Genomic DNA, 288,358 nt, shown 5'->3' on the forward strand with positions numbered 1-288,358 from the left:
CCTCTTTAAAAGTCTTTTAACGATGTGACATTAGCGCCTTATCAAACCCTTTGTATTTCATAACCACTGATAGTATACAACACCTCGAAGACGAGACTCCTCTTTGAATGTTTTTTTACGATGTGACATTAGCGCCTTATCATACCCTTTGTATTCCATAACCACTCATAGTATACAACACCTCGAAGACGAGACTCCTCTTTAAATGTTTTTAAACGATGTGACATTAGCGCCTTATCAAACCCTTTGTATTTCATAACCACTCATAGTATACAACACCTCGAAGACGAGACTCCTCTTTAAAAGTCTTTTAACGATGTGACATTAGCGCCTTATCAAACCCTTTGTATTTCATAACCACTCATAGTATACAACACCTCGAAGACGAGACTCCTCTTTATATGTTTTTAAACGATGTGACATTAGCGCCTTATCAAACCCTTTGTATTTCATAACCACTCATAGTATACAACACCTCGAAGACGAGACTCCTCTTTAAAAGTCTTTTAACGATGTGACATTAGCGCCTTATCATACCCTTTGTATTCCATAACCACTGATAGTATATAACATCTCGAAGACGAGACTCCTCTTTGAATGTTTTTTTACGAAGTGACATTAGCGCCTTATCATACCCTTTGTATTCCATAACCGCTGATAGTGTTCAACACCTCGAAGTAGAGTCTCTTATTGTCAAGAGTTGCATTTAAAGTGATGGTTGCCATTTAAGACGACAGGGGTTACAAATATATATAGTCAATGTCTTACGCTGTAATCAACCTTTTAAGCAGGAAAGATCACTGCACAGGAGAATGAAGTAACCGCCACTTGGAGTTTGATATATTGTATGATGGCGCATCGTCGACAAGCACGGTACTTTTTTCCGTTACACTTCATACATACCTTGGACAATTGACTGACAAAATCTCGTTTTAATTAACACGCATGAGGTAGGAGAGACAACTCTTTTGCCAATGAGTTCCCATGTTACATACAAATATTGTTCGATATTTTCAAAGTGCGGGTAGCCTCCGTGGCCGTGTGGTCTTGACTACTGCCAACTATTATTGCACTATGAAAGCGGACTCGGTTTAACTCCAGCAATCGCCAGAATATATTTCAACCGTAAAGCATCTGGTACTTTGCGGAAACAATGAAACTGCCTCATTCATGACTAAGAGATTTTCCTAGCCAAATTGCCCACGGTACAAACGAAGCATAGCGTGGAGTGTATCGGAGGTATCCGACGAGGATGATGGAGGTACTGTCCAGCGTACTTTACTGACCTAATTTTATAAACAAATGAAAAAGAATATGTATCTTAAAATATTTTTATTGCATAAAATTTCGTCTATAAATCCTTTTGAAAAATACGGAATCAACATAATTATTATAATTATTATTATTATTATTGTAGTGTTTTGTTTTAATTTTGGAGCAAAAGAGAGTAACCAGTTAACCAAGGCATACAAATGTAAGCCTTAAGAGAAGTTCTATTAAGATATCCGCGTTTTCTGTCTTATTGTTTTCCATTCCTATGAAAGTTATAACGAAAATATGGAGAGGTAATTATATTAATTTTTGGCTATCTCCTCAATCCTAAAATTTATATATCAACGACATATGTGTTGCTTAATGCATTTTCTTAAGAGTTATGCTATCAATAAAGTAATATTTAAGTAAATGTCCTGGTGACCAAGGATCAAACATTGACCCACTCCAATGACGTAGTATCTTTGAGGCATCTTTTTCACGGACACAACCCTACTTGCGGATGCTATTTTCAAAAGAAGCACACGGTCTGGAAGGATCCGTGGCGTCGACATACTCAAGGTCACATGAGCCTGGTCGCCTTACTGCCGTGCATCCTTCGATACCAACAGGGCCGCCATTCACACCGTACCTAGAAGGTTGAGTATATATTAAAAATAACACTTTTAAATTAGTAATGTTCAGTAATGTAACTAGTGGAGCTCATCCGCCCCCCCCCCCCCCCACCAAGCCTCTAAATTCGACCGAGTTAACATTTTATATAAATATGGCAGATAAAAGTAATAACATACGCCCGAAATGCGAAATTCCGGACTATGAAATGTACAAAATATATTCGGGGAGTACCCTCTCTGCCAACCCTTAACCCAAATAGAATTCAGTTCAGAGGCGCAAATAAAACGTTTACTCTCAAAGTTTTGTCCAATCAAACGTCAAAGCATTGTTCCGCCCCTAAATGTCTATAATAAGGAAAACAGTTTTTGTTTTTGTTTATAAAACGGTTATAAACATTAACATTAAGAAGGGAGTTTGTATTCTGCGTTACACAGTTTTGATTGAACAGATCCATACCCACAACAGTCGTAGAATCCATTAGAACAGCTGCACAACATACAAGCTGGAGCAGGGAGCCGAAACGTAGTGCCGGACCCAAACACATGACCATATAGGGAGCATGCGCGTGGACCTAGAAGATAATAATTCCGATGCAGAAAGAAACAGTGTGTGTATACCACGTGATAAATAAAGTCATATATTCTACGTTGGAAGGCAATATTATGCTTAAAACAAAGATAACTTTTTCTTTAACTACGCCATTTTAAATCAAACAAAGAGCAGTCAATGCCGCTTTAAGAGCCCCGCCTTCATTTTATTACCGGAGTTTGATAATTTGATTAGTTTCATCAAACACTTCGACAAACATGTTTCATAAATAATGTTTCGACAGTGCTCCGTCAGACGGCCGTTTTGTGAAAAGGTTTGTCGAAGTGTTTTACGATACTAAACTCTCAATCAAACTCTGGTAAAAGGCCGAATGCGGGCTCCGTAAGCGGCGTAGACTGCGCTATGATGCATTTAAAACGGTGGAGAAATAGTGAAGTCATCTTTAAAAGTCTTCACTCGAAGCAAAATGTTGTCTTCCGACGTAGTATTTATGATGCAATTGATCATGTGGTATACACACACTGAGAAAATATTGGTTTTTACATTACCTTTTAAATAGAATATCTCTTTACTGCTGTAATAAAGCTGCACTCTCACAGATTGAACCTTTTGACATTTTTTTTTTTTAAATGTCTTATAACGAGCCAGTATTTGCGAAAATCTATGGCAGTCAGTTATACAAGACTTTTGACAAAATATTAGATGGCAGATTTTAAAATTTAAGTCCAAAACTTGATGTTTTATACTTTTTTCTTAAACGGTTTGTTTAAGCCATAAAACGTTACTTTTCGAACGGAAATAGGAAAATCTGCGATCTGACTTTTTGTCAGCAATCTTTTATCATTGGTTTGAAGATATTGACGCAAAAATTTGCCCTTTCCAAGAAAAAAATAAAAAAAGTTTGTCAACAAGTAACAAGGCACATGAATCATTATTTAAAGTGGGTGTATATGATAACAAGAAACATTAGCTCAATGAGCTATTTTATGAAATGAATAACAAACATAAATTACATAAAATAACAAAGCATAGCAATGAACTGGTGACCTGGAAATATGAGAATACAGTTTTATATCTCAATTCACGTGATACAGGTGTAACAGGTGAAAAAAAATTCTGACAGTTTTTATGGAATAATTGGATTTTAAATAGATTTGTGTTCAATTAAAATAGTGTAAATGGGTTATAAACTAATATTTAATCAATATGTGAGCTTTGATTTCGGTTTTGATGGATAAAAGAGAAGATAAAAGCCAAAAACGGAAAGCTACTGACAGTTCAAATACATCATGCACATCATGTATCGAGCAGGATTACAAAGCAGGGCGGTACACAAGTACTCCGGAGTTGATTAGTGTTAGCGATTTACTAAAGGAAGCAAACTCTGTTCTATTTGATGAAAAAGATACAGATGTGAACCTGGTCAATTTGTTTGATGAATGTAGTACCCCTGGGGTACAGGTTAATGGTGAATGTTCTAAACCGCGCGCCAGTCAATCAGTAAACATGGGGAAAAAGGTAAAGCAGGGGCAGGGGCATCGAATGCAAGTTCAATTTATATTGACCCTCAAGGCAATGAGTCAAGCTCTGAACCGACTATGACTGATATTATGTCATTTTTGAAAGAAATAAATGGTCGTGTTAAGGGGGTTGAAAAGCGACTGGATTCGCTTGATGTTTTCGAGAAGCGTGTAGGCAGTTTTGAGAAAGAGGTAACAAAAATATGGAATTTTGTGCAAGATCAAGCTAAGGGGGTCGGAGAGAGAGTGGTGCTGATTGAGGACAAAATGGAGAGTGTGGACTTAAACCTTGGAATTGCTGTGGAACGTATACAATCACTGGAGAAACAACAAATCGTTCTTAAAGATGAGTTGTGCTATATTCAGTCACAGTCAATGAGAAACAATCTTATTTTTGGAAACATTCCGGAGTCCCCGACCGGGGAAATACCAGAAAACTGTGAAGAGATTGTAAAGAACTTTATAAGGGAAAAGCTGAAGATAGCGAGTAATCTTGTGGAAAAGTTATCATTCGAGAGGGTTCACAGAATGGGTCAAAGGGAAGCTGGAAGAAACCAGAAAATAGTGGCAAAATTTTCGTTGTACAAGGAAAGGGAGCTAGTTAGAAGGGAGTGGAAGGTCTTAGATGGCACAGGATACTTTATTCATGAGCAGTTCCCAAAGGAAGTCATTGAGAAGAGGAAAATGCTAGTTCCAAAGTTAATAGAGGCCAAGAAAGAAGGGAAGCTAGCTTGGATTTCGTTTGACACTTTATATATTGATGGTAAGCCACAGCGGAAGACGAGGGGCGACCGGAAGTAGGAATGCGATGAGGGTGAACTGAAGGTGCTTTCGTGGAATGTGAATGGACTGACTGATGATAAAAAGGAAAACGATGACTTTGTACATATTGTTACTAGTGGGGATATTGTGTTTTTGTATGAAACCTGGACTAATAGGAATAGTAAAATTGACATTTCTGGGTATGTTGCACATAACTTTTTCCGAAATTTTCATCATCGTAAAGCTAAGCGTTGTTCTGGCGGAGTTGCTGTTTATTATAAAGACTCACTTAAGTCCGGCATTAATATTGTACGAAATCATAACGATAGTATTATATGGTTAAAACTAGACAAATATTTTTTCAACCTAGATACTGATGTTTATCTGTGTGCTGTCTATTTATGGTGTGAAGGATCACCGGCTTATGATGTAGTAAACATTGACTTTTTTGATGTGATACAAAATGACATATATGATTTTGACCGAATTGGAACTGTGTTTGGTCGGTGATTGGAATAGTCGTGTTGGAGTTAGAAATGATTTTATTGTGTATGATAGATTTACTAATGATATTAATAATGATGACTATATTGCAGACGTACCCCTTGTTCGGGCCTCTCTAGACAAACATTGTAACACATTTGGCTTACGGCTTCTTGATCTTTGTAAATCCACGGGATTTCGTATTTGTAACGGCCGAATTGGCAATGATAATAATTGTGGGTCATTTACCTTTGCATCGAGAAATGGGTCGTCTGTTATTGATTACCTGTTGTGTAAGCAATTCAATTTTGATGATATTATTGGATTTAGTATGTGTCCATTCAATGAATGGAGTGATCATTGTCCACTAACGTTTTCGATAAAAATTAATTATTCTTTCTGCAACAAAAGTAAAACGCAGTGCAATTTTGTTAAGCAGGTATGGTGTGATGAATTAAAAGATCAGTATAGAGCGGGGTTAATATCTAAATTACCTGTGTTTAACACATTAACGGAAAATGTAAATATACAAAATGGATTTGATATTGATAATATAATGCATAACTTTACACAGACCATTCACAGTATTGCTGATCCCTTGTTTAAACAGGATTATGTATTTAAAGAGAAAACTTGTTTTGTCGACAATTCACATTGTAATAGCAAACAATGGTTTGATGATGATTGTATAACGGCAAAACGTAATTACTCGGACGCTGCTAACATGTTTAACAATTGTAAAACGAACACATATAGAATACAAATGTGTACCTTGAAAAATGTTTATAAAAAGCTCGTTAAGCGTAAGCGAAAGTTGTTTAAAGTTGGAAATATTTTTTAAAAAGCTAAACAAAACAGCAGTGCTGATATTTCGTTGCAAGATTTTACCAAATATTTTTCAGAATTGAGTGATCATATATTACAAACTAAAAATGGTGAAGCCGAAGATTTTGTTAGAAATAATGATTTTACAAATACATGTGAGAGTTTCGAACCGTTATTAGACGGAGATATAACAGTTGCTGAAATAAATGCTGTTGTTAAAACATTAAAACGTAACAAGTCCTTTGCCTTGTTAAATGAATATTTCATAGAATCTATAGATATTTTGGGTTTACATTTGTGCGATGTGTTTAATGCTATTTTAAACAGTGGTTATTTCCCCGAAAGCTGGACTAAAGGAATCGTTATACCCTTACATAAAAAGGGAGCTAAAAACGATGTAAATAATTATAGAGGCATTACCCTAGTTAGTTGTATGTCAAAACTGTTTACGACGACACTAAACAAAAGAATAATATATTTCTGTGATGAAGCGAATGTTGTATCAGACGCACAATATGGTTTTAGAAAAGTTAGATCAACAGTTGATGCTCAGTTTGTTTTATTTAGTATTATACAAAAAAAAATTAACGAAAATAAACGTCTGTATTGTGTTTTTGTAGATTTTAAAAAGGCTTTTGATTGCATTTACAAAAATGCGTTATGGCTAAAATGCATAAAACCGGTATTGAAGGTAAAGTGTTACGAATTGTTAAAGATATATATGAAAAAGTAAAATCGGCTGTTAAGGTGTTAAATAACAATTCTGACTTTTTCGAATATGCCATAGGCTTGAGGCAGGGTGAAGTCATGTCTCCGGTTTTGATTTCCTTGTTTTTAGATGATTTAGAACTATTTTTACAAGCAGATATGAATTCAGGCCTCACTATTAATGACCTTATAGTTACACTACTATTGTTTGCGGACGATATTATGTTACCAAACAGGAGGCGTTTTTAGGAATTCTTGTTAAAGGAAAAAACACCCTTATTTGCAATTTCCTTATTCTGTTAATGAAATTTTTCATATTCTCAGTAAAATATAAAAAAAGCAGTACCAACATTTCAAGCGTATAAACAATACTTAATACTGAGAGAACAAATTGAATCGCAAATTGCACTATCAAACAACAAATATGAAACCCACATAAGGAAATGGCAGTGTTTAAAAATCAAATAATAAAATAAATATCACAGCAATAATAGCACAAACCGTAAGAAGCTGTTTTTTCTACTATTTATGATATAATAATACTCATACAATCCATAGGGGAGAGCAAGAATGTATGCGTGTGTGTGTGTGTGTGTGTGTGCGTGCGTGCGTGCGTGCGTGCGTGCGTGCGTGGGTGGGTGTGTTTGCACACACCGCCAACTGAGGACAATCCTTAGAAATAACAGCAACGATTGAGACCATTACCGCCAACTGAGGACGGTCTCATTTGGCATTTTTTTAAGGTAGTCTCAAAGTTCGTTTTATGACTTGAAACGAAAAATAATATCATAAAAATGGACTGTCCTCAGTTGGAGGTCAGAAGGGTCAAGTGTATGGGAAGTGCGTGACCGTCCTTAAATTTCCATTTTTTGCCTCTTTTTTGGTCACACTCCAGTGGTCTCGATTGGCGGTGTTACGCGCATCATCAAGTGAGTGAAGCATCTGTTTTCAATTGTTAATTTACTTTATAACAATATTTTATCGTAAAATATATGTTTAAAGGTGTTATCTTATCAGTATGATACGGTCATGACCATACGTTGTTTACTTCGATTGATTTTTGAGAATGTCATATGTTTTCGCGATGTCTGACCCGGAAACGGAAAATTTCATTAAAATGAAGATACAGTGATGGTTTCTACAATTATGATGTGCCCATTAGCTGTTTATATAAGAAACTATATACTTTTCTTTGAAATAGAAATGTATTACATTTTTTATGCTAATTTAAAGAATTATGTCAACACGACGAGTTTTCGGAGGCATTCAGTGTACAGTATTCTTGTAAAAATGAACAAAACAAGGTTTAAGTTGGTCAGCTGTTATGTTTAAACACCAGCTATTCGCCAGTAGTTATTTTTGAATGGTTTAATCTATTAAAGCTTATGTATCTACAAAAGCAGTGCATTAAAGCATTATGCTTAATAGCATACATCTTAGTCCAAATAATTGTACGTTGTCGTTGATGAATGATAGCTTCAGTCTTCAGAGACGGTTTTTATTTGGCGACTCTAAGCGTCCATGTCCCACCTGTTGTTTTCCTAGCCAAGAATGACAGAGCCCAGCGCTAAGTTTATTGAGCGGAAAGATAAAGGGCACCTGCTAGGTAGTTTAAATTGGTGATGCTTTGTTGACAGATCAATATGAATTAGCAACCCCTGCATTGGAAAAATGTCTTCCGGGCTTGTTAAAATTCTGAATTTTATATACAGGGCGCAGGGCTTGTTAAAAAAATTGATGCCAAGCAAAAGTTTAAGAATTCAGGCTTGTTCATCCAAAAGTCTAATATTGATGACTGGTTTCATGAAACACTTATGCACCAGCCAATTGTAACCACGGTCCCCCCCCCCCCCCCCAGGTCCAATGGAATAGCCGGGACTTTGACTTTCATTTCAGCAAACCCCGGGTAAAATCCCCGCCTTGCGGGGACGAACTGATTGTTAAACGCCGACCAAATGCCCCCGCACCCCAGAGACTCTATATAAGGCCCAATCTCCGCTAAATTTGCCGTTATGACTAAACCATCGCGATCACCCGGCCCTGCGGGGGCACCTGGAAAATAAAAACACAACCCTTTTCCCCGGCTATCCCCGGTATACCCCCGGACCTGGGGGGGGGGGGGGGCGAGGTTACAATTGACTGGTGCATTAAGTGTAATAAGAGAATGGTATTGTCTAAAAATAATTCAAGTGTAACCTTTGTGGTTTAATTTAACAACGCATTGTTGTTAAGCTTGGCATAATTGTAGTCTGTGTTAGTCAAGTTTCGTTTTATTGCAATTTAATGCTTTTTTGTGCAAAATATATTTGCACAAGTTACATGGTAAAATATGAATATAAACCTTTATTACCTATTTCAAACATAAAATTCTTCTCGAAATAAAATTTCAATATGTGTCAAAAACCCCCTGTTTTTGCACAAACCCGTTTAGACGTTAGGTATTGGAAGAATCCTGTATAACACGTCTATTTTTTTAGACTAGCATACAATCATGCTTGTAGCTAACAACCATGCATGAACTTCATCAAACACGTGATTACAAGAGCCGTCGTACCAACACAATCTAGTACTTCTATGAAGTCTCCCCATATATAGAGAGAAGTCGCCCCGCATATGGATTATATACGGTAGTACATATTATTTCTGTCAAATTTTACAATATTTATTGGATATCTTTTTTAAAGGTATTTTATTGATAATTGATGATGGTAAATTAATATAAAGTCTATATGACAAGCTACTTATATGAATCTACCCATACCGCCTATATAATACATATGTGGGGCGACCTGTCCGTATATTGCACGACTCGTATTGGTGCGAGTTTGTGTTGGTACGACTTCTGTTAGCAAACTTGTAGCCCTCTGAAAAATAAACTACAATATGATTTGAATAGGTTTTCAAGACAACCAAACCCTACCGACAAAGAATCATGACCCGATTATGTTTTTTTATGTTAAGGTGACTGTGAATGCAAAATTATTCTGTTTAGGGTACAGTGACTCATAAGGAATTAAAACAATCAAAATCAAAAATAATATAGATCTATATGTCCAAAATTTACTGTCGCTTATGCTCAGAAGTTGTATGTGAACTGATGTGATGTTAAACACTTATCTTTAAGATACATGGTTGTTTTGCAGTCAGATTTATTGTTAATGTAGCAGAAGTCCAAAACAATATCATATTTAACGGCGTACATTTTGTTTAATTTCATCTTTATAAAAAAACTCCAAATACGATTGAATGTTACCACTAGCCGGTTGAAAGCAAGATATGATATAATGTTTATTTTTTATTTCTTTTAAAAAACAATCTAAGAGTCTAAATCAGTCTTTACCATGTATATCCGATAAAATACATAAAATTCATCTTAAGAGTGACTTACTGTTATATATAACAGTTAAACAGTATATAAAGAGCAACAGCTTTCCAATTACAGCCAATATCTAATCAATTGATTGTAACCAATAATTGATTGTAAAATAGAATACTGTTTAAAACAAGGAAGCATAATTTAAAAAAAATGCAAAATATAATTATTATCAAAGTAGAAATGAATGTAAGTGATAATGTGCCATATAAACATTTGCATTCACATATTCTAGTGGAGGCATAATTAATTATTTTATTGCAGACAAAGTTTTTTTCTTGGCCAATTCTTACCTGATTTCTATCAAATGTTTTTTTCATAAATAGGACAATCTAAAGGAAAATATTGTCGCAGAATTGGGGAAAATACATACTCACCTATTTTACATGTATAACAGGACATAACTTTGTTGGCAGAAAGTTATAGTTCAGGCCCCAGCATAAGGTGTTAACCAATGATTTTTTAGCTGGACTATTCAAAGAATAAGGAGAGCTATCCTAGTCACCCGAGCGTCGGCAGCAGCGTCGGCGTGACCACTTATATTAAAGTTTGTGTACCACCTCAAATATTTTCAAAGTCCATTGACATATGGCTTCGAAACTTTGCACGCTTGTTCACCATCATTCCCCCAACCTGTACACAGGAAGAGGTAACTTGATCAAGCATTTTGAGAAAATTATGCCCCTTTTTCTTCTTAGAATTTACGTTAAAGTTTACGTACCACCTCAAATATTTTCAAAGTCCATTGACATCTGGCTTTGAAACTGTGCATGCTTGTTCACCATCATGCCCCGACCTTTATTTTAAATAAAGATTAATTCTTTGGTATAACGTACATGTTTTGTTTACAATTAAAATTACTAGAAAGTTTTTATTTGCCGTCAGTGCAATTGGTAAACTCCAAGGTTGCTCTGTTAAATTGTATTGAATTGTCCCCTGGTTTGAGAAAGCATAAGTGATTGAAGATTTTTGTTGTCTTTGATACGCTTGAAATATGGTGTGTTTTTCTTAACTAGGAGTTGCAAAGTGTTATAATATTGGTTGTCAGTGGGTGTGCTATAACGAACTTCCAGTAAACGTGCCTCAAGTTTTATGAGACAAACCTGGTTGAAGTGCTTAGCTTAAATGAAATTTTATACCAGAGATATTTAAGAAATAGTTTTGTATGTGTTGTTCAAGGGTAATAACTTGTCCTCAATTGGAGGTGTTTGTGCTTGAATTGTCCTCAGTTGGAGGTCATTCACACTGCACTGTATTCAGTAGTTTTTCTTCCATGTTAAATACCATAATGTATAGTCTTGTTCTGTTTTTGATGCTTATGTCACTTTTCAGTGATGTGATGTTTTTGTATTGCAGCTGAACATTGCCATGATGTGAATACTGTTGATACTGATGATGTGGATGCTGATGGTGTGGATGATGATAATGTTGATGCCTCCGGACTGAAATAGGTACTTTAATTTTTCTTATAATATAAGATGAATGGGTGCCTGTTATTGGAGTAAAATTGCAATTATTTTTTGTTCTAGTATAAGCCTAGAGGAATATAGTTTTTTTCTTAACTAGAAGTTGCAGTGTTTAAGTTGCAGTGTTTTGATATTGGTCTTCAGTGGGGTTTCTATCAAATACTTTCAGTAGAGGTCCCTCCTATCTTATGAGACAGATCTGTTTGAAGTGCCTAGAGTTAAAGGAATTAGATACTAGAGACTTATACGAAATAGTTCTATGTGTTGTCCAAAGGTATTAACTTGTCCTCAATTGGAGGTGTTTGTGCTAGAATTGTCCTCAGTTGGAGGTCATTCACACTGCACTGTATTCAGTAGTTTTTCTTCTATGGTAAATACCATAATGTATAATCTTGCTCTGTTTTTGATGCTTCTGTCGCTTTTCAGTGATGTGATTTTTTGTATTGCAGCTGGACAGTGCCATGATGTGGAAACTGTTCTTACTGATGATGTGGATACTGTTCATACTGATGATATAATGCTGATAATGTGGATATTGATGATGTAGATGCCCCGGATGATCAACCATGGACTAATAGAGGTACGCTTTTTCACTTACCTTTCTACTTATATGAGATGAATGGTTGCCTGATATTTAAGTAAAATTGCAATTTAATTTTGTTCCATTATAAGCCTTGAAATTTAGTTTTTTTCTTAAAGGTCTAACAGTTGCAAAGTGTTAAATATTGGTCGTCAGTGGGTTTGCTATAAAACACTTTAAGTAGAGGTGTCTCCAGTCTTATGAAATGGAACTGACTTTGAAGTTCCTAGCATAAAAGGAATTAATTGCTAGAGATATTTATGAAATAGTTCTACGTATTGTCCAAAGGTATTAACTTGTCCTCAATTGGAGGTGTTTGTGCTTGAATTGTCCTCAGTTGGAGGTCATTTACACTGCACTGTATTCAGTAGTTTTTCTTCTATGGTAAATACCATAATGTATAATCTTGTTCTGTTTTTGATGCTTCTGTCACTTTTCAGTGATGTGATGTAATAATGTATAATCTTGTTCTGTTTTTGATGCTTTTGTCACTTTTCAGTGATGTGATGTTTTTGTATTGCAGCTGGACAGTGCCATGATGTGAATACTGTTGATACTGATGATGGGGATGCTGATGATGTGGATGTTGATAATGTTGATGCCTCCGTTGATCAACCAGGGACTGAAATAGGTTCTTTAATCTTTCTTAAAATATAAGATGAATGGGTGCCTGTAATTAAAGTAATATTTCAATTATTTTTTGTTCTAGTATAAGCCTAGAGGAATATAGTTTTTTTCTTAACTAGAAGTTGCAGTGTTTTGATATTGGTCTTCAGTGGGGTTTCTATCAAATACTTTCAGTAGAGGTCCCTACTATCTTATGAGACAGAACTGTTTGAAGTGCCTAGAGTTAAAGGAATTAGATACTAGAGACTTATACGAAATAGTTCTATGTGTTGTCCAAAGGTATTAACTTGTCCTCAATTGGAGGTGTTTGTGCTAGAATTGTCCTCAGTTGGAGGTCATTCACACTGCACTGTATTCAGTAGTTTTTCTTCCATGGTTAATACCATAATGTATTGTCTTGTTTTGTTTTTGATGCTTCTGTCACTTTTCAGTGATGTGATGTTTTTGTATTGCAGCTGGACAGTGCCATGATGTGAATACTGATGATACTGATGATGTGGATGCTGATGATGTGGATGCTGATGATGTGGATGCCTCTGTTGATCAACCAGGAACTGAAATAGGTACACTTATCTTTCTTATAATATGAGATAAATTTGTGCCTGATATTTGAGCAAAATTGCAAAAAAAAATGTTTTATGATAAGCCTTGGAATATAGTTTTTAGCTCGATTATTCGAAGAATTAGGAGGGCTATACTACTCACCCCAGTGTCAGTGTCCGGTTAGAAATTGCAATTTAGGGCAAGTTGGGATTTTCACTTAGAGAAGTCCAATACATTCATTCAATTAACTTAATACTTAACATAGTTGTTCATGACCATCAAACAATGAGGTTAGATAACTCCATATTATCCTTTTTACAAATTATGACCCCTGATTGACTATTGAACTGCGGTTAAAGATTTAGGACAGGTTGGGATATTTATTAACAACTTCTATACCCTTTGTTCAATTGACTTAATACTTCACACAAATGTTCAGGACCATCACCCCTTTGAGGTTACATAACTCCATATTATCCTTAATACAAGTTATGGCCCCTGATTGACTTGGGTTAAACTTTTAGGGCAAGTTAAAGTTTTAGGGCAAGTTGGGATTTTCACTTATTAGTCCAATACCCTTCATTCAATTGACTTAATACTTCACACAATTGTTTAGGACTATCACACAATGAAGTTACATAACTCCATATTATCCTTAATACAAGTTATGGCCCCTGATTGACTTAGGTTAAAGTTTTAGGGCAGGTTAAAGTTAAAGGGCAGGTTAAAGTTGTAGGGCAAGTTGGGATTTTAATAAAAAAAACGTCTATACCCTTCATTCAATGCCCTTAATACTTTGCATAATTATTGACGACCATCTTAGAACAAGGAACATAACTCCATTTTAACCCTTAATACAAATTATGGGAATGATTTTTTTTTTCAATTTTTCTTTTTATATTTTTTGAAAGGCACATTTTTATATATATTCTTAACCACATTTTCATAAAGGGAAAACCAGTTATTTGAATGTCAACTTGCGTCATTGTTCGGGCGGCTGGTGGGAGGCAGCGTCAAAGTCACCTTATGAATGGAATAATTTTAGCTAGGTTTGAAATAAATAGACCAAACTTGGTATATAGGAAGAGTTTATAGAGACCTTTTCTGAGATGGTGTTTTGGGCCCCTAGAGTTATGGTCTAGGTCAATGTCACTGTTGCTAAAAATAGAAATATGCTTATACTAAATAACTCAAGTAAAGGTTGACATAGTGTGACCAAACTTGGTATATAGGACAAGTTTATGCAGAGCTTTCATGGATTGACTTCGCTCACCTAGGGTCAATGTCACTGTTACTAAAAATAGATTACTGTGTAACCGAACCTCAACAAGTGGTAGTAAGCCACACGGGCGGTTACAAGAACCCTCAGGTTCGACACAGGGCAAAGGCAGGGAGGTTGGGTGTGAAGAACAACTGAGATGTTTGCATTTTTTTAATCAATCTATTCAAGTTCATTAATTAAATTCAAATGGAAATAACACTGTAAAAACCAAACTAACTATGAAATTAATAAATGCCTTAGATATACCTAGGTGCTCAGGCAAGCCATAATGCAACTTTAGGCTGTAAGTTTGAAACAATTCTGTCGAGTGCCAAAAATTGACAAACACAGTATAAAAAAATAAACTCCAAGTAACTTATTTCTAACTATCAAAAATCAGAGAAATTTAACATCTCAGGTACAATAATCAAGTTTTTAAATTGGAAAACCTATATGAAAAAATGTGAGTGGCCCACAGGGAATCCACGCACTACCTTAACAGAGCCCAGGAAAGTAAAAATGGTGAAGGTACCTTCAGAGGACAGATAACTTACTGAAACTAATTCAGTCGGTCTTTAAGCAGTAAGAAAAACCAATCCAAATAAAAGTAATGAACTTCTGTAGAACAGGAAAATGTAGTAACAGTTATGGTTGACATACTTTGACCAAACTTAATATGTAGAAAGAGTTAATAGAGGACTTCCATTGGATTGTGTTTGGGGCCAATCGAATCAAGGTCACTGCTACTAAAAATAAAAATATGCTTAGTACTGAATATCTCAAGTAAGGGTTGACATAGTGTGACCAAACTTGGTATATAGGACAAGTTTATGCAGAGCTTTCATGGATTGCCTTTCGGCCCCCTTGGGTCAGAGTCACTGTTACTAAAATAGATTACTGTTTCAGTTATGGTTGACATACTTTGACCAAACTTAATATGTAGGGAGAGTTTATGGAGGACTTCCATTGGATTGTGTTTGGGGCCCATGGAATCAAGGTCACTGCTACTAAAAATAGAAATATGCTAAGTACCGGTACTGAATATCTCAAGTAAGGGTTGACATAGTGTGACCAAACTTGGAATATAGGACAATATGCAGAGCTTTGATGGATTGCCTTTCGGCCCTCTTGGGTCAAAGTCACTGTTACTAAAAATAGATTACTGTTTCAGTTATGTTTGACATACTGTGACCAAACTTAATATGTAGGAAGAGTTTATGGAGGATTTCCATGGGATTGTGTTTGGGGCCCATGTCATCAAGGTCACTGCTACTAAAGATAGAAGAAAGCAGTTGAAACTGAATCTCTTCTGCCAATCATTAAAAACCTGGTTTTGTCACATCCCGCTTCTTGTTCACTTTTTTAATTTGATTGTTTTATTGTGTTTGACAGGCACATATAACATTGTTATTGTTTTCACTTCTAAGTCAAAGCGGCGTAGTCAAGCGCGCTGTCTTATAACAGCTCTTGTTTCTTAACTAGAAGTTGCAGAAGTTTTTTTATATTGGTTGTCAGTGGGTTTTCTTTAAAATACTTTCTTTAAACGTGCCTCCTGTCTTAAAGACTAAATTGTTTGAAGTGCCTAGATTAGGATGATATTTGAAACAAGAGATATTTATGAAATAGTTTTATGTGTTGTCCAAAGGTATTAACTTGTCCTCAATTGGAGGTGTTTGTGCTAGAATTGTCCTCAGTTGGAGGTCATTTACACTGCACTGTATTCAGTAGTTTTTCTTCTATGGTAAATACCATAATGTATAATCTTGTTCTGTTTTTGATGCTTCTGTCACTTTTCAGTGATGTGATGTTTTTGTATTGCAGCTGGACAGTGCCATGATGTGAATACTGTTGATACTGATGATGTGGATGCTGATGATGTGGATGTTGATAATGTTGATGCCTCCGTTGATCAACCAGGGACTGAAATAGGTACACTTATCGTTTTTATAATATAAGATGAACGGGTGCCTGATATTTGATGTTTTCATGTATAGATTTGCCCTTGTTGTAAAAGAATTAGTCTTGGAATGTAGTTTTCATAATGGGTTAAAAGTGATTGGAATGAAGTGTCTTCATTTGGACATCAATGGGTGTTCGACCAAAATCATTGTCTTTTGAGGTGATGACTACATGTAGAAATTTGCTTAACAAATAAGAAATTCAAACCACCAGAGATATTAAAATCAGTTTGACATCATTCTAGTCGTAGGTTGAAGGTCATTTCACAATCTTGGTTGTACATCATTGTATGTAAATAACATTATCATTAACCGAAATGTTTAATATATGTACCTGTATGTGCTTACAATCAGTAAAGCTGAATACTTCTTTTCAGTATTATGCTTACCACAGAACAAAATCAAAATACCAGAGGTTCAAAAGACAAAATACTATGTCATTTTGTTGCAACATGTCTCTTTTAGCCTAGTTGTGTAGAGATAGTTGTGTGTGTGTGTTTGAGATAAATTATCTCCTGTATTAAAAACACTACACCTTCAATATTTCAGAACCAGTACTGCATTTTAAATAATAGGCATCAAGGAAATTTGAAATACCTGAGATCTCAATACAGGCATGGTGTCTAATAAAAGTAACTGGCCTCCATTGGAGGTGATATTTTTAGAAAAGTCCTCAGAAAGAGGTTTTGTTAATGTACATCAATTTCATTCAAATAATACTTGTCGAGAGACACCTGTTTCATTATTATAAATAGCATTAATTGTTAGCGTTAAGAAGCATAGCAGACCTATTTGCATATATAATATGTTTTTGTCTCCATAGGTCAACTCAAAGCAGTCGTAAATGCTGGAATTGGCACAAACCATGTAAGAATCATATTGAAATTTGTAACAATTAGAAATTTCTATTCTTAAAGCAAATTTGATTTAAAAAGTGTTGTTTCTGTAAAGGAGTAAGTGCACTTTTGTGATCAGGCTTTTCTGTTGTCTTCCTTAGTGTACAATTAATTTTGTGTAACAACCATACTTGTAATCTTAAAAAAACCTATTCAGTGTTTAAATTAGCCAGAATGTGTGTCATGTTACTGATCAGTGTAAAAAGTTACAGTGAAAATATCTAATTGTATTTAACAGAAAGGCCTTGAATTGAATTTCTACATATCAAATAAAATCCTGAAGTCAAACATGTTTAACATGGACAACAATGTATATTATATAGCACTGTTAGACATGTCGCTCAGGTCAGTGCTACAGAAAAATGAGTTTGCTTACCGTGCCCATTTTATTGTACAAATTAAGAAATCAAATAATATAAAGGTTATCAGTGAAAACACATCATCTTGAATACAGGTCATATTTATATATTGACTTGCAGAGGCACTGTTGCTAATTCCTAGACAACTTCAATTGATAAAACATGTTTTAATATAGGATTTTATGGTTATTTGTCCTAAAGAGGACTATCAAGAACACACTTTCATATTTTAGTGCTCAAAATAGATGAAAATATAGTGATTTTTTTTGTCTATAAAATAGCCTGTATTTCTGTGTTTTAGGAAAAACGAACAGCCACAGTCAGAACACCTTGGAGCTAGGCTGAAGAAGACGTGGTAGAAAATGGCCTTAAAAAGTGTTTTAAGCTTAATACTCCACCAAAAATAAGTTAGAATGTCTTGAACTTATAAAGAACTTATAAAGAAGTATCCAATTCTTGCCAGGCGATCAAGGACAATGGTGAAAGGGTACATTAGAACAAGGCAACTGGCCTTGCAATAGGCTCATCAAAAAGCAAACAATTAAACAAATAGATACTTTAAATTATAGAATAGACTAGATTGCATTTTGATTTAAGCTTTATATCTGAATACCATCAGTGATTGACATTTTCTTTGGATATTGTTCTATTTTTATTTATTTTTTAACAATTAAAAATTTGAAATTGAATATGGTAATAACTTGTCCTCAATTGGAGGTGATTTTGCTAGAATTGTCCATGATGTTTGTGGTCATTTACACTCCAGTGTAATCAATTGTTTTTTTTGTTCCATGGTAAATAATGGTGTGTGGTATTGCTTTGTATTGAATGCTTCTGTCACTTCTCAGTGATGTGATGTTTTTCGTGTTGTTGGATAAATTGATGAAATGCAAATGAAATATCATCATGTATGAACATGTCAAACAAAAATGTATTAACTTTCTTCTGTTTGCTATCAAAACGTTTAGTATTTGTTTGGTTGAATTGTATCTAGAGCCAATGAATGAAGATTTGTTTATTTCTGAAATTTGATATGCATTAATTTTTGTAAAAGAAAATTTTTCAGAAAAAAGTATCTTGGTATTGTGATATGCCTTGGCACCTGTCAGGGCTGTGGGCATCATGCAGTATTTTACCTAGGACAGTAACTAAATCACTTCATATTTAAATACAACTTGGTTAAGATGTTGCCAGGGACAATATGCATGTGTACATCAAGGGGCATAACTCTGGCTTTAGTTTGTATTGAGTTATGCCTCATTTTCGAAGGAGAAAAAAACAGACAAGCGCTGGTGTTCTCTTCATGGCGCTCTTGTTGACCTTGGCAAGATCAAGGTTCAATGTTGAAATAAGATATGCCTTGTAAGTTATTTTAACTAACAGGGGAAAGTCTGACAATCAAGTTTAGACTTTAATAGTGATTGTTGTGTAAAGTGGACTTTCAACATATTTTATCATATAAATAAAAGTATGAATTCTGCTCTTTGGAGATAAAAATCATCTACTTTCCGGCTATTGATAATTATGTACTTATTTCACATATCCGAGCATGTAATGTATCCGAGGTTCTTTTGACATGTATTTGTATCCATTTGTCTACATTATACTGATTACTTAGTATTGATATATTCGTATTTAATACCTGTCTTGTAATGATCAGCTATATAAATATATCCATCCATCTGAAGTTTCTGTTAATTGACACTTAACTATTACAGTATTACAATCAGACCAATAAAATACTTCTGAAAACTTTACTGACTTGCTGACATTATCCTTGATGTATATGCAAACAGATATCTGTGTCACATCCTTAAAGTGCAAAGGAGTCATTTTAGTTCCACAAGATGATGCGTTGTTCGCATTACATTACAGTATTAGTCCGATGTAACACACTGGGTGATTCAGTTGTTTCAACGCAGTCGTTATCACACGCTGAAATAGCCATTGAAATTAAGGGCAGTTAGTATGACTATCTGTTTTACTTCCATATAAGAGTTACAATATGCAGAGGTGTTACTTTTTTAGAAAGAAACAGTCAGAAAGATTTTACCAGCTTGACCTATAAACGCACCGACAACATTTCTGTTCTGTAGTACCGTACGAATTCGCTGGATTGATACCCGTCGGCGTCGCTAAATTAGGCATTTTTCATGCATCAAAAATGCAAAAAGTATGGTCTGATCATATATTCAATGAATAGCAACAACAACATAATAAAAGCATTTCACAAATACATTAAAACACCCTTTCCAAGTTCCATCCATTTGAAGGCAGCCAGATCCTACTCGCCGAAGACAAAAAATATTTCAAGTAGCAAAGAGCCTCAACATTACTTAACACTGGTGGATTGAATTTCGTTTATGGACCAGAACTAAGATACATGAATGGCTCTGACTAGTCCGGATGGAAGGGCGTGGTGGGGGGAGGGGGTGAGTAGGGGCCGAACAAATCAATCCATGTGTTCTTCTTACGATCATATCTAGGAACAAAAATAGAAATAAAGTTTACAGTTAGGAAAATACCAAGCGGTGTATCTTTCGAAACGAACACATCAGGCGCAAAGGACTCCAAATGACATTTGGTCCGCGGAAGGGGTGGGCTCGTGTCACGCCCGGGTGATTTTTTTCAATTGTAAGCATTGAAAGACTCGATTTCCAGTGAGTTCAGGTTTTGTTTTCATGTTTTTTTCTCTAAACCTTTTTACATTTCAAATAGGTGTTAGATCTAAAACTAATATCGTTTGGTAACATTTATTCACTGAGAAAGAAAATGCTAATATGATAAAACAGTAATACACATGTTATGGACACGTTTGTAAGCACACATTTAATACTAGTATTTTCTATTTCTGTACCAAATACAAACAGTCACAAATAGTCACAAATTAATAAATCACACACATTAAATTCATTTTAATCAATTAGAGTAATCATGCCATGGTGACCTGTATATTCAATATCGTGTCAGACATGTATTAATATATATGCGCGTAGCTTCATTTGAAATACAATTTAAAAAAAAATGGTATCAAATTTGGCGGCCCAATTGCCGTTACTAGCTAGAATATTGGGACCGCGGCCATTACCCATGTGGTACCAGCTCCTACGCGCCTGAACAAACTGAGAAAATCTCGAACAAACATTACATGATTTTTCGAATAAGTGTAGAGCACTCGAACAATGGATTTTTGAAAGTAAAAAATGGGTAATTTATCTGCCTATAGTCGAGGCTGATATTTCTTAGCATTAAAGGGTCTGCAACCCTGCTATTATAATGAAGAGAACTGGTTATTAATTTGCATTAATTTAATAATCATACATAATTATATGCATGAATTTACATTACATGCACCCTAACGATGATTTACCAAGATATCGCTCCATTAAATGAAGTAACCCTTTGCCATGACAATGATATACATTGGAGGATTGTACATAGTTTCATTATACATTTATGCTTGGGTTCACCATAAGTAGGACACTGAAGTATTTTAGGCTTAAGATAATGTCAAAGATTCTAATGCTGGAATTTCTGATGTTTTGAAGCACAGAATCTATGGTTTTGGGTCACAAAGGGTAAATTTTGGTAATAAAAATAATAACTTGAAAAAAGATTTGGCGTCAAACCTACCCTTTTTTAAAGATGCACTCTTATACCCATGTAAGATTTACCATAACTAATACGATTGTTTAAAAATACCAAAAAGGATGAATAAATGTCAAAACAATGGTTCTTATGAAGGATACCGAGTTATATTTGAAAGAAAGTTGCAGAAAACACGGTATTCCAACCTGATACGACTATTGTTAATCACAGTAAATCTTTTAGCATTCACCAATCATTTAATATTTTTGCGTTTTTAGCCATTAAATACACGATAACAATCGTGCTATCAGTAAGTTATACTTTCAATATATGTATTATTCAGTAAGTAGTTAAAGGTTTATCGCTTAAAATGTATGTTTCTTATACATGGGTATGAGTTGATTTTGAATAAGAGTGTCACTTTAAGGCAGGTGACCGGAGACAGAGCTTGTTTGCCTACCTAAAACTTATACCTTTTAAGTTATTATTATGGTGTAAATATTTGCAATAAATACACATGTATCGACTTCGTATATAAACACAAATCAATCGCGGTACTCGATAAATATGGTATAAGCCAACCATCACAAATTTAGTGCAACGCAGCCTTTTACAGTAATCAATCGGAACACCTCGGCCGTCGTTTTATGGCGGAGATGGTCAGGGTGTTCCGATTGTAAACTAGTGTAAAATGCGGCCCAAGTAAGGCCCTATGATATTTGTATACGGAAAACACGGCCCTTGCGGGGATCATGTAAAATGTTTATTATTTCTTAATTCATTGTTAAATTTCGTTCGAGCGTTCCGACCGTAAACTTATTTAGTAATAGTGTGAATAACTGTATAGGGTAAAACACCGCCCTATTGGGTGATATACGACTCTATAGATATATTGAAAAAAAATCTTTATTCATTGAAGTTCGGCTTATGAAAAAGAAAAAAAATGCATAAGAAATTCCCTACCAATACAGCTATCAAAGTACAGTATTAAAATGCTTTAAAATATGCAAATTTGAAAAATGACCGTAGATTTCACAGTGTTTGGCGACAAAGTTTTTCAAATGAATATCCCATGGTCCTATTTGTTTTATCTAAATTTATTTTCGAAATTAAGAAAAAAGTTAAGGAAATATATTATTCAAAATCGTAGAATGCTGGCGAAGTCAACCATATATAAGAATATTTATAAAGTTGTCATGGATCACGGCTATATTTATGCTAGCTATTCTTATGCCTTGGCCCAAAATGATAATTTTTCTATTTGTGTGAATCAATTAATTCCTAATCACCCACTATTTAGGAATCAATTTTATGATTGCCTTTGTGACATTCTATTTTCGGCATTAAATTTAATATCTTGTATTTCTTTCCCGCTGTGCACTTTTTTATGATGTTGCTTATTATGATGCTAAACGTGTCGGAAAATAGCTCATTTGTTAACACACGTGTATTACAAATAAACATTTCTTGCCTTGTTCTGGTGATACAAAGGAAAGTGCCGGTGCTTTAAAGAACCAAGCGGTTGCATGCTTCGCACACGGATCTCTTGTCACGGATCACTCTGTTTCTTCAAATGTTCATATAAATTGACTGAGAAGTGCAGTCACTGCTATCTCATCTTACTAAGTTCATTAACCACAACACATGTAGTGATAGCATCATGGCAGTTCAAAGTCATAATGCAGCTAATGATTACGGGCAGAACTTGATTAAATAAAATAAACATAAGCGAAATCTAGCGAAATTCCATTGAACTGTTTGATTTACATACGTACAACGCCTTATCTGGACAATTACCTAATTGATTTACTAAGAATAAGTGTCCGCCCAGTGTTATCTTGTATATTGACAGCATAGTCTGACCAAGCGCTTCAAAGACCACGACCCCAACCAGTGATACAGCTCTTCAACGACCAAGTCTGTCTTCACACGACCAGGCGCTGGAACGAACATGACTCAAACCCCACGAGCCTATGTTTCAACAATCATGACTCCAATCCCGCGACCTAGCGCTCCAACAACAACGTCACTCATCACACGACCAAACGTTTCCGCGACCATGACTACATTTCCGGATCCTAGCGCTCCAACGACCACGTCTCTCATCACACGACCCGGCGTTTCAACGACCATGACTCCAATCCCGCGATCTTATGCTTTAAAGACAATGTCTCTCTTCACACGACCCAGCATTTCAACGACCATGACTCAATTCCCACGTCCTAGCGCTCCAACGACCACGTCTCTCATTACACGATCCAGTGTTTCAACGACCATGACTCCAATTTCGCAACCTAGCGCTCTAACGACCACGTCTCCCATCACACGACCCAGCGTTTCAACAACCATGACTCCATTCCAGTGTCCTAGCGCTCTAACGACCACGTCTCTCAATGCACGACCCAGCATTTCAACGACCACGTCTCTCAATGCACGACCCAGCATTTCAACGACCATAACTCCATTCCAGTGTCCTAGCGCTCCAACGACCACGTCTCTAAATGCACGACCCAGCGTTTCAACGACCACGTCTCTAAATGCACGACCCAGCGTTTCAACGACCATGACTCCATTCCCGCGACCTAGCGCTCTAACGACCACGTCTCTCATCACACGACTCAGCGTTTCAACAACCATGACTCCATTCCCGCGACCTAGCGCTCTAACGACCACGTCTCTCAATGCACGACCAATCATTTCAACGACCATGACTCCTTTCCTTCGACCTAGCGCTCTAACGACCACGTCTATCATCACACGACTCAGCGTTTCAACAACCATGACTTCATTCCCGCGACCTAGCGCTCTAACGAAAACGTGTCTCATCACAAGCCGATGGTTTCAACGACATTGACTCCTATCCCGCGACCTAGCGCTCTAATGACCACGTCTCTCATCAAACAACCCAGCGCTGTAACTACTCTGACTCTAACCCCGCAACCTAGCGCTCAAACGACTACGTATCTCGTCACGCGACCCAGCGCCGGAACTACCATGACTCCAAGGCCGTGAGCCTGTGTTTCAACGTCCATGACACCAACTCTGCCATCTAGCGCTCCAACGGCCACGAAACGAGTCCCATGGACCAGTGAAAAAAACACAACGGAGAAACAATGTCGACTTTGACAGAATAATGAAATCGAAATCGAAGGTCCATCTAGAATGAACATACTTGATAATGTGCATCCTGGACAGATTCTGAGATTTAGAAGTTGTTATTTGTCGTAAACAAAGAATATCGAGGGATATATGTGGATCAAGGAAGCAAACATGTAAGAATGACAGACGGAATCTGTTAAAAAAACGCCATGCAGAATGTTAAACAAATACACCAATGAGGTCGGTGTGACCCCCGTTGGGTTCTTCGTTGTCCGAGTATATTTTTTTTCTTAAATGAGGGTTTACAGTCAAATCACACAACGAACAGGTTGACGTATAACGTTTCCCGAACAACCGCTTTGTTTTTTTCTTCAAATTTGCCTGGTAATAAATTGTCCTCATTTGGAGGTCGGAGGCAGAATGTCCTTGGTTGGAGGTGTTTCGTTTGCATTTTTTGGGTGTGTCAATGTCCCTGGTTGGCGGTGTTTTGTTAAAAAATGATTACGTATTTAAACCTCTACCCAGATAGCTTTAAGTCCGTTTAACACATTGACGTAATTATTTTTCGAAATGACACCCTGGAAAATGGTGTCCTCATTTGGATGTGAAATGTTGCGTGTCCTCAGTTGGCGGTGCTTGCAAGTATGCGTGGGTGTGTGTGTGTGCGCTTGTGTGCACGTGTGCGTATGCGCATATAGAAAATGCATAGAATTTTGTTTTTGTATGAATCTGTTCTTGATCTGTTTGTTAAAATGAATGCTATGCAAAAATAAATGAAAAAAAATGATTATGCTAGGCAACACACTTGAAGATATCAGGTCACTGTCATTATTAGAAGTGTACTGTAATAAATGGAGTCTAGAGGTTAATACAAGTAAAACAAAAGCCATGGTATTTCGTAAAAGAGGTGGTCTGTTCAGAAATGAAAAGTTTCTATATAAAAATAATTGAATTGAAGTTGTTAGCGACTTCAATTATTTGGGAACTGTTTTCAATTACACGGGCACATTTGCCAGGAATCATGAACACATAATTGGAAAGGCTCTTAAGGCACTAAATGTTTTATTGGCTAATTGCAATAAGTATAATATCAAGCCAAAAGTTAATTGTCAATTATTTGATGCCTTCGTTGGCTCAATACTAGGTTATGGGTCTGAGATTTGGGGATTTGGAAAATCAAAAGAAATCGAGCGCATTCATTTAAAGTTTTGTAAAAGAATCTTAAATGTACGCATCAATACTTCCAATTGTGCTATATACGGGGAACTAGGCCGTTATCCCCTGTATGTATTACGATATATTAGAATTTTAAAATATTGGTTCAAAGTTATTGAAACAGATAATATTATAATCAAGGAAATATATAAAATGTCTGTTAAAGACTGTCAAAATGGTAAACATAATTGGGTTACTGATGTTAAAGATATTCTAAGCAAACATGGCTTTGCATATGTGTTCGATAATCCACAGCTATATAATGTTAATACAATTGTCAGTCTATTCAGAGACACATTAATTGATACATTTAAGCAAACATGGGGTAATGACAAAGCTAGAAGTAGTGTTCTAAACCTGTATAATAATATTAAAAGTACATTAGACCTTGAACAATATTTGAACATTCTACCGCATGACTTACGATTTTATATTACTAGATTAAGAGTGTCTGCTCATTCATTAAGAATCCATACCGGTAGATATGCTAATAACAACATTCCTAGAAATGAACGTTATTGTACTTTTTGTAATTCAAATGATCTAGAAGATGAATTTCATTTCATATTAATATGTCCTTGTTATAATGACATCAGAAGGAAATACATTAAAAATATTTTTATATCAGACCAATCATGTACAAGTTTATAGAACTGCTTAAGTCAGACAACAAAAATAATGTATTTAAATTATCCAAATATATAAAAGAAGCTCTTAAACATAGAACTTCCATTACATATAGTGATAAGTTTATATCAGCTCATCCTCATGTTTTATCATTTGCATTTTTTTCATGTACGGACAATTATTCATATCTACGTATAGACATTGCCTGTATCGAATCTGTATTATGTGACATGTTGAATTCACGTTATATAAATGTATTTATATTGTATGACTATGTACCTTGTTGGTATACGTCGAATAAAATTATGTTCATGTTCATGTTCATGTTTAAAAAGGATACGCATTGAAAAATTATTTACAAAGCAATTGTTAAATATTTTAACAAACAAAATTATGCAAACAATTACAAAAAGTATTATTTTTTTTGGAGCCTTGTATAACATCAATTATTGTTTACGGCTGTACGGCAAAGTTACGGTAGTTGACATACCACTGTAAAATGGTTAGTTTTCTTCAAAAGTATAAATTAAGGATAATAATAGTATATTTTTTAAACAACAAACATTTTAAGTAGCAGTATGTACGTAGGAATAACAGCATGGTAAAGTAGGGTAATTGGTGAAACAAGATAGAATTGTGTGTGTGTTGTTTTTTTTACTTTAGATTGCTAGATAAAAAAATAAAAAGGATTATTTACACATTGAGCATTTACAAGAGGGTGCTGTCCAGGTGCGGGCCACCCTTCTAACTTTTAGGTATTTTTGAAAGGCTGACGACCTCGAAGCGGAAATTTAGAGTTCTTTCTGTAGCATGTTATTCTTACTGTTGTACACAGTCTTTAATATCTGAGAATAAAATTACATGTCTTAATCAGATTTTTAGGTAGTTTTGGAAATATGACGGCCTCAAAGCGGAAAGAGTTCTTCTTGTATTTTGTTAATTTTACTGTTTTAAACAGTTTTTTTATATCTGAGAATAAAATTACGTGTCTTAAATGCTTAAAAGGTGTTGAACATTTAACATTCGCTTTGCCTGATGACACATCTATATTAAATTTGTTTCTTAAAAGTTCATTTTAACATAAAATGATAACTAGTCCTCTATAAAATGCATATGTCTTATCTATTTTTATGACAAAACAACACTCACCTCGATCGCTGTCCCCCGGTTCCGGCGGGCTACCACCAATCATACAATATCCTTCCGCCAGCCCAAAAAGTAGCACAGTTGACAACAAAAAGGTCAACATTTCGCCGAGTACCAAAATGAAATGCGTTGTGTTCCCGACGATTGCTTAGAGACGTTTAATACAGTAGATGTGGTATGAAGTTTAAATTATATGGCTGCTGTTGTCATTTTACTCAAAGGGCAAACTCGTCATAACCCCGTTATCATTTTTTACGACAAGAAATGATTGTGAAATTGCTCAATTTGTACATGTGAACTTCACTATAATATTGAAATCATCTTTAAATTGGTAAATGATTATTCTCTAGTGAAATATATATAACAAGTGTAATATACTGGTCGATTGTGGTCAGTTTAAATGCATTGTTTATTTAGCAAAAACATACACAAGATATAACTTATACATATGGTAATTCCAGTTAAATTTGCGGTCAATTAAGTATCCTAATAAATGTATTATTAAATATAAATGATACATCTCTCAAGACCATTGTAATACATCGTTTAAACTTCTAATGGCATGGGCTTAGCTAGACCTCTATTTATATGGATTCGTAACCGTGCTAAAGAGGTCTGGGGGCATGAACCCCCGTTCCCGTATTTTTTTTAAAAACAAAGGTACAATCTAGTCAGAAACATGTGGATTAAGTCGTGTTCTCGTGTTTAGGCAGCTACGCCTCTGAATGGATTTAAGCTATCTAAGTATTTGATCAAAATTTGTCAACAATTAAAAGTGAAAATAAAAAATCTACAACGTGTGCGCGCGGATGCTTGGACGGAGTATGCTTGAGTTGATTTTTAAAGGGAATAGACACCAGACTGTTCCAAAATCGGCAAATACAGTATTTCCTCAAAACAAGCTTAGAACTGTCAATACGAGTTAGTTTGAGGCCGATGATTCATTAATTTACATGATTAAAACAATATTTTGTCGCTGTCTCAGCTGAGTTTACTCGTTTATAAATAGCGTATAATGGTTTCCCAATTCAAAGTGTGTATATTTAGCATGTGAAAGTCACGTGACTTGTACAGATACATATACCGACGCTATTTTTAAATAAACTGGTTAGACAAACCCAGTAAATTTCCGAATTGGAAACTTACGCAAACTTTCGAAAGATACATGTGTCGTAAGCGATGTGATACATCAGTAATTAAACTTCAATGCGTTGTACACAACAATATCAATTTTATTGTCGGTTTTGATCATTTAATTGCAGTTGTATCATCTGGTGGTTAGTCCCTTTAATATTGGGTTGTAGTTTATATTGTTCTATTAAGACTGTTACGATTTATAACAATAATAAACAAAGTCATTTATATCGTTTAATTTGCATTGAAAATATGTCAGTTTACATAAACAATTGTGTGAGCACAGTGGATCATATACTTGGAATACCAGTGTCTTACAAAGGCGGTATTAATTATTTGGTTAAAAAATATGTATTGATAAATAGATAAAATTTGAGTATCAGTGGTATGCCTCAAGAAGCCAGTTGGCTAATTCACATGATTATTACATATATGGCGAGTACAGTGTGCGTAGTCCTCCGTTAAAGCTGCACTCTCACAGATTGAACATTTTGACAACTTTTTATTTTTTTGCCATCGAACGAGCAATTTTTGCGAAAATCCATGGAAACCAGTTATCGCAGATTTTTATATCATAAGTTCAGAAATTGATGTTTTATGCATTTTTCTTAAACCGTTAGTTTAAGCCATGAAACATTGACTTTCTAACGGAAATATGAAAAACTACGATCTGATTTTTTGTCAGCAATCTTATATCATTGGTTTGCAGATATTTACGCAAAAATTTACTCTTTCCAAGACAAAAACTAAAACAGTTGTAAAATGATATATCTGTGAGCGTGCAGCTTTAACACCATAACAGCAATGTTCAATATCACTTACATTACAACAATTACAACAATATCCCTATTTAACAACATGCCATTAACATTCAGTGTTGATAAGATTACAACAAAGTTAATTTTAACAACATTACCATAGTGTTCTATGTTGACATCATTTTCAGTGTTGACAACATTACAACAATATCAATTGTTAACAATATTACAACACTGTTGTAAACGACACGACAGCAATGTTCGATGTTAACAACAATGTTAAAGTTAACAACATAAAAACAATGTTAAATATTTACAACAAAACTACAATCAATGTGAACAACATGACAGCAATGTTAAATGGTGATACCATGCCAGCAATATAAAGTTCCATTGAAAATAGACCATAATTTGGTCAGCAGCCATGTTTCAATTATGACCTGATTTTCTGAAACAACATTACTGTACTTGACTGTGGAAAAGTTAAGTACAATTTCATACAACAATTTCGTTAATCACACTAATTTCCATTGTCAAAAGCATGCATCTGCTGTGATTGGTTCATTATTGCAGAGTGAGCTGTTGACAATATTATTAAAACAAAAACCTAACTAGCGCTAAAGTAAAAACAAAAGCAAAATGGCAAGTCTGTGTTGTCAAAACAATTACATTAAGCAATCTTTAATTAGTTTAAATTGTACCACAAACTAAGGTAAAATATGGCAAGGACTTGTTTGACTTGCATCATTGTATTTACACATTTTCAAACATCTAACGTCTCTGTACAAGATAAACGTTATCTCCTAATAACCTCTTACTCTCCATTGTCAACGTCCGAAAAATCGCAAACATGACAATAAACCATCTGTTAAACAGAATTGGTACCCAAAGAGCGAACAACCAATGAACTTCAACAATAACGTCACGTGTTTTCGGGCAAAAGCGGCACTGAAGATGAATTTTGAGGATCGCTGTCTGTGTCTGGTTCCAACTCTGTGGTCGATTCTTCTATTGTTATGTCTTTAACTTCCACTGTGTTCTCACTTTGTACGCCATTCACATCTACATGGACCTCAACGCTTTTTGATTGGGCGTTGGAATTGACGTCACCGTTGTCCTCTGCATGCGTGCCGTTTACCTGCGCATGCGCGGTGTCAGAATGAGGCTGACCGTGACCTGTGACATTCTCATGTTCTGACTTAACTTGTTTAGCTTTCTTTTTAGGTGGATCGTTTTTCACCACGTAATAACGGAGGAATGTTTCTGCGGAACGTTTTCCTTGCTGGAAAAAAATAAACATAAACGTCGTGGTACATCTCAAGTGTAAAGGTTCTACGTTCTAGTGTGTTGCGGGGGCAATCCGTTATATTTTAGGATGCGCTTGCGCTTGAGATGCGTTTTCGGGTATATTTCGAACAAACAAAAAGCGTTTTTTAGAATGGTTTTTGCCTGAAATAGTGATATATTTATAAAAAAAAAATATATTGAGAATGTAAGCTACTTTTTATTTAAGCATTTACTGAAAAAACATGTTTAACAAGTATCAACAATAATTATAACAATAGCTGGATAAGTAATGATCGTAAATAAAGACCCATCACATAACGTTATATATTTGCAACAATGCATAAGATTATTAGTATCTTCCATGGCCGCTCTTTTAAGATAGGTTCATCCCAACCCAAGCGAAGAGTGCTTTGCGGAAACGAAGTTTACCGAGTTTCCGAAAAAAAAAACCTGCGCGAGGATCGGGATGTACCTATCTTACACTATGGTAGATGCTTTTTCTCCCACCTCAGTTAAACAAAATTAAGTAAAAAATGTTGTTGTTTCTTTCGCTGGAACTCTTTTGTGCTTAGTGAAAATAATTGCGTATGGATATTTATATACGTACAAAAATGGTTGAGAGCCTGCTACATTTACCAGGAACGTGACGAGTAAATGTAGTTTGGCTGTCTGTTTACATTTTGCATTTGCTGTCATCTATCACTGATTAAAAGTAAACAAACTCAAGACAAGAAATAGAAAAAAGGAAAGCACAGCATACCTCGATAACAAAGTCCCTGTCCGCCTGCTCCAGTGTAAAGTCAGAGGTACCCACGTGACCAGTGTTGATCCCGATAGTTCGCTCAATGTCGCGCTCCTGGGAAAGAAAGAAATTCGTATGAAGATCTTGCTCATGGAGAAACATAGTTCTAATATGTGCCATGTCATGTTTAATGTTAAAAACAAACACCTGATATTCAATATAAAGTACATCTTATTTACTATATATACACATTAATATGCAAAGCATGAATACGTCCTGTCAAAGGTTTAGCTTAAAGTCGAATTTAAATAATATCCAAGTTTAACGTCAACATATCATCTGATAACATGTGAATATTTCTTCTGGATAATACAAACCCGCATGTTCTGGATCATAGTCCATCATTAAAGTGTTTAAATTAAAAAGCCATGTCCCGATATGCGTATGATCTAGATACGAGAGCATGATCCAGATTTCAAAGGAAAGATCTAGGTACGAAAGGTATATGATTCAGATACGAAAGGTTTGATCCAGATACGAAATGTATATGATTCAGATACGAAAGGTAGGATTCAGATACGAAAGGTATATAATTCAGATACGAAAGGTAGGATCTATATTTGAAAGGTATATGATCCAGATACGAATTGTATATGATTCAGATACTAAAGGTTTGATTTAAATACGAAAGGTATATGATTCAGATACGAAAGGTATATGATTCAGATACGAAAGGTAGGATCTATATTTGAAAGGTATATGATTCAGATACGAAAGGTTTGATCCAGATACGAAAGGTATATGATTCAGATACGAAAGGTATATGATTCAGATACGAAAGGTATATGATTCAGATACGAAAGGTTTGATCCAGATATGAAAGGTATATGATTCAGATACGAAAGGTTTGATCCAGATACGAAAGGTATATGATTCAGATACGAAAGGTATATGATTCAGATACGAAAGGTATATGATTCAGATACGAAAGGTATAATGATTCAGATACGAAAGGTATATGATTCAGATACGAAAGGTATATGATTCAGATACGAAAGGTATATGGTTCAGATACGAAAGGTTTGATCCAGATACCAAAGGTATATGATTCAGATACGAAAGGTTTGATCCAGATACGAAAGGTATATGATTCAGATACGAAAGGTTGGATCCAGATACGAAAGGTTTGATCCAGATACGAAAGGTATATGATTCAGATACGAAAGGTTGGATCCAGATACGAAAGGTTTGATCCAGATACCAAAGGTATATGATTCAGATACGAAAGGTTTGATCCAGATACGAAAGGTATATGATTCAGATACGAAAGGTTTGATCCAGATACCAAAGGTATATGATTCAGATACGAAAGGTTTGATTCAGATACGGAAGGTATATGATTCAGATACGAAAGGTTTGATCCAGATATGAAAGTTATATGATTCAGATACGAAAGGTTTGATCCAGATACGAAAGGTATATGATTCAGATACGAAAGGTATATGATTCAGATACGAAAGGTATATGATTCAGATACGAAAGGTATAATGATTCAGATACGAAAGGTATATGATTCAGATACGAAAGAATATGATTCAGATACGAAAGGTATATGATTCAGATACGAAAGGTTTGATCCAGATACCAAAGGTATATGATTCAGATACGAAAGGTAGGATCTAAATTCGAAAGGTATATGATTCAGATACGAATTGTAAATGATTCAGATACGAAAGGTATATAATTCAGATACGAAAGGTAGGATCTATATTTGAAAGGTATATGATTCAGATACGAATTGTATATGATTCAGATACTAAAGGTTTGATTTAGATACGAAAGGTATATGATTCAGATACGAAAGGTATATGATTCAGATACGAAAGGTAGGATCTATATTTGAAAGGTATATGATTCAGATGCAAAAGGTATGATCCAGATACAAACGGTATATGATTCAGATACGAAAAGTATATAATTCAGATACGAAATGTATATAATTCAGATACGAAAGGTGGGATCTATATTTGAAAGGTATGATCAAGATACGAAAGGTATGAACAAGATGCATACTACATGATCCAGATTCTAAAGGTAGTACCAGATTCGAAAGACATATACCTCCTTAAACATACCTCGACCACAATTCTCTTCACGTTTGTAAGAAGTGCCGACTGAAGGGTGTCAAAGAAGGAGAACAACCCTTTAATCTCCTTTCGCTGGTAACCAAGGAATCGTGCCTGCAGGGACACGCCCGTCCGTTCTATGAAATGCACGATCTCGTGATAGTATACCTATAAATATAGTATACAACATTTATATATATATATATATATATACCATTTAAAATAATATTACAAATGCAAACACTTCTATATATTGCTCTATTTAGAAGCTACGAAGTCTGTGGATATTGTTTAGACTGTAGTCATAGGTTTTGACATTTTGTATAATGGTTTAGGTAATATATGTAATCCATGGTCGGCTTGTTTACAATTAAAAAAATGTTTCCATGAAAACACGTATGTTACTATGGTTATACTTAATACTAGGTTGTCCGGTTGTACTAGCGCAGTGGTTAGCGCACTCGTCTCTCACCTAGGCGGGTCGGGTTCGAGTCCCGGTCTTGGCACATGTGAGTTTGGTTAAGCGTTCACCAAGCCAGACAAGTGGTTTTCCTCCTTGTACTACTGTTTCCCCAACAACACAAGACCAAACTCTCGCGTAACATTGTGCCAATGAAAGTGATTGATATAATATTGTAAAACTTGCTTCTCAATCATTTTAACACAAATAAGTTTAAACTAATACTAAAACACACCTCTCCATTTCCATCCTCGTCCAACGCTGCCATTGCTTCGTCAACGGTAACATTCTTACCAAACAAACGTTCTACATAACGTGGAGGAAAGCCATCTTTCTGTAGAAGTAACACGAAACCACTAACAATTATTCTCATAAAAAATAAAATAAAATTCTTACATGTTGCCCTTAAATAATTGACAGAGTATAAACCTATCAATAGCAACTGTGTACTTTAAAGGAGTACAGTTTACTTCATAGTATATTAAATATTTTAAAACTAGTACACATTCAGCGATATAATTCATCAAATTCATAAAATAATTTGCGTCATATTAGTAGTATACAACCATATCTTGAGAATGTGGTACAAACATAATTCTTGTGGACCTTTACAACAGCTGTTGTTTGATCATCCCCCCATTTCTCCCATCCATATGTCATTTAGATACTTACATCATTGAGGGCGTTTTTCAGCTCAGTTTTGTTGATTTTGTCATCGTTGTCCTTATTATGCTTCTTCAAAACCTAAGAAGAAGATCGTTTAATGTATTAATTGTAAAACTTCAACAGCATATGTACACTTTCTCCTTTATACACACATACTGATTATCCTTAACCAGTACACCATTACATATGTAGCCATCGTTACTTTATTAACAATTGATATAATTTTTTATCAGAATTTTCGTACTTCAAAAGAATGAAAGTGACAAATATAGATATAATAACAAAATATTTTATTTTATTACTCATCCATGCTAAGAGAACTAAGGGGAAGGGAATGTCCGTAAAATAGCGTGCTTGATTATTACTTCCCTTTGACTATGAAATATGTGCATTATTGACACCGCACTGTCATAGTCATGATAAATAAGAAAATCACATAAATTGTGGCTTTATGAACGGTGGAGTAGGTTTACAGTGGCTGGATTTATTTTCCGAAAAGCATTTTTAATTCGATCAGAGGTCATAGCTAAAACATATTGAAGATCATATAAGGTTAAGTAACTCGAATGATTTATGGCATTTAAAACTGCGGTTAAAATGTGTCAATTTTATTAACGATCTTTGAGGTTTAACTAGGACCTTACTTGCTGAACAAAGGTCAATCAGGGGCAATAATTCGTATAGAGGATCATTAAGAATTGTGTTTTAAAATGACCCTTTTTATTTGTGTGAAGTATAAAATTGAAAGAGTGCTTATTTATATACGACTTAATATTCGAACTTCCCGAAAGAAAACCGGACGAAGACGCCGACGCGGACGCTGACGCCTGATTGTGAAAAATGGCACTCAGTCGAGCAAAAAATGAAAACAAAATATGGAGAAAAGACGAACCTTCAGGAAAGCAGAGACGGCGTGCAGGTTCCGAATGTGTTCAAGTTTCACTTGTTCCTGCTTTTTCTTCTTCTTAATTTTCTCCCTAAAATGTCATCATAAAAAATTATTACATTCAAGTTTTAAACTGTTTAAAATTATATTCAATTTTGCATATACATTTAGTATTATTCGTCATTAAGATCAACCATCAAAATAACAATTTTCTAGTATGTATTATTTCATATCTCTATCCCAGAAGAATCAGAAGAACACGAGACAGTTCTGCTTTACGTACATACTGTTATGCACCAGTCAATTGTACCCAGGGACCCCAGGTCCGGATGTATACCGGGGATAGCCGGGGAAATGGGCCGTGTTTTTACCTTTCAGGTGGCCTCGCAGTGCCGAGTGAATGCGGTGGTTTTGTCTTCGCGCCAAAAATAGCTGGTGATGGTCCTTACCTAGGGTCCTTGGTGTGCGGGGGCATTTTGAGGGGATTTTACCAGCAGTTCATTCCCACAGGGTGGGGATTTTACTCGAGTTTGGCTGGACCGAAAGTCAAAGTCCCCGCTATTCCCCGGAACTGGGGGCCGTGGTTACAATTGACTAGTGCATTAAGAAAAGACAAATGAAAAAACGATATGCGTTGTTTTAACAACTTGTATCACAAGGAACAGAATCATTCGAAACTACTCGGCTATTTTATCAAAAACAACCTCGGATGTATATGGACGGTTTACAATGCAGGAAATCGGTACACTTTAACTACGCTGCAAGTAGATCGCGTAGTAATTCCAATGTAGCAGTTAAACTTAATGACTTAACTCTTGGGTATCTTAATGATGTTTGCAATAAAACTCTTCACTGACAATCAATTTAAACTAATATCTAGTAATACAAGACAAACCACAATATTTAATTGATAATATTATTCAAAATTGTACGAGCTACTTCTACTCATGTACCGGCATACATCCAAGGTTGTTTTCGTAGAAAATGGCCGAGGAGTTCCGAATGGAAATCTTACTTGGCGAGTTTTGTTTTCGGAAACTCCGGTAACTCCGCCCCGACTCTCTGTTGAAGAATATCTCGTAATATGTCCCGCTCGTTATCCGCGTACTGAAATGGAAATGAATCATTGTATCAGCTCAATTTAACAAAATATAGATCCTGTTGGCTCGAACTCGCTTTGCTTAATATATATTTAAAGTTCTCCTTAGCTCTTTTTTGGTTTACTTTATGTTTATACCAAATTACGTCCGCGTGGCTCGATTTCGCTTTTGTAAGCTCGATGTGACTTAATTACAGTCATGGTCATACTAAAGCCAAAGTTAACAATCAGGGCCAAGTTTCATAAAAAAATGAAATCGTATATATAGTGACTGATCAATGATATTTTAGCTCTCTTACTGGATTGTTAGTATTCCTGTCTATTCATTATTATTCAACAGAGATTTGATAATTATAAATCTGGTGTTCGCAAAGCATCAAATCTCTGGTGTACGAGAATGTGTCAAATCGGATAATAGGATTTCAAGCGGGAAACTCGGTTTTTTAATACCCTTATGGGCACCGTTTCACAAAGAAACTTAAATCGTATAACTGACTAAGCAATCAGTTTTCAGCCATATTTAACTTAAACCGTATAACTGACTTAGCAGTCAGTTTTCAGCCATATATATATTTTCCAATCTAAATCTAATTAGAGTGTTAGTATTATTGCCTTCACGGGTTTATTTATTTATTATCATTATATAAGAACTAAAAATATATACTAAAATTACAGACAAGATGTAACCATGCAATAATATGAACAAAACAAAACATAAATTAATTCAGTTCAAACATTCAACATAAATACATACAATGAAATAGATCAAAATGATCCTTGATCATTGACAATAAATAATACATGTTAAAAAATGAATGGCGATCGGCGAGTCAGTACATGAAACGAAAGAAAGTTTAGTATTTAAGTTAAATAAAGAACACAATATGGTATATTGTAATGAATAATTATTAATTTGATTCTAAAAAAAATAAATGTAAATTAGACCTTGACATATCAATAGTTATTATGTATATGATATGTTGCCTTAATGTGAAAACTGTTGTATTGAAGATATTGTGTTATAAATTATCCTTGCATTATTAATAACAGTGAGGAATTGCTTTACTAAGTTCAAAACATTAAATTTACATATGTTTACCAGATCTTAAATGAATGCACAAAATAAACATTTTGTTTGCAAAAAAGACTAGAAATAGTATCCTTATGCGGTTAAATTTTACAATACCTTCAGTGTTAAACATTATCGTTTCATCTACAAATCATAATTAAAGGAGTTTATTATTCTAATTAGCATTTTTCATATAATACAGATACATAAATACCGTCTAGATACGAATTTCCATTGAATCAACGGTGAATCGTTTTATGTCACGATGAAATCGTAGTCTTCTGTCAGATTTGGGAACAAATTAATCTACGATAAAAATATGTTGATGCATTCTAATAATTCCCCAGGTGGTGAAGTCATCGTCATAAGTTAGGATTTATGTATTTCATAACATGACTAATAACCATCAAGGATATTTGTAAATGTTATGAAGTACATAAATCATAACTTCTTTTTATCTCGGAAAAAAGTATTTGCACTGCCACCTCATCCAACATAATCTCGAAGCTTGCCGGAGATTGCCGATATGTTACGATTGATGCACTGCCTGAATCATCGCTAAATGCATCAAGAAACTAGAGATTGCTTTTTCGAAAAAGCGCATGTCTCCCCCATTGTGTGGTCGTAGGTGAGAAATAATCAATGATGGATCCCAAAATCAATAGGGGCCATCAACTAGTCATGACTAACTGGCATACCAAGTATGAAGTTCCTGGGTGTAAACGTTCTTGAGTTATTGAGCAGAAACCGGTTCTTCACCTCAAGGTCAGTGACCTTGACCTTTGACCAACTGATTGCAAAATCAACTAGACATCATGACCAACCTCACTTCAAAGTTTGGTGAACCTAGATCAAAGCATTCTCCTGATATTGCACGGAAATATTTTTTTACATTAGAGGTCACAGCGACGTTGACCTTTGACCTTGTGACCCCCCAAAACATAGGAGTTTTCTAAACCTCATGATCAACCTCCCTACCAAGTTTGGTGAACCTAGGTCAAACCATTCTCAAGATATTGAGCGGAAATGTTTTTTACATTGGGGGTCGCCGCGACCTTGACCTTTGACCTAGTGACCCCAAAAACAATAGGGATCTTCTACACCTCATGACCAACCTCCCTACCAAGTTTGGTGAACCTAGGTCAAACCGTTCTCAAGATTTTGAGCAGAAATGTTTTTTATATTGGGGGTCGCCGCGACCTTGACCTTTGACCTAGTGACCCCAAAAACAATAGGGATCCTCTACACCTCACGACCAACCTCCCTACCAAGTTTGGTGAACCTAGGTCAAACCATTCTCAAGATATTGAGCGGAAATGTTTTTTACATTGGGGGTCGCCGCGACCTTGACCTTTGACCTAGTGACCCCAAAAACAATAGGGATCCTCTACACCTCACGACCAACCTCCCTACCAAGTTTGGTGAACCTAGGTCAAACCATTCTCAAGATATTGAGCGGAAATGTTTTTTACATTGGGGGTCGCCGCGACCTTGACCTTTGACCTAGTGACCCCAAAAACAATAGGGATCCTCTACACCTCACGACCAACCTCCCTACCAAGTTTGGTGAACCTAGGTCAAACCATTCTCAAGATATTGAGCGGAAATGTTTTTTACATTGGGGGTCGCCGCGACCTTGACCTTTGACCTAGTGACCCCAAAAACAATAGGAATCTTCTACACCTCATGACCAACCTCCCTACCAAGTTTGGTGAACCTAGGTCAAACCGTTCTCAAGATTTTGAGCAGAAATGTTTTTTATATTGGGGGTCGCCGCGACCTTGACCTTTGACCTAGTGACCCCAAAAACAATAGGGATCCTCTACACCTCACGACCAACCTCCCTACCAAGTTTGGTGAACCTAGGTCAAACCATTCTCAAGATATTGAGCGGAAATGTTTTTTACATTGGGGGTCGCCGCGACCTTGACCTTTGACCTAGTGACCCCAAAAACAATAGGGATCCTCTACACCTCACGACCAACCTCCCTACCAAGTTTGGTGAACCTAGGTCAAACCATTCTCAAGATATTGAGCGGAAATGTTTTTTACATTGGGGGTCGCCGCGACCTTGACCTTTGACCTAGTGACCCCAAAAACAATAGGGATCCTCTACACCTCACGACCAACCTCCCTACCAAGTTTGGTGAACCTAGGTCAAACCATTCTCAAGATATTGAGCGGAAATGTTTTTTACATTGGGGGTCGCCGCGACCTTGACCTTTGACCTAGTGACCCCAAAAACAATAGGGATCCTCTACACCTCACGACCAACCTCCCTACCAAGTTTGGTGAACCTAGGTCAAACCATTCTCAAGATATTGAGCGGAAATGTTTTTTACATTGGGGGTCGCCGCGACCTTGACCTTTGACCTAGTGACCCCAAAAACAATAGGGATCCTCTACACCTCACGACCAACCTCCCTACCAAGTTTGGTGAACCTAGGTCAAACCATTCTCAAGATATTGAGCGGAAATGTTTTTTACATTGGGGGTCGCCGCGACCTTGACCTTTGACCTAGTGACCCCAAAAACAATAGGGATCCTCTACACCTCACGACCAACCTCCCTACCAAGTTTGGTGAACCTAGGTCAAACCATTCTCAAGATATTGAGCGGAAATGTTTTTTACATTGGGGGTCGCCGCGACCTTGACCTTTGACCTAGTGACCCCAAAAACAATAGGGATCTTCTACACCTCATGACCAACCTCCCTACCAAGTTTGGTGAACCTAGGTCAAACCGTTCTCAAGATTTTGAGCAGAAATGTTTTTTATATTGGGGGTCGCCGCGACCTTGACCTTTGACCTAGTGACCCCAAAAACAATAGGGATCCTCTACACCTCACGACCAACCTCCCTACCAAGTTTGGTGAACCTAGGTCAAACCATTCTCAAGATATTGAGCGGAAATGTTTTTTACATTGGGGGTCGCCGCGACCTTGACCTTTGACCTAGTGACCCCAAAAACAATAGGGATCCTCTACACCTCACGACCAACCTCCCTACCAAGTTTGGTGAACCTAGGTCAAACCATTCTCAAGATATTGAGCGGAAATGTTTTTTACATTGGGGGTCGCCGCGACCTTGACCTTTGACCTAGTGACCCCAAAAACAATACGGATCCTCTACACCTCACGACCAACCTCCCTACCAAGTTTGGTGAACCTAGGTCAAACCATTCTCAAGATATTGAGCGGAAATGTTTTTTACATTGGGGGTCGCCGCGACTTTGACCTTTGACCTAGTGACCCCAAAAACAATAGGGATCTTCTACACCTCATGACCAACCTCCCTACCAAGTTTGGTGAACCTAGGTCAAACCATTGTCAAGATATTGAGCGGAAATGTTTTTTACATTGGGGGTCGCCGCGACCTTGACCTTTGACCTAGTGACCCCAAAAACAATAGGGATCTTCTACACCTCATGACCAACCTCCCTACCAAGTTTGGTGAACCTAGGTCAAACCATTGTCAAGATATTGAGCGGAAATGTTTTTTACATTGGGGGTCGCCGCGACCTTGACCTTTGACCTAGTGACCCCAAAAACAATAGGGATCTTCTACACCTCATGACCAACCTCCCTACCAAGTTTGGTGATCCTAGGTCATGCGGTTTTCCAGTTATCGATCGGAAACGAAGTGTGACGTACGGACGGACTGACGGACTGACGGACTACCGGACTACCGGACTACCGGACTATCGGACTACCGGACTACCGGACTGACGGACAGGGCAAAAACAATATGTCTCCCCCAGAGAGGGGGAGACATAATTAACTAGCGTTTGACTTTAACAGGGGTTTCCCTTCATCAAGACTTTGTATGTGTGTTTTAAGTGAATGCAACACCAACTACCGAATGCCTTAATGTTAAACGTATTTTTGGGCTTGATCTTGTATAATTAGCAGAGTTAATAACGCAATATTTATGAGAAAAATATAGATTGAAGGCGAAAATGTGTGAAATAAAATATATTACTAAAAATGAGCGTACGTTGCCTGTCCGTTGTCTTGTGATAATGATCGTATTCGTGACAAATTTCAATAATTATTTGAGTGCAGTTATGTTGGTGTCACACTTGAGACAAATGTGCAGCTCGAACACGGGGGCCTCTGGCTGACTAGGCGAGTGCTCTATCGCCTGAGATACAGGACCACTTGCACACATTCTCAAGACCTGCATAGGTAACTGTGCCGTAACATACTCCCCTGCCGAGTTTAAATTCGTCCCCGAATAATAAGGTGAACATAATCTCGACAAAACAAAGGGTAGGATAATGAGTACGTATACACTATACAGTCATGGTCCTATGGTGGGCGCCAATTGTCATAGTGTGTTTAAAACTTGTGCATTACGGACGGGGATTGGACCCGGGACCCCTTTCTTACAGGGCGAGTGGCGTACTGACTGAGCTACCGTACCGCTTACCCACGTCCTCAACACAGGTATATGTAACTGTGCCGTGATATCAGTAACGAAAGATGACGATATCTTTAATTATGCAACATTCAACACAAGTTTCATTGCCAGCATTATCATGCGTAATGTCAAATCTAGTTCCTATACCAAGTTTCATGATCAGCATTATCATGCGTATTGTCAATGCTAGCTCCTATACTAAGTTTCATGATCAGCATTATCATGCGTATTGTCAATGCTAGCTCCTATATCAAGTTTCATGATCAACAGTATATAATTCTTAATAAAGTTTTTTAAAATGTGTAATTTGGTGAAATAAATTGCAAGCAAAGTTGATATTGATATATAGACTTCACTCTTTATGCTATGAGATTAACACTTAAGTTATTTTTTCAATGCCTCCTAAGCGTAACTTTTTTTACAACGCTCAATTTATCATTGCATGTTGTAATGCACAGTGTGTTATGTATGTATGACACGCTCATTTGTCATATATGTATGACATGGGTTTAATTAAACCTGAAACTTGTTCCTTATTGGGTGTCACTTTGGCTTTCCAAACCAATATCACTGCAAATGTTTGGGTCAGCAATACGGGCCATGGAGGTGCAATAAATTCATCCAAATGGCGAGGTCAAACCTTCGTAAACTCTAAAATAACAGCATTAACAACAACAACAAAAGTGATTGTGGCGGCGGGTCGATAAAACATGAAAATGAGATGTTAAAATACAGCTGAATGGCGCGTAAAGATATTTATATACTCACATACAACCACCACCACCACCACCACCACCACAACAACAACAACAACAACAACAACAAAACAACCACAACAGTAACAACAACAGTAAATGGCTACCGGTCTTGACCCTGTAGTTTAAAACTCAATGAAATATACAGGAACACACCCAGTAGCCAAACAAACAGCGAAGCTTCTCTTAAGTGTGCTCCTACAGTCATGTTTCAGTCCAATTTAGAACTGCTCACTGCTATATGTAGTGTTATTTTATAATCTTACCAATAGGAAGCCCAGTGTATGCTCGTTATAGGTCCCAAATCTTTCTTTCTTCTCGAACAGTTTTGGGAAGTTTTCCAGGGGCTGCAGCCTGTTTAGGAAGCTGTCCTCCATCTTCATAGACAGCCACCAACCTGAAAAGATTATAAAATAATAAGATATAGATGACTTCTTTGAATTTAAGATATCTCTTTCTTCTCAAAACGTTATCCATAATTTGCAGACTGTTTGGGAAAGCTGTCCCCTATTTCTGTTGATAATCACCGACCCGAAAGGGTGAATATCATATGAAAAAACTTTAATGTTCTTGATTTAGATAGGTACGAAAGGTTTCGGTTTATTCTCACGAGACTGCTTCATGTATGCATATTGTAAATGCTAGCTCCTGTACCAAGTTTCATGTTTAAGGCCATCATGCGGATTATGAATGCTAGCATGTGTATAAAGTTTAATTTTTATTATCAGCATGCGTAAATAATCAAAGCGAGCTGCTATACCAAGTTTCATGTTCAGCGTTATCATGCGTATTGTCAATTCTAGTTCCTATACCAAGTTTCATGTTCAGCGTTATCATGCATATTGTCAATCCTAGCTCCTATAACAAGTTTCATTGCCAGCATTATCATGCGTATTGTCAATTCTAGTTCCTATACCAAGTTTCGTGTTCAGCATTATCATTCATATTGTCAATCCTAGCTCCTATACCAAGTTTCATGATCAGCATTATCATGCGTATTGTCAATGCTAGCTCCTATATCAAGTTTCAAGATCAGCATTATCATGCGTATTGTCAATGCTAGCTCCTATACCAAGTTTCATGATCAGCATTATCATGCGTATTGTCAATGCTAGCTCCTATACCAAGTTTCGTGTTCAGCATTATCATGCATATTGTCAATCCTAGCTCCTATACCAAGTTTCATGATCAGCATTATCATGCGTATTGTCAATGCTAGCTCCTATACCAAGTTTCATGATCAGCATTATCATGCGTATTGTCAATGCTAGCTCCTATACCAAGTTTCATGATCAGCATTATCATGCGTATTGTCAATGCTAGCTCCTATACCAAGTTTCGTGTTCAGCATTATCATGCGTATTGTCAATCCTAGTTCCTTTACCAAGTTTCATGATCTGCATTATCATGCATATTGTCAATGCTAGCTCCTATACCAAGTTTCGTGTTCAGCATTATCATGCATATTGTCAATGCTACCTCCTATACCAAGTTTCGTGTTCAGCATTATCATGCATATTGTCAATGCTAGCTCCTATACCAAGTTTCATGATCAGCATTATCATGCGTATTGTCAATGCTAGCTCCTATACCAAGTTTCATGATCAGCATTATCATGCGTATTGTCAATGCTAGCTCCAATTCCAAGTTTCGTGTTCAGAATTATCATGCATATTGTCAATGCTAAACTTGTGTACCAAGTTTCATGTTCAGCATAATCAGTTCCACAAGTACACATAATGTGACATCAATGACAATGTGAATGCCAGCTTACATACCGCATTTAGCTCTAGTTTTATCTGCACTTTCATTTATTTCAATAAACGTTTATTTACTTTTTGTTAACTTTAATAGGTGAACTATTTTGTAACACGCTTACTAAATTAGATAAATCACGTACGGACAAATCAGGCGCCTTGAAGGTTGCAAGAAATACTGCAGATCACAAATGCGTACATTTAAATTCAAAACCAGTAAAGAATTTAAAGTTAACAACGATGGTGTTAACGTGGTTGTTAACTGTAACAACGTTCTACACAACTGGGTCATTATTGGAACAATCTTATCCCCGAGTGTACGACAACATAATGTTAGATTGGGAATTTTAGTTTACATCGCTTTGAGGTCATACATAATAAACTGAAAAGTGTTACTTGTAAATTTAAACTACATGTTGATGTATCTTAGGTATCCATGCATAAAATTAGTTTCTAAATAAGATATTACTGCTTTGGGTTAACGATTCTGAAAAGTAATCGTTGGATTTGATAGTTGATTAGAGGGTCTTATTAAGTTTCGTTACATCGTAAGAAACCACAAGTGGATACACTGTATACTTGACACCCATCCATAGGACTTAATAAACGCAATAAATGTCATGGGCACATCGGATGACTTCACGAATGACGAAGTTGGCGTTCATAAAACAAGAACTAACTTAAAAATGATTCAGTGACTACACTTAATGGTTTTATAGGGATAACTATAAAACTCTTAAAACAATGAGTTTACATTTAGAACGGAACCTTCTGAATTCATTTGGATGCACTGACGATTTTAATGTCCGGAGTGGTTTGGTTTTAACGCCACATATGTCATAAAAAGTTAAATGTATTTATTATTATTGCGGTATAGGATTATTAAAGTACTATTAGGTATAGGTCTGGTTACTCGTGCGTAAATCAGGAGTTTTCCTCGTGCATTTACTGAACTGAATTGGTTATTCGACGCTCAGACGGGATAGAGAAAACATTGCAAAATTGTCAAATTTTCATTATCTATGAATGTATTCAGATACATATAATAATATATGTTAAACATTATTTTGAACCTTGTTTAAAATATATTTATATTTTCAGATTGGTATTTTTCTGTTACCATGGCAATGCGAGTATTGTTGAGTCTGAGAGTGGGTGCAGCAGTGGTTCCGGACACTTTACGACTGCTTTTAGCAGCGTGTTTTTCATTATGAAATATGTATAAGAACTGTGAAGCCAGTAGTAATAATTTACTGGAAGTTTTTTTGGGGGAACCATTTGCTTTGTATGTGAGTGTATCTTTGATTAAAGTATCCCGTCTGTAGCACACCTACACATGTGTTCATTTTATTTTATTATCCTTAAGGTAAATAATAAATTATTTATGTTTGGCATGGAATATGATGAAATAGAAAACATAAAAACACATATATAAAAACTGCTTTAGACATTTCAAGAGATATTGAGGGTATGACGGGCAAAAGCGAATACCCCAAAACGCATTGTCATTTAAAATATGGAATTAGACTTTCAGAGACTGCATCATTTGCCTGATCAGAATGTTCAATCGTTATAGCGTTAAAGCAGTACAAACCTCATGCCAATACGAATTTGTTATTCCCTATCGTAGTAGCATTTGACTGGTTAGTTACATAAACATACAAACCTCGTGCCAAGGCGAAATGTGTCATTCCCTAGCATAGTAGAATTTGATTGGTAAGTTTCATACCACGGAGCTGTTCATCTGGTAGATACTTAACGGTACAAATCTAATGTAAAGACGACAAGTGTTATCTCTTACCGTCGTAACAGTTGATCGGGTAGTTACACAGCAGTCCCCCGTCCACATACGTGTTATCCTCCCCGTGCATGCGGTACTCTGTTGCCTGGAACAACCCTGAAATGGAATTGTTCTTAACTTTCAAAAGCCATTCAGAGAGAGTCAAAGTCAGTAGCCGAATACGCACAAGGATTTTTTTTCAAAAAAATAGAAACTACACAGGCAAACCAGAAAACCAAAACTGCTCTTGAGTATGTGCTAGTTGCACAGAGGTTGCCAACAAGTAATGAACAAAACAACACACACAGATGACATGATATTAAGTAAAATATGGGGATACCTAGAAAAAGAATACATGAGTTCACAGTTGTAATTCTACTGCAAAAATTAATTTAAATATACAATGTTTTCCGCCATGTGACTAATTGCCGAAAATATGGGGAAAAAGTATTGATACAAAAATAATGGAAACTTTACCACGATTTTAATTCAATATCACGCCTCAAACATGAATTACGCAACACCATTGGTGCAGGACCGCATGGCTGATCATGACCCAAATTTGAGCTTAGTTAAGCTTAAACAATGGAGACTACACCACGCATACTTCTATATATTTATCTGGTATTGACATGGACATTCGGACAGCCATACTGACGAGCATGATTGGGTATGCTTTGGGGTGGAAATACTCGGCGCTAGTGTGAGTAGAATATTTCTCCTTATTCTTCAAATAGTTAAGCTTGAAAAATGGAGACTACACCACGCATACTTCTATATATTTACCTGGTATTGACATGGACATTCGGACAGCCATACTGACGAGCATGATTGGGTATGCTTTGGGGTGGAAATACTCGGCGCTAGTGTGAGTAGAATATTTCTCCTTATTCTTCAAATAGTTAAGCTTAAACAATGGAGACTACACCACGCATACTTCTATATATTTACCTGGTATTGACATGGACATTCGGACAGCCATGCGGACGGGCATGTCTGGGGATGTTTTGGGGTGGAAATACTCGGCGTTCATCATATTAAGGTTAGTGGCGACCACACATAACTCTTTACCAAACCGCTCAAGGATCTGAAATAAGATTGGTCGTAGATATAGGTTGAGATTTAGGATGATATAGGTCGTATATCTGAGACAACAGCGATACTGGAGAGGTAGTGGAACAGAACTAATATTGGTCGTAGATATAGAAATGATACAGATTGTATATCTGAGACACCAGCGATACTGGAGAGGTAGTGGAACTGAAATAATATTGGTCGTAGATATAGAAATGATACAGATTGTATATCTGAGACACCAGCGATACTGGAGAGGTAGTGGAACAGAACTAATATTGGTCGTAGATATGGAATGATACAGATTGTATATCTGAGACACCAGCGATACTGGAGAGGTAGTGGAACAGAACTAATATTGGTCGTAGATATGGAATGATACAGATTGTATATCTGAGACACCAGCGATACTGGAGAGGTAGTGGAACAGAACTAATATTGGTCGTAGATATGGAATGATACAGATTGTATATCTGAGACACCAGCGATACTGGAGAGGTAGTGGAACTGAAATAATATTGGTCGTAGATATAGAATGATACAGATTGTATATCTGAGACACCAGCGATACTGGAGAGGTAGTGGAACAGAACTAATATTGGTCGTAGATATAGAAATGATACAGATTGTATATCTGAGACACCAGCGATACTGGAGAGGTAGTGGAACAGAACTAATATTGGTCGTAGATATAGAAATGATACAGATTGTATTTCTGAGACAACAGCGATACTAGATAGGTAATGCAGGAAACCGAACCGCTCAAGGATCTGAAATTATTTTGGTCTTAGATTAAGGATTATTTGGATTGTATATCTGACAGAGGAAGTGGAAACCTGAAATAACATTGGTCGTAGATAAAGAATGGTATATATCGTATAACTAAAACACCATCGATACTGTGATTAATGTGAAAAAGGAAGCGGAATAATTCCGTAGTCACCATGTTAAGCACTTTATCTCCACGGTTTGCAATTATTACGGAAATTAGCGTCCTGATGATACACAGTGATCGAAATTGTAATTGCATTTGATCTGGGTATGAGAGCTTAACCGAAGCGCTTTAAATCTTACAATGAAATGTTTGGCCGATCCGGAAACATGACATCATGCAAAGACTTCTTAAAACGGACAGCCGTTTCTACCCAGTAAAAAGACTCCGAATGATATATATATATATAAGATAAGTAAATCCAAATATTTGGCCATGCTGGAAATCCTTTTTTTCGCCCAGAGGAAATAATACACTTTTACTGTAATTATTTTGTTTGACTGAGGTGGGAGAAAAATCGTCTACCATGGCCGTTCGTGTAAGGCTCATCCCAACCCTCGTGCAAGGTTAACCTCGTTTCCGCAAAAAAACATACATTCGAATCACAATTAAAGGAAAAATCTGTTGTGTTTGTGTACACTTCATGCAAGGCCTTGTTTAAGCCTTTCTATAAAGACCCCCCCCCCTTGACCCCGATTTTCTTTAATTATCCGGGGCTTTGCACTTGTTGTTTATCGGTCTCTGATGTAATCAAAACTTACACGGACAGTGGTTCTCTTTAACACAACCCTGATTGCCATTAGCAAATAAACAATACACCGGAAAGATGGCATTCATCTGTGACGTCATGGTTATAAACAAAGGATGTATAGCTGAAGATTAACTTGCCACGCATTCCCTCAAATAGGCTTTTAAGTATAAATTTAGTTGAAATATTAGTAGTCAGGTGTGGGTTCAGGATTCGACGATAGAGGGGGTGTAACTTAAGAGGCGTAGCTTTTTGGCTTGCGCTCCTTCCTCAGAACCGAAATTTATTTTTTTGAATCGATGGCAGGGTGGTTAGGGATTATTCAAGAAGAAATTAACAAATTTACCCCCGGACCCCCACCCCCACCCCCTTGATTCGCTAGTGGTAGTATTCATCCTGTCAACGGATTTCGGCTAGTTTGATACGCTAGAAAGAACACATAGGTCGTTGACTTCAAGGTTGGCTATTGTAATAAGACTCATCTTTTTTGAGATACGGGAGTGTTCAAGCTCGAAAAGTTAAATACCGGCACAGCAGGATACTGGTTTGAGCTTTTTAAACTACATTTTAGGCATGACATTACAATATTGACATAAATTATATTCATGAATAAAATAACGCCTTGATGCAGAATGAAGTTTACAAAGAAGTCAGGCGGGGACAGATTAACCCGACCGATGAACCATTAACAACTAATAGTCATATTTTACCTATCCTTACTCGGCTACATGCTTATTTTGTGAAATATTGGGGCATAATTATATAATTTCATTACAATTATTTATTTAGCTTCTCAATGAGGCTTTTTAAGTTTATTAAAACTAATTTTAAATATAATCTGCATGTAGTCAAAGGTTGGTTGATTGCTTGCCGTCCATCACCATTTGTAACTTTTTTTCATGTTGTTTTTTTAATCTGGAATGCCAACCCAGGGGTCACTGGTGCGCTACTCTCCACTAAATTTACAAATCCTCCTCCGTGAGGGACGCCAAACGGGTCCCGTGTTACTGTGCTAAACGCGGGCGCGCGATCAATAGCAAGGGTAGCTAAAACCTGGGTTACATTCTGTCAGTGCGCCATTCCCCACAACCATTCGGAACTCCTCGGCCATTTTTTCAAAAACAACTTCGGATGTATATGGACGGTTTACATACTTAAAAAGTGGTACGTTTAAGTCCGCTGCAAATAGATCGCGTAGTAATCTTATTTAGTAGTTAAAATTTATGACTTAACTCTTGGGAATCGTAATTATGTTTGCAATAATACACTTCACTGGCAATCAATTTAAACTGAGAGCAATGAATACAACTCTTAAACACTACATTTAATTAATGCTTTTATTCAAAAAATACGGACTACTTCAACAGATGTACCGGCATACATCCGAGGTTGTTTTTGAAAAAATGGCCGTGGAGTTCCGAATGTCCCCACAACCTTACAAGACTGGTACTCTCACAGGGAACGACGACTTTACTCGTAAAATATATTTATGCACAAGTCAATTGTTAACACGACCCCTCCAGGTCCGGAGAAGAGCGGGGACTTTGACTTTCGGCCCTGCCAATCCCAGGTAAAATTCCCGACCTGCGGGAACAAAATGCAGGTAAAATCCCCGCCAAATGCCCCCGCATCCCGGGGACATCCTAGGTAAGGCCCATTCCCCTCTATTTTCGGTCCGAAATAAAACCACTGCATTCACTCGTCTCTTCGTGTTTACACTTTTCTATCATGATGCTCCGGGAGGGGGAGTGGGGTTAAAATATACGACATTATTTTACATATTCATAAATTCACTCTATCCGGTATTCAAATCGTTTAAAATGTTAGACTTAACAACTGTTTGCCCCGAATATTAAATGAACGGATGATGCTCCGCAATGAAAAAAATAATTGAAAAAAACAGAGACATTGCAAAATAGCGCAGACATGCACTCAACAATTCAAAATCAAATTTGCACAATTAACAAAACTTAATATGAAGTGCGCCGTGTCACGGCAACCGATCCCAGGAGTGGCGTCATGGAGTACAATTTCAATGAGTTGAAGAGTGGGTGCATTTATTGTATTAAATTTCAGTTCATTATAGGCCTTTAGAGAATTTACCCTTGCATTTTTCCTAAATATTCTTAAATTCTTAAGTATCTTAATTTGCATTCAGATGAAACATAACACTTCTTCCAAATACCTCACATCGAGGTATAGTAGCTTTTCTCGCTCAAATATATCACTTCTCCGACAACGGCAAACAAACTGCCTTCTTTTCCGTGCGTTTGTCGAAAAAGTGTATAGACTATAGACCTATACAACCTTTATTCTTAAAGGTGCAAACCTACCCCCAAATAAGATGTACCACAAGTATTGCAATTGTTTTAATTTACTGAAAAGGATTAATTAATATCGAAAACAATGGTTCTTATGAAGAATGCAGTAGCTAATTTGAAGGAAAGGTGCAGAAAACACAGTAATTCTACCTTATGAGACGATAGGTCATTACTGTAAATCTTTTAGCAGTCACCAATCATTTAATAGTTGTGCGTTTCAGCTTTGAAATACACGGTTTCAATCGTGTTGTCAGTCAATATCATTTTTCACAAATGTATTATTTAGTAAGTAGTTAAGGGTATATCACTTAAAGGTGTGTTTGTTACACACGTGAATGTAATGGTTTTAAAAAGAAGTGCCATTTAACTTCATGTAGCATTATACAACTGAAGATTCACCAGTGCATAATTCCGATGCCTATCCAGCGATTAATGGTTCTAACCTATTGTCAGGAAATGCATTCTAAGGAGTTTCTGTACGTTGGCGGTTCAGGTGTTTGTAAAGTCAAAGTTAGTTTATTTCAAAAACAATACTGATAAAAAGAAGAAATCTTACTCTGTGTTGTATTGTAAATTATGTCATTAAAATATAAGGCAGTCGATTGGAGTATACAAAAAATAAAAGTCCATTTTTTGGTAAAATTTGTAAAAATTTGACGTCGCAAACTTAACCCCCTACTGTATGACATTTCACCTACAGTCCAGCTAATAAACGTTGACCTACCTCGGCGAATGTGACGTCGGCGTTTCCTGTTTTGGCCTCTAGTTGTTGTCCGAACCATTTGTATATCCGCTTGCCTGGATTCCAGCCGTAGCCGGTGAGTAGGTTTGGCAGCAGACTCATAAAACCACATGAGTGATCTGGAAAAAAGATGATAATTATGTGAACGAAATAAAGCACAGAACAGAACAGAACATAAAATGTGTCATAAGGGAGGCATACGGATATTATTGAATCGGAACACCTCGGACATTTCCGTTTTACGACGAGCTTTGGATGTATGCCGGTGCAAACGTAAAAGTAATTTTTTTTTAAATAATAATGATTATAACAATAACAACAACAACTACAACAACAACAACTACTCCTACTCCTACTTCTACTTCCACTCATGATAATGATAATACTAATACTAGAACTACTACTACTACTACTACTACTACTACTACTACTACTACTACTACTACTACTACTACTACTACTACTACTACTACTACTACTACTACTACTACCACTACCACTACCACCACAACCACCACCACCACCACCACCACCACCACCACCACAACTACCACTACCACTACTGACATTGTAAAACAGTCCATTTACATCCGATGTTGTTTCAAAGGAAAATGGCCGAGGTGTTCGATTGGTATCTTATAATGTACATGAACTAGATATAATTGTATTTAATAATTACACGTGGTAAGTTCACGTGAGGCATGTTCTTCTGAACACAGTAACGTGACATTGTCAACATACCAAGAAAGATTTTAGAGAGATCTTGGCTGAGGAATTCCTCAATCTCGTACGAGTTGTAGCCCACAGATAGCAACGCGGCCGTCATAGCTCCGGCGCTGGCCCCTGCGTACCTCTTCACCTGGCTGTAGACGCCCAGCTCCTCTAGAACCTACAGAAACAATGGGAATATGAGATATATTTAAAGTGACATTCTTATTAAAAATCAATACATACACATGTATAACAAACATAAATTTTGAGTGATAAACATTTAACTACTTACTAAGTAATGTATTCATTAAAAATATTTATTTTTTATTAAAAGAGTGTAACCGTGTATTCAATAGATACAAACGCAAAAATATTAAATGATTGGTGAGTGCTAAAAGATTAACTATTATCTACTATCGTCTCATAAGGTAGAACTTCCGTGTTTTCTGCACCTTTTTTCAAATTTAACTCGGTATCCTTCATTAGAACGATTGTTTTCGACATTAATTCATTCATTTTGGTATATTAAAACAATTGTCTTAATTGTGGAAAATCTTATGATGACAAAACTCGATTTTGTTATCATCCAGTTAGGCAACAACTTACCCTTACAGCCCCGCAGTAGGCCAGCCCCTTGTTTCCGCCTCCTTCAAACGCGAGGTTCTCGAAGGGGAAATCGTACTCCCGGATGTCCACGTCACGTGCTTTATGGTCAACCTGGAGAAAATAGAAACGGATGTTTCAAAACTTATCACATGTCATTGTAGGGTTAAACATGATAATCAATATTAAAATTTGAAACACCTTCAAGCGTCTGAAGATATCACAAAAAAATTCGTTGAGGATGATGCAGAAGGCAATTGCTGATAATGAGATTAGAAGAGGTTAAATAAATAACGATCTTTAGTTTAAACATGATTTATTTTACAACGTTTGTGAAGAAAGCTTTTAATACTAAGTCACTCTCGTTGGCACACAGGGGGCAGGGTACGTTGTTTTGACACACCCCTTTGACCACGCCCCTCCCCAACTCCGTATTTTTTAAAAATCCCGGGCTTACTAATAATGATGGGGGAACTGTTACTAGTGATAACTTACAACATGAGTTTATCTTCTAAAATCTTTGTAAAAGGTGACGACTTGCCCCCTGTATTTCCCAATTTTTGACGAGATGACCATTTCAAGAGGCCAAAACTTTGTCAAATCTCAACCAAACTCTACAATTTTGGGCTTTCGTTTTAAAGTTAAAACCAATCTTTAAGAAAAGGTAAACTTTTACCGATCACAAATGCACACAGAAAATGCAGAAAAAACACGCTATTCGAAGAACAAACTACCCGCTAATTTCAGTTGTACAGACTAAAGGCATTATCCCGCTATTGCATCATCAATTCAACACGTGTGCCTTACCAAACATCTATCACAGCCCTATACATGTAAAAAGAAAGTCAAATGTCGTCGTTGGTTGAAACAACGGTAAAGGTGCCCTCTTTGAAAACATTTTGTACGAGTTTTAAACCAACAAATGTTTTAGGTTGGAGAAGTAGTGATATAACAGGGGCGGCAAAGATTTTGACATTAGAGGGGGCGTAAGCGTTTTATTTGCGGCCCTCCCTCAGAATCGAATCGAAATTGATTTGGTTCCAAATTTTAGAAAGGGGGTTCCGGGTTTTTTTACAATTTCTTGTCCGAAATGGTGCGTTTTGAGCGTGTTTTGATAATTATTTTCTTCTTCCACTGCTGGTAGGAACTGCTGGTAAATATCCCCGAGCCCCCACCCCCCGCGTTACGAAATTCTATCCCGAAAACTGCCGGAGATGGCCGAGTCGTTACGATTTACATCGTTATAGTAATCGTCTGTGTTGGTTCGGTACGCCGTTGCTTCATGGTATGTTTATGTACAATACCATTCAAATGGTGGCCGATTGTTGCCTTTCGTATAAGCTCAAAAAAATAAGTAAAATGGCGGGGCTCAAATACGACAATACACCATTGATTTCGCCCAACCATTTCCAACTTGAACAATTATCTTAACAATCGGTCAATACGATAAAGTATATGCATAAAAAGAAAATCATAGATAATCATAGTAAAAGGGATTTAGTTAATTTATTTTTTAAATGAAATCATAGAGTATATTAATTGATTAATTGGAGTAGAATTTTTGTTGTTAGTTCTTTATCATAGAAAATCGAAATATCACAGGGCTGTTTTCGTTTCTCTTTAAAGAAAACAAAGACTAGAATGGCATGACTACTTAAGCGCAATTCAGCCTGAAATTAGCCTAACGTGTTAATCCTTGTCCGTAGACACGCATCAGTGATTCCTTTCAGTCCTTTGCCATTTTATGATTACAGAAATCAAAACACTTGGGTTCATATTGATAAAGCATCGTAAGTCATTTTCTAACTTAAGTCAATTTCTTAAAAAAAAATCAAATTAAAAGCAGTAGGTAAGTGTTTTTTAAGATAAAAGTATGTGTTGTTTTTATTCAATAAGGTCAATAAAGTAATGTATTTTTGGAAATTCTTTAGTTTTTAATTTGTATGACTAAAGAGATACTAAAATAAGGAATGTGACCTAAGTTAGGAAATGACTTAAGAATTTTTATAAATACCGTCCCTGGATTATGACCTGGAAATTAAGTGAAATCTAAGATGGTTTATATTAAACAGAGACTTAGGGCACAGAACACCCCTTTTGCCGAGACTGGTGAGGCCAAGCAAAATGTATACGGTGTTTACCTTACAATCTAATAGATCATCCTGCAAAACAAATGCAGATTAAGATTAACTTATTATAACACAAAACGCAAAAATAATAATAAAATAAAAAAAAAAATCATTATCGTAATACGCCAATAAGTGAAACAAATTGAAGTTACCCAGTCTGGTTAATTGTGTGGACTCATTAATAATGGGGAAGTATTTATAAAACATCATTAGTCATTTCTTAACATTATTAAATTTGAACGAATTTTTATTTTTTTTACTTGAAAGTATGTATTTTTATTCAAATCAATACAAATAACGTATTTAGAAATGATGAAGCGAGTATATCATATAATAACTGAAAAAATTATCCTAAGAAAATGACTTAAATGAGGAAATGACTTAAGATGTTTTATGAATACTGGCCCCGTTCATCACTACGCTTTAAAGCTTGATGTCTTGGCAACGGAGAAAGGTGAGAAAATGTTCAGAGAGACGGTAGGAGAAACTGTCTTGCTAAATCTCTTATACATAAATTGTGTGACGTTTAAAGCATATGCAATTAACAACACTATGGCTGTTTGTGGTTGCGAATTTGTATTAAATAAAAAATATTTCATGCTTTTCGATGAAATATGGAGTTTTATCAGTGAAATAATAACAGTGAAAATATCAATTGGATATTTTCACCGCAAAATAAGTAGTGAAAATATCAACTTTCAGAGTTACTTTAAAAATCCATTGTAGTAACTTCCCCTTGTTCAAAACAGAAATGTTATATTTCGCCACTCGTGAAAATAAGTTTTTCTATGGCACTCGTGAAATAAAATACGATATTACCCTGAAATAAACAAATATACTCTATTTATTCCATTAACTATCACCTACTTATGTTGACTTCACTCTAAGATCTTAGTAATGGATGCGATTCACAAGCTCCCATCTTCACACTTTTGTCTTAAGAAATAGCTAAAAGACATGAGTTAAAATCTTAATGATTAAGAATGGGCGGAGAGAGCGTTGCGAATACGTCAACCTCATTGACTGAAACATGTGTATCGGATGAGTGGTAGTGGGCGGACCTTTAAGCCTGGTACTTTGCATATCTGCAATTTCATTGAAATAAGGTATTGTTAATTAACAAACAACAACGCGACATCCGGAAAGGACGAAGTAACCTTAATTATAAGTCAGAAAAATACAGACCTCATCGTAGTTGTTGCTCACTAATGTGCGCATGTGCTTAAGTCTCTTCCGGCGGTCAGTTTCATCACCGGAAGCCGGCATTAGAGGAAAAATTGCGTCTGGATCCCAGTCTGAAAAACGGTACAGTGCAAGAAATTAAAGCTAAAAATGAACTAACTGTGACTTTAAAGTTATCTTTTTTTTCGTAATCATAACAGTTTGTTTTTTATTATTACCGTCAGTGTAATATTGTGGATTTTTTTCAATACCAGTGTGGTCACCACCACAAATAAGACTATGACCACCACCTAAAGTTATACCACTAACATTGAAATAACATGTATCACCATCAATTCTATATTCAATTATTATTATTATATAAAAAGTATTTTTCAAGAATTTATTTATGCTACAACGTTTTAAATATTCAACCTTTTAAAACAGACAACTCTTTATAATTGTATTCTACAGCAATCAAATGAATATGCCATTGATTGCAGTTACAGGGGCCGATTTCACGAAAAATATAAGACAAGAAAATAAGTTCCCGCCAAAAATCGTATTTTCGAGTAATAATAACAGTCCAATCATGAGGTAGCAAAAAGACCTTGCTTAGTTTATTATGCGATTTAAGTTTGTTTTTTCGTGAAACCAGGCCCAAGGAAACTAGGTTATAATAGTGATATAAAAACTAGTGTACATGAAATACATTTAATAAAATTGCGAGGTTATGTTTTCTAATGCATTATGTCAGTTACTAACCTAACAACTCCCTGGTACGTATTCAGAAATAACGATAAAATATATATTCACTATAGTTACGGTTTAAAGCTGCACTCTCACTGATATGCTGTTTTTACAACTTTTTTTTTATTTTTTGTCTTTGAAAGAGCAAATTTTTGCGTAAATATCTGCAAACCAACGATTAAAGATTGCTCACAAAAGATCAGATCGCAGATTTTCATATTTCCGATCAAAAATTCATTTTAATAACGGTTTAAGAAAAATGCACCAAACATATTTTTTGAACTTAAATGTAAAAATATGCGATCTAATTTTTTGTCAGCAGTCTTATATAACTGGTTTAATGCATTTTCGCAAAAAAAGGCTCGTTCCAAGACAAAATAAAAAAAGTTGTCAAAACGTTCAATCTGTGAGAGTGCAGCTTTATGTGCAAAGTAATAAAGCAGAAATATGCTCAAGTATCAACTGAACAGCCTGTACTTTAAAACTCATTATTTTAAGTTAATAATTTAATGAAACACACATAGCTGAAAATTGGATGTGTCAGTATGATAAATTGTGTATATTCTTTCAAGGCTAGGGCTGGTATTCAGTATTGTTGTTAATTTGTTCTAGGAAAGATGTAGCTAATCGGATTACTAGTTATTAATAACAGACCAATAGAGTGAATGAAGTCACTACTGTGTGACCATTAGATTGACTTTAGTTGAATATTGAATATCACCCGAGAGTCAGATGACAACTATTGACGTTCTATATTAATAAAGTGTTGGATTCATTATAAGTAGCAGTACAAAAGGAATAAGACTATGCCATTTTCTACTAGCTTCAATAAAAAAATCTAGTGTTAGATATACTTTCATTATCAAAACTTCGTTTATTGACTAATTTCCTAAACAAATTCTATATAAAGCGATTGCAAGATAAATGTGTTGATATGAAAAACAGAAAACGGCTGTGTAGACAATTTACATTGCCATATTTTTGTTCGATTTATCAAGGGAAGGGTAATAAAATCGGTCACATGATAGATCACGTGAGATCACATGACCGGAAGTTTATATACCACGTGGTGCTAAAAATACCTACCGAATTCTCCGTGGAACATTTCCTTATCCTTACTATTCCGCTTATCTAAATCAAGACAGACAAAGAAGTATGGTACGAAATAGATGGACTATAAATGAGCAATAAATATACATCTGCTTATGTGTTCTCAGTTCGAAAGGGCAGGTTAAAGCTTCAAGACCTTGTGGGACATCATATGTTTGCCTTATGCACCAGTAAATTGTATTCACGACCCCCCCCCCCCTCCCCCAGGTCCGGAGAATAGCAGGAACTTTGACTTTCGACCCAAACAATCCCCGGTAAAATCCCCGCTCTACAGGGGACAAACTGCTTGTAGAATCTCCGCCAAATGGCACCGCACCAATATATATCCTAGGTAAGGCCCATTCCCCGCTATTTTCGGCGCAAAAAATAAACCATCGCACTCACTCGGCACTGCGGTGCCACATGGAAGGTTAAAACACGGCCCATTTCCCCCGCCATTCCCGGTATACCCCACGACCTGGGGGGAGGGGCGTGGTTACAAATGACTGGTGCATTATAAGAACCCGAGCATGTGTGGCAACTATTGTACGTAGTTAAAAAGTAGTCCCATTCAAATGTCACCATAAAACAGTTTTCACGCACCTTTCAAGAAATAATGCTCCTTAGAACTATTTAAAGACCGATTTGACTATTAACATAATCAGAATCACTACGCGTTTCAGGTAAACACCCTACGCTCGGGTCGGGATGAACCTATCTTACACTCTTGGCTATGGAAGATACTTATACTCCCACCTCAGTTAAGCAAATATAGTAAAAATGTATTTTTGCGCTGGAACTCTTTTGTGCGTAGTGAAAAAGTAGTCCCATACATGTGCGTGTCTTTCATCTTTGCCCGTGGGCAAGATACGGATTTCCAGCATGGCCAAATATTGGATCTTCTTATCTGAGGTGGAAGAAATAACCTTCCAAATTATTAAGAATATCATATGGGAGATTTTTTCCGCTAATGCAATAAAATGATGGAAAAGTTTCCCCTTCTCTCAAAAACACCAAATAAACAAGCAATGTATGCCATATATATTTGTAATATTTGACATACTTTTTGCACATTCAATTTGCAAAAGAGTATTATTCAATAGCTTTTTATTTGTGTATGTTTCAAGAAGTTTCACGGTAAACTAAATCCATGCGGTTGTGATTTTCGAAACAACCAGGATACATTCGCATGCATTTCAATAATAAAATCAGATCTTCAGATAGCGGAAAACTTAGATGTGCAGATAGCTGGCTAAGGGAAAAGATTACCATGGTAACACGATATATGAGGAGTTTATTATTTAATTTATGACAATTTAGTCTGCAAATGTCACTTACGATAATTTGAACTGGTCTAAAGTTGCGTGTATAAGACAGTTTAGGGCTTTTGAAGTTTTAATAAAAAATGCGATGGTTTATCTGCAAATGCGTCAAATTGTTTTCAAAGCCTTTTTCTTTCTTTTGGTCTGTTTTCTAGACGGCACTTAAAGATGCACACTTACTCCCAAATAAGATTTACCACAATTAAGGCATTTATTTTAAAATACAAAATAGGATGAATAATGGTCGAAAACAATGGTTCTTATGAAGGATACCAAGTTTAATTTAAAAGCAAGGTGCAGAAAAATTATGAAATAATGGAATATCACAGTAAATCTTTTAGCATTCACCAATCATTTAATATTGGTGTTTTCAGCTATTAAATACATGGTTACACTCTTGTTATCAATAATTAATATTTTCCATAAATGCATTATTTAGCGAGTAAAGGTTTATCACTCAAAATGTCTGTTTGAAATATATGTTTATGTGTTATTTTAACTTTTTCTTTATGTATTATCTTTTTCAAATACAAGGTTATTACCATACGTGGTAGAATCGGTCAGGGATGGTTACAAAACGGATTTAGATATTTATTATATAAGTTTCCTGAAGTAAATTATCGTAAAATCTTTAAAGCTGCACTTTCACAGATTGACCATTTTGACAACTTTTTATTTTTTGTCTTCAAATGAGCCAACTTTGACGTTATTGTCTGAAACCAATAAAACAAGACTACCGAAAAAATATCAGATTGCAGTATTTCATATAATTTTACGTTCGAAAATTGATGTTTTATGACTAATAGCGTTATTAACGCTTTATGAAAAAAAAATGTTTGGCAGTATTCCAAAAACAATTGAGATATGTTCTGTTGTGAGTGATATTATATGACTGCATTGAAGAAAATGGTAACAAAAAAAGCTGATTTTGAGGGAGGGGGACTTAAAAAAGGTCAAAACTGCCAATATGTGGGAGTGCAGCTTTAAACTGTATTTTTGTATAACCGAAGGCGCAAGTATATTGTGAACTAGCTTTTTCAGGCTTATTTCGAATTGAAACTACTGACAAATAAAACAAATAAAAACAGATCGAAAATTAAAGGCCTAATTTGTTTCAAACGCGATATGCAACCTTGACAAGGTGTCCGGCTAGTTTGCACAATTAAATTATTTGAATGGTTGACAGTAATTATTTGATAGATATTGACCAATCAATATACATTTCTTCTTACTTTGACGAAACTTGGTGTGTAAGCTTATTTATACTCGCACTCTGGCCTGGCCCATTCGGTGAGTGCTCCGTTCAAATTGTTAGTCATAACCTTTCCGGATGTCCACTTTACAGTCACAAAAGACTTATGGTTTTTGGAGCTTAGTGCACATGCAGAATGTAAAACTGGCTAGAGCTACCCTGGTTCTTTAACGTGCACCAGTGTATAGCACTGTCACACGGGATCCCCATTTAACGTCCCTCCCGGAAGACAATTAGTATTTTTAATGGTGGATGGGGAATCGATCCTGCGACCCCTGGATTGATGGTAAAGTGTGTTACCACTAAACCACGGATTCAGCCACTATTTTGTTGACAAAACCAAAGAGTTATCCAGTTTTAAACTACTGGAAAGATTATTCGGAGCACCTCGGCCATTTTCCATCGAAAACAACCTCGGATGTGTGTCGGTACATCAGTAGAAGTAGTTCGTAAAAGAAATAAAAAATAGTATTACTTAATTGTAGTGTATTTTGTATTTTAAAGTTTAATTTGATTGCCAGTGAAGAGTTTAATTGCACAAAAAAAGAAACGCCGCAATGCGGCGAAACCATGTTTTCAATGATTGACAGAAGAACTTCAGTCTGTGTTGTGAGAATTATAATTAAGTTGATTTGATGTGTGTTGTGTGTATGTATAAGAACATGCCAAAGTTATTCAGTTTCCGTTTTTCTCTTTTTAGTAACAGTGACCTTGACCCTAGGGCCCTATTCACAATCCCATGAAAGGTCTCCATAAACTCTTCCTATGTACCAAGCTTGGTCAAGATATGTGAACCCTGACTAAAGTTATTCAGTTTCAACCATTCTTCTATTTTTAGTAACAGTGACCTTGATCCTAGGGACCCCGAACGCAATCCCATGATAGGTCTCCATAAACTCTTCCTTTATACCAAGTTTGGTTAAGATATGTGAACCCTGACTAAAGTTATTCAGTTTCAACTGTTTTTTTTCTGTTTTTAGTAACAGTGACCTTCCCTAGGGAGGTCAAATGCAATCCCATTTAAAGGTATCTATAAACACTTCCTTTACACCAAGTTGGGTCAAGATATGTCAACCCTAACTAAAGTTATTAAGTTTCAACCGTTTTTCTATTTTAAGTAAAGGTGACCTTGACATTGACCCTAGGGACCCTAAACGCAATCCCATGAAAGGTCTCCATAAACACATCCTTTATACAAAGTTTGGTCAAGATATGTGAACCCTGACTAAAGTTATTCAGTTTCAACCGTTTTCAATTTTTAGTAACAGTGACCTTGACCTTCACCCAAAGGACCCCAAGCGCAATCTCATGAAAGGTATACATAAACTCTTCCAATAGACCAAGTTTGGTCAAGATATGTCAACCCTTACTGAAATTATTCAGTTTTATAGGTGAGTTTGACGCCACCCGGCCGCCCGCCCGCCCGAACAACGTTCGTCAGTCTAATAACCAGGTTTCACTATGTGAAAACCTGGTTTATAACTAAGATTCCCAAGAGTCGTTACGTCATTAAGGTTAATTACTGCCAAATTGAAAATACTACGCGACCTACTTGCAGCGTAGTTAAATGTAAAGATCTCTGACAGCGTAAACCGACCATACACATCCAAGGCTGTTTTCGGTGTAAAACAGGCGAGGTGTTCCGAATGCTTGAAAGATTTGTTTATAAATCAGCACCCAATTGTATAAAACCGTTGAGTCGTTTTATTAAATGTTTATTTATTGATCAATATTTTTCCAATAATAACTTAAAATCAATCATATCGTTAAATTATTCAACCAGCCAAAAGATAATCTGTTGAAAACTTAAGCAAGGTTTTATACAACTGGATGCAGAAATACAATTTGTTAGATATAAATCTTATATATATTAGCAGATTTACAGTAAAGGTTTAAGCTGCACTCTCACAGATATACCATTTTTGCAACATTTTTATTTTTTGTTTTGGAAGAGCAAATTGTTGCTGAAATATCTGCAAACCAATGATAAAAGATTGCTGACAAAAGATCAGATCGCAGGTTTTCATATTTCCGTTCGACAATTAATGTTTTATGGCTTAAACCGTTACTAACGGTTTAAGAAAAATGCATAGAACATCAATTTTTGAACTTAAATATAAAATCTGCGATCAAACTTTGTCAGCAGTCTTATATAACTGGTTTCCATGGATTTTCGCAAAAATTGGCTAGTTCCAAGACAAAAAATAAAATAAAATGTCAAAACGTTCAATCTGTAAGAGTGCAGCTTTAATAAGATGCAAGTTTGTAGCGAAAAATATAAATCCGTTTATTTATTCAAGCACAAAATCAATTAATGTTTTTACCCGTATACGTAATTATAATATAATTCATAAATTGTTCAAGCGTTCCCACATAAAAAATACGCCGAACCGGGTAACATAAATATAGCATTGTGAAGCAACTTACCGTAATAAAAACCTACAAAGCGTTAATAATTCAGTAAAAACCACGCAACAAAAACAGAACATGCACAAGGATTTATGAAACAATTGCATCTGGATAAAAAGTAATATGCATTTTAAGATCTTTTTAGGTGCATTGAAAGCTTCTTTGTTACTTAAGTTGTCGGAAAGCGGGCTTAAGTATTGGTTATATGGCCCTGGTTATTTTAATGCATTGTACCCTTGAAATAAAAAATTGTTTACTCTTTATAACTGAAAAAATATGTCCACTAAACCGCAGAACCTGCTTTAAATATACGCCTAGCAATTCAGCTATTTGATACGTTGTTAAAATAACAAACTATTTCTAAATAATTGTAAATAACAAAACGTCATACATTCAAAATTATGAGAAAATTATAATGTCGAATGCATGATAACTCATATCAGTCCCATCATAAAGTTTTTTAAAGTATTAATTTGCAGAGGAGTAGTAGCATTTAAGCTGCACTCACACAGATATACCGTTTTAACAACTTTTTTTATAATTTTCTTTTGTCTTGGGACGAGCTTATTTCTGCAAAAATGCATGGGCACCAGTTAAATAAGACTGCTGAAAATATGGATCGCGGATTTTAATCTTTAAGTTCAAAAATTTATGTTTTATGCATTTTTTTTAAACCTTTAGTAACGGTTTAAGCCATAACACATTTTCGAACGGAAATATGAAAATCTGCGATCTGATCTTTTGTCAGCAATCTTTTATCTTGATTTGCAGATATTTACGCAAACATTGGCTCATTCCAAGATAAAAAATAAAAAGAAGTTGTCAAAACGGTAAATTTGTGAGAGTGCAGCTTTAAAATAACAAACTATTTCTAAATAATTGAAAAAAATAAAAAGTCATACAATAAAATTTAGATACAATTAAATTGTCGAATGTGTGATAACTCATATCTGTCAAGTCTTATATTTTTGTAAAGTATTATTTTTTAGGCCCCAATTTCTCGAAACTTCTTAAGATTCACAGGCTTAAGTTGCTTATTTCAATTAGACAAAATACATGCTGATAGTGATTTTTTTACATATGAAAAATTGTTTACATTCGGAACTCCTCGGCCATTTTTTTCAAAAACAACCTCGGATGTATTTGGACGGTTTACATACTCAAAAAGTGGTATGTTTAAGTCCGCTGCAAGTAGATCGCGTAGTAATTTTATTTAGCAGTTAAACTTTGTGACATTACTCTTGGGATTCTTAATTATGTTTGCAATTATACAATTTAATGGCAATCAAATTAAGTTTAGATCAATAAATACAACTCTAAAACACTACATTTAATTAATGATATAATTCAAAATTTTACGAACTACTTCAACTGATGTACCTGCATACATCCGAGGTTGTTTTCGATAAAATGGCCGAGGAGTTCCGAATGAATTGTTTAGTGTGATAATCGTAATGATAATTCTTATTTTGAGTATTAAAACAATTAAAAAAGTATATAAAACGCAAAATATTGAAAGACATAAATAGTGGCTTTAGCTTAATCCAGTTATAAGAGACTTAAGAAGTTTGGAGAAATTGGGGCCAGAGGAGTAGTAGCATTTAGGAAAGCTATAAAAAATAAGGTGTCATGCATCACAATTATGACATGAGTGACTCATTTTACAAACATTTAAAGCATTCCTTAGGTATCGATTAAACATGCATATTTCACATGACATAGGCACAGGCATCTGTATCATTGTTTGTCACTTAAATGTTGTTTAAAACCATTTTGGGTACAAACAATGAGATAAACAACACATCTGAAGATATTTAGTGTCTTTGATATACAAAAAAGAAACAAGGTATGTAACTCAAACTTACCCGATTTCACGGTAGAGTCCAGTTTTATGCAAATTTCTCAACCAACATATAAACAATCCATTTTTAAAGAAGTGACATGGAAAGAAGAGTCAATTACCTTTAAAATGGTGTGCGATATGTTGGTATATCTATAATGTCTTTAGACAAACAAGCATAATTCAATGTCCAATTCTCGTGTTTTCCTTTAGTCGGAAAGAGTACAGCAAATTCAAATCTTCAATTTTCCCCGTGTAAACAGTACTAATGACAGTCCTATTGAAGTTATTTTATGCTTCAGTGTACAGATAAATTAATTCCATTCCTTAATATCACCATAAGACTAACACCGCAGTTTTAGAAACAACCGTATCAGTCTTCAAATTAAATCCACTTTAAATTTCGTAGGCAGCCTGCCATTTTACCGACAAGCGCCCAGATGATGTCATTGACATGTACATTTAACATCTTTGTACCGGCTTGAATGTGAGCCACACAAGCTGGGATGGGTCAAATACTCCTCTTCTTTTGGAGGTTGATCAGAAACATCTGAGCGCTGTCAGGAAAATGTCCGCCTCAAACAAAATTTTAAAGTGGATTTAATTTGAAGACTGATACGGTTGTTTCTTAAACTGTGGTGTTTGTCTTATGGTGATATTAAGGAATGGAATTAATTTATCTGTACACTGAAGCATAAAATAACTTCAATAGGACTGTCATTAGTACTGTTTACACGGGGAAAATTGAAGATTTGAATTTGCTGTACTCTTTCCGACTAAAGGAAAACACGAGAATTGGACATTGAATTATGCTTGTTTGTCTAAAGACATTATAGATATACCAACATATCGCACACCATTTTAAAGGTAATTGACTCTTCTTTCCATGTCACTTCTTTAAAAATGGATTGTTTATATGTTGGTTGAGAAATTTGCATAAAACTGGACTCTACCGTGAAATCGGGTAAGTTTGAGTTACATACCTTGTTTCTTTTTTGTATATCAAAGACACTAAATATCTTCAGATGTGTTGTTTATCTCATTGTATGTACCAAAAATGGTTTTAAACAACATTTAAGTGACAAACAATGATCCAGATGCCTGTGGACATAGGCCGAAAAGTCGACGCTTAATAATGCACTAATATTCATTCAAACTGCACACAGCAAAATTGATGACGTAAAACTGCAATAATGATGACGTCATACACACCTGGTCCAACAGAATCCGTATCGTCATCCTTTCCGTCAGGTTCGTCGACAGCCCTGCGCACATAGGAATCTTGCGCATCGTGGACCCGCTTCCGGCCCAGCGCGTTGTGCGTGACAGGCGGCTCCTTCCGCTGTTTTCCGGCGCAGTTACCCATATCACTGCTTACAGGGACGCGCTATTGACTGTAGAATGAAAAATAATTGTTTATACGCATGATGCTAACTAGTTTTGTTCCGGTGATCGATTATCATCGAAAATTGATTTGTTGGCATGAAATCGCCGAGAATCGATTATATTTGGTCATAATCAATCATTGATTAAACCCGCGAGTTGTTATTTCTTTCCTCCCGTTATTTGCGTACGGTTATTTTTTTGCAAATGTTCTCCTTTGAGTTAATTTATACATTTGGAAGTGTTCATTTGTTATCGTCAACAATATGACCAAAAGCAACAACACACATATTGTTTTTAAAAAGCGCACACATAAGTATAGTTAAGGACTATAAGTTATGGCATAAGAATAAAACTACAATTAAGGTTATGTCAAATACATATATTGCTTTCGATAATCGGTTACCTGAGAGGAACCGATTACCGATAGTCAAATTGGAATCGATTCCCAAAGCTAGTGCTATTATTATAACCCAACCAAGATGTTATTCGTGAAGTTGGCAGTCTCAGTGTGTGTGTACCACGTGATAAATTGCGTTATAAATGCTACGTCGGAAGGCAATATTTTGCTTCGATTGAAGACTTAAAACAATGATACCTTTCATTTTCTTTACCATTTTAAATGAAACATAGCGCAGTCTATGCCGCTTACGGATGCACCGCCTTCAGTCTTTTACCAAATTTTGATTGAGAGTTTAGTTTCTTATAACACTTCGACAAACCTTTACACGATACGGCCGTCTGACGGAGCACTGTCAAAACATTGTTTTGGAAACAGGTTTGTCGAAGTGTTTGAAGAAACTAATCACCTTATCAAACTCCGGTTATACAACAAAAGTGGGGCTCTTTAAGCGGCATAGACTGGCCTTTGTTTCATTTAAGATGGTGTAGTGAGCGAAGTTATCTTTGATTTAACGCTTTATTTTAAGCAAAATGTTGCCTTCCGACGTAGCATATATGACGTAATTTATCACGTGATATACACACACTGAGTCTGGCAGCCTGGCAGCCGCTGTAACGCATCACGATATATATTGTAGGCGTATAGCGATTTACGAATTGTTTAATATAATTACTATAGTGAGGAAAATAGTAAATTCTTTCGTTGGAATTGAATGAAATAGAATTTTCTTTCGTCCAAAATATTTTTGTTATAATAGTGCTGTAGGTTTTAAATAATTGGCGTTTGAAGTTTAGTACTGAAACTTTTGTACTTGTACTGACCTTTTAATATTCAAGATAATTGAATGCGGAATGAATAATCCGGAATGGTGTTACGTTACATGTATATGAAAAGAATTTGATTTAAGTATTTTCACGAAATCATCGGTCAAATAACATCATAACATTAACTATATCCAAACAACCATTAATATCATCATAGGATAAGAGTCTGTAAAAAATCTGTTTAATGTTTAAGCAATTAATCGTTTAAAAATTACCTCACGGTGTTTATTTTGTAAGTATCCACATAAATGAAATATAATATTTGTTCGTCACCTGCCATTTCTTTAAATCGAAACAATTAAAGCTTTGTCGTTTATTCCAAATACGATCCGTCTTGGTTCTTATTTGATATTACAATGACTTCCCTCGCATTTATGTAACATTTATAAAACGAAATTCACATCTGTGAAAGATATTTTATCAGTTAATGACCGTTAACGATAAAAGAAGAAACAATTATTCTTGAAGTTCCTCAAGAGACTGATTTTGAAACAGTTCGGTACAGTAGCCCCATACAATATAATTTCAAGGTTGATGCACATGGAACAGAGACCATACACAAGTTTAAGGAGACCTTTGATGGTAAATTTATTTGTCATGAGATTTTATTTAGTGGGCGGATCCCCGTCGCCTCCTACACATATCACAACCAAATATCTAGGAGTGTCTGGAAGTCCATTAGCCAGTCCGCCAACGTTCGAATCACTGACCCGATGAAGAAAGTCAAAATGCCACAGCATCAAGCAGTCAAAAACGTTAATTGAAGCTTGTACCATAACCTATGCTTACTTTGTATGTACCTCGTGATTATGTGCATGTATCTCGTGGTGTAAGTATATTAAGCTCGTGGCCTATGTGTATGTGTCTCGTGGTATGTGTGTATGTATCTCGTGGTCTATGTGTATGTATCTCGTGGTCTATGTGTATGTATCTCGTGGTCTATGTGTATGTTTCTCGTGGCATATGTGTATGTATCTCGTGGTATATGTGCATGTATCTCGTGGCCTACGTGTATGTATCTCGTGGCCTATGTGTATGTATCTCGTGGTATATGTGTATGTATCTCGTGGTCTATGCGTATGTATCTCGTGGTATATGTGTATGTATCTCGTGGCCTATGTGTATGTATCTCGTGGCCTATGTGTATGTATCTCGTGGCCTATGTGTATGTATCTCGTGGTATATGTGTATGTATCTCGTGGTATATGTGTATGTATCTCGTGGTTTATGTGTATGTATCTCGTGGTCTACGTGTATGTATATCGTGGTCTATGTGTGGCCTATGTGTATATATCTCGTGACATATGTGTATATATCTCGTGGTCTATGCGTATCTATCTCGTGGTCTTTGTGTTTGTATCTCGTGGTATACGTGTATGTATCTCGTGGTCTATGTCTGGCCTATGTGTATATATCTCGTGACATATGTGTATGTATATCGTGGTCTATGTGTATGTATCTCGTGCTATGTGTATGTATCTCGTGGTCTATGTGTATGTATCTCGTGATCTATGTGTATGTATCTCGTGGTCTATGCGTGGCCTATGTGTATATATCTCGTGACATATGTGTATGTATCTCGTGATCTATGTGTATGTATCTCGTGGTCTATGTGTGGCATATGTGTATATATCTCGTGACATATGTGTATGTTTCTCGTGACATATGTGTATGTATCTGGTGGCATATGTGTATGTATCTTGTTACCTATATGTATAGATCTCATGGCCTATGTGTACGTATCTCGTGTCCAATGTGTATGTATATCGAACCCTATGTGTATGCATCTTGTGACTGGTCAAGAAGTACGAATTACACGGCCTATATGTATCTCGTGGTTTATTATATATGAACGAAATATATTATAACGACTTCAAAACGGTAGGGATGATATTTCAAACTACTCTTTGTAATGCATGCGCAAAGTTTGCATGTCAGTCTGTATTTAACGTGTTTTAAGGAGATTATTGAACCTCTTCATTTATTCGTAATTAGCGTTTTCAGTGTTGAGTCTGCGCATTTCGTCTGATTATGTTAGTATTGTATCAAGAACTGGCATAAAAGTTTCATTGTTCTTGTAGCTTAGTCTTTTACCTTTCCGGCAGTGTATAAATTATAGCATTTTGTCAATTATTTTAGGAAATATTTGACATTGTTTAGGGCAACTGAGGTGATGGGGATTTCTGGACACGGGAACCTTGTCTAATGTTTATATATATATATATATATATATATATATATATATATATATATATATATATATATATATATATAATGCTATTTTTTTCAAGTTATACTCTTAGACATTTATTGAAATGTCATTTTATCAATTTTAATTATTTTTAGTTATTTTTTAAACAATATCAAAGGACTGAAGGGCCATATTTTAGTGATCAAGCTATGTGACGGACACCTGTATGTAATAGACTCCGAATGCCAAAAGTTCAAAATTTGTATATAAACATTATAATCATATATGATAAGCATTACATGCTATGAAGGCAAAAGTGTGCCCATGCTGATTTTGTTGAGGGCTGAAGTGTGCTAACAAAAAGGATATGGTGCAGCACCCTTACATTTCTTTTAAGCTAAACCCCTAATACCTAGCGTTCATATGCGAAGCATCGTTGGCATACCTATGGTACAAATTCCATGAACACTACACGAACTGAAGTGCGTCGTCGATCTAGTGCCGGGGTATCAAAGAACTCATTTGGAACTCCTCGGCCATTTTTCATAGAAAACAACCTCGGATGTATACCTGGATCATTCGGAACTCCTCGGCCATTTTTTCATAGAAAACAACCTCGGATGTATACCGGTACATCAGTAGAAGTAGTTCGTAAATTTTTTTACATAATAGTATTAATTAAAAGTAGCGTTTGAATGTTTAATTTTGTATGACTTAGTATAAATTGATTGCCAGTGAGGTGTATAATTGCATAAATAATGAAGATTCGAGAGGTAAAATCATAAAGTTTAACTGCTTAATTGAAATTCCTACGCGATCTACTTGCAGCGTAGTTAAACTGTATATATTTCAGACATTGTACACCGTCCATATACATTCGAGGTTGCTGTCTATGAAAAATGGCCGAGGAGTTTCGAATGCGGATAACTTTTAAATAATAACGTAGCCATATGATCGTTCCCATGCCTATATATCTAATCATGTGGCCATAATTTAGAATGTATGTCCTACATTTGCGTAACTCTTTGTCACGCGCGAGTTCGTAGCGACAATATGTAAGGCATTTACGGAGTATAACACGATACAATTTAGAGTGTAGTCGAGTACCACGGGTATTTGACAAAGGTGATACTTTCTTTTCGTCTTTTCCTACACTCCAGATATGTAGATCCAAATTGTTTGGCCATGCTGAAATTCCTTATCTTGACCACGGGCAAAGATAAGAAAGTACCCGTATGTAAGTATTTAGATACTATAATAGACTTTATTTTGTTTAACTGAGGTGGGAGGAAAAACATCTACCATGGCCGCTCGAGTAACACCATATCATCCCAACCCTCACGCAGAGTGTTCTGCGGAAACTCAGTAATCCTCGTTTCCGCCAAAAAACCTACGATCTGGTTGGGAAGAACCTATCTTACACTCTCTGCCATGGAATATACTGACAATGTTTAAATTTGTATTCTTTGTCGTAGTTTGTATAGCATCTCTGTTTAGTTGTTTAGCTTTTAAACAATAATTGTATTAAATCTAAAATTGAATCACCCTCATGCTGCGGCATATTGTCAAGGATTTAGAAAACACATCTCAACATCAGATACGCTCAGTAGGTTGGCTTAAAGTTTCACAAAACGTTTGTTCATGCTTCATTTTCCTGATAAAAGTTTGAAAAGAAAATTACTTCAACTGAATTAAACATGCCCGACCGTTAAATGACTTTCAACATGATTGCTTTCAGTTAAAGCTTTACTATTATTTAAGTTGCACCCTTACTCCCAAATAAAATTTACCACAATTTATACAATTGTTTTAATATGTCAAAATGGGTGAATAAATATAAAAAAACAATGGTTCTTATGAAGGATACAGAGTTAAATTTGAAAGAAATGTGCAGAAAACACGGTGTTTCTACCATATGAGGCAATAGCTGATCACAGTAAATCTTTTAGCACTCACCAATCATTTAATATGTGTGCGTTTTCAGTTATTAAATACACGGTAACAATCTTGTTATGAGTAATTGATAGTTTCCATATATGCATTATTTATTGAATAGTTAAAGGTTTATCACTCAAAATTTATGTTTGTTATACATGTGAATGTATTGATTATGAATGAGAGTGTCACTTTAAAGCTGCACTCTCACAGATTTACCATTTTTACAACTTTTTTTTTGTGTCTTGAAAAGAGCAAATTTTTGCGTAAATAGCTGCAAAACAATTATATAGGATTGCTTAGAAAAATCAGATCGTAGATTTTCATATTTCCGTTCGAATATTAATGTTTTATGGCTCAAACCGTTACTTGCGGTTTAAGAAATATTTATAAAACATCATTTTTTTTAACTTAAATATATAAATATGCGATCTTATTTTTGTCAGCAGTCATTTATAACTGGTTTCCATGGATTTTCGCAAAAATTGGCTCGTTTCAAGACAAAAAAATTTTAAAGTTGTCAAAACGTTCAATCTGTGAGAGTGCAGTTTCAAAAAATATTGAAAGGGGCACAATATAAGTTGATGCAGAATATATCTTTATTTTATTTTAAAGTGATAACCCCCCACACACACACACACACACACACACACACACACACACACGCACACACCCACACACACACACACACACACACACACACATGCCAACACTTAAAAACAGAAAGAAAAAAATCAGTTCTGAGGGAGGGGCGCAAATCAAATGGATACGCCCCTTGATTATGCCCCCTCCTACGTCGAATCCATTAAACCGCCCCTGATTTCCCACGGTACTCAGTGAAGCAGAACATTGTAGTAATACCGAGGGTATCCGACAATGACCTTCACCATAAATGATACCTTTCGCATGTATTTTAGATATACGATGAATTTTGTGCGGTTATAAAAGATAAAAAGTGTTGATAACCAGATGTTACAAACTACAAAGTATAGATTCTCCGTGATGATATATACTGTATATGTAACATATTGATCATATAGGGTATCAAATATACTATATTAATAGAAAAAATATTTAAATACCCAAATGCTTTTGGTTTATAATCAATAGCCGCCATGTCACACGCTCCGAACGTTATTTTTGGAAACGGCCATATCAGAGTTGTGAAGATACCGAATGCTTTTACTAATACAAATGACCTAAATTTGGCCCTCAGTCCAGACAATGGAATTGAAAAGTACTCACTTAACTTTATCTCTACAAGGACATCTGTTGTTTTAATACAGCCAATGGCCATTTTGAATTTTATTCGCATATTCAGCAACATCGTAGAAGTAATAAAAGATATAATATTGTAATCAACAGCAGCATAAATATATCTCAATTGTCTGCTTATGAGACTCAATATTTTGCAAAAAATGCACATGGTGCAATAAACAATAGTCAGTGTGATATTACCTTTATAGTTTGCTATATGGAGAAATACAACCGCTAGAACACATTGACATTATGTAACCAAATAGTGTGCACTTGGTAAAGACCTAACCAAGGCCATTTATTGAAAACTATCAATGAAATGTCTCTTGAAACATTATAACGATATGGTAGCAATTAAGATCGCTCAAAAATACTTGTTTAAGAATAAATATACATGTTTTAAAAAACATTAATCCCTGTTGGTCAAAATTGATGTTAGGGAAATGTAAATAAAAAAGAATCGCATGAGTAATCAATATTTACATTGTACATTTTTCTTATTTATTTTTTTTTACTTTTAAACGCTTGAATTTTCATTTGGGTATTTTGTAGAACATTTAAGTAAAGTGCAAATATAGTGCAAGTTTCAACAGAATGCACATATATGACAATTTATTATTATAAATTTTCAACGTATTGAAATAAAAACTATAAAATGTGATATATTTACCTTGGTATCCAAAAGTTATCACTAAAATATCCTTTAAAACTATCTATAAGCACGTATGAATATTCCCTTATACGTATAAGCCTGAGAGTTTAACTATTGGTCCCTGGTATTGGAGTGTTTTAACCGTATATGTATATTATAGTAAGTCCTTTAAGGTAATTCTATATCGTATATGGTTGTATCCAAACTCACAGTCATATCATCAATGTTTAATTTTAAACGTATTCTAACCAAAACTAAAATATTTAAATAAATCCAGTATTTCAGGCGTAATGTATTCCCTATCAAAGATCTTTAACTACACGAATAATAAGCGAAATGTACAATATCGCCTCGTAGTATATCGACTGTCGTTTAACTAATCCACTCCTTTTTTGACATCGGTCTCAGGTAAACTGATGTAGACAATGTAAATGGTGGGAGAAGATTGAAGTATATAAAACATATCGATGGCGACGGTAAAATCTCGCACGTTCGTTTCCAAACTTCAAATGAACCGCAAGATGTTGACGCAAGTGTTCAACTAATGACAATAGCCAATTACAAGAAAGATTGTTTCAAATGTTGCACTAAAGTCATTTCGCCTTTAGGCCATACTAAATCGTATCTATGTATAGCGTCCGCGGACGGATAGGTTTTGGGCTGCCCGAACGAAAAACAACAACCCTCTTATATGATCAAAAATCTTGCCGAATATGTTTGATTTCCTTAAACTATTAACGACTACGGAATACAAGTTTTAACAACATACTTCATACATTGTACTGGTATTCTTGGGATTTGATATCAGAAAAGATGCATTCTGTGTGATTACCATGGTCAACAAGTTCATGTGGACTCATTTTGCAGTGGAAATCTACCTAACAATTGAGAATGGTCCAGAATAGACTAAGGAGGCTCTGTTGTCTATAATCTACATAGGATGTCACTCATTTATCATTCGTTTTTTTTTCAGGATAGCTAGATAGGATAACGCACTAAGTGTTGACGCTAAACATAAAAACAATTTCGTATGATCTTAGTCAAAGAAACGTACGTCTTTTGTCTTTTGTTAAATAAACAATTTATAAATGTAATAAATTATGTTATATATCACTCCCTAAAGTCTACTTAAATTGTGTCAACAATAAAAACAGAGCATTTTTACTTGATATATATAAAGTTCAGCCCTAGCGGATCCAGGCGGGGTGCACCCGCCTCCCCCTAAAATCGTCCATGTTAACTTTTAATTACAATATAGGAGAATAAAGGCATAATATACGCCACAAATTCACCATCTAGGACTGGAAATTGTTAAAATTGTCTTGGGGGAGAACCAAAAAACACCCTTACCAAAACTTTAAACCATATAGGGTTCGGTTCTGAGGAACGGGCGCAGATCAAAAGGATACGCCCCTAAGTTACCCCCCCCCCCCCTCTTACGTCAAATCCTTGAACCGCCCTTGGTTCAAAATTAACAAAGTCATTGTGATGTAACATACAATCAACACATTTCCATGAGTGCTTCAAAGGAAAGCAAATATTCGTTTTATGTTAGAAAGGAAACTGAATATGTTTATGTTTTCAAATCATCGGTCAATTACCATAAAAATGTGTAAAAATGTGCAAAAAATAATTTTGAAAATAAAAATCATTTTTTTTACCTTAAATTCGAGTTGAAATGAATATTCTTTTTCTGATGAAATTCAAAAGTTTTAAATGACTACTCCCTCTTGGTCTAGCAACAACTTATCAAATTTATGTAAACATACATCACTGGATTCGTTGATACTCTTAAAATAATGGTCGTATAAAATTTAAGACTGGCCGCAGTTCATTGAAATTCACTTTACATACGCTGTCAATAACGGACATAAATATTAATTACAATGATCTCACTAGTCCGCTAAGTGCTACCCACCTGAGTATAAGTTTTAAGACTTTAAATAGGAAATACTTTTATGGTTATCACAATGAACCATATTTTATTTGCCAAAATCTCATTCAAGTATGTGTTTTGGCTTATTGAAATTAGCAACTTAAGCCTGTTAAGCTTAAGAAGTTTCGAGAAATCTAAAGGAGCATTGCCAGGTTCGTGCACATAAAACAGAGGACACATTCATTGTGTAAATCACTAGTTTTAAGAGGCCGTTGATGATTAAGAAGTGCTCCTTCCTTACGCTCACTCCGCCCATTTTTACCATTAAGAATTTACTTCATGCCATCTATCTATCACTAAGTGGAGGAATACTCTACAATGCAGGTACTTTCGCAATCAATTTTCCAAGAGCGTCTCGGTTTCAAGCTGTTATAAAATGTGTCAAAGATTAAGTACTATCTCATGTTAGAATAAATCCCATATCTTCAGCAAATGTGGTCGTAGATAGGCTATCATTAAGAGGGTGTTTCGAGGTTCGCCTACTGCCACGCATCCGATACTCATTCCCTATGTCAGCTAATGAGCTTGTATTCTAAGTCAGTAGCATGACCTGAAGTAACATCTTAATGATTAAGAAGGGCTCGTTCGATACGCTCACTCCACCTATTCTTAATCATTAAGATATTACAGCTAACTGTCACATCTCGCGGCTACGTGCACAAATATCTTATAGCCACGATACGGTAGATCATGTCCTACGTAACAAGAGTTTCTACATTCGGAACACCTTGGCCATTTTCCATCGAAACAACCTCGGATGTATGCCGGTTCATCAGTGGAAGTAGTTCGTAAAAATTTAAATAATAGTATTAATTAATTGTGTATTTTTATTACTGAGTTTAAATTCATCGCCAGTGATGTGTACTTGCATAAACATAAATGATTCCCAAGAGGGAAGTCATTCAGTTTAACTGCTAAATTAAAATAACTTCGCGATCTACTTGCAGCGTATTAAAATGTAAAAAAGAAAATCTGACACTGTAAACCGTCCATATAAATCCGAGGTTGTTTTCGATGGAAAATGGCCGAGGAGTTCCTAATGGTGATTTTAGAGACCATGTGTTAGGTATCGTTGCAGGGGCGGATCCATGGTTTGGTGTTAGAGGGGCGTAACTAAGGGGGCTTAACCGTTTGACTTGCGCCTTTCCATCAGAACAGAAATTATTTTGGTTTAGATTGTTGACATGGGGGTACTCCCAAAAGAGAATTTTAACAATTTCGAGTCCGGAATGGTGCATTTTGGGCGTATTTCATTACTCTTGTTCTCTTGTATTGAAATAAAAAGTAAAGTTGTGTGATCTTTTTTATTGATTTTTTTGGGGTGATGGGGGGGGGGGGGTCTGGATCTGATTGTGGTTGGAACCCTTGATGTTCACCCATTCGTTAACATGACTAGATTAAGGACCTTCTCAATATTCCGCAGCTACGTTTAAATATCAGAATCCCTTGTCCTACGTTGTCCTACGTTGTCCTACGTTTGAACAGTTTCTATTGACAATGTGTAAGGCACATTTGGCACATTCGTATAGGTTACAAAGAACATCGACCAACATTTTAAGTTGTAAAATTTTTCGAAAGTTTTGTAGTTTCGTACAGCCATTTGGCGGTGATTTTTCGTTACTTAATGGAAATTTGGCTGTGATGTTTCGTTACTTAATAAAAATTTGGCTGTTGCAATATCCTTCATGGACTTTTAGTTGTCTGAGCTCTTCTGCATGATTAAATGTTTATCTCTATGTTTAACTCTTAAATATCATTCCTCATTGTCGTCGTTATAGCATTTCTGCTCATTTTTGTATTTATCGTTCAATTGTTCAGCAAATCTATAATTGTATTATCTCCATGCAGCGACATTTTTTAAGGGTTTCAAATATCTTATCTCAGTGTCAGATATGCTCAAAAGGGCGTCTGTAAGTTTTACAAGACGTCTGTCTGTTCATGCTTCGTTTTACTGATAAAGGTTTGAAAAAAAAAATATAGACAGAATTTAACATGCTCAACTTAAACATATATATTTAATACGCACGTAGCAAGTTTGTTTTCTAGCTTTTGCTCATCCAAATAAAGGACAATTATAAGTAGGCACGTTTGTCATTACTTAAAAGAATACTCCAGCGAAAATAAAATGCTAATATTAAACTTAAAAGTAAGATTTTTAAGGAAATATACTTGAATAAATATTTGCAGCTGACATTCAGTAAGGATTTTTTTTCAAAACAAAGTTGTTGTTTTTTTATCAAACATCAATATAAGTATACCTGTAAGTGTTCGCCTTATTTTGGCTCGAACTTGAGTAAGCCTCTGACATGCTATTGAATGTATTTCATTAGTTTGGTCTCAAATTGTAACACTTGATGGGGGCGGAATGTGTGTCCCCTCACGCAGGCACTTTTTAAAATTAAACTAAATGACGAAACCAACTATGGACATGCTCAGGGGTCATGTTTACAATGCTCGAATTGTATGCTCACGTTTTCGAATCGATATCTCTGAGAAATTATATATTTCAAAAGTGCATGTAATAACTGAATTTGTCCGCTTCGACAAGGTTATATGATAGTCCAAGTAAAGCTTTGAATTTTCGATTCCAGTCGTCGTAGGTAAGCATTGACCCATTTTGCGTCCGTTCGTTGATAACATTCACCCATTTGTAGTTCGCTCATTAATAAGATTGACCCATTTGTCATACGCTCATATATTCCGTTGACCCATTTGCCATACGCTCATATATACCGTTGACCCATTTGCCATACGCTCATAGATACCATTGGTCCATTTGTCGTACGCTCATATATACCATTGACCCATTTGTCATACGCTCATATATACCGTTGACCCATTTGTCGTAAGCTCATAGATACCATTGGTCCATTTGTCATACGCTCATATATACCATTGGTCCATTTGTCATACGCTCATATAAACCGTTGACCCATTTGTCGTACGCTCATAGATACCATTTGTCAATTTGTCATACGCTCATATATACCGTTGACCCATTTGTCATACGCTCATATATACCGTTGACCCACTTGTCATACGCTCATAGATACCATTTGTCAATTTGTCATACGCTCATATAAACCGTTGACCCATTTGTCATACGCTCATAAATACCGTTGACCCATTTGTCATACGCTCATATATACCGTTGACCAATTTGTCATACGCCCATATACACCGTTGACCCATTTGTCATACGCTCATATATACCGCTGACCCAATTGTCATACGCTCATATATACCGTTGGTCCATTTGTCATACGCTCATAGATACCGTTGACCCATTTGTCATACGCTCATATATACCGTTGGTCCATTTGTCATACGCTCATATATACCGTTGGCCCATTTGTCATACGCTCATATATACCGTTGACCCATTTGTCATACGCTCATATATACCGTTGGCCCATTTGTTATACGCCCATATATACCGTTGACCCATTTGTCATACGCTCATATATACCGTTGGTCCATTTGTCATACGCTCATATAAACCGTTGCCCCATTTGTCGTACGCTCATAGATACCATTTGTCAATTTGTCATACGCCCATATATACCGTTGACCCATTTGTCATACGCTCATATATACCGTTGACCCATTTGTCATACGCTCATAGATACCATTTGTCAATTTGTCATACGCTCATATAAACCGTTGACCCATTTGTCGTACGCTCATAGATACCATTTGTCAATTTGTCATACGCTCATATATACCGTTGACCCATTTGTCATACGCTCATATATACCGTTGACCCATTTGTCATACGCTCATAGATACCATTTGTCAATTTGTCATACGCTCATATAAACCGTTGACCCATTTGTCATACGCTCATAAATACCGTTGACCCATTTGTCATACGCTCATATATACCGTTGACCAATTTGTTATACGCCCATATACACCGTTGACCCATTTGTCATACGCTCATATATACCGTTGACCCATTTGTCATACGCTCATAGATACCGTTGACCCATTTGTCATACGCTCATATATACCGTTGGTCCATTTGTCATACGCTCATATATACCGTTGGCCCATTTGTCATACGCTCATATATACCGTTGACCCATTTGTCATACGCTCATATATACCGTTGGCCCATTTGTCATACGCCCATATATACCGTTGACCCATTTGTCATACGCTCATATATACCGTTGGTCCATTTGTCATACGCTCATATATACCGTTGGTCCATTTGTCATACGCTCATAGATATCATTGACCCATTTGTCATACGCTCATAGATACCGTTGACCCATTTGTCATACGCTCATAGATACCGTTGACCCATTTGTCATACGTTCATATATACCGTTGACCCATTTGTCATACGTTCATAGATACCGTTGACCCATTTGTCATACGTTCATATATACCGTTGACCCATTTGTCATACGCTCATAGATACCGTTGACCAATTTGTCATACGCGCATAGATACCGTTGACCCATTTGTCATACGCTCATATATACCGTTGACCAATTTGTCATACGCTCATAGATATCATTGACCCATTTGTCATACGCTCATATATACCGTTGACCCATTTGTCATACGCTCATAGATACCGTTGACCCATTTGTCATACGCTCATAGATACCGTTGACCCATTTGTCATACGCTCATATATACCGTTGACCCATTTGTCATACGCTCATAGATACCGTTGACCCATTTGTCATACGTTCATATATACCGTTGACCCATTTGTCATACGCTCATAGATACCGTTGACCAATTTGTCATACGCGCATAGATACCGTTGACCCATTTGCCATACACTCATAAATACCGTTGACCCATTTGTCGTACGCGCATTGATAGCATTGACCCATATGTCGTACGCGCATCGATAGCATTGACCCATTTGTCGTACGCGCATCGATAACATTGACCCATTTGTCGTACGCTCCCTGATAGCATTGACCAGACATACGTAAACGAATTATTTTATTTCTTATGAAATTTGGTCAGAGATCGTTTGTCTAGTTGTTCATGAATACCGTATTCGATGACTCCAACTCAGTTTGTTTTCTAGATAAATGTTGTCGATAATCATATGTTGTTAACACAATCTCGCCTATACAGTATACAGCACCTCCTTAAATGGAGATTATTGCTTGTAAATGAGGACAATAAATAGAAAATATTGAATATCGAATACACTGTATGTATAATAATATCTAAAACACCTTTAAACTACCTGAAGTGATGTTTTTATACTTTGATTCACATTCAGATTTTTGGACGCAGTTCATAATTATAAAGCTCTCGTTAAAACAGTTAATATGACAAAAACAAGGATAGGCTTTTCTCTTATAAACAAAGTTACTCCTGGATGAAAGAGTGGCGGAAAAGAGCCAGTTTTGTTAAGAGTATTCTTTGTGTGTCGAGCGCATTAAGGTGATGCTTTGAGAATACTTTTTCAAGCGTGGGGTGATAATCAAGCATGCGGAGCGCAGTGTCGTTCACAATAAAAAAGGTTCAGATTACGGAATTCCACTGATCTTTGATTACATTCCTACCCTGTGCAAAATAATTAATAATTTTTCACAAAATATCCTCATTTTGTATCCATGTATATACCCGGGATTAAAGCTGGACTCTCATAGGTTGACGGATTTGAAAACTTTTTTCCTTTTTTGTCTCAGAATCTGCTAATTTTGGCATGAGTGGTTTCAAATCCGTCATTTAGGATAACACACAATAAAACAGACCTCTTTTGTTTAAAAAAACTGCCATTTTTTATTTTTCTTAAAGATGCACTCTTACTCCCAAATAAGATTAACCACAATTAATACAATTGTTTAAATATACCAAAAAGGATGAATAAATGTCGGAAACAATGGTTCTTATGAAGGATACCGAGTTTGATTTGACAGACAGGTGCAGAAAACACGGTATTTCTAACTAATGTGACGATAATAAATCACAGTAAATATATTAGCACTCACCATTCATTTAATATTTTGCGATTTCAGCTATTAAATACAGGGTTTCAATCGTGTTAGCAGTAATCAATATTTTCCATAAATGCCTTATTTAGCAAGAAGTTTCAGATTTATCACAAAAAAGTTACGTTTGTTATACATGTTATATGTGTGTATGCATTGATTTTGAATAAGACTGTCACTTTTAAAGATTTAGTAACGCGTTTAGCCATAAAACATCAATTTTCGAGCATAAATATTAAAATCTACGATCTGATATTTTATTAGTAGTCCTTTATCATCGGTTTTCAGACATCTCTGCATAATTTGGCTCGTTCCTAGACAAAACATAATAAGTTGTCAAAACGGTCAATCTGTAAGAGTGCAGCTTTAAAAGAGTGACATTGTTGAGCGGTGACGGTTTACAGTAAACTGTGGCATCAGTCTGAAGGGTTTTAGCAGGGTGCTGCAGCGAGAACGTTATGGTAGCACCCTTCTGAGAACTACCTAGAACGATCAATGCGAGCTAGGAGGAGACCGATAAAACATCATTTTACATGATTAAAAGAATAAACGCAATAATCATGTTGCTGTCTCATTCGAGTTTCGCGCATGATGATTTCTCAGTTTAAATCATAGATCTGACGCTACTTTTAAACTAACTAGGATTTACGTTGTGGGCAGCATCAGTAAATTTCGAATTGACCATGGAAAAAAGGCAAAAAAACACGCGAAAAATGCATGTGTCGTAAGCTGTTCACAACGATGTCAATCTCATGTAAGTTTTCCTTTTTTCATGCCATTGCATCATCTGGTGTCTAGTCCCTTTAACCTCCATATCGAAACGGAAACAAGACCAATGGGCGTTACCATTTCTTCAACTATCGTGCGGATAAAATCTTATTTTATTACAGCGCTATTTATATCACAAGCTATTTACTGAACTAAGGCCTTGACAACGTGGTACAAAACGTTTAAATTATACACTCGGGCTTAAACTTTCTAGCATAATATCAATTACAGTAAAAGTGACACTCTTATTCAAAATCAATACATGCACAAGTATAAAAAAAACATCAAATTTGACTATTAAACATTTAACTACTTACTAAATAATGCATTGATGGAAAATAATAATTACTGATAACAAGATCGTAACCGTGTATTTAATAGCAGAAAGCGTAAAAATATTAAATGATTGGTGAATGCTAAAAGATTTACTGTGGTCTACTATAGTCGCATAAGGTAGAAGTACAGTGCTTTATGCTCATTTCTTACAAATTAAACTCGGTATCCTTCATAAGAACCATTGTTTTCGACATTTATTCATCCTTTTTGGAATATTAAAAATATTATTAATTGTGGTAATTCTTATTTGGGAGTAAGAGTGCATCTTTAAAACTCGCTATGTCATTGAGACCTTTGGTAATTAATTCGAAATAACGAACATTCGATATAACCGAAATTCAAAACATGTCTTATTTAACCCAAAATATTAAAAAAAAGTTCGACATAACTGGAATATCGAGAGAACAGAGTTCGACATAGTGAGTTCCGACTGTACACTGGTTTTGGGTTTTATTTGAATGTTCCCTTAGAATAAATACAAAACCTAAAAATAATATTTCTCTGCTCTTCACAAGCCATCGCCCCTCCGTAATATCTAAATACATTGTTTTGCTGGTGCATGTCAGCTGTCCCTTGTTTATATGACATACTTAGTTAGAACAAGTGACATATCTAGTGTCAATAAACTGTCAATTACTTTAATAATGTGATAAACAGTAATAATTATGTTGTCATTGACCAGTTAATTGCAACGTAATACTGCAACCTAACCATACACATGCCATTGTCATTTTCATTGATATATTGCTTTATCTTGATATTTGCTGAATATATGTAACGTAACCATAAGTGATGATGCAGTTGATAATAACAATTGTATGTATGTCCGTCCGTCCGTCCGTACACACGAATGGGTATATATTGGGTATTAATTCCTTCATTCCTTGTAGAAGATAAATTTGTCATGTAGCGCTTGTTGGTTAGTGTTAGAAGGGCATTAGTGGGTATATTCTATAATGGGAGTAATGGGAAAGTACCTAACAAAGGTAGATATGTCAGAACGTCCGTCCGTCCGTCTGTCTGTCCGTCCGTCCGTTCATCCGTCAGTCCGTCCGTCCGTCTAACACTTTGTGATCACTAGATTCATTCCTTTATAGATAAGTTACCACCTTATTAATATGTCAATATGTGACTCAGATAATAACCAAAGAACTGTACTTTAAACATGTTGTCTTTCTTCTTTTTTCAGAATTATGTTGTATGTGAAAATACTGGATTCAAGTGATGTATTGACAGAAAGTGATCAGATTTCAAATGGTATAACTTACATACACTATATAGTAACATTCATGTTAATGAAATAGAAAAGGGTTTGGCTTTTAAAGCTGCACTCTCACAGACTGACCGTATTGACAACTTTTTTATTTATGTCTTAAAATGAACTATTCTTTGCCTTTATATCTGGAGACAAAATACAAGACCACAGTTTTTTTTAAATATTTAGCTTTGAAAATTGAAGTTGTGTGGCTAAAAGCGTTACTAACGCTTTAATTCAATTATCGAACGTAAATATGAAAAACTGCGATCTGATTCTTCGTCAGCAGTCTTTGGCTCATTCTAAGACAAAAAATAATAAATATGTTGTCAAAACGGTTCATCCGTGATAGTGCAGCTTTAAGATGTTAATATACCCAACAAGTGGTATACTTTCTAAAAAAATATTTATACATGTACATTGTCTTTCTATACGAGTTCCAAAATGAAAATGTCAAAATGCCACTTCTTATTCAAGGTGACTTATAATTGTAACAGGTTCTTACAGATGCCCATCGTATATATATTAATACATGAGAACACATGAGTGCAAAGTCCTTCTAGCACTAGCGGATCCAGGGACGGGGCGCACCCGGCGCGCGCCCCTCCTTAAATTGTTAAAGTTTACTTTATCGCAATATAAGAGAAAAAAGTAATGAATTACGCCCAAATTTACCATTTCGGACGAGGAATTGCTTAAAAAAAATCAGGGGGAGAAAATAACTTTTGGTTCTGAGCTAGAGCCGCAAGTAAAAGGTTACGCCCGTAAGTTACACCCCTCAGTTACGCCCCCTCTATTGTCAAATTCTGGATCCGCCCCTGGCTCGTACTGATATTCTTTGATCCTGAGTGATCTATTTATACTTAAATGTGCAAATAAATCACTTAAGAGATAAAGTAATAACTTCTAAAATCAACAACAGGGTCAATATAGCATTATGCACAATAGGCAACGTTATCTGGATCTGTATTACAGAACCATCTTAAGAAAAGTTTGAAGTGTTATAACTTGAGTGTATCATTTTAAATTGTTAGATTTCTTTTTAAAAAACTAATGCTTAAGAATGTGGATTTTTTTAAAAAAATAGAAAACCTTTAAGTCTTCATATTTACGTTTCATATTAAACATGCATCGTCTCACTTTGTGCCAGCGGAATAGAACATTAAGGAAATTGTTGAAATTAAGAAAACGGTACATGTTTATTTTAAGATGCTTCAATAATGGAATAGACGTAATGAAACACGTATTTACGTCTCATATTATATTAGAAATATACCTTAGAGAGGGCATTTCAAGCTGTATTGGTGGTTATAACATTCTAACGTGCACTTGAGGAAGACTTGGCGATATTTCATTTAGTCATGTATTGAAATAAGAAAACGTTGGGAGCATTTTATATGCTGCCTATACATTCATGTACATAGACGTTCAAAAATATATAAAAAGTTCCATTTTGCATGAAAGAAAACAATGGTAAATAATAATGCTGTGCAGCTAACGTTCGTCTGTTGTTGTTTTCTCTTCAGCCGAACAAGGGACATAACTCAACAATTTTCAAAACTAGAGTTATGCACCTTACTAAACAATAACGTATTGTCTCTAGCAACAACTATACCAAGTTTCATTAGAATATCATTAACGGCTTTTTAGGTAAGTCAAAAGTTAATGATTTTTACAAATACGCCGACGCCGACGATAATACCTAGGCTTCCACAATACCTCAAATACCACGAAAAAACAGACAAAATAAAAATGCATACAAGTAGTTGATAAAGCTGCACTCTGACAGATTGACCGTTTTGACAACTCTTTAATTTTTTGTCTTGGAATGAGCCAAATTGTGCATCAATATCTGAACACCGGTGATATAAGACTGCTGATAAAAGATCTGATCGCAGTGTTTCATATTTACGCTCGAAAATTGATGTGTTATGGCTAAAAGTGTTACTAATGCGGTATGCAAAATTTTCGGCGTTTTTCCAACCAATAAAGACTTGTTCGATTGTGAGTAATCTTACATGAATAAATTGAAAGCATAGATACGAAAATCGGCTGACTCTGAAACTATAGATACAAAAAGTTGTCAAATAAATCAATCTGTGAAAGTGCAGCTTTAAATTCATTCATGAACGATTTCAATCACATGAACGATTTCCATCACTATAAAGTATAAACGTTACGAGTTTACAGCTCTACCTGTGTGCATATTGGTTCAATGTTCAAATGGTTTAAAAATGCATATGCATTGTACCGAAAAATGTAAATAAAAATATAACAGATTTACCTTAGATCCTCAGGTAATCCTTTAACTCTGTTTAAGATGACGTGGAAAACGTTTGGTATTAAAAGTATATTTATAGATGTTTATAAACCATGCTGTGTCAACCTGGCGTTCGTTTAAGGTTGATTTATATGGATATATCCAGTCATTTGTCCCGCTATTAAATGCGTAATTTTAAAGTAAACCGTTTTAAATAGAGCGAATATTACTATTGAATCAAGTGTTTATAAAAGAACTTCCCTATTGTGACATTTAAACTGCACTATAATAGGTGAAAGATATGGTTCGCTTTAAATATAATGAATCGATCGTCATTTAACTAGCACGCCTTTTATCCGCTCCTCTGCTCATAGCGTGCTCAGGTAAACTGAACTATGAGCATGAAATGTATGTAGACTATGTAAAAAGTGGGATAAAACGCAGTGAATAACGATATTAATGATAACGGTAAAGTAAGGCTTATCAGCAAATTATATTCGCTTCTCTCAGCACTCCACAGAACTTCAATGTCACAAAAAAACACTCTTGGAGTGAATACAAAAAACGCAGCCGCATTGAAATCATTACGTCAAAGAATTATATGCTTTAAATTACGTTAGAAGACAAACGATTCATAAACACATAATTCTATACCTTCATAAAGCCTTCATCGCATTATCATAGCACATGTCTGCACCAGCAGATTTAGAGGGGGCGCAGCCGGCGCGCACACCCTCTAAAATCCTCTTAGTTCACTTGTTATATCAATTTGGGAGAAAAAAGTAATACACTCATAATGCACCATTTCCCACTACAAAATGTTTCGATTTTCTTGAAGGAGTAACGTGTCAAAAGATTGCGCCCCTAAGTTACGCCCCTCTAACGTAAATTCCTGGGTCCGTCCCTGGTCTATATCTATTGTTCACAGATGTTTAACAGACGACCTACCTATCACTGCGGGCATTTATTTATAAAATTGATAATGAAATATAGAACAGCATATCGATTGTTTATTTTATCTTTTTATCGTGTTAAAGCGACTAAACACCAGATGATACAATTGCAAGAAAAAAAGAAAGTTGTCAAAAACTTACATAAAATTGATATCGTCGTGTACAACTCATTCAATTTTACTTACTGATGTATCACATCGCTAAATGCAATAATATCGTTCGCAGTGTTTTTGCGTATTTTTTTTCAATTCCAACGTTACTTGGTTTGTTTTCCAACGTTAGTACCATCAAATTTAAAAATAGCATCAGTATTTGTATCTGTACTAAGCACGTGAGTTCCGCATGCTAAATTTACACACTTCACACTGGGGAACCAGTATGCGCTTTTTTAAACGGGTAAACTCAGCTGAGACAGCGACAAAGTACTATTTAAATCATGTACAATGATGCTTTACCGGCCCCATACTAGCTCGTATTAACAGTTCTATGCTTGCTTTGAGGATTTAATGTATTTGTCAATTTTGGGACCATCTGGTGTCTTGTCCCTTTAATTAAATCGAAACTATCAATATTGACACTTTTCCGACCTATAGTACAATTAAACAACGTGAAAGTATGCCCAGCGAAAATATATTATCTTATGGGCATTGATAAAGCTCGACCTGTACATCAAAATAACCTAACTGAAATGGCACGACGGTATATACAGACGCTATTGGTATGTACCTCAGAATAATTCGAATCTTCTAACGATATGGGCATTGAAATATTCTAACATTATTTACATCAAAAAAATCAGATATATGACGGCCTTATATACGGTGAAATATGCTGACGTTACGTTCTTCGAAATACACTGACCGTATGTACATCGAAAGGTCTGACCATGTGTACATCGAAATAGACCACTAGCGGATCATGGGACCTGCCCCCCCCCCACACACACCCTTTAATCGTACAAGTTTACTTTAAATTTCAATATAGGAGAAAAAAGGAATAAAATACGTCCAAAATGACCATTTCTACATCGAAATAGATCACTAGCGGTTCAAGGGGGTGGAGTGCCAAGGCGCCACCCCCCCCCCCCCCCCCCGAATCGTCCAAGTTTACTTTTAATTTCAACATAGTAGGAAAAAAGGAATAAAATACGTTCAAAATGCACCATTTCGGACTAGAAATTGTAAAAAAAATCTTAGGGGAATACCCCAAACCTCCGTTCCAACACTTTAAAGCTTATGAATTTCGGTTCCCATGGAGGGGAGCATATCTAGAGGTTAAAAGGCCCTTAAGTTACGCCCCCTCCAATGTCAAATCCTGGAACTGCCTCTGTAGTCAGGTCGTATCTATATCAGAATAGACTGACTATATCTTTGTCGAAATAGTTTGACAATGTGTATATCGAAATGGTCTGACCACAAAATTATACACAACTTATATTGTCTGACAATATGAATATCAAAATAGAGTCATTATATGCGTACCGAAATAGTCTGACTATGTGTACATGGAAATTATACGACGTTATGTAATGATCCGGCAGTATTGACTGGTTCAACCAAGTAAGAGTCTTACTTTCTGTATATACAAAATATTTGACCAAGTAGCATACTTTACTTCAACATTTTATCAGACGGACGAACTTTCGTCCAAAATAAAAGGAGCTACGTTTGTTTTGCGGTGAACCCTTGATTACAGCGCTGATGAGCAAAGCCTAATATATATATAGATATAACTCAGAAATGTGTGAGGTACATATTCATTATTCTGGTTCGCGTAATACATTGATGAGTAAACGATATAGGTTTGGCTTATTTCAAACGCATTTTCAATACAAGTGTACCCTGCGCATGCGTGGAATGTGTTAATTAGATTATTACTCACGTGTATTGGTTTCTAAGAACTATTTCATCTCTTAACTCATAGGATAAAATGTGAATAGTTTCCTGTTACTTAATAATATTGTGGTAATATCATTCTATCAATTGGTTTTACGTGAGTAAATGCAACAGAAACATCAGCTTTCTCAAGGAACCTTCAACAAAAACTACTTATGAGTACAAGGACTTGCTTTATTGCATCAAACTTAATTATATTTCCACGGCAATAAATTTCAGTAACATATTATAAAAAGGGAATGTTCTCGGTAATGTTCTTATTGAACTGATATGTTGCATAACAAAACAAAAAAATGGTTCCGCTATAGCGGGCCTAAACTTTGTCAGTGTGTATCGAATATAATGCAAACTAATGCTACGTTTATACGACGATGTTTACCCTAGGGTAAAAAATTATCCGAAGGACAAATGTACGTATAAACGCAACAACTGATGTGCCTGTCGGCAACATATTTCCTTGAGACTCTGGCGTCGATGTCAACGTTAATTTTTACATTATGATAAAACGATAAAGATAATTTTGACAATTCTCTTGTCGAGTATAATATCAAGGGTATGCACATCGATACAGCTAGGTCGACGGTATGCAAATCAAACTAGTCTGACAATAAATATATAGACGTAGTCCGTCCGTAAACACATCGACAAATTCTAACCCTATAGACATCGACGTAGTCTGTCCGTATGTATATCGACGTAGTCTGACCGTATGTATATCGACGTAGTCTGACCGCATGTACATCGGCATAGTTTGACCCTATGGACATCGACGTAGTCTGTTTGTATGTATATCGACGTAGTCTGACCGTATACACATCGACATAGTTTGACCCTATGGACATCGACGTAGTCTAACAGTATGCACATCGACGTAATCTGACCGTATGTATATATTCGTAGTCTGACCGTATGCACATCGACATCGTCTGACCGTATGTATATCTACGTAGTCTGACCCTATGGACACCGACGTGTTCTGACCGTTTGCACATCGACGTAGTCTTGCCGTGTGTATATCGACGAAGACTGACCCTATAGACACCGACATAGTCTGACCGCATAAATATCGACATAATCTGACCGTATAGACATCGACATAGTCTGTGCTGACCGTATGGACATCGACATACTCTGTGCTGACCGTATGGACATCGACATAGTCTGTACTGGCCGTATATACAGCGACATAGTCTGTACTGACCGTATGGACATCGACATAGTCTGTACTGACCGTATGGACATCGACATAGTCTGTACTGACCGTATGGACATCGACGTTGTCTGTACTGACCGTATGGACATCGACATAGTCTGTACTGACCACATATACATCGACATAGTCTATACTGACCGTATGGACATCGACATAGTCTATACTGACCGTATGGACATCGACATAGTCTATACTGACCATATGGACATCGACATAGCAGTTACTAACCATATGGACATCGACATAATCTATACTGACCGTATGGACATCGACATAGTCTATACTGACCATATGGACATCGACATAGTCTATACTGACCGTATGGACATCGACATAGTCTATACTGACCGTATGGACATCGACATAGTCTATACTGACCGTATGGACATCGACATAGTCTGTACTGACCGTATGGACATCGACATAGTCTGTACTGACCGTATGGACATCGACATAGTCTGTACTGACCGTATGGACATCGACATAGTCTGTACTGACCGTATGGACATCGACATAGTCTGTACTGGCCGTATATACAGCGACATAGTCTGTACTGACCGTATGGACATCGACATAGTCTGTACTGACCACATATACATCGACATAGTCTGTACTGACCACAGAACATCGACAAAGTCTATTCTGACCGTATGGACATCGACATAGTCTGTACTGACCGTATGGACATCGACATAGTCTGTACTGACCGTATGGACATCGACATAGTCTGTACTTACCGTATGGACATCGACATAGTCTGTACTGACCACATATACATCGACATAGTCTGTACTGACCGTATGGACATCGACATAGTCTGTACTGACCACATATACATCGACATAGTCTATACTTACCGTATGGACATCGACATAGTCTGTACTGACCACATATACATCGACATAGTCTGTACTTACCGTATGGACATCGACATAGTCTATACTGACCACATATACATCGACATAGTCTGTACTGACCACATATACATCGACATAGTCTGTACTTACCGTATGGACATCGACATAGTCTATACTGACCACATATACATCGACATAGTCAGTACTTACCGTATGGACATCGACAAAGTCTATACTGACCGTATATTCATCGACCAAGTCTGACCGTACGAACATCGGCATAGTCTGACATAGTGTTCGATTTCTTGTAGCTTATTTATTAGGAGGTCGAGATCTGGTCTGGTTACTTATGTCTATTTTATATAAATGTGACAGGCAGAAAAGCAAATCACGTCGTCTGTGATTTCCTGAATTATTTATTACCGTATCTTCGAATATCCGCGGATTTTGAGTGAATTGCGGGGAATTTTGTTGTAATTTTTTTTTTGATCTTGACGGTGAACATATTTTTGGGATTATGCTTATACATGTGTACATTAAAAGCATTGAATACTTATCTGAATGGCCTTAGTTTTGCAATTATTTTCAGAGCTGACGTAGCGTATTACAATACACTTAGTAAATGTTTAAATTTCGTATCTAGAATTAGCATTGACATTTAACTAGAATATTCAAATATATACATTATGTATATGTGTAGTGTATGCTTTATTTACTAGCGGATTAAAACGTATGGGAGGTGGGTTGGTTGTCTAGTGAACCTTATTAGATCAATATTGCAGAAATAAGTATGATATTTAATACACCGAAATGTGCGATTTCAATGTGTGTGGGAAACAAACATGAAAACATACCTCTTTGATGGATTATGTGCATTAATATAAAATGCCATAAAAACAAAGTCAACAAAAAAGTTGACAAGATTCACGTTATGTTTCCCGCAATATAATATATATCTGGGTGGGAAACCGCCAAAAGGCAAAGCTGCCACCGCCCAAATATTATTTATCACAATACTAAGTCAATAATGGCAAAAAAACCATGGTAATGGGCCGATATTCATGAAACATCTTAAGTCATTTCCTAGCTGTTGTTATTATCTTGAACATTTTAAAGTCAAATTAAATTACGTGTTGATACGTTTTAAGAACGTAACAATTTTACGCACGGTCAATGACGATGTGAAGCATTGCGGAAATTATATGACCCGTGAGAATACTTGAAGATGCACTCTTACTCGCCAATAAGATCTACCACAATTAATACGAGTGTTTTAATATACCAACAAAGATGAATAAATGTCGAAAACAATGGTTCTTGTAGGATACCGAGTCTTATTTGCCGAGTACAATTTGCCGAGTAAAATTTGCAAGACAGGTGCAGGAAAAACGGTATTTCTACCTTATAAGACGATAGTAGATCGTAGTAAATATTTTAGCACTCACCAATCATTTAATATTTTTGCGTTTTCGGCTATTAAATACAGGTTACAATCTTGTTATCAGCAATTACTATTTTGCTTAAATGCATTATTTTGTAATAAGTTTTTTAGGTTTATCTCTCAGAAGTGATGTCTGTTATACATGTCTATGTATTGATTTTAAATAAGAGTGTCACTTTAAAAAAAGACATGGAAATTAGATCGTTAACAACATGAGATACTTTATGAAAACCAGCCCATTTTAATGTTATATGGTACTTACACTTGAATCCCTCTACTTCACATATACCGCGCCAATATAAGTAATTTTCACACGCACTCAAGGAGATATCTAAATCCATCAACACAACTAAAGGTTGAATGTATTGACCCAAACATCTATAAGTATAGGCGTTCCTTATAAAATGAGAGGTTTCCCATCTAAAATGCAAATACGACAATAAGACCGTGGCAGTTGTAATGTCTCCCAGTTTTATAGATGGTTTGCTTTTTCTTTTTGCTTCGAATGATGACAACAAAGATAACTTTTCCTTTTTCTTAAAATTATATGAGACTTAGTCCTATTTTTTTTAGAGGATGTCTAATAAAAAAATGTAAGGAACACCCCCACTCCCCACCCGCCTTACCACGATTAAACAATACATGTTTAGGTCTTTGTGGTTATAGGGGCGCACTTCCCTTATAACGCGAAGTCCAGGATCACCTCTACAACAGTATAAAATTGCTGTGATATAATATTGAAATGGTAAATCTAGTAAATAGAAACGATCATATTTAATATATTGTACACGTGTATGGTTTATACAGGAGACCGCAATCCGGTTGAACTAGTAATGTACGTTGGAAAAACAAAACTCAAGAAAACACACTTCTTTGATTGATAATGGGCATTTATATAAAATACCATAAAACAAAGTCAAGGTCAACGACAATAAGTTGACGAGTGTCACGTTAGTTTTCCGTAATAAAATATATGGGTGGCTAAACTGCCAAATGTCAAAGCCGCCGCCGCCCAGATATTATTCGCCTCATTACTAAGTTAATAACACTAGGCGATCTAGGGGGTTGGGGTGCAATTTCAATATTTCAATATAGGCGGAATAAATAAATAAAATTCGCCCCAAAAGCACCATTTCGGAATTGAAATTGTCGAAATGTCCTCGGAGGAGAAACCACAATTCCACATGCCAACACTTTACACCATATAAAGTTCGGTTCTGAGGTAGGAAACACCCATAAATTGCGCCCCCTCTAACTTCAAATCATTGCCCCGACCCTGAATAATGGCAAAAAAAATCATGGCAATGGGCCGGTATCCATGAACCATCTTTTAAAAGTCATTTTCTAGCTGATGTTATTATCTTGAACATTTTAAAGTCAAATTTAAATACGTGTTGATGAGTTTTAAGAACGTAAACAATTTTATACAAGGTCAATGATGATATGTGAGTCACATTAAATAAGGACATGGAAATCATATCTTAAACAATATCAGATATTTTATGAATACCAACCCATTTTAATGTTATATGGTACTTACACTTGAATCTCCCTACTTCACATATACCGCGTCAATATAAGTAATTTTCACACGCACACAAGGAGATATCTAAATCCATCAACACAACTAAAGGTCGAATGTATTGACCCAAACATCTACAAGTATAGGCGTTCCTTATAAAATGAGAGGTTTCCCATCTAAAATGCAAATACGACAATAAGTCCGTGGCAGTTGTAATGTCTCCCAGTTTTATAGATGGTTTGCTTTTTCTTGAGAGTGAAAGAAGGAAACGCGTCATTGTGATAAAACTTCTCTCGATCATCCGTGATATTGTTTCAAAGGATTGAAATACGGAAGTTTAAAGAAAAAATAACTAAACATGAAAAATAGAAACAGAAGAAAAAATGATACACTGACCTTTTCTTATATTTTAATATCCTTCTTTTGCAGCGAAAATATCAGATTATTTTCTCAGTAGAGCGCGTAAATAATTTCACCCTTATACTCTCTAATAGGTCTTATTTACAGGACCAACCATCTGTCTAAATTATCTATGATGTAGATCAACGCTCATCCAATATAAGCTAGACATACCTATTATTGTTTCATATAATTAAACCATAGTTAGGCGTCCATGGCAGTTTTGATTGCATTACTTAAACACTAAAGACCAATTTAGCAACTGCATGATAACTAGGTGAAATATATGCCCTTGGCATTATCTTTATAAATCGTCGACTATTTTTCAATTGTACATACATCCTATACCTATTAAAAGTACACTATGACAGATAGCCCGTCGTAATGAGTCTTCATTTTGAATGAAGGGGGGGAGGTAATATTATTTACCCTCGCCATCGGCTAATACCCATTCGGCGAGCAATATCTGGTAATCAGACAGACAAATATATAATTTAAAGGTACTAGACCACTTAATAAACTTTCTAAAGTGAATTTACCGATTTGCATGCGAAATAACACTTATTTCTAGTTTTCACGACCCCCACCACCATATATGGGATGAAAAATCTTCTGTACTGAACTAAGTAAAGTAAGACCATTGAACACAATTAGGCTTAAATTACCTTTCTTACTGGAATCAATCATCTTCATCATATCATACTCCAAGGTTATAAGAGAAATAAGGTTGGTTGAATATTACCACTATAGTGCTACATAACATAAAGTTACGCATTTCTTCTTCTTCTTCTTCTTCTTCTTCTTCTTCTTCTTCTTCTTCTTCTTCTTCTTCTTCTTCTTAATGTTAATGTTTTTGTAAGTATTATTATTATTATTATTATTATTATTATTATTATTATTATTATTATTATTTGAATGATAAATTTGTTATTGTTTTGATACCATTTATGTGTTAAATATAAAATAAAAAAGCTGACAGATTGCAAAATACGTTTTTTCACGCCTATTTCAGTAGAAATAAGATAAATTAAAATCCAGTCGATCCCCGTTGGCTCGAACTCGCTTGGCTCGAATTCCTCGTTGGCTCGATATAGATGTATAGAACCGATTTCTTTTCACTGAAGGTAAACAATCCCGCTTGGCTCGAAGTTTCCGAGACTCAAGGAAATTTCGCCGGTCTCTGGGAGTTCGAATCAACGGGGTTCCACTGTACAACCAGCATTGACAGTATCGTGTCTTCACCACCATAGTATCGCGTTTTCACCATCATAATATCGTGTTTTCACCATCGTACTGTCGCGTTTTCACCATCGTACTGTCGCGTTTTCACCATCGTACTGTCGCGTTTTCACTATCGTACTTTCGCGTTTTCACCATCATACTATCGCGTTATCACCATCACACTATCGCGTTATCACCATCATACTATCGCGTTTTCACCATCGTGCTTTCGCGTTTTCACCATCGTACTGTCGCGTTTTCCACCATCATACTATCGCGTTTTCACCATCGTGCTATCGCGTTTTCACCATCGTACTGTCGCGTTTTCACTATCGTATTTTCGCGTTATCAGCATCAAACTATCGCGTTATCACCATCATACTATCGCGTTTTCACCATCGTGCTTTCGCGTTTTCACCATCGTGCTGTCGCGTTTTCACCATCCTACTATCGCGTTTTCACCATCGTACTTTCGCGTTTTCACCATCATACTATCATTTTATTACCATCATACTATCGCGTTTTCACCATCGTACTGTCGCGTTTTCACCATCGTGCTGTCGCGTTTTCACCATCCTACTATCGCGTTATCACCATCATACTATCGCGTTTTCACCATCGTACTGTCGCGTTTTCACCATCGTACTGTCGCGTTTTCACCATCGTACTGTCGCGTTATCACCATCATACTATCGCGTTTTCACCATCGTACTGTCGCGTTTTCACCATCGTACTTTCGCGTTTTCACCATCATACTATCATGTTATCACCATCATACTATCGCGTTTTCACCATCATACTATTGCGTTATCGCAATCATACTATCGCGTTTTCACCATCGTACTGTCGCGTTTTCACCATCGTACTGTCGCGTTTTCATCATTGAACTGTCGCGTTTTCACCATCGTACTGTCGCGTTTTCATCATTGAACTGTCGCGTTTTCACCATCGTACTGTCGCGTTTTCATGCTGTCGCGTTTTCACCATCGTACTGTCGCGTTTTCACCATCGTACTGTCGCGTTTTCATCATTGAACTGTCGCGTTTTCACCATCGTACTGTCGCGTTTTCATCATTGAACTGTCGTGTTTTCACCATCGTACTGTCGCGTTTTCATCATCGTACTGTCGCGTTTTCACCATCGTACTGTCGCGTTTTAACCATCGTACTGTCGCGTTTTCATCAACATATTGTCGCGTGTTTTATATAGCACTCTAGTTTATTTGAATTCTAATCAAATTGCGCTGTTTTGAAGTCAGACACTTCTCTACTTAAAATATACAACAACAGATACCACAATACCCTGTTTTTATATCTTATTTTTACTATTTTTAATCATTTTTACGGGGCGGGCACTGAAATCGGAAACCTTTTTTTTATTGTTTAAGCTTTAATAAGAAAGTGCCAATACTTCACGTATAGACTATAATGCTCATAGAGCGCTATACAGCATATGGCCACGTATAGTATCTACATAAATAGTTGGCTCATGCCTTTAATTTTGTTTATTAAATAACTATTGAATATTAAACATTAAACACAGCAGTTGCATCGTCCAATAGTATGCAAACGCCTCCTCTATAACAGTGCCAATATCTATATCAGTTATGGCCCCGGGCCCAAAAGGGCCCAAAAGTGATATAGATATAAAGCCCGCATTTTTAAGAATTTGATTGGCTAATTAAACAGGGCCAAAAAAATTGTATATAATTATATAAGTTTGAAAACGGCAGCCATTTTGTTTTAAATAGATACTATTTATGGAAATATAAAAAATGTTATTTATTAAAAGGTTTTTCATCTTTACAATTTAGACATTTCTTTTAAATAGTGTTTAAATTTTTAATTATGTACGTGCATGAAGTTATTTTATAAAATTTTCTATAAATAAGTGATTTGATATTGGTCCTGTTATATTGTCATCGGGACAGTCGTATTGGCCCTCGGCCCCAATCGTAACAACTCGGCCATCTCCGGCAAGTTTCGAAATAGTCAATTCTGTTTAATACTGGCCGAGGTGTTCCGATTGGGCTCGGCCTTCGGCATCGTGCTAATACCACTCCCCTCGGACAAATAAAAGAGCCGTTACCAAATCACTTATTAACTTACATATGTTATGATCCTAATATACAAATAAGCGAAATGAGGACTCATCCTAATATACAAATAAGCGAAATGAGGACTCAAGACTCAAGTGCATCGATAAGTACATTAACCATATTTCGTTGAACCCGGATAGGAACCTGATAGCATCAATTGCATTCTTGATAATGAACGTATCCAATTTAATTATATACGCACGAACAAAAGTGCTTTACGAAACCAGTGTGTTCCTTACATGTTTTGAGGAGACAACCTCGTAAAACAATAGGACAAAGTCTCGTATAAATTTCAAAAGGTCTAATTCAATTTGCAAGGCAAGGACGTCTACAAATGCTAGTGTACAATTCAAAAATATATCGCCGTGTGAATTAGCACTTTTATGAGCAGAATATTTTATTCTTTTAACGGCCTGGGTGGTATTTAATATTCAACTTAAGTAAATCGTATTGTCATACATTTGTTTTTACTTTATTCACTATATTGGTCAGTTATTAAAAATAAGGCATCCGATTAGCTACATCGCTCTAAGACTTAATTAAGACTAATATTGAATACGAGCACAGGGACATATTTTACAATGAACACTGCATGTATTTGAGTGCATTTTAGTGAAAATCCTTGACATTTGCAGATAAAATATCTAAATATGGCATTACATTGTCATGATAATGTTTGCACACGATGCATTGGCAAACGCTCTCTGCTCATGAATCATAATAACCACATTTAGATATAAAGACTGCACTTGGTTAAGAAGATCTGATGGGAGAAACAAATCATCTGAAACACTTGGATGAAAATTTCATATAGGCTACGCATATATTTTTTTTCTGTTTCATGTCAGAATTATTTACCTGGAACAGAGATGTTCGAGTTTTTAAGGTCTACCGCGCCTACTGGCTGCATTTTGGCTTGACCACAAAGCACCTCCGTACAATTCAGAAGTAAAACGGGATAGGGGCCTGGGGTATTTGTCCGCATTATTAAGCGATGTTTAGGCCAAAGAGAATGATAAGACCCCCATCTCCTGCCCCCTGTCACTCCCTCCCAACCGGAACAGGGAGGGGTCAGCCAATGTCACCAGTAAATGAGGACTCGAATAGGTTATGTGAAAGTGGCCTTGGTTCAATTTTATTAAATTAACTCCAATGGAGGCTCAGAACCTCGACGTAGACTAGTATATGCGTCTTGTGGGGAAAATTAGGGAGGGGTGGTAATCTTATTTACCCTTGCCATCGGGTTATTACCATTCGGCGAGCACAGAGGGGGAATAATGATCTTGACCAGGCTGTATTTATTTAGTTCAGTATACACTTAATCGGAACTCCTCTGCCACTTTCCATTGAACACACGGCCAAAGAGCTCCGATTGGATACACCATTTTAAAGTAGAATAGCCAAAATTGTCTTTGGGTGGACAAAACGGGTTTGGGTTGAGGGTCACGTCCTAAGTTAAGCCTCTAAATTGCGACTCCTCTTACGTGACTCCTTGTTCCGCCCCTGAAAGTGGCCATTGGGGAAAAAGAAATGTTTCCATGGAATTATTTAAACTTCGTCGTCTAACAAAAAGTAGAAATTTAACACTGTAATATGAATACAATTACGCCATTCGCAGACAGTTCGAGACAAAATGAATTGAAACAAATCAATACATTTGCATTTAAATTAATATTTATCAGACATTCTCTACAGTGTGATATAGACAGCAATATAAACTGCCAAAAGTAAACATTTGACGCTGTTATGTCTCAAATGACCAAATAACAATTTGAAGTAAAGATAAGTGTCAAGACACACGCCGTGCGGCCACTTAAATTTGATGTATTCATTTATTTGCGGGAAAAAAAATCATATTCAATTATAAGTTGATGCAGCGCACTTGTTTTCTGCCACAAAATTAATGTGCACGAGTGCACTGTAGTTAATTTATAATAATATGTTAAAACATAATTATCTGAACAAATGTTAATGTATTACACTTGTGTGTTTTTGTTCTGCTATGATCTGCATGCTATTTAACTACACCACTCACTTTTATAATATGTATTCACATGTTCTATTATTTGTATGACTTTATAGTTAAAACTCACTGTAAGGTGAAAAGAATTATGTTACGGCAGATGTGAAAAATACTTCTATCCTGGGGTAGTATTCAATGTGCAACTTAGGTTAATATTAGATGCATACATCATTAACTTCAATCCCGCTATTGGTCAGTTAATAATAACAAGAAATCCGATTAGTTACATCCTTCTTAGATCCAATTAAGACCAATATTGAAACCTGCCCAATTCTACAAAATAGCATTCAAAGTTAAAGGAGGGTCCCGTGTGACCGTGCATTTACATTGGTGTGCGTGAAAGGATAAGGGTAGCCCTCTAACCAGGGTACGTTTCATCCAGTCTGTGCACTATGGCCCATCCAACAGTCTTACAAGAGAACTACTTGGTCCGACGTCAATGGATGAATTTCCTCATGTGCTTTAGACTGGAATCCTACGTTACCTTTTTGAAGAAAAGAGAATGTGGGTACCAGTCTTAAGTGGCGACGTTAAATAAACGTACACTCCTCCAAGTCCAGTCGCAAACAGATCCCTGAAATACGAGCTAATGGTAAGTACCCCGTCATAATTGTCGTCTGATTTTTTTCATTTGTACTTATTAACCCTTACCATGCTGCAATGTTGTAAGTGCAGTTCAGTGCTCACTGCTGAGTTGTTTTGAGTGAATGTTAAATATATCACCCATTGACTTTAAAAGAATACAATTTAAATAATACTTGTTCTACAACATTCAAACTTTCAGACAGTGATATTGAAATGTTAAAGTTTTAATTAAGCTATCAGTAATTGAAATTGATTCCACGGTAACCATGGAGACAATTTCTTGTCTAAAAATTATACTTTTATTTTGCATATGCTATTGTTTTTCATAAAAACACATTTGTGTTCATCAATAAAATCCATCAATTGAAGAATTTTTGGGTAAAATGAAGATTCACATTGATATTGAACGCAATTAAATGAAAACTTATGTTATTGTTTATTTTGGACAACATTTGTTATATGGCGTGTGCTACAATATAATTGAAAAACAGCTGTTTATTGGAGAGAAACAAGCAAATATGTCAATGGTCATTCATTTGTTTTTTCTAGCTTTAGTGTTCAGATCAAGAATACAATACTATGAAGCAACAAAAACCTTTGTGAGAAAGTTATTCTGCATGTTCCCATGGCAACCAATCTTCTTTATTTGATATTCATACCAAAGTTAAAGAATTTGACCAATGTTCAGGTTTTTTATTGACTACATTACCATTATTTTATGAATATGTATCTGCTTTATCTAATTTAATGTCATAATAAATAATTTTCAGCAAATAAAAATTCACATTACGGTATTTTAGTGATGCTTAGCTATGGAAAGAAGAACAGTTAACAATATACTAATGGCACAGACCTGATACCCTGTTTAAAGGATCACAAAACAATAGTCCAGTATGAAATTGATATTACAATATTACTGAAGGGGAGCATGATTGATAAATAAACATTCCACAATTATGTATCTTTCAGTCATTTCATTTCAATTTTAAAAGGTTGCTATGGAAACATCAACTATGTTTTTTTTTAAAAGAACAGTATACCAATAAGATACGATTCTTAAGTTGTAGTCATTTGAGACTGCATAAACACAACATGAGACAATGAATCAAAAACATGCTTTTGACCAGTATTAATTAAATATTATAAGTACAATCATGTTTCTTAAAGGAAACAAATGTTTATATTTGTTATTTCCAACCAGCGACTGAACTAGTCTTCTTTAGTAGCAGTACTCAAGACTTGGTTATAAGGACAGTATCAAAAGTGCATATGGTATATAATTAAATGAGCTTTAAAATAGTGAAAAAGAAGTTTATCGCATCTTCTAATGTACATGTACTGAATAAACAATAACAAGCAGTTACTTTAGATTGACAGGATAGAACCAATACTTAAAAACAAGTTGCCCATTGTACCCACTGACTGCACTAGTGGGGGATGTGCACCAGGCAACGCCCCTCACATTGTTCAAATTTACTTCTTCTATATCAGAGAAATAAGATAAAAAGTAATTTTATACATTCAAAATGCAACATCTCAGACTACAAATTGCTTACATTTTTTGGGGTGGGGTGGGGTGGGGGGGGGGGGGGGGAAAGAACCCATTTTATGCCATCCACCCTGGTACCATTGTAAGTAGTTAATTTTGTAACTTATTGAATTCATAAAGGGAGTGTTAGTTTAAACTTATTTGTTTTCACAATTGTGAAACAAGTATTTGCAACTCTCATTGGCACAATGATACCAGAGAGTGGGTCTTGTGTACTAGGGGAAACTGGAAACCCCGGAAAAGAAGCCCACTCGTCCAACTTGGTGACCACTAACCAAACTCACACTCGCCTAGGCTGGGAATTGAACGCAGGTTCTCTATGAGAGAGGCGAATAGGAAATTCCTATCGAGCCCATTGGTATAGTTCTATACATAACATATCATATAGCTTTCTTATTATTAAACATGCAAGTGTTACTTTATTTACAGCTTAAAAAATACTTGCTCTGCCTTAACAAATCAAATAGTTATAGTTCTTGGATGGCTGTGCATAAATAATTTCATTGTAGTACTGTATATTCTAATACATTTGATATTATTTCATCTTATGATAACATTAAAACAGAGAGAGATATACATAGAGAGATATACATGTTGTAAGCAAACTATCATAATTTTTATACTTTAACTATTTAGTTATCAGGTGGTTTAATGTTACCGAAGGGCCAACAAAATAAAGCACACATTAACATGTCTGTATACTCATGTTTCAACACCATACTGTTTGTACATATTTATAAAATGCAATGTAAAGTTTGGTAAAAATAACTGCAACTTTGAAGAAATAAAATGTATCCACCTTTCTTACAATTATGGCAGAATGTTAAATCACATCTCTGCTTAAAGTTACTTGCCATTTATGCAATGATTTAACTTGTCATTTCTCAGAATTCTTGTGCATGTATGCAAAAACATAATTTTGGTTCATATTGTAAATGTTGATGAAAAGCTCTCATGAGATGCAACATGTTTTGCCTTTTTTATTTAATAACAAACATTGATTTTAGTGACAAAGAGTGTGATTATTTCCTTTTTTTATTTATTTTTTTAAATAAACATGTAAATCCATATTATGTTAGGTAGTTTTTTCTGTGTTAAAATTCCTTAATTAGCTGTTATCATATGACATATATAATAAATAAATTCATAAGAATGGTTATTGCCAATTACATTTTTTACATTTGATTTTTTTATTGATAAAAGTAATGTTTCATTTTCTGTATAAATAATACTATTGTACATCATACTCATAAGGAATACATTTATAAGTGACAATAGAGGTGTTTTGGTTAAGGGGTGTTTATTTCATGCTTTGGTCCTTTTTTCCCCTTGTAAAACCTTACAGGTATTTTGCCACCTGGTGATTGGGAGGGGGGTGGGGGCACATTACAAAAATAAGCAGTGTTAATATGGTGTTTTGTTTTAGGTGAAGTTGTCCCACATCCTTATGTGTAAACTTGGAGCCTGTAATTAAGGTGTACCTTAATTGGTTTGTTAAAATTAAAATCTACTCTACTGTAACATTCTCCAGATGACAGCAGCCAAATGTATTAAACCAGTTAATTCGTTTTAAGTTTAAAATGAGTCGAAATGTTTATTAATTGGTCAACATTCATCAAATAGGCACTGTTCACCAATTTAATTATAACTATCATGTGTAAAGTAACCAAAAGATTACATGCGGATAATTGGCCCCCATATGACTTGCGGATATGTAAAACAGCATCCGATTAAAGTAAAAACTTGTGACATTTTTGAATGAACTATTGTTCTTTTTCGACTAGGGCTAAACGATAGCAGTCATATCATTCTTTGTATAAAATAATAAATTAAAATATGCAGGAGTTGTTAAAATAACAATAGCAATAAGCATTGACAAATGTAACAGCCGACACTGGTAAACAATAACTGTCACGTGATTGTTGTTTTATCCCCGCCAATTTAGGTCATGCAAATATTGTTGTTTATAGATAAAAAATAAAAGTGTCAGCGGCTGCCATCGAATATGTAGACACAAATATCTGTAAATTATGTGTAAGAAAAACATTTTATAACATTCTATGGTTAAATATCAAATAACAGTGCTCTAAGTGTGAGTGGTGAAATCGTAAGTAAATTTTCTAAGTTGACACCGGTGACCTAGTTTCACAATTTAATCTCAATTTCGGACGGTGGTGTTTATGGATTTTAAATCACAGAATGGTTTGGAAATACTTGTCATTGAGTCAATGTAAAGCTTGTGTTTATTCTAAACTACATGTTTATTCATGTTTGAGTTAATATAGTGTAAAAACAATGAAAGAGTTGAACACATAACAAGTGTCATTGACATTTACTGATGCCGAGATTTGTAACTGCATAACATTTAGATAAAACAATACGGAAAACTATTTTGAATACGTCCATTACAAATTGTAATGAACTTGACATTTCACTTTAAGTGAGATTTGTTGTTGTAATCAAGGAATAGTCTTTAAAATGAAAAATAAACAAGCATGAAGTATAGATGCCCTGTGAACGCATACTCAAAATGGCGGAGTTGGGAGAAAATAAAAATATCCGATACATAATTATGGATTTCTCTGTCAGTTTACTATTATTGGTACATAAAATTAAGTCACATGCTAGATTTATTATTTTGCTATGTGATTTTTATGTACTGATGTGGTAATTTGCTGCAAGATTAGAATTTGAAGTGGATTTGTTGAACATCCCATGGTAAATATCCCGGTCCGAAAATATCCGGACTTAGCATGGATCGGGTTACACACAACTCGGTCCGAATATAATCGGACCCCGCATGGTAAGGGTTAAAATGACAACAATATAAAAAAGTTAACCTTGTAGCAAAGGTGAGATTATTCGTCTGTTAGCTGTTTTATCATCAACTGAAAACCTTTTTTGAAATAACGATTAATCGTCAATCGTTCTATTCAGCTCTTTTGATTTTAGGGTATTCCTGACCGGCATGCCTAGGAGTTGTACAATAAAAACCCTATATCGACCACCACGTTTTCACGACCACCCCGCTAATGAGACCGATTCATATACCTGTCTATAGAACGGGACGTACTAAAGGTACTGTATTGCTGTCGCCCAGTGTGTTATCCGAACATAGTTTAAGCAGCATTTGTCCAATCATCACTTAATTTGGTAAGAATGTGTACTGGCATTATATTTCGGAAAAATTCGACTACCAGCCATATTGCTCGAGTAACTTAAGAGTAATTACCCTTTAATTAAAAAAAAACAACCTAAAACAAAAGGGTTTTGTCTGATCAATAACTATAGAAGCTTTAGTCCAGTAATTATCAAACTTAGTCAGAATGGTTATTGGCAAAATATCTCGATCAAGTTCAATAACCAGCCAAGTCACTCCAGAGTTATGACCCTTGGATTGACAAAAACTGTATTTACACTTTCCACTCTCTAAATTTGGCTGTACAACATATCAACACACTCGGTATACTAAGAATAACATGGGCGTGTTTGCCACAGTTGGCGATTTTTGTTTGTTATTGCATTTTCTTGTGCATTTTCTCACGAAACTTTAAAAGCTGATCAACAGCGAATAAAATCATGATATAAAAGTACATGGACACTGTTAAATAGATGTTTGAATGTTTGAATAAAGATACCCACCCTACCGTTGAAATGGAAACTGAAAGATTTGGTCTTACCATAACCATCAACATATGTGAACGTTCACGATACCAGCAGGTGGCGGACGGCGTACTTCAAAGCCTCAATAATGCTTTCATGTGTTGTTTCGTCCTTTTTATTCTTCCCATGATCCTGTCACAAGTGTGCAAATACCAACACAATATTGGCGCCCATCCATTTGCACGAGCACATCGATCCTGTACTTCCCAAACAAAACTGGTTGGGTTTGGTTTCGCAACCTAGTCATTTCGTACCCTCAGATTTTTGGTCATTTCGTAACCTTTAGATAATCATTTCGTACCCGACCTAAAGTCATTTCGTAACTTATATTTTATTTATCTTTTAAGTTATTGTTTTCATATAAAATAACATAATGAAGTGAATATAGACTAAATAAGTTAACATATATATTTTAAACAGTCATTTTATACATATGTTACGAAAAATGAAAATACATACATCGAATATTTAAAATTAGGCGCAGTAAAAAGACAATAAATAATCAACATTCACACTTCTACATACTTTTATTAACATTAGCAGACTCACGGATCTACAAACCTATTGCACACTGACATACACCAGTAAAAAAGTGTTCTTGAAACACAAAATCCCATAAGTCTCGTACATAAATAATAACGACAGCAAATTGAAAGTCTATATGCGTTGCCATTCCATTTTCAAAAATCGTTGCATTAGTATTTGATACATTTATTTTTAATCCCCAGTAATTGTCCATGAACAATGAAAATAGGGTCCAAAGGTGTCAAAAGTGACACTATACAATAGTGGCCTTGTAAACACAATGACAGCCACGTGCCTTAACAAAAGCAGTTGTAACTCCTAAATAACGTTTAATATAATTTGGTATTAACGATACGTTTTACGATACGATACGTTTATTTCGGCTTTAAACTTACAAATATGAAAAGTGGTAAACATAACAAAGGTGTGTTATGTATAAAAGACATAAGCATGAGATATTATTACATGCATGTATATTATTCCGATATAACAGTACAAAACGACTCTATATTTTAAGACAGAAATTTTAACTTGGTGATCCCAGTTGTTGCCACCATACGTAATGTTATTTTAGTATTTTTGCCCAATATAATATTTAACCATTCGGAGTATGCGGATAACTATCAACGGAACTCATAGTTCACCATATAATGTATATAAGTTTAGTAAATAATAATAAATAAAAGTGGTGCTCTAGGTCAAATTAACACTGTAATTAAGAAATTAAGCATTGAACATGGCCTATGTCCATCGTAACACTGTTCTTTAAAATAAAATTGAGAAAACTAACTTTCTTGATGTTTCACTAGATGTTGCATTAGTAGTACATTTTGTAAAATAATTAAATTTCACATATAATACATATCATATGCATGTTGTATTTATTGTATTACGTAGACATTATAGTAAAGACCCATTATCTCAAATATCATTACGAAAGGATGCAATACAAAACTAGCTAATAATAAAAAAAATATCAAATCGAAGTTGAACTCCGTTCTTTCCATAGGTTTCATAGTTTATCAAAGGTTTCATTTTGTAAGTCTAGAGTTAACGAAAGCGATTTGCTTTCCGTAATAAACTGTACATTGCTCTAATATAGCCTGATTAGTAATATGTACTTAGTATTTTTTAAAAGATCCGAGGTATTTATATTCATTAACTATATATCCAAATATACAACAGTGATGAAGGTTTCTCAATCTTTGACAGGTTATCGGATACTAGACATTTAACACGTGGTGTATAATCTCCACTTACCTGAATTGCACGTTCGGTGCTGCCATTCCTCACAGCTTTCACACTGGATCCCATGCTGATTCCTTCTCACGTTGTTCCCACATGCGATGCACGGGAAATGAGACATTGTCAAACACAAATAACTATATAATGTCCAGATATACAACACATTTACAAGATACCTAATTATTGCAACAAACAAATTCACACTTCTTTAATTTCATCCAATTACGTACATCAAACACATCGGCTACTTTCATTGAATGATACATAATTATCTATAAGCTACAGACTGCGATCACACTTCCTTATTTTATTAAGGTACATCAAAGAAATTAAAAGAAAAAAACAAACAAAGTAAATAAATAGTTTATTTCATATGTAATACAAAAAGGACAGAGCCTGGTGTGTCGCCCATGATAATTGCCTGTTGTTTCGCCCGGTACTGGATGTCCCAATCACATAAGTAATCACATGATTTGCTGAAATAAAAAAAATCATTTATTAGTTTTATTTTAACATACATGTATATATTAAACAATAATTCCGGTGGGGACGTTTTGACCAGCCAATGGGGACGTTTTGACTTTTGGTGGGGACGTTTTAACCAAAATGGGGACGTTTAAACCTGGGGACGTTTTGACCTGCAACCAGTAAATCGATAGTCTCATAGAGTGGGCTCCCTTGTAAAAAAAACATAATAAACAAAACAGAAAGTAAAACCAGTTTGCTGACCAAATGTCTTCAGTAACTCAGGTAATTTAACGAAAAAGATATTCTCCAGATTAAATAAATGAACGCTACGTGAAGATTCTTTTCGTTCAAAGCACTTTTTAACTGATGTGATTCATACTCAGTATGGTTCGTACCAAATTCGCATCATCATAGTCATTATGATGAATTTGCAGTTTCAGAAGAAGTAAGACAAATATTTTAAGCATACATTGTGATTGCGTTTTATCTTTGACTATTTAAAATTCACAAACATTGCTGTCAAAGGACATGACTCCAGGTGTCAGTTTTGACTGGTGAAAATCTCTCCGAAGTTCTCAAAAACCTGACTGAAAATTTTACTACCTTATATAACATGTTGTCATTGTTGGGAAGGGTTCATCACAAGTCATTTTCATTAAACGCACCTTGCAGCTGCGTATAAATTAATAAGTCAAGAGAGGAAGCAGTGCAAATAAGTTTGTCGTCTTATGAAATATATGATTATCGTAATGATAGTGTCATTCGGTGGCAGAACTGTTGGCAGATTACCGAAAAAGGCAAAACAAAAAAGTAAATGATGACAGTATCATGGTAGTGCCTTGTGTTGAGTGCCAGTCATGTTGTTGTAAATGTTACTGCCAAATGTCCGCTGTTTCCATTGCAAAAAATCGTCCATTATTCACCAAAATTGGTAAAAAATCTTCATTTTTCCCCCTACTGAATTTCTTTTTGCCTAGAATTTAAACTTGTGAAGTCCACTTTGCATTGTTTTAAATGTATTTCCATTCCAGAGACTATTCACAAACAAACTTTCAGAGAATTTCTGTCTTTGTGCCCAAAACAAAATCTGGTCATCAGGTGACACTCTTTTTTTGTCAGGAGGATTATTTTGCAGGAAGCACTCTTGTCATTCTCTTTCGGGTATTAATTTTGGTCTACTTTTAGCTTTTCAAAATGCTAAATACACATTTTTTGTGAAAAGTAGTGTTAAAGTCAATGGATTATAATCTTCAGTATTAAAAGTGTTATAAACAAATAAAAAGCTCGGACAAGCTTATAAATTGCTGTTTTGATTGAACAGGCACAGGCAATAATTTTTTTTTTTTAAACTCACTGAGTGGTTCCTTTTACGCACTTAATTTGTAAACGGCAGCACTCAACACAAGGCACAATTAATTTAAGCTTAATGTTATTTACTAATGAATTAATATCAAATTTTTGTAAGGAACCTGCTGTAAGAAGCCATTCCAAAATAATTTAAATGCTCAGCTGTGTCACGGACCTATAAACCATAGTTTATAGGTCCGTGGCTGTGTTTATATGCAAACCAATGCAAAAAATCTTCAAAGCCATAAAAGCATGCTGTTGTTTTAGCAGTAATGAGAGAGTTGTTGATGTTTAAGCAGTAATGAGAGAATTGTTGCTTAGGCGGTAATGAGAAAGTTGTTGTTAGAGCAGTAATGAGAGAGTTGTTGATGTTGGAGCAATAATGAGAGAGCTGCTGTTGTTTGAGCAGTTATGACAGAGTTTTTGATGTTCAAGCAGTAATGAGAAAGTTTTCTGTCTATAAACCAAATATGAATGTTCAAATAGCCTTAGATGAGAAATATAAATGTAAATATAAACTCTCTTTTGACCCATATTTTTTTAAGTCTTATAAAAAGTTCACATTCCAATTTTTTAGAGCCAAGATGAGACGATAGTCGGTCTGATGGCCATGGGTTTTGATCTGAAGGATTGCCAAGATGCCATCAATTTTGGAAAGACTTCTGTCGAAGCAGCTGTGGAATGGTATGTAGAAATTATCGAATTTCAAACTAGATAATACCCAAGAGGAAATTGGTAAAGTATGATTTCCTTTCAAAATATGAATTTCAATATCTTTCTGAAACAATCTGAAATCCCAATCCCATTCAAGGTCACTGGCTACCAAAAATTAGATTTCAGCATAAATTTATAGAAATTTTCTGCTTAGTGCAAGTTTTCAGTACTGGTAATGTATAATACATGTTCTAACATTGAATTGCAATTCTTGCATTAGTCCTAAAAAAATCTCAATTTTCCACAATTTCGATATTTGCTGATTTTTTTTCCAGCTTCTTTGGGAAAAAGGACCTGACTTAAAAACTGAGAAAAAGGGCGCTTCTCATCAATTTTGGAATTTCCGACCAACTATTTCCCACATTTAAAGAACATTTCTCAGGATTTTTTAAAGCTGTTCCCTCACAGATATAAAGTTTTGACAACTTTTTTACTTTTTATCTTGGAACAATCCACTTTGTGCGAAAATGCATGGAAATAAGTGATAAGAGACTGCTGACAAAAGGTCAGGTTTTCATATTCATGTTTAAATGCTGCCTATATTTAGCCTTTGCTAAAAGCCTGAAAAACCCTGATAAGTAAGTTTCTGTTTTAGCTGATATCTGTTTAAGCTGAAATCTGAGTAAGCTGATATAATTATGTGTTAGCTGAAATCTGTGTAGGCTGATATCTGTGTAAGCTGGTATCTGTGTAGGCTGATATCTGTGTAAGCTAATATCTGTGTAAGATGATATCTGTGTAAGCTGATATCTTCGTAAGCTGATATTAGTGTAACCTGATATCGGTGTTAGCTGACATCTGTGTAAGCTGACAGTGTAAGCTGACATCTGTGTAAGCTGACATCTATGTAAACTGACATCTGTGTAAGCTAATATCTGTGTAGGCTGTCATGAAACTTATAAATAAAGGAGAACTATAATTGACAGTATTTTTTCACAGGTTAGTTGCAGGAAAACCAGGGTTGACAGCTAATCTATCTGGACCAACACAGCAAGCAGGGCCAAGCCTTAGACTGCGTGGTGTAAGTCTGGGGGCCATTTCAATAAAGGATTTTAGTCCTTCAATTATCATAAATCTTTATCAATGCACATATGGCAATACATCGTTCATGTTTTTTTTTAATTCCTCATTTTCATGTTCAAATTCATTGTTGGCTTAAGTTCATTTCACACAAATACATAGCAAAATAATGGAACTATGGCACTAAGGTTATTTCAGTTTATGACTAAAATCGACATGGAACTTTATTGAAACATTTTGGATTAATGCTTATTTGAGTATACTGATAAATATAGTTTTTAAATTTTTCGATTATACTGATACAGTTTAGTTTATAACATTATCTCACTTTATTTTAGGTATCTTCAGATTTTAACAATAGGGCTGCAGCTCCCTTTCAAAAGCCACACCCAATACCAGAGGCTAGCCAGTCAGAGCCCTCCAAAAGTACCACTGACCAATCAGAAACTCCAATGTCAATATCTTCCACCAGCCAATCAGAAACAGTCTCTAGTGACACTGGCCAATCAGATAGTGACATGGTTAGCAGATATCATTTGAACCAAGAACAGAGGAAGTATAAAGAGAGATTTGAACACAAGAAATATGAAGAGGCTAAAAAGCAGGCCATCATGGACAAACGCCGACAAAAAGAGGTAGATGATCAATGAAAAATTGTAGGGCATATTGACAATAGCCAAGTGGTAAGCTCATTTCTGTCTGGGTCAGAAGGTCTGTGCTGTGATGCCCACTCGAAGCTTTGTCAATAATTAGTACTGGTTATCAAACAGGAACGATAAATGGTTCTTGAACTGGTTTATATATATATTTACATGGATTTTGGCAGATTTTTAAACTGTATAAAATGGTTTCATGTTCGTTGCTATGAAAGCTCTACTGCCTATGATATATTAATATATTATATTGTATGTATATACATATATATATATATATATATATATATATATATATATATGTATATGAATCTTAGCATTAAGAAATGTTGATAGACACATAAGCCCAATGGGTTGATCGTTCAGAACTTTGTTAATGTCAACAGCATTGTTAACGGGATCTTTGTTAAGTTTTAAATGGTGAACTATTTAATGGTGTGCTCATATATTATAATCAAACAAACAGAGCAGAAACAGTTGTCCCAGTATAAGGAGAACTGAAGATAAAAAATGTATTAGTGGAATTTTCAGAGTAATAAATATTTGAAAGTTAACAATGATCACGTTCAACGTTGTTAACATTATCAATTTTTTTAACCATCGGATAAATAGTGTAAATATGCAGATTATTATTGTAGGCCCATGCGAGAGCATTAAACGAGATTGCGGGAGACCGGGAAAAGAAGCGACTTATGCATGCCCCTGTCCACACAGAGGAAATGAAAGCCTCTGCCGACACTGAACAACCCAGCGTTGCTACAGTGCCGATACCAGAAACGACAGCCAGTTCTACATGTCTGCTTCAGGTGGTAGATCTTGATCATAACATAGGTTTTAGTTTTAGGGTACATACAGGGTTTTTATTAACTAATATTTGGTTAGGAATGGGAACACAATTGATACATGTATGCTGCTTAAATCACCTAAAATTAACTTCTTTTTTTCTATTATAGTCTGTAATAAAGAATATATTGAATCAAAGTTTACATAGTTGTTTGTCCAGGATTATAATCCATGAAAGTAGGAAATCTCTCCATTTGTTTAAGTTATGATTATTTATGTTGGGAAAGTTTGGCTTCATATCAATTAGGTTACTTGTACCAATAAATGGGAATGAATGATGAACACAGGGATGTCAATTTTCCTCTTTTTCAGCTGATTTTCTCTTTTTTGGCCACAAAACGGAAAAATTAAAAATTGTTGCCTTCTATCTTGATCTATACAAAAAAAATAAAAATGTATTGAGTGTGATGGGGATACGCCTATTTAGTACTGATTTCCTCTTTTTTTGACAAATTTAAGTTGGCATCCCTGTTAACTGCTCTTCCTCTGACACATGCCCTTTGAAAACAACATTTTATGAGGATTGCCCACTTTTCTCCTCTGTTCGCTGTCTAAAAGTTGTGATTACTTATGTCAGGGTTGTTTGGTGTCGTAACAATTTGGTTACCGGTACTTGTAACAATAAATGATAATAAATGATTAACTGCTGTTGTTATAATACCCCACGTGGTCTTTTTAAACCACATTTTATAAGGATTGTCTTCTTTTTCTTCCTGTTCGTAGATACGATTACCAGATGGCAGATCGATGAGACATTCATTCAGCCCTACAGATTCGCTAGAGACAGCATGGCAGTTTGCTGCAGGCCAGAACTATGCAATAAATAACTTCTCTTTCATGCAGGTCTGTTGTTGTTGTTGTTGTGATCGAAACTTGTGTAAAGCCTAATTTACTCCAGTTTATATCATAAATGGTGTTGTCATCATGAAATAACGCCTGCAAGAGCCGTGTCCCTACCTCTAAGGTCAAGAGCACAATTAGGTGTTTATTCACAATGGAGTGCTGCATATAAGGACATTGTCCGGGCTGTAACTTTCCCTTGTATGGACATATTTTAAAGTAACTTGCCACATGTGTTCCACATACCAAGACGACATGTCGCGTGCAAGACCCTTGTCCGTACCTCTAAGGTCAAGGTCACACTTAGGTGTTTATTCACAATGGAATGCTGCATATATGGACAGAGAGTAAAGTTTGTCGTGTCCGGGCTGTAACTTTTTCTTGTATTGACAGATTTTAAAATAACTTGCCACATGTGTTTGACATATCAAGATGACGTGTCGCGTGCAACACCCATGTCCCTACCTCTAAGGTGAAAGATACACTTAGTGTTTATTCACAATGGAATGCTGAATATAAGGTCATAAGAGTGTAGGTTGTCAAATATTGGTGGTATTTTTTATGTTCAGAGGCAATTTAAAATAACTTGCCATATGTATTTGACATGTAAAGGCAAGATTAATTTTTCATGTACTGACCTTGTTCATTGGTCAATGTCACATTCGGGGGCATTCATCACATACTGTGACAGCTTTTGTTATCAATTTAGGGAACTTCTCTTTTAATACATTTCATATTGAACGACCACTAATGTTCTATTCTAATGTTATATCCTCTCTTTATCTATCATTGCATCTTTCATAAATTTTCATTTGTACTATAATCTAAGTTAAAAAACTATATAAATATTGAGTTAATAGTGAAACTATGAGCTTATTTGACTTAAGTTTGACCTTTTAATAAAATAAATACTGAATGCAGCTACATTACATATTTTACCATTGAGGATTACTTAAAAAACATTTTTATAATTGAAAATGCTTTTTATTGGACTATGTTTAACAAATGGAAACAAGGCTGACAAGCAAAATACATACCTATACTTACAGAAAATGCTCACAAAATAACAGTTCGTGTTATAATGATGACCTTAATTCTGACCTTAAATCAATGCCTTTTAATCTGGCCTTTAATAAGGCCCTAAAATCTGACCTTGAATCAAGGCTCTTAAACTGACCTTAAATCTGACCTTGAACCATGACATTATCTCTGATCTTGAATCATGTTTCCATTTCAGCCATTTCCCCGCCGTGAGTTTACCATTGAGGAGATGTCACGCACGCTGGCCGATCTGGGACTTACACCCACAGGATCTCTTGTTATACAGAAACGACAGATTCATTCCCGTTTGTAGAATATACTTCATGGATTTTGGTGTAATTTTGTCAGGCAAATATTGCTTGCAATATATTGTCCTCTTCTGCACCTTTAATTTCATAGATACAAAAATAGATATCACTAGGTGTAATGTTGTAGGGATTTTTCACCTTCATCATCATAATTTAAGCTATTTCCCAATTTTTCTCCATGCTTTGAAAATAAAGGCATTTTAGTTGCTAAACTTGATGGTTGGTAAAACACAGAATAAGTTACCCTCCTGCTTTTGAGAAATTAAACTAATGCTTCTGGCCTCAATATCACAAAAAAATACTAAAGTCAAATCTTAATGTCAGTCTAAACTCATTTTGCGACATAACATCAGATGTTATTCAAAATCTTAAGTTTATTATTCCAGAGCCGACAGAATCATCACAAGAACAGCATGCCACGCCTGAACCCATGGAGACAGGCTCTGTCCAACATATCCCCTCCCCCAGTCACCACCAGCCCTCACATGACCACTTGCCCAAAGCCCCTCGGGCTCACGCTGCTCCTAGGGGCTACCGCTGGGGTCATGGTACTGCGTTAGACACTGATGAACAGCCAACAAGTGAGTTATTTTATGTCTGGGAACCTTTAACTAAGCAAGGTGCGAAAGTGGTCTAGTATTCCACCTCTCACCCAAGAGGTTGTGGGTTCAATCCCTACCAGGGTGATAGTGGTCTAGTGGTATACTTGTCAGTCACACCCCCAAGAGGTTTTGGGTTCAATCCCTACCAGGGTGATAGTGGTCTAGTGGTATACTTGTCAGTCTCTCCCCCAAGAGGTTGTGGGTTCAATCCCTACCAGGGTGATAGTGGTCTAGTGGTATACTTGTCCGTCTTTTGCCTAAGAGGTTGTGGGTTCAATCCCTACTGGGGCCATAGTGGTATAGATGTCCACCTCTGAGTCTCACCCACGAGGTTGTGGGCTTAATCCCTACTGGGGCCATAGTGGAATAGTTGACAGCCTGTCACTCAAGAGGTTGTGGGTTCAATCCCTACCAGGGTGATAATTGTCTAGTGGTATACTTGTCAGTCTCACCCCCAAGAGGTTGTGGGTTCAATCCCTTCCAGGGTGAAAGTGGTCTAGTGGTAAAGTTGTCCACCTCTCACCCATGAGGTTGTGAATTCAATACCTACCGGGGTGATAGTGGACTAGTAGTATAGTTGTCTGCCTCTCACCCAAGAGGTTGTTTGTTCAGTACCCTTTACAAATGGCCTCACAAATAGGACACAGTACTGGATTCTGCCTTGAAACAAACTTAAAAGTAATTGTGTAAGCTATTAGCTTTCAACACAATTAGGTTAAAATAAATTAGTATAACTTAAGGACATTAAACCATGTCTAATAAGGTATCCCAAAGCATAATTATGTGAACAGTCAATTTCTTGTGATGCCATGTTATTTCGGTGTCATTTGAAAGGGTTTTATATACAGGAAAAGGACCTGTACTTTAAGACATACTTAAAAAAATAGGGGGGAGGGGGGGGGGGCGTCTTTTTTCGCTAATTTGGACCCCACAAGGGAAAATTTGCTTCTGTAGGGGGGTGGCATAATTTAAATATGCCCCCCCCCCCCCCCCCCCGGTGGTTATATGTTTAATTGGAATAGCCCTTAGTATAAAATGTAACTTTGGTAATTTATTTGACATATATATATCAGCAAGCATTATACCTGTTCAAATGATGCCAAAATACATGGGGTTACCAGACATCAAATTTAAACATTGGTCAATCCAGTAATTGGAAAACATAACTTATTTCAAAGTCAGATGCCTCAATGGACTGGACATTTGCTTCGGAGTGAATTTGAATTGATTCTGTTAACCAAGGCTTAAAAATGACTTTTTAAAAAAAATACATCATGTGACCAAAGAATGGAATCATGTCAACCTGAAATGTAATTATGTGATATAAGAATGTAATAATGTGACCCTGGAATGTAAACATTTGGCACTAGAATGCATCATGTGACCCTCTTATTTAATCATGTGACCTTTGAATGCAATCATGAGATTCTCTTATTTGATCATGTGACCTAAAAGTGCAATCATGTGACCCTCTAATTTGATTATGTGAATGCAATATTGTGACCCTAAAATTTAACCATATGACTTTAGGATGCAATCATGTGATTCTCTAATTTAATTATGTGATCTTAGAATGCAATAATGTGATCCTATATTTTAATCATATGACCTTAGAATGCCATCATGTGACTCTAAAATTTAATCATGTGACCTAAGAATGCAATCATGTGACCGTATAATTTAATCGTATGACCCTAGAATGTAATCATTTGACCCTATAATTTAATCATGTGACCTTAGAATGTAATCATTTGACCCTATAATTTAATCATGTGACCTTAGAATGCAATCATGTGGCCCTTTAATTTAATCATGTGACCTTAGAAACCAATCATTTTAACCTAGAATGTAATCATGTGACCCTAGCATGTAGTCATTTGACCTTAGAATGTAATCATATGACCTTAAAATGTAGTCATGTGACCCTTGAATGTAATCTTGGACCCTAATAAGAAACCATGTGACCGATGGCCTTAATGTTTTCTTGTGGCCCTTGGTTTAGTCATGTGACGTGATGATATAATTAAGTGTCTCCAGATTATAGAATGTCTGAACATGTTGTGTTTTAGGCGCCATGGAGATGGGAGGGAGAGATGAGAGAGAGAACGATGGCCAACCAGAGGGAGAAGAAATGTTGGAAGAACACGGTCACGGAATGCCCCCTCCCGCAGGGCTTGGCTTTGGTGGTCACATGGGTCATGACATACCACCCCCCCCACCTGGTGTTATGGGTAAGATTACCTGATTTATCCAAATAGTCTCTTGACTCTTTAAAGATGAACTCTTACTGTGTCTCTCAAATAAGATTTACTTCAATTAATAATATTGTTATAATATTCCAAAAAGGATGTATAAATGCTGAAAACGATGCTTCTTATAAAGGATACCAAGTAGAATTTGAAAGAAATTAACATAGAACACGATAATTCTACCTTATAAATCTATAGTAGATCACAGTAAATCTTTGAGCATTCGGCAATCATTTAATAATTTTGTGCTTTCTGCTGTTAAATACACGGTTACAATCTTGTGATCAGTAATTAGTATTTTCCATAAATGCATTATATGATAAGCAGTTAAAGGTTTATCAGTTAAAAATTATGTTTGTTATACATAATTTTATGTATTAATTGAATTTGAATAAGAGTGTCACCTTAAGAAAAGTAATTAAAATTTCTCATATGCCAGTCCTTATACTTTCCTTTTGGATAAGCAAGATCCTACATTTGGACATAACAACTTGTCTTGAAGATTGTAATATGTATGCTCTCTAATGTGAGATCTGGAGTTTGGCTGATAAGCCCTGGCAAACTTTTTTCCAGTGCAGATCTTATGAGCTTGTACCATTTCCTCAGCTGATTAATAAAAATCAAGTGTCATTTGTTAGCAATTAGTTGATGAATCTGATAAATTAAGCCTTGAATAGCAAAGATACTAGATAAATTAAATGAACATAGAAAAAAATCTATTTCGATAAAACTACTGAAATTTAAGTCTCTTGTGACTTTCAGTCACTTCATTTATGATGTTTTTCACCTTGTATAGGAGCCATGGATGAGATGTTAGGAGGGCTAGGAGTCGGGGCAAACAATCAGGCATTCGGTGGCACAGGACAGAGGCTAGTTGCTGAGGGGCATCAAGGATTTCGAACAGACTTTCATGACAGGCCAGCTCGGGAACTTGCTGGTAGGTTGTTTAAAAATGTCTTAGATTTTTTTCCAAGGGAGTTGGGTAAACCAACTGGCGTTTGCACAGAGGCTCGTTTCCCAGGGGCATCAAAGTTTCCAAAGCGACTCACCACAAGCCTGCAGCAGAATTGACAGGTAACTTCTCAAAATAGTCAATGACAAATTTTAATTGGTGTCCAATCAAGAATTTGTCCAATTATCAACAAATTTGGTCAGAATGTACACATCTTCAAAATCTCGGACAAGTTCTATAACTAGCATATTCCCTAAGTCACAGAAGAGTTATCGCCCTTTAATTATTAAAATACCTGTCTTGTCTGATTAATAAATTAAGAAGCCTTTGTTTGTTTATCACCAAATGTGGTCAGAAGGTGAATGGGCAGTATATCTTATTCAGGTTTGATAACCAGCCGTGTCGCCTTAGTAACTACAGATATATGATTCTTGAAGTGGTTAAAAAAACTGTATTTACAGTGTCCTGTCTCTAAATTTGATTAAACGTTTATCCAGTTATCACCAAACTTGGTGTCTTAAAAATACCATGGGCATATTTTGTGACAGCTGGCCCCCTCGTTTTTATGATTAATGAAGGTTGATGCGATTTCAAATCCAAAACTTAACGTAACATGTTATTGACGTGTAATTGATCATGATTAATTCTGAGGCTTCCTGCAAACTTGTGACTCATAGGAATGTCTGTATAATTCAAATGTGCTTGATAACGATGCAGAAATGAAAATATTACTTGAACATCAACAATCAGGACTTCTTTTCCTATCTGAAAAATATAATATTTTGTCCCCAGCTTGGAAAACATTTTATCAGGAAGTGTGCTGGTAACTTTTTCTTGCAGTTGAGAGAGCCCAAGCAAGACAGGCAGCCCCTCCACCTGCAGCCCTGGGGCCACAACAGGGACCTAGTTCTGGGCCCTTGGGACCCCCATCCCTTTCACAGGTAAACAATAAAGTTCATTGTATTTATAGACCTCATATATGTGCAATTTGAGAGAGCCCAGGTTGGACAAGCATCCAGACCGCCAACAGCCCAATGGTAACCTTGGGGACCTAGTTCTGAGCCCTCGGGACCCCTACCCCTCTCACAGGTAAACAATAAAGCTTATTGTCTTTATAGACCTCATATTTGTGTTGGTTGAGTGGGACAAATGCCTAGAACACCAGTCCTGCAGCTTAGTGGACCTCCGGTGCCTAGTTTTGGGCCCTCTGGACCTCATATTAGGTTAAGTGAGCTCAGGTGGGACAAGCAGCCAGGCCACCTGCAGCCTGGTGGCCACAACAGGAACCTAGTTCTGGGCATGCATATATTCTAGAACCCAATAAATTGCCATATCATATAAGTTCAACTACAAAAGTAAAACAAGGAACAATTACACTTCAAAGGATCAAATGTAACAATGTAAAAAAGATTCAAGTATTCACTTGGCCATGTTTGATAAAAAGTTTGTTTGGAGGGTATATGCCAGACAAATGAACAATTATTGCCTTATATTAAAACCAGTGATTAAACCAGTCTATGTATCCAGGTCCACAGTCTGGCCCAGATGTGCCTTAAAAATGTGGCTAACAGACTCAATGACCCTCGACACCAACTGCTTAGTCTAGCTGGGATATCCGAGGAAATGGCGCAAATCATCCTCGAGTTTCTGATCAAAGAAAAACTGCTTAAGCCCAAAACTCTGAATGCATTTATTCCTTGGTAAGGTTTAGTTAATCAGCATGGTCTGTTTTAAAATCATTTTGGTAAAATTTCAACTTATCTATTTTGGACACAAAACAAAGATCAGACTTTATGTTTGCAGGGTTGGAAGAAGGTCATACACGTTAAGTATTGACATTTTCACATTTCTATTTTTGCTGTAAATTGTAGTAGACACATCATGATGTGAATCAAGTTTTAAGGGCCTTCCAAAGTGCAAAAGTTGGTAGGGAAGGCCAAAAATTAAAACATTTCAAAAGTTCATGTATTATTTAGTTTTGAGGAATGATCTATTTCGAGATTGAAACATACACTACATACAACATACATTAAAATTTTGTGACATGTTTTGGGATAGTAAGGTATTGACCAAGTTTTACGAAAGAATATTTTATCAGATTTTGGATCACAAAGCATTCACATTTTTTCGGAAAAGTCTGTTGACATTATTACTTTATTTTTGTGTCAAAATGCCTCAGACTACCTAAGTCTAAGATAAAGCAGATATTCAATAAAATAATGAAAAATAGTGGATTAAATTCATTTCCTGGTTACAAAAATGCAAATTTCTTTCTTAAAAAAGCTGCAATCACCACAAAGCCTCAAGACATTATTTATTTGGTGGTACTGACAATTTTGACACAAAAAACATTCATTTTGTATTAAAACATTTCTGGAAACATGTAACGCACTTAAAGGGAACTACAATCTTGATCAAAAACTATTATGTTATTGAACAGATATCTAAACTTAAATAATTTTTCAAATCTATCAAAAAGTAAGTTTTTATTATAATTCATGAATACTTATGAGACAGGAGTGGCTTTCCACCATTTTTTTTTTTTAAAATACATGTTTTACTCAAATGTTTACAAATTTATTTGCAAGCTGAAGCTAACTATTTTTTTTGTTAAGGGGATTCTCTTATCAAAGAGAAAACGATTGTTAAGAAAAAAATGTTGATGTATGTAAGATGAATTATAGAGAAAAATAAACTTTTAAGCAAATTAATTATGACTAATGACCACTTAAAATGGCTGCCTCTTACAAGAAATATCTTAACTTCTATAACTCAGTCAGATTTTAATTGATTTCCAAAACTCTTAGTATTGAATTTAATTTTATTAACTTTTTCATTTTGAAGAACGCTTAAAACCTGCTTCAATCTCCTTTCATTTCAGTTACCTCAGGAAATTGGTACTGGACTGCTATCCTTATGTCACCAACGAGTTGCTGCATTCTGTCAGGTAGTGACAATAACACCAAGTTTTTTTTGTCTGACTTGCGGATTTTTTTCTATAGATCCCACGGGTCCGATTAACGGACCCATTCTCCTAGCAAAATAATGGTTTTGTTCCTAATCTGGAGAAAAAATTTGATTTTTTTTTTTTTTTTTCATGAAAGTCTTTTTACATGTAATGGTTCATTCAACATCCTAAATGAATTGTATGATGCAAAGCTTATACTTTTATTGATATAATTATGATTTTCAGTGCTTCAGCTAGGCCTAAATAGCAGGGGGGAGCACCCTGCTGCCCTTTTTACTCTGCCCCACTGTGCCCTTTTGCTTGACAGAGCTCTCTTTGATGACTATGATCTATATTTAATATTTATTTGATATTTATCAAGTCAATTTTAAGAAATAAGTTTAAAGATCAGAAATATACATGATTTTGGCACTTAAGTTAACAGCTAAAGTATCCATAACAAGGTATTAGTAGTGAAAGTAGTAACAACACATACACAATAAGAATTGACCCTTGCTAGTGCCCCTTTAAGGATCATTCTATGCTCATCAAATGTGCCCTTTCTGTCCTAGCACCCTGCCGTTTTCAGATCCTTGCTTGAGCACTGTAATTTTATAAGTAAAGTTCTGTTCTAAAAATATTAAAATATAATTAAATATTAAAATATAATTTTATAAGTTTGGTTCTGTTAAATAATTATTTATTACATTTATATGGTCAGAAATGTATGTGGTAAGTTTTGTATATAATATATACTGCATACAGATGATGGATCTCAATTCATGTGATTTCAGTCTGCATTATTTAAAGTGATACTTGTATATTAAATTTAAAATCAATACATACACATGTATAAGAAACATAAATTTTGAGTAATAAATCTTTAACTACTTATTATATAATGCATATATGGGACATATTAATTACTGATATCAAGATTGTAACTGTGTATTTAATAGCTGAAAATGTATAAATATTTAATAACTGGTGGGTCCTAAAAGATTTACAGTGATCAACGATAGACTCATAAGGTAGAAATACGGTGTTTCTGCGCTTTTCTGTCAAATTAAACATGGTACCATTCATAAGAACCATTGCTTTTGTTATCTATTCATCCTTTTTAGTAAATTGATACAATTGTATTAATTGTGGTACTGCTTTTTTTGGAGTAAGAATGCAATATTAAAATGAATATTTGTAAAATCTGTTTCCAGGTTACACACAAACCTGAACCATTTAAGCTTGAACGCCTGTCCATTGATCACAGACCAGGGCTTGCAGTGTCTTAATAGTAAGTCTTTCTTTGTCTTTTGATATTAGCTCATTTATGTTACAGTGTACCTTTGAAACACCCAATGTAAAACAATTCAAATATTTTTGATACATATGTATTTTCATGATTATTCTGTTTCCTATATAATAGAGTTACATATATGATTGGTTTAGAACCTTGGAACTTTTGATTCATCTTGGTTTATTTCATGTGGAAGACTTTTACGAAGCCATTATTCATCATATAATCAAAAATAATCTAAGTGGTGCGAACATGTGGCCTCCCCGGCAGATGCGACTAGCAGTGACATGACAGCGATTTCCACCCCAACCATCAATTCAACCAATTTTAATTACCAGGTTTTCACATTTGTGAAACCTGGTTTTTAGAATAACGTTCATCATTGTTCGGGTTGACGGGATCTGGCATCACATATGAAACTGAATAACTTTAGTTAGGGTATACATATCTTGACCTAAGTTGGTATATAGGAAAAATTTAAAGGAGACTTTTAATGGAAATGCGTTTTGGGCCCCTAGGGTTAAGGTCAAAGTCACTATTAATAAAAATTAATAAATAGCAAAACCGTTGTGGCATTTCTTGTTTTATTCTAAAAGATGTAGATAACTAATACAGCTTATTAACCAAACATGTAGATAAATATGATTTCAGTGTTTTCATATTCTTGTATTTCAGCTCTCAAGAAGTTGAAAAGGTTCAATATGAGCAGTTGTCCACAGCTAACCAACAAATGTCTAGCTGTGTTAACAAGTAAGTATCTCCAACTCTAATTACCCTTTAACATCAATGGCTAAACCTGTGGGTCAGTTCTTACATTACATTAATTATATAGACACACAACTCTTGTCAAAAGCTGTATAGTTTTGCGTACGAAATACAGTTTGTAGCCAAACTCATACTTTAAATAAACTTCAAAGGATGTTTCAAATTAATTTATTGATATTTTAATGTAGAGTAAAAAAATGTTTATTGACAGTAATCTGAACATATGTTATTGTCAGAGTGTAAAATAAGTTGTCAATCACTAATTCTTTATTTCTAGGTATGCCCAACTTGGCATGGCTTAACCTGGAGCAGACGGGAGTCACAGACTTGGGCGTAATACAGTTCTTGAAGACCACGCCCATCTCGTTACAACACCTCATACTGAACAGGACAACCATCACGCATGATGTGATTGGAGAACTGCACACTGGGGCCCCACATCTGAGATCTCTGGCCTTGGAAAGTACACAGGTTGGTAGATTATAATTTATATTAAGGAATCCCCTCCACAAAATTTATACACTGGGTTTTAAAACAGGACCACAGCCCTCCACAACAGCCCCCTCTGTAAGGAAGTTATGACACTTGGTTTTAAAACAGACCATGAACCTCCCAACAGGTCCCTCTGTAAGGAAGTTATGACACTGGGTTTTAAAACAGGACCACAGCTCTCCACAACAGGTCCCTCTGTAAGGAAGTTATGACACTGGGTTTTAAAACAGGACCACAGCCCTCCACAACAGGTCCCTCTGTAAGGAAGTTATGACACTGGGTTCTAAAACAGAACCACATCCCTCCACAACAGGTCCCTCTGTAAGGAAGTTATGACACTGGGTTTTAAAACAGAACCACGGCCCTCCACAACAGGTCCCTCTGTAAGGAAGTTATGACACTTGGTTTTAAAACAGACCACGGCCCTCCACAACAGGTCCCTCTGTAAGGAAGTTATGACACTTGGTTTTAAAACAGACCATGAACCTCCCAACAGGTCCCTCTGTAAGGAAGTTATGACACTGGGTTTTAAAACAGGACCACAGCCCTCCACAACAGGTCCCTCTGTAAGGAAGTTATGACACTGGGTTTTAAAACTGGACCACAGCCCTCCACAACAGGTCCCTCTGTAAGGAAGTTATGACACTGGGTTTTAAAACTGGACCACAGCCCTCCACAACAGGTCCCTCTGTAAGGAAGTTATGACACTGGGTTTTAAAACAGGACCACAGCCCTCCACAACAGGTCCCTCTGTAAGGAAGTTATGACACTGGGTTTTAAAACTGGACCACAGCCCTCCACAACAGGTCCCTCTGTAAGGAAGTTATGACACTGGGTTTTAAAACTGGACCACAGCCCTCCACAACAGGTCCCTCTGTAAGGAAGTTATGACACTGGGTTTTAAAACTGGACCACAGCCCTCCACAACAGGTCCCTCTGTAAGGAAGTTATGACACTGGGTTTTAAAACTGGACCACAGCCCTCCACAACAGGTCCCTCTGTAATTAAAGGAAGTTATGACACTGGGTTGTAAAACAGGACCACGGCCCTCCACAACAGGTCCCTCTGTAAGGAAGTTATGACACTGGGTTCTAAAACAGGACCACGGCCCTCCACAACAGGTCCCTCTGTTTGGAAGTTATGACACTGGGTTCTAAAACAGGACCACGGCCCTCCACAACAGGTCCCTCTGTAAGGAAGTTATGACACTGGGTTCTAAAACAGGACCACAGCCCTCCACAACAGATCCCTCTGTAAGGAAGTTATGACACTGGGTTGTAAAACAGGACCACAGCCCTCCACAACAGGTCCCTCTGTAAGGAAGTTATGACACTGGGTTTTAAAACAGGACCACGGCCCTCCACAACAGGTCCCTCTGTAAGGAAGTTATGACACTGGGTTCTAAAACAGGACCACAGCCCTCCACAACAGGTCCCTCTGTAAGGAAGTTATGACACTGGGTTCTAAAACAGGACCACGGCCCTCCACAACAGGTCCCTCTGTAAGGAAGTTATGACACTGGGTTTTAAAACAGGACCACAGCCCTCCACAACAGGTCCCTCTGTAAGGAAGTTATGACACTGGGTTTTAAAACAGGACCACAGCCCTCCACAACAGGTTACTCTGTAAGGAAGTTATGACACTGGGTTTTAAAACAGGACCACAGCCCTCCACAACAGGTCCCTCTGTAAGGAAGTTATGACACTGGGTTTTAAAACTGGACCACAGCCCTCCACAACAGGTCCCTCTGTAAGGAAGTTATGACACTGGGTTTTAAAACAGGACCACAGCCCTCCACAACAGGTCCCTCTGTAAGGAAGTTATGACACTGGGTTTTAAAACAGGACCACAGCCCTCCACAACAGGTCCCTCTGTAAGGAAGTTATGACACTGGGTTTTAAAACAGGACCACAGCCCTCCACAACAGGTTACTCTGTAAGGAAGTTATGACACTGGGTTTTAAAACAGGACCACAGCCCTCCACAACAGGTTACTCTGTAAGGAAGTTATGACACTGGGTTTTAAAACAGGACCACAGCCCTCCACAACAGGTTACTCTGTAAGGAAGTTATGACACTGGGTTTTAAAACAGGACCACAGCCCTCCACAACAGGTCCCTCTGTAAGGAAGTTATGACACTGGGTTCTAAAACAGGACCACAGCCCTCCACAACAGGTCCCTCTGTAAGGAAGTTATGACACTGGGTTCTAAAACAGGACCACAGCCCTCCACAACAGGTCCCTCTGTAAGGAAGTTATGACACTGGGTTCTAAAACAGGACCACAGCCCTCCACAACAGCCCTCTCTGTTTGAAAGTTATGACACTGGGTTTTAAAACTGGACCACAGCCCTCCACAACAGGTCCCTCTGTAAGGAAGTTATGACACTGGGTTCTAAAACTGGACCACAGCCCTCCACAACAGGTTACTCTGTAAGGAAGTTATGACACTTGGTTTTAAAACTGGACCACAGCCCTCCACAACAGGTCCCTCTGTAAGGAAGTTATGACACTGGGTTTTAAAACTGGACCACAGCCCTCCACAACAGGTCTCTCTGTAAGGAAGTTATGACACTGGGTTTTAAAACAGGACCACAGCCCTCCACAACAGCCCTCTCTGTTTGGAAGTTATGACACTGGGTTTTAAAACAGGACCACAGCCCTCCACAACAGGTCCCTCTGTAAGGAAGTTATGACACTGGGTTCTAAAACAGGACCACGGCCCTCCACAACAGGTCCCTCTGTAAGGAAGTTATGACACTGGGTTTTAAAACTGGACCACAGCCCTCCACAACAGGTTGCTCTGTAAGGAAGTTATGACACTGGGTTCTAAAACAGGACCACAGCCCTCCACAACAGGTCCCTCTGTAAGGAAGTTATGACACTGGGTTCTAAAACAGGACCACAGCCCTCCACAACAGGTTGCTCTGTAAGGAAGTTATGACACTGGGTTCTAAAACAGGACCACAGCCCTCCACAACAGGTCCCTCTGTAAGGAAGTTATGACACTGGGTTCTAAAACAGGACCACAGCCCTCCACAACAGGTCCCTCTGTAAGGAAGTTATGACACTGGGTTTTAAAACTGGACCACAGCCCTCCACAACAGGTCCCTCTGTAAGGAAGTTATGACACTGGGTTTTAAAACTGGACCACAGCCCTCCACAACAGGTCCCTCTGTAAGGAAGTTATGACACTGGGTTTTAAAACTGGACCACAGCCCTCCACAACAGGTTGCTCTGTAAGGAAGTTATGACACTGGGTTTTAAAACTGGACCACAGCCCTCCACAACAGGTTGCTCTGTAAGGAAGTTATGACACTGGGTTTTAAAACTGGACCACAGCCCTCCACAACAGGTCCCTCTGTAAGGAAGTTATGACACTGGGTTTTAAAACTGGACCACAGCCCTCCACAACAGGTCCCTCTGTAAGGAAGTTATGACACTGGGTTTTAAAACAGGACCACAGCCCTCCACAACAGGTCCCTCTGTAAGGAAGTTATGACACTGGGTTTTAAAACTGGACCACAGCCCTCCACAACAGGTTACTCTGTAAGGAAGTTATGACACTGGGTTTTAAAACTGGACCACAGCCCTCCACAACAGGTTGCTCTGTAAGGAAGTTATGACACTGGGTTCTAAAACTGGACCACAGCCCTCCACAACAGGTCCCTCTGTAAGGAAGTTATGACACTGGGTTTTAAAACAGGACCACGGCCCTCCACAACAGGTTGCTCTGTAAGGAAGTTATGACACTGGGTTTTAAAACAGGACCACAGCCCTCCACAACAGGTCCCTCTGTAAGGAAGTTATGACACTGGGTTTTAAAACTGGACCACAGCCCTCCACAACAGGTCCCTTTGTAAGGAAGTTATGACACTGGGTTTTAAAACTGGACCACAGCCCTCCACAACAGGTCGCTCTGTAAGGAAGTTATGACACTGGGTTTTAAACAGGACCACAGCCCTCCACAACAGGTCCCTCTGTAAGGAAGTTATGACACTGGGTTTTAAAACTGGACCACAGCCCTCCACAACAGGTCCCTCTGTAAGGAAGTTATGACACTGGGTTTTAAAACAGGACCACAGCCCTCCACAACAGGTTGCTCTGTAAGGAAGTTATGACACTGGGTTTTAAAACTGGACCACAGCCCTCCACAACAGGTCCCTCTGTAAGGAAGTTATGACACTGGGTTTTAAAACTGGACCACAGCCCTCCACAACAGGTCCCTCTGTAAGGAAGTTATGACACTGGGTTTTAAAACAGGACCACAGCCCTCCACAACAGGTTGCTCTGTAAGGAAGTTATGACACTGGGTTTTAAAACTGGACCACAGCCCTCCACAACAGGTCCCTCTGTAAGGAAGTTATGACACTGGGTTTTAAAACTGGACCACAGCCCTCCACAACAGGTCCCTCTGTAAGGAAGTTATGACACTGGGTTTTAAAACAGGACCACAGCCCTCCACAACAGATTACTCTGTAAGGAAGTTATGACACTGGGTTTTAAAACTGGACCACAGCCCTCCACAACAGGTCCCTCTGTAAGGAAGTTATGACACTGGGTTTTAAAACTGGACCACAGCCCTCCACAACAGGTAGCTCTGTAAGGAAGTTATGACACTGGGTTTTAAAACTGGACCACAGCCCTCCACAACAGGTCCCTCTGTAAGGAAGTTATGACACTGGGTTGTAAAACAGGACCACAGCCCTCCACAACAGGTCCCTCTGTAAGGAAGTTATGACACTGGGTTTTAAAACAGGACCACAGCCCTCCACAACAGGTCCCTCTGTAAGGAAGTTATGACACTGGGTTTTAAAACAGGACCACAGCCCTCCACAACAGGTCCCTCTGTAAGGAAGTTATGACACTGGGTTTTAAAACAGGACCACAGCCCTCCACAACAGGTCCCTCTGTAAGGAAGTTATGACACTGGGTTGTAAAACAGAACCACGGCCCTCCACAACAGGTCCCTCTGTAAGGAAGTTATGACACTGGGTTGTAAAACAGGACCACAGCCCTCCACAACAGGTCCCTCTGTAAGGAAGTTATGACACTGGGTTGTAAAACAGAACCACGGCCCTCCACAACAGGTCCCTCTGTAAGGAAGTTATGACACTGGGTTGTAAAACAGGACCACGGCCCTCCACAACAGGTCCCTCTGTAAGGAAGTTATGACACTGGGTTTTAAAACAGAACCACGGCCCTCCACAACAGGTCCCTCTGTAAGGAAGTTATGACACTGGGTTTTAAAACAGGACCACAGCCCTCCACAACAGGTCCCTCTGTAAGGAAGTTATGACACTGGGTTTTAAAACAGGACCACAGCCCTCCACAACAGGTCCCTCTGTAAGGAAGTTATGACACTTGGTTTTAAAACTGGACCACAGCCCTCCACAACAGGTCCCTCTGTAAGGAAGTTATGACACTGGGTTTTAAAACTGGACCACAGCCCTCCACAACAGGTCCCTCTGTAAGGAAGTTATGACACTGGGTTTTAAAACAGGACCACAGCCCTCCACAACAGGTCCCTCTGTAAGGAAGTTATGACACTGGGTTTTAAAACAGGACCACAGCCCTCCACAACAGGTCCCGCTGTAAAGAAGTTATGACACTGGGTTTTAAAACTGGACCACAGCCCTCCACAACAGGTCCCTCTGTAAGGAAGTTATGACACTGGGTTTTAAAACAGGACCACAGCCGGCCACAACAGGTCCCTCTGTAAAGAAGTTATGACACTGGGTTCTAAAACAGGACCACGGCCCTCCACAACAGGTCCCTCTGTAAGGAAGTTATGACACTGGGTTCTAAAACAGGACCACGGCCCTCCACAACAGGTCCCTCTGTAAGGAAGTTATGACACTGGGTTCTAAAACTGGACCACAGCCCTCCACAACAGGTCCCTCTGTAAGGAAGTTATGACACTGGGTTTTAAACAGGACCACAGCCCTCCACAACAGGTCCCTCTGTAAGGAAGTTATGACACTGGGTTTTAAACAGGACCACAGCCCTCCACAACAGGTCCCTCTGTAAGGAAGTTATGACACTGGGTTTTAAAACAGGACCACAGCCCTCCACAACAGGTCCCTCTGTAAGGAAGTTATGACACTGGGTTTTAAACAGGACCACAGCCCTCCACAACAGGTCCCTCTGTAAGGAAGTTATGACACTGGGTTTTAAAACTGGACCACAGCCCTCCACAACAGGTCCCTCTGTAAGGAAGTTATGACACTGGGTTTTAAAACAGGACCACAGCCCTCCACAACAGGTCCCTCTGTAAGGAAGTTATGACACTGGGTTCTAAAACAGGACCACAGCCCTCCACAACAGGTCCCTCTGTAAGGAAGTTATGACACTGGGTTCTAAAACAGGACCACGGCCCTCCACAACAGGTCCCTCTGTAAGGAAGTTATGACACTGGGTTCTAAAACAGGACCACAGCCCTCCACAACAGGTCCCTCTGTAAGGAAGTTATGACACTGGGTTCTAAAACAGGACCACAGCCCTCCACAACAGGTCGCTCTGTAAGGAAGTTATGACACTGGGTTTTAAAACTGGACCACGGCCCTCCACAACAGGTCCCTCTGTAAGGAAGTTATGACACTGGGTTCTAAAACTGGACCACGGCCTCCACAACAGGTCCCTCTGTAAGGAAGTTATGACACTGGGTTTTAAAACTGGACCACGGCCCTCCACAACAGGTCCCTCTGTAAGGAAGTTATGACACTGGGTTCTAAAACTGGACCACGGCCTCCACAACAGGTCGCTCTGTAAGGAAGTTATGACACTGGGTTCTAAAACTGGACCACGGCCCTCCACAACAGGTCCCTCTGTAAGGAAGTTATGACACTGGGTTCTAAAACAGGACCACAGCCCTCCACAACAGGTCCCTCTGTAAGGAAGTTATGACACTTGGTTTTAAAACAGGACCACAGCCCTCCACAACAGCCCTCTCTGTTTGGAAGTTATGACACTGGGTTTTAAAACAGACCATGAACCTCCCAACAGGTCCCTCTGTAAGGAAGTTATGACACTGGGTTTTAAAACTGGACCACAGCCCTCCACAACAGGTTGCTCTGTAAGGAAGTTATGACACTGGGTTCTAAAACAGGACCACGGCCCTCCACAACAGCCCTCTCTGTTTGGAAGTTATGACACTGGGTTTTAAAACAGACCATGAACCTCACAACAGGTCCCTCTGTAAGGAAGTTATGACACTGGGTTCTAAAACTGGACCACGGCCTCCACAACAGGTCCCTCTGTAAGGAAGTTATGACACTGGGTTCTAAAACTGGACCACAGCCCTCCACAACAGGTCCCTCTGTAAGGAAGTTATGACACTGGGTTCTAAAACAGGACCACAGCCCTCCACAACAGGTCCCTCTGTAAGGAAGTTATGACACTGAGTTTTAAAACAGGACCACAGCCCTCCACAACAGCCCTCTCTGTTTGGAAGTTATGACACTGGGTTTTAAAACAGACCATGAACCTCCCAACAGGTCCCTCTGTAAGGAAGTTATGACACTGGGTTTTAAAACTGGACCACAGCCCTCCACAACAGGTTGCTCTGTAAGGAAGTTATGACACTGGGTTTTAAAACAGAACCACGGCCCTCCACAACAGGTCCCTCTGTAAGGAAGTTATGACACTGGGTTTTAAAACAGACCATGAACCTCCCAACAGGTCCCTCTGTAAGGAAGTTATGACACTGGGTTTTAAAACAGACCATGAACCTCCCAACAGGTTACTCTGTAAGGAAGTTATGACACTGGGTTTTAAAACTGGACCACAGCCCTCCACAACAGGTTACTCTGTAAGGAAGTTATGACACTGGGTTTTAAAACTGGACCACAGCCCTCCACAACAGGTTACTCTGTAAGGAAGTTATGACACTGGGTTTTAAAACTGGACCACAGCCCTCCACAACAGGTTACTCTGTAAGGAAGTTATGACACTGGGTTTTAAAACTGGACCACAGCCCTCCACAACAGGTCCCTCTGTAAGGAAGTTATGACACTGGGTTTTAAAACTGGACCACAGCCCTCCACAACAGGTCCCTCTGTAAGGAAGTTATGACACTGGGTTTTAAAACTGGACCACAGCCCTCCACAACAGGTTACTCTGTAAGGAAGTTATGACACTGGGTTGTAAAACTGGACCACAGCCCTCCACAACAGGTCCCTCTGTAAGGAAGTTATGACACTGGGTTGTAAAACAGGACCACAGCCCTCCACAACAGGTCCCTCTGTAAGGAAGTTATGACACTGGGTTTTAAAACTGGACCACGGCCCTCCACAACAGGTCCCTCTGTAAGGAAGTTATGACACTGGGTTTTAAAACAGGACCACAGCCCTCCACAACAGGTCCCTCTGTAAGGAAGTTATGACACTGGGTTGTAAAACAGGACCACAGCCCTCCACAACAGGTTACTCTGTAAGGAAGTTATGACACTGGGTTTTAAAACTGGACCACAGCCCTCCACAACAGGTCCCTCTGTAAGGAAGTTATGACACTGGGTTTTAAAACTGGACCACAGCCCTCCACAACAGGTCCCTCTGTAAGGAAGTTATGACACTGGGTTGTAAAACAGGACCACAGCCCTCCACAACAGCCCCCTCTGTAAGGAAGTTATGACACTGGGTTTTAAAACAGGACCACAGCCCTCCACAACAGGTCCCTCTGTAAGGAAGTTATGACACTGGGTTGTAAAACAGGACCACAGCCCTCCACAACAGCCCCCTCTGTAAGGAAGTTATGACACTGGGTTTTAAAACAGGACCACAGCCCTCCACAACAGGTCCCTCTGTAAGGAAGTTATGACACTGGGTTTTAAAACTGGACCACAGCCCTCCACAACAGGTCCCTCTGTATGGAAGTTATGACACTGGGTTTTAAAACAGGACCACAGCCCTCCACAACAGCCCCCTCTGTAAGGAAGTTATGACACTGGGTTTTAAAACAGGACCACAGCCCTCCACAACAGCCCCCTCTGTAAAGAAGTTATGACACTGGGTTTTAAAACAGGACCACAGCCCTCCACAACAGGTCCCTCTGTAAGGAAGTTATGACACTGGGTTTTAAAACTGGACCACAGCCCTCCCAACAGGTCCCTCTGTAAGGAAGTTATGACACTGGGTTTTAAACAGGACCACAGCCCTCCACAACAGGTCCCTCTGTAAGGAAGTTATGACACTGGGTTTTAAAACAGGACCACAGCCCTCCACAACAGGTCCCTCTGTAATTAAAGGAAGTTATGACACTGGGTTTTAAAACAGGACCACAGCCCTCCACAACAGGTCCCTCTGTAAGGAAGTTATGACACTGGGTTTTAAAACAGGACCACAGCCCTCCACAACAGGTCCCTCTGTAATTAAAGGAAGTTATGACACTGGGTTTTAAAACTGGACCACAGCCCTCCACAACAGGTCCCTCTGTAAGGAAGTTATGACACTGGGTTTTAAAACTGGACCACAGCCCTCCACAACAGGTCCCTCTGTAAGGAAGTTATGACACTGGGTTTTAAAACAGGACCACAGCCCTCCACAACAGGTCCCTCTGTAAGGAAGTTATGACACTGGGTTTTAAAACTGGACCACAGCCCTCCACAACAGGTTACTCTGTAAGGAAGTTATGACACTGGGTTTTAAAACTGGACCACAGCCCTCCACAACAGGTTACTCTGTAAGGAAGTTATGACACTGGGTTTAAAACAGGACCACAGCCCTCCACAACAGCCCCCTCTGTAAGGAAGTTATGACACTGGGTTTTAAAACTGGACCACAGCCCTCCACAACAGGTTACTCTGTAAGGAAGTTATGACACTGGGTTTTAAAACAGACCACGGCCCTCCACAACAGGTCCCTCTGTAAGGAAGTTATGACACTGGGTTTTAAAACTGGACCACAGCCCTCCACAACAGGTTACTCTGTAAGGAAGTTATGACACTGGGTTTTAAAACTGGACCACGGCCGGCCACAACAGGTCCCTCTGTAAGGAAGTTATGACACTGGGTTTTAAAACAGGACCACAGCCCTCCACAACAGGTCCCTCTGTAAGGAAGTTATGACACTGGGTTTTAAAACAGGACCACAGCCCTCCACAACAGGTTACTCTGTAAGGAAGTTATGACACTGGGTTTTAAAACTGGACCACAGCCCTCCACAACAGGTTACTCTGTAAGGAAGTTATGACACTGGGTTTTAAAACTGGACCACGGCCGGCCACAACAGGTCCCTCTGTAAGGAAGTTATGACACTGGGTTTTAAAACAGGACCACAGCCCTCCACAACAGGTCCCTCTGTAAGGAAGTTATGACACTGGGTTTTAAAACTGGACCACAGCCCTCCACAACAGGTTACTCTGTAAGGAAGTTATGACACTGGGTTTTAAAACAGACCACGGCCCTCCACAACAGGTCCCTCTGTAAGGAAGTTATGACACTGGGTTTTAAAACAGGACCACAGCCCTCCACAACAGGTCCCTCTGTAAGGAAGTTATGACACTGGGTTTTAAAACTGGACCACAGCCCTCCACAACAGGTTACTCTGTAAGGAAGTTATGACACTGGGTTTTAAAACTGGACCACAGCCCTCCACAACAGGTTACTCTGTAAGGAAGTTATGACACTGGGTTTTAAAACTGGACCACGGCCGGCCACAACAGGTCCCTCTGTAAGGAAGTTATGACACTGGGTTTTAAAACAGGACCACAGCCCTCCACAACAGGTCCCTCTGTAAGGAAGTTATGACACTGGGTTTTAAAACTGGACCACAGCCCTCCACAACAGGTTACTCTGTAAGGAAGTTATGACACTGGGTTTTAAAACAGACCACGGCCCTCCACAACAGGTCCCTCTGTAAGGAAGTTATGACACTGGGTTTTAAAACAGGACCACAGCCCTCCACAACAGGTCCCTCTGTAAGGAAGTTATGACACTGGGTTTTAAAACTGGACCACAGCCCTCCACAACAGGTCCCTCTGTAAGGAAGTTATGACACTGGGTTTTAAAACAGGACCACAGCCCTCCACAACAGGTTACTCTGTAAGGAAGTTATGACACTGGGTTTTAAAACTGGACCACAGCCCTCCACAACAGGTTACTCTGTAAGGAAGTTATGACACTGGGTTTTAAAACTGGACCACGGCCCTCCACAACAGGTCCCTCTGTAAGGAAGTTATGACACTGGGTTTTAAAACAGACCACAGCCCTCCACAACAGGTCCCTCTGTAAGGAAGTTATGACACTGGGTTTTAAAACTGGACCACAGCCCTCCACAACAGGTCCCTCTGTAAGGAAGTTATGACACTGGGTTTTAAAACTGGACCACAGCCCTCCACAACAGGTCCCTCTGTAAGGAAGTTATGACACTGGGTTTTAAAACTGGACCACAGCCCTCCACAACAGGTCCCTCTGTAAGGAAGTTATGACACTGGGTTTTAAAACTGGACCACGGCCCTCCACAACAGGTCCCTCTGTAAGGAAGTTATGACACTGGGTTTTAAAACTGGACCACGGCCCTCCACAACAGGTCCCTCTGTAAGGAAGTTATGACACTGGGTTTTAAAACTGGACCACAGCCCTCCACAACAGGTCCCTCTGTAAGGAAGTTATGACACTGGGTTTTAAAACTGGACCACAGCCCTCCACAACAGGTCCCTCTGTAAGGAAGTTATGACACTGGGTTTTAAAACTGGACCACGGCCCTCCACAACAGGTCCCTCTGTAAGGAAGTTATGACACTGGGTTTTAAAACTGGACCACAGCCCTCCACAACAGGTCCCTCTGTAAGGAAGTTATGACACTGGGTTTTAAAACAGACCACAGCCCTCCACAACAGGTTACTCTGTAAGGAAGTTATGACACTGGGTTTTAAAACTGGACCACAGCCCTCCACAACAGGTCCCTCTGTAAGGAAGTTATGACACTGGGTTTTAAAACTGGACCACAGCCCTCCACAACAGGTCCCTCTGTAAGGAAGTTATGACACTGGGTTTTAAAACTGGACCACAGCCCTCCACAACAGGTCCCTCTGTAAGGAAGTTATGACACTGGGTTTTAAAACTGGACCACGGCCCTCCACAACAGGTCCCTCTGTAAGGAAGTTATGACACTGGGTTTTAAAACTGGACCACAGCCCTCCACAACAGGTCCCTCTGTAAGGAAGTTATGACACTGGGTTTTAAAACAGACCACAGCCCTCCACAACAGGTTACTCTGTAAGGAAGTTATGACACTGGGTTTTAAAACTGGACCACAGCCCTCCACAACAGGTCCCTCTGTAAGGAAGTTATGACACTGGGTTTTAAAACAGACCACAGCCCTCCACAACAGGTCCCTCTGTAAGGAAGTTATGACACTGGGTTTTAAAACTGGACCACAGCCCTCCACAACAGGTCCCTCTGTAAGGAAGTTATGACACTGGGTTTTAAAACTGGACCACAGCCCTCCACAACAGGTCCCTCTGTAAGGAAGTTATGACACTGGGTTTTAAAACTGGACCACGGCCTCCACAACAGGTCCCTCTGTTTGGAAGTTATGACACTGGGTTTTAAAACTGGACCACAGCCCTCCACAACAGGTTACTCTGTAAGGAAGTTATGACACTGGGTTTTAAAACTGGACCACGGCCGGCCACAACAGGTCCCTCTGTAAGGAAGTTATGACACTGGGTTTTAAAACAGGACCACAGCCCTCCACAACAGGTCCCTCTGTAAGGAAGTTATGACACTGGGTTTTAAAACTGGACCACAGCCCTCCACAACAGGTTACTCTGTAAGGAAGTTATGACACTGGGTTTTAAAACTGGACCACAGCCCTCCACAACAGGTTACTCTGTAAGGAAGTTATGACACTGGGTTTTAAAACTGGACCACAGCCCTCCACAACAGGTCCCTCTGTAAGGAAGTTATGACACTGGGTTTTAAAACTGGACCACGGCCGGCCACAACAGGTCCCTCTGTAAGGAAGTTATGACACTGGGTTTTAAAACAGGACCACAGCCCTCCACAACAGGTCCCTCTGTAAGGAAGTTATGACACTGGGTTTTAAAACTGGACCACAGCCCTCCACAACAGGTTACTCTGTAAGGAAGTTATGACACTGGGTTTTAAAACAGACCACGGCCCTCCACAACAGGTCCCTCTGTAAGGAAGTTATGACACTGGGTTTTAAAACAGGACCACAGCCCTCCACAACAGGTCCCTCTGTAATTAAAGGAAGTTATGACACTGGGTTTTAAAACTGGACCACAGCCCTCCACAACAGGTTACTCTGTAAGGAAGTTATGACACTGGGTTTTAAAACTGGACCACAGCCCTCCACAACAGGTCCCTCTGTAAGGAAGTTATGACACTGGGTTTTAAAACTGGACCACAGCCCTCCACAACAGGTTACTCTGTAAGGAAGTTATGACACTGGGTTCTAAAACAGGACCACAGCCCTCCACAACAGGTCCCTCTGTAAGGAAGTTATGACACTGGGTTCTAAAACTGGACCACAGCCCTCCACAACAGGTCCCTCTGTAAGGAAGTTATGACACTGGGTTTTAAAACAGGACCACGGCCCTCCACAACAGGTCCCTCTGTAAGGAAGTTATGACACTGGGTTTTAAAACAGGACCACGGCCCTCCACAACAGGTCCCTCTGTAAGGAAGTTATGACACTGGACACTTTTGATGAGCAAAGGTTGCCCTGATTTTAAGGTATTAAATCTACTGTAATGAGCTTTTTTTACTTTTTTTTTTTTTTGTGCACTATTATTTCAGATTATGCATCTGGATGGAATAGAGAAGTGTGTCGAATTGGAATCAATAAACCTTGCAAATACGAACATAATCATGGAATCGCTGATATTCGTGTCTAAGCTATCGGCATTGACATCACTTAACATCGCCAACACCGAGAATATAAATGGGGATGAGGCTCTTTATAACATACAAAGTAAGTGGTTGGATTGAAAGAATGCACATTAAAAATTCTTTTACTGATTAAATGTTATAAAATCTGGTATGCTCCTCCTAATGACTTGTTCATAAAACATGGATATGGTTTGTCCCTGATTTTCGCGGACCTACAATAATGGCTTCCCATTTTTTTTTTGTGAGTATTGATCCTCTTGTGTGCTTCAAATTTGAAGTCAGGAGAGCCTTCAAAAATCCTTCTTTAAAGCCAGTTTTGCTTCTGTGGCAAGGTGTTTCACCCCCTCTACCCCCCCTCCCCCTCTAACCCCTAATTTTGACCTCAGGCACCTCCAAAACCCATCGCCAAATGGTTTCAGCCATTCACCTGCCAAGTCAATGACATCCCTGTAAAAACAAAGTTTATAATTCACATCTCTGAATAACTTAAAAGCAGCTTTAAAGCGACTCATTCACCGATTTTATTATGGTTTAAAGTTGTTGTTTTTAAATCTCTATCAAAATTGAGTTAATGTACATATTCTTATGAACCAACCAACAATTGATTGATACTCGTTTGAACAGAATTTTATATTTCCAAGCCTGAAATTATTTCATTTTAGTACCTTTTTTAACACATTTCGGCCAAATGGAGCATTTTCTATAATAGGTTTGAATAATTATCAACAATAAAGCTTTCATGTTTTGGTTCGCATTTTACATTTTTTTCTTCAAAAATTCAATGTTTGACTACATAAAACATGAACTAGTCCCTTTAAGGCGACTATGAATTATTAGCTAGATTTTCATTCCGACCCGCCTGCTCTCTTTTCTGATGACCCTAAAATCTTATTGACTCAAATTTAAATGTTGAACTGGGGTCTGTATTTGCCTAACTGCCCTGTAATGTTCAGGAATGGCGTTTATTCATACCTAAGGTGTTGATATATAACATTCACATCTAAAAAAGGGGAATCGTTACGATCATGTTCATGGTTGGTCTAGAAGCACATGTATATGGTCCCTTATTCAATAAGAAAGAGCATGAACACATATTCAACTCTGAAACAGTCATCTAAGAAAAATAAAAAATAAAATGTCATCCCCGCCCCATGTAAAAGAAAAAATTGGATGAAAATCTAGCAATTAATTCATATACCCGGTTACAGGCCTAATGTGATTTCATGTTATAGTGATTTGGTACTATATGTGACTGTTATGGCTATACATGAAAGACAGTCAAAACAACCATTACACGAATAGAACAGTATGTTTTTTTGCTAATTGAAATAAGCGACTTAAGCCTGTTAAGCTTAAGAAGTTTCTAAAAAATTGGGGCAGGAGGGTTTCAGGATCTCCATTTCTGTTAAGGTACAATAATTAGGCTCTTGTTTAGACCATTGTTATTGCAGGATTACGTCTAAATACATTGGTGTTACCATCGAGACATACCACGACAAATGCTGGCATGCAGTATCTCATCCAGTCTCCATTGGTTGCCTTGGATCTAACAAACTATATTTTTATCGGGAATGAAGGAATGGAACAAATTTCTAAGATAAAAACGTAAGTTTTTTTTCTATGTCATAATATTATGATATATAAATGGTTTAAAATATTAGTAATTATCAGTTTTGAGTTCTAGTTGAAGAGCAACTGACATGACACCTAATCGGATTAACACCGCCCGGAATAATTACCAACTGCGTTTAACAAGAGAATGCATTGAATCCAAAATGTTTGTGTTTGTCCAGGGTATATGACTCTTAAAACTCCTCAATGGTTTAACAGTTATGAATATTAATATTCATAGCGAGTAGTTCTAGGGCTTTTTCTGTCTAATTTGGGAAATAGTCCTTAGATAAATTGGAAATTTTGTGATGTAAAGTTTCCAGATTGGGGAAGAAATTTCATGCCTTTTTTATCAATTTAGGACAAAGTACTTGCAGAAATTGAGTTTTTTCACATGTTATACCAGTTATTGACAATATTGGGAATAAAAATACTCAACAAAATTTTGGGCAACTTTTCTCTGAGTAATGTAAGAATCATGAATGTCACCCAGAAGTGCTGATAAATGCATTTATAATGAATGGTAAATGAACAATTGTTCCGAATGAATTTCCATTTGTTCCCAGGCTTAAACCCAGGCTAAGGGGCAAGGTGTAAGTCTAGAAACCAGGCTTTTGGTGACAGTAATTACTTCTCAAGATTTTATTCTTGAAATTTGGAATAGATATACATATTAGCATTGGGAATGGGTCAGATATTCTGATCTGTGAAATTGGCAGAAAAAAGGCCTGAGTTCATTGTCATTCCATTATTTCTCAGACACTGAATCTTAAAATTTAAAGGGACTATCTACTAGTCAGACACTACTAAATTTCTTGTGCCGGATGGTTCTGCATTATATCCATTGAAAATTATCAGTGCTTGAAATAAACTTTAAAATTCGCTATGTCAAACTCAATTATCACCATGTTATGGTTTTGTAAAAAAAAGAAGCTTTTTTACGGTTTAGTTATACCATGGTTTATAGATCCGTGGTTATACACTTTTGTATGTCAGTTACATCAGTTATTTCCCCAGGTACCAACAACTTTAAACATAGCAAGTTTTGACTGTATATCATGTTAGTCAACATAAACTCAAGGCAAAACCATTTTGAACATTGAACTCATTCTTTTTGACATGTTGTGGATTTTATCTGACTCCTTAAATTGGTGCCTCTGAGGGATTTTTGTCCTATACTCAAACGTCTATTTCAGCTTAAAGAAACTGTTGTTAAGCAACACGAAGGTAGCGGATGATGGCATGCGTTTCCTGAAAGATCTTAAAAGTCTGGAAGTCCTACATCTTGACCGGTGTACAATAACCGACAAGGGTGCTAGCATCATTGGAGGTGGGTCTGTCTGTCTGTCAGAGTATAAATATGAGAGAGATATTGCCATGTTGTTATTTGAAAGGCAGTCCCCAATTTCTCATACAATAACAAGACCCTTATGATGGGGACATAGCACACTATCTTTGTTATGGTATGAATCGTTTAATGTACTCCTATTAAAGAGTATGAGAGTTTAAATTAAAGGAAATTATTGTAAAGATATTTTCTTTTGTGAAATCAAGCATGTATAGGTTATTTGTTTTAATGGAATTACATACCTGAACATGTTACATTTAAAGGGGTTAGACACCAGATGGTCCCAAAATCAGCAAATACATTATTTCCACAAAACAAGCCTAGAATTGTCAATACGAGCTAGCGTGAGGCCAACCATACATCATTTTACATGATTAAAAGAATATTTTGTCACTCTCAGCTGAGTTTACCCATTGAAAAAAATAACTCATAATGGTTTCCGAGTTTATAGTGTGTATATTTCGCACGTGAAAGTTTGTGATTAGTACAGATACATATACCAATGCTTTTTTTCAAATTAACTGGGATTTACGTGGTAGATGAAACCAGTTAATTTACAAATGGAAAAATACTCAAAAACTGCCCAAGAAACATGTGACGCAAGCAATGCGATCAGTAAATAAGATTCAATGTGATGTATACAACGATATCAATTTTATGTTTGACAAATTTCTTTTTTTCTTGGGGTTGAATCATCTGGTGTTAAGTCCCTTTAAGATATTTTGGGAATTGTGGCCTGATGTTTCTGCATATTTTTAATCTTGATAGATATATATATATTGTGCTTTTTTGTACGAGTTGGATGGAAAATAGAGCGACAGTTTGAGTGAAATGGTAAGCTACTGGACTGTTAACCCAGGGTCACTTGGAGTTGGTAGGGAAGTATAGTGGCAGATCCATAGTGGAGTGGTAAGCCACTGGACTGTTAACCCAGGGTCACTTGGAGTTGGTAGGGAAGTATAGTGGCAGATCCATAGTGGAGTGGTAAGCCACTGGACTGTTAACCCAAGGTCACTTGGAGTTGGTAGGGAAGTATAGTGGCAGATCCATAATCGAGTGGTAAGCCACTGGACTGTTAACCCAGGGTCACTTGGAGTTGGTAGGGAAGTATAGTGGCAGATCCATAGTGGAGTGGTAAGCCACTGGACTGTCAACCCAGGGTCACTTGGAGTTGGGTAAGGAAGTATAGTGGCAGATCCATAATCGAGTGGTAAGCCACTGGACTGTCAACCCAGGGTCACTTGGAGTTGGTAGGGAAGTATAGTGGCAGATCCATAATCGAGTGGTAAGCCACTGGACTGTCAACCTAGGGTCAATTGGAGTTGGGTAGGGAAGTATAGTGGCAGATCCATAATCGAGCGGTACGCCACTGGACTGTCAACGCAGGGTCACTTGGAGTTGGTAGGGAAGTATAGTGGCAGATCCATAGTGGAGTGGTAAGCCACTGGACTGTTAACCCAGGGTCACTTGGAGTTGGTAGGGGAGTATAGTGGCAGATCCATAGTGGAGTGGTAAGCCACTGGACTGTTTACCATGGGTCACTGCTTAACAGGGGCCCTGTAAGACAGTGCTATACACTTATGCTTGTTACTGTCTATATTCAAATAATTGATTTGTTTGTTTGTTTAAGTATGATAAATTGCCCATTTTGCACCTAACTAATATTATGATTTATTTTTTATTTACAGCTTTACCTAATTTGATAGACCTTAGTTTGGCAAGCACAGGGTATGTAATACTGAAATTATCTTAGAATTATTGTTTATACACTTAAAAAAAAAATGTAACTTTCAAGGGGATTACCGTGAAAGTATAAGCTTTAGGGATGTGATTTGACCCCATAAGTGATGGCTCCAGGGACACAAAAATAAATAATGATAGATACAAAATTTCACTGGTTGCATTTGGTTGTCACTTTATGTGTTGTTAGAATTGACATTCTAGTTTGTTCAGTTTTGAAGTTAGGAGAGCCCTGAAAAGGATTTCTTTAAAGCCAGGTTTGGTTCTACAGCCAATAGAACTCTTAATTGCCAAAAGCACTACTCCCCCTCCCCCCCCCCCCCCCCCCCCGGCCAAAATCCTCCCCCTATGGCCAAAAGTGCCCCCCTTCCCCATGGCCAAAAGCGGCCCCTAGTGGCCAAAAAATGCTCCCCTTATGGCCAGAAGTGGCCCTTCCAATGGCCATAGCGCCCTGACTCCCCACCCCCACCCCAAATGGCCAAATAAAGCCCCCATTGACCATAAGCGGTTCCCAAATTGCCAAAAGTAACCCCCACCATGGCTAAAAAAGCTCCCCCCATTGGCCAAAAGCGGCCCCCAACCCCTCGCCATAATGGTTTCAGCCCTTCAGCTGGGGGGTCAGTCATCAGTTTATTGAAAAGACTATGTTGTTAACTTTAGCGTATTGTGATTTACATGTAAAGTGTCGAAAATTTACATTCATTAATGTTGAAACAAGTTATCCTGGATGACAAACATGAGACTTACTATACTCAAATATACTATTATAACTTTCCCTAAACCAAACATTTTACAATTTTAAATGTTCTCTGATTTCAGCATAACATCACGGTTCCTGCTAGCGGGTCATTGTAACAAGTGCTCCAACCTGACCAAACTCAACCTGAGTAGGACAACAATCACACGTAAAGGTATTCTGTTACAGTCATGTACATAAATTAAGGATAATGACCTATTTTGAAATATTTGAAGGCCAAGCAAACTTGTAATAATATTTTCGGTAAAACGTTTCTTTTCTTTTTTTCCTTTGCATAAAACCCTTACAAATGATACCAAAAGAAATAAAAATTTAAAGTCACTGTTCCATGCAATACAATTTATGTTACCTCTGATTTTCCAGGTGTGTTACAGCTGAGTCTGCCCTTCCTGCAAATGCTGAACCTGGATGGCACAAAGGTGACCCCTGACCTGTGTGTTTCCATGGTAACCAGATGCCCCAAGCTGACCCAGATACTCACCCGTAACCTTCAACCGTTTACCCGTGATGATGAGGTAGAAGAGGCAGATATGGAGGTCTGCAACTGACCATTGACGTTTGTTGTCATGGTGACAGTGGTGCTCATGTGATGTTGTTATAGAAACGCACAAGTTATCAGATGTACTACATGGTGTAATAGATGTATCATCTAGATGTTGACAACTCAATTTTGAACTGTGTTGTCATGGTGATGGTGTTGTTTGAGTTATGTTGCCATGGAAACACACAGACTATTTCAGAAATACATATGTATGCGATGTTGAGCTGAGGTGAGGCTAAAGTGACACCCTTGCATGTATGTATCATAACATATAATCTATAAAAACCCTTATCTTCATAGTACATGATAAGCTGTAACCAATATTGACCTTTGTACATATCATTCATTGACCTTTGATGATGCAGAATCCTTATTTTTCATGGTATAATATGAAATAAGGCACTGCCTTGGACAGGCTCTAGGAATGTTATCAACTACAGAAAATGCTAATGCCGTACAATTTTCCTACATGTAGGTAAACAAGTGTAAAAGGCAAAATTGATTTTATAAGACATACCACGACTATGACTATGACCAATTAGATCAATTAGGTGCATCACAAGTAAGGTAAAGGCAATGCAAACTAAAGTGAATATTTTGATGGTTGAAAAAAATTCATATTAACAAACACAATAAATATACTAATTATCACAATACTGAATATCATACAAGCATGATAAAGTACAAAATTATGATTCCTACTTTAAGCATAACATGGTAACTAAAACAGATTGAGTTTACATAAAATTGATTAACACAGACTCTACAGTTGTCTGACAATCAAACTGTACTTTACTATTTAAAGATTTTTAAGCTTCTGCAAATAACCTGGAAAATGGTTTGACCCGCTCAGCAGTTTGAAATGAATATAAATCCCCTGTAGTGAAACGTTGTTAACGCCCTTCAATCATTGAATATTACAATTTATGCAAAAAGTATGAACATATTTAATTATTTAAAGTATGAGACTTTAATCTGTTATATAAACATTATACATCTTTAACATTTAAAAAAGTTGCTTACTAAGGTATCAGCTGTACAAAATAAGCTGGTCATTTGTTTGTCTGTGTTCATAAATGCTTTATGCTTTAGCATTCTGCCCTCAACTTCTGCCAAAGTGAAGTGTTATTAGCCTGAAAATGCTTTTTCCCTGCATCATTTATTAATTTAAATGGTAAATGAATGCACGTTGAAATGATTGTTCCTTTAAAAATGAGAAAATCTTCCAAAATTGAGTCCTTGGAAGTACACAAATCTCCACTATTTTGGAGAAAACTTCCAAAAGTGAAGGTTTTGAAGTTCAGAATATCAAAATCTGGTGTAAATGTTACTTTATGGCCATATTTTTAATAAGTCTTGAAACAAAAGTTTTTCTTTAAATAGCATTTCATGAAGATCGCAAGTTATAGTTACAAATTATTTAATGTCTAAAGTATCTGGTTGGACGATAGTGGAAAATTCTGAGATGCACAAACTTCCAACTTTCAAAGGAAAACTTCCAACATTGCTGTCATGGAGGTTCAAAATTCCAGTTTCAAATTCTTAATGGAAGTCCTGTGGTATTTGTATTAGTCTATGTAAATAAATTTATACTTAATATTGATATTTGGAATGTACATGATATTTAATACGAAGTGAACGTTTAAACAAACATGCTGTACCATTATGTATCTGTAAATATCTGAAGTGAATTTTTCATCAAAAATATTTTGCTTGACTCTAAATTAAATGCTTGTTGTTAATGATAAATTATTAGTTATCAAAAAATAAAATTCACCTGCGTACTTTTCATAATTCTGTTGTTTAATTTGATAATAGGTAACTTGTTCGCTGTTATTGAGAATAACTATCACAGTACTGGTAAGTGAATATTAAATATCACAAAGAAATGGTTAATTTACACGAACTATGCTTCTGTTTTTATACTCCAATTGGTTCCATTGACAATAAATATACAGAATTAAAGATTTGTTTGTGAAACTGTTTATCCCTTTTTCAGATTTTTTTTCTGCCATTTTTGGGGCCATAGTTTGGCCTCATTTCCCCTCTAAACATATTTTTTCCCCTATCCAGGTAAAAAAAATCCCCCCAAAAAATGAAAAGAATAAAATAAAAAATTACGAGGAGAATTATGACCTCCTATCATTTAGCAAATGTATTAATATAGTGCCATTCGTGGATAGGTTTGTTGAATAGATAAGGTTTAAAAAGAAGTTTAATATTTATATGAATCCTGTGAGTATTATTCCTCTTTTGCCCAAATGACACTATTATTCCCCTATCAAAGGGCCAGTCACCATTCCCTTAAAATCAACAAGAGTGACACCCACAAAATACGCCCATCAATAATTTCTTGGATTCTAAGACAACTTACTGTCACATTGGCCCTTTGAGAAGCAAGCTTTTCAAGAAGCAAATGATTTGGCACAATATGGCATTAACAGTAGAAAAAAATTATTTTAATTCGAGGGTTTCGAGTCAAAAGGTGCTAAAATGTCTATAATTTTCATAGGCACTTAGAACCTTTGGGGACCAAGCCCTTGATATTTACTGAGGGTTGGAACTTTGCCAAGAATATATACCAACAAACATTTATAGTAGCAAGTTTGGTGAAATTCGGATAAAAACTGTTCAAGTTTGAGAGTAGACAAAGCTAAAATGGCCAATTTTGATAAATTCAGGGGGCCATAACTCTGGAGTGCCTAAAGCGATTAGGCTGGTTATCGAACTTGACCTAGATATTTCACCAACAAACACTTTCATGAAGTTTGGTGGAAATTGGATGAGAAATGTTCAAGTTAGAGAGCGGACAAAGCTAAAATGGACAATTTTGACAAATTCAGGGGGCCATAACTCTGGAGTGCCTAAAGCGATTTGGCTGGTTATTGAACTTGACCGAGATATTTCACCAACAAACACTTTCATGACGTTTGGTGGAAATTGGATGAGAAATGATCAAGTTAGAGAGCGGACAAAGCTAAAATGGCCAATTTTGACAAATTCAGGGGGCCATAACTCTGGAGTGCCTAAAGCGATTTGGCTGGTTATCGAACTTGACCTAGATATTTCACCAACAAACACTTTCATGAAGTTTGGTGGAAATTGGATGAGAAATGTTCAAGTTAGAGAGCGGACAAAGCTAAAATGGACAATTTTGACAAATTCAGGGGGCCATAGCTCTGGAGTGCCTAAAGCGATTTGGCTGGTTATTGAACTTGACCGAGATATTTCACCAACAAACACTTTCATGACGTTTAGTGGAAATTGGATGAGAAATGTTCAAGTTAGAGAGCGGACAACATTGTGGAGCCCGCCGCCCGCCCGCCATGGGTGTTCCCATAATACGGCCATCGTAAGATGGGCGTATAAAAAAGCAACACTGCTTTTTATATCATAACCTACATTATTCCAGCCAATGAAATCACCTTACCGCATTTAATCATAAAGTATTTTAATTTTAAAACAACAAACATTCCCGGCCTGGGCGCATATGAGTTTGGTTGGTGGTCACCAAGCCAAACAAATGGGTTGTCTCCAGGTACTCCTGTTACCCCCACAACACAAGCCTAACTTGCACAACATTGTGCCAACAGGAGTGACTTAGTATACTTGTTGTCCGGTTAGCTGGTAAAGCAAGATAATGTATAGACATTAAGAAGAACGAAATAGATCTTAGATAGGTGATCATTCAACATGGCAGTAGTGAACAGTTCCAAGTAACAGCTATGGCCGCCTTGACTTACTGACCCTTAAAGAATTTGTAGGTCCTAAGTTTCATTAGCCAACATCACATAATTGACAAGGATTATGGCAACTACTTTATTCACGGCACATTTGTCTGCCCAGGGTTATGACCTGACTATTACAGTAATATCTCAATTGGTTTAACAGTCCTGAATATTAACATTCATGTCAGGGTAGTTCACCATTTTCTCAATGATCCAGTTACTTCTAAGATGCTGAATTTGAAGCCAAAGGGTACGAAGATTCTTGTTTTGTACTTAGTCCACAACACTCTCTTGCATAGTATCTGACCTTGACCTACTGACCCAATTTCAAGAGGAAACTTCTACAGATCTACATGTTATCTGTTTTTTCTAAAAATTGTAGTCTTCATTTTAATCATCTACTGACCATGGTCGAACTACATGGCTTAGTTTTTGAACAAATGTTAAAATCCTCTTTAATTACTACTGGTGAGGCTAGGCCATACTGCTCTCTAATTACTGCCAGTGAGATCAGACCAAACTGCTCTCTGATTACTACTGGTGAGGCTAGGCCTTACTGCTCTCTAATTACTGCCAGTGAGACCAGGCCAAACTGCTCTCTGATTACTACTGGTGAGGCTAGGCCATACTGCTCTCTAATTACTGCCAGTGAGATCAGACCAAACTGCTCTCTGATTACTACTGGTGAGGCTAGGCCATACTGCTCTCTAATTACTGCCAGTGAGATCAGACCAAACTGCTCTCTGATTACTACTGGTGAGGCTAGGCCTTACTGCTCTCTAATTACTGCCAGTGAGACCAGGCCGAACTGCTAATACTTCCAGCAAGGCTAAGTAAAACTGCTCTCTAATTACTGCCAGTGAGACAAGGCCAAACTCCTTTCTAATTACTGCCAGTGAGACAAGGACAAACTCCTCTCTAATTACTGCCAGTGAGACAAGGACAAACTCCTCTCTAATTACTGCCAGTGAGACAAGGACAAACTCCTCTCTAATTACTGCCAGTGAGACAAGGACAAACTCCTCTCTAATTACTGCCAACAAGGCTAGGCCAAACCACTCTCTCTAATTACTGTCAACAAGGCTAGGCCAAACCACTCTCTCTAATTACTGCCAGTGAGATCAGACCAAACTGCTCTCCAATTACTGCCAACAAGGCTAGACCAAACTGCTCTCTTATTACTGTCAGTGAGACCAGGCCTAACTGCTAATTACTTCGAGCAAGGCTAAGTAAAACTGCTCTCTGAATTCTGCCAGAGAGACTTGGTAACTTTACCTGTAGGATTTCAATGTAAAATAATGTACAAACTTATTTAACAGTTTATTGTGCAAATTTTATCATTTCTATCAATGAAATAAATATACTATGACTGACAAATAAATATCACTCAATAATATAATTCAACATTCTACATCCTACCCGGTAGCTATTCTTTGAGACAGAAAGTTCATATACCTTTGCTGTGTTTGTACACATGGGGACCATATTATCAACGATTGTAATCATACGTTCACTTTTTTTCAACTCCATATCACTGAGTAGTAATTGTTTGCAAGTAAAACTTTCTGTTATAATTGTGATGATACCTTAATATCAAATCAAAATTCTTGATGGGACAATATTTTTCCTCCATCTTTGGTAAGATGGCCCCACAGTAAGTCAAGTGTGTGTATACTGTGTGCAAGCCTTCCAGCGTTCCTACTTTTTCCTACTTTTTAACAGCTTCCTACTTTTTTCTAAAAAACTACCATTCCTACTTTTTTGAAAATAAAGTTCGCAAAGATATTAAAGTTTGATCATTGTGCTAGTTTTATTTGCGGAAAATGAACAAAAATTGTCAAACTGGCTGGTTTCTGTTGTTGAAAGGTGTGGCAACATGTTCCACTTTGACATGCATCATATTTCATAATAAAGGCTGAGGGATGATGACCACACAGTTCAGCAACAGAAACCGACCAAGCATCATTCACTAAAATATTCAATGTGGCATATAGAATGGTATGATTTTGCATTAAAAACATCTCCTCTAGGTAAGTTAATAACCATTAGTTATTACATATTTAACCAAAAATATTCCTTCTTTTCCTACTTTTTTGTAAAAAATATTCCTACTATTTCCTTCTTTTCTGTCAGAAAACCTCCTACTTTTTTCCTGCTTTTTTGTTAGTGGCTGCTGGAAGGCCTGTGTGTGATAAATTACGTCATAAATGCAAACTCGGAAGGCAATATTTCGCTTCAAATGAAGACTTTAAACAAAGATTATTTACTATTTATTCATCCTATGAAACATGGCACAGTCTATCATCCGCTTACAAAGCCCTGCCATTTGTATTTTACTGGAGTTGAATGAGAGTTTAGTTTCTAAAAACACACTGACAAATCTTGTCACAAATCCGCCGCCTGATGTAGCACTGACGTAACATTATTTTGGATAGAGGTTTGTCAAAGTGTTTGAGGAAACTAATCACCTAATTGAACTGGTAATAAAACGAAAGCAGGGCTATTTAAGCGGCATAGACTGCCCTTTGTTTAATTTAAAATGATGAAGAAAAAGAGTTACCTTGGTTTTAAGCCATCATTCGAAGCATAATGTTGCCTTCTAACAAAGCATTTGTGACGAAATTTATCACATAGTATACACATACTGACAGTCACAAATCCTAAACCTATATAAACCTGTAAATCCTTTAACGGTAAAAACACCAATTGATACATAAAATTATATAAATGAACAACAAACAAATGTATAATTAGTATCACATATGTAATAAAGCACAAATAAAAACAAATACAGATGGAAATGTGACATCCTGCGAACATAGCCATGAAATTACGAGAATTAAAATTATCTATGTTATGTAATTGAAAGAGATGATAACAAAATGTAGATTGAAACTAGGGACAACTTTCGAATATATCTCCAAATAATTCTGAAAGCCTTCTTGTGAGGTGTAATACTTCGCTAGATAACTAGAATTACACAAATCAGATGGAGTGTTGTCTTTCTGGATCGCCCATGCATTGAACAATCGTGCATACCAAGTTTTAATTAAAGACTACACAAAGTTGTTCAAAGTTTTTTATCCGAAACAAAAGTGTGTTTTGGACAATGATGAACGAAGCAATCCCTACGTAACAAGTGTTTATCTTTGCAGGAGACACAGATATAAAACTTTTTAATAGGACCAACATTTACAATCCACAAATTTCTTGCAACCTGCTTTTAATACAATTATCTTTAACGACTGACATCTCCAAGCCTCACTTAAGCAATTACCATGTTTGATGCAAATATCTTTAAAAAAAATAATTATGGCCAAGGTCTATGCACAGTGCCCCCTCAAACACCTGGGACATCAAGGCTTTCACAATACCTCAACTTTTTTTTCTTTGAACACAGAAACTGAACATGGCAAATCTTGGCACTCTCTGAGATTCAAATATATACACGGATATATGCTATTAGAGATATGGAATAATGAAGGATAATAATTTTATATGATCAGATTTTATCAGTATCATTGAAGTACACGTAATTACTTAGATGTGGTAAGGGGTCGACACTAACTAAATTTCCAAGAGATCCGGAATGGACAACATAAGTTAAAATTAAGAGTCCAATTCTGAAGTCAGTTATCTGTTTAGCCTCCTGCGCTAAATTTTGTTAATAAAATATTTTGATCACTTTTGAAATGTCTTCTGCTTGAATTTAACATGTATTTTGGTTCCTATCAAACTTTCTACTTATTACTGATTGTGTCCCGACAAGACAGCTGACTTGAGGGTTATGGTGTTCCTTCATGGGATGTCCACTGTTAGTGTTTATATGAGTGACCAGTGACCCCAATTTCTAAAACATCTCGAGTTCCTTTTAACAGTATTAAACAAAGCTCGAAATTTTTGTTTTGGTATTTGTTTTGGATTTACAACATTCTAAAGAGTTTTTATAATTTAAAAGGAAATTATCTTTTTGATAATAACATTATTAAACCATTTTTTATTTAGTAAAATCTAGATTAAGTATGAAATATGGCTTAAGGAAATGAGCTACTTCAGATTAATATGCTTAAGAATTTTGGAGAAATTCGAGTCGGCAGTTTAATCAATGAAAGGTAAGCAGTAAGCTGTTTTTTATTTAAAGAGAACAGCTTATTAAAGTGAACACCTATTTTTGATGGAATAACATGAATCATAATGTCAAAAGTAAATAAGCGACAAAACATCTTTATTATCAAGTACACATTGACCTGCTGAGCAGACTTACAAAAATATACTTGTAAGTCAAAAATCTATCACAATTGATATGTATAATACAAAATGTTACAATGGATTAGACTGATGTGCATTTCACATGGCTGAAATCAGCAATAAAGTGCTTTAAAACAGTTTCAATCAATTTTAAACAATTCTCATGAAATCTAATAGGCTAATAGCCATGTAATTTATGGCAGATTGTAATACATGTGTGTTATTTCCATCAATTTGATACAAATTGACCAAGTTTCAAAACCTTGATATTTATCAGATATACTATCGTAATAACTCTAAGAATATATAATAGCATTAAACTCTGTATGGATAACAAATTAACAAGACTCAGTCCAGGAATTGGCTATTTGCTTTGATCCAACAGCATTGTGCAGATTCTAAATAAAGCATGTAACAATATCACAATTAACCCTAAACCTGTTCAATAAAAGAATAAACACTATCCTCAAAAGAAGCTAACCAGTCATCATCCAGTAATAAAAAAGTTATCAGGGGCAATCATATCAACTGATGTATAATCTAAATCGAATTGGACGAATAATAAACATCTTACTCCTAGATATTTCTATATCTTTTTCCACAACTAATAACTATTTTTGGTTACTTTAGTTTTTTTTTAAAATTTGTTCTTGCAAGTAAAATTATCCAATCTGTGACACTAGCTGAATATTATTCAATTAAAACATTTGTTCTAACAAGGCTTTATTCTAATCTTGTTGATAAAATAGCCCTAATATCCCTACCGTCAGATAAATGTTTGACACATTACCTACCACTACCATAAAGCTGGACTTAAAGCCCAAATGTCCGATATACGTCAATCCATTCTTCCGTTATCTTCTAGCAAGGATCACAACTTGACCATTAGAAACATATTAAACGATCTGCGTGGACACAATGCTCTTCCAACATGTTCTAGCTGGATTCTTTTGACTCTGGCTCTGTGCCGTTCCAGTAGACTCCTGCCCAAACCCAACTCCCCAAATCAAGCGAGAATAACTAACAAGTTATCGTGAATTTTAAGAACTATCTCTCCAATTTAACGGAATGTCCTCTCACTATGTTCAAACTGGGATCACAAAAGAGGCTCTGTACCGTTCCAGTCAACCTCTGCTCCCTCCCACCTACAAAAAAGAAAATGAGGTTTCAAATTCTATAATTTAAAATATTCTAATCATTGTGAGATTTGCTATTTATATGTTTTAAAGAGTTTATATTTTATTTCAAATTGAAAAAAAAAACAAGACCAAACTTAATATGAAAATCCATTTGCTTGTATGACTGTTCTAATCAAATAATATTATGATCATGTGATTAACACACGCATGTTGAAAAATTTGTTCTGTAAAATTCACCCGTTCAGAAAATATATGAATGCAAATAGTACCGTAACAAGATTCGCAACAACATTTTTTATATAATGTAACAGCCCCTAAAACTGAACATGTACTTACTTTGTTCATATACAGTGGTCTTTAGGAGGAACCGACTGCCCCTTAAACTGAACATGTACTTACTTTGTTCGTATACAGTGGTCTATAGGAGGAACCGACTGCCCCTTAAACTGAACATGTACTTACTTTGTTCATATACAGTGGTCTTTAGGAGGAACCAACTGCCCCTTAAACTGAACATGTACTTACTTTGTTCGTATACAGTGGTCTATAGGAGGAACCAACTGCCCCTTAAACTGAACATGTACTTACTTTGTTCATATACAGTGGTCTTTAGGAGGAACCGACTGCCCCTTAAACTGAACATGTACTTACTTTGTTCGTATACAGTGGTCTATAGGAGGAACCAGCTCCTCTTCAGAAGGAGGGGTGAAAAACCGGTTGTTTGTGTCTGCAATGACAATGAACATCAGTATAAGTTTCATGTTACCATTACAAGTTTGTTTTTATTAATAGCAAATTGATTCTATGATAAGCTTTGGTTTCACACATGCAAGTTAACACGGCAGGAAGAAAAACAATGTTGAGAAAAAACAAACAATATAAGTTTTTATAAAAATTAATGCAATGCAAACCCAAAAATGACAATTTTTAGTTTGTCATTGTATACGACTGCTTTCTTAAAAAAAACACAATCTCAAAAAATGTCCATCTTACCAACAGTCAGTTTGATTTCTTCCTGCTGCCTGGCCAATCCATCGTAGTAGTAAAGTTCAAACCTGGAAAACAAGTTCAAAACAAAATGTAATCCAAAATGATAAATTATGAAGACAGGACAAATTCAAGCTCTCAAATTCATTCTGACAAGGGAGTTGCAAGGGGATGATTACACTCACCAGTTTTTCTTAGGTGATCAATAACCATATCTCAACAAGTAATTTAGCCAGAGTTACGAGACCTGGTACACATATATGCAGCGTCATGGTTAAAAAGTGTTCCAGGTCTCATGTTAATATCTTCGATTGTTTCTGAATTAAAGCCAACAGGGACTGATTGTTCTGAACTTTGTTGAAGATAACGAACTTGTGTAAGGCATCATTCTAAACTTTTAAAGGAGGACTTCTTTTTGGCGTGCTAATATATTGACATTTAGCAAGAAACATATGCCTTAAATTTTTTAAGAAGTACTGCAGATTACACTGTAGTGTGTCCTTTAAACTTCCAACCTAGTAAGAATGTTCAAGTAAATGACAATTGCGGAAGTTTTTCCAAACAAGAATAACAACACCAGCTCTTAAACAATACCTCCAATTATTGGTTTGAAAAAGGCTTAAAAAGTCTATAAATGTGTTACATTTAAAAGCTATTACATGTAAACATATAACCCCCGGGGGAAAGGCACTTTTAAATTATGCCACACCCCTACAGAAGCAAATTGACCCTTTGGGGTCCAAATTAGTGAAAAAAGACACCCACCTAATACTTTTAAAATAATTGCCTTCCCCCAGGGGTTTATATGTTTAACTGTCATAGCCCGAAAGAACAAAGCCTGAAACTTAACCTTTTCTCTGCTTTCCAATCACTGGTGAGCTCCTTCTTGATACAGAACAACACGCTGAAGTGACTCTCGCTACACACAACCCAGATCGGATAACGTGGGGTCTTCAAATAGGTCCCTACCTGATAGATATACATTATATGTTATCGTCAATTATAACAGTATCTTTAACTTATCTTAGAAAAGATTTGCAACCTTTAGTGACCCTCAAAACTTGAACACATATTATATATCAAGTAGTGTTGGAAATCATTTTCACTCAAGTAAACGATTATCGCTGGTAAAATTGGTTTTTGACATTATCTTAATTGTAGTTTAACACTATTCTATAAATTTGGTTCTTGTACAATGACTCGTGATGTTTAACTATGCTTTTGTTATGTGTATGTTTTAAGTTATTTGTGTTCTTGTAGCTTTCAGTCATATTGTTAATGATAACAACTGAACACTTCCAAATGTATAAATGAATTCAAGGGAAAAATGGCAGAAATTAAACAAACATGGGTAATGAGAGGAAAGAAGAAAAACAACTCGGCGGTTGAATCTATGATCGATTATGACCAAGTACAATCGATTGAAGCTGATTTCAGGCCCAACCAATCAATTTTTTATAATAATCGATCATCGGAATATCACTAATATCAAGCGAGCTTCAAGTACATTCTCTTTCACAGAATATATAGCTCCTTAACTGACAGGATCTGCAATACTCCAAAAGCAACAGGAGTTCGCTTCCACATGCGTGGCTGTAGTCATGTTCGTCATTTGTTTGGTGTGGCGGGGAATCAAACCTGCGACCACCGGATTGACAGTCAAGTTACCACTAGACCACAGATCCGCAACCAAATCAAGTTCTTATACACCCTTGTATAAGTAAAAACTTTACAGAGTATGTAGCCCCTTACCTGACATGACTTATAATGCTCGAACAGTGAGAGAAGGCCGACATCACACCTGGACACAAGCCCCTTCAGTATGGTGATATTTCCATCCCCCGAGTCCAGCTCTATCACATCGTTGAACACATTCGACACCGCTCGCCCCGACAGGTACAGGTTAACCATTTCCTGGAAAATAACAAATAAAATTCAACAACAGGGCCATGACGGCTCTAACTATAGTTCATGGATCCCAATATGGCTCAGCGATGAGGCGGAGTCAATGTTGATCAGGGGACATTTCTGACTCGTAGAAACAATTTTAAAGCTGCACTCTCAGAAATTGAACGTTTGACCCATTTTATTTTAAGGTTTTGTCTTGGATCAAGCCAGTGAGAAAATGCATAGAAAACTGACAAAAAAACCCAGATCTTAGGTTTTCATGATTATGTTCTAAAATTGATGTTTTATGCATTTTTCTGAAAGCGTCAATAATGCTTTTAGCCATAAAATATTAATTTTCCAATGAAAATCTGCGATCTGATCTTTTGTCAGCAGTCTTATATCACTGGTTGTTAGATTACCCAAAAATTGGCTCATTCCAAGACAAAAGATGAAAAATTTGCTGAAATGGTAAATCTGTGAGAGTGCAGCTTTTAAACTATTGTCAAGAATCATACCAAGATACAAAGTTGCACCTTTGATTTTTGATGGAAAAGCCCACTGTGTCACAAAGTAGGCTCTTTAATGTTTATATCCTTGGTTGTAATGTGATGTATTTAGAAACAAATAGTTTGGCCCCGAAAATGAGAGATACAGCTCAAACACTACCTGAGTGCAGTAGCCATGAGCTCCCATCAGCTTGTTTGTCGGCACATCCATATCCTCTTTTACACTGTAAAATAAGAGAACAAATCATTATTCATCATAGCCACCATTGACGCACATTAAAAACATATGATTGAAATGAAAATTGTTAAACTAGGAATGAACAAAACAAATAATTGGATTTAAACAGTAACTTTGCATTTTGTAGTTAATCGTCAGCAAAAATATTTTATTATAACAGCACTTCCTAGTTTCAAAGTTAAATACCCGGTAGTAAAACTTGTTAATCCTTTCAAGGTGTGACAATAGTTAAAGTCACTGAATACCAATGCCACAGCACCAAGACATTCAGAATTCTCAATTTGTAGTTCTTTGGAAAACAGAGGAATAAAACAACAACACTCACCCTTCCACCCGGCGCGACAGAATGGCGGAGTAGAGGGAAGCCATTACACCACCCTGCCCATCCAGCTCAAACTGAAGACAAAATACAAACCAATCAATAAACTTTCTAAAAGGCTGATCAATAGCATAGCTTTTTGGCAGAATCAAATCATGATTAAATGGTAAATTAATTTTCGTATCAGGTTATCAATTTGAGAAGATGAAATTGTAAAAGTCTATACTATAGTCAAGTCTAGACAGAAATTCTAAAACGTTTCGAGAATTTCCTTTTTAAATGTATTGCAAATATACCTTAAACTAGACAATTCAGTGTTTTTCAGTGTTTCCATCATCATCTGATGTTATCTTAACCAATCAAATAGCTTGGGTCCCAAAACATAAGTATATTCGTATATTTCCGGATTCACACATCCGGAAAACTCAACTTTTGTATCAATCAGAGAGCGAATCGCTCTCCCTGTACATCCTCCCCCCATGTGAAACTCAATGGATTAACATCGATCTCAAAATCAATCCATGAGGCCTTTAATACGGAATTTTGGATTGATTCGAAATTTTATCATCCTTAAATAGAATACTACACTTTTATTTTTTTTATTCATAACTTTATATCTTGCTTTAAACTGATTGGTAAGTTTGCTCTTCCAGTCACCCTTTTTTCACTGAAAGTACTAAGTAAAATACCTGGCTGACAGCTTGCTTCATGAACGCAATGAGATCATTTAAATCCACAAATGTGTACAGGGTCAGCTGAAATTGTGAAAAAGAAAACATCAGTCAATGGTTAATACTTTTTCTGCAATAAAACCCAAAGAATTCTCTTTATTTTGTTTTGAAATGTTAATAACTGTCTAAAAAAAAATGTTGAAAGAGACTTACGGGTAACTCCAAAATGAATCAATATATTAAAATTTAAGATAAGTCATAATTAATGACTGGAAAACAATGACTGTGCAAGCGCAAGCTTGCTTTCATTTCAGTAACAAGTTGAAAATATCTTTGTCAGAATAGATTTGAGTGTTTCTTGATCGAGTATTACCTAATGAATGTCAATAATGATGACTTGTTTTTAAACCACTTACAGTTTCTATAAACTCGTCTGCCCGAAACTTCCCCCCGCTCCCCACAACAGGACGACTAGATGGACTGAAATAAAAAACAACACATGAACTCCTGTTGTTCAGTTTATACTTTTTTCTTAAAGCTTGATTGGAAGAAGGTTGATAGCTTCTGGAATCACGTTGGGTCTGTTTTCCTGGGAAGAAACCAGCACTGCAGCCAGTTTTATAAAACCCTATTAATTCATTGGTTGATTTAAGTTAATCAAAATGTTAATTGATTGGTCAATATTTATCCAATAATGACTGCTGACCAATAACATTGCTTCAATGTGCAAACTAACCAAAAGATAGGCAAAATATATAACAAAACTTGAAACTAATGTTTACGAAACACTTAGTCTTATATTACACACACTATTAGGGTTTTAGACAGTTTTTGAAAAGCACAGGGTGCTTCCGAAAAGGGACAGGTGCTAAGTGTGAAAAAGGCACATTTTAATGGACTATGAAGAACTGGAACATTATGAATTTGACAGAAAAAATGTTAGGAATTGTCTTTTATTGAAGTAATAATATTATTATTAGGTTTAAACTGCCAAATATATTTTATGTACAGCTTGTATTTATTTATAATCATATAAGAAGTTCTAATTAAGTCAAAAGAAATATTTGACAGTCTTAAGCATTTGATCTTATGAAGGCAGGAGTGTACACACATGCTGGTCTTCATGAGGGTAGTAGGGTTCTACCAAAAAGGGACAGGGTGCAGCAACCTTCCATAACTCTTAAGTTAAAACGCTACATACCAATATCATGCTAAGGACATGAAAACTTACAGACAGACAACAGCTTTCCGTTTCTCGCCCGCTCTCCAAAATATTCGAGCCAGAGCCAGTGCTAAAGCCTCTGTTCTCTCCTGATATGACGGTTCATTGCTGAAATAAACATTGATTGAAATAAACAAATAAATCAAGAGTACCAAATCGATTTTTTAACATATTTAAAAATACAGTCTATATTATTCATTGTTGCTTGTGCAAAGAAAAGTACAAAAAATATGTCAAAATAAATGCTTGTGAATAAGAAGAAGAAGAGAGTTTATTCAAGAAAATAAAACACAATATATTTTTGAAATAGGCCAACATGGCTTTCTTATAAAGAACATGTAAACTTCTGTGGATGGTATACAGTCAGACCCTTAGCTAGGACCAATTTGGGATTACGCAAATCAATGACGGACAGCATATTAAGCCCTTCACCTTCTCCTGGGTTTTATATTTACTTCTCAATACATGAGTGAATACAGACCATGATTTTTTCCATATTTTTTCCCGCCTGTGTATTTTGTATTCTAGCATAAATTCTATCATTAAACATACTAAACCAGTGAATAAAACGCCAAAATATCTAACATGTGACAAAAAATAATCAAAATTTTAATACATATCTTACAATCTCTGGATGGGAATTTTCTTCTCCCCAAAGAGGAGTTCCTGAATGACACAAGCCTGGACACTGGCCAATACTCCACATGCACCCCCCTGAAACATAATGCATGGGCTGTTCAGATCTTTGGTAAAGTTAATTACGTTGTAAAAGTCATTGTTATTAACTTTCAAATCATTACTGCTTTGGAATTAAAACAGATACATTTGTGAGCTGCAGTATTTTTTTACAAGGTTTTGGACACCTATTTCAGCTGTCTGTGTTTTATCTAAATAATTAAGAGAATTTGACAAATTAGTTCAGCTTAAAAAGTTAACAATGATGTTCTTAATTACGTTGTTAACTTTAAAAAAATCGACAAACTCAGGCCAATGTAACATAACATTTAAAATAGGTTTGAGAAAAGTTTTGGTCGATCATTGATGTTTTTGATTTATTTGTTTGCATTGCATACAGTATTTGAATCATACTAATTTTTCTCATTTCAAATAGATAAGCATTCATATTTGGTTGAAAGACTCACTGTAAGTACCTTTCGGACCCTTGTTGATTACAAATTTGAAAGTTCAATGTTATTTTTCTTTTCTTGAATGCTGGGAATAGGATTTCCTGGGATTGTTATTGGTCCCAGTTTGAAACATAAAATATCAGTAGGTGGTAAAAGTCAGGTAACCCGAAATAATCCTATTTTTTGTAAAGGCCGATCCTTCAAACAGCAAGACAGGTGTTATCTGATCTTGCCTAGAACAAGTAACTATATTTTACAAGCATCATTTCTAATGTATTTTTCTTTAAATCAATATGATACAAAAGTTTTTGAGAACAAAAATGTGGTTGGGTTATTTTAAACATAGTTTTATTGGGGGGGGGGGAAGCCTCTGAGAAGGAAATCCTCACCTTTTTCTGGACGATTCCATACTTGAGTTTGGGCATATCACAGAAACTAAAACTCTGGTAGCGCCATTCATCATTGAAACTAGTCATTGGTGTGCCAAATATCAGGGTCTTCAAGGCCTGAAACATGAAAGTATTTCCTGGTAAAAAATTATGAGACACATTGATGAGCTTACCAACAAATATCAGTTGTAAGATTAGAACATGACAGAACTCTAGTATAGTCATTAGAACATTATAAATTCTTGAATAATTTTTTAATCATTCATATCACTACAATGCATATACTTATTCTTATGAATTTGTTTCTAATTTTAAATTAGTAAAGTGTGTACCTCATACTTGGAATCCAAATTAATTCTTTTTGCTTTCAAACTTCAGTAAAACCTCTTTCATCACATCCACAACAAATTTCTTGTTTGTAATCTTAGACTAGCCACACTGATTCTGTTTAGTGCATTGGCCAGTTATTTTTATAGTCCAAATAACTTAGATTCTTATCTTAAAATTAACTTATATCTAAGGTGGTTACCGAATACAGCCTCTGATGCCCCCATCATAAATGTGTTTTATCATGGTGTTCTGCTTTTATTCTTAAACATTCTGAAGGTTTCCTTACCACAGCAGTTTTCACATCAATGGGTTTGGAGTTGTGTTGGTTTTTGTTGACCTTGGCTGAGGTGACCCTGGGGGCAAGGTCAAGGTCAGCCAGGTCATCATCAATGTTATCTATTTCTCCCATCTCAACATCACCGACCTTGTGACTTGAACCGGAGGATATTTGGCTGAAATATGCACAGAATTTAAGGGTTTACTCTTGTAATATCAGAATATTAAGATCCATGTTCTTCACAAATCAAAGAATTCATCATAAAAAACATTTTGATGAAAAATCCTGATGTAACCATTAATATGCTAGTTTTGTGTGCAAATATTAAGCTTTTTAGAATTTTGCACTGACTCTTGTAAAATCAGAATATTCTTATCAATGCACATATCAAACAATTCATCATGAAAAACATTTTAATGAAAGATTCTGATGTAAAAGTTTACATGCTAGTTTTGGGGGCAGAGATTTAACATTTTAAGATTCACCTCTTTTCAAAGATTTCAACAAAGTCATATATTATACATACATAAATATAATAACACCTACCTGCCTAATCCGGATTTCTTCCCCTTAGCCGCTATACTAGATTTATCCACACTGTAATGCTGGGTCTCTTTTTCCACGGACGACTGTCGTTTAGTCGCTGTCGAGACCCTTGGCTCTTTTTCAATGTCTAAAATATCTTGTATTGACTTTTTCCTATCTCCTGATATTAATGTTTCTATCTCTTTAACCCCTGAACCACTTTCTACACCGTATGATTTTAAACCTGAGCTATTTAGTTTTGAACTTGAGTTATTGCCCGTCAGAGGTTTAGAGTTGATAACCGTTGGCTTTGGCGTCGTTTTGGCACTTTGATTATTTAGGGAGTCTAGACTAGTTATTTTTGGTGAATCGTTGTCAAATATATTAAGTCTTTGATTTTTACTGGCAGACATAGGCCTAGGTTTGTTAAATTTTCTTCTGCCAGAATCCTGAAATAAGCAACAATACCTGTATAACATTAAAGTGATACTCTTATTCAAAATAAATACATACCGTATAATACTATGCATAGGACACACTTTTTCACACGAGATTATTGTCTGAAAAATTGCCTGCGTCCTATCTATTATATTAGGATTTCAAGGTTTTTTCAAGTCCATTTCAGCCGAAAATGTCGGACCGGGGATGAACGCGGTAATGGTAAGTACCGATACAGTGTCCACCAAAGAGAACAACTGATGTAGGTAAAATCACGCAAGTTAACACATGCATAAATATGTTGTATGCTTACTTTAAAATGATTCATTGATAAATAAATTAAAACAAACAAGAGTGTTTACTGTTTTATAAAAGGGACGCTTCTCATAAAAACTCGATGTGAGTCAAGTGCTTTAACTTGATTTAGTTATAATGGCAATGGAAAATCGCGATAAAAGGTAAATATCAATTAAACGTTGTTCACGATTTTAACATTTCGATAATTTAGAAAATATTTTTTTGTATGTACGGACACAAACACATATTACAACCTAGGAAGAATAATTGATGTATATTAGCTGATAGCTGATTATTCACTTAATCTGAAAGTTAATCTTAAATGTAGCTGAACAAATTCCATAGCTAGTCTTTTGTTGTTTTTGGTCAAACAAGGGACATAACTCAATACTTTTACAAGCCCCAGTTATATGCCTTGATATATATTTTCACATTGCCTATGGCAACATCATAACACATATGTACAAAATTTCATTTTGTATAAGAATATCTTGAATGTTTTTTGAGTTACGGGCAGTCAAGCACGGTTTAAAATGTAAATGACAACGAGGAAGACTTCACCAATATTATCACAATAACCAGACTTTTTTCTTCAAAAACATCTGACTAGCTTACACAAATAAAAAGCAATGCCACATTACCTCAGTACTAGTTATTGGTCCGGACATCCCGAGCCCAACAGATCGAGCCTTGTTGGCACTCCTTTGTCTTGTTTGGACCTGTCGTGAAGGTAGCTGGTCTTCTTCCTCCTCAAGGGACAAAACTCCAGCTCTACCATCCCCAAGGATTGTCTCCCCCTCAGTACTGTCCTCTATAACCATGTCAGAGTTGCTGCCCTTTTTTAGCACTGTAAATTTAAATAATGGTAATTCAATTGCATTTAAGCGAAGAAAGTTTGAGTATTTCTCATGCTCAAGGGAAAGAACTCCCACTTTTCATTTAATTAGAATTATCTCCCTTCATTATAAGTCAACAACTGGCCCAAATATCACAAAAATACTTAAGTCGAATATCAATCTCAACTCGTTTTACCACATATAAAAGCATAGTGTGATTTATAATCATGCATATTTTTTATTCTTTTTGAAAACATATTTGCTCATAGAACATGTTGATAAAAAGATTTTGTCAATATTTCAAAGACTAATTCAATAGCAAAAAATATACTGGTACTTAAGTAATTGCTAAAAACAAAACATCATACTCAAATACGTTTTTGGCTGTAGAATATTTTTCCCTTGGAATCTTGGCCAAAGGAGTTAATATAATATTATATGTATGATTGAATGCGCTTTTAAAAGATGTAAAAACATATACATGTATGATTTTTAATAACTTTTGATGTTATGTGTTAAAATGCGATGAGATTGGGATTTGAAATAAGTATTTTCGTGATATTGGGCCAAGCCCTCCATAACCATATGAGCAGATGCATGCACAATACTTAGTTTGTTAAAGATGCGCTCTTACTCCCAAATAAGATTTATCACATTTTATACAATTTGTTATAATATACCAAAAAGATGAATATATGTTACAAACAATGATTTTATGAAGGATACAGAGTTTAGTTTGAAAGAAAGGTGCAGAAAACACGGTATTTCTACCTTATGAGAAGACAGAAGATCACAGTAAATCTTTTAGCATTCACCCATCATTTAATATTTTTGCGTTTTCAGCTATTAAATACACGGTTACAATCTTGTAATCAGTTATTAATATTTTCCATAAATGCATTATTTAGTAAGTAGTTCAAGGTTTATTCGTCAGAATTTATGTTTGTTATACATATGTATGTATTGATTTAGAATAAGAGTGTCACTTTAAACATACATTCATGTATTTCCATCATAATCAACTGCAATTGTGAAATCAATTCTTCAATTTTTGCATGATTAATCATTATATCAGTATCAAAGCAAACTGAACAACAATGAACATTTCAAACAAAATTATTCGACCCTACTCTTTGACTCAGGTTTCTTCGCCATAGCTGCGGGGTTGCTGCGAGGTTTCGGCCTCTGGAGGGGGTAAGTGAATTTTGGGTCAGGCGTTAATAGGTCATCGTCATCATTTTGCTGGCTGACTGGGAAACCATCAAATCTCAGGTCTGTGTCCTCCTGAAGAATTATTACATTCTATAAGTAGTAAGGAGCCTTTAATGGCAATGCCAAATTTTATTCAACTCATGCACTTGTAAGACTTTCATTGGTATCAATTCATATTTCATCAACATGATCTCTTCTTAATAGTAGGATAACATGAAGTAACATCTTAATGATCAAATTTTGGCAAAGTGAGCATAGCAAACGAGCCCTTCTTTATCATTGAAATATTACTTCAGGTCATTTTATTGACTTAGAATACCACCTTATAGGCTGACACATTGTCAACACAAAATCTGCAGACTTTAAACACCTTCTATTAAGTTGAAATTCTTAATGACTAAGCCAAATACTTCATAGTTATCTTAATAGCCTATCTGTAATTTCATTAGCTGAACTTGTAGGTTGTATTCTTAAATATTTTAAGCCTTCCTTTCAGGTAGTTTAGTGTGAGTTTAATGCAAGAAATACTTAAACACACCATAAGACACAGCTGTATTTTTTAACTATTTTGAATTCAGTCAATAATCTTTAAAAACAAAAATATTCTTACTGTGCCTGCCTATTACAATGTTTTTACTACACAATTTCTTAGAGGCCATTGTGTAAATATACTAATTTCAGAAAGAAATATTACCCATAATGATGAATTTGACCAAATAGCATGAATTTTTATCGCAAATTAGGACACAACTTTTCCAAATTGCTATCGGCTATTTCCAAAAAAGGTCAAAAAAGCCCTGCTGAGGTGCCATTATTAAACATCAATTTATGATTGTTTTTTTTATTTATTGATCATGATGTAATGCAGAAACATTAAAAGATAAAAGTTTATAAATCATTATGTGTTTATGTTTTTTTATATGTTAGACAATATTTGATCAAATTCTTGTCAAAAAGTTTAATCTTCAAATCAACAAAAAATATTGACTTTCTCCGAAACATACACCAATCAATCATACCCTTGTTGGATACTGTGTCTTGGAAGACTGGGCAGATCGCAGGCCAGTTCTCTGGTTGCTAGCCTGTCTGGTTGCTGAGCTAACAGAGCCCCTCCCCTCGTCCGTTACCTCACCGTTCCGCAGCGAAGATTTGTTCTGTACGAGGTACTGGGTTATCACTTCTAGCATGGCCTTCAGGGGATCCACCTGCTCCTGTAAAAGATTACACAGATGAGATTATAAAATACAGAGATGTAAACATAACAATAATCTCGATCCTGAAAGTCTTAAAAAAATGATTGAGTATGTAGGCTTCAGGCCCAAAGCAGGATTAAACCTGCACTCTGACAGATTGACTGTTTTGACATGTTTTTTTAGTTTTTGTTTCAGAATCAGCTTATTTGTTATCAATGCCTTCAATGCAGTCATATAAGATAACTCACAATAGAACATATCTGTATTGTTTTTAAAACTGCCGAAAATTCAGTGTTAGTGCCGCTTTTATCCATAAAACATAAATCTTTGAACGTAAATATAAAAAACTGTGATCTGATCTTTTTTAAGCAGTCTTGTATCATTGTTTTCTAGACATTTACACAAAAAACTGGCTCATTCCATGACAAAAAATAAACAAGTTGTTAACATGGTCAATATGTGAGAGTGCAGCTTTAAGCAGCTTAGACCTCTATTGTAATGGTTTCAAAGCCATTTAAATTCATTTCCAGGCAATTCTTTCTAAAAAAATTAAATGCAAAATGTCTAGCACAAAAACAAACCTAAAAACTGTTCAATAGCCTGAAATTGAAATTTCCCGATAAATCCTGAACTAGATCACCCTTGCAGACAACAATAAACCTTGACAAGGATGCCAATGCATTTTTTTTTTTTTGTTAAAAAAGAGGAAACTAGTACCGAAAAACAGCTGAAAAGAGGAAAACTGGCATCCCTGCTTAAGGGTGTGAGTCATCCAATCGTATGTATAGTTGTCCTGACAGTTTTTTGTGTAAATGTCTAGAAAACAATGATACAAGTCTGCTTAAAAAATATCAAACACAAAAGAATATGCCAAAACTGCTGACAGCAGCAGACAATTTTTCTTGGCAAAGCAAAGATTATTGATAGGCCAATGCTTCAAATCCTTGAAATGAAGTACATTTGCAAACAGTAATAAATACCAAAGAAGAAGACTTGAACATAATTCATATCAGCTTACACCATCTTATTTAAAAAATATTAAGTACAATCTTTGATTTAATTCATTTATTACACAGTCCGATGTCATCAGCTCAAGTGAATCTATAGTAAGGCCAAAGAGCCATGTTTTTAATTAAAATAGAAAAAAATGGTGTGTCTAGTCTTCTTTCTTAAACTTCTATCTTTAAGTAGTACATGTAGGTAAAGATTACAGCGGCAATTTACATTTTAACCAAACTGAAATCCAAGTATTCCAAGCCAAACTTTCCACTTAACTGCAGAACACTACAAGAGCTGAGCTGGTCACACAGTGGTGCTAGGTATATTAAAGTTCTGAATCCAATATAGGAATAATATGCTGTGAATAATTAATGGAAAGATTTTCTATCCAGCTTCCATTTCATAACAATCAATACCAAGGCAGTTTGTGTACATTGGTTTGACGGCAGTCGAAATCTCGTTTGCCAAAACAAATACACCGGTATAGTTTGTTTTTCCTGATTTCAAAAAAGGATTGGTAGGTTTATATTATTAATTTTTAGATACAGTGGTGTCTGAAAATCATTGATACACTTATGAGCAGCGCCATATGGTCTGAAATTTAATATACATACACATAAGTGCTCTATAAAAATAAAATACGTACGTGTCTTTCAGAAGAAAAAAGTACTCAAAATGAGAAAAAGAAAAGTACAAAAAAACACTGTCATAAAATGGTAATTAAAAAGTTGGGGAAGGTCAGGGGCCATATTACAGAAGTACATTTATCTTAAATTAAATTTTTACCTTTTCCTTAAATTCAACAATTTCCTTAACTGTTTAATTACACAGACCTGTAGAAAGTGTTATGCTTAGTGTTGATTCTGCAATTAAAATATGGACACTCTCACAGACATTACAATTTAAAGAATTCATTCAATAAGACCATTATCATTATAAATTTGTTTTCAAGCATTATTTTTAATCATGAGGAAAAAAGTCAAAGACTCATATTCCATATCTAGTCATGAATCTAGTTACTTTTCTTTATTATGTTATTTACACTATTATTCTTCTTATTGAAAAATCAATACAAAAAATTATGTTGTGACAGTAAGTTGAGATTTTTAACATTTGTTTAATTTAAGTGATTGCCTTGAACCACAGAAAACACAATTATCTTGTGGCCATTAATTTACAATATACATAAACAAAACATGCAAAGTGCTAAAATTTTACAACTTTAACTAAACAATTCTTACATACATACCATACCCAGGAGTCAAAATACACAAGCCAACATGCCCTGCACTGGTTAAAATTATTTTCGGGCTTGCTCAATTTCAGGGTTATATAGCCAGACTTGTTAAAAAGAATTAATGCCAAGCACTAATATAAGAATTGGTAATCTTGCCTAGTTCATACAACTAATCGCCAAATGGCAACACGTCAAGACCTTTAAAAGAGACTTTGACACAGACATAATGCTCTTCAATGAAATTGCAATACAGAACAACATGGTTTTGAACAATATGTGGAAGTATCATTTCACCCTTTTGACCACTAACCTCGACTTTGACCTTAAAGGTACAGACCTGGAGCTGTGATTACGAACAGTCTCAAGTCCAAGTCTAGACTCAGACCCAGAAAAGCATTTTGATAAAGGAAGAAAAATCAAAATTATTTCATTTCTTTTACAAAGATAAATATTAGTTAAATATTCAAATAGCAATATATTTGAGCAAATTTTACCATCAATGCTCTGATAAAAGGAAAATTTTAATGAAATGAAGTTTTGCAATAATGAGTCTTGAGTCTGAACTCAGACTTGAGACTGTTCATAATCACTGCCACTGGTTCTTGTGTGCAACATGCTGCCATATGGTGAAGCTTCATGGCACTTTTTTGGTGACCAATGAAAGAACCCATTTAAGTCACGTGATTCCTCACCCTGAATTTGGGCTTGTAAATCTAAATGTTTAATTTTGGTGACTGCATACCTTATTTTTCTTCATGATTTTCTCGATATGGAGTTCCTTGACCAGTTGTTGTCGATTGCTGATGCTGTCATCAGATCGTGGCAGCTCTTCATCTAGAACTTGCAGAGTTGTCTTCAGGCCCTGATTAAAGAAAATTGTTCTGATATACAAGTTCAAGAAATATGCCGCCTATAGAGGACATATCACCTGTATCACAGTGGTCAAAATAAGCACAAGCCCGCAAGCCCTGCACTGGTAAAATGTCTTTCGAGCTTGCTCAAATTCTGAATTTTATATAGCAGGGCTTGTTCAAAAATTTGATTCCAGGCAATAGTATAAGAATTCGGGCTTGTTCATCCGAAAGTCTAACTTTGATGACTGGTATCACCTGATAAAACTAAGCAACTAAGGAAACTTTTTTGGTGCAAGAGGCCCATAAGGCCGATGCTCTACTTCCATGGCTTGTTTGGTCATTTTCTATCCAAAGCATTGTTGTATGGGTATTTTAGGCAACATACTGGTACTGAAAGTTCACTTCTTATAACATTTATGATTAATATGAATACTGAGAAATGCATATATATGTTGAAATCAAAAAAGTACTCACAACAACATGATTGAATTGGTTGTTAATTGTGTGTCCATGTATTTGAAGATAAGTTTTGCACTCAAAATCTAATTTAGTCCTTATTTAGAACTAAAAATTTGAGTATAAAACTTTGACACTGTGAAACTGCTGTTGTTTACTGAATACCGTACTCCATTGATTATGGCAATACAAATTGTCAAGTTCAACATGTATTTTGCATTTTTAACACGAAAAAATGAAAATTAAAACCAGAAGCAGAAAAATAAAGGTGAGACTCCTGCAAAATATTCCTGACAAAAAAGACTGTAATCAAATAACCACTATTTAGTGGTTACCCGGACCAGATTTTTACCATATAAAAGGACAGATAATCTCTGAAAGTTTGCTATCAATGAATGTATAGAATGGAAGGAACTTCAATAAATGCTAAACTAACTTAAAATTTTAAGTTAAAGGAAATTCAGAAAACCAAAAAAAATGACTATTTGTGGGGTAAAATGGATGCTTTTTGATAAGGGGAAAGGGCTGATATCCTGTCCCAAAAAATAGCACCCCAAAAAACTCTTACAGACAATTATTTAGACTACCTTTAGATGGACTAATGGTCTACTTTGTTGGAAGACAATGATTATACTGTTTTGGTTCTTTATATATGGATTTAAAGCAAATATCTTTAAGTTATAATAATAATAGGCATAATTGAAACATCGTCACGCACTATGATATATACAATAGGAGATTCATATGGTGGTCTGTAACCTTTAAAGAACGAATTTCATTAATATTTTTTTAACTGTTAAACGCATTAAATTACACCATAAAAATAATCTGACAGGGATTTGTACCTTCCTGTTTAAATATTCCCTAACAAGGGAGGCAGAAATACTTTCAACAAAATCTTTCGACATTTTAAAGCCTTTTTCTTTCATATGTTCATTTTTTGACAAAAGTATCTTCTATGGAAGTCGCCATTTTGAAACATTCCGATGGAGATATCGCGAGAACGGTATTAAAATAAAACTTCATTTTTTTTATATAAAACTGATATATAAACATAAAATTAGATAATTTATGTTTTATTTGTTGTTTCCAAATTAATTAATTTTCTATTTATAAAAGGTAAATGAGGAAGATGAGGTTCAAAAAGCTGTGATTACACACGACTAATTTTGTAATCAGCAGGGTTCTGCCCCTTTGTGGATTACACCAAAGGTGATTATTAATTTGAAATCATTAGCCGTATTGTTGGCGTTTGTGATGTACATAATTTTTATGTATCATTGTGTGACTTTTTAATTAGTAATCAAATGTACTTTAAAGCCAACCACAGTATATCTCTTATAAGTCCAGAGTTTTTATACCGTATTTTTTATATATATTATTGAGAAAATAGTTCGTAATATCCGTTTTTTTTCCGGTAGTATCCGGTGTTAATAGTAACCACACCGAGTCCATTATGATATAATGTCCGTGACCATGTTTAAAGATTGGTCTATAAAAGCACGGACCTATTTTTAGGTCCGTGATATGGATGAGTATCTGTTTTGGAATGATAATTTTCAATGATTTTGCTCAAATAGACTGAATATTAGTTAAACAAACCTTCATTTTGTTTTCGGATGGATACATTAGTCCTATTTTAGTCAATAGCATTCGTTTCCATTCAACAACGGCCTTTTTATATTTATATTACCACTCTACAGTATATGTCATAAAGCATTTTATAAAGAACGTATATATATATATATAGTGGTCCACAGAGAAGTTGTAATAGAACGGCGTTACATTGCTGACCTTTGGCATACTATAATAAAACAAACTTGTACATTGATTCTGAGGTATTTATTGAGCATACGCTATAAACGTATATAACTCCTGAGTAAAACATAATGTATAAGAGTGTAACGTGCGACGTCACAACAAACACCAACAGATCCCTTCAGAGAAAAGCATGCATATATACAGTAAATTTTCAATCCAAACAGAACCCGGACTTAACTAATTTGCATATTACCAACCAAGTAAACATACGTACTATGAACGTACTTTCGCCTATACATATACGGAATGTTATACTATGAACGCACATCCGCCGCCTACAGCGGTCCGTTACATTTCTTTCCCCTCCCAGGAGACTCGTCCCGAGTCTTGGTCTGGGAAACTCATGGGTAAGGCAACTCCGTTCTGGCATTTAACAACATCCCACCGCTGCCACCACTTGTAATGTGCGAAGTCAAACAACTACCAACAGATCCCTTCAAGAAAAGCATGCTCGACCCTGAAGGGGTCCAATGGTCTTTATACACACTAAATTTTCTATCCACACGGATCCCAGGCTTTGTTAATTTGCATATTTTATTATTACCAACCAAGTAAACGTATGTACTATGAACGTACTTCCGTCTATATCGGAATGTTATGTTATGAACGCATATCCGCCGCCTACAGCGGACCGTTACAAGAATATAACAAATGGCATTCCGCAATCTTTTCTCATCTTTCTGTGTTGGTCTAATATCGACAAATTATTAAATCTCGAAAATATTGGCATCATTTGTTAACACTGATATATTGTTAACATAGCGCTTTGTTTAAACGTATTTTTTTACAACGAGTGGGAAACATGAAATTACAACATTATAATGATGACTCGCGTTGGCATGATGTTACGCGAGAGTGTTGTCTTAGAAGGTTAGAGAAACCAGAGTATCCGGAGGAAACCTACTTTCCGGCTTGGTTACAACAAACCAAACTGAGATGCACCCAGACCGGGAATCGAACCCTGGATGCCCCGGTGAGAAGAGAGTGCGCTGACCAATGCGCTTACAGTACAACCTATCGTATTTCTTCGCGGCTGATGTCGTCCTCTTTACATTAATTTTAATTGAACCTCGTCTCTTCAAATTTTATTTTTCATAATTAACTAAGGTCAGTAGACGTCGAAAACTAGCACAAATTGACAGAAGACATGATTTTATCATCTTTAATTTTGGAATATATGTTCAAACATGGCTATATTTTTTAATGGAGGTAATATTTCAGAAATTGTCATATTCAAAAATACAATATTGGTTGCCATAAAAACAAATTTCATTACCACACATGAAATATAATTCAAATTCATCATTGTAAGTCATGGATAGTGTATACACTGTACAATCCAGTTTCCTTATTTGTATGCTGGTATTACGTTTAATACAAATACGAGCCCCGTCTTAAAACGTTTCGTACAGCCCTTGCTACGTCAAAGTCTGGTGAGGTTTGATAAAATAAATTGGACATTTGTTAATTATATTGAGTTTAATTTCACTCAACAAATAGGTCTTGTTTTTCCTATGTCGTCATTTATCACAATTTAAATATGCTGTTCATTTTGTACGGTAAAAGTTGGAATGGAATCAAATTTTGCAGTCTTTGTGTATAACACAGTTGATGCACGAGGATGTTATCAATAATTTGAAGTTTGCCATTCACTGGAATTCCACAGTAGAACCTAACGGTTTGGTGTACATGTTCTGAAGTTTGCCTTTCACTGGAATGTCACTGTATCACCTAACGTTTCGGTATACATGTTCTGAAGTTTGCCTTTCACTGGAATGTCACTGTATCACCTAACGTTTCGGTATACATGTTCTGAAGTTTGCCTTTCACTGGAATGTCACTGTATCACCTAACGTATCGGTATACATGTTCTGAAGTTTGCCTTTCACTGGAATGTCACTGTATCACCTAACGTTTCGGTATACATGTTCTGAAGTTTGCCTTTCACTGGAATGTCACCGTATCACCTAACGTTTCGGTATACATGTTCTGAAGTTTGCCTTTCACTAAAATGTCACTGTATCACCTAACGTTTCGGTATACATGTTCTGAAGTTTGCCTTTCACTGGAATGTCGCTTAAGTACTGAAAAGTGTTATACATGTATCAGAATGCTCCGGATTTATGCATGCTGAAGTCCAAGCGAGTCTCATTAAATACCATTGGGCTATATTGATGTTTGGGAGTTTCAGTGATGTTGTGTAAGTGAGTCCAGACCGCATTATACATGATGAAGAACTGTCAGGAAATGTTAAAATGTTGTTCTATGTATATAATAACAGGAATTTTCTGCGGCACGTCGATGTCAACTTCATTCGTTCTGAATGTGTCATAAGATATGCCACTTGGCTGCGTTGTTGTAAGAAAGTAGTACGACAATTGCAGGCAACATCATGCCTGCTGGAGGAGTCTTTCGATATGCAATGTGGCCGCGTTGTTGTTAGAAAGTAGTGCGACAAGTCCAGGTCACATCATGCCTGCTGGAGAAGTCTTTTGATATGCAATGTGCCTGCGTTGTTGTTAGAAAGTATTGCGACAAGTCCAGATCACATCATGCCTGATGGAGGAGTCTTTCGATATGCAATGTGACTGCGTTGTTGTAAGAAAGTAGTGCGACACGACCAGGCCACATCATGCCTGCTGGAGGATTCTTTCGATATGGAATGTGGCTGCGTTGTTGTAAGAAAGTAGTGCGACACGACCAGGTCACATCATGCATGCATGAGGAGTCTTTCGATATGAAATGTGGCTGCGTTCTTGTAAGAAAGTAGTACGACACGTCCAGGTCACATCATGCCTGCTGGAGGAGTATTTCGATATGCAATGTGGCTGCGTTGTTGTAAGAAAGAAGTACGGCAATTGCAGGCCACATCATGCCTGCTCGAGTCTTTCGATATGCCACGTGGCTGCGTTGTTATATGGAATGAGTTCCAAGGATTTCCTGTAGCATAACAAGGCCATGTCATGACGGTTCTCCAGTTCAAAACAATGGCCCAGTACATGGAGGGCCGTATCGATATGGTTTCCACCTCTCCGTTCAAATAAGGGATCGTTGCGAACTTCACGTTCAGGGTAAACTCTTTGTCCGTGTTCTTCTTGTTGTAAGAATGTAAGGTACGCGTTATAATATAAAAATGGAGTGCAGTAATTCAGTAACTTGACCAGCGAATCTCGCGTTCTCTCATATTCTCCCAACTGTCTGTACGTCAGATATTGCAGGTAGTAAAGGAAGGGAATGGAGTCAATGATAGCCAGATCTATCCATATATCTTGCAATTTACATCTGCGTTGCCAGTCCTCAGGCCGCTTTGTTCTGTGCATCTCAAAACACAGGAATGCAGGTAAACAACATTCCTCTAATCGAGAGTATACAACGTTGAATGCAATGTGTGATTTAAATATTTCTATCTCTGTATTTTGTGCAATCTTTTCTTGAAATTGTTTTGAGGGATCAGGGTTAGGGTAACGACCATCGCATCTGTACTGATGCAATTGATGCGTACTTGGATGCAATAAACCCTCGGTGTGGCTAAGCACGAACTCTGCGCTTTCATACTGACCATTGCAGTAGAACATGGAAGCCAGTTTCAGTCTGCTCGAGGTGAGGTCTGAGTCCAGGGAGGCCTCATACAGGCGGTAAATGTCTGGTGGGATGGGCTGGTTTCTCTTTAAACGCCACGAGGCACACATCGAGGCTGTCAATTGATTCAAAAGCAATCTTGAATGCAAAAGTTCTGGCCGTATTTCATCGTTACCAAGTGCAATGTAATTTTCAATTCGAGCACACACTTGTTGTATTGGTAACGCGTCCCCGGTGTTCACCATAAAATCATATGCTATGTATATTCCGGCCAAATAACGTCTCAAACACCTCATGATTGTACATAGCATGTTGTATGGTCTTGAATTGATATGATCATGAATTTCTTCTGTCAATGATATCATCCTCACCCCTATCTGGTCCATGGATATCTGACCGACAAAGTGCATGATGTTGCATATCATATCAGAAACAACATTGGACAGCATTGGAAACTCCCATTTTTTCAATTTTCCAACGAACATATCAACCCCCGATATAGTGTAGTGCGGACAATGCCGAATTGTGAACCATCGCTGAAGTGTTTTCAGGCAGTATATTACACACTGCAGAAGGTTTTGTTCTTGCCATATTTCAGGAGGATAGGTCTCCACCGTGAACAACAACGCGGTTTTGAAATGAAACGTGCTCAGTCTATCACCGACAAGTGATTTCAAGAAAGACTTGCGTAAGATTTTCAAAAATGTATAAACTTGTATTTGCACGATACCGAGATCAAACATGAGCAACCGCTCTGTTAATGGAGTGGCAAACCTCCATTCTATTTCCTTTTGATCGCTCTCAGCATGCCCTTGTGGAACCAAGAACGTTCCAGACTGACTCGCTTGTGCAAGTATTTCAGGTCGCGGCCAATGTCCTGGTTTTGGTCTGGTCATTAGAGCCTGACATTCTGGATGCAATGTACTACAGTGGAGCGCACTTACCATATCAAACTTCTCACTCAAGCTTCTTGATGAACCATGCCTAATTAAATTCCTATTATACAGTGACTTGAAAATATGGTCATTCCATGTGTTCATATGGAACACCTGACCGTGCAAGTCTACGTGCCAGCCTTGGGGTATTGGAATCACCGTTGGTATTGGTTGTGAAATGTCGAGATCCACAATCTGCAGACAGCAATGTTGAGGCGGAGAATGCTCGTTCTTTATCACAAGTAAACTGGTCCAAAATGAAGGCACATAGTCTGCCAAGTCCATAATCACTGTCCATTGAGAACTGCAACGAAGATAGTCTGTGTTTGATTCCATTCCTAGAGTTGTTGTTCCTTCCGATTGGCTACCAAATAAAAAGTGGTTGTCATTCAGGGTGCGTTGCATGTGGTTTAAAATAAAAGTTATCATTTTCTCCTGCATGAGAAATGTTCTCCTTCTCCGGGCGACCATTTGTTTGGTTAAGCCGATGTCCCTCAGAACTCTGGTCAGCCTCAGGGACATAACCTGATTGCCTACAGAGTGACGCTCCATCGCCTGCAGATAAAAGCAACAATGTTTACCATTTTATTGTTTTTTGTTGTTGTTAGTTGTTGTTTTTTTCAAATTATTTGAGGTTTATTTAAGTGTGTGTGTGTGTGTGTGTGCTATTTATATTTTACTTGTTTATCTTCATTTAAAAAATTAAGAAGCAAGGTCGAACGGGTTTTCCAGTAGGTTCCTAGAGACATTAAACTATATGTTTTGAATATCTTCTGGCATCAAACTCACAAATCCATTCGGAACTCCTCGGTCATTTTCTATTTAAAAACAACCCCGGATGTATATGGGCGGTTTACAATGTCAAAAATCTGCGCACTTTAACTACGCTGCAAGTAGATCGCGTAGAAATTTCAATTTAGCACTTAAACTTAAAGACTTAACTCTTGGGAATCTTAACTATGTTTGCAATAATACACTTCTCTGACAATCAATTAAAACTTATATACAAATACAAGCTAAAACACTACATTTGATTAATAATATAATGCAAAATTTTGCGAACTACTTCTACTGTCGTACCGGTATACATCCGAAGTTGTTTTCGATAGAAAAATGGCCAAGGGTTTCCGAATGTCAAAAATATACAAAAAATGATGTGCCGGCAGCACAGATCAAATCGGGGTTAAACAACTACATAATTATGTCAAAGTAGAGTATGTGTCTTCAAAGGGAATGGGATCGGGCAACGTAACTGCACTAAGCTTAGTAAGATGATCTCTATTAAAATATACTTAAAATATACTCACTTTTTTACTTCATATATTTTCCAAATTACAATTACAAGTTAATACAAAATATTGATTAAAAAACACGTTCGCCAACTGCAGAATTTCCGAAAATCTGAATAGAATATTGCCATATATAAAGTTGGTAATGTTCCAGAAAGGATGAAAAGAACCTCGTTACATGACATAAGGCAATGCTCCAGTTTAATGGGTTTTTAATATCAATTATGTCTAAAGAGTAATTGTAATTGGAACAATTATTTTACAAAAAATGATACTCGTCCATCTCTTAATGTAGATATCGTGACGCAGTTGGCTTAATTCTTATAACAGCATGTGGGATTTGTTCGAATAATCAGATCTCAAAAATACAATACTGCTGACAATTAGCTTTATAACTATATGAAACATAACCTTCAGTATGAATAACTACAATAGAGAACTATACCGCTCTAGTATATCAATATTTGTATCAATTTGCATCCTTTGTTACCACTGATATATTCTTAACATAGCGCTTAGTTTAAACTTATTTATTTTACAACGAGTGGGAGACATGAAATTATTACATTATAATGATCACTCGCGTTGGCATGATGTTACGCGAGAGTGTTGTCTTAGGATGTGTGGGAAATCGGAGTATCCGAAGGAAACCCACTTACCGGCTTGGTTACAACAAATATGCACCCAGACCGAGAATCGATCCCTGGACGCCCCGGTGAGAAGAGAGTGCGCTGACCAATGCGCTTACCGTACTGTCTATCACACTTCTTCGTGGGTGATTTTGTTCTCTTTACTGTACTTTAAATTGAACCTCGTCACTTCAAATTTTCATTTTCATAATTAACTAACGTCAGTAGACGTCGAAAACTAGCACAAATTGACAGAAGACATGATTTTATCATCTTTAATTATGGAATACATGTTCAAACATGGCTATATTTTTTAATGGTGATAATATTTCAGAAATTGTCATATTTAAAGCTACAATATTGGTTGTCATAAAAACATATACCATTACCAAACATGAAATATAATTCAAATTCATCATTGTAAGTCATGGATAGTGTATACACCGTACAATCCAGTTTCCTTATTTGTATGCTGGTATTACGTTTAATACAAATACGAGCCAGACGTCTCAAAACGTTTCGTACAGCCCTTGCTACGTCAAATTCTGGTGAGGTTAAATGAAATAAATTGGACATTTGTTTATTATATTGAGTTTAATTTCACTCAACAAATAGGTCTTGTTTTTTATATGTCGTCATTTATCACAATTTAAATATGCTGTTCATTTTGTACGGTAAAAGTTGGAATGGAATCAAATTTTGCAGTCTTTGTGTAACAATGTTGATGCACGAGGATTTTTTAAATTTTTGAAACTTTGCCTTTCACTGGAATTTCACTATAGCACCTAACGGTTTGGTATATATGTTCTGAAATTTGCCTTTCACTTTAATGTCACTGAAGTACTGAATAGTGTTATATCAAAATGTTTTGCTCCGGATTTCTTGTAACACGTCCAAGCCACATCATGCCTGCTGTCTCGTTAAGTCCCTTTGGGCTATATTGATGTTTGGGAGTTTCAGTGGTGTTGTGTAGTGCGTCCAGACCGCATTATGCATGATGAAGGACTCTCAGGAAATGTTGTTCTATGTACATAGTAACAGAAGTTTTCTGCGGCACGTCAATGTCACATTGATTCCTTCTGAAGGAGTCATGAGATATTCCACGTGGCTGCGTTGTTGTAAGAAAAAAGAACGACAAGTCCAGGTCACATCATGCCTTCTGGAGGAGTCTTTCGATATACAATGTGGCTGCGTTGTTGTAAGAAAGTAGTGCGACAAGTCCAGGTCACATCATGCCTGCTGGAGTAGTCTTTAGATATGCAATGTGGCTGCGTTGTTGTAAGAAAGTAGTACCACATGGCCAGGTCACATCATGCCTGCTGGAGTAGTCTTTCGATGTGCAATGTGGCTGCGTTGTTGTTAGAAAGTATTGCGACAAGTCCAGGTCACGTCATGCCTGCTGGAGGAGTCTTTCGATATGCAATGTGGCTGCGTTGTTGTTAGAAAGTAGTGCGACACGACCAGGCCACATCATGCCTGCTGGAGGAGTCTTTCGATATGCAATGTGGCTGCGTTGTTGTAAGAAAGTAGTGCGACACGACCAGGTCACATCATGCCTGATGGAGTAGTCTTTCGATGTGCAATGTGGCTGCATTGTTGTAAAAAAGTAGTGCGACACGACCAGGTCACATCATGCCTGCTGGAGGAGTCTTTCGATATGCAATGTGGCTGCGTTTTTGTTAGAAAGTAGTGCGACACGACCAGGCCACATCATGCCTGCTGGAGGAGTCTTTCGATATGAAATGTGGCTGCGTTGTTGTAAGAAAGAAGTGCGACACGTCCAGGTCACATCATGCCTGATGGAGTAGTCTTTCGATATGCAATGTGGCTGCATTGTTGTAAAAAAGTAGTGCGACACGACCAGGTCACATCATGCCTGCTGGAGGAGTCTTTGGATATGAAATGTGGCTGCGTTGTTGTAAGAAAGTAGTGCGACACGACCAGGTCACATCATGCCTGCTGGAGGAGTCTTTCGATATGAAATGTGGCTGCGTTGTTGTAAGAAAGTAGTGCGACACGACCAGGTCACATCATGCCTGCTGGAGGAGTCTTTCGATATGCAATGTGGCTGCGTTGTTGTTAGAAAGTAGTGCGACACGACCAGGCCACATCATGCCTGCTGGAGGAGTCTTTCGATATGCAATGTGCCTGCGTTGTTGTAAGAAAGTAGTGCGACACGTCCAGGTCACATCATGCCTGATGGAGTAGTCTTTCGATATGCAATGTGGCTGCATTGTTGTAAAAAAGTAGTGCGACACGACCAGGTCACATCATGCCTGATGGAGGATTCTTTCGATATGGAATGTGGCTGCGTTGTTGTAAGAAATTAGTGCGACACGACCAGGTCACATCATGCCTGCTGGAGGAGTCTTTCGATATGAAATGTGGCTGCGTTGTTGTAAGAAAGTAGTACGACACGTCCAGGTCACATCTTGCCTGCTGGAGGAGTCTTTCGATATGCAATGTGGCTGCGTTGTTGTAAGAAAGAAGTACGGCAATTGCAGGCCACATCATGCCTGCTCGAGTCTTTCGATATGCCACGTGGCTGCGTTGTTATATGGAATGAGTTCCAAGGATTTCCTGTAGCATAACAAGGCCATGTCATGACGGTTCTCCAGTTCAAAACAATGGCCCAGTACATGGAGAGCCGTATCGATATGGTTTCCACCTCTTCGTTCAAATAAGGGATCGTTGCGAACTTCATGTTCAGGGTAAACTCTTTGTCCGTGTTCTTCTTGTTGTAAGAATGTAAGGTACGCGTCATAATAGAAAAATGGAGTGCAGTAATTCAGTAACTTGACCAGCGAATCTCGCGTTCTCTCATATTCTCCCAACTGTCTGTACGTCAGATATTGCAGGTAGTAAAGGAAGGGAATGGAGTCAATGATAGCCAGATCCATCCATATATCTTGCAATTTACATCTGCGTTGCCGGTCCTCAGGCCGCTTTGTTCTGTGCATCTCAAAACACAGGAATGCAGGTAAACAACATTCCTCTAATCGAGAGTATACAACGTTGAATGCAATGTGTGATTTAAATATTTCTATCTCTGTATTTTGTGCAATCTTTTCTTGAAATTGTTTTGAGGGATCAGGGTTAGGGTAACGACCATCGCATCTGTACTGATGCAATTGATGCGTACTTGGATGCAATAAACCCTCGGTGTGGCTAAGCACGAATTCTGCGCTTTCATACTGACCATTGCAGTAGAACATGGAAGCCAGTTTCAGTCTGCTCGAGGTGAGGTCTGAGTCTAACGATTCCTCATACAGGCGGTAAATGTCTGCTGGGATGGGCTGGTTTCTCTTTAAACACAACGAGGCACACATCGAGGCTGTCAACTGATTCAAAAGCAATCTTGAATGCAAAAGTTCTGGCCGTATTTCATCGTTACCAAGTGCAATGTAATTTTCAATTTGAGCACACACTTTTTGTATTGGTAACGCGTCCCCGATGTTCACCATAAAATCATACGCCATGTATATTCCGGCCAAATAACGTCTCAAACACCTCGTGATTATACATAGCATGCTGTATGGTCTTGAATTGATATGTTCATGAATTTCTTCTGTCAATGATATCATCCTCACCCCTATCTGGTCCATGGATATCTGACCGACAAAGGGCATGATGTTGCATATCATATCAGAAACAACATTGGACAGCAATGCAAACTCCCATTTTTTCAATTTTCCAACGAACAAATCAACCCCCGATATCGTGTAGTGTGGACAATGCCGAATCGCGAACCATCGCTGAAGTGTTTTCAGGCAGTATATGACACACTGCAGAAGGTTTTGTTCTTGCCATATTTCAGGGGGATAGGTCTCCACCGTAAACAACAACGCGGTTTTGAAGTGAAACGTGCTCAGTCTATCACCGACAAGTGGTTTCAAGAAAGACTTTCGTAAGATTTTCAAAAATATATAAACTTGTATTTGCACGATACCGAGATCAAACATGAGCAACCGCTCTATCAATGGAGTGGCAAACCTCCATTCTAGTTCCTTTTGATCGCTCTCAGCATGCCCTTGTGGAACCAAGAAAGTTCCAGACTGACTCGCTTTTGCAAGTATTTCAGGTCTGGGCCAATGTCCTGGTTTTGGTCTGGTCATTAGAGCCTGACATTCTGGATGCAATGTACTACAGTAGAATGCCACAACCATATCTAACTTCTCACTCAAGCTTTTTGATGGACCATGCTTAATTAACTTCTCACCATACCAAAACATGAACATATAATCAAGCCATGTGTTCATCAGGAACACTTGACCGTGCAAGTCTACGTTCCAGCCTGGGGGTATTGGCATCTCCTCTGGTAATGGTTGTGAAATGTCGAGAAGTATGATTTGCAGATAGCAGTGCTGAGGCGGAGAATGCTCGTTCTTTATCACAAGTAAACTAGGCCAAATTGAAGGTTCAAAGTCGGCCAAGTCCATTATTACCGGCCATACACGCACACAACGAAAATAATCTGTGTCTGATTCCATTCCTACAGTTGTTGTTCCTTCCGATTGGCTACCAAAGTAAAAGTGTTTGTCATTCATAGTGCTGTGCATGGAGTTTAAAATAAAAGTATTCATTTTCTCCCGCATCAGAAGTGTTCGCCTCCTCTTGGCGACCATCTGTTTGGTTAAGCCGATGTCCCTCAGAACTCTGGTCAGCCTCAGGGACATCACCTGATCGTCTACAGGGTGACGCTCCATCGCCTGCAGATAGAAGCAACAATGTTTACAATGTTATTGTTTTTCTCAAGTGGATTTTTAGCTTCTATAATATATTGACATATCGTCGATAGATGATCATTTATACTGACGTGATAAGCAGCCTATAAAATGTTGTATTTTTTTTTAAATTTTCAATGTCAAGATTGATTTAACCCAGCTAAGGCGCACAACTATTGTTAAATATTTAAAGTAAGCCAGGGACAGCTGTTGGGATCTGCATAATACTTTCTAATCTCTGTGGCAACAATTGGTCAATTTACGCATTTACTTTTGACCTAAACTTTCGATTTGCAAAATTGCAGCATAACCTCAATAAGCTTAGTAAAATAAACTCTATCGAAAGATACTTACTTTTTACTTCATATAATTTCCTAAATTCCAATACAAGTTAATACAAAATATTTTTAATTTTTAAAAAACACAAACGTTCACCAACTGCAGAATTTCTGAAAACCTTAAAGGCTTGGCCCATGAAATTAGGCAATGTTCCAGTTAAATGGGTTTTTAATATCAATTATGTTTCAATAGTTATTGTATTTGGAACATATGTTTTACCCAAATTGTTACTGATCTGATCTGTTAAAGTGACACTCTTATTCAAAATAAATAAATGAGCATGTATAACAAACATAAATTTTGAGTGATACGTCTTTAACTACCTACTAAATAATACATTTATGTGGAATTTTAATTACTGATAACAAGATTATAACCGTGATTGTTATAGCTAAAAAGGCAAAAAAAAATGATTGATGAGTGATATTTGCTGTGATCTGCTATATATTATCATAAGGTAGAAATACCAAGTTTTCTGCACATTTATTTCAAATTAAACTCGGTATCTTTCATATGAATAATTGCTTTCGAAATTTCTTCATCCTTTTAAAGTTTTTGGTATATCAAAACAATTGTATTAATTGTGTTAAATCTTAGTTGGGAGTAATAGTGCATCTTTAATGTAGATATTGTGACGAAGTTGGTTTAATTCTTACAATAGCATGCGGGATTCGTTCGATTTATTAGATCTAAAATACGATACTGCAGACAATTAGCTTTATAAGTATATGAAACATAATATACCTTAAGTTGCCAATTAACCATGCCCTCCAGGAGAAATTTGAAGGTTATGATTTTCTCAAAGCTTAACCAAAACGCCACAAAATGAAATATGTTTAAGCTCTGAGGGAGGGGGCATACGTGAGTAACGGACTTTTAAACTTCGTTACACTAAGTTGTACTTTTAAGTTTTATCTGTACTATTTCTTCCATGTGCATGTATAATGATCGTTTATGTGATAAAAGTTGGTAAATCATCGTTCTTAAGTTCTATGAAGGTTTTCTAATAATGCATACCGCGCGAATTGGTGCAAACTACGTTACTGTTAAAATGTAACATAATCAGCAACGTTTTTATAGAAATAATATGTTACACGGAGTACTTATACAAATAAGGTCATGTTATTTTGCTTGATGAAAGAGGTATGCCATATGTTAAATATAATTTTATGCCGAAATATTATGGTTTTGGTCCGTCGCATGGTACTAGCGTGTATGAAGTTCAATATTTTGGTGAAGTCGGAGCACATTCCAGGCAAACAAAATGTTTTACCTGATCTACTTTCTCGCCTTCAGGTCGACAAGTTCCGTCAGTTAGCGCCCCACATGGACATAGACTCAACTCCGGTGCCAGAACACCTGACCACAATTTTCTGAACTACAGTGTGTGTACCCTTCTAAATACGTCTCTGGCACCCTCCACGATGAATAGCTATAGAAATGCTTGGAAGCATTACATGGCCTTTCACCAACTGTATTACCCACAATGCGCTCCTTTGCCCGTACCAGTAGTACATCTTACACAGTTTATTGCCACTTGCCAACATCGTCAGCTCAAACCTTCTACAGTCACATCATACGTATCTGCTATTGCTTATGTTCATAAAATTCAAAACTTTCCGAATCCGGCAGAAGCATTCATAGTACAAAAATTGTTACGCGGTCTTCGGCGTGATGGCGCGAAAGACAAACGGCTCGCGTTCTGCCTCACCGACCTAGAAAACATAATTTCTTATTTACCATCCGTCTGCGTGAACGGCTATTATGCGGTGTTATATAAAGCTATGATATTGGTTGCTTTCTTCGGTCTATTCCGCATCGGCGAATTGGCATTATCAAAGTTAGGGCAAAACAATTTGATTCAAAAGGCAGGCATTCAGTTTGAATACGCAAACGGTAAAGTATCCGGTGTTCAGGTTGAGTTACAAGCTTATAAACACTCCGCGGGTCGGGGCGCCAGGATTCCCTTGTCCCGACAGCCTTTAAAATCACTCTGTCCGGTTCGCGCTTTAACTCGTTATCTACGCCGCTCATGCGCTTATCAGGGTCCCCTATTTCATCACCCCATGGCATTCCGATAACTACTTCTGCGTTTTCTCAGGTTTTAAGGCAATGCGTTATAAAATGTAATCTTGACCCAAAACGCTATACGAGTCATTCTCTGCGGATCGGAGGCACTACTCACGCCCATCTATTGCATATGCCTGCAACACAGATTCAACAACTTGGCCGCTGGCGTTCTAATGCATATCTAAAGTACATCCGTCCGAAACCAGTGCCTATTACCAGTTAGGGTCACGGGGTCGCCATTTTGCTCCCATACTTGCTATATGACTTTCAGTGTGCCATTACCTGTTCCTTTTGTTTCTACAATGACCCAGTGGGGGTCAAACTAGTTGTATTACTCACTGTGATAAAGCAGGGGTAAACATTTCAACGTTTTACCTACCGTGACAAAGCGGAGGTCATATTTTAATATTTGTATTAACAGTGTTTCCTACCGTTACGAAGCGGAGGTCCTATTTCAATGTGTTTATTAACAGTGGTACCTACCGTTACAAAGCGGAGGTCCTATTTCAATGTGTTTATTAACTGTGTTACCTACCGTGACAAAGCGGAGGTCCTAGTTCAATACTTTATTAACTGTGTTACCTACCGTAACGAAGCGGAGGTCCTAGTTCAATATTTTTATTTACAGTGTTACCTACCGTGACAAAGCGGAGGTCCTAGTTCAATACTTCATTAACTGTGTAACCTACCGTAACGAAGCGGAGGTTCAATTTCAATATGCTTATTAACAGTGATACTACTTGTTTTTGCTTGTAACTTGTACATATGTGTGTAGTGTTGCTATGTTATCTAACGTGTCAAAGTGTTGTTCTTTTGATAGATTTTTATTTCATTTTCTTTCTTCACGTTATATAGGAAAACATAAATTAAATTGTTTTCGTATATTTAAAATTGAATTCGCGCAGATTGGGTTCCCAGTTTCATAAGCTAATCATCCTTAACAGCATCTATGGCGCAGTGCCATGCCAACGTTCCTCTTTTTGGGCGTCGTGTGGTTACACTTATGGCGGTTATTTGGACGCCCAATGTGCTAGTCGTGAATAATATGTTACGAGGATGTCAAACTCGTATTTATTATTAGTTTTGACATTGAATAAATGTCCTTTTCACTGACTGTGGTTTATTATTCACGTCTCCCACTTGGTTGAACTTGTCATGGCCAGCCCCTCCTTTTTCAGTAGCAATACATAAATATAATTTTATGCCGACATAAAATGTTTTATGGATCTGCGGGTTGAACTGAATCACCCCTTGCTAAATGTGCGGGTTTAACCGTTTACATCCAAAGCGTGGCTTAACAGCGCTCCACGCCGTGACCAGTGGCCACGTGGTGTGTGCTTGGCTTATCAGCGTTCCAAGCCGTGACCAGTGGTCACGTGGTGGGGGTCAGCCTATCGCTAGCCTCCCGCGTCAGCCATTCTAGAAAAATCTTCTGAGATGCGTGCTTGCATATTTTGAGCAAAAATATTTTGCATAATTTTTCCTCCACCTCCCAATCCACCTCCATACATTCAAATAGTCTATGTGTATATTATTTAAATTTTTTTGTTTTTTTGTTTTTGCATTTCTTTATGTTGTTTATTTGTATTGCAATCAACTCATTTCTAAGTTGTTTGTGTACTGTTTTATACTGTCATTTCTTTGAACATATACATGTTTAGGCTGTTGTTCTAGTATATTTTGGTTTTATTGTTACACGGTTATTCATTATTGGGCGGTTATTTGGACGCCCAATGTGCTAGTCGTGAATAATATGTTACGAGGATGTCAAACTCGTATTTATTATTAGTTTTGACATTGAATAAATGTCCTTTTCACTGACTGTGGTTTATTATTCACGTCTCCCACTTGGTTGAACTTGTCATGGCCAGCCCCTCCTTTTTCAGTAGCAATACATAAATACGTACTAGACGATTTCGTCAATAAACCCCTAAACATTCCTATGATTGTGCAGATAACACGTGTGTAATTTACGTTACTTTTAGTTATATTTTGCATAATAACGATTGATGCTGGTAAATTATGAATATATTAATAATACCCTTTATAAAATTAATCACTTTAGTTATACACACATTATATTCTGGTTTTATTTCTAATTTGAACCAGTGATTAACCTACGTAACCATAATTAGTGAATTACGTTACTAAGACAACAGATTTGAGTGTTATTGTAAAGTTTCATGTAGAAAATGGGTAAGATCAAATAGTTTTGTTCAACAGAAATTGCATAAATGCATATACTATATATATGTTTTAATGCATACACAATACAGCGTGAACATGCATTAAAATGTAGTTTACAAACAAACATAAATTGAGAAATAAGGCCAGGCAACTATGGAATAGTTCATTACCAAATCCAACTGTGAACAAAACTGCCCTTTTCTTATGGTCAAGTTTTATGGTCGTTAGAAACTGCTGATTAAATGCCTTTTAAAACTATGTAAGGATGTTGCACATATATTTGTCGCCAATGCAACGCTTAGCCTACCATGACTACCTGACTACATTCGAAAAGCTGGTTGATTACCCTGATTTATTCAAGTAAGTTGAATGCAAAAAAAAAAGCGCCAACATTCTTGATATTTGGTCCCGAAACAATAACTCCTACGGACTGGATGGCTTTTATGGGCAACAATGACATACTGGTAACCTTTTATGTTAACTTTTCGACCAGTAGAAAATTGACAACTTTACAGTAAAGTTTTGAGACCCTGTTGTTCTAAGAGAAAATTGTTAAGATCTTCAAGTCTTGGAGGTGCCAATGTTGAAATATTTCACAAGAAGGCATTGTTTTCATCCTAACAAGAGGCAGGCATTTAAACGTTCATTGCTAGATATCCAGATGTCCTAGTGCTTTGAGTGAGGTATTTCAGGGTGTTTTTCATATTAGTGTAGGTAACAAGCGGAGATTTTCCTTTGAAAATGAAATTGGTCTAAACAAAGGAGACAATATGTGTTCAGTAACCTAAGCCATTCATAGCTTCACTAGGTGTGATACAATAGCGTCCCTTTAAATCCTAGAAAAGGACTATTAGCAGACAGACAGAAATATTTATTCCGACGTGTACATGGTACATTGTCTATAAACATATACATATTTCATGAAATATACAAATAACATTCAATATGTATGATGATATGTATATATAAATAAATATAGTAAACAATCACGTGTCAGGTAAATACCAAAAAAAACACAAAAAAAACAAAAAAACAAGACAGAACACCAAACAAACACCAGACAGACAAACAAATAAAGGAAAAGAAATACAACATCATAGAGCAAAACATGTTTGTGAGTTAAATGAAAACGAGCAATTCCATATGGCTTCACTGTCTAAACTTGGTCACCTTCTTGAAGGAATCAAATGCTTTGTCTGCTGTCTGGTTTATACACAGGTGAACAAATTGAGATATGACATATTGGGCAAAAACGACCCTAGGTTCTCAAGATTTTTCTCTAGACTTGTATAACAGTATCAACATGAGTTTAAATGCATGATAACCAGGTCAACTACCAATTGCACGTCTGGCAATACATCCATGAAAATTACCCACAACGACTTTGACTTATTAAGTGAAGTGGTTGGATAAAAGTGTCGCATCCTAGGTCTAGTGGTAACACAATTGACTATCAATCCAGGGGTCGCAGGTTCGATTCTCCGTCGCATCACCAAAAAAACTAATCGTCTTCCGGGAGGGACGTTAAATGGGGGTCCCGTGTGACAGTGCTATACACTATTGCACGTTAAAGAACCAGGGTTTCTCTAACCAGGGTTACATTCTGTCTGTGCACTTAGCTAAAAAAATCTAAAGTAATATCGACAACGTGTGGACGTGTGGTAAGATTGTTTCACAAGAAATTATAAAAAGTTTGTGTACAACAATTATGTGTTGTTGCTGGCAGTCAGTTTGTGGCATTTTGTGTTATTGCTGGCAGTCAGTTTGTGGCATTATGTGTTATTGCTGGCAGTCAGTTCGTGGCATTATGTGTTATTGCTGGCAGTCAGTTCGTGGCATTATGTGTTATTGCTGGCAGTCAGTTTGTGACAATATGTGTTATTGCTGGCAGTCAGTTTGTGGCAATATGTGTTATTGCTGGCAGTCAGTTTGTGGCAGAATGTGTTATTGCTGGCAGTCAGTTCGTGGCATTATGTGTTATTGCTGGCAGTCAGTTCGTGGCATTATGTGTTGTTGCTGGCAGTCAGTGTGTGGCATTATGTGTTGTTGCTGGCAGTCAATTTGTGGCAATATGTGTTGTTGCTGGCAGTCGGTTTGTGGCAATATGTGTTATTGCTGGCAGTCGGTTCGTGGCATTATGTGTTGTTGCTGGCAGTCGGTTCGTGGCATTATGTGTTGTTGCTGGCAGTCGGTTTGTGGCATTATGTGTTGTTGCTGGCAGTCCGTTTGTGTCATTATGTGTTTTGCTGGCAATCAATTTGTGGCATTATGTGTTATTGCTGGCAGTCAGTTTGTGGCATTATGTGTTTTGCTGGCAATCAATTTGTGGCATTATGTGTTATTGCTGGCAGTCAGTTTGTGGAAGTATGTGTTATTGCTGGTAGTCAGTTTGTGGTAGTAAGTGTTATTGCTGGCAGTCATATTTGCCGCAGTGTTTGTATTTAATTAAATGTACAACGATGCAGATTTTAAGCTATTAAATTAATCGCGAATATGTTATTAGATTGCCTCCCTATTGATGCGAAAATGTCCATATAAATCTTTTACAATTATTTATAATATATTTTTCCATATTTTATTCAATTATAATATTTTAATACAGTAACGCCTTTGGAAAGATCACAGATTAAAGCGAGAATATACCAGATAGGACATTTAAATCATCCATATTTCTTATTCCTATTTTTTTTTTTAATTTATGACCCATTCTGAATGGTGACACGACTCTTATTACGTAAACCAGTTAGTATGTTACTTATTAAGTGGAATTCGCAAACCATAACTAGATAACCTGCTAGTGTTGTACAGCTAAAAAAAAGTAATAGGTGGCAGTTCTGGGCACTTTCAAGCCTGTTTTTAGTCTAATGATATTTATCTTACCAAAAAGTAACGCGAATATTAACTAAGCTAGATAATTATTGCGACCTTGTCTTGTGGCAATAATTAGAATCCTAATTAATTATTTCCCAGAAAAATCACGCTCCATTTAAAAAAAAATAATGCTGCACTCTACTCTGAACTATTTCAAGAACGATTTGACTATTAACATAATCTAAATCACTGCGCGCATATTCATGACAACCACGAATTATCACATATCTAAACGCATTTATTTTCACTACGCACAAAAGAGTTCCAGCGAAAACATACAATTTAACTTTATTTTGTTAAACTGAGGTGGATGAAAAAGCATATTTTATAGCCGCGCGTGTAAACATCGTTTCCGCAAAACAACCTGGGTTCGGATGAACCTATCTTACACTCTCGGCCATGGAAGACACTTATTATCTTACGGCGGTTATATGCCACCATAATTTGGTATCCAATCAGGCAACACTTGTGCATACCAATTCTTTCATCAGTATGGATACGCAATACCATAAAAAGCGTGTTGCTTTCTCTTTCAACTTGTAACCTGAGCCTGGGAGTAAGTATTATTGGTCCCAACATGAGCGTATCATTATCTGACCTTTTTTTACCAAGGTCGTGATTTCTTCTTCGATTGTTTAAATACTTTTTGTATATTTTATTCCATGTCTGAAAAAAACGGACTACTCAAATGTCCGATACAAAAAATACACGTTCATTTAAAGCTGCACTCCCAGATTTACCGTTTCGACAACTTTTTTATTTTCTTGTCTTAGAATGAGCCAATTTTTGAGTAAATATCTGCAAACCAGTGATATAAGACTGCTGATCCGTTCGAAAATAAATGTTTTATGGCTAAAAAGCGTTACCAACGGTTTAAGAAAAATGCATAAAACATCATTTTCTGAACTTAAATATGAAAATTGCGATCTGACTTTTTGTCAGCAGTCTGATATCACTAGTTTCCATGCATTTTCGTATGAATTGGCTCCTTCCAAGACAAAAATAAAAAAGTTGTTAAAACGTTCAATCTGTGAGAGCGCAGCTTTAAAACCAATTTCTTCCTCTATCTGCTTTATTGTCAACAACATCTATTTAAAAAAGTCAAGAAAATATGTGTGGAAGTCTTCTGGACACTGGTATGTTCAAGAGATGTTTTATATTTCATGCTGAGGACCTTGTATTGAAATATTTCAAATCCAACAGTGATCTCAGCTGTACTTTATGCACACAATAGAACAGCTGTTTATTTACAATATTACTAATACATAGCGGGCAATCATTGGAGCCATAACATTTTATGTGTTGAAAATGCTCCAACGCGTCTTCCGTTATATATAGTGCCAATAAGTGGAATATGGATGTAAACAGTGAGTATGGTTTCTTATTATTCATTTAAGAGGTTTATACGAGTAAATTGAAAAAAAAAATGGAGAATGAAGTTCCACACAGGATTGACTATGAGTTGTTCTAAATGTAAAAGTTCTGAATAAAATCTAATCGTCTAGAACTTGCATAACTTGCTAGAGGTTACTGTTGACAACGTAAACATCTGGATTTTGGTGAGAATTGTTATCGAACCATAGTTTAAGCAATTTCTTTACAGGTGTATGGCTTTTTTATTGACAAAAGGTTACCTCGTTACAAATATTAGAACTTTATTTGTTATACTTGGTTCACAATGCTCGATTTTCTGAACGTCGTGGTGCCAATGAATAGGTTGTTGTGCTCATAAATTGTAATTTAGTAGGAAACGAATTGTGAAAAAAACTAGCAATTTCATAACATTAAACACGTAACCGTGAAAATGTTATGGCTCCAATGATTGCCCGCCATGTAATATCGTCTAAGTACATGTTCTTATAATGTACATGTCCAGTGCATGAACATGGAAAGTGCGAAAATAAGCATACATTTTGTTAATAAAAATATTGCAATTTGTTTTATTTCATCTAATATCATATGTGAATTGGCCCATTTTACAATCTCACCGTGTCAAATAAAGCCCGTTTTCGATATTGTTTTCGGTCTAATTTTGACATATTTGTGTTCGGCATATAAACAATTGGATATGATATCAAAATCATGTGGGGTCACCAAACTTCCAAAATTCATATTGTTGTAAATCGGATACATGCTGTAACCAAAAAATAACACGCTTAAATAGTTTCGTCATTGTATTTTTTTGTTTGTTTTACAAGCAGAATTTTGACAGAAAAGTACATATATTTATACCGTTAAATTACCAGTTCCTTTTTGAAGGTGTCAAGTTATATTGTCAAGCAGTTCGTGTAAATTAACTAAAAACAACATTTTTAAAATAATATAAAAATACGAATTTGCATGATACATGAGTGAAATATAACGTTCATATTAGAGAGGGTCAGGATTCAAGCTCATGTTAGAAAAGGTCGAGAGTCATGCTCATGAGGGTTTCATCCTGCAGAAACCGGAATTCAACATGATTTTCCATGGTCCTGGTGTTCATCCCATCCGTAAGAACTCGTATGAGCGGTTACCGAAATGTTTGTTTTTTTTGGTGGAACCACTGCCGCCGCCACCCACGACTCCGCCACCCCCGCCTCCACCGATTTTAATACAACCCTCGATACTGTCACTTGAGTCACTCATCTTCTTGCCTTTTAGGAACAAAAACAATATAAACATGATCTGACCTTAGTTTAGTATGATTAACAAAGACAGTAACCTAGAAATGATGAAGGCATCGGGAGATCGAGTAAAAAAAGATAGCAATATAGACTAAAGAATATGGGTAAACTTCAGGGTGAGATACTCCAGTTGTAATTGTCACTGTTCCGTTTCCTATAGAGGTGTTAGAAGGTATCCATACCAATATAAAAATATAATTTTCTAAGTTTGAATGTATATGAATTAGTAGAAAATTAATTTCTGTTTTAATGTAGCGTAATATCCGCTAGGTGGCGGATTATAGAAGGTTTCGTGCACGAGGAATTAAGTGTAACTGTCATTCAGCTTTGGGCAGTCGATGTGTTAACTTCAATAACTTTTCTTCTTTTTTCAAAGTTTGAATTTTTTGTGTTGAAAGTTACTAATGGATTGGTAAAAATACGTGTTTAACATGAACATAAGTTATTAAATATGTATAATGTTAATATGATTAAGAAGAACAGAATAATCATGTTTTATTCAGTTTGAATATATCAATGTGTATGATTTTATGTGTACATGTACAGTTGGTCGCCAAGTGCTTAAACCAGTATTAAAGCTGAAATGCTTGAAATGATAGCGTTGTTTTTGAAGTTAGGTATGAAGTGTGTTCATGGAACTATACTCTTGTTATGTAAAATGATGTTGGCATAGAGCTTATCCTAATGAGGTTTAGTTTAAATTCAATTTGGTTTGAAAAACAAATATCCCTGTGCATTTAAAGTGACTCGCTCATGGTTTGTAAAATGGCCCAGTGGCGTAGCTACATATAGGCCTTATAGGCCTGGGCCTACAACTTTTTTTGAAAATATGACAAAATTTAAATAACCAAAAAATGCAAGAAAAACAAGGCGCTACCCAAACACTTTGAACAACTCGAACGTTTGTTTTATTTTAGCCAAAGTTTCGTGTTTTTTAAACTACGTGCAGGGTGTGTTGCTTGATTTATTGGTATCGGTGAAATTATAATTAAGTGTGTGTAATGCACATATGAAGTCCCCAAACTCACAGAGAACCATCGGGCCTACAAGTTGTTAGGCCTAGCTACGCCCCTTAAAATAAATATAATGCACTTTTTAAATTATGAAATTAAGTGTGGCAAATCATAAGGAGTGTTAAAACTACCAAAAACTGGAACCTTTCTGCAAATGTTGATATTTGCTCCAATATCGTCTTTGAAGACCACAATTTTCATTAGCGTTTATAACGCGATTGAAAATTAATTACGGCTGTGGTGTTGCGTGATTGACATTATCACGTGATGTTATCAATGTACCGATAGCCGGTCAACATATCCACCATTTTTGTTAAAGGCCCGGTGGCCGTTTCTAATAGCCGGCTGCATGTTTTCATGCCTAAGCAATTTCGTGACTTTACCGGCATGGGTTCGAACCCCACTAAGACCAAAATACATTTTTCGATTTCGATATCATAGAGTAAACTAATGATAAAATAAGTGTTTCCAGATGCATTACCGGGAAAACTAATTTTTAGTCCAAAAACATGAGCGAGTCACTTAAAAGCTGCACTCTCACAGATATACCATCTTTACAACTTTTTTATCTTTTGTCTTGGAAAGAGCAAATTTTTGCGTAAATATCTGTAAACCAATGATATAAGATTGCTGACAAAAAATCAGATCGTATATTTTCATATTTCCGTTCGAAAATTAATGTTCTATTGCTTAAATAATTTTCGTTTTCGACCAGCGTCTAGGTATGCCCTTAAAAATGGTCAGATATGTAGATTATAAGTATCTTCCATGGCCGAGAGTGTAAGATAGGTTCATTCCGACCCGAGCGTAGGGTGTTTTGCGGAAACTCGGTTTAAGGCATGAGGGCATACCTAGACGCTGGTCGAAAACGAAAGTTGGTCTCGGTGTTTTAACATGGTGAGGTAGAAAACTTATAATGACTGTATGATTGTTTGCTTAAACTACGCGTGCTAAAGTATATCGGGCGATGAGTCTCCCTGCGCATATTTGTTTAACCAAAAATTCGGCCTTCTTTTTTAAAGACATGTCATATCTCTTTGGTTTTCTTGTTTACACTAAAAATAGGAACAATAATTGGAATTCACACTGTATTGTAATGGAAATCCAGATCAAGATGAGTGATTCAGCTAGCATAGCGTTGTGCTTTCGTTATGAATTCCTGTATTAACTACAGGGTATTCCTTTTTCAATAGCATTCATACATTCAGTTGTTTTAGATATTCGTTTACATAAATGTACTGACAAATCTAGTACCTTATCTTTTAGCCTCCAATTATCTCGGAGGTCTTATCTCATAAGATATCTTTATCTCAGCCAATGATTATTTTCTGTTCCAACATATTAAGGTTCTTTAGCTTAGAGTTCTTTAGCTTAGAGTAATTAGCCTAGATATTTATTTTTTTAGCTTAGAGTTCTTTAGCTTAGAGTAATCAGCTTAGAGGTTGTTGTTTTTTAGCTTAGAGTTATTTTGCTTAGAGTAATTAGCTAGAGTTCTTTAGCGTAGAGTAATAAGCTTAGAGTTCTTTAGCGTAGAGTGATTAGCTTAGAGTTCTTTAGCGTAGAGTAATTAGCTTAGAGTTATTTAGCGTAGAGTTATTAGCTTAGAGTTTTTTAGCTTATAGTAATTAGCTCAGAGTTCTTTTGCTTACAATTATTAGCGTAGAGTTCACTGACAAATCCAGTACCTTATCTTTCAGCCTCCAATTATCTCGGAGGTCTTATCTCATAACTTATCTTTATATCAGTCAATGATTCTTTTCTGATCCAACATATTAAGGTTCTTTAGCTTAGAGTTATTAGCTTAGAGTTATTTAGCTAATAGTATTAATTAAGCTTAGCTTAGAGTTGAAAAACGGTTTCATATGGTGGCAGATTCTACCCTTTACACGGCTTGCTGCAAATAATTTTATGAATTGTCGCCCTTTCGCCATATCAAATTAAACGAAAATGCGCCAAATCGAGGATAAAAACAACACATTATTATTTGTTGGCATTTTATTTTGTGGTTGGGATTTTACGTTTGTCGCTTTCTTAATTAAAATTCAAAGCACGATATACATTTAAACCGTTTTTAACGATTGCGTTCGAACATTACTTTATACGAAATATATATATTTGCATCTTTCTATAGACTGTAACGCTTTATATTTCTAGAGTTAGAATCGAATATTCCCAGTATCCACCAGTCATATATCACTCGCTGAAAGCTTTCAAAATATTATTTTTATTACATAAAATGTAGAGTCTAAAGCTGGTGAATCCGAAGAAAACGTACATTTATTTGCACTAGAAGTAGGACTTAAATGTTATTGGTCCCAGTTTAAATTTAAAAACAAGATCAAGTAAAACAACGTCAAGGTAACACTCAACAGTTTTATACGACTGGGGTAAAATTCGTTAGGCCTTCTAACACATTCGGAACTCCTCGGCCATTTTTATCGAAAACAACCTCGGATGTATGCCGGTACATCAGTTCAAGTAGTTCGTAAATTTTTGAATTATATCATTAATTAAACGTAGTGTTTTAGTGTTGTTATATTGATCTAAGTTTAAATTGATTGCCAGTGAAGTGTATTACTGCAAACATTATTAAGATTCCCACGAGTTAAGTCATACATGTTAACTGCTAAATAAAAATACTATGCGATCTACTTGCAACGTACCACTTTTTCATTATGTTAACCGTCCAAATACATCCGAGGTTGTTTTTCGATAAAAATGGCCGAGGAGCTCCGATTGCTTCTAACGATGTGTATTAAAGAAAAAAACACTTTTTCCTGGAAGCATGTTCCTGACCCTACGAGCAGAACAGGCCGGCACGTTTTATTTGGTCTAGCCTCGCCCCTCGGTGCGGTATCTTGAGAAATCCCTAAAATCGGAATCGAGTAAGTTAAAATGACATTTAAGACGCGGTACGGAGATTATAAATCTTTCTGTCAATGGTGCACAATATTACACTCTGCAACTATACGGATTCAACTAATAAAAATGCAATATTGCACACAAAAAGGGAATGCTGTATTAAATATAAAACATGCATACTTCAACTCCACCCCGCTAGGACAGCTCGCACTAGAGCAGTATAATTAATGTAATCCGTGCCGGACCAGCGCGTCCACACTCTCAGTGGAAGTATCGAAACAAAATTGACTGAGTAGTGATTATATGCATTCTAGCCCCTGGACATGTGTACGTATAGGTGTGAATACATGGAGCGAGAAATTATCAGGTCAGCCTTGCATGTACATGGCGTGAGACCACAGTTATTTTTACAATATGTTTCATATAGACACTAACCTGGCTTTTGACTTTATACACATCCCAATTGAAAAACAAGGACATGGCATCTCTAGAACAATTCAAGACACAAAATATAATCACAAGAAAACACCATGTTGACCATTGACCCGACTGTCAAAATTGAGTTCAAATACATAACTCTTCCGCCAAGGAGTCAATCGGCTACAAACAACTAATTATCAGACTTCCACAAGCTATGATTTTTCTAATATTTACACTGAAAACTATCAATTTCTGCAATAGAGCGTCAAATTCAGTCAAGTTCTCTGCAAAAAAAACATTTTTTGCTTCTTTTTCATTCAATTTTAATAAAATATTGATACTTGCACTCTTTTTTCTGTATTCACATCCGGATCCGGTCAACGGGGGGGGGGGGGGCAGATAACTGTGGTCTTGAGCCTATTTAAGCAACATTAGAAACAGTTTTCAAAACTCATAAAGTTCAGCTTCAGGCTATATGCAACTCATACTGAAAGTTTGGCAATGATATATCAAACACTCAATGAATGAGACAAGTATTAGCACCTGTGGTATTTTCATAAAAAGCAGAAACAGCCATTTCCCTCAAATGTTAAGCCGCAAACCTTTGAAGAGCCATTATTTCCTTATGCATTGGAATAATTTGACCAAGTAAAGTTTTCATTGTAGCTTTCAATGGTGTCTATAGAACAGCACCACAAAATTGGCCTGCCTACTCTTTTAAGTTTTTTTCTAAGCAAAATAAGGTTTTTCCACTTCATCGGCTAAGTGTTTTATATAAAAAAATACATAGAGCCAAACTAAAATGCCTCAACTTGTCAAAATTTTGCTTTTCTGGTCCACTTATATACAAAGGTAACAGAATTGTTCAGTTTAACACAAGATATTTAGTGATCATGTGTTAAAAGACAGTCTAAACAACACTATATGCCAAATTGTTGGCTTCTGGGACAAATGGCGCAACAAAGGAAATGGCAAAAAACACACCAAAACTTAAAGATTCATGACAACTGCTTGTGTTTTCATGTATGAGGTGGCTACATGATGCATCTCCTGGATTCAGATTGCAGGACTACCGTCTGGGGAAAAGGCCGCAGCTAACTGGAGCTTATTGGCACATCATGGCCTATATGTTTAACATTTGTTTGTTTAATTATGATACTCGGTTTAGTGATATATAACTTTTATATTGAAATAAAGATATATGCTTTGGTTCAATGTTTCAGAGTCCACGGAACCGGAAGTGTCCCTCCATGCAACTGGAAGTGATACCCCGTGCAACAATGCCCCTTCAGTGGCCGTGGTCATGGTAAGAATTTAACAAAACATTGCTTGGTTGGATTTTCGAATATAAAAAAAAACGATATTAATTTTAGGAAATATCATTAATTGAAATATCACTCTGGCTTGAATAACATTTCATACAACAATAATGATGATTATTAAAATATGATGGTGGTGATGTTGTTGACAAAGCTGTTGGTGCTGTTGTTCTGAAGGATAATGAAAGTGGTATTTTTGCCATCCAGTTAACAGTAACATAGTAAAAAACATGATTAATAGCCTTATTGAATTGCTGATGTGTTATACTATTTTAGCTCCAAGAAGAAACAGATCTGGCTTTGGCATAGAGCGCTTTCGAGTTGGCCATGGGCGACGCCTCACTGATGACACAATGGGTGACAACTCACTGATGACACAATGGCCTGATTTCTCGACTGGATCAGACAGGTAAGAATTGTTTAAGTAACTTGATCATAGTCATACAAAGATATTGGTAAATAATGATACGAAAAAATGTTTCAAGTATAATAGGATGATATTGATAGTAATTAATGGTCTTGCATAATGATGTTAATGACAATATTTTGTTTCATACTTTGCAAGAAAATTTCGTTTTTGTGTGGATCCAATACCTTAATCAAAATGTTTAAATAAACATTTTAAATATTATTAAGTTTTTTTTTTCTTTTCTTTTTTCTTTCAGAGAAAATGATGGATGCCGTTTCACAGGAAACACTATGGAAACGAAAATTCGGGACTTGTGTTTATTGACCAGACAATTTTACATTGATGCTTATATGACATTCCAATGTTGATTTGACATTCTTAAGTTGATTTGAAATTCTTATATTGATGTGAAATTCTTATTGTGATGTGACATTCTTATATTATTGTGGCATTTTTAAATATATATAAGCTGATGTGGAATTCTTGTATTGTTTTGACACTCTTATATTGTTGTGGCAAATTTATATTGTTGATATTAATGTGACATTCTTATATTAAAACGTCACTCTCACAGATATACTATTTGTACAACTTTTTTTATTTTTTGTCTTGGAAAGATCAAATTTTGCGTAAATATCTGCAAACCAATGATAAAAGACTGCTGACAAAAGATCAGAACGGTTTGAGAAAAATGCATAAAACATCAATTTCTGAACTTAAATATAAAACTGCGATTTTTTTTTCTCAGCGGTCTTAAAAGCAACTAGTTGATGTCTCCAGTACAACTTCTCAGGGTTCCATACTAGGCCCTCTTTTATTTTTGATTTATGTTAACGATATGTCAGCCGTGGTTAAAAACAAGCTCTTGTTATACGCTGATGATTCTGGCATACTTGTTTCAGGTAATTGTAAGTTTTCTGTGGAAACGTCATTGAAAGATGACCTGCATCTTGTCAGTCAATGGTTGGTTGATAATAAGTTGTCACTTCATTTAGGCAAAACTGAGTCAATTTTATTTGGGTCTAAACTTAAAGTAAGGTCAAACTCAACACTTGATATAACATGTAATGGTACCACTATTGAACCATCTTCTGCTGTTAAATATCTTGGCGCAACTATTGATCAGACCCTATCTTTTGATTCTATGGCTCGTTCCATATTAAAAAAGGCTAATGCAAGATTAAAATATCTATATCGAAAGAAAGGTTACCTTACAAAATACACCAAAAAAACTCCTTGTCATGGCCTTAAATCGATGCCATTTTGATTATGCCTGTTCTATGTGGTATCATGGTCTGACCAAGTTACTTAAAACCAAGCTCCAAACCACACAAAATAAACTTATGAGGTTTGTTTTGGATCTTGATGCAAGGTTTCACATTGGTCAAGAACACTTTAAATTACTCAACTGGTTACCTGTCAACAAACGTGTAGACCAGATTATTTTGGGTCATGTCTTTAGAATAAAAAATGGCAAAGCCCGGACTATATGGGAGACAATTTTATCTCCCAAGATACTGTACACACACATAGGACAAGGTTATGCCAGAAAGGGGCTTATGCTGTTCCAGAGGTCAAAGGTTTTGGGTTTAAGTCCTTCTTTTCTGGCATTTCCTTATGGAACAAGTTGCCATCTTGTATCGCACAGACTAAGAAATTACCTGTTTTTAAATTGCTAGTAAAGAATCTTTTTTTAGATAATTTGGCATAATTAGTTATGATATTAAAAAGCTTTGTTTCATTTATTTATTCAAAGATTTTCAGTAAAGGAACTATTTTAACTTAACCTCGCATTTTATAAGTAATACATACTGTCATATTCATACTTTAATGTGATAGTTATATATAACTTTCTCAACTATAACTTTATGTTACTAAATTATGTAAAATGACTGTAATACAACTACGGCAATATTTATTTTAATGCATAAAGACTAACTTTCAATATATTTGTGCAATTTCGATTACAGCTATATTATTACTTAAATATGCAATTCCTCCCTATGCCATGCCACCAAAACAAAGGACCACAATGGAAATAAGAGTTTTCTCTTTTTTGTGTCATCATTGCATGGTTCGGTGTGCCTGCCATGGCTATTGATAATATCATGTATGTATAATGTTATTTACTATACATGTTGTTTATTTTAAATGTCCATGTATGTGCATTCCTTACTGAAATAAATCTATATATCTATCTAAATAACTGGTTTCCATGGATTTTCACAAAAATTGGCTCGTTCCAAGACAAAAAATAAATAGTTGTCAAAACGTTCAATCTGTGAGAGTGCAGCTTTAATTCGACATCTTAATATTGATATGGCATTTTAAGTTGATATGACATTCTTATATTGATGTGACAGTTTTTTTTTATTGATGTGGCATTCTTAAAAAAAATCTTTAGGCTGTATACATCATCAGTTTATTTTGTATTGCAAAGGTTTTTTTTTTAATTATATTGTATGTGCATCATAAATTTGAACCAGACAAATGAATGAGGCTCGACTTTTTATACTTTGTGAGCCGACACTTGGCAAATGAGCACAGGTTTCCAGAGTAAACCGTCTATGGTTTTGCCTGGCCGGTTGGTAGAGCGGCTCAGGACTTTTGCAGCCAGTGTTTGCTACAGTACTAAGTGTGCTTATTTAACATATCTTGACATGTGTTTCTTTGTTGGCTGCACTTCATCTCTTAATAAACTACTTGTCTGGTATTGTATATATGTGTTTTTGTTTTTAGTTTAAACGAAATAAACCAGACTGTTGGTTAGATTTGACTTCAAATTCATTTTTAAGATAATTATTTATTATTATACTAATAATGAAATAGGTTATTACAACTGCGTTTCAATCCAGTGTATTCAACACAAGTGGAATTTTCAGATTCAGATTTAACGAGGCTGTTATTTTGGATACTCTTAAGTTAAAACGTTTGCAAGCCACTATATAGTATTTAAGTGTAAGAATTGGTAAAGCCGCTAGTATTTAAGTGTAAGAATTAGTAAAGCCATTAGAATTTAAGTGTAAGAATTAGTAAAGCCACTAGTATTTAAGTGTATGAATTAGTAAAGCCATTAGTATTTATGTGTAAGAATTAGTAAAGCCACTAGTATTTAAGTGTAAGAATTAGTAAAGCCACTAGTATTTATGTGTAAGAATTAGTAAAGCCACTAGTATTTAAGTGTAAGAATTAGTAAAGCCACTAGTATTTAAGTGTAAGAATTAGTAAAGCCACTAGTATTTAAGTGTAAGAATTAGTAAAGCCACTAGTATTTAAGTGTAAGAATTAGAAAAGCCACTAGTATTTATGTCTAAGAATTAGTAAAGCCACTAGTATTTATGTGTAAGAATTAGTAAAGCCACTAGTATTTATGTGTAAGAATTAGTAAAGCCACTAGTATTTATGTGTAAGAATTAGTAAAGCCACTAGTATTTAAGTGTATGAATTAGTAAAGCCACTAGTATTTATGTGTAAGAATTAGTAAAGCCACTAGTATTTATGTGTAAGAATTAGTAAAGCCACTAGTATTTAAGTGTATGAATTAGTAAAGCCACTAGTATCTAAGTGTAAGAATTAGTAAAGCCACTAGTATTTAAGTGTAAGAATTAGTAAAGCCACTAGTATTTAAGTGTAAGAATTAGTAAAGCCACTAGTATTTAAGTGTAGAATTAGTAAAGCCACTAGTATTTAAGTGTAAGAATTAGTAAAGCCACTAGTATTTAAGTGTAAGAATTAGTAAAGCCACTAGTATTTAAGTGTATGAATTAGTAAAGCCACTAGTATTTAAGTGTATGAATTAGTAAAGCCACTAGTATTTAAGTGTATGAATTAGTAAAGCCACTAGTATTTAAGTGTAAGAATTAGTAAAGCCACTAGTATTTAAGTGTATGAATTAGTAAAGCCACTAGTATTTAAGTGTAAGAATTAGTAAAGCCACTAGTATTTAAGTGTATGAATTAGTAAAGCCACTAGTATTTAAGTGTATGAATTAGTTAAGCCACTAGTATTTAAGTGTATGAATTAGTAAAGCCACTAGTATTTAAGTCTAAGAATTAGTAAAGCCACTAGTATTTAAGTGTATGAATTAGTTAAGCCACTAGTATGTAAGTGTATGAATTAGTTAAGCCACTAGTATTTAAGTGTAGAACTAGTAAAGCCACTAGTATTTAAGTGTAGAACTAGTAAAGCCACTAGTATTTAAGTCTAAGAATTAGTAAAGCCACTAGTATTTAAGTCTAAGAATTAGTAAAGCCACTAGTATTTAAGTGTATGAATTAGTAAAGCCACTAGTATTTAAGTGTATGAATTAGTTAAGCCACTAGTATTTAAGTGTAGAACTAGTAAAGCCACTAGTATTTAAGTGTAGAACTAGTAAAGCCACTAGTATTTAAGTGTAAGAATTAGTAAAGCCACTAGTATTTAAGTGTATGAATTAGTAAAGCCACTAGTATTTAAGTGTATGAATTAGTAAAGCCACTAGTATTTAAGTGTAAGAATTAGTAAAGCCACTAGTATTTAAGTGTAAGAATTAGTAAAGCCACTAGTATTTAAGTGTAGGAATTAGTAAAGCCACTAGTATTTAAGTGTATGAATTAGTAAAGCCACTAGTATTTAAGTGTAAGAATTAGTAAAGCCACTAGTATTTAAGTGTAAGAATTAGTAAAGCCACTAGTATTTAAGTGTATGAATTAGTAAAGCCACTAGTATTTAAGTGTATGAATTAGTAAAGCCACTAGTATTTAAGTGTAAGAATTAGTAAAGCCACTAGTATTTAAGTGTAGAACTAGTAAAGCCACTTGTATTTAAGTCTAAGAATTAGTAAAGCCACTAGTATTTAAGTGTAAGAATTAGTTAAGCCACTAGTATTTAAGTGTATGAATTAGTTAAGCCACTAGTATTTAAGTGTATGAATTAGTTAAGCCACTAGTATTTAAGTGAATGAATTAGTAAAGCCACTAGTATTTAAGTCTAAGAATTAGTAAAGCCACTAGTATTTAAGTGTAAGAATTAGTTAAGCCACTAGTATTTAAGTGTAAGAATTAGTAAAGCCACTAGTATTTAAGTGTATGAATTAGTAAAGCCACTAGTATTTAAGTCTAAGAATTAGTTAAGCCACTAGTATTTAAGTGTAAGAATTAGTAAAGCCACTAGTATTTAAGTGTATGAATTAGTTAAGCCACTAGTATTTAAGTGTAAGAATTAGTAAAGCCACTAGTATTTAAGTGTAAGAATTAGTTAAGCCACTAGTATTTAAGTGTATGAATTAGTAAAGCCACTAGTATTTAAGTGTATGAATTAGTTAAGCCACTAGTATTTAAGTGTAAGAATTAGTTAAGCCACTAGTATTTAAGTGTAAGAATTAGTTAAGCCACTAGTATTTAAGTGTAAGAATTAGTAAAGCCACTAGTATTTAAGTGTATGAATTAGTAAAGCCACTAGTATTTAAGTCTAAGAATTAGTAAAGCCACTAGTATTTAAGTGTAAGAATTAGTTAAGCCACTAGTATTTAAGTGTAAGAATTAGTTAAGCCACTAGTATTTAAGTGTATGAATTAGTAAAGCCACTAGTATTTAAGTGTATGAATTAGTAAAGCCACTAGTATTTATGTGTAAGAATTAGTAAAGCCACTAGTATTTATGTGTAAGAATTAGTAAAGCCACTAGTATATAAGTGTATGAATTAGTTAAGCCACTAGTATTTAAGTGTAGAACTAGTAAAGCCATTAGTATTTAAGTCTAAGAATTAGTAATTTAATTATATCTAAATAGGGTTTGATTTATTCGACTCGGATATAAATTCTAGAATACATGATTTCCTGACATGAAGCCTAGTTTGTGTAAAAGTAGAGGTATTTTATGAACTCGTTTGTATTAATATTTGAAGTAGTATTACGGCAGAATTTGACGGTATTTGAGCTTTGATAAAATTTGCATGTAGTATACATGTCACGATTGTTTTGGTTTGAACTTAATAAATGTTAAAATTGTTATGTTCGTTTTGTTTATGACTTCGATGACCGAAGATCTATAAAGCTATATATTACATCAGTTTTGAGAGAAGTTTGCGAATTATGAAGTATTGAGTAAGGTCCAAATGTCACTTGGTTACCCATAACGGGAAAGATATTACTTAAGCCGGATTTTACAGAATATTTTCTATATTTTTATTGTATCTCCTTTATAAGTTCTGTAAAGAGCTATTATCACTTTTGGTCGAGCTCATTTTTGCCAATGTAATGGAAAAGGGAATCGTTGAATTCAAGTATGTTGGTCACACGGGCAGGGAATCGAACCTGGGTCAATCAGGTGAGAAGCGATCGAGTGCGCCAACAGTTCTTTTATATCATGTTATATATAATTGCCCGAGCAATGGCCTTATTAGAACTGACCTATCCCGCGAACCCATACGTTATGGATAAAACAGTGGCCTCATCAAGACTGACCTATCCCGCGAACCCATACGTTATGGATAAAACAGTGGCCTCATCAAGACTGACCTCTTCCACGGACCGATACGTAATGGATAAAACAGTGGCCTCATCAAGACTGACATATACCGCGAACCCATACGTTATGGATAAAACAGTGGCCTCATCAAGACTGACCTCTTCCACGGACCGATACGTAATGGATAAAACAGTGGCCTCATCAAGACTGACCTATACCGCGAACCCATACGTAATGGATAATACAGTGGCCTCATCAAGACTGACCTCTTCCACGGACCGATACGTAATGGATAAAACAGTGGCCTCATCAAGACTGACCTATCCCGCGAACCCATACGTAATGGATAAAACAGTGGCCTCATCAAGACTGACCTATCCCGCGAACCCATACGTAATGGATAAAACAGTGGCCTCATCAATACTGACCTCTTCCCGGACCGATACGTATATGAAAAGCATGAGGCCACTGTTTTATCCATTACGTATGGGTTCGCGGGATAGGTCAGTCTTGATGAGGCAATGAAAGGCATCGTGATATTGTTAAAATGAATGGTGGTTGTAAAAAGCGTCCCGTACTTCTTTTGTTATTTTCACGGTCCATAAAACCGCTATCAGGGCATGCATAAGTAGCATTCACCGGCCCCTGGTGATGGTATGCACCTCCGGGAGGATGTTTTTGAATACAATACTTGGGAAAGAGCGACCCTAGCAGCATTTACACAACATTGCACGGAAATATGCTCGTTTGTCGCCGATGATAGCGAGTGAGCATGTCTCATATGGGTAAGTACACGTACCTTTTGACCTGCAAACTCATTAAAAATTGCTTGCTTCGTCACAATGCAGTCAGGTTATTCGGAAATATTGTTGCCACCAAGCGTATCCTTCAATAAGCTATATACTTTCGAAGGTTTATAAAATAATGTACACTGCCTAAACTAACCCGACCCTGTCCAATGCGTCAGGCATACGCACCCTAAGATCAGAATGTCTTGTCTTAAACAAATTTGACGGTCACATTCAGTTGAAACATAACTTTTTTCGTACACCTTAGCGATACACCAAGTGGAGCCTTGAAAATTAGTAGCAGTTACTGGGGATGGCATGAAGTAACATTTTAATGATAAAGAATTGCCGGAATGAGCGTAGCTTTACTTATTTATACTTATATAAACGATACTTATATATTTATATACAACTATATAACCCTAGTACAATATCATGTACTAATTAAATGATTTATCCATTATCACATCTGTAAACTTGCTAGGAATATAAGACCGGGACATCAACAAAATGATGACATAATTTCTAGAATAGTCATACCAACAGAGGCACAACTTGAAAGAAAAAAACATGATCTAATTACCATGCTTTCAACAAGCAATAAACACCGCTAGATCAATCAAACCATCAAATCATGTTTAAACACACTTATATTTTTAACTCCAAAAACAGCTCACGTAATCTAATAAACAGGCCTTAAACAAGCAATAATTATCGTGTCGAGCGACCGCGGGATTTATCATCTGGTAAAATCCCGCTATCATCTAGGCCGGTCTCGACAGACCCCATCGTCGGAAAGTGGTACCGGATACCGGTTGATACAGGGTACTGGCTACTGCATGGATACTGGACTTTCGAGCGATTCTCGGACCGTTACGGAGATTTCCGTTGGTCCGGAATTAGTCCGGTCCAACGCGTCTTTTTACCCAAACCAATAATCTGAGTGTTTTTCCGTATCAACCACATATATGTGCTTAAATGATAATTATGTTTTCACTACAATTTATGGAAAAAATACCATTCTGTGGTGTTTCATCGTCTCATTCAATAAATAATCTTACATTCGGAACTCTTCGGCCATTTTTTCTCTCGATAAAAATGGCAAAATGACCGAGGTGTTCCGAATGATAATCTGACCGATACTTAGACTGGTACCCTTCGTTACTTTTTGATAAAAATCTGAAAGAGAATAAGGGTACCAGTCTAACCGATACTAGACTGGTACCCTTCGTTACTTTTTGATAGAAAATAGAATAAGGGTACCAGTCTAACCGATACTATTATCTCCCTTGCAAAATGGATGCCCCCATGGTAAAAGTGAAAGTTGAGGAAATCAACGATGAAATTGACGTTGAAAGCCAGGAAAGAGAACATTTCACCAGGATTTTAAACTCATTTAGATCATATAGGTATACGAAAAATGCCAGTGTTAACAAGAAGCCACAGTAATGGTCGTCCAGGGAAACTTTTTGACATTTTTGTTTCCCCCGTTAAAGATAATAACAAATTTACCTGCCCCTTTGAAGCTGCCTTCTGACTTGTAGTCATTCTAAAATGCCGTCCATGCTTCTTTTTTTAAATGATGTCCTAGTCCATATAAACAGCCGCTTCAGAGTCATTGACTATTTTCGTTTTGGTGACTACGCGTCCATATCACTTGTTGTTTTCCTAGCTTAGAATGACAGATCCCAGCGCTAAATATATTGACCAGCAAGATAATGTGCACCTACTTGATTGTTAAAGGGGCTGTCTCACGTATGATAAAATAGCGAAAATAAAAGAAAATTGTCGAAAACTGACATAAATTGGCATTGATGTGTACAATGCATTGAAACTTACTAACTGAAGTACCACATAGTTTACAATTTATTTAAGTTTAGAAGTTATTTCGTATTTTTCCATTAAAAAAGATTACTGGGTATGTCTACCAGGTAGAATTCATTCCTTATGCGTGATTGGCTAGTCGGTGTTATCACGTGATATTAACGAGGTAGGTGTATAGCTTAATTATGTCACCCGATTAGAATAAGCCTTTGTAGCGCAGTGAGTAAGACCCTGGACTACAATTTTGGCGACGCGGGTTCGAACCCGGTCTCCGACACAATTTTTTTTTTACATTTGGGTAGCTTTTTTTTACAATTATGATAGCAAAGCGTAACACATTGTATTAGATAATTGTCCTGAGATTTGTTACAGAAAAAAACTTTTTTTGGTGCCAATCTGTGACACAGTCCATTTAAAAAATCGTGATGATTTGTTGACAGAAGCCGATCTGATTAAGTTTTTCATGAAACTCAAGTATAATAAGAGAATGTATAAAACCAGGTGTATTATATTGATTTCCATTTTATTTGGAAGATAATGCTGGATGTTTTATCAGTATCTCTTAAACTTAAGTATTTTGCAAAAAATGAATAAATTGAATATTTGTATAATATCTAATGTAAACTTATTTCAACCTAATGCTTTTATTCTAGATTTACTTATACTATCAAAGTGAATAAATAATAAAATTACATCTATGTAAATATTTTCATTATAATTGTTGCTCTTTCATTTCAGGACATTTTGTCAGAGACGAGTTACAGATACATTGAGATATTATGAGGGGCTTCCAACTCACCACAAACAGCTTATTCCAAACTTTTTGCAACATTTGACCCATGTCCAGTAAGTAAAATAATATTTATTTTGATTCACAAAAAATAAATTCCCATTAACTTTTTTGGTTTCCTAATAACACATTTTTTTTTAATCATTGTGAATGACAGTTTGATTTCATTGCCTTTTCTTTTTAATAACCATTTGCACTGCATTTTTGTCTTTTATTGTGCCATTTTTTTAATAATGCACATGAATATATTTATATATTGGATTTTGAAAATTGCTATCTAGTTTCAAGATCCGATATGCAACTGTTTTCAAAGTAACTTAGCATTTGAAGGTGCAATGAAAGATTGTGGATTTTAGCTCTGTTCAAATAGCCCTAGTGAATTATGCTCTTTGAATTGTAGAATTGTTAGTGTTTAAAATTGCTTTTGGAGCAGTACAAATTGGCGGTCACTCTGTAATAAAAAGCATTACGATCATACAGTTATGCACCAGTCAATGCCCATGGCCCCCCAGGTCCACGGAATAGCCGGTGCTTTGACTTTCGGACCTGCCAAGCCCTGGTAAAATCACACCCCAGGGATCCTAGGTAAGGCCCATTCCCCGCTATATTTGGCACAAATACAAAACCACCGCATTCACCTGGCACTGATGGGCTACAGGGAAGGTAAAAACATGGACCTTTTCCCTGGATTTCCCCAGTATACACACATACCTGGGGGCTGTGGTTACAATTGACTAGTGCATTACTATAGTAATTTTATCATTAATTACTGTAGCATTAAGATTAAATGAACTAAAATCATACTGCAGTGTTTAATTTCTGTTTTGTGTGATTTTCAGGTGGTGCATTTGTGAAAATTATGACGTTCTCAAACTTATCATACAAGATGTGGAACATATATTTGAAAATAAACAAAATGCGGCCAATGTAAGATTTATATAAAGTGTTTATTACAATGTTTGCATTATTTAGTAAGTAGTTAAGGTTCAGCCCTTTTTTATGGCAGATTTAGGGCCGAACTTTGGCCCCATTTTCCAACCAGAATAGTGTAAAAATTTCCCCAGTTTTTGTCAAAAATTCCCCTTTCGTTGAAATATTTATCACCACTTATGTCCATGTTTAAATATATAACCTGAGGCTCATCACTCAAAATTTATGTTTGTTATATTATTTTAAATGACTTTTTTAATATGATTATTTTAAATGACTTTTTTAATATGAGTGTCACTTAAAATAATACCATACACATTTCTTTGATTTGCATTCTTCAAGGCAGGAGAAGATGAGCCCACATCAAAAGCTACACTACCAAAAATATCGGATATGGACAAACTGAAATCCACACTCCGTCAGTTTGTACGAGATTGGAGCACAGACGGACAGGCGGAAAGAGACGTGTGCTACACCCCAGTTATCGAGGAAATTGTGAAACGATTTCCGCCAGAATCTTGGTCAGTTGTTTAAGAGTCCTGAACCCATAGTCTCAAAACATCTCCAGTCTCTAACAGTGTGTGTATACCACATGATAGATAACATCATAAATTCTACATCAGAAGGCAACTTTTTGCTTCGAATGGAGACTTCAACAAAGTTAAATTCACTATTTCTTCACCATTTCAAATGAAACATAGTGCAGTCTATGCCGCTTACAAAGCCCCGCCTTTAGTCTTTTACCAGAATTTGATTGAGAGATTTTCTTAAAACACTTCGACAAACCTTTTCACGAAATAGCTGTCTGACGGAGCACTGTCAAAACACTATTTTGGAAACCGGTTTTTCGAAGTGTTTCATGAAACTAATCACCTTATCAAACTCTGGTAATAAATCGTAGGCGGAACACTTCAAGTGGCATAGACTGCCCTGTGTTTTATTTAAAATGGTGATGAAAAAGAACAGTTATCTTTGTTTTATTTCTTCATTTTTAGCAAAATATTGCCTCCCGATGTAGCTTATATGACATAATTTATCACGTGGTGTACACACACTGTATAACAGGGTGAAGCTATGCTCAATATTTCGGTTTGGGTGTTTATCTTTTGTAAGAATTGACCACAATAATTATTGCAGTTTAATTATTGTACAATACTAATTATTTTGTAATGCTAACATTATTATCATACAATTCTTATGGGCTTTTGGACTTCCAAAAGAGATAATTATGATAAAATATTAAAGAAATTTGGCTTAACAAAAATTAGCTGCTAAAGCTTGTGAGACTTAATCCCCACTTATGGACTTTCTAGAAACTGGGGCCTCAGTTATTCATGATACAAAGTCCAGATTAACCTGTACCTGTGCTAGTTTATTTTCATGGAGCATGTTACTTAAATCAATTAAACTTAGAAATTCTCAGCTTCTGGAGGACTTTGTTATGATTACTACAATTTCGATTGAAAGATTTATTGTATGGAAAGTGTCTATTCTCTTTAAGAATACAGTTTCTGTGAAACCACTTAACATGAATTCAATAGTACTGTTGCATTAAATCATGATTTACAAATGTTTGTGCTTTTTTCAAAATCAATACTATTAATGATATTTCAGAATTAAAAGAATGGTGTGATTGTCTTAAAAAATTGCACTACCGTATATTTGTAACAATTCTCTCCCTTGCTTTGTTTAGATAATTACGTCCCTTGCAGTGACTCTTCACAAGTGAGTATCCTGGTACCCGGAGCAGGGCTTGGCCGCCTGGCCTTCGAGTTTGCAAAGCGGGGATACAACTGCCAGGGAAATGAATTCAGCCTTTACATGCTCTTCTCTTCAAATTTTGTACTCAACAAGTAAAAATATTGCTCATATTTTTACCTTTTTTTATCTTAATGGGTTTTTAATGCAGCAGTCAATTGTAACCAAGGCCCCCCTGGGTCTGGAGGTAAACTGGGGATAGCCGTGGAAATGGGCCGTGTTTTTACCTTCCAGGTGACTGCACAGTGCCGGGTGAATGCAGTGGTTTTGTCTTCGCCCCAAATATAGCATTGGAATGGGCCTTATGTAGGGTCCCTGGGGTACGGGGGCATTTGGCCGGGCATGTCGTCCCCGCTGGGCGGGGATTTATCCGGGCTGGGTTGGACCAAAATGTCAAAGTCCCCGCTATTCCCCGGACCTTGGGGGCCGTGGTTACAATTGACTGGTGCATAACTTGTGTGTGTGTGTTTTTAAAAAAAAACAAAGTTGAGGTTTTATTATATCCCCTGTGTCATTGTCTTCACTATGCAAAACCTTGGCAATAGCTTAAATTTTGATCAAGGTACATTAAAAAATTATAAATACATCTGTACAGAGACAATATCATTGTTTAGGAAGGCCCATAACTCTGGCTTTAATAATTGTTCCATTATTCCCCATTTTGACTGAAAGAAAAACCAGCAACAGACCTGCGTTGGATTCCAGTCAAAGTTGCATTGTTTTTTCTAGTTTGATAAACACCTTGTTAATCAATGCTTTGTATGTTGGTAAAAAATGGTTTGAACAATAAGATGGGAGATCTGCAGTGATAACAAAGCATTCAAGTTTATATAATGATGATACGGTCAGTTTCTTAATTCTTCGTTTAATACCAACATGTGCACATATAGACTGTAGCTTTTTGTGGAGCATGGAATTAGTAATGGAAATTGCTGTATGTATTTCATTATAAGGATTTACTGTTTATATATAGAATTTCTAAAAAGAATCATCACATTTACAAATTACACCAGTTCGGAAGTGACTGCTCAGATTCACATTATTTTGTTCCTTCTTTTTATTAACACATGACAATGAATCAAAGCTCATACCTTTGGGTACTTTCCTTATATATTGGATTTTGAATCTGAATGATTTGTGATTTAAAAAAACTTGTTGAACATGCTGGATCTCTTCAATCTAGTTTATGCTGTTGCCATTTTGGCTGTATTTTTTTTACCCCTTTTGGGGATTGCGTAGCTTTGTTGAATACATTGTGGTAATGTTCAACTAGAAACGTAACATTTTTCTATTGTAGTTTAATGTTAAGTACACAAGTGAAACTTGCATCCCATATATGGTGTGAAGGTTGTGAACATTTGGGATTAGTGGTATGTTCCTGCATAATTGGTCAATTCACTTAAGAGTACATTGGAGGATTATTCAGTGGTCTATAACCTAAACATGGGTACTGTTTTCTTGTTCAGGGGCCGTATTCAATAAGCATCTTAGTAACAATTTTCAACTTAGTGAAAAATTGCCTTTTTTCTAATTTGAATTTTAAGAAAATGAACAATGTTTGTACACCAAAAGTATAAAAATAAGCAAGAAAATGGTCTAAACAATACATGCATATGAATAAATCGGATGAAAAGTAGTGGGTATTTGAAATAATCGATGTCAAATATTATGAAATTCTCACTAAGTTGAAAATATTCACTAAGATGTTTATTGAATACGGCCCCTGAGCTCAGATGCCCTATTACTGAAACATAAATATAATGTATAGTTGTACAATTTCACTTCTTATTTGTGACTTATATCTTTTAGTAAACTATTTGTTCTCATATCTAGATGCAAAGAAATCAACAATTACACCCTCTACCCCTGGGTACACCAGTGGACAAACAACTTGCGAAACGAAGATCAGGTCCGGGCGATCACATTCCCAGATGTCGACACCTCTGATCTCCCAGAGAACGCCAGCTTTTCTATGGCGGCTGGAAACTTTCTTGAAGTGTACGAAGACCCTGGTAAATATAGAAATGTTTCTCTTTAAATGAACAAATTGTTAAACTCTGTCAAGGTGTCATTCTGTCTCCTGAGAAAAAAGAGCATCAGTCAGCCTGTTATCAATGTTCGTATCATACATTCACTTTTTCAAATTGGTAATTCAAAGACTTAGTAGTACCGGTAACTGGGCATTGCTGGTTTCAGACTTAATTATTTTATTGCCCACATAAGAAACAGCTAGTTTGAGTTTTGAAATATCATTTTCAATTCAGCAAGGCACCTTTTTTACAATTTTTTAGCTAAAAAATTCTTTAAATTGATTAGTCTGGCCCTTAAAGTCTGTAACTCTAAGGTTGTATGGTTAGTGCAGTGATAAGCGCACTCGCTCGTCACCTAGGTGACCCAGTTAGATTCCGGTCCTAGGCGTTTGTGAGTTTGGTCTGTGGTCACCAAGCTGGACAAGTGGGTTTCCTCTAGGTACTACGGTTTCACTGGTAGTGTAAAGAATGTGTAGCATGAATGGGCCAAAAGGCTTTTTGTCTTCATGAAAAAAGATTTTTAAATGAATTAGCTGTATTGAAAAATGTGGCCTATTTATAGATCACGATTGTACTTTTCACTACACAAAAAAATTCAGTCGGTTCAGAAATTTTATTGAAGATATAATTAAAAAATATGGGTTGTTTTTGCAACTCCTGTTGCCTCAAAGCTTTACTGAGTACATGTTGTTGACATTTAGGACAGTAATTATTATTGGGCAAAATTTCTCAAAGTTAACTTGTTTAGTTTGTTTTTTCAGTTGGTATATATTATTCAAGCTGCACTCTCACATATTGAACGTTTTGACCCTTTTTTTAATTTTTTGTCTTGTACGAGCCAATTTTTGCGAAAATGCATGGAAACCAGTGTTATAAGACTGCTGACAGGTTTTCATATTTATATTATTTTTTTTTATGTTTAACGCATTTTTTTTAAAGCGTAAGTAATGCTTTTAGCCATAAAACATAAATTTTGGAATAAAGATATGAAAATCTGCGATTTGATCTTTTGTAAGCAGTCTTATATCACTAGTTGTAAATGCAAATAACTAGAGGAAAGAAGAAAAACAATTGATGATCAATTATGACCAAATTAAATTAATTCTCTCTGATTTTAAGCCGAACCAATCAACTTTTGATTATAATCAATCATTGGAACATCACAACCATTGTCAGATACTCTCATACTCATTTGAACAGAATTTTGCAAATCCAAGCCTAAGCTTATTCATAATTCAAAGCTTTCTTAAGCTAAAATATCTATTAGATATTTATGCAAGAATTTGCTTGTTACAGTTTCTTTTTAATGTGAAAGCTTAAATCAGAGAGAATTGATTGAATTTGGTCATAATTGATCATCAATTGTTTTTCTTCTTTTCTCTAGATATTTGCGTTTGGTTCATTTCAGCCAATTTCCTCTTTTCAGTTTATTATACATTTTAAAGTGTTCAGCTGTTATCATTAACAATATGGCCGAAAGCAACAACACTTAATTACTTCAAGCATACACATAACATAAGCGTAGTTAAGGATTGCGAATCATTGTACAATAATAAAACTGCAATTAAGGTATTGTCAATTGTACTAGCGGTAATCGGTTTCTTGCGTGGAACCGATTATCGATAGTCAAACTGGAACTGTCTCCCAACGATAGTCAATGGCTGTTTGTCCATAAAAATGAATAAAATAACTTAATATTAACCAAAAAAAAGAAATGTTGCCAAGATGAAAACAGTCAGTGAGTCCTTTTAAAACTGCACTCTCACAGATTGACATTATTAAAAAAATATATGTATTGTCATTTTTTTTTTTTTTTCTCAGAATCTGCTGATTTTGGCATCAATTCAATGCATTCAATGCATTCAATTCAGTCATATAAGATAACTCACTCACTCAATTGTTTGGAAAACTGCCAAAAACTCATTTTTTCTTAAAGCATTTGTAACACTTTCAGCCATAAAACATAAATTTTCGAACGTAAATATGAAAAACTGCGATATGATTTTTGTCAGCAATCTCATATCACTGGTTGTCACATATTAACGCGAAAAATTGGTTCATTCCGAGACAAAAAATAAAAGAGTGGTCAAATCGTCCTGCTTTTAAGATACCTGTTTAATTAACCATGATTGTTATATCCATGTTTCCAGCTGTGTTTGACTGCGTGGTCACAGTGTTTTTCATCGACACTGCTCACAACATCATCGCCTACGTGGAGAAAATCTTCGAGATCCTCAAGCCTGGAGGATATTGGGTCAATATGGGTATGCGCAAAATTGTGTTTGTCTCCGAATATGTTGCTGTCCTGGGCTTTTTCAGGTTGAAATAAGTAAACCAAGGATATGACGAATTTTTGGGGACATTTCAGATGTGTTTGAAAAATATCTGGATTTCCTTATATCTGTTTAATGACCTAATTCCTTTTATCCGGAGTCATCCTCAACGTCCAGCGTATTCATAACCTACATGTCATATCATATATCATATAGATATATTTATATTATAATAAGTTATGAATATGCTTGGGTGACGGGGATGATACAGAGTGTTTATAACAAACTTATTTATAAAACTTAAGTCCACCCTTCAATTATTGAGCTATATTTCATGGCATTATTATTGAATTCAAATAAACATTGTGGTATTAAACTTTGCTATCACAGTTTTTTTATACCCCCACAAACAAAGTGAGCTTGTCGGTCGGTCGGTCTGTCTGTCGGTCGGTCTGTCGGTCGGTCTGTCGGTTTTCATGGTTTCCGGACGATAACTCATGAAAGGCTTGACAGATTTGAAAAATTTTTGGTACACAGGTGTAACATCAGAAGATACAGGTCAAGCTCGATATTGAGGCTGGTGGGGCCAAGGTCAAGGTCACTGTTACTAAAAATAGAAAAACGGTTTCCGGACGATAACTCATGAAAGGCTTGACAGATTTGAAAATTTTTTGGTACACAGGTGTAACATCAGAAGATACAGGTTAAGTTCGATATTGAGGCTGGTGGGGCCAAGGTCAAGGTCACTGTTACTAAAAATAGAAAAACGGTTTCCGGATGATAACTCATGAAAGGCTTGACAGATTTGAAAAAATTTTGGTACACAGGTGTAACATCAGAAGATACAGGTCAAGTTCGATATTGGGGCTGGTGGGGCCAAGGTCAAGGTCACTGTTACTAAAAATAGAAAAATGGTTTCCGGACGATAACTCGTGAAAGGCTTGACAGATTTGAAAATTTTTTGGTACACAGGTGTAACATCAGAAGATACAGGTCAAGTTCGATATTAGGGCTGGTGGGGCCAAGGTCAAGGTCACTGTTACTAAAAATAGAAAAATGGTTTCCGGACGATAACTCATGAAAGGCTTGACAGATTTGAAAAAATTTTGGTACACAGGTGTAACATCAGAAGATACAGGTCAAGTTCGATATTGGGGCCGGTGGGGCCAAAGTCAAGGTCACTGTTACTAAAAATAGAAAAACGGTTTCCGGACGATAACACATAAAAGGCTTGACAGATTTGAAAAAAATTTGGTACACAGGTGTAACATCAGAAGATACAGGTCAAGTTCGATATTGGGGCTGGTGGGGCCAAGGTCAAGGTCACTGTTACTAAAAAAAGAAAAACGGTTTCTGGACGATAACTCATGAAAGGCTAAACGGATTTGAACAATTTTTGGTACACAGGTGTAACATCAGAAGATACAGATCAAGTTCGATATTGGGGCTGGTGGGGTCAAGGTCACTGTTACTAAAAATAGAAAAATGGTTTCCGGACGATAACTCATGAAAGGCTTGACAGATTTGAACATTTTTTGGTACACAGGTGTAACATCAGAAGATACAGGTCAAGTTTGATATTGGGGCTGGTGGGGCCAAGGTCAAGGTCACTGTTACTTAAAATAGAAAAATGGTTTCTGCTTCATAACTTTAATTGGGCATGAGATATTGTGATGAAACTTGCTGTATATGCAGCCTCTGTGAAGACAATGCTTGTGATTGAAAATGGGGCCAGTGGAGTAAAGGTTTTTGTGCACTGTTACGAAAATAGAAAAACGGTTTCCGGACAAACAATACATGCATGATAAAAGAAGATGCAATGTGCAGTAACCTTGGAGTTATGGCCTCTTTTCATAGGAATGGTTTGCCATTCCTGTGTCCAGGCGGCATTTGGGGGTATTCGTCACTCCTGTGACAGCTCTAGTTTTATTTTATATTTAATATATACCTTTTGCATGATTTCATTTTTACCTCCTTTTAGAGAGTAATTTAAGGAACAGTTTTTGGTAAAGTTTGCATATAAATTTAGCAAAGCATACTAGCCAATCAGCTAATAAAAGCATGAAATTATGCCTTTTTGCAAGGAATTGATAGCTAATTTGTGCTATCCCTGAAGTAGTTTCTAACAATAAGTTCACCACACTTCAAGGAGTGTAATTCAAGGCTTTAATTTAATTTAATAGCTGGTTGATGTTTAACTATTGCCAACCGTACATGTTCTAAAAAAAAATACAGTATCATTCTGCATCAATAACAGTGACATAATGAACAAATAAAACAAAGGACAACGCTCATAGGTGTTTGAAAGTAATCTACTTATTCTTACTCTAAGGAAAAAAGCAAGGTTGAATTAAATGGAATAGATGGGTATATGTCTACCATAATTTGTTTTACTGTAATTTATAAATTCAAGGCAGTGTATAATGTATGTCATGAACATTTTTTTCAGGGCCATTGTTGTACCACTATGCTGATATGCCAAATGAAGTTTCAATAGAACTTGCCTACGAAGACGTCCGTAGTGTTATAGAGAAAATGGGCTTTGTTTTTGAGGTGAGCAGGGATTTCACATCTGCGCCACACTCTCTCTATCTGTTTGTCCATGTATTTTCTATTTTTTTCTCTCACAACTGTTTACAGATGAACTCAGTGTGTGTACACTGAGTTATAAATTATGTCATATATGCTACGTCAGAAGGCAATATTTTGCTTAAAATGAAGACTTAAAACAAAGATAACTTTTCTTTTACGACACCATTTTAAATTAAACAAAGGGCAGTCTATGCCAATTAAAGAGCCCTTCTTCGTTGTATCACCGGAGTTTGATAAGATGATTAGTTTCATCCAACTGTTTCAAAAATAATGTTTTGACAGTGCTCCGTCAGACGGCCGTTTTGTGAAAAGGTTTGTCGAAGTGTTTAAAGAAACTAAACTCTCAATCAATCTTTCGTAAAAGACGGAGGCGGGGCTCCGTAAGCAGCGTTTCATTTAAAATGGTGAAGAAAACATGAAGATATCTTTGAATTAAGTGACAAAAGTCTTCATTCGAAGCAAATTGTTGCCTTCCGACGTAGCATTAATGACGTAATTTATCACGTGGTATACACACACTGGAACTTATCATTTGAAGGTATTGAATGATCGTGGCTCTGATGCTTCATCTTATTTACAGCAGGTGAATTTTGACTCAAGAGCAACATTTTTAGCCTGTCAATCAACTTTACACTTTTTGAAGCATATTTATTTGTACAATCAGATTTTTTTTATTCTACATTTTCAAGTGAATTTCAAATCAACTGAACAATCTGTGGCCTGATTGACTTCAGCAGATAAGTTATGCTTTGAATGCAGGAAATCCCACAATTGACAATTTAAAAAAAATCTCAACGTAGTGAGGGGACACACCTCCCAAACCCACCCCATTGGTCAATCCCAACAAGTAGGGTTCTCAATAAGTTTCGGTTGAACTGTCTCAAATAATAAAGTGACCGACCAGCTTCTACTTATTCTACTCAAAATTCATTTAATTTTTCAAATTTGAACCGGCCCTATTGCCATTTGAACCATCCATTTTGGCCAGCAGCTGGTTCTTATTGAGAACACTGCAACAAGCCTTCAGAAATCCTGGTGTAAACCTGAATGTATTGATTAAATGTTGCGGCAAGTGGTAGCTTGAGTACTGGTACTCAGAATCCACTGATTTCTTAAGTTTACACACAAAAATTTGACAGTGTTGGGCAAGGCAGTAACCCTTGCCACTATTGATAGCCATAGTTTTATATTTATGGAATTAATTCAGTTGACTCATTACATTGTTTATTTCTTGTTTTCCTTTTAGTGTCTGGTTGGACTTAATATCTGTGCCTTAAAGCTGCACTCTCACAATATTCACAGTTAGATCTGTTTTGACCTTTTTTTGTCTCAGAATCAGCTTATTTGGGCATCTTGCCTTTATATCTGTCATATAAGATAAAGATAACAATAGAACAAATCTCAAGTGTTTGGTATATATAGGTCAACTGCCAAAAAATTTCATATTTCTTAAGGCATTAGTAATGCTTTTAGCCATAACATATGAAAATATGAAAATTATTATCTGCTCTTTTGTCAGCAGTCTTATATCAATGGTATCCAGACTGTTACGCAAACAGTTGCACATTCCTAGACAAAAATTAAAGAGGTTGTCAAAAAAATCAATCTGTGAAAGTGCAGCTTTAAAACAGGATCTTGGTTAAATTCCAGACTACTGGGTTTGTCAACAGGAATTTGACTCAGTGTTTGGTCAAAAATGATATATTAAGTCATTATATGACCAAAAACTTACAAAAAACAACAATTTCGGACAAAATCCTGGTCACTTATACTATCGGTTTGTCCATGTAGTTACCTTCCTATAATCAATGGCTCACATGAGAAACTATTTAAATCCGCAGATGGAGAAGAAAAACATTGCTTCAACATACACTGAGAATCCTGCTTCCATGCTCACCCACACATACAACAGTGTGATGTTTGTGTGCAGGAAACCAGTCATGAAGGAGGAAGGCCAGTGAAGAGTTGACAAGGGGAACAACTCTGTACAGGGGTTTGTTGAATGATATGTGGAGACTGGAGAGCATTAAGGAGAAATTACTTTGTAGTTATTTAGGAAAGAGTAGAATAGAGAAATAACTGTAAATTTGTTTTGGGATATTTAAAGTTTAGGAAAAGGGTAATAACATTTTTATTGTTGGAGAGAAAACTGACCTCACAATAAATAAATAGTTTGTTTTGGGTTACCCAATTAAGATATTTCTTTTACAACCCTACCTCTTTTATCCATATTGAAAAACATGAAACAAAGGCTATTTAAGTTTTAGGGCGGTGGTATTTTTGTGAGTTGATTGGGTAGAGCCTTACAAAATATTTATTGGTTGTAGCCTGATGAATGTGCTGAATTTTGCCTTTTATTATGACTGGATTATGAAACACTGAGCTGATTGTTCAGAACTATGTTATAGGTAACAACTGTTAATGTCATCATTGTTGACTTTCAATTTGTTACTGCTTTGAATGTTTAATTGATACACTTATGATCTGCAGTATTATTACCAAGGTTCGAGACAGCCATTTTAGCCGTACTTGTTTTATTTAAATCTATGTGCACATCATCGAATATTTCACATTTAAAAGTTAACAACGATGTCGTTAATCACGTTGTTAACTTTAACAAAGTTCTGAACAATTGGCCCAATTTTACTGATAATATATATATATTCAGTTTCTTTAACATTAGTTTTATTTGGCACATTTAATGATTTTTAATATATTACAGGGAATGCTGCGATTTTTAAGATTTTCATTACCGGGCTATATACGATTTGTGATAGACATATGAATTTTTTTCAAACATATATTCAAAAATTTTAAGTGGATAATTTTAGACTTGAATATTGCCAGACTAACATTCTAGTTAATCTTCAGTACCTAGTTTCAGATTTCTGCTTCATACTTTATTGGCACTTGTTGGAAAATGGTTGAAATAGTTTATATTTCTGTGCCAAATCATATAAACATGCTGAAACAAAACATGGACAATTACCCTGACTGATAGAAGCAATTTGTTAATACAAGCTTGTCTCATTTGTTATGACAATATTTTGCATTCATTTTGAAACATATTTATGTGATGCATGTCAAAACTTATCAAAATACATATACAGTAAAAATGTGATCGATGAGGATGCCAGGGCCCAAGCTAAAACCTTGTTTGATCCGATGTTTTGAACGACCCTAATATCCATTTTAGTCAATAATGAAATGTCTTACGATGTATATTGAAAGTTTGAAGTCGTCATATCCAGTGTTTACTTTGGTACCGATTATGTCCTTGAGGTAATCATAAGGTTTTGCACATGATTTGTGTATTTGGGACTGGCTATAGTGCTCTAGTCCTCAACTTATTTAGGGTTCAATCCATTTTTATATGAAAATAAAAGAAATAATGGTTGGGGCTAAGCCTTGACCTTGGCCAATTGCCAGTTCTCTAACAACCACCTGTTCGAACAATCACAATCTTACTGTATATATATTTTTTTAAGCAATCGTTCACACTATTTTAGTATCGCGGGAAATTTGATTGGCAAAATCTCCTTATTATGAATGGTAGTAGTTGAGAGACCTCTTCTTCCAGTAAAATTGCATGTTACTATTGAATACTCTTCACCCATGAAGACTAACCATAACTTGGGTTGTTATTCAATACAGAAAATATCGTTCAAAATGATTTCATTGGCTTAGATTTCAAATGGGTTCCCATTCGGCACCAAAGAAACTGACTCATATTTATTAATGATTACAAGATGTTTCTAGCCTATTGTGCCAGGGTACTCAATAAAGCATAATATTGCATCAAGCGTTACAAACAGGAATAGCAGAATAACATTGTTATCATGTCAATATATTAACACCTCACCTTCCATTCCTTAAATGAACTGCCTTTCGGCAATTGCAGTAATCATCCGATAAATGCAATATCTTTGGATATGTTCAGATCGCGAAACATCGAATCTTGTTATTGTTTGTATTGTGTCAGCAGGTCCCATAAAAATAAATCTTTTACAAAGTGTTAATTTATGATATGTAAATGTAATTTTGTCATTTGTGTTTCAATTTCACATTTTAAAGTGATTTCCAGTGGTTGATCTTTCCAGTGTTACTGTGATGTCATTTGATAAAATATGTCAAGTTACAGTCTGATCTTTCTATTTGCAAAATGGGTGATGTAAGGTTTTCTTAATTGAAGTCTTTTTTTATCAATTCTTGAGTGTAATAATGAACTATTGATGTAAATGTTAATAATGAATTGCGGGATTGATGTCATTATCGGGGATATGAACGCAATTAGACTTGTCAAAAAATGCTATAATAGGAGTCCTTCGGACACTCCACAGATTTTAACCAGCCCAACTATGTTCATACCCCAAGAATGATCTCAATCTCGCAATTCATTCCTTAAAGCTGACTCTCATAGATTTACCGTTTTGACAGCTTTTTTTAATTTTTTGTCTTGGAGCCAATTTTTACATAAATATCTGCAAACCAGGGATATAAGATTGCTGAAGAAATATCAGATCGCAGATTAGTTCCGTTCGAAAATTGATGTTTTATGGCTAAAAGCGTTACTAATGGTTTAAGGAAAATGCATAAAACATAATATTTGAATATACATAAAAAGAAAGCTGTGATCTGTTTTTTTGTCAACAGTCTTATATCACTTTCCATATATTTTCGCATAAATTGGCTCGTTCCAAGCCATAAAAAAGGAAGTTGTCAAAACATTCAATCTGTGAGAGTGCAGCTTTTGTTGGCTGCAGCTATAATTTGATAATTTGTATCAGTCTCATTATACCTTGTTTTGTTTAACAAATACCTGGTCCAGTAAGTTTAGGAACTGTGTCAACATTCGATAAATCTAGATTTTACTATCGGCGTATCTTCCCATGATGCATTGCCATCAATTGCCTGTTAAAGGGACTAGACACCAGATTTAAAGTCCCAAAATCGTCCCAAAATCAGCAAATACAGTATTTCCTCAATGCAAGCCTGAAATTATCAATACGAACTAGTATGAGGCCCAAAATACATCATTTTACGTGATTAAAATAACATTTTATCGCTGTCTCAGCTGAGTTTAACTGTCTAAAAACAAAAGCATACTTGTTTCCTAGTCTATAGTTTGTATATTTAGCATGTCAAGGTCCCGTGATTTATACAAATGCATTATTATTATAACATATAGCAGCACTATTCTTAAATAACTGGGGTTAATGTGGTAGACAAACCCAGTAAATTTCACATTGGAAAAATATGCAAGAACTGTTAACCCGCAGGGCCAGGTGACCGCGGTGGTTTTTTCATAGCGCCACATTTTTGCAAAGATTGGGCCTTATGTAGAGTCTATGGGGTGCGGGGGCACTTGGCTGGGGTTTAACCATCAGTTTGTTCCCGCAGGGATTTTACCCAGGGTTGGCTGGACCGAAAGTCAAAGTCCCGGCTATTCCCCGGACCTGGGGGGGCAGTGGTTACAATTGACTGGTGCATAAGGATACATGTGTCGTAAGCAATGGCAAGTAATATTCAATTTGTTGTACACAAAGACATCATTTTAATGTAAGTTTTTGACAAAGTTCCTTTTTTCTTGCAATGATATCATCTGGTGTCTAGTCCCTTTAATGACTTATGCCTTTAGTGCCATGTGCTTTGTCATTCGTATTTGATAGCATGCTTTTTATTATTCCATGTTCTTTAAACCCATCATGGAAGTAAAAAGTGAAATTGTTTTGATATCCGATATAAAATTAATATGTTTATTGTCAGCAGATATTGTTTTTCTGATACTTTTTCTCCTTTGGGGAAAACTTAAGGTTGTTTCTTGCATGGAAAGGACTTATATAAGTATCAAGACTAAATAACAATGGTTTTAAGTGAGAAATTGATAATGAAGCACACTTACTACACTAAAAAAGATGAATATCCTGACCGTATGCATGACATTGTGTACATTAATCTTAGGTAAAAGTATAGCTACAGTAACGTGTGTTAGGAGAATATTTTAAACATTCATTTCCCTGTATGTTCCCCTTAACATATTGAGCCGACTGTTCAGAACTTTTTTAAAGTTAACAACATGATTATTGACATCGTTGGTAACAACAATGAAGTTAACAACATGATTATTGACATCGTTGGTAACAACAATGAAGTTAACAACATTGTTTACTTTAACAAAGTTCTGAAAAACAGGCACAATAGATGCCTTTACATGGAATAGAGTTGCTAAAAAAAACCTGTCAAAGACTCTGAAGCAGCTGTTTATTTGGACTAAGTAAAAAGGCAGACATAGTTATTTATTATGAAGCTAATGTTAGCATTTCTTGTATCATCTTATAATGAAGCTAATGTTAGCATTTCTTGTATCATCTTATAATGTAGCTAATGTTAGCATTTCTTGTATCATCTTATAATGTAGCTAATGTTAACATTTCTTGTATCATCTTATAATGTAGTTAATGTTAGCATTTCTTGTATCATCTTTATTTCTGTACTTATAAACTTGTTAAGATATGCTCAGAAAAATATATGTAAAGAAAACAATAATATCCCAACAATAATATCCAAACTATGTATGACGTTGGTTTTAAAAAGCAAATAAATGTGATAGACTTGCAACTTTCTTGTGATTTATTATGCCCCTATTTGAAGAAGAGGGGAATATTGCTTTGCACATGTCGGTCGGTCAGTCAGTCAGTCGGTAGACCAAAGCTTGTCCGAGTGATAACTCAACAATTCCTAGACGTATGGTTATCAAACTTGACATGAAGGTTAGGCCTGACCAGTAGATGACCCCTATTGATTTTAGGGCTCATTGGGTCAAAGGTCAAGGTCACAGTGACCTTTAATGATAAAAGAATTTTAAAGCTTGTCCGAGTGATAACTCAACAATGCCTAGACCTATGGTCATCAAACTTGATATGGAAGTTGGGCCTAACCAATACATGACCCCTATTGTTTTTAAAGAATTGTGATCATGAAGAACTGGTTGCAATTCCTTTAGGATAAACTGTATTATTACAGGACTTTCAGCCTCATGCTACAGTTCACGAATGATTCAATATGTGAAAACTAACTGATCCAGAGTTTTTAGTTTCGTTCATTTTGTATGTATGTATGTATGTATTTCTTCAAGGTCAAGGATAACCCATGGAAGTGCAAGCAATTATTTCCAACGGGGTCCTTTGTTTTTGCTGAAGGGACAGCACCTTGAAGAGACAGTGGTGGGATACAAGGAAATCCGGGTGTGATACCCTAGCTCTTTTTCGAAAAGACCCCTTGGTTCTTTTACATGCTCGGTTCAAAGCACTGATACATGGGTACAACTTTCCTTGGTTAAACCATTACTGAGTAGACCACTTTACCAAGCACTACCCTTCAAATGTCTAGCGCCAGGCAAGTGAGCTACTTGTACCAACTTAACATCTTTCGGTATGACGGGGCCAGGATTCGAACCCACCATCTCCCGCTAAGTAGGCAGACGCCTTAACCATTAGGCCAAGGAGACAAATAAAATGTGAATAATTGTACATGGTCAAATAGAAATCAAATTTAGCAAAATTCATCATCAAAATTCAAGTAGGAGAAAAAGTAACCATGAAATGACGATTTGCAATTTTGCTGCTTGAGTTTTAATTTTGTTGTAGGACAGTTCATAATCATGCCCTCTTTCAGGTGATGTGAAAATTTCTGTCATTCTGGCTAAATTTTTTGTGAAAGTCAACAAAAAAGCGTATGGGTTATGGTATTATCTAAAATAATACACGTGTTATATGAGATTTGCCATTTGAAATTTCGTAAAAAATCCATTTCTTTTTAGAATATTAAACTATTCAAAGAATAATGAGGCATTTCTACGCGCCCTTTGATGATGGTGTCGGCATAACCAGCGGAGTCAGTGTACGGTTAAAGTTAAGGGAATTTTCACTTATAACTCCGATACCCTTCATTCATTTCACTTGATACTTAACCCTGTTGTTTATAGGACCATCACACAACAAGGTTAAGAATTATGGCCTACCTAATTTTTGTTTATGTTATGTTTATTCAATGGCCTTCATACACAGTAGACATCGCACAAATTAGATATGCAGGTCTGTCTGTCTTGTCTATCTGACTATATTTATTTTTATTTATTTTTAATTTTTTTATTTATTTACTTATTTATGTATTTATCTATTTACTTAATATGTATTTATTTACTTATTTATTCATTCATTCATTTATTATTAGCTCGTCTGTTTTTCGAAGAAAAAAAGTCGAGTTATTGTGATAGCCTTGGCGTCGTCGGCGTCGTCTGCGTCTGCGTCTGCGTCTGCGTCGTCGTCGTCGTCCAAAAACTTTAACCTTACCTCATAACTCAAAAACCGTTCAACATTTTCACATTAAACTTGCTACACGTGTTCCTATTAACACTATGCATGTTTATAGCAGGTCATATAATTTTGCCTTTAATTAATATTGAGTTATCCCCCCTTTTCGACTTGGAATTTCATCAGACGAGCGTTGGCACCCACTCCGCGGTGCTCTTGTTATTATTATTATTTAATATTTTTTATTTTTTTTTATTTTATCCATCCATCCATCAATCGTAACAACTCGGCCATCTCCGGCAAGCTTCGAGATATCTTGATACTAGCCGAGGAGTTCCGATTGATCCATCCATGTATCATCATCATCTTATTGTTACTTCACGGAATCTACCGAACATCCGATTCAAGGTCATAATTGATAACGATCATCCGGTTGTTCATGTTCATGCTACTGAGCTAGCTGTCAAAAATGGAGACACTTCATAATTTTGTTAATCTTTGTAAAGAATATCCATCCGCGTCTATTTTGTGTTTATTTTTAATTGGATACATTTTATATTACTTTAACTGTGTTGCAAAGGTAAAAGTATTTCTTTTATTGTGCCATAAATCGGAATACTTGATGCGTATTTGCAGCTTTTCGGTTAACAACATAATTCGGATGAATAATTACGGGTGTTGTCCTAGACATTTTCTTGTCCTTAGACATATTGCTTGGCTCTCAATATCACAATTTCAGCGTTATATAGGTCATGGATTGATGCCATGTAAAGAAATGTTTAGTTAAATTTATGAGGGACAAATTTGACGTTAAACCCGTTAAAAGTGACATTAATACACTTGTTCAGAAAATTATTTTTAATATTCTCTTGATTAAAAGCATTCTTATCTGATGAAGATGTAACTAAGCTCTTATTATACCATGATATTTAGTTTTGTAAATTAAAGTTAAACTACATTTCATTTAACTATTTGTTAAAAAAACAGAAGCCGCTGCTAGCCTGCAAAGACAAGAAGTTACGTCAGTTTCTTGCGAACCATGTTCCAATTGTGTTTGAGAAGTTCTGGCCGACCTTTTGGTGCTTCGAGAGCAGAGCTATGACAATCATTCGATCTTTTATAGAAACTTCGCCAGACATTATGTATGAATGGTAAGTTTGCTGAAAGTCATGGAATCTGAACGTTTGTGTTTAATTCACTGATTACAAAAAAGTCTAACCACTACGAACTTGAACCATTAGGAACTTGAACCAAAGTCAGAGAAGTCATCCCTTATATGCCTCACATTGTGGACCTTAGATATATATTTTTAAAGGTACTCGCTCATATTTTTTCACCCAAATTAGTTTTCTCGGAAATGCATCTCAATATTTTTTTATTTTATTGTCACCGGGCGGGGTTCTCGTCCCCAAACTATGGCTTATTAACACGTAACTCCAAATACATTCTCCATATTTTATTCATATATAATACACTCGCTAAGTTGTGAGAGGTCTCTTAACCTTCTCTATCCACTCCCTAACAAGAACTGGCTAAAACTTACAATACAATTTCTCGTTAGGCCACGCCCATATAATTATAAACCAACCATACAAAAACACTTATCAAACTTCATTCATACCAGCCCCTAATGTAACCTACTATTGTCTTTACCTTCAGACCAGAACTCATAAGAATCTAATTCACACCTTCATGTTATATGCTTTGATCTAAGTAATGACAACTGCTTACCAAGTTTCATTCAATTCATTATGGAAGATACAGTATGTCCAGTAATTAAGAACAAGACTAGCAGATGTCTGTAACTAATTTTTTTTTTCAAAGACTATGAATTAGTACTAGACCATAACAAAATATAGTAATTAGTAACTATGATTTCCTCATGTGGACTTGTAGAGAAATCCTCATTCAATCAATTTGAGAAAAATATAAATAATCAATTTTGATATTTAAAATAATGAACTGTTTTATAACTCTGTGACACATTATCATTATTTTTAAATTATGATATCAAAATTGCAGAAAATAAAATAGTTATAGTACAAAGAGTATTTTGGTTTTAGCAGGATGAAAATCTGTGCAGGTAAAGTCAAGAATAAAGTAGAAAATCGATGCCTTAACCACACGGACATTGGAACTTTCACAAAAGTGGTAGATATTTTTACCTCTTAACAATACATTTATAACATCACATGATAATGTCAATCAACAAATCTTGAAAAAAGAAAGCTGTAATTGAGTGAATATTATTGTTGTTAATGCTAATGTGAGAATTGTGGTCTGCAAAACGATACAAATTTAAGCAAATATCAACATTTGCTGAAGGGTTCCAGATTTTGGTATCTTAGTTTTAACACTCCAGTCTTAATGATTTGCCAGACTTACAAATAATGCAAAAAATTGGATTTTTACAACAACATTAGCGATTACCTTTAAGACAAGATTCAGTATATTGATATTTGTTAATAATCATAATATTCAGTTCCTGTATTTTTTTACTTTATTGCATGAATAAGGCTGTTTAAGAACAATATATTCACGTAATTACCGGTATACTGGTAATTATGCAATAAGAACTTTACTGTTTACTCGCTGATAGCATCCTGGTTGTTCATGCTTTACCTGTATACAGGATGTTATATACCATGCAATGGGATGACTTCTTCAAATCTGGTAACACTTCGTAGTGGTAAGAGTTCGTATATGTATGACTTCTCCTGCTACCAATTAACTTAACAACCATTCTAGTATTATCTAACAGAATAATATGAAACTGTGTAAAAGTGATGTGTGTTACACATGTTAGAAACAGGGCTAATTGTTGGTCTACATTCAGAAAAAAGAACAGTTTATTGTTGGGTTCTTACTCAGTCTTAAAAATAAACAATTTTATCCACGCCTCTTAAGTTTTTGAACCATTACAAATTATTGCCTAAGCCCAACAGCAAGTTTAACTTTCAGACAGCTTGCTGAATAAGGCAACGTTTATGACTATTAATTCCATGAAGACTGATTACTGTTAACTGATGTAAAATCATATCTGCCATTTTAAATGAACGTTGTTTTTTTAATATAATCTGAATTATAAATTGTTAATGGGGTTAGAAGATATGGTAGTTGAATACTGTATACATGTACTGAGCTGCTCTGTCATTTTTCAGTGAACTGTTGTCGATGCCTGATGGAGGTCAGGTACGACTAGACTGGATGAACAATAATGACAGCCCTCAATACCCAGACAATGACACAAGACCTACAGTTGTTATGCTTCCAGGACTTACAGGTAAACCGGGGTATCAGTTAATTGATGTTATCAGAATCAACTTATTACTTATCACTTGTTTGATACTTTTTACAACAAACCTGCATGACCTTTTTCCAATAGAACTGATCTTTGCTACCATATAAAATGAATGATAGTTTTGAATCCATATACTGAAGTAATGTTGCCAAACCAGGTTTCATTCTATTGGCTTGTAGAGGTTTTATTTGGAGAACATTCTGTTATTCAACATATGGTTTATTATTATTAAGTATTAAAGTAGTAGTTAAAGGTTTATCACTCAAAATTTATGTGTGTTATACATGTGTATGTATTGATATGGAATAAGAGTGTCACTTTAATTTTAGTATTTAGTATTGAGGATTGAGTATTGCATATTGAGTATTGATTATTGAGTATTGATTGCTGCATATTGAGTAGTACGTATTGAGTATTGCCTATTGAGTATTGCATATTGGGCGTTGAATATTGCATATTGAGTATTTATTGCTGCATATTGAGTATTGCCTATTCAGTATTGCATATTGAGTATTGTGCATTGAATTATTGTGTTTTGAGTATTGATTGATGCTTATTGAGTATTGCATATTGCATATTGTATTATTGAGTATTGCATATTGAGTATTGCATATTGAGTATTTCATATTGAGTATTGCATATTGAGTATTGCGTATTGAGTATTGCATATTGAGTATTGCGTATTGAGTATTGCATATTGCATATTGTATTATTGAGTATTGCATATTGAGTATTTCATATTGAGTATTGCGTATTGAGTATTGCGTATTGAGTATTTCATATTGAGTATTGCATATTGAGTATTGCGTATTGAGTATTTCATATTGCATATTGTATTATTGAGTATCACAATTGCAGTCACCATGGCTCATTGTTACCAATTCTAGAAATGAAGAAAAAAAGGTGTAGTAAATGACCAGTCATGTAATATCCTCTCCTCCAGGGACAAGCTTTGAAAGCTACATCCTAAACCTTGTAAATGAAGCTAAAAAGCTGGGATACCGAGTGGTTGTGTTCAATAACAGGGGAAATGGATCAAAACTGTTGGTGAGTCTTATATTTTGTATTTCAGAATTCCTTATAACTTTATAATGAAGATAGAGTAAGAGGCAAATTGATTTTTATTCGAATAATTTTCCATAAAGTTTTTAATACAATGTAGAATTAACTAAATAGATTGAAAAGTGCCGATTAAATTTAAAGTGTAGATTTCCAAATTCTAACTAGCTAATAGGTAATATTGTTATTAATGAAACCATTTGTTTTAAAATATATTACAAATTTCAATTATTTCCATTTTCATTCATCAGAGGTTTGATAATGATAAATCTAACTGTAATACGCATAGCACCATCACTCTGGTGTATGAGAATGATTATTCCTTGTAAGCTCCCATTTCTGTATCCTAGCTGAATTGGAATATTTTGATACCTTATATATATGTATATGCATCAAAGCAAAACAGAGTTGTTCATAAAACAGCTGAAATAGTATGTTTTTTAGTTGAAAATTTAAATTGAAAAAAAATAATTATTTTTTTTACATTTTTGTATCAGACGCCGCGCACCTACTGCGCTGCTAACACAGAGGATCTGGGGCGTGTGGTCCACTATGTGAAGTCAAAATACCCGGACGCTCCACTCATGGGCACGGGAGTCTCCCTTGGAGGGTAGGTACTGTATAAGCTAGCAGTACATAAATGTTTATAAAACAGGGTCATTCGTAAAGTTCAAGGACTGATCTTGCAAACAATTAAATCATAAAAACTCCTTCTGAGGGTAGGTTCATAAAAAAGCCTGCACAACTAATATACAGTTAAAATCTTGTAAAGAAAAGGAGGACTCGAGAAGCTATGTCTTCTTTGTTCAATCCAAATTCCCGAACACTTGATTATTCATCTAATTGTCATTAAGTTTTTCCTGATGTTTATCTAAGAACATCAATGACAACTGTACTGTAAATTATGAGGCCTTTTCTTTGTTATTTGTGTTTTGATAATTTGTCTTGTAGGCTAGGCTTATCAGTAAAATCTCGGTTCATAAATGGCTACTGTAGATAATGATACATTTTTTGGATTTGTATATCCTGGTACCTAAGATCTGTCCGTAAATATTAAATATAATAATGTTGACGTCAACATTTCTGCAATAAAATTTTGCTTAATACTCAGCTGCACCTCTCATGGAAACAAGTGTTTCCCTAGGAGAGCAGCCAGGTGCACCAAAGATCAAACGGAGAATGTTATGTTTTTTTATTTAGTTCAACATTTCTCCTGTTCCATTTAAGTGTACAGGTTAAAATGAATTACATGTGTATCTTGTATTACCTATTAAACAATTGGACAGGACAAAAAATCAAATTGATATGAATTCCTAAAAAAATGTCTTCCAGAATGATCCTGTTCAGTTACTTGGCGAAGACAGGCAAGGACTGTGGAATGTTAGCAGGGATGTGCGTTTCCATGGCGTGGAACGTGTTTGAATCTGTGGAAACGCTGGAGAAGCCAGGTATCAACAAACACATACTCAACAGAATGCTGGCGAAAGGCCTTGTGGAAAACTTTAAAAAGTGAGTGGCTCATCTTTTTTTAATTTAAGCATTATATATTTACAACGATTGTGAAGAAAGCTATGATAGCTTATTCTAAGTCACTCTCATGAGCAGGATGTTGCGCGAGAGCGTGGTCTTGTGTTTTGGGGGAAACCTGAGTGTCAGTCCACGGAGAAAACCCACTTGTTTGGCTTGGTGACTATGAACCAAACTCACATGTACCCAGGTCGGGAATCGAACCCGGGTCGCCTTGGTGAAAAGTGAGTGCGCTAACCACTGTGCTAACCAGACAACCCATGACCCCCCATCTTTTTTTTAAAGAAAAAGAAATGTTGAAGTACTTGCATCATCAAGAGAGGCTTTGGCTTAAAATACTTTTCAAAAGACTGAAAAGCCTTAAAACTTATAGGGTGCTTGTGAATGTGTACATCACTTATAAAAATTCTTATGTCAGGGTCATTACTTGTTTGACTGTGAAACAAGAGCTGTCTCAGGAATGTTATAAAGCCCCTGATTTGGCGATGTCGGAGTGATGGCCATTGACCTCTTTGGGTGACCCTGACCTCAGGGGATGAAGCATGAACCCCATGCCCCACACCTTCCCATATCAATTGCAATAAATCATGACAGATAATATTTCATACTGATCTCTGAATGTGATGTAAGTCAATGATTTCTTAATTCATTTACTCCCAAAACTTTACATCATCCTAATTTATTATGATGTTGAATGAACCAGTACAGGTAAAAGGTCATTCATTAAAGCTGCACTCTCACAGATTTACCATTTTGACAACTTTTTTTATTTTTTGTCTTGGAACGAGCCAATTTATGCGAAAATGCATGTTTCTTTAACCGTTCGTAACGGTTTTAGCCATAAAACATTGATTTTGGAACGGAAATATGAAAATCTGCGATCTGATTTTTTATCACTGGTTTGCAGATATTTATGCAAAAATTTGCTCATTCCAAGACAAAAAAATAAAGTTGTAAAAATGGTAAATCTGTGAGAGTGCAGCTTTAAACAAAAAAAAACACAACATTTTTCTTTTCAATTTTGAGTGGGAATTTTTCTGAAGATTGGGAAAAATATCTTATATTTTGCTAAATGGGAATGGGTCCAATAGTTGGACCCGTGGGCATTACAGAAAAAAGCCCTGACATTGATATGAAATTTGATCAAAATTAGAATAAATTTATATAGGTTACAGATGACAGATGGATGGACATGATATGATATGATTTCTATATGCATCCCTTTTGGGGGAAATAAGAAGTGGTAAATTAAATTGTATATATTTTCTCTCTATTTGCAGGAATATGCATCTGTTTGAATCCCACATAGATGATGTACATCATGTATTAAAGGTAATACAAGTTTGAAAGAACTTTTCGCTTCCAATTACCCTGCCAAAAAATATAGGGTAATATAAGTTTGAATCTTATTTAATCAAATTATCACCAAATTTAGTCATAATGTGTATCAGCATAATATCTTGGTCAAGAACAATAACCAGTCATATAGGTTGTGTTTCTCAAGAGTTATTGCCCTTGAATCACATATATAATTTACTGTAATTAGTCAGAATGTGTGTGGGCATAATATCTTATACAAGTTTGATAAGTAGACATATCGCTTGAGTCACTTGAGTTTAATCCTTAAATAATTAATAACCTAAAATCAGTCTTGTCCAATCACTTGTTTTAGAATCCATTGTCCAATTATCACCAAATTTGGTCTGAAGTGTATGGGCATCATATCTTGATCAAGTTCAATAATCAGTCATAACGCTCTAGTCACTCCAGAGGCACTGCCCTTTGATCATAGAAATCATGGGTCAGTCAGAATGTGTATGGGCATAACATCTTAGACATTTCAATAACCAGCCATTTTGCTTGAGTCACTCGAGAGTTATCACCCTTCATAAACAGATATAACCTTAAATCAGTCTTCATAATTTCATAATCCTTTGTCCAATCATCACCAAAATTGGGCAGAGTGTCTAAGTGAGATTTCATGCTGAAAATATATCCAGGGTGAGGAATCATGTGACTTAAAGGGGTTCTCACATGGGTAACCATTCGTTGAAATCGATGTAAACAAAAAATAGGTGACATTTGTTTCTAAATAACTTATATAAGATAACAGATATGAGATAGGAAATTAATATTTACTTAATGATTAGCGTTTGATTATGCTTAAATTCAAGGCCGAAGGTTTATCTTTCCATGTTATAAATTATAATACATTGTATGTGTATGCGTTGAAAAACTTTGATAATTTTTTTGAAAACATTCATAGCTATTGATGGTACAGTTTCCTTTTATACTGCAAAAATGCAATTTGGTGCATGAAGCATATAACAGACTCTAAAATGTGCAATGTTAAGAAGGGTCAGGGTGGGAGTGTGATTCTTGACGGGTGTGTGTTGTTGAGGTCTGCTTTCATTCCACCTAGAGAAAAAGCCCTTAATTCCTCTTATATCGCAGGCATTTCTAAACATACTTGTTTTTATCTTGCACAGTGATACATTGAAAAACCCTAAACTGCCAAGCATGGAAAATAAGCTCTTAAGCTGTCTTGAGCTCTTTTTTTTTAATGTCTTATTAAAACTGACTCTTACGGATTGACAGTTTTTACATTTTTTGTATTTTTTTGTCTCAGAATCAGCTGATTTTGGCCTTATTGTCTTCAATTAAATTATATTAAATAACTCATTATAGAACAGTTTTTAATTTTGGAAAACTGCCAAAAAAGTTATTTTTCTTAAATTGTTAGTACAGTTTTAGCCATAAAACATAAGTTTTCCAATGTAAATATGAAAAACTGAGATCTGATCTTTTGTCAGCAGTCTTATATCACTGGTTTCCAAACTTTTGCAAAGCAGTTGGCTCATTCTAAGACAAATAAAAAGTTGTCATAATGGTCAATCTGTGAGAGTGCAGCTTTAAAAAAATTCAAGCGGGTCATTCATGCCCTTGACATGCAGCACTTAGTGAACGATTTGAACAAGAGGGCATTGACTTAGGAAAATCATTAATGGAATTTCGGATAATGTATAAGTGAATGTTTTAATTGACTGTTGAACTGTTTTAATCAAAGTGACCTCTATCTTGAAGTTGTTAATTATATCGAAGTGTCTGTCCACTTTATTATTAGTGATAAATTGTTGACCCTGCTTGAAAAAGGATCGTGGAAATTTTCGGACTCTATATGTTGTAGAAAATTTAATATATATGTGTAAAAATGAAATAAAATAAAGTTTGCTTATTTCTTAAATCTTATTACGTTTGAAAATAGATGTTTTATGTTTTCATTTTTCTCAAAGCTTTAGTAATGCTTACAGCCATAAAACGTAAATTATTTACCGAAAATATGCAAAATTGCAATCCAATTTTTTGTCAGTAGGTTTACATAACTGGTTTCCATAAACATTAAAGAAAAAAATTGGCTCATTCCTAGATTGTTTTTTTTATCAAAAAAGTCAAAATGGTCAATCAGTGAGAGTGCAGCTTTAACTTTGGAGTAAGGATTTAACCAGAATGTAACAAAATTACAACAAACATCTTATGATTGTTGAAAGAGAGTTAAAAGAATGCTTCTAAAATGCTTTTGATTACTTGAAATATGTTTTTACAGAGCACGACTATTCGCGAGTTTGATGACCGTTTTACTGCCCCGATGTTTGGGTACCAGACTTGGGAGGATTACTACCGTGACGCGTGCATACATGACAAAGTCCACGCCCTAGAGGTCCCTGTGCTTTGTCTAAATGCTGCCGATGATCCATTCTCCCCCCATTATGGTAAAATATTAACATTCGAGCCCTAACAATTTCTACAACCACAAGACTATATTACATAATTGTTTGAATATTTACACTCACTTATATTTTTTTTTGTAAAGAGATATTAATAAAATAAACTTTATGTTCACATTTATAACCAGCTAGAGATCGGATTATAGCTCATTGGGCTAAAGTTTTTTTGTTATCATATACCACACTCTAAATAAAGATTCGTTTATCATGTTAGAACATCATGATAGTGTATTTCAATATTGTGCTCTGATCAGAAAAGCCTAAAGACATTAAACCAATGGTATACGACTTAACAATGATTGACTATTCTTTTATACAAACATACTTTAGGTAGATGATAACATTCCTTTTACAATAAAAAACTCAACTGCAATGTTTTTTAATTAGTATTTTATTAGAGTCATGAATGATCATTATTTATCATTTAATCGTAAAGATTGATTACATTTTTGTGTGTGCTTATGCCATGCTGTATAAACGCAAGAGAGCATGCCTAAGCAAATTTTCCAAGAGGCTCTAGTGCCTTTCATTGAATTTACTCTCATGCCTTCCTGCGTTCTTACAGCATGAACACATCATCAAAATATGACAATTTTTTTTCATTTTTAAGAAACTGAAGGGCAGCTTGCATTACACAAGAAGCACTATATAGCTTTTTAACTTGTTTTCTTGGACTTAAGTAGTTTGGATTAAATTACTTTCTGAAATATTTAAATAGAATTTTTACCTTGGATCAAATACTACCTTTGATTATGCAAAGACCTCTATATGTACATTTCAGGTATTCTAAATTGTGTTATTTTTCTAACCTGTATGAACTGTATCTTTTAGCCATTCCAGTAAATGAGGCCGAAGATAATGACAATATTGCCATCCTGGTGACATCACACGGCGGCCATATTGGATTCCTGGATGGACTGTTACCACGGCAACCAACGTACATGTACAGAATGTTCTCACAGTACATGGATGGCGTTTTTAAACATGCCGGAGAATATATCCATAAAAATGAATAGACAAATTTTCCATGCCATGTTTTTTTCTTGCCAGGAAAAGTTGATATTTTTAACGCCAATGGGATCAAACAGTTTAGCTTTATGATTTTGATAAAGTTTAGCATTTGTTTTCAAATGGTGTAGCAAACACGCTACCCATTAGCGAACTGTCTCACACAAGTACAGTTGGCTGATGAAGATTTCTATCGTATTGCTTTTTTTTTCTTACTTATTTTAACGGCTAGCATCCAATGCTGTATGTAACTGTTATTTCTTATGCAGTCCGTGACTAGCATTATACATGTAGGGATAATATTTTGCTTCACTGTGATATCAGTAACTTTCTTTTATTTGAAAATGAAAAGAAAATATATTGCTTCGCATAATCTTACATTTACCTTAAAATGACTTAAAAACAGGTATAACCCATATACTCCAGTATATAATAAACATTACAGTTTCTTAAAGAAATTAAGTGAAAAGGGTATGCTTCAATGTTATTTATTCAAATTATTGTTTCAAATCCCCCTCATTTGTAGCTTGTTGATGTAAAAAGTCAAAGTCAAAGCCTTGATGTTTGAGACGGCAAATATCCTAGGCAGTGTCATGGGTAATGCTACACATTGACCTGTTTTTTGTAATCATATTAAACTTGGTACACATGTTGCATGAGACAATGTGGACATATGTAGAAAGGCACATAACCCTGGCTCTAACAATTGTCGAGATATTCGCCTTATTCGACTAAAACATACAAAACAGACAAGCATCTGAAATCCCTCCAAAGCGCTCTTGTTATTTATTTTTTGTTCAGCTGCTTTATGCACTTCTATTTTCTTTGAAATGAGCCAAAATGTCAGGTTACATAAATGTATGTTTCAATATATATACCGGTAATTGAAAAAGTAGGGGGCCAACTTAATATCAGTTTTCCAGTGTTAAAACATCAAATCTCATAAATACTTCATATAATTTTTGAATTCTAGTTATTCTGACAAAATGGAATATACTGACATAACAGTCAATGAAAATAGTTTTCAGGGTAAGAAGTTCATGACAATTAATTGTTTAAATAAAGTAGAACTATTCTTTGAAACATTTGTTATGGTAAATTGATATATTAAGTGATGTCCTAATTAACTAAACTAACTTTTGATTAAACACCAGTATCAAACTAATCATATGATGTTTAAAACATTTTTTTTATTTTATTTTTTTTAGGAAATTTATTTGTAAATTTAGGAAACTCAATTAAATTTAAGGAAATTGATTTAAGGTAGGAAATAACTTAAGATCTTTTATGAATACCAGCCCCAACAAGAATGGCGAGGAGCTGTATTCTTAAAGCATCTAATGTCGTTTCCTTATACTGACTGTAAGTTGATTATCATAGTCAAATAAAAAGAAATGTATATTCCTTTGAATATTAGGATATTATAGTATTTCTTTTCAATTACACCAAAGAAAGATATTTTGGAAAATCTTTATTTTTTGTTTCATATGACTAAAGAGATACTTAAATTTGGAAAGTGACTTATGCAAGAAAATGTTTAAAAAAAGTTTTTTTATGAATATCACTCTAAGTACTTAAAGCCTCAGTCTGAAAATGTGCAATATTATGATATGATGTTGTGTTTGTTATTATGTATTTATTTAGCTTTAATGTTGTGTTAGATTGACATAAGTATAAATCTCCCACTAGTTGCACTTGAGGAGACTTTAGGTTTGTGTCCCCAAATAGTAAAAATACTTCTGTTTTTAACTGGAACCGACCATCACTTAAAGAGTATTTATACTATGTTGATGAAACTTGGTTTCTTGACTGATGGCAATAAGAAGCTTATGCCTGTCACTTAAGAAAATTATGTCAAACACTATGAAAGTGTTGTTATTGCACCATCAAAAGTTTTGAAAAATGATCTAACTGAATTTGGAAATAACTCCAAAAGTTTTAAAGCTATGTTCTTGAAATTTGAGGATAATAAGGAGATTATGCACATGATTTTTTTTATCAAACATAAATTGTGGTTGCCATGGCAACAGAAAAGAAAAATACCTCACTAAGGAAAAACGTATAGGTTCATGAAACCAAGGTTGTTGAGAGTGAAAAATCTTAGAAAAATGTGGTTGCCATGACAACAGAAAAGAAAATACCTCACTTTGTAAAATAGTATAGGTTTTTGAATCATAGAATGCTGAGAATGAATCTTTGACAAATGTGGTTGCCTTGGTTGCAGAAAAGAAAATAGCTAGGTTTATTAAATTAAGTATGTTGAGAGTGAATAAATTTGGAAAAATGTGATTGCCATTACAACAGAAACGAAAAAACGTCAGTCCATAAACAAGTATAGGTTTTTGAATCTTAGTAGGTTGAGAGTGAATCTTGGAGCAATGTGGTTGCCATGGTAACAAAAAAGAAAATACCTAGGTTTATAAAACTTAGTGTGTTTAGATGAATACTCTAGGGAAAAAGTGGTTGCCATGGCAACAAAAAAGAAAATACCTCACTTAGTGAAAATGTATTATCATAGGTTCATGATATTTAGTATGTTGAGAGTGAATAATCTAGGAAAAATGTGGTTGCCATGGTTATGGAAATAACTAAAATACCAGTCTGGTAAAGTTTATACTACAGCACTCATTATTTTTAATGTAAACAGATTATAAGGTATTCATGAACAATATATAAGTAGTCATGGTTACTATAGCAACAAAAGAGTAAAAAAGTATCATTTTCTTTTACCATGAATTTGTTAACAAATATAGGACATACATGTTCATTGTCAAACATATCTTGCCAAATGTTTAAACTTGTCTAGTGCATGTTTTTATGTTTAAATATTGATATATAGGTTTTGCTTACTTTGTTATTTTTTCATATTCTATTTAATCAACTTATAGCACAACGTGTATTGAAGTCATTTTCTACTTGTGAAGAATACTTACAATATTTACCTTTTAAATGGCACTCTCACAAATTTACCATTTTGACAACATTTTATTTTTGTCTTTGAATGAGCCTTTTTAGTAAAAACATGTATTTCAAAACTATTGATATAAGACTGCTGACAAATGATCAGATCGCAGTTTATCCTATTTACGTTCGAAAATTAATGATTTTTTTTAAAGTATTATTTACTCTTTAAGAAAAATGTATAAAAGAAATATGTTTTGTACATAAATATGAAAACTTGCGATTTGATTTTTGCCAGCAGTCTTATATCACTGGTTCAAATGCATGTTTGCAAAAATTAGATTGTTCCAATAAAAACAATAAAAAACTGCACTGTTGTCAAAATGTTTAATATGACGGTGTGAGATTGCAGGTTTAAACAATAAAAAACTGCACTGTTGTCAAAATGTTTAATATGACGGTGTGAGATTGCAGGTTTAAACAATAAAAACTGCACTGTTGTCAAAATGTTTAATATGACGGTGTGAGATTGCAGGTTTAAACAATAAAAAACTGCACTGTTGTCAAAATGTTTAATATGACGGTGTGAGATTGCAGGTTTAAACAATAAAAAACTGCACTGTTGTCAAAATGTTTAATATGACGGTGTGAGATTGCAGGTTTAAACAATAAAAACTGCACTGTTGTCAAAATGTTTAATATGACGGTGTGAGATTGCAGGTTTAAGGACCACCTGGACTGCGATTGTTTTTTCTTCTGTATCAAATGAAATCATTGTTTACATAGTTTTCACTGTTACACGATAAAATTTCTTTGGTAAAAAAACCTATTTCTTAATAAAAGTATTGGTTAAATCTTACGATTGACAAAAAAGAGCATTAAAAAAACTCTTAAGGGCCTCAACTGTGAAAATTAGGGAATTGAAAATGCAGCCAATCCATGAGGCCCTATTTGAGATTTGTTTTTAAGACGAATACAGTACAGAACAGAACAGAACAGAACAAAATGTTTATTCAACTTAAGCATACATAGCTCATCGTTATAAACACAAACATAAATACACATATTAAATAAATATGATAAATATTGCATGCATGAAAGAACAAAATTTTGCATTCTACTATTTATAATCAAGTTATACAATACCGCGAGAAAAAAAGCAAACTTAAGAATACTAATTTAGCAGTAGTGAATGTGAAGAGGTCTTTAGGGGGGGGGGGGGGATTTAAACACTCGAGTCTCTTATTTTAAAAGCTTTGGTACAAAAAATAGTAATAAAAAAAGCAAATTTTACTAACATAGACTTATTGTCAGAATTGAGTAATGATATAAATTTTACCATATAGTAAAGTAATCAGTGTTGTGCCTGTGTTGTCTGTAAAAATGTGAATTCATTTTTTTTAGGATTCCATTTCACTTGCTGTTAACTAGTTAAGAGTGTAAACTTGTTTGTTTTATACCGTATATCTTTTATTATAATTTAATTTCTAATGTTTTGAAATAAATATCACAACAGATTATGTGAGTTTGTTTATTGTGATGAAAAAGCGAATACTCGTTTGTATTTGATGATTTTTTTTAAATGTACAATGTATCTACCAAAAAATCAACATGTCCTTAAAAGTGTGTAAAAGATAACAAAGGCATTTGCTGTTCCATTCTTTGCTGGGAAGAAAATAGTTGAAAAAGTTTAGTCCTTAATAAGTTTCTAAAATTTGCACTCTTAACCCCAAATAAAATGTACCACAACTAATACAATTGTTTACAATTCCGAAAAGGATGAATAAATATTAAAACAATTGTTCTAATGAAGGGTGCCCTGTTCAATTTGAAAGAAATGTGCAAAACACATGGTATTTCTACCTTAAGAGACCGAAGTTCATTACTGTTAATCTTTTAAGACTCTTAAGTCACCATATGTGTTCGTTTTCTCGTATTAAATGCAAAGTAACAGTCGTTTTATCAGTCATTCATATTTTCCATCTATTCATTATTTAGTAGTAATTAAAGGTTTATCACTCAAACTTTATGTTTCTTATACATGTGTACAGGGTGAGTACCTAAATCGGAACACTTTCGACACTTTTTTTGAAATGTATTAGACTTGCACCACAGGTATAAATTTTTCATCAGCATACTAGGATTCAAGATCAATTGGTTGATATAAATGGTTTTTGTCAAGATACTTCCAATCTGCATGAAAAGTACTTTATAAACCGCACAATCAAGGACTTCCATTTTTCATTTTTGTCCCTGGAGTACCTAAATATGGAACAGTTTTAATTTGTTATGTATTTTTATGTTTCCTTTTGAAATTATTGCTACATGTTTTGTTTAAGTAAACTTATAATTTATTTCGATTCCAGCTTGTTTTGTTTTTTTGGTCATTTTTGTCAGTAAAATTTGATGATTTAAGTAAAACAAGAGGGCCCTGAAGGCCCTGTATAGCTCACCTGATCCAATTCAAGTGTGAAATAAGTGTTTTCAGGGCGAGGGCAATTATGACAGGGGGTTAGATCCTACCTAGTGACCCAAGTTTTTTTTTAATATCGCGGATGATCCAGTTGCAAACCTTACCTTGATGTAATACGTACATTCTGACCAGGTTTCATATAGATAAAGTAGAGAATATGGCCTCAACAGTGTTTTAACAATGTTTTCTGTGATTTGACTTTGTGACCTAGTTTTTGAACTCGGGTTACCCAGTTTCAAATCTGACATAGACTTCATAAACACAAACATTCTGACATAGTTTCATGGTGATCAAAGAGAGAATATAACCTCTATAGTGTTTACAAAGTTTTTCTATGACCTAGTGGCCTGGTTTTTGACCTCTGATTACCCAGTTTCAAGCTCAACCTAAAGATCATCAAGAACAATATTCTGATCAAGTTCTATGAACATATGGTCATAAATGTGACCTCAGAGTGTTAACATGCTTTTCCTATGATTTGACATAATGACCTAGTTTTTGACCGCACATGACCCAGATTTAAACTTGACTTAGAAATTATTAATATAAACATTCTGACCAACTTTCATGAAGAAACATTTATAAATGTGACCTCTAGATTGTTAACAAGCGTTTCCTTATATTTGACTTGGTGACCTTGTTTTTGACCGCACATGACCAAGATTCGAACTTGGCCTAGAGCTGATCAATATATACATTCTGACTAAGTTTCATGAACATACAATCAGGAATGTGACCTTTAGAGTGCTAACAAGCGTTTCCTATTATTTGACCTGGTGACCTAGTTTTTGACCGCACATGACCCAGATTTAAACTTGACTTAGAAATTATTAATATAAACATTCTGACCAACTTTCATAAAGAAACATTTATAAATGTGACCTCTAGATTGTTAACAAGCGTTTCCTTATATTTGACTTGGTGACCTTGTTTTTGACCGCACATGACCAAGATTCGAACTTGGCCTAGAGCTGATAAATATATACATTCTGACTAAGTTTCATGAACATACAATCAGGAATGTGACCTTTAGAGTGTTAACAAGCGTTTCCTATTATTTGACCTGGTGACCTAGTTTTTGACCGCACATGACCCAGATTTAAATTTGACTTATAGATTATTAATATAAACATTCTGACCATCTTTCATGAAGATACAGTCATAAATGTGACCTCTAGAGTGTTAACAAGCTTTTCCTTCAATTTAAACTGGTGACCTAGATTTTGACCGCACATGACCCAGATTCGAACTTGACCTAGAGATCATTAATATTAACATTCTGACCAAGTTTCCTGAAGATATACTAGTAGTCATAGATGTGACCTCTATAGTGTTAACAAGCTTTTTCTTTAATTTGACCTGTTGACCTAGATGACCCAATATCGAACTCGTCCAAGATTTTATTGAGGGTAACATTCTGACCAAGTTTCATTAAGATTGTGCCCAAATTGTGACCTCTAGAGTGTTAACAGTCAAATTGTTGACGACGACCGACGGACACAGGGCGATCACAATAGCACACCTTGAGCACTAAAAACAGACTATGCCACTATGCTGTAATTGTGGCAAGCATGAAGTCATTCCCCCGCGTGCCATTTATTGGCATTTGAACGTGAACAACTTTGAATGATAGCAGTATTTTAAATACTTACCGGAGTATCCTGTTATTTGGAACGTGTATCTAAGGCAAGCGTCTTTATTGATTAAAATTGTAAATAAACAGATCACAATCGGAAAAAAAACACTTTTATAACGGGTGTTCCAAATTTAGGTACCGTTCCAATTTAGGTACTCAGCCAGTATGTATTGATTTTAAAGCTGCACTCTCACAGATATACCATTTTTACAACTTTTTTTATTTTTTGTCTTGGAAAGGGCAAATTTTTGCATAAATTTCTGCAAACCAATGATTTGGATTGCTGACAAAAATTAGATCGCAGATATTCATATTTCCGTTCGAAAATTAATGTTTTATGGCTTAAACCGTTACTAACGGTTTAAGAAAAATGCATAAAACATTTTTTTAACATAAATATAACATTCTGCGATCTATTTTTTGTCAGCAGTCTTATATGACTGGTTTCTATGAATTTTCGCAAAAAATTGCCCGTTCCAAGACATAAAGTTGTCAAAACGTTCAATCTGTGAGAGTACAGCTTTAAATACGAGTGTCATTTTTAATTCAGTTTGGAGACGATCGCATTAAAATCAGACCCCAAATACTCGCTTCACGACGTTACGCTACATACAGTACGTAATGAAAATAAGCCTCGATATAATTATAATTAGATTGGTTTGGAGAGAACTTTAAAAGCCACATAAATATATAAACAAAACATCCATTGTTTCGAATTCAAGTATTGTCCACTCTTTGGTGAAGTGTGTTGCGCGTAAAAGCTCTTGATTTTAAGTACATTTTGTGACTTCCAGTGGGCCCACTTCATGTGATTAATGATCAGCATACTGTGAATGGTGATAGTATTGTTTGAATGTTCATATAAGGAAATCAACAAACACCATCCCACTGAAACAGTAATGGCGTCAAATACACACAGTTGAGTCGAAAAGCGCTGTGATGTCAATGTTTGTCAGTAAACTAATGACCCTTTTGTTCATTTTTCGCTCCTTCATTTTATTAAGGAAACACAAATAAGGAATTGTCATAGACTTGATGGCGACGTCTTTGGTTTTCCGGTTAGCGCAGTGGTTAGCGCACTCGCTTCTCATCAATGCGACCCGGGTTCGATTCCCGGCTCGGGCGCGTGTGAGTTTGGTTCGTGGTCACCAAGCCGGACAAGTGGGTTTTCTCCGGTTTCCCGCACAACACAAGACCACACTCTCGCGTATAATAGGGCCAACGAGAGTGATTAATATGATGTTGTTATAACTTGTTTTGCAATCGTTGTTAAATAAATATGTTTTAACTAATCTATGGCGACGTCTTTGGCAACCGTTTGCGTTTCTACGTGTTCATGTAGGTCTACGGCTACGTATCTATATTATCTATTCTCCCTGCTTTTCAAAAAACATTGCCAGCAACACTGTAGAAAACCATCGTCGGAACCTGTTGTCGGAAACCATTTTCAGAAACATTGCCAGAACCACCGTCGGAACCTGTTGTCGGAAACCATTTTCGGAAACATTGCCAGAACCACCGTCGGAACCTACTGTCGGAAACCATCGTCGGAACCTGTTGTCGGAAACCATTGTCGGAAACATTGTTAAAACCACCGTCGGAATCCATCGTCGGAAACCATGTCAGAACTTCCGTCCGAAAACCATCGTCGGAACCTACGTTATAAATATTTCGGTTACTCTTCTGAACATATTCAATACATTATGCCTGGGTAAAAACGATGGACAAAATGATAAATACAGCGGGCCAAAATAAGTAGGGATGGAAACCGGATACCAAATCGGTATCCGGATACTATCCGGATACTCGTATCAAATTATTTTCATAATAAGTAAATTTCCTATTATATGTCACCCACCTTCTGCTATTTGACATAATTATCCACTTAATTTATAATTCGTCATATGGCAATTTCACTTTTTCATTCATTCTTTCTCAGTCTTAATAATTTATAATGTTATAATCAAAGCTAAATAACTCATTTTACGTCATAAAACTCATGATGAATACCACATAAACACCGCGCGAATTTGATAGTCACTTTGGCCGAGGTGGTTGCTTGGTTTCTGCCACGTGCTTTCGAGTTTGTTATTTATCAGCAGGTTTCATGTTAAATGACGCTTTGATTATTTGATAGTCGATTGTAATTTTATTTCATTACATTGTTTGATTAAATGCAATACCTACAATTTCTGCGGTGTTTTGAAATGAAGGATATAATTGCGGAAAAGATAAGAAGACTAAAAGACGATCTGAGTTTTCTTTATTTACATGCGTATACTTTTTTATTTATCAATAAACTAAACATGTTTACTATCAACTAGTGCCAATTAGTTTCAATTAAGCGCATCTGAGATCATAAAACAACACTTGTCATTGTAAACAAGGTCATAAAACTTCACAGGGTGCTGCACAAGGACACAATATTATGCCTTGTGCAAACACCCAATTAGCAGACGATTTGTGACACATACCCGCTTCGCGACAGACACTGTTGATCACCTGAAATATTTCATCTAAAAAGTTTTATAACAATTGCTATGTCTCTGCTAAGCTATTTCATTGAAATTTTAATTCTTAACGAATATTCGAATACCCATTTTGGTATCCGAATACTTGCGTGATATCCGGATATCCGGATACTCGGATATTCGCTTCCATCCCTAAAAATAAGCCAGTAAATGAGTGCATGAAATGTGGTGTTTGACCTGCATGGACTCATGGAACTAGGAGGATTCGTGGCGTAGACGTCATAAACTCATATGTCGTGGAATAGACGTCATGAACTCATATAAAACTTGGTTGTTTCGTGGCATAGCCGTCATGAACTCATATAAAACTTGGTGGTTTCGTGGCATAGCCGTCATGAAATCATATAAAACTTGGTGGTTTCGTGGCGTAGACGTCATGAACTCATATAAAACTTGGTTGTCTCGTGGCATAGACGTCATTAACTCATATAAAACTTGGTTGTCTCGTGGCATAGACGTCATTAACTCATATAAAACTTGGTTGTCTCGTGGCATAGACGTCATTAACTCATATAAAACTTGGTTGTCTCGTGTCATAGACGTCATTAACTCATATAAAACTTGGTTGTCTCGTGGCATAGACGTCATTAACTCATATAAAACTTGGTGGTTTCGTGTCATAGACGTCATTAACTCATATAAAACTTGGTTGTCTCGTGGCATAGACGTCATTAACTCATATAAAACTTGGTTGTCTCGTGGCATAGACGTCATGAACTCATATAAAACTTGGTTGTCTCGTGGCATAGACGTCATGAAATCATATTAAACTTGGTTGTCTCGTGGCGTAGACGTCATGAAATCATATTGATCTTGGTGGTTTCGTGGCATAGCCGTCATGAACTCATATCGAACTTGATGATGTCATGGAGGTAGACTTCACGCATATATATTGAACTTATTTGGCTCGTGGCGTAGACTGTATTGTATGCTCTCATTTCGAACTTGGTTGGTTCGTGGCGTTGGCTGTATGCAGTTGTATGTAAATTGGTGGTCGTGGGGTGTTCCAAAATCAGACACTGAATACACTGAAGACCATACTATTTCAAATTGAGTACATTGAAATGACATGATAATATAGTTGGTTCTTGGTGCAGTATTAAACTGTAGGAAATGGGTTGGTTGACTATTTTGCACTCGCCACTGATCCGGATTTATAGAGTCATCATTTAGTGATACAAGATTCGTTCATTCAAGATTAATCTCGCTCATTACCCACCACAACACTTGTGTGTCACCGTTCAAGTGTGAGTGTTCTAGTATATAAGTGACTCTTGGCCAGGGTATCAGTAGTAGTTGAAATAATTGTGTTTTCTGCCGCAGTCAGAATACATCAGTCTTGTCCACCGCGGCAATGTGGAAACTTTTAACATGGGTCGTCCTCTGTGGACAAATAGTACAGCACGTGTACGGAGTTGTTTGTGAACTTCCGGTCAATTGTCCAAGTAAAACACAGGTATGTATAAGTTATTGTTGTTGTTGTTACTAATGCTTCTCTTGTTGTTCGTTTCCAATTTTCAGTTTGACGTTGTTTCATACGTAAACGAGAATTTTTTAGTGATTCGCTAAGATTTGATTTTGCCAACGATTTTTGAAATATGTTTTTTTTAACCTTTGCGAATTAAAACTGCAATCTCACAGATTAATCGTTTTAACTTGTTCAATTATCTTTTTTCCTCGGAATGAGTATGTTTTTGCGTAAATGACTGAAAACCATTTATATTAAAGAAGGTTGACTAAAGATCATATCGCAGTTTTTTACCGTTATGGTCGAAATTTGATGTTTTATGGCTAAAAGCGAGTATGCAACCGTGTTTCGAGAAATTGCAATGTGTTATATTGTGAGCTAACTCGTATGACTAAATTTAAGGCTTTGATACCAAAATCAGCTAATTCTGAGACATTGTTTTTTTAAAAAAATGTCAAAACTGTCAATCTGTGAGGGTGCAGGTTTTACAACATTCTGAACCGGCAGTAACTCAAATGAACACAATTTGAAAAAAAAAATATCCAAGGCCTAAATATAGTTCACTTTTTTAGAGCCATTTTTGCGTAAATATCTACAAACCAATGATATAAGATTGCTGACAAAAAATCAGATCGCAGATTGTCATATTTCCGTTCGAAAATTAATGTTTTATTGCTTAAACCGTTACTAACGGTTAAATGGAAATGCACAAAACGTCAATTGTTGAACTTAAAATATACAAATCTGCGATCTAATGTTTTTGTCAGCAGTCTTATTTGACTAGTTTCCATGGATTTTTGCAAAAAATTGCTCGTTTCAAGACAGAAAATAAAAAAAAGTTGTTAAAATGTTCAATCTGTCAGAGTGTAGCTTTTAGTGATGGGTCCGTTCAAATGGAGCTCTCTCCCCTTTTCAATGAAAATAAGACGAGCAGTAGGAATGTTTTATTTATTTTTATCTATACAAGAGAACAAAGACAGAAAATCATATTTCAAAGTAGAAATGTAATGAGAACGAACCGTTCAAATGGAATTTGACGAGAATAAGACGAGCAGTAGTAATGTTTTATTTTTTATCTTAACAAATCATGCAAGGGGAAAAGTGCAAATTATCGTATTCCAAAGTAGAAATGTACCGAGATTTTCTTTTCTCTTTTTAATCCTGATATAAAATTACATTCTCGTTGAAAGAATGTTAAAGATTCGTGGCCGCATTCACAAGGCATCTTAGTGAGAAAAATAAAATATTGATTTTTTTGACAATCATTATTTTAAGTACACTCATTTTTTTTAATCAGATTTATTCATATGCATATATTGTAAGGACCATCTTCATATATTGTAAGGACCATCTTCATATATTGTAAGGACCATCTTCATATATTGTAAGGACCATCTTCTCATATGTTTGGTGTTCAAACATTGTTAGTTTTCTTAAAATTCAAGTAAGGAAAAAGGCAATTTAGTTGAATATTGTCACTAATATGCTTAATAAAAACAAACCTATGCTCCTGGATATGAATATCAATTTATCACGATTAAAACAAATAGGAGTATATTTAAAATCAAGCCAATATAAACAGCCGCTTCAGAGTCTTTGGCGTTCTTTTTTCGGCGAAGGGGAACAAATATACACGTTAAAAAATTCCCTAAACGCGCAATATTGTGGCTAATTAATAATTAATAATCATACCTTCGATGTACCTTTCATTGTTTAAAAACATAGTCATTCTTTTCCAGAAATATCTGACGGACTTTGGTTACCTCGACCCCCACCGCTCCGAATGCACCGAGGAGGACATTATGGCCGCCCTCACCAAGTTCCAAGAGCTGAATATCGGGTTCAAAGGACTCCACGTCACTGGAGGATGTGACAACATCACCACATTTGTGATGGACCAGCCCAGATGCGGCTGCGAAGACATCGTCAAGGGAAATGAGACGAAAATGATGAAAAACACTATCAGATACGTGGACCCTTTGTCGCCGCAGGAGTTCCGGACCGGAAATACGAAGTGGGGTTCACGTTCTCTCACTTGGTTCGTTGAGAAATATCCGGTGAAAAACAATCACCTTACCCGCTCCCAGGTTGATGACGCTATGAGGAGGGGGCTGCAGATCTGGGCAGACAAGACAAAACTAACATTCACCAGAGCGGCAAATTCGAGAGCGGATATCGTCATAAGGTTTGAAACCAGACGTCATACCACTAGCCCGCCTTATTTTGATTTCGACGGACAGGGGAACGTTCTCGCGCATGCGTTTTTTTCCGGAATCGGGTCTTGTACATTTTGATGACGATGAGCACTTTGTACTGAATTCAAACAGTGGAACGGAGTTGTATATCGTAGCGGCCCATGAGTTTGGCCACACCCTCGGAATCTCACACTCTAACATTAAGGAATCCCTGATGGCGCCCTATTACCGTTACAGCGACAACCTACAACTTCACTCCGACGATATCTCGGCCATTCAGTCCCTATACGGGCCCCCGGATGCCAATCCCGTACATACGACGAATGCGCCTATCCCAACACCCCGCCCAACCCCGCCCCGCCCGTCACCGGAAGTGCCCGACTACTGCAACATCCAAGTTCAGGCGTCCTTTAGAATTAGTGACACCTCCTACATCTTTTCACGAGAAGTTGTCTCACAACGGCGACGCATTCTAAAGGTCTACACAATGACGTCATCCGGTATTTCGGTCCAGGGACGGGACATTAGAGACGTGTTTATCAAACGCCCAGGCAGCTCATACCGTTACAGATCGTATCCGTATCGTGTGGACGCTGCCACGTACATTCCCAACAAGCAGTATGTCCTTTTATTTCAAGGAACCAAAGTTTATGGATACAAGCAAGACGGTAACGTCTTCTACTTGGACGTAGAGAACAACTATCCGCGTTGGTTCGACACCAGAGATTTCCCGGAGCTCCCGCGCGCGGCCGTTGCCATGCCGTACTATGGTTACAACAGCTACTACGTGCTCATTTTCGGTAGTACCATGGTCTGGAACTGGGACGTAAATAAACACCGCGTCGGTGCCTGGGCGTATCCCATTGACGCCTTCGGCCGCAACATGCCCCAGAAGGTGGACGCCGCCTACCTCCAGGACCGGAACTGGGCCATCTTTATCAAGGGAGATAAATATTGGAAATTTTCTGTCTTAAGCAGGAGGGTTCTGCAGGAAGATTCGCAACTTCCGCTAAAGAAGGACCTGTTCAGGGGAAGGTGTATGTAACATGCTCAACGAATGCTAGTTGTCGTAGTATGTAATAATGTTCATATTTTTCTTTATTCTTTGACTGATTGTTTTGAATAGAACGTTAAAAGTGTTTCTTAAATCGATCAACATTGTATATTTCTTTTATTATTGATAACAACACATTACAAAATAACAGTTTTATAACATAACACATCATTTTTCATGTTATATACAGAGTTATAATCATGAGTACAATTAATGTTAAAGAGAAACAATGTATGGCTTATCAGGGCATTGCGCTAGGTCCATGCAAATTGACAGCATATATGGACTGCGATGAAATCTCCGATTGGTTTATCGTAAAAGGGTTTAAAAATGAAATGGTTTGTAAGTTTTTTGTTGTTTTTGAGGATGCTGTTGTTGTTGTTTCAAGCATATATTACTATGATTGACCTGCAAAAAATAACGTATTCTAAATATGATTATGATAATTCTAATATTATGTTGTTGTTGTTGTGGATGTTGATGTGGATGTTGTTATTCTTTCAAGCAGATACTACTAACATTGGTGTTAAGAACAATTAACGTATTCTAATAGTATGCTGCTGTTGTTGTTGATGATGATGTTGTTGTTATGAGTTGTTGTTTGAAGCGAATATTACTAAAACAAAGGCTCTATATCCAAGTCCTCGATCGCTTATTTTCAATTTCCTGAACATCTTCGTCCTCTTGAAAAGAAAGCAAGGACTCGCCTATGATATCGTATCTTAATAAATCAGATACTTGAACAATAGACATCCTTATATTAGTCAGAACATCTTAGTAATAATATGGGTTGTTATTTAGAGGACTATATACATGAATACACTGACATCAGTCTTTTTAACAAGACAAAGGAGATTACAATCATCTGGCTACAACATAAAATAGCCATAGAAAACAACAAAACAAACATTTAAAATGACATCCTGCAAATATCACAGTTGGCAGTTGTGTTGACATTAACCACCATATGACTACGCCCCCTCCTTAAAAAAAACCTCCATTTTTTTCAAGACAAAAAATATTTGGAACATGATCATCTATCTCAAAACCCTAAATATTAACCAAAATTCCCAGGAAAAAATCCCCCCCCCCCCCAAAAAAAAATTAAATAAATAAAAAAATTAAAGGTTGACATGTTAGGACCCTCGTTCGGACGGTGGTGTTTTCGTTAAACTCGTAACTAACTTGTTGTTTAACCAGTGTCTCCAAACAACTTGCATTCTTCTCAGAATATAATGAGGTTTCAGAAAATGTACAACTTCAAAACACTTTCATCAACGAAATGGATATTTAAAGACCCAAACTCCGAAAAAACATAGATAGGCAGTTTCTTAATCTTCATCGGAATCTGTGTTTTCAACAAAATTTAACACACTTAAACATACTAATAACGTACATACATTTTGACTTTAGAAATAAAATAGTTTATAATATATATGTCATATATTTAGAAACTATTTTATATCTGACGTCAAAATGGGATGGGCAATGTACTACTGTGTTAAAAAACTTCTTTAGGGCTAAAGAACATGTTTGTAGAAAAGTGATTATAAATTCAAAAACAACAACACTGGTCAGACGAATGCGTGCCCGTTTAATAAGGGTGCAATCCCCTGTCGTAAGACGTATGTGGGCCCCATTAATAAGGGTGTAATTCTTCTGTCGTCCGACGTATGCGGGACATTTAATAAGGGTGCAATCCCCTGTCGTAAGGCGTATGTGGGCCCCTTTAATAAAGGTGTAATTCTTCTGTCGTCAGACGTATGTGGGCCCCTATAATAAGGGTGTAATCCCCTGTCGTCAGACGTATGTTGGCCCCTTTAATAAGGGTGTAATTCTTCTGTCGTCAGACGTATGTGGGCCCCTTTAATAAGGGTGTAATTCTTCTGTCGTCAGACGTATGTGGGCCCCTGTAATAAGGGTGTAATTCTTCTGTCGTAAGACGTATGTGGGCCCCTTTAATAAGGGTGTAATTCTTCTGTCGTAAGACGTATGTGGGCCCCTTTAATAAGGGTGTAATTCTTCTGTCGTAAGACGTATGTGGGCCCCTTTAATAAGGGTGTAATTCTTCTGTCGTCAGACGTATGTGGGCCCCTTTAATAAGGGTGTAATTCTTCAGTCGTCAGACGTATGTGGGCCCCTTTAATAAGGGTGTTATTCTTCTGTCGTAAGACGTATGTGGGCCCCTTTAATAAGGGTGTTATTCTTCTGTCGTCAGACGTATGTGGGCCCCTTTAATAAGGGTGTTATTCTTCTGTCGTAAGACGTATGTGGGCCCCTTTAATAAGGGTGTTATTCTTCAGTCGTCAGACGTATGTGGGCCCCTTTAATAAGGGTGTTATTCTTCTGTCGTAAGACGTATGTGGGCCCCTTTAATAAGGGTGTAATTCTTCTGTCGTCAGACGTATGTGGGCCCCTGTAATAAGGGTGTAATTCTTCTGTCGTCAGACGTATGTGGGCCCCTGTAATAAGGGTGTAATTCTTCTGTCGTCAGACGTATGTGGGCCCCTTTAATAAGGGTGTAATTCTTCTGTCGTAAGACGTATGTGGGCCCCTTTAATAAGGGTGTAATTCTTCTGTCGTAATACGTATGCGGGACATTTAATAAGGGTGTAATCCCCTGTCGTCAGACGTATGCGGGCCCCTTTAATAAGGGTGTAATTCTTCTGTCGTCAGACGTATGCGGGACATTTAATAAGGGTGTAATCCCTTGTCGTCAGACGTATGCGGGCCCCTTTAATAAGGGTGTAATTCTTCTGTCGTAAGACGTATGTGGGGCCCCTTTAATAAGGGTGTAATTCTTCTGTCGTAAGACGTATGTGGGCCCCTTTAATAAGGGTGTTATTCTTCTGTCGTCAGACGTATGCGGGACATTTAATAAGGGTGTAATCCCTTGTCGTAAGACGTATGTGGGCCGCTTTACTGATGGTGTGTTCCCTCTGTAGTGAGACGGATGCGAGGCCTTTAATTAGGGTGTAATCCCTCTGTCGTCAGACGTATTCGAGGCCTTTAAATAGGGTGTAATCCCTCTGTCGTCAGACGTTTTCGAGGCCTTTAAATAGGGTGTAATCCCTCTGTCGTCAGACATTTCGAGGCCTTTAAATAGAGTGTAATCCCTCTGTCGTCAGACGTTTTCGAGGCCTTTAAATAGGGTGTAATCACTCTGTCGTCAGACGTTTTCGAGGCCTTTAAATAGGGTGTAATACCCCTGTCGTCAGACGTATTCGAGGCCTTTAAAAAGGGTGTAATCCCTCTGTCGTCAGACGTTTTCGAGGCCTTTAAATAGGGTGTAATCACTCTGTCGTCAGACGTATTCGAGGCCTTTAAATAGGGTGTAATCCCTCTGTCGTCAGACGTATTCGAGGCCTTTAAATAGGGTGTAATCCCTCTGTCGCCAGACTTATGCGAGGCCCTTAATACGTGTGTAAGCCCTCTGTCATCAGACTTATGCGAGGCCATTTAATGTGGGTGTAACCCCCTGTCGTGAGACGTATGCGGGGCCCATTAATGAGGGTGTAATCCCTCTGTCGTCAGACGTATGCGAGGCCTTTAATTAGGGTGTAATCCCTCTGTAGTCAGACATATGCGAGGCCCTTAATACGTGTGTAAGCCCTCTGTCATCAGACTTATGCGGGGCCATTTAATGTGGGTGTAACCCCCTGTCGTGAGACGTATGAGGGGCCCTATAATAAGGGTGTACCCCCACACCTGTCGTCAGACGTATGAGTGCCCCTTTAATAAGGGTGCAATCACTCTGTCCCCTTTCGGTACACACAGTCACAGCCTCCATGAAATGTCTTATACAATCACATATAACGACATTTGATAAGGTCAACATTGGAAATGAATGTCGTGCTGGAACGACATTGGACAATGCAATAATAAATGTCGTTCTGGCACGTTATTGGACGTTCAAAATATGACGTATGTATGTCGTGCTGGCACGATATTGGGCATTGAAAATAAAATAAATGTTGTATTGGTATTACATTGGATATTTGACATTAAAATTAAAGTTTTGATGACTAATATCCAATGTTGGGCCAACACGACATTCATTTTTGAAAGTCAAATGTCAAATGTTGTACCAATAACAAATTTCGAACCAGGACGACACTCAATTTGTATCAGTATATCTCACTTTTGTCTACAATGGTAATATTTTGACTATAAGAAACATTTCCAACCTTTTTGTCACTTGACCAGGCGAATATTCACTGTCAGTTCATGTGACCGCAATGATATTTTGAATGTCATATCAGGGCAAATAACTGCTTTAATATTTGGCTAAATCATGCCGTGTTTGCCTCTACACATACATCAATGACGTCACCATTCCAATGTGTACACAAACACATCAGACGACAGGAACTGTCAGCAAGTTAAAAATGAACAAATACAGTAAAAACAGATTTGACGGAGTTTAAGCATAATTAACGGTGGAATTTTGTTCTAGATATATTTGTTTTATTATGTTATATTTTGTTAAACTTGTTTTATTAAATGAATTAAAAACATCTTAAAACTCTTTTATTGGTATGATAAAATAAATATCATATGGCAGCATGTGTGACATTGATATCGTCATCCCTCGAAACAGAATGTCAGCCTCGACTTACGCCTCGGATGCCATCGGAATGCCCAATCTCCGTTGCCCTTCCATCTTTTGAATGTCGAATGTCAATCTTCGTATGTTTGGCTAACGTCACACGGCTGAATGTTTACCCTTTTGTGGGTCAACACGACTACATGGTCACCTGTATATACGATATACTCTTCGATCAACTACATGATCACATATTCTGTCTATACGACATACGCTTCCATAGATTACATGGTCACATCATCTGTATACAACATACTCTTCTACAGATTACATGATCACGTGAATATACGACATACTCTTCTACAGACTACATGATCACCTGAATATACGACATAATGATCACCTAAATATACGACATACTCTTCCATAGACTACATGATCACCTGAATATACGACATACTCTTCCATAGACTACATGATCACGTGAATATACGACATACTCTTCCATAGACTACATGATCACGTGAATATACGACATACTCTTCCATAGACTACATGATCACCTGAATATACGACATACTCTTCCATAGACTACATGATCACCTGAATATACGACATACTCTTCCATAGACTACATGATCACGTGAATATACGACACACTCTTCCATAGACTACATGATCACGTGAATATACGACTTACTCTTCTATAGATTACATGATCACGTGAATATACGACGTACTCTTCTATAGATTACATGATCACCTGAATATACGACATACTCTTCCATAGACTACATGGTCTCGTGAATATACGACATACTCTTCCATAGACGACATGATCACGTGAATATACGACGTACTCTTCTATAGATTACATGATCACGTGAATATACGACATACTCTTCCATAGACAAAATGATCACCTGAATATACGACATACTCTTCCATAAATTACATGAACACCTGAATATACGACATACTCTTCCATAGACAAAATGATCACCTGCATATACGACATACTCTTCCATAAATTACATGAACACCTGAATATACGACATACTCTTCCATAGACTACATGATCACCTGCATATACGACATACACTTCCATATAATACATGATCACCTGCATATACGACATACTCTTCCATAGACTACATGATCACCTGCATATACGACATACTCTTCCATAGACTACTTCTCACCTGAATATACGACATACTCTTCCATAGTCTACATGATCACGTGAATATACGACGTACTCTTCTATAGACTACATGATCACGTGAATATACGATATACTCTCCCATAGACTACTTCTCACCTGAATATACGACATACATTTCCATAGACTACATGCTCACCTAAATATACGACACACTATCAATAGACTACATAATCACCTAAATATACGACATACTCTTCCATAGACTACATACTCACCTGAATATACAACATACTCTTCCATAGACTACATTATCACCTGCATATACGACATAATCTTCCATAGACTACATGCTCACATGATATACGACATACTCTTCCATAGACTACATGATCACATGATATACGACATGCTCTTCCATAGACTACATGATCACATGATATACGACATGCTCTTCAATAGACTACATGATCACATGATATACGACATACTCTTCCATAGACTACATGATCACATGATATACGACATGCTCTTCAATAGACTACATGATCACATGATATACGACATGCTCTTCAATAGACTACATGATCACATGATATACGACATGCTCTTCAATAGACTACATGATCACATGATATACGACATGCTCTTCCATAGACTACATGCTCACATGATATACGACATGCTCTTCAATAGACTACATGCTCACATGATATACGACATGCTCTTCAATAGACTACATGCTCACATGATATACGACATGCTCTTCAATAGACTACATGCTCACATGATATACGACATGCTCTTCCATAGACTACATGCTCACATGATATACGACATGCTCTTCCATAGACTACATGCTCACATGATATACGACATGCTCTTCAATAGACTACATGATCACATGATATACGACATGCTCTTCAATAGACTACATGCTCACATGATATACGACATGCTCTTCAATAGACTACATGATCACATGATATACGACATGCTCTTCAATAGACTACATGCTCACATGATATACGACATGCTCTTCCATAGACTACATGATCACATGATATACGACATGCTCTTCCATAGACTACATGCTCACATGATATACGACATGCTCTTCAATAGACTACATGCTCACATGATATACGACATGCTCTTCCATAGACTACATGCTCACATGATATACGACATGCTCTTCCATAGACTACATGCTCACATGATATACGACATGCTCTTCAATAGACTACATGCTCACATGATATACGACATGCTCTTCAATAGACTACATGATCACATGATATACGACATGCTCTTCAATAGACTACATGATCACATGATATACGACATGCTCTTCAATAGACTACATGATCACATGATATACGACATGCTCTTCAATAGACTACATGATCACATGATATACGACATACTCCTCCATAGACTACATGATCACATGATATACGACATGCTCTTCAATAGACTACATGATCACATGATATACGACATGCTCTTCAATAGACTACATGATCACATGATATACGACATGCTCTTCAATAGACTACATGATCACATGATATACGACATACTCCTCCATAGACTACATGATCACATCATCTGTGTATTTGATATACTCTTCCATTGACTACATGATCACATCATCTGTATATACAATGTACGCTTCAAAAGACTTGATAATCACCTGTATATACGATATACTCATCCATAGACTTCATGATCAAAACTTTTGTATAAACGGTATACGCTCCCAAAGACTTCATAATCACATTCTCTGAAGATACAATATACACTTCCATAGACAACATGATCACATGCTCTGTATATACGGTAAATGCTTCCATAAAGACTGCATAATCACATCATCTGTATAAACAGTATACACTCAAATAGACTACATGATCACCTGAATATTAGATATACTCTTCTATAGACTACATGATCACATCATCTGTTTATACAATATACGCTTCCATAACGACTATATGATCATATCTGTTTATAAAATAACCGCTTCCATAGAGTATATGATCATATCATACGTATATACAATATACGCTTCCATAACGACTATATGATCATATCTGTTTATAAAATAACCGCTTCCATAGAGTATATGATCATATCATCCGTATATACAATATACGCTTCCATAACGACTATATGATCATATCATCTGTCTATACAATAACCGCTTCCATAGACTATATGATCACATCATCTATATATACGATATACGCTTCCAAAAATACTACACGATCAAATCATCTGTACATCAAATTTACGTTTTCATATAGTCTGTAGACATGATTACATCATCAGTGTAGACGATATACGCTTCCATAAAGAGTACATGATCGAATCATCTGTATATACGATATACGCTTCCATAAAGAGTACATGATCGAATCATCTGTATATACGATATACGCTTCCATAAAGACTACATGATCGAATCATCTGTATATACGATATACGCTTCCATAAAGACTACATGATCGAATCATCTGTATATACGATATACGCTTCCATAAAGACTACATGATCGAATCATCTGTATGTACGATATACACTTCAATAAAGACTACATGGTCGAATCATCTGTATATACGGTATACGCTTCCATAAAGAGTACATGATCGAATCATCTCTGTATACGATATACGCTTCAACAAATACTACAAGTTTTCCATTATCGAACGGATTCATTAACAAGATGTACCATTTATTTAAAAAAAAAATTATCAGCTTTTGAAACTTAACTTTAGTATTATAATTAGTAGATATATTATTTAATACCTGTTTTAAAACTAAGTCGAGCAACGGGAAATAGCTCAGTAAGGAGCACGTCGGATAAGGAGATGGAAGGTCTGCGGATCGAGTCGAATCCCGGCAATCCCACGTATTTTATTTGTTTGTTTATTTTTTTAATTTTTTTAAGGTCTGCGGATCGATGCCGGATCCCGCCATTCCGACTTATTTAATATGTCTGTGTTTTTTTTTAAAGCAGCTCAAACCTAAAAAAATTATTTTTAAGACTATAATTATTTTTATTGACAAATTGTGTGCATGTCTTTTTCATATACTATGTATTTAATTTGTGAGCAGCATAATTAATATAGGTGTTCTATTATTAAACTATGAGCTCATATTTGACATATTTTATTTCAGAACATGGAATCGGACTAATTCCTGGAAACCTATGGTATTGAAAGTATTTCAATAAGTACGTCCACATCTGCGCCCGCGCACAACGGCAGGGATGCCACACAGAGAGGAGACACTGGTTGGGATGCTGGAGAGGGGACGGATGAGGATGGTGAGCTGCTTCGCCCGGATACTAGGAAAGAAGATTTTCTGTCGGGATCCATGTGTAACGACAATGACGAAAACATGCAAGAGCCGGATGAAGGTACCGACGACTGCAGATGAAAAACAAGCTGCCATAAAGACGTTTGATTGTTTGATTCAGACAGAATTCAGGATCATATCATTTCAGTGCGAGAAATGGAAAAATCTGAAAAATAGTTATACGTGATGGGGTCTTTGCATAAATTTGCACATTATATAAGGAGCAATTAGTGTTTCAGTACGCTATTATTGAAACCAATCCTCAAAAGTCTCAAACCACGAAATAAATAACTTATTCCAGTAAATCAACCAAATTCAAGTTGCCATCTTCAACACATTACAAACACCAATTCAATAGTAAAAACAACAAGTGCAAACAGTACTGATCATATTAGTTTCCTAAACTTGGAGAATATAAAAGAAAAGCTTCCACTAAACTATTCAAACTTTCATCAGGGAGGGAAATCTTTTGCACACAGACCACCTGACCACAATGACATCACTTAACATGTATATGACCTTGAACTGACCATGGTCTAAGGGAAGTAATTGTAAAGGTGCAGTCAAAATCTGCATGAATTGTCTCCCTTATACTATCTAAAATATTATCTGGCCACAAGCAATATGTAGGTTGCAAAATTGAATGATCATAGTCATTATCAACACACACATTATAATTTGATATATATTTATGAATAAACTGTCTTCCTTAAAAAAACACTCACCTCTAAGCAACAAATGCCTTCATTGGCAACCATTGCCTTACTAAATCGCTCATTACTTCTTTAGCAACCAATGACTGTCTAAGCACCACTTACTTTTCAGCTACAACTTAAATCCAAAGCAATCATTTCATTTACTTCTTAGCAACCAATGACCATCATGGCAACCAATGTCTTACTTAGAGAACGCTTACTTCTTTATCAACCAATACATCCCTTAGCAACCAATGACCTCCTTAGCAACCACTATATAATAACTTTCTTAGCGCCATCCATAGCAACCAATGACTAATTGAGCAAACATGACTTTACCAGCAAACTTTTACTTCCGTAGTTACAAATGACAACCTTAGAAACTATAATCATACTTACTGTTCACTTCCTTAGCAACACCTAATTTCCACAGGTTTTCAACGACTTCTTTTGCAACAATGACTTCCTTTCAAACACCTTCATTCATATCAACAGATGATGTAGTTTAGAAACCTTTTCGGGATTTTAAGATTCAACAAAACAGTTCTTTCTTTTATTTAATAATATTTAGTCAGTAAATTCTACATAAACTTTGAATATCTGACGTCCGGGGTATAAAATAATTGGTATAAGTATGATCTTACTGCGTTAAGAAATTCAATCGAACTATAAAGATGTATATCCATTACTGAAACACGACCGGATCTGCGTACTTAGATCCGGTCATATACAGCCCCAGTCCATAAGCTTGAAGCACTTTGATACGAATAGTTGAAAGCTGCGCCTTGTTTGACACCGAACTCTAATCTTAAACAGTCGTTAAACTGCATACAAGCAAACATTACACATACTAGGTATTTGAAGATCTCACTCCTGGTATTAGGATTGTTCCTTAATTGTATCGTCCCTAAATAAACCTTGTTAGTCGGCACTGTTCCCAGACCCGGTCGTGTTTCAATAGTGGAACAAACATGGTGGCCTTTCCCTGGTCACTGTTGAACATAATGTACAGGGTCTCGAATCTGATTTGTTTGTCTCTGGTCGCTCAAGTGGAACATCGCCAAGGAGGTCAAGCTCAATACCGTCTAACCGTCTGCAATTTACATAATTCCTATTATTTGATTCAATGACTTACAGTAAAAAAACAAACATGTTTCAGACCATGCACTGTAGTCGATACATAATACTACTTTTTATACTTTCCGTTATATCGAAGGATAATGTTTACAGTCCAATATTCTACTCAGATTGTATTTATTGGTTTAAATATATCAAACTATTTTTAAACTAAACCATATGTACACATTTTGCTAGAATATTCTTGTAAACTTTCTACAATGGCAGGAAGGTTGGGTAAATTCTGTGAGTGCCCATGGTTAGAGTGGATTTGAAGCGCTCCATGAAGTGCAAATATCTAAGCGTTCTTACGGATCCAGCTATGCCCTAGAATCCTTGTCGCACTAATGATACCTTTATGACTACCTTTAAAGCTGCACTCTTATAGATTGATCGTTTTCCAATTTTTTTTTTATTTTGTCTTGGAATTAGCAATATTTTACGTATATAACTGCAAACCAGTGATGAAAGACTGTTGACAAAAGATCAGACCGCAGATTTACATATTTCCATTTCAAATATAATGTTTAATGGCTTAAACCGTTACTAACAGTTTAAGAAAATGCATACAACATCAATATGAAGATCTGCGATCTGATCTTTTGTCATCAGTCTCTTATCACTGCTTTTCAGATATTTACGCAACTACTCGTTCCAAGACGAAAAATGAAAAAAAAGTTGTCAAAACGTTCAATCTGTGAGAGTGCTGCTTTAAATACTTGTGGAAGGTTCGATGCATCATCATTAGCCCAACTAAAACCTCCGTTCGGCCATACACTCTTTCTTGCACTTTATTTCTTGATATTATACAATTTATTTTCACTGTGATTGCTGACACTCTGGTGCGATATAAATAATGATATTACTATGCATTCCATCAATTTAAGTTTTGGGCCGTTTATTTCTTATAGTTTAATCTTATTGAATGCATATACAGTAAGCCATCTTAAGAAGAGCCTCAATGATGGATCATGTGTCGAATTGGCTTGGTGAACAGTTTACAATTATATGATGTTACGGTATAACGATTTATATTCCCATCATATTCAATTATTAAGTGTGCAGGAACGGACAATCACAGCGGATTTAAAGCTGCACTCTCACAAATTGAACGTTTTGACAACTGTTTATTTTTTGTCTTGGAACGAGCCAATTTTTGCGAAATTCCTTGGAAACCAGTTATATAAGACAGCCGACAGAAATAAATCGCAGATTTTTATATTTATGTTCAAAAAATGATGTTTTATAAAATTTTCTTAAACCGCTATTAACGATTTAAGCCATATTGAACATTATTTTTCGAACGGAAATATGAAAACCTACGATCTGATTTTTTTGTCAGCAATCTTATATCATTATCTTGCAGATATATACGCACAAATTTGCTTTTTCCAAGACAAAAAATTAAAAATCTATAAAAATAGTTTATGTGTGAGAGTGCAGCTTTAAGTAAATTTCGATGATCGATCATAATAGAAAAATGATTAGTAAGGCCTGTAATCAGCGACAGTAAATTGTATGTGGGAATATTCGATCTTTGATTTAACTTGAGAGTTGTTTGCGTTCGGATATTTCCCGCCAATTTTCTCCTTTGAGTTCAATTATTTATTGGACGTGTTCAGGTGTTATCGTTTACAACATGGCCGAAAGCAAAAACTTGAGAAGAACCAATTAGCGATTACATTCAAACTGGAACCGATTCCAATTAATAGGGGTTATCTATCTTTGCTTCTATACGACTAAATATAGCCTACCATCAGGTACGAAGATTGTGAAAACATTTACATTGTACATTTTTCGGATGTGGCTAACATTTGTTACACAATATTTAGAGAACATTTGAGCGGTTAAGGAGTTGTGGATCGGAGCTAAAAATGTTCATTGACTCCTTAGGCCGATTTACTCTAGGAGTCACGTCAATGTGGTGAACAAGTACAATTATGGCAGTAAACTTGAACGTAAACATTCGGATAGATGTAGTTCAAGTTATGTCCCTTTCAACAATCACAAAATATATGCACATTATCAGGAATTATTTAAGATCAAGATGAAGAATTTGTATCAGGGGACCATGACGAAATAGCTAGCTGAGATTACCTTTTGTGTTCATTGGGTTTAAATGCAATGACTCAGCGCATTGTTAACGCCGATGAAAACCTACTCTTCTGTGTTAAATAATTTTATTCAGGTAAAAGGTATGCGGTTTATGATATCAACTTTCCGACTAAAAGTGCTACTTTAATGTTTACAGGTCGCATACCTGATTTAAGATGTTATTGTTATTGTATGCTTGAGCTAATCTGCTTGGGCTTTGCAGTAAACGTTATGTTTGCGGGAGCTTCATTAACTTTTAATATATTATCATTTGAAATATCCCAAAACAATTAATTTTCAGAGCCATTGGCATCATTTATTACTGGTATGCTACAGACGTAAGTCAAAGGGTTTTGGAGAAATAGTTTGTAAGTTTTTGTTCCTGCTCCTGTCATTTGAGTGTAAATGATTAAAGGACAAATGTTCTTGTCAACACGCTAGTGAAATGGTCACCTCAGTAGCTCTTTAAATTTGCCAAACAACCATTGATTCAAGCTTGCGGGCTTGTGCTGATGTTTAAGCTATCCTTACATGCTGTTTTAGCAAATTAAGTTCGGTGTTATGGAAAATAGACCTTTGTTTCAGCTCACCATACATACTGTCAATACAAAATGTTCCTTTCTGAGTGTTGAAAATTAGCATGATGTTTAAGTTCACCGAATGCTGTTGTTACAGAATAATACGTTCTCCCATGTTGATAAAAGGGTAAATATGTACTGGTATCTTGAATCATGTACATAGTTAAATCAAATTGTCTTGCACTGGCTGCATGCCTATCTGAGCCTATTGATAAGAGGATCATTGCAAAAATGTATGGGCTCTTTCAAGAAGGCATCACAGACACTGAAAGTGTGAGGGAACAGCTGCATGAGTATGCCTGGACTGGCAAAATGGTGGATTTTAAGTTTTCTTCCGGACAACAAACATACTGAGCAATCTTCTCTTCATAGGGAGGTAGAAAAACATAGACCAGACACCAGGTGACCTTGTGTAAGCAGCAAGCCATGTAAGAAAAATATTATTCCTGGAAGAATAATCTGTCATACAAATGACAATTCAAAATATCATATTTACACCTCAACTTCCATTCCTTAAATGAACTGCCTTTCGGCAATTTCGTTTATCAATCGATGAACGCAACATCTTTGGATCGAAATTCATCGCATAACAATATAAATAAAAACTATTGATATTAATATTGTTTGTTTTGTGCCAGCAGGTCCCATAACATATAAATCAACATTTTAGACAGTGTTAATTTATTATATTTTTTAATGTATTGTTGCCATAAGTGTCTAAATTTTACGTTTGAAAGGGATTTCAAGCGGTTGATCTTTTCCCGCGTTATTGTGACGTCATTTTAAAACATGTTTCCGGTTACAACCGGGTCGTTCTATTTACAGAATGGGTAAGAAAGGATTACTGAAAGGTTTTCTTAAATGAACTCAAGTATCTTTTTAACAATTCTTGACTGAAATAATGAACTATTGATGATATCAACCCCGCATTCATTCCTTAAATAAATAACAAATTTTGAACTGAAATAATGAAATGAAAATAATAAATCAAGGTTACAGCATTCAAATGAATTTCATGTTGATGTCGGTAGTAATCATATTGGAAGGGATAATAATTAACCTTTCCTAATGAATCACCTTACATAAAACTGTGAAGCTGTCTTGAAAACCTATTTCCCAAATTTAGCTGTAGCACTAAGAAGAAAATCATACAGCGGAGTTTAAGGAGAAAACCATTCTCAAAATGGTTTGTTATTGGTTGTTAAATGTTTATTTCGCTCTGTTAATTTCAATCAGTTGTAGATATTTGAACATAAGAGATCGGAAGTTACAAATGATTGTTTAACAAATGTAACTTTTGCGTAGCAAAATAATGACATTCCAAATTAACATTTGAGGAATAAAATACTTTTTTTTTTTCCATAAATACCTTCTAAACTATACTTGTGCCTACATTACGCTAAGAAATGTGACTGTATCAAGTGGGTGCAAATGTAAAAACGACAAAAGAATGGAACGCAATGTAGAAGAGCAATATTTGTTTTCAAAATTATATTTCTGCGGACGTGGAAATTTATGTGAAGCGGGGGTCGTACATAAAATTAATAATCAATTTCAACACACCATCTTCATTTAAACGATTTTTTGTAAGAACTGACAACACAACTGTAAGTAATGTAATCGCCTCAGCATTAGGTGAGGCAAAATGACACACATTTTATGCGTCAACCGATAAAAAAGTCTGGATCGGAAATGACCTGCCAGGAGGTCTTCGATTTTGGAAACCGGTTCATCAAGGCTTATGTCTTTATCATTGGTAAGCATATGCATGTAAACCGGTGTTATTGTTAAAATATATCGGCCTGTGTTGTTTAAATATGCCATATATAAACACAAGTGTTTTCTTATACCAAACATTATTCACAGTTTAAATGTATAAAACTCTGTTTTAGAATTGGCCAGTTCCAGTGTATAGCTTTATCACAAAGGACTTCAATTGAACATACTTTCAAAAATTTATTTGCGAAGCTGGAAACCAACAACCAATAGATTGACAGTCATTGTGTTTTATTACTACTAGATGCTTAACACTTGTAAAACCCATACTTCTTTGAATTAAGATCTAGCATTTACAAATGAGTATAATTTAATGGGCTTCAGATGCACCAACCCTCGATCATGACGCAACAAGCTAGAATGGAACATTCACCAGTCATTTTAGATATTTAAGTCGAACGCTGGTGAAGAAAAAGAATCTATAGCTGATGACTTCAAAACCCTGATGTCGGTCCTAAAGGTTTGCAACAAGTTGCCAAATGAAAAGTACATTCTCTCACTACTCATTTCGAACCGATTTGTATTATATTATAAAAACTATAACTTGCTATTTGCTTGAATGATGTTATTATCTTTTGAATATTTTTTACGTTGGATGATCGGCTGTAACCAGATTAAAATCATAAACGAGGGTATATATTTGTATATTAACCCGCTTGCGTAGTTGGTAAAATTCTAGTATTCAAATTCAAAGGATTCGAACCCGTACTCTGCTAGCTACAGTCACTGCATGATTTGATTCACGTTAAGTTAAGCCGAGAAATGAGCTGGTAGTGAAGCCCATATAGACCCTGTTTAGGATGACAACACCTGTAAATGAACTGTAAACGATGTTTTTTTTATTGTGGGTTTAACCAACTTTAACGTTTAAAGTCTTGTGACAATTAAGTGCCATTTTATTAATTCTTTCTTTGTATAAATCTGTTTTTATCTATTTATAGCCTAGGTTCAAAGCTTCATTTTTCTGTTCCAAATATGGAAAAGGGCGTATTGTTTATTGTAAGCATCACCTCGACATGACCCACTTGAGACACTGGTTGGTGCTGAAGAAACATTAACCTAATCATGTGGGGCTACCCTATTCCCAGACCCAAGCCCATGCCACGACACCGTGTTGGTTCGAGATTGCATTAATTATTGAACATATAAGGAGATCACTTACTTTTAAAGTAATCAAAATCTTAAGCTGCAGAAAAATATCATAACTTCAAAAATACTTTGTTGAGTATAAATTCATTTTCATGATTTACATTTCCTTATTAAATTATATGTTTAATAGTGTACGTGTGTCAGTGAAATTTGCTCCAGTGTGCTTTTTTCTGTGGAGAAGAAACACATAGTGCCTATCAATGAGGGGCCAATTGCTGGTCAGACGCAAGCATATTTCATTGTAAGGTGATATGTGGCAACTGTGTTGCCAATTGGAAAACTCTTTCAGTCAGGAATGCTCTTCAAATAAGCGACATCAAAAAGTGACACTAAAACTGAAATTTTGTAATAATATTGACTTTATGTGACATTATTTTAAGGTAAAGTGAATAAAATGTTTGTATCATGATGACATTAATTTAAATCTGAAATTGATAGGAGGGAACTATGGACTGTAAAACCAAACCCATGTGTATGACAAAGTGAGCATTTGAACGTATCAATATTTATTATAATATTGAGGCATGTGTTTTTGAACATGTCTTTTCAGTTTGGTAACATTTTGGTCTTTGGGTTTCGGGTTTTGCAACCAACACTCAAATTACAAGGCAGTGCAAAGGAAGGTTATATCCCCCGCCGTTGTTTTTTAGTATATTTTGTTTTTCTCGCAACCTGACTGGTACGTTTAATCTGACCAAAATTGTACACAGCCACTGGTCAAGAGTGGGAATATAAGAAATACAAGTTGTTTGATCGGTAACCTAAATATTCTTGGATATTTGAACATATTATAAAAGGATATTTGTTAAAGTTTTTCATATTGTGTGTAGTGTAGGTTATTTTGACTAAAAATAGGAAGGAAAATGAGTCCTTGATTTATAACATCGATGAAATAGCAAACCTTCAGTATTTTCGATAAAGTGATACATATATATTGTGGTGACGTCATAACATTGTTTTACTGCTTTTGAAGAGAAAGCACATGCTATAAATATATTATCACATTTGTGTCCATTTTTTTAACATATTAAACTTGTTGCACATAATGATAATGCTTGGTAGAGTGCAATAAGTATCAATCTGTGCAACTTTTTTAACACTTTTAATTAATTTTATACCTTATCCTCTATTTAGCATTGTCATAATAGGGAACCGAGACTTCATGATGGATTACTGGCACAAATTGCAATTGGTTCGAGTTCTTGGATCAAACTCAGTGCAGTCACAAGCATGTATATTATGACCTTTAAATGTCAAATGTGACCTTGACAACTCAAGATTGGGACCGGGTCAAGGTCACTGCACATCGTCTCAATGAGGACAACATTTGTACTAAGTATTATGGTAATCCATCAATGCATAAGTAAATTATAGATCGGACACGAGCATGTGTACTGTCTGATTTTTAAATGTCTTGTGTGAGCTTGACCTTTGAGGTATGGGCCCGGGTCAAAGTCACTACTCATCGTCTAAATGAGGACAACATTTGTACTAAGTAATATGGTAATCCATCATTGCATAAGTAAGCGCGGACACGAGCATGTGTACTGTCTGATTTTTAAATGTCTCGTGTGACCTTGACCTTTTAGGTATGGACCGGATGAAGGTCACTGCACATCGTCTTAATGAGGACAACATTTGTTTCAAGCAATATTGTAATCTATCAATGCATAAGTAAGTTATAGCGCGGACACGAGCATGTGTACTCTGATCTATAACTGTCTCGTGTGACCTTGACCTTTGAGGTAAGGACCCTGGTCAAGGTCTCTGCACATCGTCTTAATGAGTATAACATTTGTACGAAGTAATATGGTAATCCATCAATGCATAAGTAAGTTAGAGCGCGGAAACAAGCATGAATAGTCTGACCTTTAAATGTCTCGTGTGACCTTGCCTTTGAGGTATGGACCCGGTGAAGGTCACTGCACATCGTCTTAATGAGGACAACATTTGTACTAAGCCATATGGTAATCCATCAATGCATAAGTAAGTTATGGCGCGGACACGAGCATGTGTACTCTGACCTTTAACTGTCTCGTGTGACCTTGACCTTTGAGGTATGGACCCGGGTCAATGTCATTGTACATCGTCTTAATGAGGACAACATTTGTACAAAGTAATACGGTAATACATCCATGCGTAAGTAAGTTACAGCCCAGACACGAAATGTTACAGCCAGACGAACGTACAGACGGACGGACTGACAGACGGACGAAGTGCATTCCTATAATCCCCTCTCTACTCCGTGGCGGGGGATTTCGAAATTTCTTTAAAAGAATCCGTTAACCAATTAATAAAGATGGCCTTACTTGATATTGAAATTTTGTGGTGATTGTATGACTACACAATGTCGATAAACATTCTCTCACACTATGGCCACCACTCACGCGTAACTAATAGTATGTTTTGGTAAAGAATCGTTTGTAAGAACAGGGAAATTAACATACGTAATTTAAGATCAAGATCAACAAAGTACGTACTTGTTACATTCACAGTCTATGTATAGCTTTACATACTGCTTTTAATAAGATTTAAATTCTAAATCTAGCCAACTTAATAAATGCGTATTAAACGGGACAGGTTATGTATAATATGCATTACTCTTAGGCGATTCTCATTTCAAATAACGTTTATTTTCGTATTCGTTTCCAAGTACCAATGCTATGACAATATCAAACTAAGTTTAACAAGAGCTTTCACGGAGACGGTGTATTCCGCCGCTTTTGAGATTAAAGATTGCACATTTTTTGGTGACAGATGCATGGATCACTGTAAAATTAGATTAGAATGGTGCTTACGAAGAGTTGTTTAAACACTTCAATTCAGGCTGTCAGTGAAATGCAGACTAGATTAAAACAGTATGAAATTCAATTATGAATATTGATGTATGTACAATGATGCAAAAGTTATATTTGGTCAGTTAGAGTGTCTGTTGAAAGAGGGTCATTTTTTTTTCAAATACATTGAGTTGTTGGTATGACATAACTTTTGCTTGTGCACAGAAAACAATATCTTTAAATTTATGTCGACAACATCGCCATAATTCGAATAGCCTAGCTAATGATACACATCTTAATAAACTTTTGCCTCGAATTTTAAATGTCACGTCTTTAAATTTACAGTATTGTCTGTCTCAAAACATTCTTTTTCACGGGCCATGTTATACACAATTCCGACATACAGGTTTATTTTGGATAATGCTTATTCATCACACCATCTATAATGATGTTTTTATGTTTATACATGAACGTGTTTTGATAACAATGAGTTAATACATAAATGCGCGTCTTTAAATTACCAAAATGTATACATATTTGGTATAACATCTAACAAGGGTTAAAAAGTACGTATAAAAAGCATATTAAGTGGATGTTTCAAACGAAAATGCTTGGTAGAAACATGCATTATCAAGTACATTGATGCATTGCGTGCTTCTATACATCCTGCATAACTAAGCATTTAAACAGTTTAACTTTTGACATTACATCCTAAAGATGTAAATATGAAACTGACATAAAACCTGATATGATTTGTTCAACTTAAATGAGCTTTTTCATTGGCTCTTTGTATCGAGGGGAAATCCCCACAAGATTCCTACAAGCTATTAATTTCATTAGTACAAAAAGGATGCTACACGATGAATAATGAATTCATAGGTTGCTTCAAACTTTACGCATATCAATTTACGTCCTGTACGAATAACAGATATTTAATAAATCTAGTCAGTTTTGCAAACACGCGACATATTTATTTTCCTTTCAATGCATATTGTTCATTTATATCTAACAAATACAATTACAAACTGTTTCAACCTAAAGCATAACAACATGAATATTACTTGTTAACAATTAAACAATTAAACATGCATCTTACAACAAATAGCATGACTACATTATTATAGTTAGGCATTCTACTTATGGTATGTTCAGACTGTCAAGCGGTCCTTATTTTCCTACTTTTTCCTTATTTTTATTCCTTCCTACATTTTCCTACCTTTTGGTCCAAAACTCCTGAAATTTCCTACTTATCTGGTTCAAGTTGTGTATTTCACAGATACCTTATATTGATAGTAAGAAAATGATAGTGTATTTGTAGGATATTTTTAATTGTGAGTTCATAGACGACTGGAATCCTCTTGATGAGACTGTACAGACTGGGGATACAGACTGGGGGGCTGTGGCTGCTTACTTCATGACAACACCAATAGTACAGTCATTTTGTGACAAAAAAGGATGAACCTACTAAAAACTGCAACAAAATATCTGAAAAGTGTTACTCCTAACAATGTCATCTATAACCAAAAAGTCTTAAGAAATCAAAGTGTTGGGAAGTATTTAAAAACCAAATGTTTCTTAGCCCTTGTATCACTTTTTGCTACTTTATAATGGACTATAAAGCGATTTTGTAAGAATATACTTATACACATATTTGCATAGGATAATGTTTTTATAAGTGAGATGACACGTGCCTTCAGATAAGACCTCTAAATGACTTGATATACGTATATACTACCATAGTGCATACACTGATGTTCAACAAAAAATAATATATAACAATAAGAAGTCCTTTGTTAGTTAAACAATAATTAAAAGAAACATCACTATTATACTTAACAGAGCAACATAAATTGTTAATATGTCAGACATTGTCTGGTTGCTAAGTCACTGTTTTCATGATGGTCAAATTTATCATTATCACTTTCAGCCTCTTGAAATGAATAAGCACACCCTGGTCGTTTGCAGTTGCTACATACAGCAGTACACTCTATGTTATTTTTCATGCATGTGCACCTCACACTGCTGCAATCAGTCTTGCAGCTGGATCTGGTGATCTGCAGGTGTTCCTGTGGAGCTGGTGGTAAGTGAGTTTGGACAGGACAAAGTATCCCATCACTCTCTTTCTATCCCCAGTCTTGTGGCACAAGATCATCAACGGTTTCATCCATTGCTGCACCTGATAGGACACACGGGGACTGTGATATTTTGCTGCTGCTGATATAGGTGGTAGGCTCTGTGGCTGTAAATAGAATGTTAGTTGCGACTTCCTCACAAAGTTTTATGTAGTAAGTTGAGCCCCCTGCTTCCAATTGAATACACATACCAAAGTATTCGCTCTTGCTGCCGCAACATCTGCTGTGGATGCTGACGGTGTTTCAAACACTGTAGCTTGCTCACGAAAGCCATAATCGTTTATGAATTTCTTGAGGGCAGCTCCGTACAGGCGGATATCGTGTCACACCCAATGATCGCATGCATGTAGAAGATGTGATTACACACGCTGGAACCAGCTGCTTCTTGAGAACTTTGACGTCCAAGACACGTGGGTTCTTCATGCTCATCTTTGGCTCAGGTTGGGAGAAGAATTAATATGAATCGAGATTGGAATGGTAGATGAGAAATATGAGCAGATCTGTATCATCACCAATGAGCACAGTGTTTGTTGTGGTTGCAGGCTCCACTGATAACTACTATGTGAGGATATCAGCATCACCTTGGACATAAAGCGCCCAACAGGTTTTGTTCTTCAGGTGGCCAATGAGCATGTTGATGAACTATTCCACGTTTGTTTTGTTTCCGAGGAACTTATCTTTCTTATTGTAACAGGCATGTCCTCATCAAAAGTCACGGTTATTCCAGTCATTCCACCTGCTCGTCTTTTGTGTGCCATGCATATTATGGATGTGCCCTTATAACCATCAAACACAACAATTGCCTCTCCATACTTCCTTGTGACGTACTCAGTGCACATCCTGCATATTTAATTGTATGTGGAATTCCACGTGTACATGGGATGCACTGAACTAGCGCTCCACCATCCAGCGCATTTTGATCTTGGCCTGTGATACCTGAAAAGTCAGGTGATAGGAGGGCCAATGTGGCATCTGCTAGCACTAGTTGCTGTGGCTGTCGAAACAGCAGTGAGGTGTCAAACAGTGCTGGTGGATGACTGCACAGCTCATACTTGAACACTGAATTTAAAGATCCACCTGATCTGCTTCGCCACAAATCTTCACTGAGGATTGAGTGCTTAAGGTTTGTCCATCCATCTTGGCCAAGATGGTGTTAACGATGGCCTTCGCAAAATTCAAGTAATTTGTGCATGGACTCAAGTCTAGAAACTACTTCGCAAGCTTGGATCTGGACAGAAGGGGTTTCTTTCAATGAGATGGTTCGGAACTCAGGTGTGTCCTTCATGTCACGTGTTTGTCTTGCACCTGTCACTGTTAAGCTCACCGCCAGTGTTGTAGTTGACTCACGTTAGCTTTCGCATGGCATTTTTTACTTCAGTACAAGCTGACTTTGCAAGGAGTCATGTGATACGCTGCTCCTCGCCCTCTTGTGAGGTCACCACTGGGTTTCATACTCCTCACCAGCACCTGCTCGATGGTAAGATTTACTGAGAGGCCAGCCCATAGGCGATCACTTTTTCGGACCATATGATTTCCCTCTTCAAATTTCTGGTAGAGATCTTTATGATCCTCGCTGCACATAGATCCGAGTAGATTCAATGTGGCAATGTGCAATACAAAAGATAAAAATGCATATAAAAGAAAATAACTTTAACTTAAGTAAAAGGTTTGTTTTACAATCTTGCAAAATCATGAGTTCATTATCGTAAAAAAAACATACAACTATCAACTGCATCTTAAAACACAAATGAACCAACAATTAAATGAACTTTTACAATACATGAGGCTACTATCAGAAAATGTATTCTAAAAGTATGGCTATCCGAATATACAGAAAAAATACAATATGTTGCATTAGGACTAATCTATCTTTTCAAACATAATGCAGTGACAAAAAATATATTGTAACAACCGTTCACAGTATAAGATACAGAAATTATGAACTAACATTGCTGCCTTTTTTAAGTGCTATGAAAATCATTTTTCTCGGGCTAATATTTTTTGATAATTCAGACAAGTGTAAAACAAGGAGCTGACCGGAAAAACAAAACCAAGACATGCATCCAAAATCATATTTCATATTAACCAAAGTTTCTGGTAGATTGTGGATAATACTGACCCATGTATGTTGGCATGAGACAAGAAGATATGCAAAAATCACTTTTTAACATGGGCGGCAATGGGGAGAAATGCATTCACCGATTTCCGTACTTTTTAATTCTTTTCACCACATGAATTCCGTGTGACTTTTGATATGTTATACAAAACAAAGTTATGAGAATAAACCAGTTTAAAGTAATTATGTTGCAATTTGTGTGAGGTCATGTTATATAATGCTTGTACTACAAGGTGAAAGATGTATGATAGTCAAAAGATCAGTCTCTGCAGTCTCATCATAATGTATTTGAGTTTACAATTGATAATACAAAATTCTGCCCAAAGGAATGGTATGTAAAATATTTTTAAAACAAATTCCTTATTTTTCATTCTTTTCTCCTTCTTTTCGGTAAATTTTATTCCTACTTTTTAAAAAAGGTTCACTTGGCAGCCTGTAAATACCTAAAAAGTATGATACATCAAGAAATTAAATTTCTTCATGTGCCTAATTCCTCATCTCAATCACAAACAATAAGTCGTCTCAAGAATAAATTGACTGCACTAAAACTTTAAGCAACCAAACGAATTCATCTCTATTTGAGGATATATTTCACATGTTGATCACACATGCAATGATATTATTCAGCCATGAAGAAATTTTATATCATTTTTGAAACCCGATATATTCGCTTTGGAGAAATTACAAGAGATAAACACAGAACACTTTAAACGAAGCGAAACCTGCCAAACGGGATGATGTAAGAACCCGAAGAAGAAAACCGTTCATTAAATGCACTGATCTGTACTAGAAAGACAATGGGATAGTTGGTGGTCAAGCATATGTAAGTGTTCATATATTTCTTTTTCCGTTTTCTGTTTCAACATTCTTGGTAAAATTGCTTTTCAAGGTTTAACTGTAAAAAACGTCGAATGAGTTTGAACTTCGAAAAGACTACATTTATAACTATCCATGTATTTTGCAATTGTTGGTCAAGAACAGGTGTGTGAACGCCCAAAATACACCCAGAAATACTTTAAATATTATGTATGTCAATCTTAACTTCCTAGAGGTAGAATAGCCTACGAATGGATATATTTGATATATGTTTGCCAACTTTAACATCGTAAAGTTCAATAATACAGCGAGCATCCTTTGTCTGTCGTCTGTTTTGATAACTTTAGCAGCCGTCAATAACTGGTAGACGGTATTAAATTATTAACATTCTAAACAACATGGTTATGGTCGTCTATGAATGCATCATGTGTAACACAGGAAGGAACAAACGGTAACATTTAACATACCATGGTAGTGGTAGTCTTTGAATGTATCATTTCACTTTACATACTACTGTAGTGGCCCTTTGTTTGAAGAAACAAACGGAAACATTCTACATACCTAGGTAGTGGTAGTCGGCATGAAAGTATAACTTGTAAAAAAATAAATGCTAGGGATCGTCTGTTTGAATATATTCGGTGTATCCATATACATACCATAGCAGGTGTAAAATTTTATATAGCGTAACAGTGGTTGAAAGTGGTCTGTATGAAAGTATCAAGGGTAATATTTTACATAGCATGGTAATGGTCGTCTGTAAAAAAGAATCAGATGTAACATTTTACATACAATGATAGTGGTCCTCTTTTTGTACCAGATGTTATATTTTACGAACCATGGAAGTGGTAGTTTGTATAAAAAAAATCAGATGTATCATATTACATATTATGGAAGTGGTCGTCTGTATGAAATAATGAAAATACCGGATGTAACAATTTACTTACCATATAAGAGGTCGTCTGAATAAAAGTACCACGGAAAAAATATTAGTCTCTATGGGTGACATTGAAATACGCTCGTATATAGCTTGACATGTGCCGGTTGGATGTAGATACACTACCAACCACGTGTTCTTAGCAAAAACGCCTTTCCACCGCGGGAGAGATTGCGTCATCGGGGAAAATCGCGGCGATATATTCCGTGGTAGCCAACGCGGTGACGCGCTGGTGCGTACATCTGCTGCTATCACGTACGGCTTCCGACAACATGCACGTGGCGGGTTACCGCGATAGGCAGACTAATAATATCTGTCATGTGTTTCCGTGCCGGATAGAAAAATCCGACCCGAGGGCACCTGCGTTGCCAGGTAACGAGGCTTGCCGAGTTACCGGCCACGCAGCGTACCCGAGGATTGGATTTTTCTATCCGGAACGGACACACATGATTTATATTTTTTCTAGCACACTTTACAATTTTTTATAAATACATAAAAAATACACAGAAAAACGCATTTTTGTATTTTCAACAAAAAGCGCGTGCGATGATGTTTACTGACATGACGCGCAGTAATTTTTATTCACTGCATACGTCAAGAAGTCCCACCTGTATCACGTCTTTTAAGGGTTATTTTGTTTTGTATTGAAGATATATTTTTATATAGTTAATGTTTATTGAAATCTCATAATTATGGTTAAATAGAGTGTAAAAGAAAAGAAATGAAAAGTATTGCGTCACAGCGCGTGACTCTTCTGGCATGGGGGGATGGCAGATGGAGTTTTCCAGCACGGCTGAATTCATCGGAAATGCCTATCCGGTGTGCTAGAAAAACATGTAAATTCAGTCGGGCTCGTAGAATTGATTCCACTCGATCGCGAGGGTAAACAAACTTTTCCCCTAAACTTAATAATTATGTCGCTTTTCTATCGAATGTTTGATAAAGTACTTTGATAAGTAAATTGACCCAATAAAGTATTCATTTACAATCACAAAAGTTAAACAAGGGCATTCGAAATTTAGATTTTTTGAATCAAGATGACAATTGCGTCTGAAACATTCACAGTTGCAGGGCATACATTTCAGAGATCAAACTACTTTTTTAGTTCGAACCAAAGTTGGTAGAATACGGGTCGAGTTCGTATAAGTTTAATTAAACTGACTAGAATTATTTGTTTTGGATGGGAACAGAGAAAAGGCATTCAGAGAATTAATAGCCACTTAAATCACACTGTTACTTAACACTTCGCAACTTTACTCGCGGTGACTCAACGTTGTGAAATGCGGGGCAAATTATAGGTATGAACGCGGTGGGCATTATGCTTAAGTCGCGGCATAGTTTAAATTACATTATTAAGATAACGAACGCGATAATGACGAATCGCTGGGAGAAATAAGCAAAAACGCGTGGTTGGTAGTGTTAGATGTTAAATATGACTGTTTTCATGTAAACTGTTTCAACACATAGACTGCACTCATGTCAAGAGGTCAGTTCGTTATTCCCAGAAATGAGATCACTTTTATAGGTATATCAGATTTTATTTTTTTGTTCATGACGTCAGAGCCGCGATTTATTTTGTGGTATTTGTTATGTAAAATTGCCGGATATCATTATCAAATGTCATACCTGGCTTTGAATATGAAACATCTTTTTTTGAACTAGCTCATCTAGTCCCTAAAACTGTTTAACCTTAATTGTCATTATTGTTGAACAAATACCGATGACTCCCACCACAAATACTCAATTTAGTCAATGCGTTCTATGAGGTTGGTCCCGCATACCACTTTTGCACTCTATAACCTTTAGTTTCGGCAGAACAGCGCTATACGGAAACTTCTTGAACAGCTCCTTCATTGACTTATTGAGATAAAGTGATATTAAATCATCTTCTTCGGATCATTAGTCCTCGCTCTATGTATGCATGTACCATGTCTCATTGTCACTAGTTTGAGTACGATGCTTCGCTGTATTTAGTGTATCATCATGGCTTATCAATGACCTTATTCCGTCTACTAAGCCTCATTGACCCAAGTGCGGATATCCTGTCACGTATCCCTGAGTGAGTGTACAGAGTCGCGTTGTCCTAATTGCGTGTATCATGTTTCGCTCCCCTAAGTGCGTGTAACATATCTCATTGTCCCCAGTGAAGGTAACTGGTCTTTTTTGGTAATTATTGCGTGTGCCTAGTCGCGATCTCCTAAATCTCGGTTGCAAGTATTTTGTCCTAATTTGGAGTAACATGTATTTTGGTCCGACGTGAGTGTATGATATATCGTTGTACTAAGAATCATGCCTCGCTGTCATGCGTGTGCGTATCAAGTCTCGCTACATGTCCTAGTTGCGTGTATCACACATCGTTGTTCTAAGTGTGTGTATCATGTCGAGTTGTCATTAGTGTGGAGATCAAGCCTCGTTGTTTATATCATATATTTCATATATTTTGGCCCTAATTGAGTGTATCATATCTCGTTGTCCTTAGTATCATGCCTCGCTGTCCCACGTGTGTGTATCATGTCTCGTTACATGTCCTAACTGCTTGTATCATATATCGTTGTCCATAGTGTGTGTATCCTGTCGAGTTGTCATAAGTGCGGGTGCCATGTATCTTTGTTCCTACTGCGTGTACCAAATCTCATTGTACCCAGTGCATGTACCATAAAACTCATTTATCGTTGTCCTTAATGCGTGTATCCTTTCTCCAAATGAGATCACACGAATCTGCAAATCTTTAATAAAATCAAAGGACTGAAATCTTAGATATGTAAGGTCGCCATATTCAACTTTATATTTATTATGGGGAATTGATCATCAACAACCAGAAGGCATGTACTCTTCAAAGTATTGCCGTTATATCCACGTTTTAAACAAGGCCAAAGCAATTCATGGAGTCTAACTAGCTGCTGGAAACATTTCAATTTTACGATTTTTCTTTAAAAATAACCATTAAAATCGTGATGAGAAATACTGTTAGCAATCAGCGGTTTTAGACTAAAATTGTACTTTGATATAATATTTAAAGACCATTAACAGATTTTGAGGTAGTTTTCCTTAATGTATGATATGTGAAACCCTATTTCACAAGTTTTCCAGTGATTAGGTTACTGCGAGAGCTAAAATGTTTGATATATGTGCATTTTCTAGCGAATTTTATCAGCTGTGTAATAAAAACACCATATGATGGTGAACTAGGACCATCTCCATCTAAAGAAGGGTAATTAATTATTTTGAAATTAAAATCACCACGTTTATCTTAAATATTGGTATTCAATTTTTCTTCACTAACTTCGAGTTGCAGATTTAAATAGGATGCTTTTAGATTCGATGTATCCAATTTATCTATCGACAAGGACAAGATCTTCAGACTTAGATATTTTCAGCGAATATTCACTTTCATAGCAGTGAAAAAAGAGGTCAGCAACTAAAGGTGCATAGTTATCGCTCATTTAAATTCTTATTGATTGTTTGTACCGAATTTTAGAAAATAATTATTTAGAACAAAGTTAATATTTCGATAACATGTGCGCATATCCAAAAGATATATTTATCTGAGCGATCATTGGTAAAAAAGGAGCTTTTTTATCATGAACAGTCCTAAAAGTAGTTTTCTCCCAAGCAAAGGTTTTTTTCGAGGAGTCAATTTTTTGTAACCTAATACTGTAGAATAGATGTATAAAGTGGCAGTCATCATTATTAAGCACTGAGGCCTATCGTCTCCTTTCAATATCATTCACTACTTCTAAAGATCTGTTCATGTACTGAAAGTGCTTAATTCCAGAGTTCTCATTCACTTTATTGCTATATTTTTCCACATCCATCTTTATCGATCGCAGCTAATCAGGATGTAAGTAAAATCGAAACCTGTTTAGTAGAACAAGAAATGGTATTAACTATTAATCGTGATTTATACGTTTTTTATGCATTTTAGTTAACCAGTGTATTGTTGGAATGTTTTTATGATCATCATTCAAAACAACTTTAATTAAAAATTAGAATTAATATTATTTTTAATAATACTTTTATCGAATTGACACCACGCCGTTAGTGATAAGACTACGTCCACAGTGTCACGTGACCTCTAAGTAAGGTCCCTCCAACAAATATCCAGTAGCAGACAATAATATTTAATTTATACTTGACATCAGATAAAATTGCATGGAGCATGGTAAACCATAGCAATAGTAAAAGCAAGTATTAGTTCATTTTTATTTATTGTATGCAATAATGCCTAATCTTTAAAATAATTCATTTCTAAATGACATCGGAATTTTGTTTCAGTAGAATACAGTAGAATAAAAGTCTTTATTCAAAAAGTTCAAATTTAGGGAAACAAAACATGTATTACTTTCCTATCCGAAAGTTAACATGAAACGACGTTTGTTTAGATTCATTGTCAAAACTCAATGGATTAACTACTCTAATGTTTCTCTCAACGAATTAATATCCGTATAATATGAAATGCAAAACCGTTCTAAAGTAAAACATTACCATAGTCATTGTAAATGAATAGGTGTTTATTTTGACTTGCGTCCTTTACAAAGATGAATTTGTTTATGTATACGTATATATCTTTTAAAAAAATTAAGCTACCTATGAGATATTTTACTAAATTTAATAAAAGTGTTACTCAAATTAGCTGAGTTGTCTTTTTCACTTATATGTCCAACCAAACTTAAATTCAAATGTATATGCTTCTGATTTACAACTTTACACTCGATAAAGAAGGAGACACATTTAAAATTAAAAATAAATATCAAGATATCGTCAAAATTATACACTTATACTCATAATGATATTTCTTGTTTTAAGACTAACGGAAAATATGAGTATGTGTTTTATATAGTACGGTTATATTACGAAAGGTTGAGGGTTGAAAAAGTCCCTTGTTATCAAGCAAATGTCAGTATTTCGGATTTCATTAACGGTGTTTACTCACTCTCAGTTGTGGGAAACATATTTGTGTTAAAAAAGAAAAGAGCGTAATTACACTTATGTTGATATTGTCGGCGGTCATGGCGGAAAGCAACGTAAACTAATCTGGACGCTGATTGATCAGTCGGGTATCGACCAGGTAGTTTGACTGACAGGCTGCGTCATGTTGATTGGCTAGATGGTGATACAGAAGATTTTAACTCATCAATAATATTATTTACATAAAATAAACGTCAACTTATAGTTACATTATTAGCTGCTTTGTCAGCTGGAACGAATACTAATTTTTATGTAGGGATTTGATATCCATAATCAGTTTTGGAGTTATAAAAGTAGATTTAGGGGGAGGGCTCATGGATTATTGTTAAAAGACTATATTTTCTTATTTATTAGGGAATATATTTTATTCATCCACGGCATTAAGGCAATAAGTTCCCCTTCTCTTTTACACCAATATTTACATAAAGTTTCGGTCGATTCTAATTTATATGTATAGAAATTAATATCAGCTTCTATCCAACTCTTTTCACAGGTGTTTATACATTTTAGGATACCCGATACACCGACACAATTTGATTGCATTGAAGCGGAAAAACCTTTATGAAATACATCACGGCTAACGTTCTTCACGTTAAATATTTTCGCCTTTACATGCTACGTATCACCCAATTTAGTGTACCTCCTTATCATTGTAGAGCAGTACTGAGGGTAAATAAAATGAAAATCTACAGAAACAAGTACAGAAAACAAAAGTTAAAAAATGAGTCGCGTTTAATGGCACAGGGTGAACGCTTAAGACAAAGAACACAAAAACAAACAATCACAAACCAGAAACATGAAACAAAAGCACAAAACTCCACAAACAACACACTACATTTATATTATAAAAACCCACAGGGGTAGTAACCAAGGATTGTTAGATAAAATGTAAATTCACTGGGTGTTTAAACTATTTTGTGTGCCTCACATTAATTTATACCCAACAATCTTGAATAAATTTTAATGGTAATTTTAAATAAGTATGCATTAATATGAGGAAGCTTAATAATAAAACAAATAATAATAAACTAATAGGTAAACCCCAACTACTTATGCTATACAAATCCCACACAGTCCGCCATAGCAAAACAAGGTTTAAAACTGTATGTTCATAGAGTTTCATAATGAAATGAATCATTGTACTAAACCTGGGAACAAACAAAGAAAACTCGAATAGAACATTATTTAACAATTAAAACAAATACAATATACATTTGCTTAAATCTTTTTCCAAATGATTACCATAAGTAAAGTTTTCCAAAAAAGGACGTCACACGCTTAAACATTCGGAGTGAGCCAAATTAATGAAAAAATGGTTTAAATGATAAAACGAATCTGCATTTCTTAAGTTTAATCCAAGGACTGCAAGCTTTGTTATTTAAGGACGCTATATCCGATTTTATATCTTTTTATAAGAAATTCATAGGCAAAAACCAGAAGATTATATCAAAGACGGTATCAATTTTAAAAGAAGGGATGATTTGGAGTTAATGGCACTAGAGTGTCTCTGGTTAGAAATAAAGATACGCACATCTAAACGTGTACTAATCGGTGTGTTCTATCGTCCTCCTAACTCTGATAATAACTATTATAGCCTTATTGAAGAATTGAAGATTCTATAGGTTTGGCAAGAGAAAGTGGTATTGAGGATATTATCATTACAGGTGATTTCGGGGCGCAAAATCAACATTTCAGATCCAACGCACTTTACAGAAAATTCTTGCTCAATTATCGATCTTTTATTTATTTCCAACTCAAACTTCTTAGTCCATAGCGGAGTTGGAGAGCCATTTCTAGATCAAAATATTCGTTTTCATTGCCCTATTTTTGTAATTTTAAGATACAATAAACCGGTTTAGAAGGTTACTCGGCGTAGAATATGGAAATACGACAATGGGAACTACACACAACTTTGCCAGAAGCTTTTGGATACTGATTGGTCACTAGTTAGAAATACAAATATTGATTTGTTCACCTCTGATTTTACTAAATCAATTGTTGATATTTTCAACAGCTGTATTCCCAACAAGGTTATAACTATCAATCCTCTTGAACCTTCTTGGATGAATAACGACATTAAAACAAAAATTCGACAGCGTAAAAGAGCTTATAGAAAGGTCAAACGCACTAACAATCCAATACATTGGACTAAGTTTCGAAAATTGCGTAACGAAGTTGTCGCTCTAATTCGGAGTTCAAAATTGAAATACTTTGACTCCCTTGCTTTGAAACTTAAATCCAGTGAACTCAGTTCTAAGGACTGGTGGAAAAACTTAAGTCATTTATCACTCCGGTTAAATCACGAGGCATTCCTCCACTACTCAACCCTTTAGATGGTCAGTGCGTTGCAGACGATCAAGGCAAGGCCGAAATCCTTAATGATTTCTTTGTTCTTCAGACCTACGTTGACGATTTAACTCAAGTATTACCTTAACTTGATTTAACCAATGATGATGCTAAACTTGATTCGATTGTTATCGTACCTTCCGAAGTCAAAGATGTTATAAGTAGTCTCACGGTTGGTAAAGCATCTGGACCTGATGTCATTGATAATCGTATTTTACTTGAAGTTTCCTCAGAACTGAGCCAGCCTTTGTGTGAATTGTTCAATGCTTCTTTAACTTCTTGTATTGTTCCGTCTAATTGGAAATATTCAAATGTTTGCGCTGTCTTTTAAAAGGGGGATCCTTCCAACCTATCAAATTATCGCCCAATCTCTCTTTTGAACACTATGGAGAAAGTCTTTGAAAGAATTATATTTAATCATGTATTCAACTTTCTTCGTGATACCAGTTTTTTTACTCGATCCCAATCCGGCTTTCTACCAGGTGATTCTACTGTCAATCAGCTTACCTACCTATATAAGTTTCTGTCAAGCTCTCGACAATGGTCTTGAAATACGAGTTTTTTTTTTTTTATATAAGTAAAGCATTTGACAAAGTTTGGCATCGTGGTCTACTATATAAACTCGAGAAGGCAGGCATTTGTGGTCTCTTACTGTCTTGGTTTTCCAACTACTTAGAGAATAGGCGCCAGTGTGTGGTTATTCCAAGAGCCACTTCGGCATTAAAATCAGTTGAAGCTGGAGTACCCCAGGGCTCAATTGTGGGTCCTCTTTTTTTTCTTATATACATAAATGACATAGTCAACGAGATAGATTCAAATGTCAACCTATTTGCTGATGATACAAGTATATTTGTTATAGTGGACACCTCCCAGACTGCAGCTTTAAAACTACAGACAGATATAAACAACATATCTATTTGGGTTAATAAGTGGCTTGTAAAGTTCAATCCCAACAAATCTGAATCAGTGGTCATATCTCGAAAACGAAACAAACCCATTCATCCGTCTGTGTACATGATTGACACTGAAATCCCGTTTGTTGAATCTCACAAACACCTGGGTATTTTTCTTTCCAATGAGGGAAATTGGCATACTCACATTTAACTATATTAAAGAAAAAGCTTGGTCTAGAGTAAACATCATGAAACGTCTACGCTATCAACTGGATAGGAGGTCTCTGGAGGCTATTTATTTTTCTTTCATAAGGCCAATCTTGGAGTATGCGGAATTCATCTGGAATAATTGTACACAGTATGAAAAAAAACGATCTTGACAAAATTCAAAACGAATGCGAACGCATTGTTACTGGTTGCACTCGTCTTGTTTCTCTGCGTCTGCTTCACACTGAATCTGGCTTTGAAACAAGACGTGAAAAACACAAGCTTTTACTTTTTTACAAAATGAAAAATGGTCTCTCTCCTGATTATCTGTCAAGTTTGGTTCCTCAGACAGTCGGTCAACTATCAACTAGATCACTCCGAAACGCATCCATTTTCTCTAGCATTCGTACACATACGTTACTCTATATGAATTCATTCCTTCCTTCATCAATCTCAGCATGGAATAGTCTCCCAGCTGAAGCACAAAACATTGGCACTGTCTCTGGTTTTAAAGTGTACCTTAAGTCGGATAATTCCATCAATCCCTTCCAGGAGTATCTCCTTTCTGTATACATGTTATTTAATACTACCAATTAGGGCTCAGTGAAGAAAAGGCACTGGAAGTTGTTCATCTAAACCAACCAACTACCCTACCCTCTTTCTTCATTCTTATCTTCTTTACTATCTTATTCTGCTCTCAAACAAAATTAACGACTTTTGTATTTGAAAAGTGAAAATAAACTAAGCTTATTATAGCTTTGTTAATCACACAAAATGTTTAACTTTTAACTACTATCTTGTCTGTGTACATCGTATGTAAAAAATCTTTAAATATTTAATAAAATTAAATGAAGCCAAATCACATTAAACACTGCCATCTGATCTAATCCAGCAATATCAATATCACTGTGTCATCTACATTGTAAGCTGTACAAATGTCCGTCATTAAATATGTACTTCTGCTAAAGTTTGGAGAACTTTTTAAGATATATTTATCTTTCGTTCTAATCCTTTTCTAGATTGTACATGTGTTTTCTCTTTGTCTTTGTAATATGTGTGTATACGTTGATGAATAAAATATGTTTAAACTAAAACCAGAAGGCAAGTTCTATTTAAAGTAGTGCCATAATATCCACGGCTTAAATCAGAGGAAAGTAATTTAATGAGTCTATCTGCTTGAAACATTCTAATTTTAATAAAATCTTGGATGAGCAATACTGTTAACAATCAGCAATTAAAGACTACTATTGTATTAAGATATGAAATTATAATGACCATTGTTAAATTTTGAGAAAGTTTACCTTAATTAATGATATTTGAAGTCCTGTTTATAAAGACGTTATTCCGTCATAGATAACTGAGACAGCTGTATTGTTTTTATATCTGTGCATTTTCTAGCGAATCTTATTAGCTGTGCAATATAAACACCACATGATGGTGAACTATGAAAATCTCTATCGAAAGAAGGGTAATTATTTTTTTTGCAATTAAAATCATCACGTTTATTATAAAGATTGATATTAAATTTATCTTGCCTTACTTCGAGTTGCAGATATAGATAGCATGTTTTTATATTGAATTTTAAGATATATTAAGTTGCACTTGTGAAAGTTATATCAAGTTAATATTATCTGTAAATACCGGATTATCAATCTTATAATATCTTCAATACATCTTAAAGTATTTTTGAATTCATCAACAAGGACAAAATCTCCAGACTAAGATATTTTCACTTTCATAGCAGTATTAAAAGTCGTCAGCAAGTAAAATAACATCGTCAGCACCCATTGGAATGCCAATTGTCTGCTGAACAAAAGTTAATACTTGTATAACATTTGTGCATGCCAAAAAGATATATTTATATGAGCGATCAAATTGTCAAAAATCATGTATTCCATATAAGTTGTTTCCTCCCTAGCAAATGAGTTTTTCGATAAGAGAAGTATATTTGGTTGTAACTAAATACAATGGAATAAGTGTATAAAGCGTTGAACAGTGATATGTATAAAACACAGAGGCCTTATATCGTCTACTTTCAATATCATTACCTACTTCTAAAGAATTGCTGATTGAACAAAAATGAAAAGTCCAGAGTTCTTATAAACTTTATTACTATATTATTTCACATGCATTTTTACTCGCAGTAACATCGAAACCTGTTTAGTATAACAAGCAATGGAAATTATATATATCGTGATTTGTACGGATTTAAATGCAGTTAAGGTAACCAGTGTACTGTTGGAATGTTTTTATGATCATCATTCAACACGATTTAAAATTGAACATTATAATCATCAGTAGGCTTTTAATAATACTTTAACATCGAGTAGGTTCGGAACGCAATTGCTAGAAGATTGAGGCTTATTGTTTATTTTCTTATCTATTTAGGAATATATTTTATTCATCCACGGCATTAAGGCAATAAGTTTAACCCCTTTTTTCCAGCATTTCCAATGTTGACATAAAGTTTCTGTCAATTCTTATTAACATGTATGGAAATAAATTTCACATACTTTCCAGTATGTAGGACCTTTATTCAGCAGTTTTCGTAGGAGATTATGTTTTAATAAAGTTAAAATCTCCAGTAAAAGTATTTCCAACATCGTTGCGGTTTACACAGTCAATACAATTTCACGGAGAATGTGTATAATTTGCAGAAATGTCATCTTGTGACACTATTTTATTATAGTTGAATATGAAATTTAAAATAAGACTTTTATATTTATAACATATTATTGGCACTCCTTAATCATTAAGTATTATGAAGTATTTCAGAATGCATTTTTCTACTTTTTTCTTGAATAAACCATTGAAAATGAGGTCTATACCCTTGTTGCTGAAAGAAATAGTTATATGATATCTTTTTCGTGTATCCACACTATCTATATTAGGATGAATGCTATGTCTTGTATTACCAACCATTAACAATACAATCGCATTCATACTTTGGATCTTTCTTTAAAATGATATTTTCCGCGTTCTTGTCCAGAAAGCGTATTTATGAAGTAACTGAAAGGGAACATAAAAAACATAGGAGTTGTTGTTTACCATTTTGTAACAGAATGATATTACACTGCTCGATATCAGTTGTTGACTTTATTTCCGTTTGCATGAATCCTCTTACCATGTGAGCTTGTCTTACGCTTTATATCTTTGAATGATGAAAACATATCAATATTACTACTTTTTGTTATATTATATGGAGTTTCGGTGCTTTTTTTATCATTTTACATACATAAATCCGTTTTATTCGCTATTATAAAATATTCAAAAGGCCGCGTAAAGTTACAATCGACCGACACTCATTGACGGTTTAAATTTCGCTCGAAACTATCACGTAACTAAACAATGGGCGGAGTAAGCGAACCAAACAAGCGAAGCTACCAATAAGAATACAACCTTAATTTTCAGCCAATGTTATTGCGTAAAGCTTATCATTAAGTACAAGTCTTTATCATTTCTAATTTTCACTTCCGCGGGTGTTTAAAGGTCCGCCTACTGCTACTCATCCGATACAAACTCACTGTGTCAGATTTTGCGTGGACAATGTTTCAGCCAATGAGGTAGTATTCTTAGACTTTTAGATGACCTTAAGTAATATTTTAACGATTAAGAAAGGCTCGATCGCTTCTCTCCCTCCTCACATTTAAATCGTTCAAATGTTCACGTTCTTAG

General features: G+C 36.1%; 10 protein-coding genes across 20 annotated transcripts; 7 read left to right on the forward strand and 3 right to left on the reverse strand.

Moving 5' to 3' along the window:
- The first annotated feature begins 4,034 nt into the window (after window positions 1-4,034).
- On the forward strand, window positions 4,035-4,757 carry LOC128227051 (uncharacterized). Its single transcript, XM_052937247.1, has one exon. The coding sequence runs from the start codon at window positions 4,035-4,037 to the stop codon at window positions 4,755-4,757; it is 723 nt and encodes a 240-aa protein (XP_052793207.1).
- A 3,528-nt stretch (window positions 4,758-8,285) lies between these two features.
- On the forward strand, window positions 8,286-19,552 carry LOC128227060 (otolith matrix protein OMM-64-like). Its single transcript, XM_052937260.1, has 7 exons — window positions 8,286-8,340; window positions 12,121-12,153; window positions 12,677-12,784; window positions 13,236-13,343; window positions 16,406-16,513; window positions 17,366-17,409; window positions 18,099-19,552. Exons 1-7 carry the CDS (start codon window positions 8,286-8,288, stop codon window positions 18,135-18,137), a joined length of 495 nt encoding a protein of 164 aa, XP_052793220.1. The 3' UTR covers window positions 18,138-19,552.
- Window positions 19,553-28,826: 9,274 nt separating this feature from the next.
- LOC128229234 (uncharacterized) lies at window positions 28,827-106,094 on the reverse strand. 11 transcript variants are annotated; one of them, XM_052941043.1, is made up of 18 exons: window positions 105,947-106,094; window positions 66,548-66,729; window positions 58,510-58,554; window positions 56,698-56,807; window positions 55,525-55,545; window positions 53,387-53,497; window positions 52,811-52,958; window positions 52,052-52,188; window positions 47,364-47,499; window positions 46,434-46,529; window positions 43,142-43,272; window positions 36,547-36,638; window positions 35,538-35,622; window positions 34,652-34,723; window positions 34,215-34,313; window positions 33,529-33,687; window positions 31,412-31,507; window positions 28,827-30,646 (listed from the first exon to the last, which is right to left on the reverse strand). In XM_052941043.1, the coding sequence occupies exons 2-18, from the start codon at window positions 66,699-66,701 to the stop codon at window positions 30,287-30,289; spliced, it is 2,052 nt and encodes a 683-aa protein (XP_052797003.1). In that variant the 5' UTR covers window positions 66,702-66,729; window positions 105,947-106,094; the 3' UTR covers window positions 28,827-30,286. The 11 variants fall into 11 exon arrangements, with proteins under 11 accessions (XP_052797003.1, XP_052797021.1, XP_052796985.1 ...); XM_052941061.1 differs by lacking the exon at window positions 105,947-106,094 and adding an exon at window positions 94,788-94,807; XM_052941025.1 differs by lacking the exon at window positions 105,947-106,094 and adding an exon at window positions 94,410-94,557.
- Window positions 90,473-91,237, forward strand: LOC128227066 (rhoptry surface protein CERLI2-like). Its single transcript, XM_052937271.1, has one exon. It carries the CDS (start codon window positions 90,473-90,475, stop codon window positions 91,235-91,237), a length of 765 nt encoding a protein of 254 aa, XP_052793231.1.
- Window positions 106,095-108,350: 2,256 nt separating the features above from the next.
- On the forward strand, window positions 108,351-146,038 carry LOC128234963 (uncharacterized). Its single transcript, XM_052949612.1, has 22 exons — window positions 108,351-108,449; window positions 110,092-110,198; window positions 111,168-111,249; window positions 111,587-111,883; window positions 112,540-112,707; window positions 113,468-113,587; window positions 114,822-114,930; window positions 115,320-115,514; window positions 117,605-117,766; window positions 118,581-118,721; window positions 119,577-119,677; window positions 120,264-120,436; window positions 121,618-121,683; window positions 122,898-122,974; window positions 123,653-123,727; window positions 124,020-124,213; window positions 137,994-138,168; window positions 139,538-139,691; window positions 140,894-141,027; window positions 142,734-142,773; window positions 143,605-143,696; window positions 143,906-146,038. The coding sequence occupies exons 1-22, from the start codon at window positions 108,432-108,434 to the stop codon at window positions 144,088-144,090; spliced, it is 2,865 nt and encodes a 954-aa protein (XP_052805572.1). The 5' UTR covers window positions 108,351-108,431; the 3' UTR covers window positions 144,091-146,038.
- Window positions 146,039-149,144: 3,106 nt separating this feature from the next.
- LOC128239830 (probable ubiquitin carboxyl-terminal hydrolase MINDY-4) lies at window positions 149,145-170,176 on the reverse strand. The gene is made up of 19 exons (XM_052956275.1): window positions 170,047-170,176; window positions 168,634-168,753; window positions 165,482-165,673; window positions 164,381-164,534; window positions 163,056-163,261; window positions 161,701-162,128; window positions 161,164-161,329; window positions 160,548-160,664; window positions 159,657-159,745; window positions 159,041-159,139; window positions 158,226-158,289; window positions 157,828-157,893; window positions 157,145-157,215; window positions 156,742-156,805; window positions 155,938-156,099; window positions 155,036-155,154; window positions 154,192-154,253; window positions 153,850-153,925; window positions 149,145-153,204 (listed from the first exon to the last, which is right to left on the reverse strand). The coding sequence occupies exons 1-19, from the start codon at window positions 170,128-170,130 to the stop codon at window positions 153,156-153,158; spliced, it is 2,388 nt and encodes a 795-aa protein (XP_052812235.1). The 5' UTR covers window positions 170,131-170,176; the 3' UTR covers window positions 149,145-153,155.
- Window positions 170,177-179,964: 9,788 nt separating this feature from the next.
- LOC128227077 (uncharacterized) lies at window positions 179,965-181,893 on the reverse strand. The gene has a single exon (XM_052937281.1). It carries the CDS (start codon window positions 181,891-181,893, stop codon window positions 179,965-179,967), a length of 1,929 nt encoding a protein of 642 aa, XP_052793241.1.
- Window positions 181,894-206,836: 24,943 nt separating this feature from the next.
- LOC128235334 (carnosine N-methyltransferase-like) lies at window positions 206,837-224,421 on the forward strand. Its single transcript, XM_052950151.1, has 9 exons — window positions 206,837-206,977; window positions 208,131-208,238; window positions 209,022-209,109; window positions 209,455-209,633; window positions 210,825-210,965; window positions 212,704-212,882; window positions 215,051-215,164; window positions 217,623-217,726; window positions 219,607-224,421. The coding sequence occupies exons 1-9, from the start codon at window positions 206,865-206,867 to the stop codon at window positions 219,724-219,726; spliced, it is 1,146 nt and encodes a 381-aa protein (XP_052806111.1). The 5' UTR covers window positions 206,837-206,864; the 3' UTR covers window positions 219,727-224,421.
- Window positions 224,422-226,462: 2,041 nt separating this feature from the next.
- LOC128240858 (phospholipase ABHD3-like) lies at window positions 226,463-240,387 on the forward strand. Its single transcript, XM_052957812.1, has 9 exons — window positions 226,463-226,657; window positions 227,065-227,228; window positions 229,239-229,360; window positions 230,322-230,425; window positions 230,935-231,047; window positions 231,770-231,946; window positions 233,245-233,296; window positions 235,569-235,734; window positions 236,581-240,387. The coding sequence occupies exons 1-9, from the start codon at window positions 226,547-226,549 to the stop codon at window positions 236,763-236,765; spliced, it is 1,194 nt and encodes a 397-aa protein (XP_052813772.1). The 5' UTR covers window positions 226,463-226,546; the 3' UTR covers window positions 236,766-240,387.
- A 7,138-nt stretch (window positions 240,388-247,525) lies between these two features.
- LOC128232486 (collagenase 3-like) lies at window positions 247,526-251,658 on the forward strand. The gene is given in 3 exon segments (XM_052946063.1): window positions 247,526-247,754; window positions 249,506-250,027; window positions 250,029-251,658. Coding segments are annotated over 3 exon segments (1,602 nt in total). The 5' UTR covers window positions 247,526-247,652; the 3' UTR covers window positions 251,007-251,658.
- The last annotated feature ends 36,700 nt before the right edge of the window (window positions 251,659-288,358 follow it).

Source organism: Mya arenaria, chromosome 1 (assembly GCF_026914265.1).
Source record: "Mya arenaria isolate MELC-2E11 chromosome 1, ASM2691426v1".
NCBI classification, from domain to species: domain Eukaryota; kingdom Metazoa; phylum Mollusca; class Bivalvia; order Myida; family Myidae; genus Mya; species Mya arenaria.

Coding starts and splice junctions, on each gene's coding strand:
- LOC128227077 (XM_052937281.1), bottom strand. CDS start 181,893: ATGGACTTGGCCGACTTTGAACCTTCAATTTGGCCTAGTTTACTTGTG.
- LOC128239830 (XM_052956275.1), bottom strand. CDS start 170,130: ATGAAAGAAAAAGGCTTTAAAATGTCGAAAGATTTTGTTGAAAGTATT. Junction 158,290..159,040: donor CGGAAAGCTGTTGTCTGTCT/GTAAGTTTTCAT, acceptor TTTTTATTTCAG/TCCATCTAGTCGTCCTGTTG. Junction 155,155..155,937: donor AGCATTATAAGTCATGTCAG/GTAAGGGGCTAC, acceptor TATATCTATCAG/GTAGGGACCTATTTGAAGAC.
- LOC128227051 (XM_052937247.1), top strand. CDS start 4,035: ATGACTGATATTATGTCATTTTTGAAAGAAATAAATGGTCGTGTTAAG.
- LOC128229234 (XM_052941043.1), bottom strand. CDS start 66,701: ATGGGTAACTGCGCCGGAAAACAGCGGAAGGAGCCGCCTGTCACGCAC. Junction 55,546..56,697: donor TGAGCAACAACTACGATGAG/GTCTGTATTTTT, acceptor TTTGTTTTGCAG/GATGATCTATTAGATTGTAA. Junction 35,623..36,546: donor CCGAAAACAAAACTCGCCAA/GTAAGATTTCCA, acceptor ATGACATTTTAG/GGAGAAAATTAAGAAGAAGA.
- LOC128227066 (XM_052937271.1), top strand. CDS start 90,473: ATGGACATCGACATACTCTGTGCTGACCGTATGGACATCGACATAGTC.
- LOC128234963 (XM_052949612.1), top strand. Junction 117,767..118,580: donor CCCCCCACCTGGTGTTATGG/GTAAGATTACCT, acceptor CACCTTGTATAG/GAGCCATGGATGAGATGTTA. Junction 143,697..143,905: donor GACAACAATCACACGTAAAG/GTATTCTGTTAC, acceptor CTGATTTTCCAG/GTGTGTTACAGCTGAGTCTG.
- LOC128227060 (XM_052937260.1), top strand. CDS start 8,286: ATGACAGAGCCCAGCGCTAAGTTTATTGAGCGGAAAGATAAAGGGCAC. Junction 12,154..12,676: donor TCAACCATGGACTAATAGAG/GTACGCTTTTTC, acceptor TTTGTATTGCAG/CTGGACAGTGCCATGATGTG. Junction 17,410..18,098: donor CTGGAATTGGCACAAACCAT/GTAAGAATCATA, acceptor TCTGTGTTTTAG/GAAAAACGAACAGCCACAGT.
- LOC128235334 (XM_052950151.1), top strand. CDS start 206,865: ATGGATGCCCCCATGGTAAAAGTGAAAGTTGAGGAAATCAACGATGAA. Junction 215,165..217,622: donor AGGATATTGGGTCAATATGG/GTATGCGCAAAA, acceptor CATTTTTTTCAG/GGCCATTGTTGTACCACTAT. Junction 217,727..219,606: donor AAATGGGCTTTGTTTTTGAG/GTGAGCAGGGAT, acceptor TTAAATCCGCAG/ATGGAGAAGAAAAACATTGC.
- LOC128240858 (XM_052957812.1), top strand. CDS start 226,547: ATGGAGACACTTCATAATTTTGTTAATCTTTGTAAAGAATATCCATCC. Junction 231,947..233,244: donor CTTGTGGAAAACTTTAAAAA/GTGAGTGGCTCA, acceptor CTCTATTTGCAG/GAATATGCATCTGTTTGAAT. Junction 233,297..235,568: donor ATGTACATCATGTATTAAAG/GTAATACAAGTT, acceptor ATGTTTTTACAG/AGCACGACTATTCGCGAGTT.